The sequence below is a fragment of the Meleagris gallopavo genome, chromosome 15 (genome assembly GCF_905368555.1).
Source record: "Meleagris gallopavo chromosome 15, MGAL_WU_HG_1.1, whole genome shotgun sequence".
NCBI lineage: Eukaryota > Metazoa > Chordata > Aves > Galliformes > Phasianidae > Meleagris > Meleagris gallopavo.
In genome coordinates, this window is record NC_139418.1 from 16,770,623 (window position 1) to 17,053,498 (window position 282,876).

At 50.7% G+C, this 282,876-nt stretch overlaps 4 protein-coding genes and 3 long non-coding RNA genes across 12 annotated transcripts in view; 3 read left to right on the top strand and 4 right to left on the bottom strand.

Moving 5' to 3' along the window:
• Nucleotides 1-1,909: 1,909 nt before the first annotated feature.
• On the bottom strand, nt 1,910-15,156 carry SPRY4 (sprouty RTK signaling antagonist 4). The gene is made up of 2 exons (XM_010719230.4): nt 15,010-15,156; nt 1,910-5,520 (listed from the first exon to the last, which is right to left on the bottom strand). The coding sequence occupies exon 2, from the start codon at nt 5,472-5,474 to the stop codon at nt 4,581-4,583; it is 894 nt and encodes a 297-aa protein (XP_010717532.1). The 5' UTR covers nt 5,475-5,520; nt 15,010-15,156; the 3' UTR covers nt 1,910-4,580.
• Nucleotides 15,157-20,435: 5,279 nt separating this feature from the next.
• On the top strand, nt 20,436-40,155 carry LOC116217223 (uncharacterized). The gene is made up of 4 exons (XR_004161449.2): nt 20,436-20,582; nt 20,803-20,894; nt 36,279-36,336; nt 39,487-40,155. It is a non-coding gene; the product is annotated as an uncharacterized LOC116217223 (long non-coding RNA).
• Nucleotides 40,156-50,225: 10,070 nt separating this feature from the next.
• FGF1 (fibroblast growth factor 1) lies at nt 50,226-66,473 on the bottom strand. 3 transcript variants are annotated; one of them, XM_085236762.1, is made up of 5 exons: nt 66,286-66,473; nt 64,944-64,987; nt 53,745-53,921; nt 51,385-51,488; nt 50,226-50,925 (listed from the first exon to the last, which is right to left on the bottom strand). In XM_085236762.1, exons 3-5 carry the CDS (start codon nt 53,911-53,913, stop codon nt 50,731-50,733), a joined length of 468 nt encoding a protein of 155 aa, XP_085092888.1. In that variant the 5' UTR covers nt 53,914-53,921; nt 64,944-64,987; nt 66,286-66,473; the 3' UTR covers nt 50,226-50,730. The 3 variants fall into 3 exon arrangements, with proteins under 3 accessions (XP_085092888.1, XP_010717588.3, XP_085092887.1); XM_010719286.4 differs by lacking the exon at nt 64,944-64,987 and having other exon boundaries at nt 50,226-50,922; XM_085236761.1 differs by lacking the exon at nt 64,944-64,987 and having other exon boundaries at nt 66,286-66,472.
• A 10,874-nt stretch (nt 66,474-77,347) lies between these two features.
• ARHGAP26 (Rho GTPase activating protein 26) lies at nt 77,348-176,851 on the top strand. Of its 3 annotated transcripts, XM_085236859.1 has the most exons (23): nt 77,351-77,771; nt 92,880-92,975; nt 93,843-93,904; nt 94,203-94,274; nt 95,583-95,684; nt 97,961-98,071; nt 99,065-99,169; nt 99,410-99,539; nt 99,867-99,967; nt 101,413-101,507; nt 108,348-108,426; nt 124,396-124,432; nt 129,999-130,064; nt 130,754-130,828; nt 135,300-135,387; nt 136,542-136,600; nt 137,511-137,616; nt 148,812-148,971; nt 152,489-152,627; nt 155,156-155,309; nt 172,190-172,300; nt 173,884-173,975; nt 175,714-176,851. In XM_085236859.1, the coding sequence occupies exons 1-23, from the start codon at nt 77,618-77,620 to the stop codon at nt 175,800-175,802; spliced, it is 2,283 nt and encodes a 760-aa protein (XP_085092985.1). In that variant the 5' UTR covers nt 77,351-77,617; the 3' UTR covers nt 175,803-176,851. The 3 variants fall into 3 exon arrangements, with proteins under 3 accessions (XP_085092988.1, XP_085092985.1, XP_085092987.1); XM_085236861.1 differs by lacking the exon at nt 129,999-130,064; XM_085236862.1 differs by lacking the exons at nt 172,190-172,300; nt 173,884-173,975; nt 175,714-176,851 and adding an exon at nt 168,499-170,283 and having other exon boundaries at nt 77,348-77,771.
• A 5,477-nt stretch (nt 176,852-182,328) lies between these two features.
• On the bottom strand, nt 182,329-237,649 carry NR3C1 (nuclear receptor subfamily 3 group C member 1). 2 transcript variants are annotated; one of them, XM_085236858.1, is made up of 10 exons: nt 237,387-237,603; nt 236,918-237,132; nt 234,605-235,787; nt 204,727-204,890; nt 201,012-201,128; nt 196,511-196,789; nt 193,862-194,006; nt 189,067-189,197; nt 186,929-187,086; nt 182,329-186,318 (listed from the first exon to the last, which is right to left on the bottom strand). In XM_085236858.1, exons 3-10 carry the CDS (start codon nt 235,771-235,773, stop codon nt 186,166-186,168), a joined length of 2,316 nt encoding a protein of 771 aa, XP_085092984.1. In that variant the 5' UTR covers nt 235,774-235,787; nt 236,918-237,132; nt 237,387-237,603; the 3' UTR covers nt 182,329-186,165. The 2 variants fall into 2 exon arrangements, with proteins under 2 accessions (XP_085092984.1, XP_085092983.1); XM_085236857.1 differs by lacking the exon at nt 236,918-237,132 and having other exon boundaries at nt 237,387-237,649.
• Nucleotides 237,650-250,554: 12,905 nt separating this feature from the next.
• LOC109370143 (uncharacterized) lies at nt 250,555-258,672 on the top strand. Its single transcript, XR_014886649.1, has 3 exons — nt 250,555-251,075; nt 251,149-251,320; nt 256,395-258,672. It is a non-coding gene; the product is annotated as an uncharacterized LOC109370143 (long non-coding RNA).
• A 22,645-nt stretch (nt 258,673-281,317) lies between these two features.
• Nucleotides 281,318-282,876, bottom strand: part of LOC146543357 (uncharacterized) — a 3,226-nt gene continuing 1,667 nt past the window's right edge. The window contains exon 2 of the long non-coding RNA XR_014886578.1: nt 281,318-281,862. This is a non-coding gene — a long non-coding RNA (uncharacterized LOC146543357). The remainder of the gene's footprint in view (nt 281,863-282,876) is intronic.

Here is a 282,876-nt window from a genome sequence, read left to right on the forward strand (position 1 = left end):
GAGGGATGTTGGATGCTCTCCCTGTCCCACCTCCCGCTGTGGAGCCATTCCAAACTGTCACATGTCGTCAGGTTTAACCCTTGGAAAAATCTCGAAGTGTTTATTAAATATGTATTCAATATTTTTTACAGGAAATTTCAGAATTCGTTTTTATCACCCATCTGTGAGTTTCAGCCCATCCCCTCCAAGGCAGAGCTCTGCTGAATGGGGGTTTGGCTGCTTTGATTCACCAGAAATTCCCTTTCTGGCCCGAACTGCAGGAGCTGGGGCTGTGCTGAGCCACACAGCCTGTTGTCCTCAGCCTCGGGTCCCTTCAGTGGTCAGTTATTGAAAACAGAAGCAAAATTGATGTGACAAAAAGGGGATGATTTTGAATGAGAAGTTATTACTTTAACATCTCCTGTCCAATCAACAAGGCTGCGCTGGTGTGCTTCCAGCAGAGAGACGTGAGCACCGAGCTGATATTTGCAAAGCTTGATGTGCAAGACATCAGCCGATGCTGCCAAACTCGAGTTTAAATTTACACATCCTGGCTAAGTCTGCTTTAAATAAAGGCAACATAAATTCCGCATCTTTTCCCCACTGCAGACTTTTTTGGCATCAGTGTCAGGACCTGTGCAGCACAGCAGCTGTCTCTCTGTTATTTTTCAGCAGCACTTTGGGCTGGGTGCAGCACTCGGGTTGCTGCTGGGGATGAGGACCGCAGCGCTTCTGACTGTGAGTCACAGCTGAGCTGTGAAGCTCATGCAAATAAACACAGCAATGGGTACAAACCGACTGGGCCCTTATTTTTAGCAGCCTGGCGTGCTGCTGGGGCAGGGCACAGGCCGGGTTAGCTGAGCAGGCAGTGTGCAATGTGCCGCCTGGAGCTGGAACCCATTCTGCTGCAGCTCCTGGTGGAACTTTGCTCCCTGTTGGGTCTCTACCAAAGGAAATGTCTGTGTCCCAGCGTTGGTGGTGAGAGGTCATCTGCCTGTGGATCTCTGCAGATAGGATGGAAAGGCCCGGGGTGTTCTGGAAGGTGATGGGGAACAGAAGCTTCATGCAGATGACTGGGATTTCTCTGCAGCAACCCCAATCTCTGTGCTGGCAGGAACAGGCAGGCTGCACCGCTGCCATCTCCTGTGTGCTGTGACATTTCTCTCATGGTGTGTGTACCGACCAGTGCTTTGACCACTGGACCACCTCCATCTAGGGACAGAAAGCCAACAGCCCTTAGCTCAGTTGGTCACAGCCGCTGCGTTTTGGTGGTTATGCCGTGACAGCCTCAGGAGGTCTCTGGGCAGAGCCTGGCCAAGGCTGCGGGGCTGCAGGAGCTCGCACTGCCCTGTGCAAGATAAAGTGCCAGAGATCCCACGGAACAACACATCTGTGGTTCTCTTCCTGCAGCCTCGGGCACTGGGAAGCTGGCACCTGCCTGAGGCCAGGCACGTGCTGTTCTACTGGGGTTGGATGGAGGCAGTGGCAGTGCTGAACCCTGCCGGCTTTCCCCTGAGCCCATCTCCATCCCACTGCCATTGTGTGCAGCCTGGAAATGAGAACACAGCAGTGTTATATGGGAATAGGGCTGAATGGCTGGAAGGCTCTGTAGGATCGGTACTGCTCTCGTGGTTTTTCATCTCCAGCCAAACATTCAAGCGAAGGGTTGAGCTTCAGCTTTGCTGAAAGTGTAGCCTAACAGCAACCCAGACTTCCCAGATGTGTGGGGAGGGAAGGAGACAACTGCTCCTGTGAGCGGGCAGAGCCAGGAGCTCCCCTGCTCCGGTTCTCCCATGCACTGTGAGGGATGGGAGCGGGGCTGAGCCCCAGGGCTGCCACCTGGGGCTGCTCTGCACTCCTATTTTTAGGATAATTGCTACAAACATTCTTCAGGATTTTTTTTTTTTTATAGACAAACCACAACAGCCACTTACATATTTAACAATATATATTTATATATATATATATATAATTTCTAGATCAGTACATTCATCAGTACTTGTTTTTCTTCACAAACAGAAGAACTCTTACAATAGTAGACTTTCTAAAATAAATACTATTAAAATAGAGCTTCAAAATAAATATTCTATACAAAGAAAAACCTTCTGTGGTGACTTCTCAGGGTGCACGTGTGGCAGGATGCTATCGGGGTGGGGAGGCCTCGCTCAGTGTGGGGGGCAGAGAGGTGGGGGGGCACCGGGGGCTGTGAGTGCCAATTGCTGCAGCCCCCCCATGGGTCGCACGGCACCGGGCAGTAATTTTGGGTAGTGCTCTGTGAGAGGCAGCGCAGCCCGTGCCTGTAGGACCTGGGGGTGGCACAAGACCCAAGTACCTTCAGAGGAAAAGGGGAAGGGGGGCATCGGGATGGGGAAAGCAGGACCTCATTGCCTCTGAGCCGAGCTGCCCCGAGCTGCAGAGCTGGCGGGGTCCCGGGGTGGGGGAGCACTGCTACATCAACCACTGCTCTAACACATCCACAAACACAGTACAGTCTTCCAGCAAGTGGTGGGCTTACATCACAGCAGGATTTATGTATTAAAAGAAACCGACAGAGAAATAGTTTACAACTATGTACAATGAAGGTAGAAGGAGCGGAAGCCTCGTTGCACTGGGGAACGGGGCGGGCATGGCACAGGGTTGGCACAGTGGTAACCACTCTGACATTGCATTTCCTGGCAGGAACCATGCAGCTAGCAATGGGATTTGCTATTGCAGATTTTCAGTACAGACCCCTCAGGAACGGCCAAGGACAGAGGGTCAAAAAGGGGAGACCTGTAGGTAGGGGCCATTTGGCTACTGCGTGTGCTCCCATAGCAGCTGCCCCTCCTGCTGCATTTTCTGGCCTGATTGTATCTTGGGGAAATTATTTCTATTATTAAATACATATACTTTATACATTCAACCAACAGCTCAGCTGGACAGGGGCTGATTTGCCTCTTACATTTTCCCCTCTCATTTGTGCAAGATAATAGGAACAGCCCCACCTGCTTCCTTCTTTCTGGTGTCCCCATATGTTCAACATGAGGATAAACCATAGGAACTGGTATCTGGTAACAGACATGCCCCCTTTCCTACAATTTATCACATACAAGCTAGTAAATATTATAAATATAGAAACTTTTTTTTAAAACTCACCATTCATTAAATATCCAGAATTAAACGTAACCAAACCCCAAGTCATCCAAGGTAAACGGATTCCTAAAACAAAAGACACCAGACCTCCCATCAGCACGCTCCTGCCAACCTCTACGCAGCAACTGCATTGCAGCCGAGCAAATGGCACTCCTGGAAATGCTGCCCGAGCTCTGCCTATTGCTTTGCTAATTAGGAATGACATTTCACTGTCATTGCTGTGCATTTACTGAGGAAATTTCCTCTAATTAAAAAAATAAAGAGAAAAGATAGACTGGATCCCTTTTCAGCATGCAATTAGTACCTACCCACTTAGGACAGCGTTGTGTGCTCAGGCAAAGGTGGTTTGTTGGCACCTCGCAGCTGTCAGAGCAATGGGGTTACTGCCACTGGGGCTCATGCTAAATAAACGTTACAAGCAAACCTTTTGTACAGAGGACGCAAAAGCTGAACAGCAGCAATAAAGTAGGGGAGTGGGATGTGATGCACGCGAGTGCCAATCCCTCCCCTGCATGAAAAAAAAAAAAGAATGTCTGAAGAGCAAAGAGTTGTCCCAGAGAGGAGGTACTGGGTGACGGCATTCTATGAACGCACCTACATGTATCCTGCGCTTCAGTCTTCGTGGGCTGAGAGTTTTAGAGAAACAAATATGGAATATCTGAACTTCACAGATTGTGTTAAGACTGCCTTTGCTCTGGGAGTGAGCACATGGCAGGGATTTGAACCTTTTGGGGCAGGCGTGTGCTGTTGGTGTAAAATCAGCATTAGATGGGATGAAACCTGGTGCTACAGATTGGGGCAGAGCAGCGCAGTGCTGGGACGTGGCTCAGACCTGTACCCCGTTCTGCTGAAGGCTCCAAAGCAACGTGAGCAGGTGAGCACACAACAGAGCACCGTGCCTAAATGCTGAGACCCCCACAGCACTGTGCTGTGTGTCTACTTCTGGTTCAGACCCTCTGAGGGAGGCAGAAAGCTGGAGGGGAGGGCTTGCTGCACACAGGTGGCCCTGATAATGGAGCAGGTGGGCGGGGGGGGGGGAGGCTGGGAAGGAGCACTTTTTCCACCTGCAGCTGGGAGCGAATGTGGCTTAGGAGGGGAGAAAACAGGAATCCCACAATGGATGTCAGCTCAAGGCGGTGTTCTGCAAGCAGTGGTGGGAAATGTGAGTGCTGGTGCACTGGTAAGTGAGCGGCTGCGGGTCCTCGCGGTGAGCAGCTGTGTGCATTGTGTTGTACGTGGGCTTGCAGGCTTTGCTCCGAGTGATTGAGATTCCTCCTTTGGCCCTATGAAGTTGAATGCTGACCAGTCCCAAAACCCTGAACGACCCGAAGTGCTTCAGTTTGTAGAAATAGTTGCTCCTGCTTTCTCTGAAGGTGAAAAGCTCGTGTTATCCTCAGAACACAGGTTATGAAAAAACACAACTCCACCCCCTTGGGGAGCGTCCTCCCCCCTCCCTCCTTCCCCAGTTATCAAAAGGGCTTCTCGGCCCTGCCGGCTTTGCTCTCGGGCAGTGCCTTGCACATGACACTGTTTGTGTTCTTGCACCTGCAGCCGGGCCGGCGCAGGCGGTCGTAGCAGCGCTGGGACAGCTTGACGCAGCCGGTGGCGGGCAGGTAGCAGAGCAGGCAGGGCAGCACCAGGGACACGGCGCTCATGAAGGCCCAGCGGGCGCAGCAGTTGGACTGGGAGCAGGAGCAGGGGTGGTCGGCACACGTGCCTTCGTCGTCCTCGTTGGTGCAGTGGTAGAAGACGCCCTTGACCAGACACATGCAGGTGGAGTAGTTGACCAGGCTCTGCGCCGAGCACAGGCACGCCTGGTTGCACACCCAGCACGACGGCAGAGTCCGGGGCAGTGCACACTCCTTGCACTTGCATTTCCCACAGGCTTCGCACAGCAGAAAGTGCTTATCCAGTTCCTGAGACACGGGTTCCTTCAGGTCCAGGGGTTTGCAGTGGATTGCTTTGGGCTGGATGCGCACCGCCCTGGGTGAGGACTGCTCAGCCACGGGTGCCGGGGCCATGTGGTCCAAGAGCCTTTGGTCAGACGAGGTGCTGCTGCTGCTGCTGATGGAGCTGGGCCGCCCGTTGAAGGAGATCCAGGGGTGGGTGACGTCCTGCTCGCAGCGCTGCGCGTGGCTCGGGGCTGCTTCATGGGGACCCCGGGGTCTCTTGGGGGCTGCCGGCAGGGGAGCAGTGGGGTTGTCAGTGTAGTCGTTCTCTATGTGGGTCGTCTTCATCTGGTCAATGGGCAGGATGGTGAGCGGGTGCTGCAGCCTCCCGTAGGGGATCCGGCTGTCCAGCAGGGGCTGGACCATCACAGAGTTGGGGACGACGGTGATGTTGTGGGGAATCCGGGGCTCCATTGATAAAGCAGCCTGAGCACTGGTGAGAAATATGCTCTTAGGTGTCCTGCGGGGAGGAGAAGAGATAGAAAAGGGATGGGGGAGAGAAAGAGCATGTTGTTATTGAGTTATCCTCCAACCCCAGGCCAAGCAGGGCTCAGTGCACTGACTCGTCATGCAAAAGCTCTTAGAAAGTCTATAAGTCACGCAGCAGGAGGTCATAGAGCCTGCCCAGGTGTAAAGTACATTGCTTTCTTGGCTGTTCTTTCCCACTCCATACCCTTGCCCATAGGTGACACCAGCCTCGGTAGGTCACCATCACTGCGTGCTCTCCAGTGGTTGTTTCTCTTTTTTTTTTTTTTTTTTCCTGCTGAGACCTCACGGTTACTGTGTATGTTCACATGTATTTTGCTGGCAAACTGCTCGAAATGACTTATCTGCGTCTGGGCACTTCTCTCAGTTGACAATGACCCCTTCCAAATGATGCAGGAGAGCGGCTCGTAGGCACAAAACCTCACTGGAGCACTGGATGGAATGCTTGCCCTGCAGCCCAGGCTCTGCATCAGCTGTGGGAGGACGGCTCGGCCTCAGGAAGCATCCATCCCCAGCGGCAGCTGTTGGTTTAAGGCTGCTTCCATCCCTCCTGCGGGAGGAGGCAGCTCTCACTCAGCTGCTCTCGGTTGCACAACAGCAGTAGATTGGGTGGGGGCTGGGGAGCACGCAGCCAGGTGGGGCTGTGCTGCATCACCTCCTGCAGGGCTTGGGCCCTTCTTCAAAACACAGAGTGCACTGATATTTGGCTCGAGGGCTGTTTACCAGCTCTGCTAGCTGAGCCCTCTGTTGCTACAGTTTCTAATTTCATTGAAAGAGTGCAATTTATCCTGGAGGAGATCCAAAGATTCAACAGCAGCGTAGGACAAGAAACCACAGGAAGTAACTAAACTTAAATCAAAGAGCGGAAACTACTCGGTTCAAATTTAGAAAGTGCACATTGTTTTCTGGTAGATGTGCCATTTCCTTGCTGGGTGACCTTTATTCATAAATAATATAATGTTGGAGATCAGTTTAAAGAAGTGGTGAGTAAAGCTTCGGAGCGAGTTACAGGAGGGGAAAGGCTTTGGTACCAAGAAAAAGGAAACAGGGAGCTGCCAAAGGCATTTCCAGTTGTGTTCAGGCAAATAAATGAACCTTTTCCAACAGCACTAAATGCCTCCATGCTAGGCGGGCTGTATGGACTGGGTCAGCGACCAGCTGCTATATGAGAAGTGCATGACTGAGATTAAATGTGCATGTTTCTGTAAAAGTATATCCCCACTCCAAGTGTAAAACAACTGCAATGACTGGAGCATGGACAACTACACATTTTCAGAAAGAGAAAGGGAAAAATGTTACTAGAGCCTGCTGTTATCTTTGCAAAAGGTTGCTTTGACATTGGAGGGGCTGCAAACCCATCGGTGTGGCTGTGATCAATGGGAGATGGGCTCCTGCAGGAGGAGCTCCGATGTGTGGGCAGTGCATGGCACAGCCTGAGGGGACAGAGTGCTCCTCTGCCAGCAGCAGTGGTCATTGCCATGCTGCTCCTCTTTGCTAGCTAATGTTCTCTGCTGGGTCTCTCTCATTCATCCAGATTTATTTCATTATTCATTGATGCTTTGGCAACGAGAGCTTTTAAAGCATCTATTTCCTAATTACTGCATTTCATAAGTAAAGATAAGCGATGATTCTGACAACTGTGGGGAATGCGAAGGGGAAGAAGTGCAACATCCTTCTGGGCATCAGAGCCCCACGTCACATAACAAACACTCGCAGCAAGGCTGAGCTCAGCCAAGCGGTGCGTCCCGTCCCTGGGCGCTGCAGGAAGGCTGCGGTTTCACAGCTGTTTCTTTCCTCTGAAGAGAGGCAGCTGTGCTGACCGGGGCAGTCCGTGCAGCAGAGCTGCTGAGAGATGGGAGGTAATGGAAGGAAGTGTGAGCGGAGGTGTGGCGTGCTGCTCTGTCCGTCTGTCCTTCCTGCTGCCTTCCTCAGCTCCCCATAACTCCGGGATAACTCCTCGCGTGTGACTCTGTGCTCTGGCTGGGTTCAGCCCTGCTTGCTGTGGTCTCTGGAGTTTGGTCCTTATGCTGTGGGTTCAGACTGGATCCGTAGATCATTTACCTTGAGGTGTGCTGTGCAGAGCAGTGCAGTTTGTCCCACACCTCTGGCCATGTGGATGGACCTGAGGCTGAGTGCCCACGGTGCTAACAGTGCTCTGTGCTACTGACTGTGGCAACCAAACAGGTCGGTTTCCATCAGCTTTGGAGCTGTGTGGCCAGCAGTGGCCCAGCACTATCAATGCTGTCGCTTGAAGTTACATCATCACGTTAATTGGTGGCCGTAGGCAGTGAGTGTGTCACTCCCAAACCCCCAAAACCAGCAGTGCTGTGTGCTCAGGCACAGCCATGTGCAGGAAGACTTCAAAAGATAATGCTAATCAGGATTTCAGTGTTAATTATCACAGGAAGGAGATGAACCCTACACGAAGTACCCCACTTCAGGATAGTTAATGCTGAAAATGATTCATCATCTTTTTTTTTTCTTTTCATTATAATTCTGCTTCAAATTGTCCTTCTGAGAGAAAAAAAATGCTTGTGGGGCAGAGCCCACAGGTATTTGGGCTCGGGATCCTTTCAGATAAAGCCTTTGGATCCAGATGAGATCCAGCTCTCCTAATTACCTGACCCCTGCTCCAGACTATGCCTGCCTTGCAGCAGCTCAGCTTTCAGACACCACTCTTTCACACCCTCCAGTTTGGCCCCACTCAGTCCCTCCTTTCTGCCCAGTCCTCACTGCCAAGCAAAGAATTCCACAGTTAGCTGCTCTCACTTCATGAGTTACACATCAACAAAGCACATCACTGATATTTATGGGATTTTCCAAGGACTGTGACTATGCTGCTGCTGCGGCCTTGTTGCCACAGGTCTCAGCAGTGCAGTGAGATTGCTGGTGACAGATCCAGGTCACGCATCTCTGGAGCTGAGCTGGGTGTTGGGCCTGCCTATTGGGTCTGTCTATGGGAACAATGATGACAGCTTATGGTGTGCTTGTTTCAGTCTCTGCATGCTCCCACTGGCACATCCCTAAAGCTACGTCTTTCCTTGAACTGCTTTCAGCCTGATGCCTGCATCCTAGGAAAAGAGATTTTGGATTTTGTGGCAGGCATCGGTCAGTCCTACTGCCAGCTGTTAGCAGGCTGAACTCAGAGAAATGTGTGGCACGGTGAGGGGTTCAGGGCTGCTGTGGCTGTATTGCAGGAGGTGGGTGCTTCCCTCATGCAGAACAGGGATCCCAGGGAGCTCTCTGGGTAAGAGCTTGTGCTGGACCAGGGGCAAGTTGAGAGTTAGACTGCTCCCATGAGTTCTTGCAGGCTGAGGTGTACCTGCCTGAGTACGCTGACATCCTGCCCTGGGACACCCCGAAGGCATCAGCACTTGGTCTTTTTTTGGTTATTTTGTTCCTCGGGGAAAAAATGTGGCTGCAACCAGTCTGCAACAGTGCCAGGATGGCTGGAACAAACAGGCGAGTCTGCTTGCGAAAGGCAGTCAGCCTGCGGGGATGTATGGGGATACCAGGTAGCTCCTGGGAGGCAGGAGTAAGACATTCACTTGTTCCTGTTCCAGGAGTGGGACACTGTGCCCTTCCTTGCTCCCCACCAGGAGCGTTCTGTGCATGGACATTCACCAGTGAGGACGGCGCTGCTGCACACAGAGGTACCAAAACCTGCAGCTCCCACCCAAATGGTGCTCGGGGTGACCAGGCTGAACTTCAGCCCTTGACAAAGGACAGGAGCCGTGGGTACCTTGGCTCAAAGAGCTGAGCCCACCCGCTCAGAGCAGCCTGCTGGGCCCTGCGGTTCGTGCTGCTGGTGCTGGGAGCAGAGCTCCTTCTGGCAGCATCAGTTTGGTAACGTTCAGAGATACTGAATTAATTGCTCGGATTGAATGGATTTAGTGTAATGAGATGTTGCATTTAGAGAAAATTGTAGATTGAGGAGAGCAGAAAAAGAAAAATAGAAGCAATAATCAAGTAGAATCCAAGGAGATAACCAAGGAGATCCAAGGTACTTAAGCACTATAACTTCATAAAAGCTATGAAACTTGCTGCAGTGCCTTTGTAATCCATTGTGCTAATTCAGTCTGACTGGAAATAGCATTTTAATTCTGAGGAAAAAATGCCATACACAATACTTGTAAACAAAATTGGTTAACCTTTGATCATCAGTAATTGCAAACATATTATAACATTAACGTGGGCACAAATTCACTGGATGCAATTGTACAGGCAATTTTCTGTAAGTAGGCAACAGGAAGGGAAATTCAGGCGTATGTTCTTACATTGGGATTTATTCATTCTTCAGAGCTAGGTAAAACAATGAAGCTCTTTTCAAAGCAGAAACGTCAACACAGTCCCATGTAGAGAAAATCTCTCCCCCTGTGCCATCCAGGAGCTGCAGGGCTGCTCACCACATACCGTTCTGAAGTCAAAATATATTCCCTTCCAAAGGATCTATGTTGGATTCAGAGAGCCAGCTCCATAAATGTGCTGCAGTTCTTGTTTTGTCTCTCCGTTTGGGTATTGCCCATTTAAAATGCCTATTATACAAGATAATTACAAATCCTCGAGTTGTAGGAAACCGGTGGGTGTTTTGAAGTCTTTTGGTGGTTGTTTTCAGACTCAGAAGTTTCGTAAGATTCTTTCTTTTGTCCAATGAAGTTGAAACAAAAGTGTTCTTATGTTTTAATAGGATTTTGGACTTGCCTACATAATGTTATGGAAAGCAACATCCTTGTGGGCAATTCTGTGAGAGAGCCATAATAACCCACAGGAAAGCTCATTCCCATTAATGTATTCAGAGCCATTTCTGCAATTGAAAGCAATAAGGTTCTGGCATTTTTATTTTCAAGTGGGATAACTTGTCTTCCAGTTACTGAAGAACAAAAAGGATCCCGAAGTACATATTTAATGAGTGCAGATGTGCGTGCTGTTCATAACTGCCTCAATTACCTATTAGTTCATGGTTCTAATATGGCCTCGTACATTTAACAACTTTATAGATGTGTGGTAACAAACAAATAATGAGAATAAAGGACTTCTGGTGTCTGGAATTGGGTCCTGTTTGGAAGCAATGCTCCCAGGTTGGGCTCTGGGAAGCACTGATGTGAGCCTGCAACCCCTCAGTGCCCCATCCGCTGAAGTCAGCAGGAAAAGAGGAAAACGTGCTCTGTGAGGCAGCCAGCACCATGCAGGGCACGCTGCTCTGCCCCAGCCATCTTCAGCATGCAGATGCTGATGTGCTCACACCTGGGCTCAGTCTTAAATGTAATAGAAAAGAAGAGCCCAGATGTGCTGCCTGGGGTCTGTTATGAGCACAGGAGTAGCGTAGCCACCAAAAATTCCCAGCGCTCACAGTTATAAAGGGCAGAAGATCAGGGGTCACTTGATTTCTTCCTAAGCAAGATTTCCACTGGGACTGCTGGCACTGGGCTGTCCCTTAGCACCTCTGCTGAGCCCAGACCTGTACTGTAGGGCTGGAGCTGCTGGGCCCCCGGGGTCTGTGCTGTCACCCCGAGGCACCTTGCCATAATGACATGGGGTGAGAAGAAAGGTAATGGGGTCAGAAGAGTCCTCTTCCTTCTGTAAGCTGGAGAAGCGTTTCCAGCAAAGTAAACCAAACTTGAATTTTCAGTAAGAACTTGATCACTATTTTTCCAAGGTTTTTCCAGACTGCGAAGCATCACAAACCCTTGTGAAGAAAGGATTGGGAAATTACTGCAGAGAAATTAAAGGGCAAATCCTGACTGCTGTCACAGAGAGCCTTCCAGGGCCATGGAGCACTGCTGTGGCTCAGGGATGGCACAGAGGCCCTGGCATCTTATTGCCCAACAGCAAGGCTGCACCTCCTTCTGGCTATTGTCATTAGACCTGCTGTTATCCACGTGCATTCTGAATTCCATTCTCTCAGAGAAAAGTGACAGCCATCTAATGGAGATTAAAATATTCGTAGCAAAAGTGGCAGTAAATGCACTGTGGAAATTTGCTTGTTTTCTTTGCTCTAATGGGATATATGATATTTTGAGACAGAAATGTCTCAAAAGGAAAAGAATCAAAAAAACCACAACAATAATATCTTTATAGATGCATCTGAATACAAAGAAACTGTCATAATTGAAAACAATAGGCTTGAGCATCTTGCTGTCAAGGGAGGCCATAGATATTCCAAAGCCTGTGCATGTTGGCACCATTCAGAATCGATGGCAACCTGTGTGAATGGTCCTTCCTCTAATTTATTGCTACTTTTAGAACGATCGTGCCTGTGTTCTCACTTCTATGGCGGTTTGGCTGTATAGTCTAGAAAATCTTATCTAGAAAGGGTTCATCTCAGCTGCAGCCACAGTGCTTTCGGGCAAACTCAAAGGTGCTGCCTTCTGCATCTGCCAGCTCTTCCATTGGCAGCTCCTGGCTGAGCACATGGGACGTGCTGCGGGCAGAGCCAGGGGACACGGGCCCAGAGCTGTCCTTGCCGCAAAGCAGGACTTGCAGAGAGAGGAGTGAGACCGCAGGGTGCAGCACAGCGTGGTGCAGGCAGAGCCTGGCCCTGGTGGGTGACAGAGGAGCATCCCTGCTGTGTGCCTCCTCCTGCAGCATGGGGCACAGGGAGCCACGGCCCAAACCCCAGCACAGGGAGCTGCAAGGGGACAGCGGTGCCTTGGCCTTCGGGTGGCATTAAGGACACCTCTCACCCAGACCTCCGCAGTGATGGAGGCCGTGCTGCTGCTGCCCCAAGTGAAAAGGTTCAATAAAAGTTTTTAATGAGGGAGGGCTATGCTTGAAGCTAGAGGAGGCCCCTCGGTAAGCACGTTGTAAATGTGTGATGCGGAGCAATATGTGATGTTGGAGTTCATTAAGACTGACTTATTCTGCTTACGTTTTGAGTTGAGCAGTGAATTCTTTAAAATCAGATTAAAAAAAAAAAAAAAAAAAAAGCTCTTTTCCATGAAGTGAGAATTAACATTAACGCAATATTGGTATTGATCCTTTTTTCCCCACTTAACAGCCTTGTCTACATGAGGACAGCTAGAATTTTCTCTACTAGTAAGGAGGAAAAAAAATTAGAAAGCTTACTGGGGAAATCTGCCATTTTTGAAAGGAGGCCCTGCACTTCTGCCAGAGCTGGGAGATTCAGGAGCTGGGAAATGAGAGCCGTAGACTTCCAAGAAGCTGTCTCTGTCCAGCTCCAGTCTGTTCCTATGGTGTGAGTGAATAAAGCACATTTTGGCCCGTGAACATTCAGATCTCCAGGGACTCAAATTTCTCAGTAAAGGCCTTTTATTGGATAAGAACATTTATTTTAAGGCCAGAAAACTGAGCTCAGATGTGATCTATTAAGCTAATGGTACCAAAATGATGACCGTATTATAAGGATTTTATTATCTGACGGAATTACGTTGTGTTGCATTGAAAAGGAATAAACAAGCAACACTTGTGTGACTGCTTGCCTATAAAAAGGCAAGTTTAAGGATAGGGCTGAATCTGGAAAATCGCATAGCACTGTGATTAATGAATGTTAGGCTTTTATGGTCAGTATTTGGAAAACCATCAGAGCTGTGAATTAATTATTGCTGTAGTGTTGCAAAGGTGGCAAATTTCATTTCACTGAAGAGATTGCAGTTTTATTTGGGAGGTGGTCAGGGGGAGGGGGGGTGCTTTTGGAGATGCAGCATTTCCCAGCGTGATCCAGGAATTAGTCACGATTCCATAAAAACAGCTTTTGTTCTGCAGTTTCAGGAGGAGAGCAAATAGTTTCTCCCATGCACAAACCTCACACACAATTTCAAAAGGACTGCAGTGCCCAGAAATAGTCCATTTGATTTTACAATACCAATATAGAGTCCTTTCTAGCAACAGAAACACAGTAGCCCATGGAAAATGGCACATCTATCAATGAGACATCCCCAGTGGGGTTCCAATAACTGAGAACAACCCCCCCTCCTGCTATCAGTCAGGAGAAGGGGGAAGCTAGTCATCAAGATCATTGTGATTCAGACACAAATTATAACTTTATTCTTCAACCCAAAATAAAGAGCGAGGGGGAAAGCCTCCATATTGGGAAATTTCCCTTCACCTAATTAAACTACAATTCCTAAGCTGATTTTTTTGATATCCAGCACCCTTAGTGTGGTTTGGAAGGATGGCAGCAGCTGGAGAAGTTTTAAAGAATCTAGAACGTGCCTTTTGTGCTCTGGATTAATCAGTGATGTCTTTCCATTTCTCCGCCTTTCTTTCCTACACCCTTTAAAGCAGAAGTTGAATCCATAAAAGATATCAATCCACAAACGAGACCCATCTCTTGGTCACTCGAGGAAAAAGCACCATGCTTTTTCTTTCTGCTGATTAATGCTGATATTCATTTGCACTGTCATTTCCAAGGTCTGCATTTCCAGTCCCGCTTTCCTCCAAGACCTTTGTGCCTTTTATATGCCCCGTCTGCTTTTTCCATTCCCCTCCTGATAATGAATTTTCAGAACATGTCGTCTCCAGGCTTGCCTTTCTCCTGTGATGCCGGGACTAGCACCAGAAAATAAAATCCTGGCTTATCTCTGCTACGCAGTTGGTAGAGAAGAGCAGCCTGGACACATTTCCCCTCCATCTATAACACATTCCATTTACCTTTATGAAATGATTCTATACACATTTTTATTGCTTATTTAGCCTTTAAAATATAGAATCCATCCAGATTTAACACTGAAGTAGCCAAATGTACAGCAAAATAGGGAACAGAATAATGATGGAATAAGGCACAAAGGCCAGGGGGGAAAAAAAAAAAAAAGAAAAAAAAAAGACAGCTGTGTGAAATAAAATGCTGAAGAGCAAAGGTCACCCAGGAGAGACCTGACACACCAGTGCCTGATCTCTGGAGTGTCCTGTCATGGAGACAGCTCAGAACTCCATGACACAACCAAGACAGAGGGCTTCGGAAAAGAGAGGAAGTAGGTAAAAGCAGCATTCATATTCCAAAGTAAGAAATACCCGATTCTTATTTATCAGCCCAAACGACCACACATTTATGATCCTTTTTCTGAAGAGAAAGGAGAAGAGGACACCCCATCACCGGGGAGAGAAGTGTTGCTTTGGTTGGAAAGCCCTACGAATCACCCTGCCGCAAGTAGGGCCAGCACTGCCTGCCTCTGCCATCCCCTGAATGCAGATGTTGGGAGAACGTAGAAGAGAGGCATAAATAAGAATTACAGGAACAGAAATGTAAATTCTGCAGGAAAAGGGAGATTTCTTCAGAACGTGAAGTCTCCTCTGAATTGGGGAGCACCGGGCAGCTCTCTACTGTATATAATTATAGATAATTGCTGTTAGAAAAGTCACGGTGCAGAATACGCTTGCGATCAGCGATCTCTAAGGGGACGGACAAATCCATCTACGAGTGCGAGATTTTCCCTCGGGGAGCAGGCTTGATTTTTCCCAGTTTAAATCCACGTAACATTCCCCCGAGCGCGGATCCCACACTTACCCGAGGGATCCCAGCCAGGAGCATCTCTGCAACGCGAGCGGAGCCCTCCGGGACCAGGGCTGCGAGCGCGGCTCTGACAGCGGCTCCGCTGCCCCCGCTCCGCCGCGGTGCTGCAAAGCCGCTGCCTGGGAAAATGGCTATTTTATGAATGGGAGGGCAGCGGCCCCCACCGCGCAGGCGCAGCCTCCCTACTCTATGAATGGGTGGGCACCGAGGCGCCACGGCGCATGCTCGGCTCCCTTTTATGAATGGGGGGCTGGAGAGAGACTGGCTGCGAGCCGCGGAGCGCGGATACGGCTCTCGCTCGCTGTTTGCGTGCCCCCATCCCCCGCTTATTTATTTATTTATTCATTTTGTGAATGGAGGGCAGGCGGTGACAGTTGCGCACGTACCGCGCCCTCTGCCCGGCCTGAAGGTAACGGCGGCTCAGGGTGGGGGGGCGGCGGCGGCCCCGGCCCCCCTGTAGCTGTGGGCACGGAGCGGGGCTGGGGGCAGCCGTGCTGTTCGGGCTGCGGGCCCGTTGCGGGGGTGCCGCACATGCATCTCCTCCTGCTCGTGCATAGCAGCTTGTGTGTCGTGCTGGCATCATCGATGTGAAAAAGCAAGGAAAAGCTGAGGCGTTACATATGTGGCGTGTGGATTTATTTCATGGCTCTTCTCCTTTGAGAAGACGAAGGGCAGAGCTGCGCGGTTCGCACCGAGCCACAGAGATGTGGTCCCGCCCGATGGAAGCGAGGCGTCGCGATGCCGCTCTCAGCTTTGCAGCCGTTTCCTTGCCGAGGCTGCTGTCAGCCCCGCTGGGTGCAGTGTAATGTAGCCCCCGGATCAGGTTTTCGAATGGTCTTCAGCAAACAATAGCTGCTTGCTGGTAGGTGCGGGGCTCCCCCGCAAACCTGGCCCTGACTCCGCGCGCTCTGCCCTTATGTCTTCAGATCCTATTCAGCAAATGGAGACCCTCCTTCAATTCTCAGCTGGTGCCGAACGGCCCCGGGCTGGGGTTTGCTCCCTCAGGAGCACGTTGCTTTACAGGGAAAACGCACGAGGAATAATGATGTATTTTTTAATATGTGAAAAGAGTAAAATTCAGCGTACAAAACAACCTCTTTGTCGTTTTACAGCATACATTTAATAGCTCACAGCGCAGTGACGGAAGGTCCGCGTTCAGCACTGCCGGTGTGAGCGCTGCCCCTTACTGCAGTCCGCCTCCTGGGAAGGTTTCTCCCTACGGAAGTGTGCGCTCAAAGACCAATCGCTTGGTTGCGTACGTGTTTGTCTCTAAGGGCAGACAGCAGTCCGAGGGGGAGCAGCAGCTGTGGGTCGTGGGCAGATGCAGTTTGACGAGGAAAGGACAGAAGAAAGGGAATATCTAAAGAATTATCTGAGCCATACTCAAAATACTACTGACTTCAAATACACAAGATTGATGCTTTCTCTTAAGAGAATGTGGTTGTTCATGACTTACTTTGTTATTAATGTGCTTTTTGAAGGTTGGGAATTCTGTCTGGTTTTGAAAATTACAAGTAAATGGGCAATAGAAGGGAATACAGTTTTAAGAAGCTGGGAGGGAGACACTCAAAATATAATGTGATGGAATTATAATCCCCTCAAAAATAACCTTTTGCTGTTTGAAGCCAACTCAAAGATGAAAGGCCCAAACGCCTGAGCAACAGACCTGCCCTGATTTCTCACCATGCTTTTTGGCCTTTTTTTCTGTGTGAGTATCAAACATTGCTTTGAGTTCTGTTAACATGCAGTAACACTGCAGCAACGTGAGAGCCAAACATCACTGAACTAAAAGCTTTTTTGTATGAATGCTGATTTCTGTGTTGAGTGATTAGTACAGTGATGGTGAGGGAAGATCTCTCAGTAGCAATAATCATTTCCCCATGAGACCTGAACTGCAAAATCCACCCTGGGTAGCACCATGTGTTTCTGATGGGTTTGACCCTGTGAGGATTCTAGCCATAGGAAGAGTAGGAAATGTTGGGATATGTTTACTGATATCTGTGATGGTTACTAGGAGAGCACTCCTCTACCACATTGCTGACATTACGGGCCTGGTCTGTGATATCTGCAGATAAATGGGAATGGTAACTATACTGGCAAAATGGTGACTGCTGTGTTGACAACTGGTGTGTGACCCTGCTTGCCACAGCCTGAACTGCGGTGTGCTGACATGCTGAACTTAAGTGCCACAAAGCAGATGACAGAAGAGTGTGTGCTGAGATGGAGGGGTGTGAGGGCTGAGCACTGCTGCTGTGGGGCTGCTCCCCTGGGAGTTATTGCTTCCGTGAGCTCCTCTGTGCAACCCAGCAGGGGATGGTTGGGGCAGACCTTGTATTGCTGTGGGTGAGGGGCAGTGCCAGACCCGTTCCCACAGTAATACAATAGGAAGGAGAGGTGCTGGGCTCTATCTTGCTTTGAAACAGTGCTGTGTATGGCTGCTGTCCAAAGCCTGGCTTGCTGATATGAGGCAGCAGTGTTCCCTCTGCTCCAAACTCCTCCACAGACTTTGCAGTCCCCCCTGGAGGTGACTAAATGTCATTATCTCAGTGACACGAGCTGCTATCTCAGCTGTTTGCTGCTGCGGTGCGGATGAAAGCTCCGTGCTTCCTGCTGCCCTATCAGGCACCTGTTGTCTGTACCCAGACATTACTCACATCCTTGAAGTCACATCTTATTTTGCATAATTAACACTGACTGCTCTCCGCTTCCTTCCTTCACCGGTAGTTTTGCTCCGTGGCTTTACCTGGCTGTGGAGACATTGGGTTTTATTTTTGAGCTCTAGCACAAGGATTGAAAGTAACTGCTGCTGCAAGGCGTGGGCTCACGACCAACAAAGATGTCACAGCCCGCTCTGGGGATGCTCTTCAGTCCTGAACCCGCACCGCAACCAGAACCTGTTGTGTGCACTTCTGTGCCACTTCCTCAGGAGCAGTTTTCAAGCAAGCAAACAAGAACCCAAAGTTCTGTTCACCCGCAGGGTGAGCCGGGAGGCTGTGCTCAGAAGAGGAAGGCACCACCTGAGACGAAGGGACACAACGCCTCGGGGCAGGCTGGGGGGCTCCTGAGGCACACTGGGATGTCCCCAGAGGGAAATGTTTTCTGAGGCACGTCCCCTTGCTGGTGCTTTCAGGTGGCTCCCAGTGCCGGCAGCTGACTCATGGCAGCCTATGAGGGCTGTCTTTGGGATGGAATCATTACACCAGCACTTTGCTTTCTGCAGTAGTTCACCGTTGACTTCTGTTTTCTAATTTGCTTCAGCTTTTAATATCTATTGACCTGGTTCCACATGAATAATTTAGTGTTTATGAACAACCGCAGTAACCAAACCTATGCCATTAACTAGACCGTGAGCTCAGCAAAATAGGATAAAAATTCATAAAATATAAAATGAGAGCTACGGGGTCTGCATGGAGCTGAACAGAAGAGCTGTGTGACCTGTAAGCCCCAAAACGTGTAACTGCTCAGTATTCAAGTGATAGGACTCCCACACCTCCAGATGTGTGCAGTTAGCTGCAAGTGCCGCAATACACTTCCCAGTCACAGCTCTGGGATTATTGGGTTGCAAGCCTGACGTATGCATGTTTTCTGCAAGATCAGGTATTACAGTTCTTTAGTTTTTGCACTTATACCTGACTTGCCTGGCATCCTTCATTCCAGCTGAGCATGCAGTCTTTGCATTTGCTTTTCAAAACGTTGCCAGTTTGAAAATGTTCTCTGATTTGTTTCCTTTCTTGGAGGATGGCGGCCTGGGTGGTGCTTTCTCTCAGTCTCAAGATCTGACCTCAGTGGAGCAGAGGCATTTGCAATTCACTGAGATGAAAAATTGCAAATGCAGAAGTTGGTGCCTTACAGGAATAAAGGTTTTTAGATTCGTGACTGTGCATAGCTGTAGTTTGCATGGATAGAGGTGGAGAGAAAGGTAGGGGCTGGCAGTAATGAACAGACAGGATCCTCTGCTGAAGCTGCTGTGATTTTTGCTGCTGCCCAACTGGCAGAGCAACAAAGTGCATTATCAGGAAGAACTCTGGAAATCTTAGATGCGGATTTTCCCATCCTAGGCTCTGGACACGATGCTGGATCTACTCAGTAGCAGTGCAGGGGAATGGGGCTATTTACCTGCAGGGAGATGGATGAGGGACCGTGGGGAACCCCGCCAACTGTTTGGGATTGAATAGACCATCTCAAGGACCGTAAATTGTGAACCTCTCTAATATTTTTCAGAATATTTATTTACAGTTCAGGTCAATAATCTCCAGAAATGCAGTTCTGCTTACAAACAAAATTCCTGGGCTGCATTCCCAGGCATTCCCATGTGACTGGAGCATTTTTAGCAACAAAACGAACAAATGCAAACCTATGTTCAGGGCAGTGGAAGCATTTCTGTTCCCATTGTTCCTATGTGCCCAGGAGCTATGGCAGCGTGCTGAGGGCTGAGCTGAGCGGGGCGGTGGCCTGGGATAGCTGGGCTATTGAGTGTGTAAGTGCAAGGGAACAGCGGCTCTCCGCCTGATACCTGCTGGCATCTCTTCCCCCAAAACCTGTCTGTTTACTCATGACTAAGAAAATGAATTTTCAGACAGAGAAAATTGTGTTACCTGACAAACAAAGCAGCGTTGTGGAAAAATACTGGCATTAAAAGCCACCGTGACTATAGAGCAGTGCTACAGAGCCTTGTGGTGGTCATAGTGCTATAGCAGGGCGCGTGATCCTGAAAAATCCACTACTGGGATTGTTCTCAGCTCTCCAGCAGCAGTCCCTTGTTAGTGGGGTGCCTGACAGCTTGCTGCCTCCTGCCTGTATCCCATGCCGTGCTTGGACCCACTTGGAGCAGAAAGCTGTCCCTCCTTCCTCAAACCCTGCGTGACTTTCCCTGCAAGGCTCCATTTAGAAATGATGCAGTTAATGAGCAGCAAAGCAAGCACTTCAGTATCGCCTAGTTTTTGCGTGTATATTACAATGAATGGGTGTAAAGCAGGCAGCAAATTCACCTTTATTTTGAGAGGAATAAGGTCGATGCATCCTACCTGATGTATGATGGGGACACTGATTGTTCAGAAGCATAAACATTACAGCCTTTAAGCTACAACTTAACTGCTGTGGTAATAACAGTGCTTTTGCTAAGCAGTTCCTGTTATTTCTGAGGTTAAGGTTTAAAATGCATTGTATAATAAAAGCATTCCGTATTGCAGCTCTTTGCTGTGTCCACGGGGTCGGTGATGATTAACTGCATATCTTAACCACAGCTCCTTCTGCCCTCTGGCATGAACGTAGTTTGATGTGACCCTCCTTTACACCCCCATGCCGTCATTTTCAGCTTTCTGACTCGATGTGTGCAGGTAGCTCATAGCAGCTGTTAATGATTTACAGCCCTGATTTGTCTCCAGGTGAGATTACAAAGCTGCCCTTGTTGTAGAAGGAAGGGGCTGAGGTGTGCAGCTCCCAGAGCAGCTGTGCCATGAGGCAGCTCTGTGCCCCCCGCAGCACTCCATCACTGTGCTGGGCTCTGCAATGGGAGCGGATGGAGCCCACCTGTGGAGTACTGCTGGGCACTATGGAGTCACATCCTTGTATGTAATTACCATATTCTAATACTTAAATATTTTCCTGACTAATTTCTTCCTGTCCCGGCTTTGAAAATAGCTGGCTTATAATCATTAAGAACTTACAGATTGGAAAAGTACACGATTTCAAAAGATTTGTTTAATGCTTAAAAATGACTTTTCTTTGTGGGCTTAACCTGTTACCTTTCACAGGATTTACATTTATTTATTTTTTTCCCCTTTTCAGCCAGCAGCCCTAATGCTGTGAACGCCCCCAGCTGCTGCAGCTCTGCCTGCTGGATGGTGCAGTAGGGAGGAACCTTAACAAGAGGAAGAAAAGTAAATGTTTAATGATTTGCCTTTAACAGATCTCAAAAAGCTTTTCCTTCATGCTTTGCTGCTTATGAGCTCTTTGGATGCCTTTATGTTCTCTTTCTCCCCATTCCTGGCTTTCCTCTCAGTTCTTTTCCCTGCGAGGCAGTGATGCTATTGATGCCGGATCCTCAGGACAGGCAGTCTGGGCAGTGAGGTGTCAGACGATGCATTTCCTGTGTGCAGCAGTCAGTCCTTCTCACTCACAAACAAAAGCAGATAAGCATTAGAAATTAATATTAGCTTGCTTCTGCATGCCCTGTTTTCCTGACCTTGAGGAGCAGAGGCCGGGCAGCACCACATCGATCCGTGGTGGACAGGGGAAAGAATGGGACTCATGGGCTCCTCTGTGCTCTGAGAAATGCGAATGGAGCGCGCTGCCTGGAGCTGTGGTGCAAGCTGGGGCCATTTGGAGGTAGGAAGTGGTCAGCTTTGTACCTCCCTGCCAAAGAAAACTGCTGACTCTTTGAATGCAATATTGACATTAAGGTTTGGAGGAGGATGTGCAGAAAGGAGAAGGCTTGGGGCTGTTGGTGTGATGAGGTGAGCAGGCAGATTCTGAAGCCATGTTTTTGCTGAGTGCTGCATCCCCCCCACCCCTGCATGCCGCTGTTTTCTGCAGCCATTATGTGCAGCTGTGTTCCAGGGCAGCCTTGGGTGCCCTATCGGTGGTGGCTGTCCCTGAGAAATTTGTTTCTGTTCATAGAACCACAGAATCATTCCGCTTGGAAACAAACCTCTCAGATCCCTAGGACCAACTCCAGCCTACCTCACTGTGCTCACTGACTGCATCCCCATGTTCTGCAGTACCTCCGGGTTGGTGACTCCCCGTCCCCTGGACAGCTGTGCCAGTGCTGACCACTCTTTTGGGGAAGAACTATTTCTTAATATCCAACCTGAGCTCACTGCCAAGCCATCCTTAGCAGGTACAAACATTTCCCTGCACCTCAGATCTGTCCTCTGCTGCAGCTCTGCACTGCTGCATCTCATTTGGCTCCCACTGGCAGTGCATGAGATGCACTCATCTCAGCTGCGGCATCCTTTGTTTCTGTCCCTCATCAGCTTTCTGTTCTGTGAGTAAGATAGGGGTGGTTGGTATGAAGATTCCTCCCCAGCCACATCCCCAGCTCCTGCTTGCACTGTGAGGCTGTGGAGGTGTGCCAACCTTGCTGGGCTGCTGCCGTGCCACAGTGAGCTGACACAGACACACATCTGTTGTCAGGGATTTTGTTGGGTTGAAGTGTCACTGGGAGTGAAGGGAACAAATTAAGGAGAAATTCAGTCATTGCTCTGACAGGAAAACCCAATGAGGACACAAAAACTTAATGATGCATGTGGGCAAAAATAGGTCAAATTTCAAGAGTGATGGGATGTGAGGGCGAAGTTCCTCTGAGGGAAAGTACGCCGAAGTCCTGGTGCACACCTCACAACATGAGCTTTTGTGCACAGGGCAGTGTAAGAGCTTTTCAGATCTATGTGGCAGATAGAAAATGCTTGAGAAATGGGGAATGAGAAGAAAAGCTGATATACAAAGTAAGGGCTTGTTGGCTCTGGGTTACAGGAGCTGCAGAAGTTCAGTTCAAACTCAGACCTCTGCTTTTCAGCATAGAAGCTAAGTTTATTTCCAGGGCTATTGAGTTATCTCTGACTTTTTGGTGTTCACTGGAGTAGTGGAGAGTTCACCACTTGATATGGGAGGATTAGGATTCAAAAAACTGAAGGCTGGAGACTTCAGTTTTGGATTATGCCCTTTGTTGGCTGGAGATGCAAAGGCCAGGACTGTTAAAATTCTGTCGCTTTGAATAGCAAGGTAGAATCTCCCTGAAGAAACATAGTGGACAGGAACAAGTTATTTCATGGTCAACTGATCCCGTGCTTCATCTTAGCCCAACTCAAAGCCAAGTCCTGGCTACCAGCCCCATCAATCACTCACAGGCTATGAAAGAAGGTTGTGGTGGTTGAAAGTCTGATAAAGCTCACTTTTGTTATTAAGATGGATTATTTTAAAGAGAGTGTGTGTCAGCACAGCCTCAAGCAGTCCTGTTTAGAGGCAGTCAGAGTTAATAGCCAGGAGTTTACCACGCGTGTTGGTGTGCTCTGGGGTTTTGGGGGAGCAGTGCATCACTGCCACAGGAGGAAGAGAGGATTTCCTACGTGCCCTTATAATTCACCTTTAGGATGGGGTGTTGGTTCTGTTGCTGTGAGCAGAACGCTGTGCGTGACAGTGGGATTACTGTACAAACACTGCTGGTTTCTTAACGTTAAAAAAATGCAGCGAGGAATTTTTAGCACGTTGTCATGCAGCACTCTGTTTCCTGGCTTGTACATTCAAGCTGTGTAATAATATTTATATACAAATGCTGACTGTGATTTTCCACCCTGGAAAAAGGAGATGTCATTTAAAAGTGCTGCGTATGATGTAAAGCAGAGACTTTTGACTTGCCTACTTGCATATGGTGTGGGTGTGAATTTTAATTGTTTGAAAAGGGATCACTTAAAAAAATGTAACATTCTTGCTACATAAGCACATTCTCCCGAAGTAAAGGTCGTTTTGCTCTTCAAAAGTTGCTCTTGGAATAGCCGGGGAGTTCCTCATGTTGTCTTTCCTACCACCTCCTGGAATTTTCTGAAAAATATGAAGTCATTGATTGTTGGGCTGAAAACTCTCCTCAGACCACATTTGATGCTGGGATCCAGTAATGGGAGAGCAGCAGCAGTGGCTGAATGTACACTGGCACATGGAGGAGCATTTTTCCCTAAGAGCTGTGCTCTCCCATCTCCCCAGCACTGACACCTGCATCCCAAGGCACGCGGGCTGCTCCTGCTGTGTGAATGACCACATTGATTCTCTGAAGCTTTTCTGGAGCTGGGATTTATGAACAGTTCCAAAGCAAAACCTCTGCTTATCGGCTCCAGCCAAGGAAGCTCTCCCAGAATACTCCCTATTTCCAACATGTTCCCCATCCCGCTCTGTTTGGCCCTGCTTTTCACGTCACAGTCTGTGCTCCTGAGAATTTCTTGGGGGGTTGTACGTATTGAAAATAATGGCCCACCAAGTGGAAATGTGCAAGTTCATCTTCTGATCCACACTTGACCAAAGAAGGTTGGATCTCAGCTTTGTTTTATCCTGTTACAGTGACAGAATCCAGATGTCAAGAGCTTAAATCTCTCGAGTTCCTGTGTTCTCCCCTTGGAATGCCGTGCAGTCGGTGCTGCCCCTCTGTGGGGGTTGCAGTTGGGGGCTGCAGGTGGGCCTGTGCCTGCTGTGCTTCTGTGTCATCCCCCAGCAAAGACTAATGCTCTTTATTGACAGCAAAACAGGGCCAGTGGTTGTTGAGGTACTGACATGAAGAAGAATGGGTGGTGCTGAATAATTTGTGGATGTGCTGTGAGAGAGAGAGTGATCCTCCTGGCTACCTACCAGGGCTTCCAGTGGGATGCTTGGATGGCTGGGAGCAGCGTGGGCTGCCAGGGCAGTAGGAGCCTATTTTGACACTTGTGCTTTTTTTGTTGTGCGTTTAAATTGCTGTAGCATGGTGGGGGTCAGCCTCTTCTCCCAGGTAACAGCTATAGTATGAGTGATAATGGCCCTAAGTCGCATCAGGGGATTTCAGGTTGGATATAAGGAAACATTTCTTCTCCAAAGAGTGGTCAGCACTGGCACGGGTCTGCCCAGGGGATGGGGAGTCACCATCCTGGGAGGTGTTCAGAACCGTGGAGATGCTGCAATGGGGGGAGGTGATCAGTGAGCATGGTGGGGTGGGGCTGGGGATCTGAGAGGTCTTTTCCAACCTCAATGAGGTCAGGCACAGTGGGGCAGTTGGGCCTGGGGCTGCTCCTTCATCAACTGGTGTGGAACACCTCTGCAGCCAGAGTGTGATGTCAGTGCCACCTCTTCCTGCTGTGTGAGGGAGGGACGCGGGGGACTGGCAGAGGATCAGCCTTTTGTTGTGCCCAAATAATGGGTGATTCACTCAGAATATCAGTACGTAGCTGTATCTGTTCTATGTAGATTGCTTGATGCTGATTCCCTTTGAAATGATAGGTTTAAAATAAAGTAGAAATAAATAGATTTACATACCGCCTCCTTGCTCCCATGAAACCTGCAGGTGGGGGCTTTGGTACCAGGGGGCTGCACAGAGCTCTGACACCTGAGCTGGTAATTGGCCAGAGCCTGGGGCACTGCCTCTGCTGGGAAAGGGATCTGTGCTGCAGGGAGAAGAAGGGTGCACAAAGAGAGACCCCCATTTGCAGATGAGCTATCTCTGATGGCAATTTTATCCTGAGCTGTGTAGGGGCTGCTGCTTTTTGCAGGCAGTGCAGCGTGGCTGTAGCAGCCCTGGCTGGTGGGGCACCGGCAGCCACCACTTCCTTCCCCAAAGCTGTCAAAAGCAGCTTTAAATCGGATTAGGATTTTAACAAACACTTCATGGTTTGCTCTCTGCAGGGAGGATCAAAGCCCGGGGAGGACCCTTCAGCTGTTTGCTTTTCCTTTATGCAGAAACTTTACCACGGTTGCCCTAAAAACCCCACCAAACACAACTAAGAACCCCTCCTCAGAAAAGCAAATGACTTCCCAGAGCCTGAAGTAAGGTGGTGGTTATCTGCTGGCACTTCTCCCCCTCTGCTGCAGCTGCCTTGGCAGAAGAAGAGCCTGGAGTGATGGGGCTGCTGCATGGCACAGGTGGATTCATGGCCTCTCATTTGTTTGTTGGTTGTTTTGTTTTTACCTTTTGGACATCTTTTCTAAACCAGAAGTGGTTTGTATGTGTACTGCTGCTCAGAATGTCCCGGGGCCTCTCCTGCTGGGTGGAAGCTCTGAGAGTTAAAGCTGCTCAACAACAAATTTCTTTGAAAAGCTTAAAAGGAGAGGGAAAATAGTTCTGAGGTTAAGATAAAGCACTGAGCGTGGACCTCTGGTTCCTCCCTGCTGGTGCATGGGATGGTTTCTGACACCAGCTGCCTGGGACCGCTGAACCTGAGAGTTCTGAGCCATGGTGCTGCAGTGACACAGCCCTCGGGGGTGGGGGTCCCTGGACCACTGCCAGCCCAGTCTGGAGGGCCTGGACAGGGTGAGCCCACCTGTCTGAGCCATGCCAGTGTGCCAAGGGGTGTCTGCAAGTCTAGGCTCAGGTCCCACCACTGGCTGGTAGATGGCAGCCTGTTTTCTCCTCTCTGCAGCGCGGTTTGGTTCAGCTGATGGACTAAATGCAGAATGAGGATCGAACCACACACCACTGCATGCTTTGTAGGTGATGCTTTGGGGACAGTCATTCATTTGAGATGTTGGTACAGCAGGGATCATTTTTCAGGCAGAACATATTGTGGGAAAGAGGCTCAGAACAGATGTACTCATAGCTGATTCCATTTATCATATTAAAAAATAAAGAAAAGACAATTTCAGCTCATTTTCTGCTTATTAGTTCAAATAAACAGCTTTTCTAATCAATGTGTATGGCAAACACAATGCCTTCATAATTGGCAGTAGTGGTTCCAAAATTAATGAGACGGTCCTTGTTTATTCTCTGGTAACGAGTCAGACAGTTAATGCACTGTTCTAATCCTACCCTTCTCCTATTCCTTTGGGTACAGGGAAAAATTATGCTCTTGTTTTAAAATTTAAAGAGTTTGAGGGATTTTGTTCCCCGTCCATTTGAGTGAGCACAGCCAGGAGTGGGAGCGGCTGCACTGAGCACCTGAGCAGCACTGTGGGATCTTCTGCTCTCATTTATCCAGAGGGCTTTGTTGATTCTTACTTCCCTTCCAAAAATGCTGATCTGATTTATGAAGTGATAGAAGAGGTCAGGAGAGTAATTTTACCTATGAGAGCATAGTGCTGTCCAAGTAATTGCCCAGGAAAAGAGAAGATCTGATCTGCTGCTGCAGATGTTTCTCATCTGGAATACAGACCCATTTTTGGGGATTACTGTTTATTTTGATGCTTTATTATACTGCAATTACCAGGAAGGAAGTGATGCACAGGAATGTATATCTTTCAGTAACAATTAGAGGGTTTAACCCCTTTCTCCCCTCTGCCTTCAATACTTGTGAGCTCTTGGTTCCATTCTTTCAGCAGGAGCAGAACCTCGAAGTGCTGTGGGGTCCTGCTGGCACCTGTCACAGATGGTGCTGTGGGCAATTTGGGGATGCCTTAATGCTCATTTTCTGAGTGTAACTAACAGGACCTGTTGGCTTTTTTTGCCACCTAGTGCTTCTGTCCTTGCATTACTGTGAGGCTTTGGGCTGTGCAGGAAGGAGCCCCGTGCTGCTGCCCCCCAGCCAAAAGTGTTCAGAGGTGCCTTGCAGGAGTGGAATGAACTGAGCCCTGCTCTGTTTTGCTAAAGAGCTACAGAGCAAGACGGCTAACCTGAGGTACGCTGAATGGGAAGAAGCAAGCTTACTCCATTACTTTTGGATTTGGGGTTGTTTGTGACTAGGATTTTAAGCCTGGCAAATCCTTTACAAAGATGCTGAACTTGCTGATACGTTGCACAGGGCAATGCATGGTCACACTGCAGGCAGAGTTGCAGATCTGTTAGCTGCACGAGGAGCATTTTGTGCTCTGGGCCTGCAGCCTTCCATGTTCTGAGACACCGTAGCAATCACTCTGTGGTTAAGACCATCACTTCTAAAGATGGATGTACTTGCCATTTTAGCTGAGGGGAATAGACAAGCTGTGGGGAGCAAACCACATTTTCGATGGTCCTTGCTCTTACCAGATTCATATTTATTGCTTTTTTTTTTTTTTTCTTTTTTAGCTTGCAACACAGTTCAAATTTATCAGCACCAAAAGGCATCTGCAGAGAGGAGGCAGAGGCCTGACAGCATGCTGGCTGTGTCCCCACTGTGGTGCTGTGGAGCACCAGCCCCAATGGGAGCCGGCTGTGTGCTGATGGGTGTTAGGAGCTCTCCCCTCTCTGCGTGGCTCCAGCCCTGGCTTGACAAATCCCTGTTGTAATGCAGCTGTTCTGCTCTGGAGGGGAGCAGGAAGGTGGGTGGATTAGGAAAAATGTCATATTAGTGATTTTTTTCCACCAATCCATGTCATGCTTCTTGGCACCGTGGCCTCTCAGCTTTCCAGGCTGCTCGCCCAACGCCCCGTGAGCTGAGCCCACTGCTGCCCATCTGCCTGTGGGTCCAAGGCTGCTCTCCACTCATGCCTGGGGGACTGTGGGGCTGGGAGCTCTACAGAGCCTTGCAGTTGTTATTAGTGATAGGATGAGAAGTGGTGGCCTCACATTGCACCAGAGAAGGGTCAAGCTGGATATTAGGAACGATTTCTTCTTCAAAGAGCAGTCACTGGCACAGCTGCCCAGGGATGTGGGTATTCCAGAGAGTGGAGATGTAGCACTGGGAAACACTATCAGTGGGCATGGTGGGATGGGCTGAGGTTGAGCTTGGAGATCTTTGAGGTCTTTTCCAGCCTTAGTGATTCTATCTATGATGGTTGCTGTGTTTGGCAGACCCATGCATGTAATGCGTTACCTTTTGGTACCTGGCTGTGGCATCCAGACCTCCCAACATTTCATAATCCACAAATGGAAAAGTGGCACTTAAAATGAATTTATTCAGGTGGGAGCACTATAAAACATAAGGCTTTTGAATCGCTGCACATGTATCTGAGTGTCGGTGAAAAGCTCTATTTGACTGCAGAGCTAGACGCTCAGAAGTGATGTGTGACATGGGCTGGAACAAAGGCATCAGACCAGGGGAGGGTGTGAGGAAGGCAGAACCCAAACCAAAAGTCCTGTGGGATTAATGCTAACTTTTATTTTGCACACTGCTGCTCTCCTCCTTGTTTTCCACCCTTTTCTCCCCAACATGCCTTGAAACAACAGCGGAGCTGCCAGCAGAGCAAGTGGGTGCGTTTTCCCTTTGCTTATTTAATTTGAAGCTGTCCTTAAACATAAGGTCATTTTATAGCCTGCTCGGGGGCTGCCAGGCGCAGGAAGCTACCTTGCAAGGAAGGAACTGGCCCGTTCTGTCTAAATATTGTTGATTGTGTACCGAACAGAGACGGCTACCAAATAGTAGCTCTTTGTGCCTCTGGTCGCCTCCTGCCAAAGTACTTTCCATAATTAGGCGTAAAGCATATTTACATTCCTGTTGTCTTTGGTTGTGGGCACACACCTGTATATATGTATGTGTGTGTGTGTGTGTGTGTGTAGAGGTGCAGGCATTCATAGTCCTGCATTCAGAAACTGCCCTGTGCCCGTGAGAGCAGCTGCAGTGACCGATGTGTGTACCTGGGCTGTGAGCTTCCAGTGATTTTGGGATGCCCGGTGTGAGAGGCAGAGGAAACCCGTTGGGCTCATCTGCCATGCATGGTTGTAAACCCCCATGTAGAGAGATGCTACCTTTGAACGGGAAGGCCCTGGATGAATGCTCCCATTCAAAATTCATTGGTGTTTGCATGGAAACCAGAAAAATGGGCTTAACTCAAGAATGCAATAACCTCACTTAGGAGTGCTTTCTGCAGCAGGCACTCATCGCTCGCAGCCTTTCTGCTCGCACAAAGATAAATGGTGGAATAAAGTAATGTGTATAGCTCTATCTCCAGCATATTTATAACAGAGTGGTTGATGTACAACATCTTCCTAGCATGCGTTGTTCCCCTTCCCTTCATGATAACTGGTAGCAGACATTGATTAGTTCAGTTTGGAGGAGAAAATGTCATGCAGGACAACTGGATCCTTTAGAGGAGATTCCTGAAAGGAGTCCAAGGAGTGTTGTGCGGTCACGTGGCGTTGGCTCCGTGCCTGCTTCCAGCTGCACACTTCATTAAAACAGCCAAATATACATTAATTACTCTTCTCTCGTAACTTCCCTGCATGAGCAGCAGTGTAACTTTCATGTCCACACGATCAGGTCGGAGAGGAGAGCTGCTTGTTGTGATATGTGTACGGGGGTACGTGCTCCATCTTCAGGGCTGGGGCTGAAGTATGGCTGTTGGTAGCAGCTGGGAGCTGTGTGGGGCTGGGCAGCATTGGGAGCTCCTGCTCGGTGTGCTCTTGGGGTGCTGCATGGAGTGCAGTGCTGGTTCCTGCTGCCCCTGCCTGCCCGGGGAGGTGAGCCACTGGCACCTGGGGTCTGCTCTGTCATGTAGAGCTCCGATCTGGATTTGAGCTTTCCCAAGATTGCCACAGCTCCAGGTGCTACAGGGATTCCCAGCTCACCTCTGTGTGGAGTCTCCTCTGATGGATGCTCCCTAGAGAGCTCCAAGCAGACGCTCTCAAATGGCCCCGTGTGGGCTCCTCTCCATAGGAAGCCAGGGGGCTGCCGATGCGCTGGGGCAGATCCCTGCTCCTGTTGGATGGCTCTGCAGAGCCTTCCAAGCACCGAGCCATGCCTGCTCTTGCTGGGAGTGCGCTTCTGTTCCGGATGCCTTCTGCGCTTTCAGGCGCTTAATGGAAATGGCAGTGCTGCTCTTGGAGGGCAGGCCGGAAAGTTTCTGCGGACTTGTCTGTGTGCCAGAGCGACATTTTTGTCGGGCGGAAGCTGATTTCCATTATGTCTTTGTCAGACTTTGCAGCCATAGAGGGGAGTTTGGGGCTTTCTGTGTCAGAGCCCTGTACAAATGTTATCCGAGGCCTTTACCTCCTGCTAACGCTGCGGTTTTGTGCTGTGCGTGGGAAGCATCTGTCCGGGTGTTAAGCAGGGGTGGCTCAGTACGTGCACTGGAATCCTTGCAGCTCTTCACGTTTTGCTGGTTCTCTGAGGTACTGGATTCTCAGGAGTGCTGTGGTTTGGCCCCTCTGGAAATACATTTGTCCTTTGTTATGATACATCTGTCTTTAAAACAAAGTTTCCTCTTTATCTCAGGTTTAAAGTGAAAAATTTGAGGTTTGGAAGCATGTTAGTTTCCTGTTCCAGATGCATCTGCATTCAGATCTGGGAACAGAGGTTTGACTGTAATAAAATAAGCAAAAACACACACACGCAACCACACTAAATCGGTCTTGCAGGTAAAAAGGAAAAACATACCCAGAAAACAATATTTGCAAAGACCATCAGGCAGTTTTCAGGGTAGCTCTGTTTATTTCAGAGTAACTCCTATCACTGGTCAGCAATTAAAAATAACCAAACCCAAACCAACTCCAGACCCTCCCTCCCAATGAACACCATGGACTCAGCATGATGTAGCTCCTATCCAAACATCTGTTCCTCCGGTGCTGAGAGGTCTCCTTGCTATGAGTTAATGCGATTCTCTACACAGAGGTTAAGTAAAGTTGAGAGGCTCCCATCAGTGGCTTTGTGCCATGGAGGCCAGCTCTGCAAAAAGAGTTTCACTGCAGAAATGTCCGGTTCTAATTCAGAGAAAAACTCAGGAGGGAAAAAACATCACCTAAGCTGGGCTTTAATGCTGTGCTGTTTGGTATGGGAGATGCTTCAGTATGGAAAGTGGGGTGCTCTGCGTCCTCTTCCTTCTGCTGGCATCTTTGCTGTCTGTCTGCTGGTGGGACTTCCAGCAAGGAGCTCAATTTGGTGAACACAGAGTGCACAGCTCATCATAGCTTGGTCAAGAGGAGATGAACTGTCTGCTTGGTTCGGGAAATATCCAATGTGTATAATCCTGCAGCAGTGATTCAGTATGAGGAGCTGTGGATGCAGAACTGTATGGCTGTGTGTAACCCTTTCTGTGGCGTTTCTCCGGCAGGCAGACCCAACAACCTCCTGTCCCATTCCCAAAGCACAGATAATGTCTATGTGTAAAACAGACCGTGTTTGTACCATCCTTCCTGGCACATGTGGGTCACTGGGCTTTGTTCCCATCCTGCCCAGCACAGCCCACAGGGATGCCTCCATCCCAAACAGAGCCACCTGGGCTGTACCTCAGTGTCTGAAGAGGCGGTTAGAATTCGGGATTTAGAGTGCGTAAGACTATAAACTATCATGTCTTTTTTTTTTGCCTGCATTGGCTCATCTTTAGTTTTTTCCTCAGTTAGTTTTTGGATTTGAGGCTGCTTATTTTTCCTTGCTTTGTCCTATCCATTAAGGATGGAAGCCATGTTAAGACTTGGATAAAAGTTTTATTCCAACCACTGAGCCTTGCTTTCGGGACATCTCTTCCTCCCATATTTCAAAATGAAGCTATGGAAGAGAGCACCAGGGTTTGCTTAAATGCAGGTGATGCAGAACTGAAACAGAAGAGTCAGTGCATGGAGTTCCTAGCAGTCTATCTTGTACCTAGCAGTGAGATTGGGTCTTTTCTCCACCACCTCCTGTTGGAGCTGCTCTGGCCCCAAATGCTGCTGTGTCCTGCATGGCCCTGCAGGGATGGGGGCATGGCTGCTGCGTGCTGTGCTGTACGTCTGGCTTGGGAGGGTTACTGACAAACTGCATCCACGCTTTTACTTTCCTGCCCCGTCTCCTCAGTGTCGGCTTTCGGCTCCTCTGGTCCCACATCCTGCAGGGCTGCAGTTCATACCGAGGAGCGCGAGCATCAAAGAGGAGATGGAGAATAAGAAACCGCTTTATGACATGTCTTCAAAGTGCCTTTTTAAAAGTTCAAAGGACAAGAGGGAAGGAGGGAATAAAAATCAAAGGAAGATCGGGGGGAGAGAAATTAAAGCCTCAGAGAACTTTATGGTGTGTTCTATGTAACACTTTCAGTGCCGAAATCAGGGCTGCTCCCAGCAGTGGTGTCAACAGCAGCAGTGCCTGCAGAGCTCCCATCCTGCTTCCAGGCACCCGCAGCTGTGTGCTCCTACATGAACTTCATTCCAGATCCACACTTCCCATTCTCTTGCTTCCAGGCCAAGGGAAGGATGTTGGCTCTGCACTGTCTGGGAGGGCCGGGGTCTGAGCTAAATCACAGCTCTGATCTGCTGTCATCTCCACAGGTTGGAGGTGTCATCCCTGACAGCCCACAGCTCCCAGGCCAGGAGCTGATTTGCCATCCTTGGAAGCCTTCTAGGCAATCGGGCTCATCTCTATTGACAGTTCTTTGCTTCTTTTTCTTCCCAGAAAAGCATCTTGCTCTCTCCCTTTCCTGCCTCCTACTGCAGGACCATTAGCCCATGCCTGGGAAAGCTCCATCTCTGTTAAGGGAAAGGGACTTTTCCTCGTGAGAAAAGGTGGTGGGTCCGTTTGTAGGCTGGAGAAGAGGTGAAGCAGACTGTCTGTGTGGATGCCTCATGTGCCATCTAGAGACTCTGCTGTGCTTACACAGACTGGGAGGAAACCCAGATGAGTGAGCTATAGGATTGTTAACATTCATTAGGCTCTTGTTCTCACCACTTTCCTGCTTCTTTCTGTCTGTTTTAAAAAGCTCACGTGTTGGTGGGCATGGAGGTGGCGTGGAAGCAACTCACTGCTGCAGGGTGCAGGTCCCAGGTCTGCAGCAAACAGGGCAGGGATGTGCTCTGGGAGAAATAGAGCAATGGCTTTGCTGATTTGTGTTGCCATTTTGGGAGTTTTCAGATTTGTGTGTTCAAATGGATGCAAAAATCCTGGGATACCAAATTAATTTGCTGAGAAAAGCAAGCAGGTATCTGAGCAGAGCTGATGGGTTCCTGCCTGGGGAGCTCCTCCATGAACACGAGCAGTCCATAGTTCTGTTGCTGGCCATGTCTGAGCCAGGAAATGCATTTCACACTTAGATGTAATGGTGTTTCCTCCTTTGATTGCTGCTAGAGAATTTGTGGAGCGCACTGGTTCTCAGTCAGTCCTCCTCCCAGCCAGGGCAGCTCACCCAAACAGCTCTGTTAACATGGATAATCTCTGGGGCTGCTGCTCAGGGGAAGTCAGACACTGCTGCAGAACTCCTCATTCTGCCTTTCTTCAATACCTTACAGGGCACCCTGCTGTGCTCCCTGCTGTGGGCAATCATCCACAGTCAGCAGCACTGCAGCTCTGGGGTCAGCCTTCACCGTGTGCTGTGCTGCTGTGGGGGTCTCAAATCTCAGTGTGTGGGTGGTGTTCCAGAGAACGACTGGTTCAAGGAATGCATTCAGTGCCTTGTCTTCCTCCTAATTTTCCCTAAATATTGCTGGTAAGGTTACCTCATAGTGGGATTCCCCAGCATCTGCTCTCCCTCCATCCTGCATGTTGCAGGATGTGATGGTGCTGGGGAGGTCACTGCTGGCTTTGTGTGAACCAGGAGCCCTGTGATTTCCACTCACCTCGCCCAGGGGCTGGAAATAGAAATGGTTTTACTGTACTCTCCCACACTGTGCTACAGACAGCAACGTGGGCTGCTGTGGGAACACTCCTGGTGCTGGGGTTCTTTTTCCCTGGAGGAAGCAGCAGTCGGTCAGCAGAGCTGATGTCAGCACTTCCTTTTGACCATCAGACGTGGCTCCTGTCTGTTGTCACAGCTGGTGACACTGCAAGGGGCATTTGTATCACAGGACAGAACTGCTCGCTGCAGGGGCAGAACGAAGATGTGGTGCTCTGCAGCAGCACAACAGTGCTTTGGGGAGGTGGCTGGGATGCTGGGTGGAGAGACTTCTGCAGTTGGGCAGTGCTCTTTGGTGCCCACCAGAACGAGGGGGAAGGATGCAGGCGGAGGGCTGGAGCCTTTGGGGTGATTTGAGCCCTGCCTGTGAGCAAGGGGCAGCTGCTGCAGCAATGGCAGAAGTGTTTCCCATGAGGCTGGGTCCTCCTGCCTGGGGGCAGTGCTGCAGCTGAAGGCGTGCTGTGCCCTCGCAGCACTGCAGAGCAGTGCCAACAGCCCCATGAAGAGGATAAAGGTGCTCTTTTGTTCTTCTAAGCTAAAAACTGATGGCTGTCGGTTTAAATTTTGGTGCCTGCCCTCCACCTGCTGCAGGTGGGCTGCTGGCTGCCTCCCCTTCAGGTTTATGTGGTTTTTCATTCTATTTTGTGTTTGTGAGCGTTGCTAAGAGATGGTTCCCCACGGAAGCTGCTAGACCTACCCAGCTGCAAAACTGGTGTAGAAGGGAGGGGGAACTCCCTGCAAGGCAAACCTCTGCAGCACCAAGGAGAATCTGGGACATCTCGCTCAGATATATGTGGGCACGTGGAACAGAAACGCAGTTTGTTGCTGTTTGTCAGTGGAGCTGCAGTGACAGAGATGCTCGGCTGATGCTCGGGGCAGAGCAGGGATGGGGACACAGTGCTGCCCTGCTCAGCACCGCGCCTGCTCCACGCACTCACTGCTCCCGACGCTGTTTTTGTCTGCTCTGCTCAGACTGCAAATGGTTATGCAAATTCCTGAATATTTTCCTACTTCCTTTTTCAGATGTCTAACATTATGTATTATTTTCTGATACTTACCTAAACCGGGAAATCTGTTTTCCATCTCATTTCAGTGGAGGTTTTCTTTCTAACCAGTCCTCCCCAGCATTTTCCTTTAACACTTTGGATTTGCCGAGTGAACTTTGCAATATGAGGATAAATGAAAGTGAAAATGTATTGCTCGTCACATACTTGCTGTTTAGAGAGGGTTTGTTTTTTTTCCCCTCTGGATTTGAAGAGAGAGATATAAATCATTGCTTTAAAAACAGGGTAATTTAACAAGATTATAGGAGAGAGAAAATCCACTTCCTACCCAAAGTAACAGTCTCTTAGCTTTCTCCACCTACACAAGCCATATGTATCCTCTGAGCCGCCTGAGATCCTCTTTTGTGTTTTTCTGGCAAGACTGTGGTATCATAATTAAAGTCCATGTGCAACGCTTTCTCTGTGGAGCCCGCACTGGTCTTTTAATTACTCTGTAATTGGTCAGAGCGTTGCCATCGCTCAGCCCCCCAGCCTGCTCTGCTGTGTTTGAGAGGTCCCAGAGCTGAAGGGAGTTTAGGAAGCTCCAAGTTCCCGGCTCAGAGGCTTCTGCTGCAGAGTTGCTTTTGTTACCATCTCCCTTTTTAACAACAGAGCCAATGGTACCAATATAAATATAAAGGAGCGGCGTGAGCTGGAGTCGCTGTGTCCCCAGGTAAGGCTGTGTTAAGGATGTGGTGCTTCGACCATCCACAGCAGCACTGCTGAAATCTCATGGCCGGTTGTTGTGGTTGCCCTCCTTGCTTGGATTTGGGCTCCTCAGCAGGTACAGAACCTGCAATCGAGGATGCTTTCATTGATGTAACAAATGTCATACGTGCATTGGAGAGCCAGAACTCCAAAATATTTCTTCTGAAACAAACTTCAGCATCACGGTGGTTCTCAGCTGACCCATAACATATCCCAGGCCTTCCCAGCGTTGAGCTGCAGGACGGGCTTCCAGTAATGAATTCTCAATGAAGTGTTTTTCTAATTATAGCAAATTATTTTTACAAACATTTTCCTGGGAAGAGAGTCTGAAATTAGAGCCAAAAAGGTGGAAGGCTGAGAGGTAGGCAGTGCCTGAAATAAAACATTAACTGCATGCTAATTTTTTCTTTTTACTATCAGGCCAGATATTTCTTCAAAATGCAGAGCAACATATTTCCGAGCTCCCCGGATAAAGCTGGTGAGTGCTGCTGGAAGGCTGTGACTGGTGGTGTGCGCGCTACTGGTCCTCAAGCTTCGTGTTCACGGGTTGTCATGAACTCCGTTCAAACACAGCCAGCTCGTGACTGGAGCAGCCCAGAATGGGGACATCCCTCTGCTGCCATCCCGCAGTGCAGGGCTGCCCCACATGGAGCTGCTCCCAGTGCCAGGACAGAGAATAGCGCCCGGCCTGAGGGCTGCAGGTCAGCCTGCCCCAATGGGAAGGATTTCAGATCTGCTTTCCCATCTCAGTGTTGCAACTTAGCTAAATGTCACGACTTCTGCTCTTTTTCTGGAGCAAGCTTACTTTCCTGCTTTCAGATGTTCTTAGTTTTTTTGGGAGGAAAAATAAATGAGCTGTTATTAGAAGAAGTGTAAAAATCCACCTCTGGATGTACTGTGCCATAGAAATGCAAAGTTTGTACCAATGGAGACAGTTTGGCTGCTCGATGCCACTGCTTTCCAGGAGAGGTTTCCAGTCCGCTGGTGCTGCACATACATGCATGCTGTATGTGCCGTTCCCATGGCTCAGCTGGATAGTTTAATTGAAGTTAACCACGGAAAGATCCATAATACTTGGATATAGTGGCGTTAGTATAGCTGCGTACAGCCGGTTAGTCGCCTCACTGCCAACCTGACTGCAAGCCATTGTTCACCAGAAAGGAGTTAGCTATTTTATTTCTACAACAAAGCAAAAAAATCCTCCCCAGATCCCAGCCCAGCAGATGGGCTCACCTCAGCTCAGCCCCTGGCAGTGCGGTTGGTGGAGAGCCCTGCAGGTTGTCCAAGCAGCAGTTGTTGGCACCACACGTAGGGCACAGAGCAGAGGTGGTCTGGGAAGGAATGCAGGCAATGAATGTTCTATGCTGGGCATAACTGTTTCACGAGGAGTTTGAGATTGAACTGCCTTGGGTGGTGGATACTCATCTGGAAGCCCGTAGTGACGGCGCTGTCTCAGCAGACTCCTCCTAGCTCGCTGTGGCTGCTCTCATGAAGCACCTAAGGGTTAAAGACGGACTGCTGCCCTCTCCCCCCGCCCGTAAAGGTAATTATACCACCATCTATTTAGCTGCTGAAGAATTTGCCATTGAGTAGATAGGGCCCTGCTTCACCAGAGCCCTTCAGCCGCCCAACAATATCGCATTACCCAGATTGTATAAAGAGCACGAACGATTTCCGCTCGCGGATCTATAATGGAGGTATCTCTTTACAAAGACCCTACTTCAGGCCAGCTGAATGCCTCCGCCGTGCCTCAGAAATCCCGCAGCCCTAATCCCTTCAGCAACAAAGATCTGTTTCTTTGCTTAGCATGAAGTAGACCTCAGAGGCCGGTGTGTGCCTTGGCCTGTAGGCCAAAAGCCTCCTGTTTACAATTTCCCTATTCCTGTTTTTAATGTTGTTCTGAGAGCAGCCACAAAGGGCCAGTTTTGTCCAGCAGGAACAAGGGAGCTATTAGAGAGGGACGGAGGAAGGAAGGAAGGGAGATCCAAAAGGAGCAGCCCAGGAGGGATTAGCATACACAGCTGTTCCCCGAGGGACAGGAGCTTTATGCTTTTTATAATTTCCCTCTCATTTACATTTTTTAATATCTCGTTTCCTCCTTTCTGTGCCCCCTCCCCCCTTCCTTCAGGACCATCTGCCCGTTTTATTGCAGTTTTGTTTTTCAGCACGCCCGGTGCCGCGTGCTCCCAGCTCCGAGGATCAGCCCCGCTGCCGGCATCAGCTGCAGCTCACTGCTCACCCCGAACCCCCTCTGCCCGTTGTTCACCTTGCAGCCACGTCGGTCCATGCAGCCCGACGTCCCTTCCCCGTGGCAGCGGAGCAGTGGGTCGCGCCGTGGCTGTGCTGGCGATTAGCGAGCAGCCAAGGCTGAGAGCTCTGTCCCTGAATGCGCATTGTTCTCGCAGCTTCCAGCACCAGAGGGGAGAATAGTTGAACTGTTTACAATATTGTTTCATAGACTGCTAAAAAGTGGCTGTCTGTTTTTCAGAAGTGCAATGAAACATTTATGAGTGTGGGACTTCCTCCAGCCCCGCTGAGGTGCCATTGCTGCCCAATGCCCCGCGCTGCTGGCCGAGGGCAGTGGGATACACACACGTCACTGCTCCACCCTTTCCCTGGGGGGCTGTTCCGGGTGCCTGGTTTGCAGGCACAGATCTGTGGCACCTGGCAGGACTGTTTCGGAGCTACAAAGTGCTCTTGTTGCCTCTACCTGCGATAATTCATGTGAGCTATCTTCCATGTGTGCAGGGAGGGCAGTGAGGTGCTGGCACTGCTGCCCAGAGGTGCTGCCCCATCCCTGGAGGTGCCCGAGGCCATGGATGGGCCCTGGCCAGCCTGAGCTGGGGGGCAGCCAGCCCATGGTGGGGGTGGGGCTGGAGGTGCTGCGAGGGCCCTTCCAACCTGGGATGGATCTGGATGATGCCTTCCAACCCAGGCCGTCCTATGATTCTGTCCTCTGCCTCCATACCTTTACATCTCCGTGTCGGTTATTTCCAGGACCACAGGCTGTTCCTCACGTGGGATTTGCAGCAGGTCCTTCCAAAGAGTGACATGTTTTTTTCCCATGAAGAGACTTCAACACAAGATCGCTCCGTAGCTCATTAAGGTCATTACAAATGTTTATTTTTAGGCAGATGGATGTTCTAACCAGAATGGTAATCTGGTTGTAGCTCAGCGCAGGAACAAGACAGAATTTGGATTTTACTGTAATGGCTATGAATGTTTCACTGTGTCTTCAGCATAAGGGATCCCATTGTGCATATTTCGGATGTCTGCAGCTTTTACGTGGTTTCGTCTACATTTCTCAGGATTTAATATTTGAAGTTCCTTCTAGGGATGTATTAGAGGAAAAACTGGATTTGAACTCCAGTCAGAAAGTTTTCACATATTCAGAATTACACACTGCTTATAAAAGCAGTTTGCTTCTGTGGGGTATGGTTAATCCATCTATCTCCTGGCATGGGGCACTCATCCCATTCCGCAGGGCTGGGATGGGAGCGGAGCCGTGGTTAGCGTCCTCCCCAGCCACCCGGGGCCGTCCAGCCTAAGCCCTTCCTTCCTGCCCTGAGTGGAATTATCATTAACTCATAACTTGTTTTCAAGAAGAACTTTTTTTTTTTTTTTGTAGGCTGTGGAGTTCTTCCAAGAATTTTTCAATTTCTACAGATGAAAATACAGTCTAAACCAGATGCCAGCTGAAACGCGCTCACTTCATACCACCTCGCCAAGGCAGCGCGCCATGGGCTCAGCAATGTGACCTTTAAAATAGCCTTTCTAGAACACACTGCTAAGAGCACTTTCTAAAAAGCCACAATTGCAGCTACTCTTATTACTCATAATGTCCTTGATGGAGAGGAATACTTAAGGAACTTCAGCTTCAACGACCCGGTAGAGTTAGCTCCCTTTGTGGGACTACAGACTTGAGACCACGATGAGAGTGTTGATGATAATGAACATTTCCTAAATCATTACTTGTATAAGAGTAAAACAAAATAAAAGCAGTGAAGCCTTTGCTTCGCCTTGCCCACGTGAATGAATGGCTCTGTCATTTAGCCATTTGTTTCTAGAAGTGGATGCGTATATCCGTGCTTTCTCCATGTATTTATAAAACTAACAAATATTATACACACAGTTATGCAAAATGCATTCAGACAGTGTATTTCAAATCAATGAACATTTTGAGTCATCAGCCTAAATGCTTTGTAGATGCATAACTACACACTACTTTCTGGGGTTGTTGTAGTATTCTGAGTTGTGCTGAGCTGCCACTTCATTAAAACTGTCACTTGGGATCCAATTCTTTGGGTTGGTTTTTTTTTTGTTTTTTTTTTTGCATGTGCCAGGAAATTTGGACTCTGATTTATATATAGCCATCACTGCCATGCTGGTGCACCACCAGCCCACAGCACTGCGTGGCACTGCATGGCCCTGGTGGGCACAGGGAGCAGAATAACATGAAATCCAGTTTGCTTTGGTCAGTTCAGGAGAGATGTCACACCAGCAGTGATGGGATACTTTAGAGTTGGCTGGGTGGAGTTTTCCTATCATTTCTGAACTTTCTGTCCTTAAACTGATTTCACTAAATATGTGACGTTTTGAGGAAAACTTGCCCTGTGTCTTTAACTTCTTTCATGCTAGACAGGGTGGAAACAAGATAAGTTTGCCTTAAAAGCCTTTGTTTTTTCTCACTTCTCTACTCCTTTGGTGACCCAACACACTGGTATTCAGATTTGGCACCTTACAGGGTCCTGGTTCTGCCAGAGCTCCTGGTTCTGACTGCCAGCAGCAGGATATTGAGGGGTTTGATCTGCAGTCATTAAGCAGCAACAAACTTAGTGTTTTAATCAGCTCCTTTCCATGCGAGATATAACTTGCTCAGCCCTGTGGTTCCTAGAGGTAATGCCTCATTTCCAAAAACTCATGTTTCTGACCATTGCTGTGGTTTCCCTGGAGTGGGACAGCCATCCCTGCCCCATCCCTGCTCCATCCCTCCCCCATCCCTCCCCCATCCCTACCCCATCCCTGCCCTGCCTGGTAATACAAGGCCAGAAGCCCCACTCCCACTTCTCCTTGCACAGCCTTTGGTGGCTCGTGGGACCGTGCTGGCACTGCTGCTCTGTGCCATGTGGTGACAGGGCTGTTATTCCAGAGCAACCGGATGGGGACCACCAATTTAGTTCTCACAGACCATGGCTTCTGGCTCTTCGAGAGCATTGTTTTGAATTGGCAGGAAAAAATTAAGCCATTGTCTTTGCTCCCATGAAATTTCCTGTCCTCTCTTTATGAGGTGTGTGGCTGCACGAAGTGCCTTTCTGCTCCCACAGCAGCGAATCTTGACACCCACAGATTGGGCTGGTGTCCCAGGGTGGGTTTTCTTTCCAGGTTGATTTGGGATTTTTGCCCGTAGAAAATGAATGAATGAACAAATAATCTGCAGCTGTCCGAATGGCCGTAACTGCTCTGCTCTCTGCCCAGAGCTCTGGAAGCGGATGTCAGAGGGGCCCAGGGCTTTGATGCAGCCTCTGTGCCTATCCCTGTGCCTGGCACATCCCTGCGTGCTGTCACTGCCCTAACGCAGTGCGGTCAAGGCACGGGTGTCCTCTGCCCAAATAACTCATCTTCTGCCATGTGCACACCGTGCAACTCATCATTCCCTTTTTGATAATGACGGTCAAACCCAAAAGCAACTGGACAATTTTCTCTCATCCCTTTTATTCCTAGTGAAGAAGCAGCAGTGCCTGCAGGCCCAGAGAGTTGTGTAAGCTGGTATGATGCTCTCCTTTGCTGTGTGTAAGGACCACTGATGCCAGCAGATATCTGGTGTAGACGAGCGCATTCACACGGAAGACCATGTGCAGCTCTGCTGTGCTGGCTAATGGTGACTCACTTGGTTGGCTCTGAAAGGTTTCACCACTTAGGCATAAGTGCTCAGAGGAGCAGGCATTTGCCTGCTTTCCATACTACAGGCATCATTAATGGCTTTGTTTTCTTTTTTTATCGGGCTCTGTATAGAATTTTCAATAAAATACAAAGGAGGCTTTCTTAAAAGTAGTGCAAAGTTTGGCAAAAGGTGGCAACAACTGAACCTCACGGTGTCCTGCCCTCCCTTTTGGCCTTCCCTTAAGGCAGGGGTGTTACAGAGGGCAGGGTTTGCACAAAGGCAGCACTACCATCAGCCTTTGAGCATCCCAGAACCGCCAGCACTCCTCTTCTCTGCCCTCTGTGCCCACTGCAGTGAGTGCACTGAAGGAGGGCAGTCTGCCTCACACCTCCCTCCCCAGCAGGCCTCCGGAGGACTGAGTGTTAAGACCATAACATCTCACTCTGAGCTGTGCCTCAGCTTCCGCAGAGACAGGGAGTGATAATGGCACGCTGCTATCTCCTGTGCAGTGCGCAGAGCAACACGGATAAAAGCACTGGGAGTGGGAAGTGCCATGGCTTGGCAGCTGCTGCTCTCCTCCTCTGCTGCCTGCGCTCTGTTGGCCACTCGTTGGTCTGAAGGCTGCAAATCACCTCCAGAGCTGCTCGGAGCGGAACCGAGGAGCGCTGTGCTAGAACTGATAGCTCCTCGTGTGCTTTTCTGCTGTTGTGATGCTCACGTGAGAGCCAAGGCTGTGATCTGGGAGGGATTGTGCCGGGAGGTTTGCAGCACCGAACGTGGGAGCGCCCAGGAAGCATCGCATAGAGCTGACTTGGGATGCTGCTGCACGAACAGCCCCGGCACAGCGCAGCCCCAGCTGTGCCTCTGCCCCCGGAGCAGCACTGTTTGCTCACAGCGCTCATTTGCCTTTTCATTTAGCAATTCGTCTGCTCTCTTTCCTCCGCTGCAGTTTCCTCACTCCCTCGCCTTGTAAAGCCTTCGTCTGCTACCTTTCCTGGGAACGGCCTCCCCGGAGAGCGGCGCGGACAGACGGCTAACGAGCACCGGCGGACGGACGCCTAATGGTGCTTTTCCCTTCCTTTTATCCTGAGCCATTTGCTGGGCTGTGCGGTTGACAGGCGCACATCAGGGAGTCAACACCACACCACATTTCTTTAGTTTTCTTCCCTCCGTTCTCCCCGTTCCCTCGTCCTTTTGAAATTTAGGCTGTACCTTCCCATTCCTCTGGCTGCCCTGAGCTCCGTGCAGCCCCAGCAGCCCCTGTGCCCTTCTCCCCACACTCTGTGCCTGCTGAAAACCTGCTCTGGGGGCAATTACCAAGTGAGTGAGTGTTGCTTGGCTTTGTTTTATTTCGGTTTTGTGATTTGTAGAGGTGAGTGGCTGCGAGGCAGCGTCCGGCTGGCCTTCCCCCTTCCTCCTGCCTCCACGAGGTTCCCATTGCATCTCCGCTGCCCATAAGCACAATGCCTTTCCCAGTGCTACCCAAGACGTGTTCCATCTGCTGAGTAAATCCCTTGCCCTTTGCTGGAATTTCATTTTACATTACTGTCTTGTTTATTTTATAAGGGTATGCATAGAATTACTTTTCTTGTTTTTCTTCAGGAAATTGCATGCTCTTACCCTTCCCCACCTTTTGTTTCCTGGGCATACCAGGCCAGCTCCCAACACTGCCTGCCTGCAGTGCTGGCAGCCCTGGGCATAAGGAGCCCTGATTCAGGCCACCCCTCCAGGCAGTGGCCACGAGGACAGCAGTGACTCCCAGGTGACCATGCAGTGCGTGCTGTGGCCCCAGGATCTGCAGAGCCGCTCGGAGCAAATCATCCAAAAATAGGCTTCATATGTGATGCAGAAGAACCCAAGCAAAACACAGAGCCCAGCCAAACCCAAATTTATGCTTGTGGTTACTGGAGCCTCCGAGATCAATTTTTTGTTTACTTAAAACTCATTTCAAAGCATTTTTTTTTCTCATTCTCGATCCCCCAGCAGGGGATGGTGGTGGCCGTGCTCCAGCCCTGGGCTGAGCGTCCTGGCACTGCTGGGGGCAGCAGGCAGGGTAGCGGGGGCTGCGCATCGCCCTGCCATGCCTGCACAGTGACAGGCAGGACACGCAGCCACGTGGGTCCTTCTGGGAAATGACCGTGCTGCGGAGTCACTGAGCTTCCACAAAGTTGGCTGCTTTTGGGAAGCGCTCCTGTGCTAAGGTTCAACCCAGGGCTGGTAGGGAGGAGAGGAAAAATAGGAATGTGGCTGGCAGTGATGTGTCTCAAGGTATCTCTGTGAGGTGGGAGTATTTTGGAGCTGTGTTTTGCCCTTCCTCCTCCCTATGACCAGGACGGGGGGAACTTCTCTGTTTTACTGAGCATCCGTGTCCATCCTACAGCTGTGTCAGCCCTGGGCTTTTCTCCAAGTTCTGCCTGGGGTCCCACATGCTGCAGCCTGCTTCTCCTACGTGTCCCACTGCTGTGCTGCAGAGCATGAGCACAGCAGCCAGTGGGTAGAAAACGCAGCTGCCTGGGCTGGGTAAGTGCTCTGCCTCAAAATGTGTGTAATAAGCAGCGCACCACATGGCACAGGACAGGCATCATGGCTCTGTGTGCACGCCCCCAGCATCCACCTGGGGTGTCCACTCTGATCCTCTCATCTTCATCAGAGCAGAAATTTATTTTGATTTCTGAGTTTTTGAAAAGATTGAAGGTTGCCAGTTTAGCTAAAATAGTATAATCCAACAAACCAACCGAAAGAGGAAACCCCAACCCTAAAGCCCCACAAAACCACTGCAGAGCTGCAATAACAGCAGCAGGGGCTGAGATCAGACTCTGTGCCATCCCACATGTGTGGGTTTTGCCCCAGCAGGACAGAAAAACCTAGAAAGTTGCATTTCAACGCACTTCAGGACAAACCGTTCAGAACACGATCATGTGGGTCCACTAAAGTGTGGGCAGGAAGAAATGGTTTGCCTCTTCTTCTTTTCTTAGTCCTTTTGATGCTTGTTGGCAGATTTGTCCCATTGCAGCCTTGCACCAGGCCCCCTGTGGCATTTCTGTTGGACTCGTGGGGAAACGCCAGCTTTGCCAGAGCTGCTGGACACAGGGAGATGGCAGTGCAGAGACAGAAGGGGGTTTCAAATGGGTTTAATGACATCTGAGCAACGCTCCTGCGTGCTGCTGGGTTGGGGATGTCCCTGAGAGCACTTCAGGAGAGCTTTGTTCTCAGTGAAAGGCGCCCGGCACGGAGGCCCATCTCTGGACTCCCCCACTTGCTCCCAGAATGCTGCCAGGTACTCAGAGGGACCTGGATGAGGAAAACTGAACAGCCACACGAGGATGGGTCTGCCTGGGTGAGCAATGCCTGCGTGCAGGTGCCACTGCACCGCATCTGGCTTTGGGAGCACTCTTGCAGAGGAGGGTTTGGGCCTGAGCTTGAGGCCATGTTCTCTGAAAAATGAGCATCCGGCAGCACGAGGAGCTCACGCCGTTAGCATTGCACAGCCGTGCCTCAGTGATTCCTTCCTCTTTTCTTCATCCTGCGTTCAAGGTGTGACTTCAATACATGTGACCAACTGGGGACTGCAGTCACCATTCGGAAGGGCTGGTTCCTTCTCTCAGGCACCACGTCGCCATCAGGACCAGGCACCGTGTCCACCGTGCACTTAGCTCCAGCAGCACTGTGCCCATGGTGACGCTGCTGTGCCCAGGGCATGGTGGTTCCAAGCACCCATCGCAGCTGCCCAGATCCCCTCTGTCCCTCCTGCACCCCTCTTTGTCCCCAGCTTGGCGCCAGCTGTCAGCGCAGGCCCAGCGCAGCAAAGCCTGCAGCAAACACAGCACGGGCGCTCCCAGCACAAGCCATCGCCGGGGCGGATTTGGCACCGAGTTAAGTCATAAAGGATAAATGTGCTTTATAGCCACATTCAGGATGTAGCTCTAATGGCTAAATAAAAACATACCCGAAGCTGTGGAAGCTGTCAGCCGAGGCCCAAGGGACTCGTGCTGTTGTACAAGCAGACTGAAACTGCTGCAAATCACTGCACAGAAGAAGGGGAAAGAGCTGAACTAAAGAAGTGCAGAGAGAGGGGAACAAGTGGGAGGGGGCTGCTGAGGAGCAGCAGCGTGAATTTAAACTCAGCAGTGAGGAGCCCTTGCATAAGTGCAGTTTGCTCCACATCTCTCTTTGTCCCCAGGTGGGGCAGGGGAGGGGAGGATGGTTCTGGCTGTGCCAGGGGGGATTGGCACATCTGGAGGGCCCTGGGGAGGAGCAGCCTGGGGAAGGCAAGAGCTGGGCAGCGTGGGGTCCCTGTCCTGTGCTCCCCTTCTCGTCTGCACGTTTGTTACTGAGGTCGATCCCTGTGTGGTCCTACAGTGCTGAGCACGTCCTGGGGGCTCAGCACCCATCCATACTCCTGGCTGCTACCCTTCACATGCCAGCACCCTCACCCACACCCCCAACCCCTCGTGTGCGTCACTCCCTGCCTCGCATGCCCAGGACAGAGGAAACAAGTGAGGAGCTGCCAGCAGCCTCCATGCACCCAGAACATTTTCCTAATAACATCCAGATGGATCCACAGAAATTGTTCGCATCTCAGAAAGAAAAAACATACTTCAGCTGCAAGACAAATGAGCTTCAGATGCTTTAGGCAGGGCAGCCCAGAGGAGAAGCCCACTGCTGGCACAGGCGAGAGGCAGCGGATACATCTGAAATGCAACATGGAAACGCGTGTGGATGGGGCTGCACAGCCCTGAGAGTGACCGCTGCCCTGCTGTGCTGCATGGAGCTCCTTCCCCAGAAACAGCCCTGTGCCACTGCTCAGCTGTGGGCCCTGCAGCTCCCCGTGCTGGGGAGGTTGGCTCTTACATCTGGCTTCAGGTGCCCATGCTCCTTCCTAGCTCCAGTTTTCCAAAGGGAGGAAACTGGGCTTGGAAAAAGGGAGAGGAGGCATTCTGCAGTAAAACTATGGCTTTGGGGTGGCGGGGAGTGGTTTGGGCCCATCCCAAGCATTCCCACAGCTGCAGCTCATGCCCTCGATGCAGTCGGGCTCTGAGTGGGGTTGAGGGATGCTCTGTGCTATGGGTGATGAATGCACAGCACACTCCGGAAACGGGGCCGGGGAGGATATGAGAGACAGAGGATTCATATCCCGGAAACTCCGCAGTGTAATGGCTCGGGAATTCAGCATGATAAATGTATTTGTCTGCGCTGGTGCAGGCAATCTGCTTAATGTGGGAAGCAGTTTCCTGCAGCACCAAGTTAGCAGAGAAGGGAAAAGCCTGAGAGCCAGGAAGGGTCGAGGAGCAGGTAACTGCATTCCGAGGGACCGCCTCCGGAGCAGCGCCGAGTTGAGCTGCAGCTGCCTGGGGGCCCGGGGAGGGGGGTGGGCGGTGAGCAGCGCTCCCCATAGACAGGACCTGACCAGGGAGCGGAGGTTAGCCGTCATCCAGAGCCACCGGAACAATTTGCTGTGGGTGTTACAAACAGCCCAGCCTGTGCAAACCTATAGGGTGGCCACGGCTGTGCTTTGAGATGGAGGATTTGCTGGAGCTTTCTCAAGCTCTTGTGAGTTCCTCCACTCATCCTAATGTGACATTCACTGTGGAAATTGCTTAATAAACGATGGACACAGTGTCTGATCCCTGGTCAGAGGGGCAGTGTGTTGGGGCACAATGCTGGGGATGATGCTGGGGATGATGATGGGGACAATGCCGTGGCTCCAGCCCTCTCCCTGGCCGCCCAGTGTTGAAATGTGTGTGTCCTCCAGCAGGCTTTCCAGAATGCCAACCACAGAAAAGCTGCGGAAACCCAAGCTTTCCTTTTGCTTGGATTCCCATCAGTTCCCAGAGCTTAATAATAGATTATTTCAGGCTTCCTTGCTTCAGTTGCTTTGGCTTTTCAGGCTCGGTCTGAGTGCTGTCTCATGGGTAAAGCAGCCCGCTGGGTTGAAGGAAAAGGAAGGAGAAGCAGCTTTGTGGGATGAGTGTTCTGCGTGTGATCCAAGGCTCCATCCCGGCTCGCGGGAGCCCAACCCATCTTTCCCTGCCTGCTCCTCGCGCGGATGTGGCTCCTTGGCCGCGAGGGTTCCCCAGCACAATACTCCCATTACTCCGGATGGGCGCTGCTGGGGGGTGGGGCTCCCGGCACCCCGATACGAGAGATGGAAGGGAGGGAGCGATGAGGTGCCCCCAGAGCTGCGCCATGGAACCGTGTGTCCCCGACGTGCCCTTCCGCTCCGTTTGGGGTCCCGATGCGGACGCAGATATCGGCGCTTCGCATCCTCCCCGAGTTGGCGCAGCGGGACGGACAGGGCAGCCCCGCACAGCGCCTCGGCAGCGCCACCTGCTGGCGGCCGGCGGGAAGACACGGCGGGGAGAGTGCGGATGGCTGCTCCGGGCGCGGGCGGCCGCGCTGCGTGCGGGGGTTCTGCTCTCTTTTTAAATCACCGGTGGAAGAGGGGCTTCCGAGGGACGGAGCCGGTCTGTGCCATCTCTCCAGCAAAAGAGACCGAGGCTCTGGCTGGGGGCGCGCGGGCAGCGCCGGACCGCAATTCGGCCCTGCAGCCCGTCCCAGCCTTTACCTTTCATGGGCATTTCCGTGTAATCCACGGAGAGCGGATGGGAGCCGTTAGACCCAGATTTACATTCCTTCCTAACGACTGGCAGCGCGTCAGGGAGTTGTTTATTTAATGTAAAGGGTGAGATTTAAAGGGGAAGAAGAAGCTGCAGCGCTCCTCGCGCAGTGGCGGCTGCGACTTCGGACGCTCCGCTGCCCGGTGCCGGCCGCGCACCCGCGGTGCAGAGCCCTGAGCTGAGCGCGGAGCCCCGCGCTGTGTGCCGCCCTTCTGTGGGCCGAGCGGTGGCACCGGCGCTGTCCCTTCACAGCCACACGCCTCCTGGAGATCTTCGAGCAATACTCTCATTAAGCCTTCCAAGTGTTGTTTTTCCGCTCACCTCTCACCCTGAGGACAAAGCTCTCCAAGCACAGTGTGGTTTCTCCAGGTTCCGCCATCCCTGCTTGCTCGTCTGTCTGAAGCCATCGCTGCGGCCTCCTCGGGGATTATTTTTCAGACAAAGTGTTGATGTTTTCCCCCAGTTGGGTGTCAAGTGTGTAGCAGAGGTGGTAATTTCTGAGTGCAGAAGTCTAATGAGAGGAATGCTCTGTGGTTAATGAGGTGTTGGGAGGCGGCACAGCTCAACTTGCAGTTACACTTTCCAACTTTCCAGTTTAATTAAAAACCCATCTCTCCTGTGCAAGCACTCGTTCCTTTCTCACTTCAGTGCATCGCCTGCAGCACTTCCCAGTTTGGCACAGAGTCGTGCATGGGATGGGGCAGCTGGCCGTGTCCTCCTGTCCCTGCCCTCCCTCTGCCCTATTGCTGGGCTTTTGGCACACACTCAGGCCTGCCCAGTGCTGCTAAGTACCAGTTTAAATGTCAGACTTCAACTCTTATGCAGTGCCTTTAAGCGGTTATAAGTTTGTAGGAACAGTGAGAGCAGAGATTGCAGGGCTCAGCCCTGCCCCACACCCTGCACAGAGCCCCGTGTGCCATTCCTGTAGCATCTGAGCCCTGCCCCAGCCCCACACAGCACAGCTGCTCTCACAGAGGTGTAAAGGGCATGCAGGTAGTTGTACCTGTGCACTGCTTGTGACGGGGACACAGCTGACGGATCATTGCTGACTGACCTTCTGTAATCAGATTGTGTTTGACATGGGTTGCACAGGGTGTGCTCTGATGCACAGATCAGGCAGTGCTGCAGAACGGCTGCAGGTACAGTGCAGGAGCAGCACCTGCCTGCGATGCAGGGCTGTTTCCTTCCTTTTGAAGGGAAGGAGGGGAAGTTGCTTGTGCTGAGTAAACTTTTGCAAGCGTTACTTTCCCCTTTCTTTTAATTAAAAAGTTTTAATTAACGTATACAGTAAAAGCGTGCCTTTTGGCTGCTGTGGGTTGTAGCTGAAAACCGGGAAGTGATGTCTGTGATCCCTCCAGCTCTGTGTGTGCTCACAGTGAGTACAGCAGGACACACCTGATGCTGTGTCCCACCCGACCACCATGGGAAGCACTGCAGAGCGGTGCAGTACTCCCACCAAACACACAGTTCTGCAGTTTCCAAAGATTTATTATACAAAAATAAAGGTAAAATAAATGCAATTATCCATCTTTTCTAATCAGAAGAGGAGCTTTTCACCACTGACCTAGAATTGTTATTTGAAAATGGAATGTTTATCACTGTTATGTTACTCTATGGACCAAACTGCCTTTTTCCCTTTGCTGTCCAATACGGGAAGCCAGGCCTAGCAGGAGGGGCTGTAGGGAAGGAAGCACTGAAAAGAGCATTCAGGAGCCATGCAGCTCTGCCTTTGTGTCCCCAGCCCAGCTGTCACCCAGGAGGAATCTCCCTCAGCCACATGATCTGCAGCACTCCTGCTGCTCCTGCTCTGCTCCAGCATCTCCAGGACAGCGTCAGGGCATTTAGTGCCCACGTGCACTTACAAAGGGATTGTGGAAAGGACAGATTTACTTAATAAATAAATACAAATGACGTGGCAGATATTAGCATGAGGTACAGCAATATTCTAAGGAAGGTTAAGATGCTGAGGACTTGGAGCTTCTGGCTGGCATTAGCTTGGCTTAGTATGGTGAAGTTATCTGCAAGCTTTTTGCTCAGTAACACGAACAGCGATGCAGTTTGAAGTTGCTCGAAGGTGTTGTGGCAGCGACGTACGTGGATGGATAAATGGGGTAACACAGAGCACTGGGGGTGCTGGGTTCCAGCTGCAGCTGGGCTGGAAGCCACGCATCCACGGTGCACGGCTGTCCTCGATGCTCCTCGTCATCACTGCGAAGGGTCATGCAGGGCTGAGCAGCTGGGGTCTGGTTTGGTTCAAGCCTTTACCTACGGCTCGGGGCTCTAACGCTTGGCTCTTCATTGGAACACCAGGAAGGGGCAGCAGGGGTGGGCGGCCGGCGCCGGGGCGGGGTGTCTGTGAGCTGTGGGATGGGAATCAGTCGGCCGACACTGGCAGTGGGAGGAAGAGGATCGCCTTCTGCCCATAGTGAGTCCGCGGCCCCAGCTTGCTGTTCCCGTTTTTCTTCAGCCCGACGAACCAGTTCTTGTCTGCGTGCTTTTTGGAGATGTATGTGTTGTAATGGTTCTCCTCGAGCCTCTCAAGGAACAGGCACTCCTCGCCTGGTAGCTGCTGGAAAAGAGCCGTGGGGGCAGTGAAGGGGTGCGTGGGGCAGGATGCAGCTCGGGGGCTGCTGCCCGCTCCCTGTGCCCACCACACATGGGCCTTGCTTTGGCTCCTGCCTCGCTCCTGCCTCACTCTGCAGTCCCATGCCCGTAGCCCAGGAGCGTGGGGAGCAAAGCAGCTCCTCGGTGAGGCTGAGAAGCCTACCAACAGGGATAAGGGATGCGCACTTTGCTATCAATGGGTCTCAAAGACCTGGATTATTTTTGGCGTCCTGCAGCTCCTGGGCACCAGATCACAGAATCACAGAACCGTTAAGGCTGGAAGAAAACCTCTCAGATCCCCAACCCCAGCCCACCCCACCATGCCCACTGACCATGTCCCCCATGCCACATCCCCACGTTCTGGGACAGCCTCGGGGATGGCGAATCCCTGCTCCCGGGCTCCTGGATGTGTGCTGCAGCTTACCGAGCCGTACAGGAGCCCGTTGGGGTCCATTGCCAGGTACTGCCCCGACGCCGTGCTCTTTATATAGACCTCGCCCACGTCTTCCGCACTGAGCTGGAGCTGAACTGGAAGTAAAAATAAAACAACAACAGTAACGTAAAAAGGAAAATAAGGAAATGGAAAAAGGGAAAGTGGTGAGAGATAATGGCCCAGGTGTTTCTGTTCTGAATTATAAAGAGTTTAAGAGAAACAGTACAGAGTGTGATAAATACATCTCCTTGTGCCCTCCCCTTCAAAGAAACCCCACAGCCATGTTTGGGGAACCAAACCAATTTTTGCCTATTTTACATCACAGGAAGGGCAGCCTATTGGTTAAGATGCTGGAATGGGACACAGGAAATTGGGGTTTTAATTCTGACTCTAATTTGCAAATTTCCTTTGTGGTTTTGACAAGACAGTTAAGGAGTGACGTATGAAGTTTTTAGGACAGACAGACCTCAGGAACTGGTATTGCAGGGCACCATGCCTTGCTGCCTGGCAGGGTCTGTGCCCTGGGGAGCTGGGTCATACATCCAGGTGCTGGGTCCTCCTGTGAGCTGCGGAAGGGCAGCAGACAGAGGGAAGGCAGTGCAGACATCCTGCAGAGGCCCATGAGCCTTGTTCTGTAAGGTTCCAGCCCACGGCACAGACCGGTGCAGTGCAACAGCCCTGGGGATGGCTCTCCAGCACTCAGTGCCCAAGGAGTGAAGAACAAGTCGGTGCTTTAGCTCCAGCTCCTTCCTTCTTTTCTTAATTTATTTACTTCTTAGTGGGGCACGGGGTATTGTTACCTCTTCCATGTAAGGTAAGGCTATTTTTGGAAAGGAGCATGAGCTTATTTCCTGCTCAAGGCTCTGAAATGCTCGCTTAACATTTATTTTTCACTTCACGCTGAAGGCTCGGGATGCTGAGCACTGCAGCGAAGGACCAGGAATGGAATTAGTGCTGGGTGCAGTGGCCTAGGATGAGTGACTTTTTGTTTTCCCCTTAGATACTCTCCTTCATTCTGTGCCTAGCACTTGACAAGGCAGTGTCAGATAAAAATAAGAACTTCCCTGGAGCAGCGGTGCCAGTGGCAGTGCAGGGCAGGACCCCAGAGCGCGGTGCTTCCAGAGGGGCAGCTCCCACAGGCACGCTGCCCTGTGCTGCGTTCACTCTGTAAATATTTGCCTGCTCAGATGTCCATGTTTACAGGATTGTTTGCAGGGGGTTCCTGGCTGGCAGGGCTTCCCAGCACATGGCCTGGCTGGCGGCCAGTGAGGAGCAAGAGAGTCTGTGGGGGGGGGAGATGCTGGCTGCAGGGCTCAGGCTAGTGGGGTTGGGAGTGGGCTGGAGAACCTGAGGACGGGGACTCAGGGCTGTTCCCAGTGCTGCTGGGATGCTGCAAGGAGCAGGGAGTGGTGTTTGTACCCAGAACTCTGCTGCCCGTTGAAGCAGGAGGAAAGGTTAAGCCTGGGGAGAAAGCCACGTGGGTGCTTATGGTTTAATGGGGAAAAAAAAGCATTTTCCTAGAATATATATGGCCAATTGGGCTCCTCCCAGGGCTCCTTCCCCACCAGATATGAGATTTGAATAGCTGCAGATTACATTCCAGTAAGCACTCAGGATATGGAATAACAGGCTGTGCTGCTGAGCACCGTGAGCAGAGCAGAGCAGAATCCAGCCCCACTGCCTTGGGCTCCCACTCCCCAAATCCTCTTGAGCACTTTGGAAGTGCAGTGGCCCCCAGAGCTTAAAGCTCCCAAACAGAGCTGTGAACTGTCTCATCAGTGTCACACAGCTGCTTTGTGCCTTATGCAGGTGGCTGCTAAGGAGGGGCTCAGCCAGGGGAGCTGCAGGGGGCAAGGTGCTGCTGCAGCGGACCAGGCCAGCCTTGTTCTTGCCTCTTTTGGACCTCTGCATCCTGCAGGAACTTAATTAACCACATAGGGGAAAGGGAAGGTACTGAAGACGAGATGCTACATGCAGGGCACACAGATACAACACATTCAGCACGCCGAGCTCCAGCCCCTGACTCATGTGTGAGAAGCACAGCCGTGCTGCCCAAGAGCATCGCATGTGCAGTGCCTCTGCTGCCCGACCCAGGGACACGCAGAGATGCCATCAGATCAGGTGTGATGGCTGCGGGTGTGCGCAGGGCTGCAGCTCCTCCCCCTGCTTGCCTGCATGCTGCAATTAACCCCTCAATTACATCCCCTGCAATTAGCACCCCTTCTGGCTGCCCCTCCCGGCTGCACAGCCGCCTGCACACCCGTGCCAGGTTGCTTCTGCTGGTAAGGCTGACCAAGCAATGCAGGGCATGCAAACACGCAGGAGAGCCAAGCAGCCCGGCCGGTCCTTACTGTGCTGGTCGCTCCGGTCCCGCGTCCCGTCCACCTTGCCGTCCGGCAGGATCCGTAGGAAGTGGCCCCCGTTGCTGCAGTACAGGAGTTTGGGCTTCTTGTAGTTGCCCAGCGGCAGGCCGAAGCGCTCGGTCAGGGCTGTGAAGGTGGTTATCTCCCCCTCGGCCATGGTTCAGGCTGCAGGAGATGGGAGATGGGAGCGGGGTGCCGAGGTGCCCGCAGTGCTGTGCTTATAGGGACGGGAGGGATGGGGCTGGGACAGGTGCTGCTCCCTGCAGTGGGAGGGCTGGGGTCGTCCCGCTGGCGGCAGGGATGCGGTCCCTCTAATTGTACGCAGTGAATCCTGTTTTCTTTCTGCTTTCTATTGACGCACATGCTAAAATTATACACTGGAAAACGTTTGGAAACCACCCAATGTCTGATTGGAACCCGCAGGAGGCAGCAGCCCGGGTTAATGGCTCTCACCATTATTACACCTTCCCGTCGTGGCTGTGACTAGAATTGCAACACAGGCGGCACGCTGCATAGCAAGCACTGCTTTGTGCTGTGGTGCTCACCTGGCCCAGGCACACACATGCTGAGGATCAGAACACAGCTTAGATGTTTTGGGAGATAACTGCAGGCATAGGAGGCTTCCACTGCTCGGGCCTTGAGGGGGAGATTTACCCACATAGTGATCAACTGTGTATGGAAAAATGGAACTCTAAATCCATCTCACGTTGTGCAGCCTTGCATCCCACCTGTGACAGAAAGCCAAGAGCCCAGCACAGACTGCACTTAAACCACCATGAAAATGCTGCCTCTCATAGGCAGTGTTCTTCAGGCTTATGGAGGGTGGATTTATGAACAAAGATGGGGCACGGGGTAAATCTAGTAATGTCTAGTAGGTCAGAAAATGACTTTAAATGTTATTTATTCCCATAGCTATGCTGTGGGACTACATAATCACTATTTATATGTATTTAAAGATTGTGAAAACATCAGTTGAGCACTGAGTTGTGTTACAGCTGCATTAGGATTGAGCTGGTGCCAGGTTGGTTCTTAGGAACAATTTCTCCTCCAAAGGTCAATCAGGAGAGACTGTTCCTCCAAGTGGATCCCCAAAGCACGCAGAAGAAAAAAATACGTGAAAGTGCCAATTTTTGTTTTAAAGTTTTGATCACTAAGGACTGAAGCCATGGAAATAAGACTTCACTGCTGTTGTTGAAAACATGCCCAGCCATTTCTCTAGTCAGTTCCCAGACTTCATCCCTTTCTTTCAGATGTGCCCCTTTAAGGTCTTGTAGCAGAAATGCTGAGCCACAGCTCGAAGCAGTGATGGAGCACCTGGTGGGAAGGCAGGGCCAACCTGGAGGAGCTCAGCTGCATGCAATCACTGAGTGATGGAAGGGCTGGAGCAGGATCCACCCCTTCCCTGCCCTCATGTAAGGGTTGGCAGTGGAGGCAAGGGGATCTTGCTGGAGATCCCTGCATACCTGAGGTCTTCCAAAGGTAAGCAGCTTCTTTCTTTTGTCTCTGTGCCCATGGCTGTTGCATTTCAGCAACTCACTTGCTGCAGCCTGGGTCCTTGCTGCTCTGCTGACATTGCTGCACTTTTTGTTGTATTACAGGTCTTTATCAGAACAGCATGAGATATCCAAGGAGAGTAAAGCAAAGAAGCATTCCCTTCCCCAAGGCTGAGTTCTGTCTGGCAGTGCCTCTGTCCCAGGAGGGTGCTGCAGGCAGGGCTCCGAGTCCTGCAGGATCAGAAGGCAGGTCTCTACTCTACAGTAGGCCCCTACTGCCCTACCTGTAGAACTGTCCTCATCGTGCTTCCAGCACCATGTTGGCTGGAGCAGTGCCCAGTGAGCAGCACTGCATCAGATCCGAGTTTCCCCAATGGTTCCTACCTAGCCCTGAGGTCCGGCTCCTGGCCAGTTCCTCCCCCACTGCCCGTAGACTTGAAACTGCTCCAGACCTATTTCAATCTGAAAGCGTTAACCTTTCTCCAAGAGATCTGACCCAAGTTTTACAGTCACCTCCACTAGCTCATATACTTTACTTGTGGTTCAGCTCCACACCAGCTACTGGGCTTTCCCTGGGCAGTAGCCTGCTTGTCACCCCATAAGCCAGACAGGCCGTCGTGCTTTGCTGAGCATTAATCGAGGCCGGTGGAGTTGTGCAGGTTACTGGAAGTTACTTTTTCCTTCAACCCTTCTCAGAGGATGAAAGGCACCCGATGTCTCCTGGGAGCAGAGGAGCCCACCCTGCAGCCATGGGCTCTGCACAGGGTCCCAGCACCACAGCTGACATGGGTGAGGTGCAGGTTGGGGTGCGTTCCTTCTTCACTTGCAGGTCTGCACAGCCAGGAGCATCTATGGATAGCTTTAACAGAACAGCTCTTCTGGGAACATTGCCTTCACTTTCACGTATTTCCTTTAAGGTTTTTTTTTTGTTGGGTTTTTTTTTTTTTTGGCTATTTTTAGGAGGCTCTCAGTGCTCACCAGCTGCCTTTGACTCCACAAGAAAAGCTGAATGAACACAATTTTCCACTCCCATTGTCTCTCCTGGCTAAATACTGCTGCTGTTCTCAGACTTTTATGACTGTGCAGCCGGTATTCCACGCACAGTACAGCTCCTGGCCCTGCTATTATACTTTTGGCAAGAAAACATTAGGTTTTTATGGAAATTAAAAAAAAAAAAAAAAAAGCGAGAGTGCAAGAGAGAACTTGAACCTAACACTGGGGGCCTTATTTTTTGGGGTAGAAGCCCAACAAAATGGCTGGGCTCCAAAACTTCTTGGCTATTGCACTGCACACGCAGTGCTTTTCTGTCCACCTCCTTTGTCCTCCCCACTTCTTTCCCTTTCGACCCTTTCTGACCTCTTTGAATAGATCTGGTCCCTGGAGGTCACTATTCTGTATGTTGCACGAGAGGCCCCGTGGAGCCCTGCAGTTACAACAGGTCCAATATTCTAGAAGAACTTTAGCTCTGGCTTTCCTCTGTGCATTGCCCTGGAGCTGATGGGCATGGCTTTAGGGAACTGCTGGGGGGATCCCAGAACTGCTGGAGCCTGCATAGGGAAAACCGCTTGGATTAAATGGGGATTTTATTCATTGTAAGTATTAGAGATTGACAGTGTGGGGTGGATTTCCTCACCCCAGAATAAGAGACAGTTTCCTTGTGCACAGGTGTCCATGGGGTGGTAGTTGGACTCGATGGACTTAGAGGTCTTTTCCAACCTTCATGATTCTGTAATACTGTGCCTACTTCACTTACAGAGAAGAGGAGTCCTTGGGTATCTCATGCATGTCTTGGGGACAAAGGAGTGCTCATAGCCAAGTGTTCTGCTTGAGCCACATGTGATACAGACCCAGGCTGGGACTCAGTACAGCATCTCAGCAAAGCAGCGGCATCCGTGGGGAGACAGGAAAACAAAATGATGATCTGTTTTCTAATTGTCTGCCAGCCTCTCCTACCTCCTCGCCCACACCCTCCTGCAATCTGGTGATTAACTTAATTACAGCTGCAGCTCCTGGAGCTGGCCCAGCCTGGGAGGAGAGCAGTGCCAGGAGGGTCTCGCTTCCTGCAGCCTGCCTGGGCTCAGACCAGGAACGTGGACCTGGCTGTGAGCAGTGCTGGCTGTAGATGCAGAACCCATTGTCTCATGTGTGGGATTTAATTGTCAATCCCAATGCACGCCAGATGTGTGGGACCTGTTGTGTGGAAAGAATACTCTTGACAGAGAAGAACAAGGGCTCAGTTTCTCCGGCAAAAGGGTGAGGGGAGAGAAGTTTTGTACACGGCATCAAGTATAATGGATGACACGGTGCTCTACTGTGGGTAGGAGCAGTGCTGAGGGGGGAAAGGAATCCTCTCCTAGCAGGTCCCTGTGGCTGAGCTACAGTGCTCACTTAGAACGTTGAGCACCAATGTTGTTAAGGCACCTTTCACTTGCAGTGGCTTTTAAGAAGCCCCTGGAGCTGACAGCTGGGCTCTGTGCCCCTCTCCCTGCCGTGGGTCTGCGTGTGCTCTGCTTCCTGGAGAAAGCAGCAGAGGAGGCCTGCAGGGCTGCTGCAGAGCAGGATGGCTGGTGCAGGAGGGAGCGCAGCTGGTGTGCTGGTGTGCTGGAGGTGAGGCTGGGTGATGCCGCCCAGCTCCCAAATGTCACCGCTCCCCCTGCCACCCACTGCCGCTGTCCCTGCGAAATGTCAGACCGCAGAGCTGGGAGCGCTGAGGCTGTCTGGGCTCAGGTGTGGCTGCCCCATGGCTGCTGGCTCCGGCCCCGCACACCCACAGACAGACAGGCGGACAGACGGCAGTGCCAGCCCTGGCCAGGCTGCTCACAGCTTCCTTCTGCTGCTCTGTTTACGCTGCTTTCCTCCAGCCCTTCTGCATCTTGCACTCACATCCCAGCTCTGCCCAGAAAAGCCATTTGCCTGACTCCAAACGACAGATTCTTGCCCCCCAATCTTGCACTATGCTATGCCCTCGTGCCAAGGGGTGATGTGGTTCTCCTGTTGTACCCTGTGGGCCCCACCCCCAAGCAACACCTTCCTGATTCCAGGTAAGGGCCTCGTTGGTGCTCCCTCCATCACCCTGCTGTTGGCTGCCAGCCATGCCAAGCTCTCATCAACCACACAAGTCCGGAACACTGGCGTGCTGCTGCTAATGAGGCATGCTGCTTAAGTGAGGAATGAACAGCAGGAATTTGCCTACGTTGTCAGATGGGATGCTTCCTTCAGCCGCCCCTGTGAAGAACGGCCCAGCTCAACCAAGGGTTGGCTCTGGCTTCAAAATGAGGATTTGAGTTTGGGTTCAGACTTGTGCTGTGTCCTTCACAAGAGAAGCAAAGGATGCCTGAAACAGAAGGTTTCATCTCCAGGCCAAGTGAAACTCCACATCCATACCCGTGGTTAACCATCAGTAGACACATCATCACTCAGAATTCAAGCCTCAGTCTGTGCTGTTCCAAGGAAAATCACTTGGTGTCTGGGTTCACCATAAGCTTAGCAGTGATTTACTACTGTAGAAATGCAAGGGGAGTTAATTATCTTCATTTCAAACTCATTGTACGATGGCAATATAGCTTGTCAAGTTCTGAGGGAAAAACTGCCTGGAAGAATTCTGCTCTGAGTTCTGCTGCTTAACATCTTTAAGCGTAGCGTCTAGTAGCTATGGGTGCCCAAGTAAACAGCTTGGGCTGTGTTTTGCTATGAATGCTGTTGCTCAGTAACTTAATAGTGCAACAATTGCTTGAGATAATAATTGCTATTACTGGGAAAATCCTCCAATAAATAATAATTTTCTTATCTGCATGACTTGAGAGCTGGAGAAATGCCGTACTGTTTGAAACCACAGTGCATGAGAATGTGCAAGGAGTGTTCCGAGGGAAAGATCCTTCTGCTCTGTTGGAGCAAGGCAAGATCAGAGCTGAACCTTTACAAAAGTGGTTGAGAAGATCTACAGAAAAATCCAAACAGATTAATTAATGGGGGATAATGAACCACTGCATTCAGCTGGTGAGCATGCACCTCCATCTGTTTCCTGCTGTTGTAGAGCAAGATATGGGCATGGTGGGGACGGGCCAGTGGTTAGATTCAGATAATCTCAGAGGTCTATTCCAACCTGAATGATTCTATGGTATGTTGCTTCTTTGGCATGCAGTCTTTGGGCAAAATTTTGGGTGCTCCCAGTTCAGAACAACCCACTGGGTCCCCAGGTGTCCGTGTGCCACCCTCATTTCCAGTCGGAGCAGCACAGCTGACACGTGGGATGTGCCAGCCTTTGGCAGAAGCTCCAGGCAGCAGCACATGAGGCACCTGTGAATGGAAGAGCTGGACATCAGTTTGTCCCCTCAAGACACCTGCATGGCTGATGACCGCAGCTCCAAGAAAAACAGCCCTGCCCCAGGGCTGCTGCTCTCCCTAGCACAGCGTGGAGACAGCCGGTGGTTTCTGACAGCCCATCTGCCCTGTCTGATCCCTGCAAACACCAGCAGCCGCCAACAACGCAGCGCAGGAGAGACAGCTGCAATTATAAACATCTGATGGAACCGAGTGCTTCGTGGAGCACTGCCATCAGGTGCCACCCACATGGGCTATTTGCAGCCTGGCACGGCTGGAAGGCTCTGGGACATCTGTGAGCTGGTGGTGGCCTGGCTCTGGGACACCTGCATGGGGTGAGGGGACGCCATGGGGCCCTCCTGGCCCCCAGACATGACCCAGCATAGCAGCAGTGGTGACAGATGGTGGGGACATCCCAGATCTTTAAACCCACTGAACTGAGCCAAAAAAATAAACAAACAAACAAAAAGCAGCATGAATCCTCCAGAAATTTAAAAATAATTTGTATGCAGCCTTCCCTTTGAAACCTGCTTGGCCTGGGACACAAGCAATCCTGTATCTACAAAGCTTTGGGCACCAAAAGGGCTCATCCAAGCACGCCAGCCCCAAGCCGCCTGACGCTGCCTGCCCTGTGCCCACACACAGCCTGAAGGCTGCAGCTCCCCAGCGTGACAGCCACCACCGCAGCACTGACCCCACCGTGCCCCTCTGCCCCCTTCAGCTCCGTTCAGAACTTAAATCTAAAGGGAGATGGGCGTCCCAGTGGAGAACAACGCGCCCGTCTGAGCGCTCCTGCCTGCAACGCGCGGCTACGAGCAAAGAGCAGCGCGGAGCTCAGCCGGCGCAGCGCAGCAGTGAGTCGCGGTGAAGATCTCCCCCTCCTGTCCGCCCGGAGCGCGGGGCTGGGAGCGAGGAGGGAAATGCTGGGCGGGGGGCTGCCCTGCGCTCACCCCAACCACAGGAGGCGGCTGGGATTCGGGCTGCTGAGGGGCACCGGGGTCAGTGCTGGAGCTCTGCACTGTGGAAATAGGAGCTGAGGCAGAAAGAAGGGCACTGCGGGGACTCAGCCAGAGGTGGGACCGCCGGCCTGCCAACGCCAGAGGCGTGGGAAGAAAAGTCCCAAGGTTAAGGCTGACGCCCAGATTTCTCCTCTCGGAGCACGGCTCTAAATTAAGAAGTGGGAACAAACGTTCTGAGCACAAGAAGGCTGTGAGTCACGTACGGCCCTGTGTCTAGACTGCTGTGGGCAAAGAGCAAACCTTAGGGAGGACAGTACCACACCAGAATGAGTCGGAGATCGGTGGGTTGGAGATGTCACCCTGCAGGGCAGCCCTGCTCCTGCAGCAGGCCTGGGGGGAAAATCTCTTTTCTGCCTCTGTTCTGATCCCCAGCCTTCCCAGGGTGCTGTGTCTCTTGCATTTTGGTTACGGGAACCACAGCCAGAAAACTGCCACTTCATGGTTGGTTTGACCTGCGGCCACTTGCTAGCAGCACCTCCCCACCTTGGGGAAGGGCTGAGCTAACGGGAAGGTGAGGAACATCCTGGGAGGAGCAGTTCAAAGTGTTTCTGTGGCTTCTCCTGTCTGTGTTCTGCGGCAGAGCTGTACAGATGGGAAGGGCTTGCTGCTGTCTTTCTTGCTCTCTCCCTCTGTGTGATGGGATTCCTTTCATGCCTCTCAGTTTTCCTGCCTTCTTCCATGACTGTGTGCCACCGTGTGTCTGTAACAGGCAACTTTAATCCCCTCTGCTCTCCTCTTTCTTTATCTGTGCCCCTGCTGGCACTACTCTGCTGGGTGCACTTTCTCAGGGTGATTTCATTCCTCTTTAGGTGCCTCCATCTCATCCTAGGGAGGGCTCAGACCCGGCCAGTTTGGACAAGAAGTAGTAGGACAGAGAGGGGCTGTGCTGAACGCTCAGGTCTGAAAACCCAGACAATTATCAGCCTTTTTCTGCCCATTTGAGCAGCTGAGGAATCAAACCATTTTGTTATATGGACTTTAGGAAAGAGGAAGCCTGGTGTTAACCTTGCAGGCAGTGCCCACAGCCTGCAGCCATCCTGCTGTCCTGCACCGAGGCACTGCTCTCCAGGGCTGCAGGATCTGCTGCTGTCTGTCGCTGCAGCATTAACAGAGGGGACACTGATGTTGGATGCAAGGTAAAAAGTACTGACTGCTCTTACTGAGGAATACTGAGTCAGGCTGCTCTCTTGTTTAACGAGCGGAGAGGAAGGGAGGATTATTGCATTCATTCAGGCCATGCTGCACACTGGGGCAGAGATAACAAAGCAGCAGTGCCTCTCTCTCTTGCTGAACTTGTTTTCAGCAAATTCTTCTGCAAACAGATTTCTATTGTGAGTGGCTTAAAAAGCAGAGCCAGCCAGGCCTCCAGCACAGGCGATAATCAATGGTGTGCAGTTGCACAAAATGAATGTGGGATTTCTAAGGCTGCCCTAGCCATGAGTGTTAGCAGCCCTTGTGCTGTGCCAGAGGGCAGTGCCAGCTGTGCCCGTCCTCCCTGCACTCTGGCAGGTGCTGCAGGACACAGCACAAGTGCTTGCGTGCCCTGTACCCAGGACTGGGCTGGGGTTTCTCTGTCTGTCTATCAGTGCCCAGTACACACCAGTCCTCAGTGCATTTTGTGTTCAGTGTGCTCCTGTGAAGGAGCTGGGATCTGCAGATGGAAGGAAATCCCCATGCTTCCAGGTCTGCAGATCTGCCAGAAAGCTCAGGCACTGCTGGCATCTTGCTTGTGAAACACAGCCAAGGCTTTATCTGTCTTGAGTTGCAGGCTGGTGATGGTCTGACCTGTGGCTAAGGACCATCTTTTGGGTTGATCTGTGGCTAAAGACCATCTTTCTCCACTGTCCTTTGCAACCTCTTATTTCTGAGCTCACATTCCTGAGAAGTGTCTATTCATCTCATCTAAACTGCTGCCATTTTGAGGGTCAAGAAATTAAAGATGATGAAAGGGGGTTGTTTAAAGCAGGAGGCAAACGCTCCTGGCAATACTGCAGTGGAGCTCCTGGGGTTGTAGAGAGGAAGGAGGTGCTGGAATGAGGCAGAGGTCACTGTGCACCATGATAGTTTAGGTGCTGGTGGCATTTGCTGCTGCAGTGGGAGGTGGCACGTGGGAAGGGTCTGAGGAGCACTCAGCCTTGCTGAAGCGCAGCCCGGAATGCATGGGGAACACAAGGTGGGGACTGACATCAGCACCCACCAACAATTATTGCCCCATTGCAGTACAAGTTGGTGATGATCTCCTCATTGAAAAGTTGCAATTTTCTCTAATGAATCCCCTAAAGTAAGGCTTATTTCCTGCAGAAATGTGCCTGTTTGTGGTTCTGGATTGCAATGTCTCTTGAAAATCCTTTTCCCTTCCTCCTTCCATGTACTGTCAGTCAGACTGTATTGAGAAATGGATGGAAGCATTTGCCATTTGGTTCCTCAAGCACGGCGCCAAGGCCTCACGCAGCCCCAGGAGCTGCTGGAAATGGAGCTGAAAGGGGATTGCTTCCTGCAGGAAGCCAGAACACCGCTTCTGCCACAAGCTCTGGAACTTTCCCTGTGTTGGGTGCACACAGTGTGTGCATGGGAGTGGAAAATGCAGATGTGCACCGGCAGCACTGCTGGGGCTGCACAGAGAAATTACTGCTCCTGGTGAGCCATGCTCTGTATCACAGCTCTTCCAGGAGGAAAATCCCCATCTTTCTTACTGAGGAAAGAAAAGGGCCTTTCTAATGGCTAAGCTCTTTCATTTATTATTATTATTATTATTATTATTATTATTATATATAAATATTTTAATTTCTGACTTGGCAGAAAAAGAAAGCAAATATTTAAGAGGATCAGATTTTTATCTGCTCTATGAATGCGTCATCAGAAGTACATTGAAACAAGAGGAGACAGACTGAGATGAACCTGTGGAGGTTGCTATCCCTATGGCTGGCACTGTGAGCTGCTGCCCATGCCAGACCAGAGAAGCTCAATACAAAGCAAATTCACCCCAGCTCTGATCACTCTGCCTGGCTGCATTGGGTGCCGTGCATCTCCTTCATGCTCCCCCCCTTGCTGCTCCCCGCTATGTTTGTGAGCATTTTAGCTTGCTCATGCCAGTTGGCACAGAGGAAAATTCATATAAAGCAAGCAGAGGGAGAGCTGAGCACCAGCACTGCTGTGGTGGGGGATGCAGCCCCAGGGCTGGGGAAGCAGTGGCAGCAGCAGAGCCGCATCACTGCTGGGGAAACAGCACAGTTGTGGCCAGCTGCGTAATGAGCTGCTGGGGTGGGGGGAAGATCGAGGTCTTGGGAGTGGGAGGAAGGCCAGAGTCATTCGGGGAGCTTGGGAGGGGGAGGCTCTCCCCTGGGCGGGGTGGAGCTGGAAGGGGAGGTTATCCAAAGGGCTGGGGCTGGCCGAGGCCTCCCTGGACCCGAACTGCGGTCAGCCCCAACCCAAGTCTGTGCTGCACACTGAGCAGTGCTATGTTGACCCCGTTTTGCAGGGAGAACACTCAGGCATTGTCCTGCTTATCAGCGCCAAGCCGAGCGCTGCAATTGGGAACCAGTTTAAGTCCAGACTCGTGTTTGTGTGTGCAGAGCTTCCCTGCGGCTCAGGCGGTTGCTGCTGGGTCGCTGCTCACCAGAGGTCTGGGTCCCACTGCCACCCATCACCGTGTCACCAACAGCACATGGGGCAATGGGACCTGGGGCTCTGCCCAGGACATTTCTATTAAGGAAATTATTATTAATAATTCTTTTTACTGTTTTTTTTTTTTTTTAATCATTTTCTAGCACCACGTTGCTTAAACAAATTTCCTATTGGGGTGGTCCTAATATTAGGTTTTGCAAAATAAAACATTTTAAAAATTTGGATTCAAATTCAGAGATAAATTTCTAGCCACAGCTTCCAGCTAATTTGCAGTCATTTTGAAACTGCAGTGCAACTCAGATTGTTTTGAAACCCTCCATTCTCCCAGTGGCAGCAGCCCAGTGACACCTGCCGGTTTGGGGGGTTTTGGCCCATTTAGGTGAGAAAATAGCACATCCAAAATCCTAATGTCTCTGCAGAAGGAACCTGACCCCTCTTCCCCCTTGCTGACCCATGCGTGCCCTCGTGGAGCCCCCTGAGGCCCGGCTCCGGTCCCCACATCCTCCCCAGGTAGGAGCACACTGACAGCACGTGGGCACCCGGGCCCCTCCCAGCCCCTCCGTACCGCGCCCGCGGCTTGGGGTGATGCTTCTGGGTGCTGCCCGGTGAGATGGGGAAGGGGGGGGCGAGGATGGGGATGGGGTGGGATGCTCGCTGCCCGCCGCCCCGCCCGCAGCCCGGGGCAGCCACATCCCCGTCCGGGGCCGCACGCAGCATCCCGGGTAACGTACCGCCCGCACGGTCCCGCGGAGGAGCTGCCGCCGCCGGGCTGAGCCTTTGGTGTCAGAGCGAAGGGGAGACAGGGAAAAAAAATAGAGGGGGGGGAAGAAAAAAACAGAAGAAAAAAAAAATCGGCCGAGCCTATTGGCGAGGAGCTGCGGTGGGAGGGGACGGGCGGCCCGCACGGCCGTGTCGGGCTCAGCGGGCACTGCTGCTACGGCTGCCCCGCCCCGGGGCTGAGCCCGGCGGGCACACGGGGGGCACCGGGCGGGCAGCGAGCGAGCGCCCAGCCGGCACCCAGCGGGCACACGGAGGGCACCCAGCGGGCAGGCGGCTCCGGGCCAGCGGTTGCTGCTTGCTGCCGGCCTCTCCCGTGGCCAAGGAGACCAAAGCAGATCGGGGCTTTCAACGCTTCCCAGTGGTGGGGTATGGGCCCGAGGGAGCCGCGCCCGATGCGGGCTTTGTGCGTGGCTGCTGCGGGTAAAGGAGCGAGCGCAGAGCTTGGCCAGCTGCCCCCGCTGCTGTTGGAGCGTCGTTCGGCCGCGGGCATCTCGGGCTCGTGGCTGTGCCACACGGCGTCCGTGCGTTTGTGCAGCCGATCCGAATTCGGATCCGAAGCGGTCTGAGCAGAGCCGGGCGGCTGGTCACAAACGCCGCACTTGGCAGCAGGTTTGGGGACAGGCAGAGAGAGCCCTGATGCGGCCCGGGCCCCGCGCTGCCCCCCCGGCTCGGCATGGCCACGGCCGTGCTGCTCCTGCTCGTGCCGTAGGGAAGGAGCCCCCACCTCGCTGCCCGATGGCTCTGCTGTGTGAGTGCCGTAAATAATGCACGTTTCTTGGGCTTGCTTAGAGGTACAGTAAATAATTTACGGAGCCGCTTTCTGCCGCGCGGAAGCAGAAGGGATCTGAGCAGCACGCAGGCAGTCGGTGCTGCTCTTCTCCCAGACCAGGAGCGAGCAGCCGTTGCAAAGCTTTCTGTCCAAGGAGCTCCCCGAGATGCACCAGGTCCGGGGCAGAGGCTCATTGCTCGCCTTGCAGCTGCTTTGCTGAGCACAGAAATGTCTCCTGCCTCCCTCCCTGTCCTCAGTCCCTGAGTCCAGAAAGAAGAAAACAAATCCCCAACCGTTCTCCTGGCCGTGCACGCCTGGCTGAGCCCACAGAATTTCTGTGAGCTTGGGAACCACACAAGTCCATTGCAGACCATTTGGGGAGAGGCTGCAATGCCCACAGTGAAGGCTGTGTGCATGCAGGAGCCGTACCCATGTGCACGGCTGGGTTGGGGTGTGCAGAACTGTGCTACTGGGTCACCCTATCCCTTACCCCACCGCCCGCACACCCACGCTCACACACTCACAGCAGCATGCAGGAAAGGCTCCAAGGAGAAGCGGTGTCCTCAGACCGGCACCATCACTGGGGTGGTGATGCTTTCCAGGCAAAAATCCACTGTGTCCGGCATGTGTGAGGCTGGGACGGCGCTGCTGTCACTGGGGCTGCTGCGCTGCGCCCACATAAGACAAGGAAGTATGGACAATCCTTCGCCTTGCTATTTTTTCCCTCTCATGTGATCTTGTTTTTGGACTGCTATTTTGGGGCTGGCCTCCAGCCCAGGTGAAAGACAAGGATTGAATCCAGCCTCCCACCCTGTGCCCAGTGCTCCAGAGCCTCTGCCTGCTGCCTGGGCGGTGGGCACAGCCCTGCTGCTGCTGCTGGTACAGCTCTCCTGCTTGCTTCCTTCTACATTTCTTGCTGCAAAGCCTTTTTTGTCCCCAAACCTCTCAGGGGATGACAGCAAACAGGCTGTAGTGGATGTGTGGTGCCCAATGGCCCCATCCCAAAGCCCCCCCTCTCCCCCCCCCTCCATCCCCACGGGCTCAGGCTGGGATTCATTGCAGTACCAGAGCTGCAGGCTCCCCAGCACTATTAGACCTTTTTCTGCCCATTTTCCCCACAGTGCAGCCTGCCAGGAAGCTGACAGGAGATAAGTTAAAAAAAAAAAAAGTTGGCAGCTTGCAACAGGCTTAACGTAAACCGATGCCAGGCCCAACCCTGTGTGCTGCTCCTCATCCCCGTTTGTGGGCTGCAGGCATCCCACTGTGCCTGGAGGAGGAGGGGGCCATGGCCAGGGGCAGGGAGCTGTGGATTCCCTACATTTTTAGTGAAGCCAGATCCACTCATGGCCCATCTGTGCCATGGGGCCTCCTCTGGGGATGTGTCCTCAGGGACATCCTAGGACCATGGCAGGGATAAGGCTGTGCTTGTCCCAGCTGCTTCTTTCAGCCCTCCGGATGGAAGCCCAGTGGTGGCAGTGAGGAGCCATGCCCTTTCCCTGCCATCATTGCAGTGAGTGCTGGGAGAATTGATGCTGGCGTGACATACTGGATCACCTAAACTGTGTCTTTGCATAAAGAAAACTCACAAAAAGTTCCTATGCTGAAGTTCCAGAGGTACCCAAGTAATGGGGATGATCTCCAGTGGGGACTTTGCTCAGTGCAAAGTCATCCTAGGGCGGGGGCAAGAAGGAATGGGCTTCTTGCATCTGGGAGGGAGTGCACACAGCCTCACCTTTACCCCAATGAAACCTGAATTTCCTTCTGCATAGAAGCTCTCCCAGCACAGCTGTGACAAAGCAGGTTCAGCTGCCAGCACCAAGCTGCCCAGCACCAGGCAGGCAGTGCATGACAGCAGGGGTGGGGGGAGGATGGGACCAATGATGGGAAGCTTCATCTGGAGGTGTGCCTTGGTTTGCAGTGAAAGGGGTCATCTCAGGTGCATGTGAGATAAGTGAAGAATTAAGGTCTGAAATTTTTTTTTTTTCAGGCTGTTTTGCAATCTTTAGCTAGCACATGAAATTTTTTTTTTTTTTTTTTTTTTTTTTCCTGTTTCCCATTAATCATTTTGGTACAAAGTAAGGAATTCCTCTCTGGCACTTTGCTGTTCTCTTTTGAGGAAGCCATGAAATCGTACTGCTTGAACAGCACCAGAGTAAGAGCTTCTCTTTTGTGCTGCCTGAAAATTAGGCTGTTTGTAATCACGCTGTATAACTCAAAGCTGCTATGAATGCAGCTGTCTTCTTTGTAACAATTGCAAGATGTGGGCTTGAGAGCATAACAATCACTTCATAAAGGTAACAGAGATCTTAGGAAAGGGAAAGACGGGTAAATTGGCTAAGGAGGGAACTACTGGAGGCAAGAAATAAGGGGCAGAGGGATGCAGACGAAGCTGTTTGCCATGTTGCAGGATGAGTTGTGCAGGAAGCCACCCTGAGAGCACCTGTCCTGGTGGTGTGGCTGGAGAGCCACCCTGAGAGCACCTCTCCTGGCTGCTGCAGGCAGGAGAGCACCGAGCCCACGGCCATGGGATCCTTTGGGATGCAGCTGGGAGCGTGTCCATCTGTCTGTCTGTCCATCACCTATATCTGTCCATCTATCTGTCTATCCATTTGTCTGTCCATCCACCTGTCTGTCTACCCTCCCTTCCGTCCACCTGTCTGTTCATCTGTCTGTCCACCCATCCGTTCATCTGCCCATCCGCCCGTCTTTCTGTCTATCCACCCGTCTGTCCTCCCCGAGGCCTGGGGGTCCCGTTTCAGAGCCCGGAGCGCAGCCCTGCGCCGCCGCGGGGCCGGGGGGTGAATTGGAAGCAGCGGAGCCGCCAGGGGGCGCCGGGGGCCGCGGGCGGTGCGGGGCTGCAGCGGCGCGCAGCGAGGAGGGGGAGCGCGGCTGGGGGCTGCGGGCGGGGCGGCAGGTGAGGGATCCAGCGGCAGCCACTGCTGAACCGTTTGGGGAGCGCCGCCGCTGGCCGGCACTACGGCTGGCACTACGGCCGGCACTACGGCTGGCGCTGGGCACATCCCCGAATTGCAGCTGCAGTCGGGCCTTTTCGCCTTCAGGTTGCAGCTGAGATAATTAGGAAGGCATTGAAGACAAACAGGAAGGCTGTTTCTCATTAAGACTCTCATTCTCCCTGATTTCTGTCAAACCCAGCCGTTCTCCGGAGCAGACAGGCAGCAGAGCAGTTTCGTTTGGCTCCTCCGTGCTCCTGCACGCAGCTTTTGGTGCTGACTTCTTTCCAGGATCGCTGCAGCTCTTTGTGGTCGCCGTTTCCCAGGACGGAGCGCTCTCTCCTGAAGAATGACTCCGGCCTTTGTTTCCTAAGGGATGACCTGATATATTAAAATGAATGCTGTTTCCTTGCTCTCAGTACTAGGACAGAGTCAAGAGCTGAATCCCAGAGGACTCTCCTAGATACAGCAACAGTAGGAGGAATCTGCTGCTGTAATTGCATTTCTGGGGCATTAGGCATTTTCTGATTCATTTAATCTGTGCCATGTTGCATTTGTTACAAGTCAGATACACAACAGAAGCCCTATTACCTTAGAAGTACAGCTATTATCAAGTACTGACTTAATTACGGATCAGATTAGTTTGACAGAACCCATTCTGCCCAGTCCTCCACTGCTGGGCGTTATGTCCTCCTTCCAGTCCCAGTTCACCACCCAGCAGCAGGCAGAGGGGACATCGTTGCTGAGAACCCCCCGACCCATTTGCTTTCCCATACACCCCCCACTGTTCCCAGTCCCCCAGTCTTACTGCTGGTTGGCACTGGGAGCTCAGCCCACCCCGGCTCAGCTCGCCCACCCAGCTGAGTTCCCATGGGCAGGGATGTGTGCAGCGTGTGGTTCCTGCTTCCGCAGTTTTCCACGGCTGCCATTGTTTACACAAAGCACCCAAGGTAAGGCTGTAGCTGGTATCTGCTCATTATCATCACTTTCCTCTTTCCTCTGATTGTTATGTGGTTTCCATGGCTTTTATAGCTGGAAGCGAAGACAACGCGACTTTCTTCCCTTTTGGGAAAGCACTTTTTGTTCTCCTGAATGGTGTCAGTCATGGCAATGGAGGCTGAAGGGGCAGGGAAAAGTCCCAGTTACACACAGAAACACTTCTCCTTCCTCCTTTGGCCTCAGGCAGCAGTGCCAGTGGGGCTGTGCTGGTGGTCCCACAGGTGTAGGGGTTGGGGGGAGGTCCAGGAGATGGCCTAACTCATTGCAGTGCGGGATTCTCTGATCTGAACCTCAGGAGGAAAAAACATGGGGCTCAGTGCACTTCCCAGAGACACCTCACTGCCCCACATCACCAGGAATCCAGTATTTTGTCCTTGTCAGCTCAGCTGTTGGCGCACAGCATCAGCCTGGGCTGCGGCACAAAGCAGTGCTGGCTACGGGCCGTTCTCCTGGAGAACCCCGAGCCGGCACAAAGAAATCTCTGTCTCTCCCTGTGATGGCATCCAGCAATTAACCCCGAGCACCGCAGCGTGCCCCTGTGCCCCTGCCCTGCACTCAGTGCCCTCCTGCAGCCCTGCCCCAGCCCTGCTCCATTTGGGAGCGGGGTCCTGCTGGGTGCAGGGTCCCCGTGGCACAGTGAAGCCGCAGTGCAGCGTCACACCAGGAAATACAAGATGGATGAGGAACTCGCTTCCAGAAGAAGTGGTAAAAAAAAAAAAAAAAAAAAAAAAAAAGACCCGAACACTGGATTTTATTGCATCAAATTATTTTTAAGCAATGCATGTCCAGAGAACAGCAACATTTAGTGCCAGAAGGGGACGTGTTGGTGCTGCAGGTATTTGCAGAGAGGGCTGCGGCGGCCCGAGCTCCATGTCCTGCATTGCTCTGCAGAGTGGGATGGCTGTGTGCCCATGTACCAGGCCCACGTACCCGCATGGGGAAGTGCAATTAAGAAATATTCTTTATTCAATTTGCCACTGGCCTTCCTGCAGATCACATTATTGAAAGATGAATTCAATTTCAAAGTTGTTTTTAAAATCTTCGGGTTTGTTCTTTTCAATGATTTTTTCCCATTTTTCTTATGTAAAGTCACAGGAAAACCTCATTGCAGCTAATAAACCCTAATGAGCACAAAAAGTAATGACAGAAAAATGAAAATGATGAGCAAGAAGTGATGCTGGGCCAGCGCTGCGGAAAACACAGCCCCCCAGCCTGACCTGCCAGGAGACAGCTATCCAGCTGCCTCACGAATAGCACCATTTCAGGAGCTGCACACGATTTCAGGAGCTGCACCCTCCCTCCTGACGGCAGCCCGTTGCTCAGCCTGCCCTTCTGCAGCTGTGGGACGGAGCAGGGAGCGTTCAGCAGGGCTGGGAGAAGCGCCGTGGGTTGGAGCTGCTGCTGCCCCGCGGGCTGAGCGCCCATCTCCAGGGGCGGCTGCAGGGCTCTGCGCTCACTGCGTGGTTTCAGTAGTAAACCAAATTGTTCCCAATCTCCTTATCTTATCTGCAGGTTCCAAGGGCACGTCCTCCGCACGCTGCCTGGAAACACGCCCCGCTCGGCGGCCGTCCTGCGGCAGGGCCGGCATAAGGAGGCAGATCTGCTTACCGCCGCCGTTCCCCGGAGGCTGAATGTGCTGAGATGCGCTGTGCGGTGGAGGGCACCTCTGCGTAGTGACCTTGAATGGGCAAAACCTGTAAAAACAACGGAGGTGGTGAGGAGAGGTTGGTCCTCCTGCTCCCACGTTGCAGGCAGCTGCGTGTCCTGAGAAGTGCACATCTGGGCACCCACACGTCTGCACTGCTGCCCCTGCATCTCTTTACACCCACACATCTGGACACCTGCACATCTGGACAGTGGCATCATTGGCTCCGATGTCTCCATGCAGAGCTCCACAGCACACAGAAGCACACAGGGAGGTATGGGGGTTTCGTTGATTTTCCCCTTTCTCTTGACCAATTTGATGCAATTTGGTGCTCGCTGCAGTCACCCCAGCCCACACTGCTCACCGGGTGCATGTGGAGTTGTCCTGGGCTGCTGGCAGAATGCTCTCACAAGGCCCAGACGCAGCCCCCCCTCCATCAGGACATGACATCCCTTATGGTGAAGCTTTGCTGCCTTCTGGAGGAGCGCGGGGCTGGCATGCTGCCCTGCAGAGCTGCTCCTTCTTAAGCTCATTAGCTTCAGAAAACAAAATGCAAACCCATTTCCTGGCTCTCCTTCTGTTTTTTTGGTAGCCTGCCCCCGCTGTAGCTTCTCTTTTCCTCTCAGTTTGGACTCCTCTCGGCCTCTCCCACCAACCCAGACCCCACGGAGGGCTGTGCAGGGAGGGGTCAAAACCAGGAACTGCCCCCATTGCCCAGCGGCCCATGGAGTGAATGGCTTTGTCTGGGCTTCTGGGAACAACCTTTGTGTTCAGTGGGGATTTCCACTGCACTTTGGAGATTCGTTCATTGCTTTTGAAGATATTTTTATCCAGGAAAGGAGATACAGCCTTGCTGTTGTGAAAATTAAAATGATTTCTACTCGGGCCAGCAGTGGTAGAGATGGAGATGATGGATATGGAGAAGGATGGAGAACTGGCACCGGGGCATCAGAACAGGGTGTGAGGGGCGCTCCCTGTGTTCCAAGGGAAAGGAAAACCTCGGTGCTGCTGTCAGGAGCAGAGGCAGAACAGGCGGCACTGAGCTCAGAGCTGAGCAGAGCTGGGAGGAAATTCCTATTTACAAGGAGAGCAATGCTCCCATCCACCCCGCAGGTCGCAGCGGGCGCCCGCACAGCACACATCTCTGGCAGTGCTGCAGAAAGGAAACCAGCATTTGGTTTGGGAACTGCTGGTTCTAAATCCTGGAAACGTGGCTGCAGATCAATTATACAGCAGCTTGTGACTTCTTTTTCCAATGGTTCTACAAATTTTGGGAAAACATTCCCCTCCTCAGAGTTGTCTCGCAGTAACAGAACTCTGCTCCAGCATTTGGGGTTCAGTGGGGTCCTGCACCCCAGGAGGCACCTGCAGGACCCCCTGGCCCCCATGCTGGTTGCTCACTGGGTGCCTGCACTGCCACTGCATGCGCAGAGAAAGCGAGCCCACAGCTCCTCCTGGCCTGGGGCTTGAGCCTGCTTCTCTGCACCCAGTTTGCACCCAGCTCTGTTACAACCAGATCCGTTCTCCGCTCCACGCAGCCCTGTGAAGATGAGAGCCAGCACAGGGCGGTGGGGAAAAAGCTAGTGTGGGATGTGGGAAGGGCTGGAGGGGCTGCGGGCACCAGGTGCTGCCCATCAGGGTCCCACCCTGCAGCAGGGAGCAGCTGCAGGGCTGGGGCCCGTGAAGGGAGTTCTGGGACTGCAGCTGAGCTCAGCTCTGCTCTGGGGCTGTGCTGAGCACCCTGTGTGTGCTGGGGCCTTCCTGCTTGCTGTGCAGACCAGGGGTGTAGGCTGATGCAGAGGAAGCAAGTGGCAGCCGCTTGGCCCGTCCTTCGATGAGATTTCTTCTTTCCTGAAGAAACGAGAGTAAGAATAGACAGCCTGTTTGGCCTCTCCTGACAATGGAACTTTGTCATATCTATAATTAACTCTGTTATTTAAATACTTCTTCTGTGAACATCTTTGAAGATTTCCTCGCCCTTGGTTTGCTCGTTGCTTTGCCATTCCTGCTTCCTGTGCTGCAGTAATTTACGGGGCCATGACTAATTGCACTTTTCCATTTAATTGAGAACTTATTTCTGATTTGGCCTCTGTGTGTGTAGCTGTAGCTTGTGTGGCCTGGTTGGTGCCCTTCTGCAGTCCCAAATGCACCTGATGGCTCCCAGAGCTCCCTGGAGAACTCAGAGAAGATGTTCAGCCCACATCATTCCTTTTCCTTGAGAGGCACTCTGCGGGATGAAGCCTCCCCACCCTCTCTGGGTGGGATGCAGCCTGGAGCAGCAGCGAGGGAGCGCACAGCCCTGCCTTGGCCTGGGAGCTGCTGCATGCACGGATCTCTGTGTGTAAGCTGGGATGTCTCTTCTGTGCAGTGCTCCCACCGAGCGCCTCTGGGCACTCAGCTCCCTGACCCTGTAACTCCTTACCCTCATCTCTGTGATTCGGAACAAAGCCATCCCCAGGCGCCTCGAGCACACGGCCCCTGTCTCCGTGACGTGTAGAGCAGTCCCCATCGTGCTGCAGACAGCAGATGATAATGCATGGCTTTGTTTGTCCCTACGTGCCTGCACAGTGCCCCTAACGCTGCAGTGTGAATGGTGCTGCACAGCGGGGCTGCAGAGGGGTCACCACGGCCCCAGTCACAGCGCTCTGCTGTGGGGTAGCGACCTCTGAGTGTCACAGATTGAGCACTGATCCTCAGAGTAATGCTGCTGTTAGAGTCTGGGTGATAAAGGGACTGAACTTGCACTGAAATTAGGGGAGGAGAAGGCAATCAACATAGTGCTGATGTTTGCTCCAGTTCTCTGCCATGGGAAGGGCTCCCTGCAGGAGGTCACTGCTGTGTGTGTGGGGCTGTCCTGGTTAGCAGAGCTGCGGGGTCAGGGGTGCAAAAGGCACTCAGTGCTTACCCAGAGGGCTTTCTTCTGCCTCGATCAAGGAACCAAGGCAAGTCAACGTGGGATGGCTGCAGGCACAGCAGTGCTGGGAGCAGGTTCTGCTCTGTGCTGTGACACCTGCCGTGGAGCTGCCATGGGGCAGGTGGGTGCGGGGGTCCTTTGCCACCAGCAGGGCTCAGGCTGACTCACAGCACCTCCCACTGGTGCTGCTGCTCAGAATAAACCTGTGACCGGATCTATGTCCATGGGAGCCAGGAGGACTTGGTAATGCAAGTGGCAATGAACAAAAATTAAAAAAATGTATTTTCTTTGAATCAACTGGAGGTGAGCTGGGCTAAGATGGGAGCCTGAGTTGTCAGCCACACAGAGATCTGCTGGGTGCTCTGAGGAAGGGGAACTCCTGGTGCTGCTCTGGAGTTGTGCTCACAGCAGGTGTGAGCTCAAGGATTCGCACCCTCCAAGGCTGCCAGTACAGAAGGTCCATTCATGCCCTTTGGTTTACAACAAGGAATTCACACAGATCCTTTGTGATGGTTAATATATTATCTGGGACTCTTTTTTTTTTTTTTGTGTGTGTGTGTGTGTGCCATATACAGTGCTTCATCTGTGCCTTGTGCAATAAACAAATCCATAGCAGCAAGAAAGATAAAGCAGTCATGTAATAATGGCTTGTGATACCAAGTCAAGTAATAAGCAGACCTTGAACATTGCTGCTTGAGGGCAAATCTGGGAACCCTCTTCTGCAGCACCTGGGCTCTGACGGTCCAAATACCCACTGCAGCTTTACAGAAATGTAAAGAACTTATTTCTGATTTGGCCTCTGTGTGTGTAGCTGTAGCACAGCTACATTTACAGAAATGTAAAGCTGCAGTGCCCAGCCCATCCACCCAATCTGGCTGAGTTTGTGGCCCCAGAGCTGGTGCTGGTGTGGGGAGGGCTGGGTGCAGCAGTGGGGCTGACAGTATTGCAGCCTACGTGGAGATGATGACCGTGGCCCGCAGCCTTGCATCCACACTGCCTGTTATTTGATCTCAGAGCAAGCCTAACTCAGTAGAAAACACTCATTTATTATTATTATTATTTTTAATGCTGGATTAGCTTTCTGCTGACGTTGCTCCCTGGGCCAATTTGCTGCAGGACTGGAGAGCCAGGGACCGTGGCAGAGCACAGCTCTGTGGGACTGACGTGCATCAACACCAAGAGGATGCTGCAGGTGACGGATGGCTGGGAGCAGCCAGGGATGTCTGTGGGTCTCAGTGGCAACATGGCCTGACCCATTTGGTGCCCAAACGACTGACCTGCTTAAATGAAAGATGGCCAAGCTGCTTAGAAAAAATAAAAGTTGAAGCAAGCAAATATCAGGAGGGACGTGAGCCTTTACCCGCAGGCAGGAGGATGTGGAAGTTTTATTGTTTTTCCTTTGGTGGTGTTCTTTTACGCTTTGGATGCACAATCCCAGCAAATCTTGGCTGGGATACATCCATGGCTGCTTCCCACTGCCTGCTGCCCTGCTCTGCTCCTGCAGGACATACACTGATGAATGCAGCGTAAGCAGGAAAAAGGGGAGCACAGCACGACTGGACGCATTAATTGCTGCCTGCGTGGGGCCTTGTTTGAGTCCTGTGGTGTGTGTGATATTTCATGTGACAGAGCTTTGCAACGCTTCAACTTTGTCCTGTCCACAAAATGACAGTCTGAGCATCATTGCTTTCTATAGATCTGGAATGGTGGCAAAAGAAATTTAGTTTCCAGCCCCAGATATTCTGATCCTCTAAGGCGGTGTCCTACAAACCCAGGTACAGGCTTTTCTGTATTAGCTGCAAGTGCTGAACACTTTCTTCATAGGAATGATAGGGAAGTGAAAGGATAAAACCAAAATATGTGCTGCTGCGTTTTGTATAGTGTAGAAAAGAAAAGGAGCATAGTCCAAATAACAACATCTAGTGCTTTTACAGGGCTCCGTGCATATGGCATAAATGACAGCTAATTAAACTTTATATCCTGCCTGCAAGATAGGCATGTAATTAGTATTACATCCCTTCCGTAATTAGGAGACCGCATGCAAAAAGCTGTGCCTGCAGACCGTGCTGGGAGGCGGTGACTCAGCCCCACTCCGGCTGCGCTGTGACGGCTGAGAAGGTCGCGCATCCGACCTGCCGGAGCGGGCGCTGCGGTGGGCGGCTGTGCCACGGCCCAGCAAACGCGGCTGGATTCACTTTCCAGCACCGCCCGCCCCAAGCCTTTGTGCAGAAGCGCCTGCTTTTCCGTCTGCAAAAAGCACGACGCTGGCTCCGGCTCGGCCGTGCGTTTCACGGCTGAATGGACAGGAATGCCGCCCAGCCGCCGCGCTCCGTCCGGGACGGGTCTGCGTGCAGCGCGGGGTTCTGCCCGCTGTGCTGAGCGCTGGGAGCTGGGCGCGGCGGCCAGCCGGCGATCAAGTGATCCTCTGCCACGAAAGTGGCTCCTGCTGGCTGCACGCGGGTGGGCAGGGCCAGGTGTCCCAGTGCGCGTCTGCCCACCCTGGCGCGGGCTGGGGGCACGCTGCCGGGGACGCGCTGCAGGCGTTCGCTCAGGGCTCGCTCGGCTTTGCCACCAGAACGCGTGTTCTCACACCCACGGGGCCCGCACCGCGTGCGTCCCTGTATCACTACTGAGGGACTGCCTGACTTTTGGCTGCCGATGCAAAACCTGCGAGCAGAGGGAGCCGCCCGTGCCCGAGGTTCATCCCAGGAGCTCGCGGTGGGGGGCTGTCCACGAGCCCCCTGCGTTCACCCAGCAGGGCGGCCGTTGCACGACGCGCTGTAAGGACGGGGTAGTAGGGTCTGGCGGCGCGTCCCGCTGGGCAGTACCAGCGCTGCGCCTCAGGTGCTGCCTCGCGGGCTCATTAACGGGCGCAATTAACGCGGGCGCAGAGGGAACGAGACACGTGGACCGCGCGGCGCGCGCAGCCCCGCGAGACCACCCGCACGGCGCTCGCACCGCCCCCATTGGATCTGAGGGCGGAGGGGCGGGGCCACGGCCGTGAGGGGCGCGGCGAGACGCGGGCGGCGTGGCGCCGCGCTGCGGGGTCGCCCATTGGCTGCGAGCGCGGTGGAGGCGCGGCCAAGCGGGGGCGCGGGCCGGCAGCGAGTGGGGGAGGCGGCGCCGCGCTCGGCGCGAGCCCTGCCCGGGCGGCGGCCCCAGAGCGGCGGCAGCGGCGGCGCCCCCGGCGCTCCCGCACGGCTCGGCACGGCCCGGCCCGCTCTGGGGCGCGCCCCGCGGCGTCGGCGGCTCTCTGAGAGGCAGGAGAGCGCTTCTCATCCAAAAAAAGAGAAAGAATATATTTTTTAATTTTTTTGTTAATTCTTCGCGGTGCGGCTGCGGGCGGCATGGGGCTACCGGCGCTGGAATTCAGCGAGTGCTGCCTGGACAGCCCGCAGTTCCGGGAGCGGCTCCGCTCGCACGAGGCCGAGCTGGAGAAGACCAACAAGTTCATCAAGGAGCTCATCAAGGACGGGAAGTCGCTCATCGTCGCCCTCAAGAGTAAGTGCGGGGCGGGGGGCGGCCGGGCCGGGCCTCTCCTGCCTCCCCCGCGCCGCCCCGGCCCGGCCCCGCACCGCCCCGGTTCCCGTAGCCCACCTGGCCCGGCCCGGCCCCGCCCGCCCCGCTCTCAGCGCTCCCGGTGCGGCACGGGGCAGCCCCGGCACCCGCAGCGTTCCCGCGCCGCGTCCCAGTGACGCCGCGATCCCCGCGACGCGCCCGTGCCGGGATGCAGGGGACTCTGCGGGCACCCCGGGGGGATCCCACGTGGGGTCACCGGGGTCGCCGGGGCGTCCCCCGGCAGCGGGTCGGGCGGGACGGGACCCGGCCCCCGCTGGGACACGTGTGGTTCTGCGGGGCTGGGGCGCGGTGATGGCCGCGCCTGCAGCGTTCGTGTCGTTCCTGAACGAATTGTGGTACTCTTGGCTGGAAACGTTTAAGGAATAAATGCGTGGGTCCCGGTCAGGCTGTCTGATGTGCTGCAGGTGTGGATCTGGGGATCTGCCACAAGCTGTGGTGCGGGGCAGGTGGGCCAGGTGGGCTGTGTTGTTTCGTGGTTGTCTGAGATTGGAGGGGATCCCACTGTGCACGGGGTGTGCTGGGTAGGGGTGCGTGGCACACTGCCTGCCTGGCTGCCAAGTGCTGCTCCCACCTCCATCACTGCGTCCGTCTGTCCGTCCCTGCCGTATCTGGGATACGGGCTGTGCACCCGGGGCCCCCAGCTCAGGGCGGCGGCACGGAACCGAAATTGCTTGAAGTCTTGGCGACGTACGCTTGTGTTTTCCTTCCTCTTGCGTTTTCTACCGAACATTTCACATCCTCTTTGTTTTGAGATGGGTGCTGGGCACGAGGGACGCGGCGCTGCAGGGTGCAGCCATGCTCCAGCTGTTGGTTCAGCATCGGCCTCGCTGCTGTGTTCTGGTGTCAGACCTTTCCCGTGGGTTTTGTGGAGCTGCTCTCATGCCGTGCGTGTGCCCTGTGTGAGGGTAGAGGTGGTGCTGATGTGTAGGTTTTGTAGCTTCACTACAATAAGTGACAATCTAGAAGGCTGAAATAAGGTTTGTTTGTAGGACTGCTCTTGCAAAATGCCCTGTGATGTCTGAGCAGCTCTGGGTGTATGTGGCTGTGAGTGTAGATAAATACCACTCTTCTCAGCGCGGATCTGCCCCGCTCCCATTGTCTCCCTTCTGTGTGCCCCAGCATGGAGGTGACCTGGTTTTCAGTGCAGCGCGTCCCTCGTCCTCCCTCGTGCACCAGCCATCAATTATTCAGAAAGTTTTGCAAACGCAGAGACCTGAAGTGGGATATGAATAATGCACTCAGGGCATCGTGTGTCGAACTTGTTCTGCTGTTCTCCATCACGGGAGCTGTGGTGCCCGCGCTGCTGACACTTAGTGCCCCTCCCCGTGTCCCCTGCAGGGGCCATGTCCCATGGTGACAAGGGCTGTCATCTCCCTGCACTCTGGGGCCGTGGGTGAGGGTGGCAGCCCTGTGCCTGACCGCCTCGTTCTGTCTGCTCCTCCCTCTCCCAGGCGGTAATTTGAAGGCACCCAACTGGTCCTGATGTGCAGCCTGCATGTCCCTGTGTGCCTTGGGATTTCTGGTGGCCGTGCAGATCCGGATGCTTGGTGGTGGGATGCAAATGTCAGCTCTGTCCTTGCTGAGTGATGGCTGTGATGGGGGAGCAGGGCTGGCACTGCTGCAGGGCTCTGTGCACCCAAGTTCCAGCCAGGGCTGCGTGCGGCTCCATGGTGCCCTGTCTTGTCCTGCTCCCTGCTTCTGCCCAGCAGCAGTTAGCAAATGGGAGCGTGGTGCAAAGCACCCTGTGCTCTTCCCTGAGTGTGTGCACCAGGGGCAAGCTGTGCGCAGGGACTCTTCCACGGCTGCCACACAGCTTAACGAACAAGACAAGGTAGTTGTGATTTCCCCTCTCATCTTCAGGGAGAGCTTTGCCCATCTGTTGTGTGCAGTGTCTGCAGAGGTGTGTGGCTGTGGTTCGTCTCCCAGCAGCCTCCATTGGGTGCTCGGTGCGTGTTCTGCTGCATGGCTGCTGTGCTGTGCCCAGGGCTGTGCCTGTAGCTGCAGCTCGCCTGGAAGCAAAAGTGAAACTTTCTGCCATTGTTCGACCCAAACAATTAATTTCATTTGATATAAACAGGGCTTATTCTGGGAATAAGGAAATGTGTCACTCCGTGAGCCCAGTTCCAAATCATACTGCTGGAGGTGTACACCTGGGTGAAGGCTTTGCACCCTGGGTGTTGCCTGAGCAAAAGGCCTTGTGCTGAACGTGGGGTGAAGAAACCCAAACACCTGCTCTGATGCCTTTCATCCCTTTCGCCCTACTCCTCTGTGGAGGAAGCTGTACCAACTCAAGCCCTACATACGGGCTGGGGAGAGGAGAGGCTGAGATGCAGAGCTTCAACCCTGACCTTTCCAGCATGGGCCCTTATTTTTGCAGGTGGAAGCAGTAATGATTGGAGACGCGTTCATTACCAGGAGATAGCTTCACCTCTTGTGGACTCAGTTTTGAAGGGGAAGGAGCACCGTGCTTTCTGGATACTGAAAATGAACCCTGTGGGGTTGGCGCTGGGGTTGTGTTGGGTCAACTCCGGCTGTGCCCTGGCAGCGCTGCTGGGATGTGGCACTGGCAGCCCAGGTGTGGGCATGTAGGTTACCATGGGCCGTGCTTGGCCCCTCAGCTGAGCGGTGACCTGGCTCTGTCCTGCCCAGTGTTCTTGGTGGAACTGTGGCTTAGCATGAGAGCTCCGTGCTGCATGGCTGCTTTTATCCTCCGTGCCCTTCTGATGCTCCAGCTCCATTATTCACCCAATTCCTATTTTAGTGCTGTAATTGCAGCAGGTGGTGGTATCTCGTGCTTCTGAAATCTGACTGCCTTCTCTGGATCTTTCTCTGACAGTGCCACGGATTCCTTCTCTGCTGGGGTTTGTGCTGCCTGCAGCTCGTATGATGTCCTGTGTGTTTGCCCTAAGTGATGCTGCTCTGAGCAGCAGGGCATCCCCAGCAGGCACGCAGGGTTATGTTCTCTATATTAATAAGACATTCACACATTGAGAGTACATCTGTTCCAGCTCCCCAACCTTCAGCAGCCCCGTGGTGAGCCCTGTCCCATCTCACTGCATGGAATATCAATGTCAGAGCACCCAGCTTGTGTCCATGAGGTATCCTGCACTGATCTGAGCTGGGAAACGTGGGACTTTGTTCGTTCTTTTTTCCAGATGAGTTGCTTCTGATTTTTCTGCTTCATTCCTGCAGCAAAGGTGCAGCTTTGCAGCCGGCCCCAGCCTCAGGGCTCAGCCGTGTCAGGGTGGATTTTCCACCTCCCTGTCCTCTCTGAGGGCTGTGAGGAACACTTGGTGTGGCAGCAGCCTTTGGTTGGCAGCTCGGGGCTGGAGCGCCTTTGCCTCTTTTGCATGACCTGCGTGGCTCGTGTAGCCACATACTTAGCAGCTTTCTTGAATTTTATTCAAATGAGATGTAGTACAACTAATAATACTTTGCTTCACTTTCAGCACAGCTTGAAAGCTCCTCCTCTGCCTCCCTGCTGGAGGTGAGCAGCAGGAAAGTGCCCTGCTCTGGAGGTGCTTGCTGCTGCTAAGGTCTCTGCTGTGAGTTTTGGAGGAGTTGCTGTGCAGCCGCTGTCAGCTCTGCAGGGCTGGGCACCAACCCGTGTGTCACAGCCTCATTCTAAAAAGCATTCGGGCAGCAGAAAGTCTGCAGCTGCTGACTGATGCTGAGAAGGAGCGCTTGGACGCAGCCTTCCTGCTGCCAGGTGCTGCATTCACTCATTCACATGTTGTGGTCCAGGGGCGGTGTCCTCTGCTTGGGCACCACTGGCCCCTCCTGGCACAGGGCTCGTTGGTCTGCCCTGCAGGCACCCCAGGTCCTCCTGTGCCCCGTCCTGCTGTGTGGCGGCACTCTGTTGTACCAGAGGTGCTGCTGCTGCACTGGGGCTTTGCACCAGAGGAAGAGGCTGCTGAGCATCCGGGTCTGGATAGGCAGCAGAGTTTGAATTTGTGAACTCATTACTTAAATTACCCTGGGATGCAGCTCCCTGACAGAGCTTTTGCTCATGTAGAGCTCTGAACCTGGAGGTGTGCGTTGCGATGCAACGGTGTGGTGATGTGAGGTTGAGTTGCTGTCCTTGCTCAGGAAAATGCTCGTTGTATTTTGCGGGGGAAAATGCAAGCTGCATGTGGCTGGATCCAAGAGGAGGGTATGGGGTGCGATGTCGTGTCCTTCCTGCAGCACCAGGTCCTGCTCGTGCTCCTGGTGTGGTGTGCAGCCGTGCCCAGAGGCAGTTCTGCAGGGCTGTGGGTGCACTGCTGCAGCTGATCTCCGCTCCCACAGCGCAGAGCACTGCACTGCCTGTGTGCTGGGGGCAGTGGGCTGGGCAGGGGGTGTCAGCCCGTGCTGACGCTGAATTGCGTGCAAGGAAATGCTGTTTCCATGGCGGTGCTGGGGCTCTGGCATGCAGCCCTGTGCTCTCCTGCCCCACGGCTCCTCCCTGTGCCACATCGCACGGTGTGGTGAGATAAGGCCGGCACAGTGCCAGTGCCTGCTGCCTGCCTGGAGCAGTCCATCACCTGGTGCCATCAGGTCTTGTCTCCTGGCTGGGGGCAGCATCCTGCCAGGCTGCAGCACATGGGTGAGCAGAGCTGTGCTTTTTGGGCTCCTCCCTGTGAAGGTGGAGAGGTGACCGTGTGCCCCTCTGCTCCTGCATGGGCAGCCCAAAACCTGGTGTGCGCCTCCTCGGCCCCAGGCTGGGCTCAGTGCAGAGCTGCTGCCTTGCCAGCCCCATGCTTGGTTCACACCATACCCCATTGCTGCCCATCCTGAGCCAACAGGGACACCCAGAGCAGCCCGCCTGCTCAAGGTACGGCAGAGGTGATGTGCCGGGTCCTGAGCTGTGCTTCTGGTTCCGAGCCCTTTGGGCAGCCCTCCTGCTTCCCTTTGGCATTGCCAGCAGCTCGCCCTGTGCTGTGCCAGGTATTCATCGCTACTTACGTTTCTACTTTTCTTTTTTTTCCTTGATGGTTTGAAGCACAACCAAACGAGCTGGTTTCATGTGCAGCGTGCTGAATAGATTTAGCGTGACCCATTGTGGGTGGGGAGTGGAGAGAAAGCGGGGGGAGTTTGTTCTGAGCTCCGCACAGCTTGTTCGCCTCACTGCTGCTCCGCGTGATTCATCATCTCCCCTTTCCTCCGAGCATGTGAGGAGCTGTCAGCGCAGCCACTCTGCCTGTTTTTCCCCGTTTTCCTGGCACATTCCCTCCATGCTGTGAAGGCATTTCCACCTGTTTGCGTTAATTGCTCTGTGCCGAAGCTCCGTGGCTTTCAGTGGTGCCTGCAGCAGGCACGTGCTCCTTGGGTCTGTGCAGCCCAAACGGTCCCAGGGTGCGCGGAGGAGCAGAGCACTGCATTTCCCTGCAGGCTGGGTGATGCCCATGCTCATAGTGCTGCAGGGCACAGTGCCGCATGCGTGGGCTCTGCAGGGCACGGAATCCAGCGCTGGGATGCTCGGCGGAGCGCTGGCCGCGGTGCAGTGCGGGAAGGGGATGCTGTCTGTGTTAATGCCAAGCTCGTTCCTCGCCGGGGTTTATGCGAAGCACACAAGCCCCCGGACCATATGGTTCCTGCAGCACACGTGCTGCGGCCGGCGGCGCTCAGGAAGGGGCCGCAGATGCCGCTTCCTCTGTGCTCGTGGCATTTGGGCACGCGGCGTTTGTCGCAGGCTGGCAGGCGGCAGCGCTCCGTCAGCTCACGTGCACACCCTTTGCTGTGGTCTCTTTGCTAATTTTAATCTTCTTGCTGTTTCTTTTTCCTGGTTGTTGGGAAGGCGGCGTTTTCTTGCAGCTGGAGCTCCTGGGGAGGCGGTGGTGGCCCCAGCTGTTGTTTGGTGGCCGCGCTGTCCCTGTCTGCTGGGGACCTGCCAGTGGTGGGGACGCGATGAGCTGCCCTGCCAGCACGGCCTGACGGCTCCGTGTTTGTCCTAAAGACAAAAATGCTGCCTTTGTTCCGGGCTGCGGCAGCGAGGAATCTCTTTTGAAAAGATACGCGCTGTTTATCTACAGGCAGGCAATAAATAGCTCATAAAACTGCTGGAAAATATAAACTTTTTTCCAGGGGTGGGAGCTCCAGTGCTGCATGCATGGCTCCCCGTGGTCACTGCAGGGGAGCTGCGGGCTCTGCTGTCATCAGTGGGCACAGTAACACAGCTGATGGTGTGCAAAGCATTGTTCCCTGCTGGCGGCTGTGGGACCTCATGGGGAAGCGTGGGGGAGTCCGTGCAAAGTGTGTAACTGTGGAGTGACCTGGGTGTGCCTGTTCAGTAGTACTTGAAATAATAATGGTTTCCTTTTGCTGCTTTTCTGTAGTTGAACCGCTGTCTGTGCAGAATGGTGCCCTCATCGGATACTGGTTGCTTAGCGATGTTTTACAAAAGATAACACATTGCAAAACAGAGCCGTTCCCTGGGATTGCCCTGCTCTTCCTCTGCAGCCGGCAGCAGCATCGGCCCGTGTGTGCAGCGGGGCTGTGCAGAGCGTGGCTCTTTCTGTTTCTTGCAGAATTTGGGGGCTGGAGGGCCCTGCCTGGTGCTGGTGGCTGTGCGTCACTGGGTTCCCGCTGAGCTCTGTACCGTGATGGCATCAGGGTGCTGTGGGACCTGGGCTTATGCCGTGTCCTGGAGCTCTGTCCTGGGCTGCCCATCATGCCTGTGCCTCTGCAGGCTCTGCTGGTACTTTGTGTATTTCTTTAGTTTTTTTTTTTTCCTTCTGTTGAAGCAGGAACAATTGACTCATTCGTCAGGGACGTTTCCGTGAGCGCATGGTGGGATTTTTTCCTGCTTTTTGGTGAAGAAGCACCGGAGACGAAAGGATTTCCGTGAGCTCCCTGGGAGGAAGGGGAGGCTGCTGTGGGGCTGCTGACCCCACGCTGTGCTGGGATGCAGCCCCTGCCCCAGCAGTGGGGGCTCCTCGGTCCCTGCTGGTGGCTGCCTGGCTTTTGCCCCTCTCTGAGCTGGGATTTGGGGCAGCTCTGTTGCTCCAACCCCCTGCCCAAAGGCACCCCGATGCTTTGGCACCTGCCTCCTGAGAAGTCAAGCAGGCTCCCTGCCAGGCCAGCTATTAACAAATTAGATTTAATAACAAACTAATCCAAATAGTGGCTAGTGCCTGCAGTAATCTGCTCCCACACATGGTGTCTGGTCGGGGGCTGTGACAAGGGACGGTCCCCGAGTGCCGAGATGCTGCCAGCACTGTGCTCGGGCTGCCCCGCCGCCCGTCTGTGCTCCTAATGGTTATTAACATGGTCAGGAGCAAATTTCTTTTGGATTAGTGTCCTGTAAATTGATTAACTGTCTCAGGCAGAGCATTTTATTTTAATGAAATGCGATTCCAGGCTCCAGCCAATGAATTATTACATCAATGAGGGTCAAGTAACCTGCACTGTTTTTGTGAGTTATTCTTCCAGGTTTTACGAAGAGAGAAACAGAGAGGGCTCAGAGGAGTAAACAGTGGCTGGGCTGCTGCGGTGCTCATGGCGCAGCATGGGGATATGATGGGGAGCGCTTGGGAGCACGGTGTCCTGCAGGCAGAGGGATGCAACTGTTGGAATTCTCACTGCCCGGCACGAGCCTGGAATGTCTGTCATAGCTTCAGGCTTGCAAACAGCAAACAGGAATGACATGATAGCTGTTTCCCTATTTGTCCGCGTTGCTCTCCGTGCAGCAGTGCTGCTCTCGGATGCCTTTTCCCAGCCCTGTCGGTGCTCTGGATCTGTTAGCAACGTGCCCTGGCATTTCTGGCTGCGTTCAGGGCAGTGGTTTTCCATTTCATTGCCACTTCCCTGAATTCTCCAGGTACTTGAGCTGTCACCAGGTTTGCTGTCTTGCCGTATTCCTCCTGTTCAGGGAGTGTATCCAACATTCCCAGTTACTTTCGTTCCAATCCCTCACCTGCTCCCACCTGTCTCCATGCCCATGCTCAGGGCCTGGGCTCAGCCCTGCAGCTCACCAGCTGCCAGACGCCAGCAGTTACTGGTGAGATTACAGGTTAGGAAAGGGCTGGGGGGAGGGCTGCCATAAAACAACACCAGGATGTGAACAAAAATAAACACGGGGAGAAGTGCCAGACATGGAAGTTGGACAGGGAAGTGGAGAGATTTGATTGTTTTTTTTCCCCACCAGGCGGGCAGAAGGAGCTGGGGGTACCCTGCAGATCCCCCATTTCCAGATGGCATTGGGATCCCTGTCTGGGTGTGCATGGTGGGCGCAGCAGGATGCTGCCACAAAGCACTGCCCTGGGGAGCCGCCCACAGCATGGGCAGCTCGGACACTGCGGGGCAGCCCTGGAAATGCTGCTTTGCTTCCTGTTGTGGGGCTGTTTGGCCCAAAGGGGCCCACTGCAGTGTTGGCCTCACGCCCCTTCTCTTTCTGGGTGCTGCAGCATGCTGGCACGTTGGGCCTTTCTGTGGGAAGCAGGACGTGCTTGTGCAGCCCTTGGTGCTTCACCCCATGAATAACCCGTTCAGCACAGGTGCGGTGCTGAGCCATGCCATGCCTGCCCTCAACTGTCGGTTTGCTGCTGTTTGCTTTTGGAAGCTCTGCTGGCTGCTTGTTGAGGATTTCTAACCGAGGGTTAAATGGAGGATTAATCCCCTGCACGCCCGCGGTCCGTGCCCTGATGTGCTGGTGTCCCCGTGGGGCTGGGTGCATCCCACAGCTCCTCGGCTGCTGTGCGGTGGGGTCTGTTCACGGAGGTGCTGCTGTGGGTTTGCTGTGATAGGAATTGCACGCACAAATGGTGAGAAAAGCTGAGCAGGAAGGATGTGAGCTACATGAGAGCTGTGCTTGGAGGCTGGCGAGCTCGGCAGTGCGGGGATCAGTGAGGGGTTGGGGCTGGTTGGAATTCAGGAACAAGGCAAACACACAGGGCAGAAGGAAGAGCGCTCTGATTAATGATCGGCTTCCTCGAATCGGACGGAAATGGAAGAGCAGCAAGTTCAATGTGAATGAAAGGAAGCGGTGCCTGATGTTGTGTGAGCGGAGCTGCAGGGTGCTCCTGGGGCCGAGCTCTGCACAGCACCCAGTGCAGGCTCAGCGCCAGCTTTGGGCTTCATCTGTGGCTGCACTGAGAGGTGCGGAGCTGCAGGGCTGCCCTGCGCGGCGTTAATGCTGTGCTGTCCCTGCGTGCCGTGTGATTTGCAGTTCTCCCTGCTGTTAATGTAGGTCAGTGAGGGTGGATGTAGGTGACATCTCCCGGGGCTGCTAAACCCAGCTGTAGCCCCTGCCGTCCCTCTGTGGGGGCTGGGGCCCGATATTTGCTGGGTTTATGTGCACAAGAAGTAGGGCACGTAGTTGGTAGCTCAGTGGCTCTGATGTCCCATGTGGCTGTTCTCTCCCTGGTTCTGTTCTACATGAGTTTTGTACAGCTGCATCCCGGTGCCCAGCCTCGCCTTGTCCTCCATGGTCAGGGGCTGTCAGTGCTGTGGCTGCGCTCACCTGCTGTCCCCAGCACTCCAAAGGCAGGCTCCTCCATCTTCCCGGAAACCAGCAGCATTCCCAGGAGACCTGCCGTCCTCCCGGCTTCATTTCTCTTGGATCTTCATGGGGCATCTTGGAGAGCACAGCACAAACATCCTGGGCTGGCAGCGCTCCCAAAACTAGCGGTGACATTGGCGATGTGGGGTGAGGGATGGCACGGGCAGGGTGCTGTGCTGCCGGGGACTGGGGAGCAGTTCTAGCTGTGCAGCCGGGCAGGCCTGCCAAAGACTGACTTTGTTTTTTGTGAAGCGCAGAACTTTTATCTCTTAAAATACCATGAAAATAATTCATGTCTTCAGTGTGTTACTCAAATCTGATCTGCTATTTGAGCCCAGTCAATAGTCCCATTCATCCCACAATGGATTCTCTGTCCCTCTGGCAAACATTTTGCCGTATGAATCCACTCTGAGTGTGTGAAGCGAGGCATACGATGATGCATGGGCTGCAGAACAGCACAGTGTGCTCGGCTGCTTGGAGCAGAGGACCCAGCAGAGACAGTGGGTGTGAATTAAAGCCTGGTCTCTGTGCCTCCTGTGCGTGCAGCCATTGTCGTTCCAGTTCATCCCATTGCCTGGCGTCAGGTCTTCCTTAGGAGGATGTGCTGTCTTTTGTTAAAGGAAGCAAAGTACAGAAAGCCGTCACTGAGAGGATGCTCTCTGAGCTTTGAAGGCAGTGCAGCCTCTTCTGGCCGGGCTTAAGGGGTTTGGCTGCATTGCTGAGGGTGGGCAGCACAGCTGTACCTGCAGGGCTTTGCCCCTGGCATGTGCACCGTCCCTTGCCTAACACACTGACCCCTGTTCTCTCTGTGGTTTTTATTTTGAGTCGAGCGGTGAACCAAAGGCAGGACCTGCCAGCAGCTGTAGTCCCACACTAAATCACTGATTAACCGCAGCCGCCCGGCGGATGGGTTGTTTATTAAATGAGTCATGGCTAATTGTGATGACAGCTGTGTGGGGTCCCGGCCTGGCGTGGGCTCTGGGGCCGTGAGCTCTCATGGGATCAGGGCTGTGAGCCCCAGCCCTCACCGTGCTGCTGCCAGAAAGGGCTCCTGCGCTGGTGTTCCGGCCCTGCATGGGTGCAGCGTGGATCAGGACCAGCTTTGAAGTGAGATTATTTGCAACGGGTGTGTTTGGGTCTCCGTGCCAGGACGATTGCTGCTGAGATGTTCCAAGAAGTCCCTCGTGGGCTCTCCTGATGCTGCTCTACTCACGCGGTCCTGGGCCCGGCCCCGGGTGGAGGAAGGGCTGCGGGTGCTGGGAGCTGCAGGGCAGCCTCGTGCTGCTCCAATGGCCCACAGGGCAGCACTGCTGGTGGGATCAGCTGGAATGGCTCTCCGGCCTCTTTCTGCTCCACAGCTGCAGGGCAGCGCTGAAGCACCTGAGCCTGTGGCTGTTGGAGGGGCTGTCTGTGCAGGACTTGTGCCCCAGTGATTGTTAATGGTAACTGGCAGATAGGTTGGGAAGCAGATGCTTTTTTTTTTTTTTTTTTTTTGAGAAGCTGGAAGAAACATGTCAGCGAGGGAGCAGCTGATGGTTTCCAGTCTTTGTAGTTGTCAGCGAGCACTGTGAGACCAGCAAGCGACAGGCTGGGTGTGGGTGTTGCTTATTGGGAAAAATTTCAGGTTGGATATTAGGAACAAATTATTATCCAGAGAGCAGTCAGCACTGGCACAGCAGCCCAGGGAGTAGGGAGGCACTGCCCCAAAGTGCTCCAGAGCTGCGGGGATGTGGCACTGGGGGACACGATCTGTGGGCATGGTGCTGGGGTTGGACTTACGGATCTGAGAGGTCTTTTCCAACCTTCGTGGTTCTGCGGTTGGTGTAGCCAGATGAGGGATGCTTGTGTTGGGATGAGCAGTGTTCCTCGTGGAGAAGCAGCAGGGTGAGGGCAGTTGGTGTAGAATTAGCCCCTGCACTGCCAGGACTCTCCCGTGGGGCTGTGCTGGGGCTGCTTGGCCCCATCCAGCTGACTGTCTGCTCCCTGTGGCGGGGAAGGAAGGGGCAGGCGATGCGGTTCCTGTTGTCCAAGTGAGCATTAAATATAGATTATTAAGCAATTTTCTTCAGAGGAAGTGTAGCAACGCCACTGCGAGCATGCACAGTGTTTTGGGCAGGGTGAGCACTGACCCTGCTGTGCTGCGTGCAGCCGGCCCCAAACTGTCCCCATGCTTCTGCCCTGTGCGGCACCCGGTGCTGCCCTGCAGGAGCTCTGCCTGCTGCCTCCATCTGCCTCCATGTGCCGCAGGGCCGGGATGGGGTTTTCCTTGTGCTGGAGGTGGAGTTGTGAAATCAGTTTCTACGTTCTATAAATTCCCTTCTGCAGTATTTCCACATGTCTTGGGGAGGGCTTTGTGTTTAGGAAACAGGCACGCCAGTCCCCACGTGGTAGCAGAAGCCGCTTCCCAGAAGGATGATGTGGACGATTCGTCAGGATGGTGGGGGTGAGGAGGTGGCACTGGGGACAGCAGAGATGAATGGGGGGCAGCACGGGGGACCCCCAGGCTGGAGGGCTGCTGCCCGCTGTGCTTTTGGCCTCTGTGAGCTTTGGAAGGAGCTCTGCAGGCAGAGACGAGCTGAGCTGTTCACGACTTGCCCTTGGCAGCTGTGCCTCTGAGGATGCTTGCAGCCTTGCTGGCGGGACCTGGGCACACAGGGCTTGGTGCAGCTCACAGGGCTGCTGGGAATGATGGACGTGGCTGGGGATCCCTGCTGAGGTCCTGGCTGGGGCCACGTGCCCCACACATAGCTTCTGGATACCCACAGGCTCTTCCCTGTCACTTGGAGCTCGCTGTAGCCTGCCATTGGGATGAGGCTGCTGCAGCCCTGCCAGCCTGCCCATGGCCCTGTCTTCTGCACTGCATCAGCAGGGTCACCGCCATCTCCTTCCTTACCGCCCGTCCCCAGCTGCCTGCAGCTTTCTCCCATTCTGGCACCCTGTGTGAGCTGTAACCCTTCTCCAGGAAGGGCAGAGTTCTCAGGGAGTGGAGCGCTACTGTAGCTGTTCCCGTAAATGTTTTAGCTGGTAACCCTATATTGCAGTAACAAGCCAATACATCACTTTTTAAAGGGCATTTTATTTGGATTGCTTGTTGCCATAGTTATGCAGCTGGACCTCCAGCACGCAGTGCCTGTGCCTGCTTCCTGTCAAGTTGGCTTTGCTAAGGAATTGCTGTGCTGCCATCAGCACAGCCTGTCCTGAACACCCGGGATGGGGATGGAGAAAGGAGAGGAACCCGCAGCAGATGAGGGAGGGCGGGGGCAGGAGCTGTCCTTCGCCAGAGCAGGGAGAGGACAGACAGATGGAGAACTCTGGTGATTGTGGTTCTGCCATCGTTTTAGCACGGTGTGTAGCTGACTGCACTGACCCATACTGGCAGCCCAGGCCCAGCTAAGGCAGTGCAGAGGGGTTAGGATGAGCTCCAGGTGACTCAGCAGTGTGCATTGCCTTTGCTGTTCACAACTGCTCTTGTTCTCAAGTGAATGTTGCACTTGCTTTCTGATTGCTTCTGTTGTGCCACAAAGAAGCCTTAATGGAGAGCGGAGTCCTGCTGTGGTGCTGGATTTCATTGCCTTGTTCTGCCTGATGGCATACGAAAAACACTGCATGGAAGCATGGGTGCCTGCCGCTTCTGGGGTCTTTGAACAAGCTGTGTTTTGGCAGCTGGGGTTTACTTAGAAGTGCTGATGTGAGGAGCAGAGAGTACAGCTGAGCGCCCTGCCCCACACTGCAGGGGGTGTTTGTGGGCACAAGGAAGGCTCAAGTGCTGAGCAGCAATGGAGCCGTGTGCCAGCATCTTCTGTGGGGACCTGCTGGCAGAATTTGGGTTTGGTGAAGCTGTGGCTGGGCTGCCAGGGGTGTCCCTGCGGGTGCTGGGCCGGTGGGGAATGGCCATGGCAGGCCCAGCCCCCAGCGGTGCCTGGACTCCCGGCCAGCTGCGCTGCTCGGCCTGTGGAGTTTTTCTGCCTTTGTGGTGGTTTTACCTCATTTTTTGGTCAACTGACAAAGCCAGACAGAGAAGTTGGAGGCAGAACGTGTGCAGCCCAGGTTTGACTCATGTGCGTGGGGAGCTGCGGGATTTTGCTCACACAGGAGGGAGGGCAGAAGTTTCTCTCCAGTTTTCGCAGGATTTTGTTTGCTTTCATGCCTGGGGAGAAAACAGGTCTGAGTCAACCATTCCCTCCCAGCCCGCTGCTGCAGTGCTCGTGCTCCTTACACAGGAGGAGTTTTCCCCAGAATTCTGATGGCCAGTGGGATGTGAGGTGTGCCAGTGGGGTCTGGGCCCCTGGGTGCTGCCCAGCTCTATTTCTGACCAAGCTCACTGCTGTTTTTAGCAGCCGCTGCACGGCGGTGCCTTGGTTGTGTCACTCAGTGGGCGGCTGGGAGTGACTTTCCTTTATCACTGCAGCACTGGGGGTTATCTCCTCTCTTGGCTTCTCCCATGCCTATTTATAAGTGCTGCAGACCAGTGCAAAAACGTCTTGGGTTTGGGCTGCCCTGCCCAGCCTGCAGTGAGAGGACAGCAGCCTTGGTCAGGGTGCCTGCAGCCCAAGTGTGGCCGGGGTCAGTGTGGAGCCAGTGGAGAGGAAATGGCTCCTTGAGTCATTAGCGTCATCTCCTCGTTAACATCCTCCTCCTTACCATACCAGAGGAGCAGGAGGCTGTTCTGAGCCAGGCTGAAGCCTCTGAGCCTCCCTGGGGCAAAGCTGGGCGCTGTGCTGGGGGTGCTGCTGCACATCCTAGGCTGTGCAGGTGCTCCCCTCTGACTTTGTGGTGTCAGCATCCGATCCAGAGGGCTGGGGGCAAACCTAGCACCCCCAGTCACTCTTCAAGTACCCCCAACCACTGCACCCTGCTGTCCATTCCTCGTTCCTCTGTGGTCCTGCTGCATTAGGAGCACATTGTGCAGGGTGCAGCTTTGCTCCTGGGCTGAGTTGCAGGCAGGATTAGCTCTGGGGATAGAAGCGGGTGCTGGGAGAGCAGCTTTAGTGCTTGGAGAAAGCTTTCAGCTCCCTCATCCCACCACAAAAGCAGAATGCTTGAATTCTTCCACAGCTCTCGTTTGGTGTTCAGTGCCTGGGAGGAGCAGTCTTTGTGTGAACGCACATTTTCGTTATCTGCCAGAAAGAGAAAAGCTCCCTGGATGTTGAGAACACTGAATGAAATGCACGGGGAATTTAGCGTGGTCAGAGTCCCTGTGCTGCTTCAGAACAAGTTCCTGTCAGGCCTGTAGCTTTGTGGTTCCTCGGGATGTGTGTGCAGGGTCATGGGGCCGGTTCGAAAAGCCAAGCCTGGATCCGCTCAGGTCGTCTCGAGTAATAACTTAATAGGATTCAGCTCTTGGAGAGAGTCTGTGACTTGTAAAGCAGTCATTCTCTGCATTAGTGCCTGTAAACAGCCGTGCTGCGGCAGGGCTCGCTCTTTGGGGCAGTGCAGAGCCTCACTTCTGGTGCCTGCCCTGCTTGGAGGGCCCTTGGGTGTAACCCTCCCAGGGGGGCCGGTGGGACCCTGTGCCAGTTCCCATGCTGACGTCTGCATTTCCCCTCTCACAGATCTGTCATCAGCCAAGCGCAAGTTTGCGGATTCCCTCAATGAATTTAAGTTCCGCTGCATCGGCGATGCTGAAACAGACGATGAGATCTGCATAGGTGAGAGCTGATGGTGGGTTGGTGGGAGCTCCGATTGTGCTGCCAACCCCAAGCAGAGCAGTGCGTGCACAGGGACAAACACGGACATGGGGGGGCCCAGAGGTTCACCAGAGCCATTCCCTGCTCTCTGGAAGCAGTGCATTTCTCCTTGTTCATCAACTTCAGAGCCTTCGCTAGGAGAGCAGTTGTAGCTTCTCACCTGAAGTCTACCTCTACCAGATAAGAAAGGAGGAAGACTGCCCATATCTGAAACCATCTAGATTATTATTTGCCCTTTCACGTGTGAGGGCAAGGCTCTGGAGATGTAGGCACTGCCAGTGGCTGTGGTCTGCAGGAGGGGAGCACAGCCTGGCTGCATGCCTGCAGGAGGTCCAGGCAGCCACTGCAGGGCTGTGGGTGAGCGCTCTGTGAGGGTCTGGCAGGACTGCGCCCAGCATCTCCCAGTGCCAGGGAGCAGCTTCACCTGCTTTGTTCAGTGTTACCCTGTTTCTGCCTGGACTGGACTTTTAGAGTTCATTGTGCATGTATGTAGTCTGGAGCCAACAAAGCAAATGAGCTTTAGTCCTGATTTTCTTGCTGATTTGTGCTGGTCTCTCGGCCAAAATAGCTTTCTCATCCAAGTGAGGCTCTGTCTCAAGTGCATACACCGTGCCTGCTGCATTCGAGTGTTATTTCCCTGGCCATTTGGGACAGGCCCCTTGCTGCTTGATGCCCACAGCAGCCAGCCTGCCATAGGAGCTGCTGGGCAGCAGGAGCCAGCCTGAGCAGCAACGAGTGCTAGAAATGTGATGCTATGGCTACTTCGATGTTCAGAATTAAAAAAGAAAATGCTGTTAAATTCTGAAGCTTTCCATGTGTCCCTTACAGCCAAGTCTCTGCAGGAGTTTGCTACAGTGCTGCGGAACCTAGAAGATGAGCGGATGCGGATGGTATGGCCCTGGGAGTGGGGAGCCTGGGGATGGAGAGCGGGTCTGGCAGCAGCATTTCAGCTCCTTTCTGACCCCTAATCTTATGTGCAGCTGGAGGAGGGTGAAGAGTGTGGGTTCCAGTGGGTGGTGATGGCAGTTTGTAGGGAGGGATCCTTGGTACAGCAGCCCCAGTGCTGGTGTGTCTGCAGGGACTGGGCGGAGAGAGGTGGTCAGCAGCACAGCTCTCAGCTCTGAGTGGGACACAGAGTGCCCACATGCTGCCCAGCTGGGGACCACAGGGTGACTCTGTGTCCAACAGATTGAGAACGCCAGCGAGGTGCTGATCACACCGCTGGAGAAGTTCCGCAAGGAGCAGATTGGTGCTGCTAAGGTAGGTGGCTTTGGCCTCGCATCACTGTTGGGTCTGTGAGCCTCTGCATGGCTTGGGGCAGAGCTCAGAGCTGCTTGGTGCTGTCTGGGATCTGGTATGCAACAGGGACGGGCTCTGCTGGCCCCGGGTGTGGGAGGGAGACGAGGACGATCCAGCTTACATAAAGCGCCTTGGTGTTTCCTGGTTCACCCTCAAGCAAGTAATGCTCCAACATGAGCTGTTGACCAACAGTTAGATTTTTTCTTCCTCCAAACCAGAATTAACGTTTTGCAAGGTGAATCCTCAGTCTTTGAATTCTCAGTCACCTGAAACCTTTCAGTTCTGCGCTCGCTGGGCCCCAGTGCATTGGAGATCTGGGCACTGTCTGGCAGGGCGAACCCGGGAACACACCCATGTGTCCCAGGCTGCTGTGGGACAGCCTGTCCCTGCCCGCCTTTCTTTCCTGCCTTTGTTCTGGAATTCGAAGCACTGCCCGCGGCTCTGCTGTTGTTATAACAACCTGCTGCTGACAGCAAGGAGCACGTGCCAGCCAGCTGGGCTGTTTGCATTGCAGTGGTGTGTCCTGTCCCAAGGAGCTCTGGTTTGACTTGTGCAGCCAGAGGAGAAAAACCTCCAGGGGGATCCTACAGAAGCACCAGCTACTGATGTACTGGGTTCTGTCGGTACACGGGGCAGGGCCTTGCTGCCTTTGAGGCACTGGTTGGGTGTCCCCTGGCTGGGCAATCTGGGAGTGCAGCTCTGCACAGCGCTGCTTTTAGTCCAGAAGTCAGCCCAGCTGTTCCCTCTGTGCCCTGGTGCTGGTGTGTTTGGGGTTGCAGTGTTCTGGATGGCTGTCTGCAAGAGCTGAGAGCTCTGCACGTTGCAAAGGGCTGCTGTTCTGCCCCACAGAGGGCTGTGGGCTGGGTGCTGCTGCCGGTCCCTCTGCAGCACCTCGTGGCTGCCAGTCCAGCATCCATCAGTGCCTTGGAGCTGAGCGCGGCTGGGTAATGAGAAGCAGATGAGGGAGCTGCTCCCTGCTGCTGCCTCCCTTCACTGTCCAACTTGGGCTCTTCAAAGCGTGTCTGCTCTGGGTGTGGCTTTAGGGCTGCTATCAGTTTTTGGAACTAATTTTAAACAAAGCCAGCTGCGTGGCCTTGCACGGACATCTTTGAGCAGAGGGTTAAGGGCAGGAAGCTGAATGCTGGGCTGGGGGCTGCTGCCTGTGCCCTGGGTGGGTCCCACGGGCAGTGTCCTCAGCATGCTGCTGGGTCTCCTCGGCTGTTGTGGTGCTGTCGGATCCAGGCTCACACTATTTGTTCTGTTCTGCAGGATGCCAAGAAGAAATATGACAAGGAGACTGAGAAGTACTGCGGTGTCCTAGAAAAGCACTTAAACTTGTCTTCCAAGAAGAAAGAATCCCAGCTCCAGGAGGTGAGAGCAACCTCAAATTTTCAGTGTCTAGCAGTAACTGCACAGAATATTTTCTGCATCTTCTAGTGTTGGTTTTCTTGGCTATAAACTACTTTTTTTCCTGCGCTGACTGTGGCAGGTTTTTCCCTCTTCCTTTAATCAAAGGGGACAGAGCTGTTTTGGTGAGTAAGTCAGAGAGATCCCAAAATGGATAGCAATCAAAAAGGATAGAGAGCTTGTAATTAAAGAGTGTAGCAGTAGGGGAACTGGTTCTGCTGCAGGCTTCCCATGTGCCATAACAAATCATGTATGTTTTTATTCTCCTTCTCTAGAAGTGGCTGCATTGGCTTTGAGCTTCGTGGGAAGAGTGATCAGGCTTAGTGCTTCTAAACTGCTTTAAGAGCCTGTTACTTGGGACGTAGTTTGCTGCTGTGCCAAATGCTCTTACTGGATGAGAACTCTGCGTTTGCAATCACTTCTTCCATGTCTGGAATTCCTGAGCTGCCCAGGGCTGGGGCAGGTCCCGCACTTCTGGGCAGAGTGCTGGCATGTCACCGAGGGGTTGGTGGGAACAGTGGTGATCTCTGCACTGGGGCAGCTCAGGTGTTGGTGGCCCAACTGTGTGCGGATCCCATCTGTTTCAAGAGAGCAGATTGGTATGGCTGTGGCACAGAGTCATCTTCCACCAAATCAGGGCTGGAGAGGGGTCTGCAACTGGGCTGACGTGCCTGGCTGTCCTGGCAGGGTTGTTCTGGGTCTGTGAGCACTTTGCTTCGTGGCAGCATCCCTACATCCCAGCAGGTGCAGAGCTCCACTCTTGTGGCTCTTCAGTAACCTTTTAAACTCATATTTTGGTTCATGTTTAAAATTCTATGGCGAGATACTGGAGTGGAAGGATTTCTTTGTGGAGAAGGAGCCACCTGTGGCTGCGGCAGTGTTTTACAGAACTGTGGTGTCACGTCCTGCCCAGGGCATGGGAGCAATACAGGAGCCAGGGCAGCTAAGTGTGGGCTGTTGGTGTGCTGTACCACGCAGATGCTGTGTGTGGTGCTGTGCCATGCGGGATGCTGGCTGCATGTGCTGTGCCGTGCAACACGGGCTGCTGGTGTGTTTAGCAGTGCTGGATGCTGGTGCCATCTGCTGGCATCTTCCACCCCACACTTTGACTTTTGCTACAAAAGCTGGAACCAGCTGCTGCTGCTCCTGGGTTCAAGAGTTGGGGTCTTTCTCCCCTGAGACATTACAAAAAGCAGTTATGGCAGATGTGCACAGGAAGGTTGCTGATGAAATGGTAACGCTTTAGGAAAACCAACTCCTGCTAATTATTAGCAGCCTGAAGTCTTAGACACCCTGACAGCCAGACAGGAGAGTTTGTGTCAGGGCAGTTTGGTGTTTTATGTTTCCTAATCTCTTCCTGCTGTCCACATCTGGAAGGTGGTGGTGGCCACATGCGTGACTGCTGCAGCAAAGCAAGAAGAGAAGGAAACCATGGGAAGTCTCTGCTGCTTTGGCTACTGACCAATTAAATAACACCCTGAGTCTAATCGGTTGTTTAACTCCTGGCAAAGTTCTTTTGTTGCATCATATTTAGTGCTCAGTTTGCTGTAAACTCGCCTCTTCACCACAGACACCCAGCACAAGTGCTGCAGGCCAGTCTTGGAGAAAATGTTCTGTTCTATGGCTCTGTCCTATGGAAAACCAGGAGTGAGCTGGGGAAGGAGGCAGGGGATGCCTGTGTTCCTTACCCTGCTGCCAGTGCAGCGGCTCTGCTCCAGCACACAGTGAGGCCCTTCTGTTGGGGAATATCCCAATTTCTGCTCCCTTGTCCTTTATCTTCCAAGCAGAGGGCACGTGCTGTCCCCTGGCCTGGCACAGGAGCAGCCCTCACTGGTGGCATGGTGGGATGTGTGTGTCACTGCCTGGAGCCCGTGGTGCTGCTGGCAGCCTCTCGATGCACTGCTTTCCAGAAAGTGCAGAATTGCCTTTTATTGTCAAGTATGCAGCAACTTCTCCTTTCTCTCACTTTTAATTCGTGCTCTTCTACCCAGCTGTCAAGGAGGTGTGAACGTGAGTCATCAAAAACACTTTTTTTCAGCTGAAGAAGGAGCCTGTTCATGTGAATCAGGTTTCTATTTAATCACTGTGCCATCTGTCCAGCCCCAGACTGATGTCTGAAGCTGAGTTAGCATCCCACATGGACGCACTCCCGTCAGCCCCTGCTGTCCCCGTGCCATGGGGCTGGCTGCTCCCAGCCACGCTGACCTCGTGTTTCCTCTTTCATCTCCTGGTGCCTGCAGGCAGACAGCCAGGTGGACCTGGTTCGGCAGCATTTCTACGAGGTCTCCCTGGAGTATGTCTTCAAGGTGCAAGAGGTCCAGGAGAGGAAGATGTTTGAGTTTGTGGAGCCTGTAAGTGAACACCCAGCCCTTTTCATCCCACAAAACTGCATTCCTGTGGGATGTGTTACTGTGTCGATGGGGAGACAGGCTGGGGCACAGGGTGTCCCTACGTCCCTGTTACTATAGGACAGGTTTGGGGGCAGGGGCAGGAGATGTGCTTAGGAAAAGCCCTTGGTGTGGGGCTCAGCCCCCTATACACAAAGCATTTCTTTGTATGTACTGTGGGCATCTCTGTTGTGAGGGACAGGGCCGTGGGGCCTGCTGACAGCTGCAAAGGGAATGGGCTCAAGTGGGGGGAAAAAAATAGAATCTGGAGAGACTGTATCTTTTACAGGGGAAAAGAGTGCAGGATTGACAGAACGAGGAAAGAATTGAGTTTTCTAGGACCTGCCTTTTGCTCACTGCTAAGTCCTCTGCTGCTCCTCTAGGAATCATAGAACCTCTCGGGTTGCAAGGGACCCCAAGGATTGTCAAGTTCCAACCCTACTGCCACAGGCAGGGCTGCAGCCACTAGATAAGTACTGGATCAGGCTGCCCAGGACCGCATCCAACCTGGTTTTTCTCATCTCCAGGGTTGGGGCATCCACAGCCTCTCTGGACCGCCTGTGCCAGCACCTCACCACTCTCTCTGTAAAGAACTTTCCCCTGACATCTAATCTAAATATCCCTTCCTTTAGTTTAAAACCCTTCTCCCCTGACCTATTATTATCTACCCGTGAAAAATACACGGTAGAGTCAAAACCTCCTCTGCTGTTTGCAAGGAGTCATTCCTTCTGAGTGAAGAATAGCTCTGAGTCCAGAGAAGCATGACCAGGCTGTGACTGCCTGGCTTGGTGGCACATCTCAGCTCCCAGTGCAGTTCAGAGTGATGTGGTGCAGAGGGGCAGAGGGGGGGGGATTTGGATATCAGTTGGGTCATTGGGGTTGATTGAAGCAGGAGGACAAACTGGGCTGGAAGAGAGAGCCGCACTGACAGTCTTGATTCATTTTGCCCCAACGCAGCTGCTGGCCTTTCTGCAGGGACTTTTCACCTTCTACCACCACGGCTACGAGCTTGCAAAGGACTTCAGTGACTTCAAGACAGAGCTGACCATCAGCATCCAGAATGTAAGTGTTTGTGTTGCTGTGCCTGTCTGGCAGAGAAAACTCGCACAGACTTTGGTAGGCTTTAATTGAGATGGTTTCTCTTTTTGTGTGTGCGTGCCCTCAAGCAAAGGGCTTGACTGTAATTGAAGCAAATTCTTCATTATAAATAACACTGTGCCACAGTCTGAGTGGCAGTTCTTCTGCACAGTGTCTCAGCCTTCCCATGGGTGCTGCAGGGTGTGTTCCTGTTTTGATTTGCAGACGAGGAATCGCTTTGAAGGAACGAGGTCGGAGGTTGAATCGCTGATGAAGAAGATGAAGGAGAATCCTCATGAGCACAAAAACATCAGTCCTTATACCATGGAGGGGTATCTCTACGTCCAGGAGAAACGTAGGTGCTCAGGGCAATGCGGTGTGTGGGTGCTGGAGGACACTGTTGGGACACAAAGGCAAATTTGTCAGAATGCAGAATGTGGGAGGGCACTGGCCCTGCGGTGGGCTGTTGTGGCATGGATCCGTGGCAGTGCTTGGCAGGAGTCTGCTTCCTCTTTCCCCTGAACGAAAAGGGGTAGCAAAGCTTGTGCCACCTGTAAAGTACAACAAGAATCATGGATAGAGAAACGTGTCGTGTTAAATGATGGTTAAACTTACAGGTTAATAATGGGTGTACATTGAAACTTTACTGGTTCTGGGGATAAAAGCTGCATTTGCTTTGCAGGTCACTTTGGGACCTCCTGGGTGAAGCATTACTGCACGTACCAGCGGGAATCCAAGCGGATAACAATGGTGCCATTCGACCAGAAATCTGGAGGAAAAGGGGTGAGTGTCACTGCAGGGCTGGAGGGCCTGGGCAGAGCTACAGGCTGCTGGGGCTGAGCCAACCTCAGCAGTGTGACACCGACACCAGCAGGTGGCTCACCTTCACTTCAGGCTGAGTGGGTGCCACATGGGGAATGAACTCTGCATCTTGCTCAAAAAAACAACTTCAGCAGATGTTTGGAAGCTGTCAGCTGCCCTGGCACCACTGCTGGTTTCCCGATTGTTTGGAGCCCCTCAGACACAGCTCTATTTCATGCTCCACTCTCTGTTCCGGTGTCTACATGCAGCTATTTGTAAGGACAAGATTACAGCAGCTGTCTCTAGTTACAGACTGGCCTTTTTCCTCTTGTCTTAGATCTGTCTATTTGTGAAAGGAGAAAGCTTTATAAACGGAAGCCTGTGTGGCTGCATGCTGGTCCTGCTCAGGTTGTCCCGACCACGAGGGATGTGCAGCACGCTGAGCAGCTTGTCTGTGTGCTGGGTGCCCTGCCAACCGGTGCAGTGTAAAGAGAGGGGGTCACCCATGGCTCTGCCTGCTCTTGGCCTCTCGAGCGCTCCTGGGGCTGCAGCTGGCATCAGATGGTGGTTCCAAAGCAGGGCAGTTCCTGAGTATGGAGTGGTGAGCCAGGCTGATGAGCTGCAGGGTGCAGGCAGCCCCCCCAGGAACAGCCCTGCAGAGACCGTTCAGATCTGTCTTCCTGGGTCCCTGCTGTGGCCCTAAATAGGTTTCCTGGAAAATGATGATGTCAGGGAACAGGGTGGTCAGCCAAGGTGTCAGCTGGAACAGCACAGAGTGCACAGAAAAGTGGCTGTCTCCAGGAACTCGCTCAGAATTTGCCTTGTATTGAGTCATCAGGGGATTTTAAAAACTGCAGGAGAATTTTGTGTGCTGGTGGAGTCTGGGCAGGGGTTTCCTCCAGCAGAGGACAGCAGTGTGCACAGATCCTGCCTGACCACTGCTCGTCATGGGGAAATCCAGTAGTACAGCTTGGATGCAGATGCCTGGATGGGAGAATGCTTTTGTCATTGCTTTGTCAAATAATAAACATCTTAAGGCATACTTGCTCCTGTTAAGAGTTTGTGTGTGAAGAATGCTGCCAAATATGCAGCCAGTGCCAGAGTGAAAATTGACAGCCAAGGTTATGATGCATTGTTCAGCAATGGAAAATAAAACTTTGCCCAAAAATTGTGGCCCAGCACTCCCTGCCTGCCTGAAACATGGGTTGTACGATACTCAGTGCGTAAATGTAATCGTCTGCATTCAGAAAGGATGGTTTCTTCCTTTTGGCCTAAGCATTCTGGATATATGTTAATGCATTTCTGGCAGGTAACGAGTGGCTGATGTTGCCAAAGAGCCTCTCTGGTTTGAATGCACTGGTTGGGGCCTGGGGGAAGGCATGTATGGAGGGATTGTTCTCCTTATCTGTGATTTTGTCTCTTCTCAGGGAGAGGATGAAGCTGTTATCCTGAAATCTTGCACACGACGGAAAACCGACTCCATTGAGAAGAGGTTCTGCTTTGATGTGGAAGCCGTGGATCGGTGAGTGCTGGAGCAGGTGGCTTTCCTGGCTGCTGCTCGGGTGGATTTGGTGTTTGCCTTCTGCTCCAGCCACACCGCCTGTGGCTGGGAAGCCTTAGTCCATGGGAACACGCTTCCCCTGCTGTTCCTAGCCAGGTGCTTGCAGGGTGTTGAGTCAGTGCTTCGTTTTACCGAGTTTACTTTAGGCTCTCAGAACTTAATGGTGTTGTAGCATTTTTGCAGACTCTGGGCATGTAAGGTAAATGGTCACAAGCATGGCAAAGTCGCTGCATGTGTTTTGGGATGCCTCTTACCTGCATGAGTTATGTGCTAGAAGAACTTCTGCTCTTGTGATGCTCTGCTGTAGATGTCGATGATGGAAATCCAGCTTGCATCTTTGGGCACTCTAAATTCACATATTTTTCCCTGCAATTATAAAATGCTTCCTGGCCTGATTTTTCCTTTGAGCAGCTGAACCAGACATACGTCTGGATTCAGTCTGTAGCACTAGGAACGAGAGCCTTGTCACTGTGTTGAACTAGTATCACACATGTGCTGTGTACAAACAGGAGAACCAGGCTGAGCTGCTGTTCTGAGCAGCCTTTGTTGGTCACTGCCTCGTGTTTTCCTCTCTGCAGGAAGTTTACATGCTTTACAAAAAGCCCTTTGCTGGCTGTAGTGTAAATGCAAGGAGGTCTCCTCCATAAAAACTCAGGTTCAGCAAAACTCAAGGTGCTGGTGCTGCTGGCTGCATTTCCCGGGCATCTGTCCGATTCATCCATGCCTGCCCAGCCCTTCGTGGTGGGGACACTGAGGAGCAGACGGGATTGGAATGGTCCTGTGGCTGCTGCTCGCTCTCTGTGGCTCTGCTTTCCTCCAGAAGGCTGCAGGATTTCTGCTGACGTTGGCATTTTTTTCCTCTGCCCTAAGGGGAAGTGTTGTTTCTTTTTTTTTTTTTTTTTTAAATGTGAAAATCAAAATAAACCCGGGAGGAGGAGAAGCCAGCCACCACAATAGCTTTCTTCTGTAGTGCTTTCAGAGCCAGCCGAGCCTCCCCTTGATGTCTGCAGCCTGCTGGGCACAGGATCAAGAGCTGCTCCAGAAATATGCCTGCTAAATGTAAATAATGGCAGGGGAGTGGCAACGGGGAAACCTGTGAAATTGCTCGTTTCACGTCCACGTTCCCGATTCCCTGCCTGAGAGGGCTGTGAGAGCAGAAAGCGCGGACTGACGGGCTGCTTTTCCCCAGCAGACGGGCAGCTCTGCGTATTTTTGGTATCAACATTTGTCCTGAGTGCTCCTAAGTAACAGCACCTTCTGAAACGGGTGAGCTGAGAGGAAGAGGAGGCAGAACTTTCTGCCAGTGTCCACCCCATCTCTGACCCACTCTGGAGCTGTGCCTCCAGGGCTGAGGTGTGGCTGTGGGCTTTGCTGGAGATCCCCCACTCCTGGCTGGCACTCCCCGTTGGCCTCCCATGGGAAGCAGCATGTCGAGGAATGGTTTTCATGCCAGCCCAGGACTGCGGGGGTTTGGCAGAATGTGGGTGCTGCCCCACAGCTGAGCTGTCAGGTGTGGGTGCTGCTAGGGACAGATGGGTGCTGTGGGGTGCTGGGCATGTGGTTTGTGCTGGTGGGGGTCACCAGGAGCTGGGATTGGATAAGGCTGCAGCTCCCCTCCTCACACAGACCCCAGCGATGGCATGGCTCTCACTAAGGGTGCTGCAGCACATCTGTGCCCACTTTGCAGCATGGTTTGTGCTTTGGACTCTTTGTCGTGGTCTGGTTGTGTTTTAGTTTTGGCCTATGGACCTTTTGTTTTGTGCGGTTGGTTTTTTTTGTCTCTGCTAATAAAGAAGTTAGAAACTTGATGTCTTGTTCTTCAGCTCCATGCAGGAAGTCTGGATGTGATTAAGGCAAACAGATCCCCGGGATGCTCCTCTGTGCCACATATGTGCTGTGTTTTGACTGTGAGCAGTTCTCCCTCTTTCTTTTCTGTATGCAACTTAAAACTTACACACCACGGGGACCACGTGAGTCCGTGCCCTGCCCAGACTCTCCATGGGGCTTGTTTAATTGATGCTAAGCCGGCTGGGCACAGAGCAGCTTATCCCTGCTTCGTTGTGTCTGGATGAGCCGCGGGCTCTGCAGCCACAGAGCAGTGCAGTGGGTCGGGGTGACACTGCTGTGTGCTGCTGGAGGCTGTGCTGCACCTGTCCGTGGGGCTGAGGCCAGCGTGCCAAATCCAGCACACACAGCCATGCACGCCTGTGAGCCCGAGCGCATCGCACCTTTCACTTCACTATTTTTATCTCCTGTTGCCGTGAATTTTGAGTAGCTTTTCAAACTGTTGATCCCAGTTTGGGAAGGTGCTTTAGGGCTCTGGGGGTGAAAGCAGGCTGTGGCTCAGCAGAGCCCTGCAGCCTGGAGGTGGCAGCCTTGGCTTTGCTTCCTTTGGTTGCACACAGGGGCACGGACCTGGGCTCTTGGTGTGCTGGGGTGGGCATGCAGCAGGGCTGGGGGCTCGGGCTGCTTTAAATAACGTCCAGAGAAGCTGTTGTGCGCTGGGGAGGATGTGATTTTTCTCCTCCAAGGATGATTTGACGCCCCTGAACTGAACGTCTTGAGCTTGGTCTGTTATTACAGCATTGCTTCCTCTTCCTATTGTTTGACAGGGAGTCCAAAATTCCCAATATTGAATATCTGAATCACAGAATCACAGAACTGTAGGGGTTGGAAGGGACCTCCAGAGATCAAGTCCAACCCCCCAGCCAACCCCCTAGGTTCCCTACACCAGGTCACAACATGTGATAGAGGCATTTTCTGGGGAGACTAAGAGCTCCCCAGCCCTGCCTTTGCTTTGCCAGTAGTTCTGGGGCTGTTAGGAGTGTTGTAGCTTGTAGCTGAGAAGACACTAAATACTATATATATATATATATATATATATATATATTTATATTTATATTTACTATATATTTATATACTTTGTTATACCAAAACAGACCTCAGAATGGGGTTCCAGCATCTGGTTGAAATATTCCCTCATGTGATGGACAGTGTGGTTTGCTGGTAATGCCCTTTTTTCAAACTAAACTAATTTGGAGTCTCTGTGCATTAAGTCAGTTTTATAAACAAGGTAAGCAGGGATGACAGCCAATGTCTTACCAAATAAGCCTCAGGAAGGGGAGGATCTTGTCTGGCTGATGACAAAGGCTTTGAAATTTAGGACAGTCTAGGTGGTTTCTCTGGGCCAGAAGCTAAGTGCCCCTAATAGCAATTGGCACTTATGGGAATAGGAGGTATTCAGTGTGTGGGGTTTTGGTCCCTTAGTGACTGATGGGAGCAGGAACTCTGCTGGTCCCGCTGTGCCCCGGAGCAGCTGGCATTGCTGCGTGCCCTTCGCTCACCGGCTGCTTTTGGTGCCATGCAGCCACGTGTGTTCCGTGGCTGGTGTCACATTTCCAGTGGCCTTTCAGACAAAGTAGTTCATAGGGAGCTGCTGGAGCTGCACAGCCCAGTCTGCACGGGGAGCTGCCCTCTGCGACTGATGGCAGAGCGCATCTGCAGCATCGAAGGGGACAGCTTGCGTTGTAATGAGCAGTGGGACCTGAACTGGGAGTCCCCTTATTCCCTGCCTTCCTCATCCCCTTCCACACCTCCTGTGCTTCTCTGCTCGTAGTGGGGCTGGAAGCTTCCTGGCCCTCCAGCCCTGTTATTAATCCATCTTTAGGCTTTCTCATTCGGCAGTTTAGATTGTCTCGATGAGATAAGCTGTTGCAGGAGTTGAAAGTTCTTATCTATTTCTATTGCTTTCATTATTTGTTTGTTTTTCTGGAAGGAGCAGCAGCTAGGGGACTTTCTCATTTTCTCTGCACGCTTAGTCATAGCTCTTTAAACCCAGGCTGTTTTTCACAAAAGCAGAGATATTGAGAAAATTCAAATTTCCTGTGTGGTCTCATACGGAAAAAATAGGTTTTAGATTGTGCCATATCAAAAATTTACTTTCTTGCAAAGTGCTTATCATGTTCCACTCTGGTCTCGTGCTCCTGCATCTTTTCAGTCCAGAAACTTTCCTTCCAATCACAACATTTCCCCATTGCATCGCAGAAGAAGGCAAAAGGCTCTTGGTGCTGGGAGGTAAATGCCTGCTGCAGCCCCCAGCACTGGGTTGGTAGGTTTGTTATCTTTGGGCCACAGAAGTCAGTGTTGATGTTTTCACTCTTGCTGCTGGGGTGAGCAATGCCACTGGGGCACAGGGGAGTCCTCTGCTGTGTGTGGCACATCAGGACCACAGATGTTTGTGTGTTAGGTGAGGGAGGAGGGATGGACATGGCAGGTTTATCTTCTGGGAGAGGAAGCCAGAGGAGGCCCTTCCCTGTCTCAGGCTCTACACTGGATAGCTGAGATACCCACAATCTGGCACACACACTTCTGGCAGCGGTTGATCTTTGAGGAAAGCCCTGACCGTGGGGCTGGCTGTGGGTGTGGGGCTGAGGACAGCTTTGTGCTGCTGGGGTGGGTGGGATGCTGGCCCCGCCATCCCAACCTGAGTGCGTGGCACCCCGTGGGCACGGTCCCAATGAATAATGGATGAGGCATAATGTGTGGGGTGCATTTAGAATGCGTCACAGCCAGGAAGATGGTTGTGCTCGGGAAAGTGGTGCAATGGATGCTCTGGCAAATGAGCACTGTGGGAGGAAATGCAGAGCTGTTTGCAATGTAAATGGATTTTTAATTCGGGTTTGCAGCCCCTCCCTGCACGCTGGTAAGTTTGGCTTTGAAGTGAAGCCCAAAGAGTTGTTATCGCTCAAAGGCAGAACAAACATTTTCACATTATCACTTCTGTCCTGTGCGCGGGGGAACCTGGCACGGGAGGTACCCGCGCTGTCTTTCTGGGACCTCGTCAATTCTCTTAGGGGCCAGTGTCAAGTTTACTCGAGTGAACAGTTTCAATGTGTTTGTGTTAATGTCTCACTGGAGACAGAGATCTCTATTTCCTTTGCCCTCCCTGGGTTGCTGGAGCTCCCCTGCCAGCCCGCCTGAGCTTGGGCTGAGCTGCCCACCACCTCCCTGTGCCAAGGGGGAGGGAGCTGCCCCCAGCCCATCTCCAGCCCCTTGGCCCCTCAGCCCTTCTCCTGCTGCCTGTCTCCCCCAGACCACGTTGTCTGCACAGCACTGAGCTTTGTTCCCTGTGCTGACAGCATTCGGTGCTGGATGTTGAGCGTTTTCTCTCTCAAATGGGGTGATGGTTAAGTGGTTTCCTCTTCCCTTCAAAATGAGTAAACTTCCAAACCACTAAGCTGGTGAGTATGGACTGACTCACCAATAGGATTAGCGGAGATCAAATACATTATGTCTGATTTACTTGGACCTGGATTTGTTGCAAGCCTGAGCATGCTGCTGCTGCTGCAAACCTGTGCTGAGCTGCCTTGCGCGTGCTGCGAGTGAGCCCTGGGGTTGGCTGGCGAGGGGTTATTTCTTTGTTCCTCGCCCTGAAGTACCGCAGAGCGATAGGAACGGGCCAAAACCACCACACCGAGCATCCCTGGTCACGCTGTCCTCTCTGACAGAGGATCACTCCTCAGAACTGAACAGCTTTTGTGCAGTGATCCTCTTCTGCTGGAACGCTTTTGGAAAGTGCAAGTTAGAAGTGAGCCCTCTTCCCAGGCCATGGGGGTTTCGCATTGAGTGGTCCTAAAGCAGGCAACTGCCGTGGCTCTCTGCCTCACCCCTGTGTGTTTCCTGCTGCAGGGCTGGGGCAGCTGTGTTTTGCTGGGTTGGGAGCTGCAGCATTACGCTCTCTCTGCTGCAATTCTTTCTGAGAATGAACCCTAAACCCCCCCAAGCATTGCTGCAGACAGCTCTGACAGCCACTCCTGCTCATGCTGGATCCATGCCTGCGTCTTCCCTGTTGCCAGGGCTTCTGCCCGCTCTCCTCCTGCAGAAATAGCAGCTGCACTGTGCTAATGCATCTGAAAATAGCCTGGAATGAAACAGACCAGGCCAACCGAACAGAAAAACTCATTGGATTTGCCACCTCAGCTGTGTCACTGAGCCCCTGCGGGTCCCGGGGTGCTGAGGGGCAACCTGTGTTCCATGGTGTGCTGCACCAGGAGCTGGAGGGTGCTCTGCTGTGCTCAGTCAGTCACGACTTTGGTGACAGAACAAGATAATTGAGCGTTAGCTCCTGGTGTGGGAAGGGCAGAGCAAGGTTGCTTGGAAGTGGTGGAGGTGGTGCTGGCCCTGAGGCGAGCGCCAGGCTGGTTTTGTTCCCTGGCCCCCCCTGCTTTGCGTGCCAGCACTTGGGCCTGTTCTTTCCCCTTCTCATTAAAGTAAATAAGCAGTCACGGAGTTGGTTTTAGCGTGTAGCTCGGGGGCTGTTGTGGGGGTAAGGGCAGGGGTCAGGGGCATGGCACGGTCACACTGATGTGAGCGTTTTGGGGACAAAGTGTTGAAGTTCCGGATGCAACAGAAGGTCCCCCCTGAGCTGGTGCTTGGGGTGGTGGGACATGGGGTGCGGGGACACAGGGGTGTCCTGCTTGCTCAGCTGCCTTCCGTGTCCATTACATGGATGTGCTTAGCCCAAAGGCAGGTGAGGCAGGTGCAGCGTCACAGAGTGCCAGTCATACCGTAAAACCACTGCAAATGTGTGTTGATTATTGGAGATGCCTTCTGCTCCTTTTTGGTCCTGGCTGGGACCTGCAGGGACTTCCCAGAGTGGTTAGGCTGGCATCAGCCACATCTTGCTGGGGCTTGGCGAGGAAGAAGATCGTCACCTTTCTCTCTCTGTCTTACACAAGAACTTAATCTGTGTCTTGTTTTCTGACCTGCAGTTTATTTATGGTATTCCCTTTCTCTCTGCAGGCCCGGTGTGATCACCATGCAGGCGCTTTCTGAGGAGGACCGAAGGCTTTGGATGGAGGCAATGGATGGCCGGGAGCCGGTGAGCAGAAACATTGGTGCAAAAGTATTGGAGAAGAGCGTGGAGAGCTCTTTGTAGCCTGGGGCAGCTCGCTGGCCACGAAGCAGGCAGCCACGCAGCGCCTGCCAGCCGGCGCGGGAGCTGCATTGTGGGCAGAGCATGCCTCTGCCAAGAGAATAGTTTAATCCTTTGGTTAAATATTTGAGGTAATACTGTATCTCCTGTGCTCCAATTGCTCGAAGGTGCGGTGGAAGGGAGGTGGATAGGCTTGGCCAGCACAAACACGCTGCTGTGCTGTGCTGAAAGGAAAACATGGCAAAAAGAGCAGTAGAAAAAAATATGCTGTAGATTTCCAGGGCTTTCTAAGTCCTGCAACTCGTCTGGCAACCGTTTCTGGGTCTTACGGAGAACTGCAGATCTTGTGTGAGTGGAGGAGTGGAGCCCATTCCCAGTACTCAGTGGTATTTCTTCTTGGTGCTCTGCTTGCTTCTGCTGTGCCAAAGCTGCACAGGCTGCCTTACTGCTGGGAGGGATTGTGGAGGCTTTTCAGAAAACTGAATTTTTTTATTTTGAACACATATGCAGACTTTAATGCTGAGTTTTCTGAGCTCTGCTCTGCTCTGACTGGGCTGTCCTGGATGAGTGCTGCAGTAGGCTCTGTGTGGGATGGAGTGGTCCCGTCCAGCAGTGGCAGTGCCCCATTGTAGAGCAGCCCATGGGTGCCAGGTGCAGCACAATGTGGGCCTCTGCCCTGGTGTGGTTGGGAGCATGCAGGATGTGAAAATAATCTTTGTAGGCAGCTGGAGCCACGACAGGACCATCCGTGTGTGTTTTTGAAGTAAATGTCTGCTACTGGGCTGGAGCTGGGATCTGGCAGCCAGAGTTGGGTCCACGTGGGGATCAGGGTAGCCCGGTCCAGCACAGCCCTGTGGCCTCAGACTGGTGCTGGTTTGAGCAGAGCCCTCCCCCTGCAATCCGCGGAAAGGTCTTTGTTTGTCAGAAAGCATTCTTTAAGGCCACGTGGATACGCACGGGGCTGAGCAGTGAGTGCTGGAAGGCACGTGCTGGGTGTAGTCGAGCAGCTTGCTTTTGAAGCACCTGCAGTGATTCATACACCTGGATGGCTGTGTGTGTCTGAGGTGCTGTGCTGTATCTCAGATGAAGCATTTCATTCAGGATTGCAGCTGGGCTTCAGCCTGGAATCGGGGATTCACTTGGCAGTTCAGGTGTGATGGGACTTTGGGGATTTCTGCTCCAAGCAGGTTAATGAAACCAGCCAAGGAGGCAGACTTACTGCCCTATGGGGCACCAGCTCTGCTGCTTGGCCACCCTCAGTAGGAGAGTTTCTCCTATACCCACTCTGAACATCTCCAGTTCCAGCATGTACCTCTTGTCTGCCATCCTGCCATGCTCAGCTCTGAGCCTGGCTCTGCCTTGTGATGCCTTGTTGGTGTGAGGGTCGCTCCCAGGTTCCCGCACTGCTGAATAAGCCCCTCTCCAAGCTGAGTGAAGCCCACTTCCTAACAGGGCATGTGCTGTGTGTAGCTTGGACCTACCACTGATGGTGATCACATCTTTCTGCCACTCCCTTGAGTCATGTTATGCTTCTGGGACAGAAATGCACATTTACACCTGCTTGCACACCATTTCCAAGAAGAGGAATTGTGAGAGATGCAAGCGCAGAGGACAGAAAAGAGACTGAGTATGCTTTGCCTGCCCAGGACAAGCCCTGCTATCTTTTTCTATCACCAACCTTGCTTGGCCTGCTCCTTTGGCTCTTGAGCCGAGTGGCTCTGTCCTGGGCAGCTGTGGTTGGAGGGCCCTCCTGTATGAGATTCACCAACCTCACCAGCGTGCAGGCTGTCTTGTTCCTTCTAGAATGAACTTCTGTCTTGAGTCTGTGTGACACCCAGATGCAGGATAATATTTTCTGTTTCTTTGCTAATGAAAAGTGTTGCTCATGATTTGAATCAAGGCTTATTCTCCTTCAGCCTGCTCACCTCCTTCCTCTGCCTCACCTCCAGTGTGAGATGTAGGTGATGGGACGTGAAACCCAGCCATTTGCAACTGGAGCTGCAGGAATACAGTCATCCAGTTACATTTTGACCTGCTGATGTTATCAGGATCTGGCATAATATCAGCCAGTGTGGTAGGGTAGGGTTGTAGAGGTATAGCCAAAGATTTTGAGCGTTTATGAAGCGCTACACATGCGAAAGGTTCTGTGAAGTAACAGATGCAGGATTGCCTGGATTAGCCTGTTCCAGGATCTGATCACATTAACTCATTCAAAAAACCCACAGGTCTTCATGCTGCCGCCTGTGGATTTCTGTTCTTCCCTGTTGTGCCCATCAGCTTGGGGTAGCTTGCTCATCCAGCACATCAAGGATTGTTGCTACTCATTGATGCAATACCTCCTGGCACTGAAGTGCTATGGGTGCTTAAACCTGGCCTTCCAGGTGTGGTGTGGGAGCCATGGGAACGAAGCCTGGATGGAAATGGGTCCAAGAAGCATTTTTCTGTGTGTGCTGACAGACAGGGTAGCTCCTTGTCCTCAGTTATCCCCCTCGATCTGTCAAGTGGATTTCTGATCTGTTTTGTTGAATTCTGAATTCTTGCCTTGCAACGTAAGGGTGTGGGGTGTTACCTACACTGCAGAGATTTCCTTGAGGGAGAGACAAGGATTTAATGTTTGGCATCTTAGAAGTATCTGTTCTCTTCTTTGACTGTAATTTTATAACCAAAAAAAAACCCTCGTGGAAAGAATGTCTCGTTTTCCTTTGGTTTGAATATTGAGTGTGGGAAAGATGGACGTGGTGGGGATGGTAATTCCGTGTGCAAATTCAGGCTAAGGAGAGATTAAAGTGCAGCGGAGTTTGTTTCTTAGTTTTAATTAAAAAACTAAAGCCAAATGTTGGATTGCATTGTAGGAAGATCTAAACATAGAATGTGGGCTACATTAGCTAAGACATTTGTCGCAACTTGAAAAGATTTATTATATCTCTCACAGTCCAAGCCGTCTCCAGATAGCAGTCGTCAGACTGTTAACTCTTACCACTTGCTATTAATTTGGTGCTGATTTTGGGTTTACTTCTGTGTTACGGAGGCTGGAAGTAGGAGAAAATGCTAACTGTGTAACTGAGCAATTGCATTCGTCTTTGTTAAGATACTCAGGGTGAGTTTCCTGTGTTTTTTTTCCCTCTGGTGATGCAGTTTGTAGTGCATACGGTGGAGGCTGGAGCGATTCTGAAAGCTGACTGGGGGCTGAGTCAGAAATAAAGCTGTGCTGGCTCATAGTGGTGGCTGTGGTAGGCTGTAGGATTAAGAGAGACGCAAATTAGGCTGTTTGCTTTCTGTCAAAGAACTGAACAAGATAAGCATTTTAGTAAGGTTATGGCTTCGCTTGCCAAGTGCAGCAGGCGTGCCAGCCAGAAGAGATGACGATGTCAGCGGTTCCTGCTGTTACCTTGCAAGCAGGTCGGTAGTCTTAGAAATCGTTCTCACATCAGTACCGATGGAATTGGGATAGTGGTGTTGGAAGCTTTTGGGTCGCAAAACCATTTCTTTGGGCAAACAAACTTAGCAGAGGATTAAGGGTATGAAAAGTGTTGAATGGTGTCCCAGCTGAGCTGTGCTAATACGTTGTCCGTAGCCTTAATTTGTGATGGAGAAGTTAGTGTTAAATGGCAAATGCAACATCCCGTGATCCTGTCAGAGGGAATAAGATTTGGATGAGAGCTGAGCAGCGCTGTTCTGGCACACACATCATGCTGCCCTTTGCTTGATTTGTTTTGTTTTGCTTTTCTTTTTTGTTCTTTGAGGCAGTGCAAGTCTATAAAAAAAATACAGCAAGCATTTTGTATAGGAGTTGGCTTTGTTTGCACTGTAAAGCTGAGGGCATCACTGGGGACGAACAGTCGGTTCTCTCTTGGGCCTCCTGCTCTCATGAGGAGGTGAGGAGTGCAGTGGAGGCACACCAGCAGTTTTTCCTTTCCTTCTCTGTTCCCCTTTCCTCCTCTTCAGTTCTTTGTAGGTTTGCAAAGGTGGTAACAAAGTACAAATCCCTGGTGGGCTTTGGGAGGCTGAAGGCTGGTTGCTGAGGTTGGTGGGTTTTGTTCCGGGCGACCCAGCAGTTGGATCCATCGCCCTGAAAGGGCCCTGCTCCTCTTGGCCCTGCTCCATCCCCCAGAAATAAATACGGTTTTTGCTCCCGTTCTGGAATGCTATTGCAGAGCATCACCTCTGTGAGGACCTGAAACCTCCTCTTGGTTCCCTGCATACCCAGGTTAAGTAGCATCTGCTGCTCCGTGTGAGGACACTGGGCTGCAGGGCCATCAAGCAGTGTGAAGCTGTCAGGTTTAGGGGGACAGGTCAAGTGACAGCTGCGGCGTTTTCTGCCTGCTGCTGGGACACCACCCTCGTGTTCCCAACCGGGAGCTGGGCCTGGCTGGAGCTGCAGTGCTGTTTGTTTCTCAGCACTGGGAACCTGTGATGTTCAGAAGTGGTTACTTCTGGGTTAATGAAAGACTAGATGGCAAGAGCCACAAAATGCTCTTAATAGAGACACTTGAAGTCTCTCAGGCCTTCCCTGGGTAATGAAGGTCATCGCTGTAGGTCATCACTTGGAGTTTATGCCATGCCAGTAGCTTATTAGCCCAATGAAATGAGATGCTTGTGAAGCCTGCATGTCTGAGCTGTGCGCCCACAAGCACCCGGAGCCTTGTCTCACGGGGCTGGACACTGCCAGGCGTTGCAGGGGGCTGCGGGCCCGTGCTCCGTGCAGGGCAAGCAGACATGGCTGTGGTCATGAAGAACCCGTTTCCCTTCCTGCAGCAGCCTGCAGGCGCTCCACCTCCTGGTGGCGACGGTGGCACAGAAGGCTGGCGGCTGGCGGCAGTGCGCCTTGCTCAGGGCTCAGTCTCACAGGCTCTCCCCACTCCTTGTGTTGCTCAGTGCCACGGATGTGGGGACTGCACAAAATGGAGCAGGGTGGCTGCTGGGGACGCCGTGCGGCTGCCTCTGCCTCCACTAGATGGCAAGCTGAGACCAGCCCGCTCGTGGCACTTGTGCCCTGGCGGTCTGAGGGCGGTGCTGTCCTGCTCGCCGTCGGAGCGGGGCACTTCGAGCTGCACGGGCCGGGGACAGTGATCACTTCCCAGTTTTTCCTCCAGTGCTTGGTGCAGCCTAAAACTAAAACCGCTTCCTTCTTGTGTTGTCCTTCCTCCGCTGCTTTCCCTGAAACAAGCGGTAATTTTGGGAGCAGGCAGTGTTTAAGTGAAGTAAGCCAAGTGTGGGTGGGTGAAGACCTCCAGAGCCTGCAGAACCTCTGGTTGCTTGCTCCCCCAGGCAATGGGGTCCTTCCCCTCCGGCCCTACAGAGCCCTCCAGCACCTGCAGGCCTGGCGTTGCCATGGTGACCATGGTCACCATCTCGCAGTCTGTAGGGATGTGGTCTAGTGCTGCCTGCGGGCTGAGGCCATGCTGGGGGCCTGTGGTGGTGTGCTGGGACCCTCCTTGGGGTCGGCCCGTGGCAGTGTTTGGTTTGGTTGAGTGGAAGCAACTGCAGTGAAGTGACCGGTACTGGGTAGCGAGGCAGCCGCGTTCCACCCCACTGGGGTTGTCCATGGTGTGTCTGCATAGGTTGAGGGAGGTAGGCTGTGGGCTCCAGAAGCTCCTACCCCATTGCAGCCCCTTGGCCGTGCCCCCTACCTTGCAGCAGCTCGGTGCACCGGGGCTCGTTTGCCAGTGCTGCTCTGGAGACATAACCGAGTGTTTTCATAGCAAACCCCAGCGCCCAGCCTCGCGTTCCTGCCCAACACACAGCACCTCTCCTCCCGCCTCCACCTCACGTATTGCTTCTGGAAATTCTTTCTGGAATTGTTTTTCATTTTCTTTGTCTAATTATACAAAATGGTAAGAGATTAATTTCCCAGTGGAAATGATGTCTTTTGAACTCAATCCAGCGCTTTCAGTCTTGGCATTCCTGTCGTTTTGGTTCATTCCAAAAATAAATTAACTTGAAGGACTTCTGTTGCAGCCTGGGGGGACGGTGGGGCACGGGGGGCACGGATTGCCACCCCCCTTGTGTTCCACTATAACCAACCGGAAGCTGCAAATCTGCTTTATCGCTTTAATTCATTTCATTTCCAGCCCCTCGGAGGTCACTTGCCTCTTCTGTATTGGTTTTTGTGCTGGGCTCATTAGCTCTGTGTCTGAGTGTTTCCAGCAAAGCTTGTAAAACCTCCTGCTCCCTGCGCTGAGGATGCGGTGTTTGCAGCGGCTGCAGCTGGCGGGCAGGGCTTGGGCTGATAAACATCAGCAGCGCTTTCATCCGAGCGTGATGGCCTTACATTGCGCCCCAGACAGTTACTGAGGGAAGTGCATTTTTGGAGGCGGTAGGAAAATCTTCATCCCGAGCATCGCTGAGTGCAGATGGTGGTGCTGAGCTGTTTCCTCTCTGCACACGGGCAAGGCGTCGGGAGCCATCACTGCATGTACCCGTTGGTGCTCCCAAGCATTTGCTCTGTGTTTGTCTGTTCTGCTTTTTCTATGCCGCTCTGACACAAATGTGTGACTATGGGCCTTCCAGAGAAACATGGTAATTTGTGTCTGTTTTATCTTGAGGTTTTTTGTGGCCTTCATCCTGTCTGGGTTTGTTTGCTTATGGCAAATTCTTTCTTTCTGTTCCACTTTCCATGACCTGGTTCGTTGCAGTCACTCCATTTCTCCATTCTGCGCTGAACAGAACATCCTTCCCCTCTCTGCCCCCTCTCAATCTCTAGGTTTCTATTGTTTGCTTTTTCTCTTTGCCTCTAATCAGCTCCTGACCCAGACAACCTAGTGAACTTTCCCTGAACCAAGGCTGCTGTCTTACCCATGTGCTCTCACTGCCTGGGAGCTCCTGCAGTGCCTCTGACAGCAGCAGCTCAGCTGGGTGAGGTGGGCAGAGCCTGGCCCAGCACAGTGTCTGCCTGGTTTCTCTGCCTCCCACCATTGGGATTTTTGGCAAGAAAGCTTGCTTGTTTTTCATCCTTTGTCCTTTTTGGGGACACGATGGTAGAAGAGAATCAGCCTAAACTTTCAAAGTCAGTGATGATGTCAGGTTCTGTGTTAGTTTTTGTATCATTTGTGCTTTTACCACAGCCCCCTTGTTCTCCCTTTCCTTTTTTGTAACTTGTTTTAAGCCTATGAGTGATAACTTTACATTGGGATTATAAGCTTTTCTTTTATTTCTAAAGCACTTAAGCCAGTGAGGTTCTAAGGCTTGACTTCATGCTTTTAGGTACGGCTCCAGCCAGTGCTGCTTTGCTGTTTGCTATCTTACTGAGTCAGGATCACTGCTGCCTTGGGATGTCAGGATTTTGTCCCTTCTTTAAAAAGCTGATTGGATCATAAATAGAAATAAATAAATAAATAAATAAAAAGAACGAGAAAAACATTCTAGATCATCTTGAAAAGAGATAAGAGCCCTGAGGACTGCTTTATAAACCAAACCCACTATTCCACACATCCACGTTTGGAAAGTTTGTGACTTCTTCCTGCAAATCCAGGAGCTCTGCAGTGGCTTCAGTTTCTGTTTTTCATGTCCTTTGAGTGAATGGCTCATTGTTTCTTTAATGCATTCTTTGTGGTAGCCAGCTTTGGCATGACAGTTTTCTTTGCGGTCTGCGCTGCGCTCAGTGGCTACAAAAGTTGGGTTTTGCTCAGAGTGGCAGAGCTGTCCTGACACGAGTGGGTTCCAGCCTCTCCTCAGGAGCTGGAAAAGATGCTGGCTGTGCCAGGGGAGCGTTGGCCACTGCTGCTGTGCCGTTGCCTTATCTTGCTGCTGACACCCGCTGAAGCTGACAGCAGTGAGGGCTGGGACTGGAGCATCGGCCTGGCCGCAGGATGCCGCGCAGCATCCACCTTTTGTGCTGCACCCACAGACTGCTGCAGCACAGAGCGGTTCTCTTTCATTCTGATTCAGGCCAGGAGGTGAGCGTGGTGCTGAGAGGTACTTGGAGTTTGCTGAGTCCGTGGGGAAGGAGGGCTGGTCGAACCTGGACTGCTGCTTGCTGGCGACACGTGCGGCGTGTGTGTGAGCAGGACGGATCCGCTGACGAGCAGTAACTTGTTCTGAGTCTGGGCTCGGGCGGGGGAAGCAGCTTAAGAAACGGTTGCAGGGTGGCTGCACTGAGTGATTTCGTTCCTGCTTTGATTTGAACCCAGCTGCCCACCCTTAGGCCGTGTCTGTCTGCTTGCTGGCAGCCTCTGCGGGGAGGCACGAAGCGCCATGAATGGAACACCAAAGAGCGTGAGCTGCTTGTCTTTCTCTCTCGTGTCACCTCTGTTATGGAATATTTGAGCAGAAGATTCAAGAAGCATCTAGAAACTGAGGGAATAACTTCATATCAGTAGAGTATCAGTAGAATTCTCTGCTGGTTTTAATGGATTATTAAGAGTATTTTTGCTAGTCTAAATGAAAAACTGAAGTAGTCAGTTTGTTGTGCAATCAGTTGTAAAACTTACCACTTTCTCTATTGCCTGTTTTTATTGGTCCTTGCACTTTTTAATAGCAATCTACTGTCACGCCACAGTCCCACCATAGTCTCTGACCTAGGCTTCCTCCTACTCCTATTTGCTGTCTCAGAAGAAAGCCTGCCCTTCAAAACTGTAAACAGTTTGATTGTCCTATTTCTGCTTTGCTGGCCTCTGTGCTGCCTTGGGTTTGCTGTCCTGGGCAGGCCTGCAGGGGAGGCAGCAGCCGTGTGGGGCTCAGGGTGCAGAGCCTGCTGGGTGCCACGTGCTGCAGGTGCAGCCTGTGTGTGCCGTGTGTGCATGGTGCCGTGTGTGCATGGTGCTGTGTAAATGCTTGGGGTGAGTGGTTTCCTCACAGAGCTTATTTGTGGAATTCCAGGTCAAAACCAGCAAGGCCTAAACGTCATGCTGCAGTTTTGGAGAGGGGCATTCAGGCGATATGAAATCTCCATCGGGCTGCCTCCCAGTGCCAGGGGCACAGTGAGCCCGGTGCTGCACAGCAGGACCACGGCGTGAAGCCTCTGCGCTCCCAGGTCCCTCTGTCTCCTCCCATTCCTGCTGGCTTCCTGCAGAGCAGGGGGTGCAGTCAGTGCACACCTGGCCTGACGGGCAGCCAGCAGCACGAGCAGCTGTGCAACCTGGGGCTAGAAGTGCTCGCCACAAAGATGTTGCAGCCTTGGCACCAACCCACCCAGCATTGTTTGGAACAACTGGGCAGTGAAGAACCTCTTTTCACCCAGCAGGAATGCAAGGCATGCCTATGTTACAGTTATTTTAAAAGTGAAGATGACACTGTTATTTAAAGTCAGGTTGGTTTTGTGTTCACACTCCTTGCTGGTGGTGGATGTTGGGTGGAGGAAGGGTGTGTGTGAGATAGGCAGTGAGGCTGGCTGGGCTCCAGCAGGGCTCTGCATACTGTTGCTCGAGGATTCTAGAAAATTTATGGGCAGCTGTTAAACTGGGAGAAATTTTCACTTTTAGTCAGACTCCGGAGTGACCCGAATATATCTGCTCCACTGCACTCACTTAGAAATGCTGCTCTGTGAGGCTATAAGAGCCTCAGTTATTCCAAAAATGTATTTTTCTAAACCGGTTGACCTTTAGTTACATTGTTCTGGAGACTACTGTGTATCTAACGTGCTTTGTGCCCCCTTGCTTCCATCTACCCTCTTTCTGTTTGTAAATTTCCAAGCTGTCTGCAGCTCGGTTTCCTTTTACCATTTAGATGGGGCGAGCTGACAGTGTGACCCCAGGAGGTTCCTCCTATGGCTGCCCAGGTGATTTTTTCCTTAGGTGACAAAGGCAGTGGTTATATAAGTGAGCTGAGCTAAGCAGTGCAGCTGGCTGGCGGGCAGCCCACCCCGCTTCAGCTTCGGAGGCTCTTGGGAATGCCTGCACTTGTAATAAAACGTGGGCTTGTTTTTAATTAGAACCATCATTTAGTTCAGTGCAGAGACGCAGAAGAGCAAAGACCCATTTAGAGGATTCAGACCCCGAGATGCCTCTCTTTAATAGACCTTTTCTTGCTTTTAATCAAACACAGGCGTCGGTGGAAGTTCTGAGCTGAAATTTGTGCTGGAAGAAGGGAGATGGAGCGAGGCAGGGCAGTAGCTGTGGCTGCAGCACGTTAGTTCAGTGCTGAACGGTAGGTTGGGAGGGGAGGAAGGAAGGAAGGAGCTGCCAGGGACCCTGGGCCACCCTCTTCCAAGCGAACAGCCCTCATCTGAATGACATAAAGCAGCACTTCACAGCAGGTTTCTGCTGCCCTGCCAAGTCTTTCGCTTTGGAGGCGAGGCGTGTTTTTTCCTCCCTTCCCCCTGCAGGGAGGCCTGCAGTGATGTGGGCTGGGAGAGATCTTACTCCTATCTGTGCTGTTCTGGCTCACAGAGCAAGGAAGGTTATTTCTAGCCACAACACAGTGTAGTCTAGCTCTGAAAATCCTGCTTGTAGTACGAAAACCTGGCTCTCGGACAAAAATAGAACAGGGTTGATAAGGCAGAGCCAGAAACAAGGGCTGATTTCATCAAGGTTGCCAGGTGTCCTGCTTTTAACAAGGAAATATGCTGCTTTGTACATGAGCCTTCCTGCTCCGTGCTTTGCTGGCATCCTCCTGCTGGGCTGCGTCCCAACAGAGCAGCTCCTCTGCAGCAGTGCCAAGGCTGCTCGGGCATCGGGTGCTGAGGATCCTGCCTGGCATGGCATGGACGTGTGCTGATCCTTCTTTTTTTCTCTGTTTTCCTTCCATTTCCCCCCTTCCCTGCAGCAGTAGAGGTCAGGGTTTCAAGATGCCTTCCCCTCCCCAGGCATGCCCAAACTGTCTCATGACGGAGCCCAGGTGCCAGGACCCAGCTCTGGGCAGTGCTGTGCTTTCTGAAGGGGATGCAGTGATGGCACTGAGCAGCACGGGGCTGATGTGGTGCTGCACCTAATGACCTTCAGCTCTGTCTTTTGGGACGACAGCAGTGCTCCCTGAGCCCAGGGGCGGCAGCTGGCTCTGGGTGTTCCCAGGCTGGCAGCTGGGGGGGGCAGGGCCCCATCCACCTCTGCCTGTTCAGCCTGTTCTTCTGGTGCTGGACCAATCATTTGTCTGGCCCCACTGTGAACCTGGTGGCTGCATCACCAAGTGATGATACCACTGCTAGCTGGCTTGATACCTTAATTTTCAGCTGTATCAGTCTCCCTGTACAACTGCACAGAAGACAAGACAGAAACACAATAGTTGCCATGTGTAAATAAGTCAGTATTGGCAAGCCTGGCCAAAAGAGGTAGATAACTCACAGATGTGCCTTGCTCAGAAGTCCATGGAAAGCACTTTCATCCAACAGCAGTTCGAGGATGTGAGTAGCTAACTCCTGCTGTTTGCAATCAGGAAAAATGTTCCATCCAATTATACTAAAATTATGCTTGAAGATACAATTTTATCGCTTTCTTTTTCTCTTGAGTTGCTGTGAAATAATGGAGTATTTGGCAATAAAAGCAGCAAAAACAAAGTAATGCTTTCGACGCTGAATATGTGCTAAATAATTCACGGAGGCTTTACTCTCTTGAAATCATTCTGAGTTACCCAACATCTTGAAAACCTGTTTGTCATTTACAGTGTGTTTGCTATGGTTCATCAGAGGGCTTTTCTGCATGCTGCTGCAGCTGTGAGTGAATGCAGGAGTTTGCCTTCTCTGGTCTTCTCCCGAGCAGCGTTGTGCTGGGGGCCTTTTTTTGTCCAGGGATTTCCATAAGCCTTTTCCTCTATGGTCAGTGCTTCTCAGGCTTTTTACTCTTTGTGTGGGGTTGGGAAGAAGTATCTGTGGTTGATCCTGATGCATTTCAATTTCTGTTTTGCTCTGGAGATGTTGAGAATGTTAGGATCTGGACTGTGGTAAAACGATTGAGGCTTTGTTGGAGTTCAGGTGAAGACAGTAAGAGAGAAGACTCTTCCAGGCAGTTCTGTTCCCTCTGTCTCATGCAGGGCCATGGAGCAGTGGGCAAAGGGCTGGGCAGGAGTCCCAGCACGCAGTCCTTGCTGTGCCACATAGTGCCTGGCCTTGGCCCAGGTCTTTGAATAAACCTGAGGGGTGGACTCCAGCTGGTATGCTGTTTATGACCCTACTTTCCCCTTTAATTTATTTAAAAGTTCCAAAAATGTGTGTGTTTTGCCTTTCCATATCTTCACAACTTGCCCTTAGGTGGCTGGCAAGCCAGTTGGACAACCAATGTGGGAACGTGATGATTTCTATTTATAAATTTTTGGCTTCTTCATCTTCTGAGCTGAAAGTTGAAAAACTCGTTCATGGCTGTTTTGAGAATTTCTGACTATGAATCACAAGGAAATTGCATAATGTTGCAGCGCTTCCTTCTATTGCTCGTGGCTTTACAAACACCGCTCCTGCGGGGAGGCTGGGGAAGCACCTTCTGCTCTGAATGCGGAGCCTGGGTGGAGGAGCAGGTCCAGCACCAGCAAAAGGACTGCATGGATCCTGCCGTCCTTCCAACCACCTTCCTGCCAGGTGGTTGGAATGATGGGATCTTGCTTCCTTGGAGATGGAGATCCCTCCATCTGTGAGGGCAGAGCGGGGCTGCTGTCGGTGGAGGCTTTCTGTCAACCACTGCTGCCTCCCACCTCAGAGGGGCTAGGCAGTTTGTTGCTCTAGTTTTTAGCCATCCGGGCAAAAGCTGGTACTGATTCTCAAATACTGATACTGATGTCAGGAGCTGTGCTGAACGTTGTGCAGTCTCCAAGGGTTATGGCTTTGTTTGGGTCATTTTGATTTTTAAGTAAAAACCTTTTCTGTTTATGGAATGTGGTTGTTTTCTGCAAGGCTGTGTGCAAACATGCAATTGCCATGTGAAAGCACAGTTAATTTATGGTGGAGCTTGATAGACTTTGTGGCCAAACCAGTGTGAAACCTGAAATGAGGAAATAAACATAAAATTACTCAACACCTTCTTTTCTTAGTTCCCCTTCCAAACCCCAACTTACTTACTTCTTTTTTCCTTTTCTTTACCCACAATCCAGCTTCACCCCAAGCAGCCCACAGGCAGGCAGTTGTTGGCTGTTGGCTCTGTGCTTGCTCATGTGTGCCATTTACATAGGAGTAGGTTGTAAAAACTGGTGAATTAGACTCTTGTTGATTTCCTTGTGTGCGAGCAGAAGCTGGTATCAGGCTGCAAATGGTGACTGCAGGAGAATTTTAGGATACGAATGATGGATCTTAGAGGATTTTTGATAAAGAAAATCTACAATTTAACCTTTTTTTTATTAGCCACAGCTGCAAGGTAGGTGGGGTGTGGTGGAATTGTAGGGGATGGTGCAGGTGGAGCATGCACTCCTATCTGAGCAGCTTGGTTTGCGCCAGCAATCAGTGCGGACTTGGGCATGGTGAATAGCAAGAGCCTCTTTACAATTCAGCACCGTTTTGCTGGGAAGCTGACGTGTGTGAGGCAGGATCTTAGGATCTTGTGCTGTAGGCCCTGCGTATTACCGAGGCTGTTTTGGAAGCATGGAGTGTCGATGCCTATGGAATCAAATGGGGCTGGATGAACTTTGCCACGCCAAGGCCCTGTGCTGGTACCTGCTGGCCACCCCTTGGAAACTCTTGTCCCAGAAGTCTCTTTCTTCAGAAGGCTTTAGGTGGTATAGCAAAATGTTTCTTTTACAAAGTAATGTTTGTTTTGGAAAAGGGGAGGATATTACGGGATCAGGGCTTAGTTAAAACCTTGATGTTGTAGAATGATGTTAATGCATTACCACTGACATGGATAAAAGGTTTGTCCTGAACAAGATGGGTGTAGGATGACAGCATCTCCTTGTTTTATGGTTGCATAGTTGACCTCTGGATGAAATTTCCCTTATAGTGTGTGCATATTTTGCAATTAATGGCACGAGTGTGTTGTGTTTCCTTGTCTGTCCTTTCCCTTTTTGTAAAGAACAGTCTGATGATTAATAACCTCTTTGTGGTTTTGCTTAACCAAACTGGAAGAACAAATATGCAGGCAGACACGTTTCCCCCTGGAGCTGTGGTGCTGTGCACCATCACTTGGAGCTGCAGGAGCAGTCCCAGAGAGCTGGGCAGTGCGGGCAGAGTGCGGACAGCAGGCACTGAAGCTGCGTGGGATCCCAAGGACAGGAGCTGGTGTTCACTGTGCAGGAGGTGGCTGGGCTTGGACCACAGCCCTGGGCACAGCAGGGTGCTGGTGTCCAGCTCCTCTGGGATAGATACGGCAACCTGCTGATGGAGCATGATGCCTGACTTGCCCTTCTGTTCTATGCAGTGCTCAGCTGTATGCCTGGGCTCCTGTGAGTGAGCTGCAGCAGGGGGCTCGTAGTGTGAGTGGTGACCTGAGGAGGGGTCCCGTGCCCTGCAAGCCCCCGGTGGGTCGGACTCCTCTCAGCCCGTGTCTGTGCTCCCTTCAGCAAGTCTCCAGTGGTGAGACTGGGACTGGAGAGGAATACATCTTACTGGAGAGCTGACCTCACAGCCACGGCTACAAGGCGGCCCCACGGGTGGAAAGCCTGCTGTGTGCTTCCTTCCCTCTTTTCACTTATTTTCTTTTCTCGGTACAAATGCTGTTCCTGGAGGAAAACTCACTTGCTGACTCTGGCTGTTTTTGCTGCTGAATCATCCCCCAGTTTCCAGGTGTGGGATGATGGCCTTTCTTCTGCAAACAAAAACCCACTTCGCCCTGTACTGCACAGACCCATTCCCTGGGGGCAGCTGGGGAAGGTGCTCCTTGGGAATGCTGCAGGAAAGGTTGGTTTTGGAGCCTGGGAAACACCTGGACAGCAGCACCCAGGAGCTGCTTGTGGATCTCCAATCCTTGGGGTTAATGTCGCTAATTGGGAGCTCTAACTGGGGCATGTCGTGAGATGCATGGTTGTGGCTCAGGGCCTCACTGCCACCCTGCTGTCCCGGATGCTCTGCTCATTGCTGCGTTGTGCGTTGCTATCAACAGTGCTGCTGGAAACTTTCCTTCCCCACCTGCTATTTCTGGACGCAGCATGTGGTTAAATCAGAGCACCAGTCCCTTGGAAGAGGGCTCCCAGCTTTGTTCCCTGCGAGAGGAAGGGTGTGCACGCCGATGGCTTTGTTTAGCAGCCTACACAGGCATTTCTTCCTGTTACAGTGGATGCTGCCACACTCAGCTCCACCTTGTGATGCTGACAGAGTGCTGTGTGTGCGTTTCAGTTTGGACTCTGGGTTGGTGAAGGACTTTTGTTGTTTTTTTTCTTTAACCATCTTCATCTGTTGAGGTTGAGAAGCACAACCTGTTTGAAGGCTGACCTCCTCAGCCATGGCTTTCATTATGCTGGGCTTTTAAACCATGCTTAAACTGTGATTAATGCCCTCCGTTGACATTTTCCCCTGTTTTCTTCTACCCAGTAAAGCACTGCTTTCATCTGAAGTAGCCTGGCTGTAATTGTGCTCAGTACAGGAGGATGAGGAGCAGCATTCAGACATGGGATGCCATCACAGTGCTGGCTGAGGGCGGCTCATCCTGCTGCAGTTCAGCTCCTCTGTGAATTCACGATGTTTCCTTTCCTCTTTGCCTGACTCATTTACTCACTTGTAGGTACAAGTGAGTGGGGATGGCTCCCTGATTCTGTGATTCTGATTCCCTGCTCCTTGCCCAGCATGCGCCCCCCAGGTGCTACTGTAGTGCCCATAAGATATAAGGAGAGTCATTGGCTTTGCAAGGTTATGTCCTTTATGTGTTTGAGAAGACTTCAGAAGAACAGAATGCCCACCTCTGTTTTGTTTCAAAGCCCATGAAGTTTTCATTCCCACCTAGCCTGTCCCATTCATCCACAGTTCTTTTTGGAAAGTGTTCTGGTAGTTGGTACAGCTCTGGCTGCTGCAGTGTGCCATCCTGAGCGGGGAGCTCTGTGCTGGCCTGGGGGTCTGGCTGGGGGGGGACCCTGAGCCCAGGCCACTTCCCAGCCACAGCCAGCATCTTCACGAGACTTTCTTCTTGTGTTTTCCAGGTCTACAACTCGAACAAGGACAATCAAAGCGAAGGCAGTAAGTATATATATGTATATGTGCATATTTCTTTAAGCAAACCCTGTGAGAAATGAGCAGGCTCCTCCATCTGCTGCAGCAGGGGTGCTGGTGGCATCCTGCAGTCAGTAGCAGCTTTTGCCTGGCAGAACCAGAGCCTGGAGGATGAGCTTGCTTTTTCCAAGGGGAAAGTGGAACACAAATGTAAAGACTGTGGAGCTCTTACCTGATTGAAATTGTCAACAGCACCCCTTTAAAAACAAACAAACAAAAACAATCCAACAAAAAATTAGGCTATTTTTACTGTACTTCATGCAACCAAAGACCCGAGTCAGGGCAGCACTTGTTTCTCCTCCTGGACGAGTAGTTGTACCCGGTCCTGGCTCTCAGGTCCTTTGTTTCAAAGCTTTTCATTGAGCCACTTCCCAGTAGGTCTGAATTGCCATAATTGCAACATTCTGAACTGATCCCTTCTCTCCTTCCCCCAAAGTCATTGGTTGTGCAAGAGCCTGACCCACACTGATGGTTAGTAAATTGTTTTTGTGCTGCCTCAGTCAGGGCATTTTTCTCACAATAATAGGTATAATTTGCAAATAATTTTCCTCACGCCCATTTTCAGCCCTTGCATGGAACAGTCACTTCCTCACTTCTGCTCTCTGTGATGTGGCTTCTCCCTTCCACGTTGGGCTTTCATGGTGTCTTTTTGGTTTTGTGCAGCCCAGGTGATGCTCGGAGGGTTAATCCCTGGGCTTCACACCCATGGGGCAGCACAGCGAATGCCCTCACTGAATGTGAAGTCTGTGTAGTGCACTTCAATGTTTTCTCAGTTTTACAGAGAATCAAAATATGGTTTCTAGGGACAGAGAACAAGACTTGCTCAATTCTGTCCTAATCTGGCCATTAATTGTCACTGCTCTGTGTGTTCCCTGCACACAACCCCTGGCTGTGCCAGGACAGTATGTGCTGATTTGGCTCAAGGAGCTCTGTTAAATAACCATTTTCTAAACTGTATGGAGGGGTGATGCAAAAGCAGGGAAACGGTTGGGATGGAGGCGGGGAGGGAGGAGGAGCAGTGAAGCAATCCCTGCTTCTGAAAGAAGTGCTTGTCAGGCTGTGGCCTTCCCGTCTTACGTGCTGTCAGCCGGCAGTCCTTGTGGGGCTGGGTAGTTGCACTGCAGTCATCCTGCAGAGCAGCGCTTTTGGCGATGGGAAGAGCACAAGTCAGATGTGTTCATGGCTTTCCCAAGGTCATTTGTGTTGTCTAATCCAGGATTGCAGCTGCCAGCCTTGCAGCAGGCGCCATGCGGAGGCTCCTGAATGCTTACCTAGGCTTTCTTTGGGAAAGGGCTGCCGGGGGTTCTTCTGCCCAGGTTGGGACCTGGGCCACGCCGGGGGCTTTGAGCATTTCACCGGTTCATCCTGGCTGCAGGCGGCCTCCCTGGGCTAGCTCCCAGCCCCCAGCAGCTCTGGGAAGTTGTGTGTAGAGCTCTGGTGGTAATGCAGCCCACACTGCTGTCGTGCTGTGCTCTGAGGCTGTTCAGCATTTGGCAAAGGCTAGGGAGGCTCAGACAAAGACCGAATGCCGAGTTTCTCCCTGCTCGCCTTCGCCAAACAAATACTGGGGTTTGATCAGCCCAGGGGGCCGTGGAAAAGCTGCGCATCTTCCAGTATCTTGTCTGTGGTGACTGTCCATCTGAAAAATGAGAACGTCTCCATGTCTCTGCTCTGCAGACCCAACCACGGTGCAGCTCCAGGGTTAGGGCTGCTCCTGCACAGACCGGTGGCAATAATTTCACATGTGCCTGTGACCAAACTGCTGCTGCTGTGCTCCCATACCTGTCTGTGCTTTAGCACATTAGAACCATGTCTGCAGCAAGCTGCTGGCCTCACCAGCCCCCCTTCAAATTGATTTGGAGTCTGGCTCTGTGCCATGGAGCCCTTGTTACAGGAGCTTCCTATAAGGGCTTGAAATGACTGTAATGATTGAGTGGAGTCCGGATGCAATGCCTGACCCTGAAAACCTATGTAACTCTGCTTCCTGCTCTTACTTATGCTGGTCTGAAAGAGAATGAGACTTGGAGTACTATAGTGAGGTCTGCTTTTTGGCCACTATCTAATTTTACAGAGCTTTTGGATTTTACATCCTGCTGTGTGGCCAGATGGCCATCAGCCTGCAGGGTGATTTATCTTAATCTTCTTTGGGAGCTGGGAGGAAGCAATGCAGAGAGCTGGGGGCTGAGTGGGTATCAGTGTACTGCTAGAGCTGGGTGAATTGAGATGTGCTGCTTCGGAAATGAAGGGGACTTGCTCTGCTCTGTGGAAATAATCATAGAATCTTTTGAGTTGGAATGGACCTTCAAAGGTCGTCTAGTCCAACTCCCCTTAACGAACAGAGACATTATAGCTCAGTCAGGTGCTCAGAGCCTGGCCCATCCTGACTTTGTATGTTTCCAAGGGACATCCACCGTCTCTCTGGACAACCTGTGCCAGTGCATCACTGCCCTTATTGTAAAAAATATTTTCCTTATGTCCAATCTCAATCTCTCCTCTTTCGGTTTGAAATCATTTCCTCTTCTCCCTGCTGAAGAATCTGTCCTCTTCCTCTCCTCACTGCTTTCACCTCCTTTTTTCACATCCACTTGATCCTCCATCTGTTCAGGGTGGAAGCACGGCCCTTCCTGGTGGCCCTTGTTCCCCACAGCTTGGCATCTCTGGTGCTTTGAGACAGCTAGGACTGAAAACTCATTTCCCTCTGCTCTCCACTTCTTGGTTTCTTTCTCCTCTGTGGCTTTTAAAACCACAGTAGTGTTTGAAAAAAAGTTCATAATGATCATCATCATGATGGCACTGTGTTACACGACACAGAATTGTGTGGTGGGGAATGCAGGGGAGCTTGCTTTGGCCTTGCATTGCCTTGGCTGATGGATACACATCTGGAGCCAGCAGGGTTACATGTGGCTCAGCAGAGCTGGCTGTGTCTTCATGCCCCTTCACTGGTGCTCTGAAATACCATATCAGCATAAAGTGAAGAATTAGTGGATTAAACAGAAATAATCTGGTAGGCAAAAATAGGACGGGATGAGACCAGCTCAGTAGTGCTGGGAATATGACGTTACACGAAGGTCAGATAAATATTTGTGTGTGCAACATTGGTAGTACAAATGATACGCATCACCTTTGCTGATTTTAGATATTTCTCTGCTGGATTACAGTATGAATACTGCATCTCAGTAGTGCTTTGAAATGTTGCTCTGGAACGAAGAGCCTGTGATGTGCATCTTGGGCAGGAGGCTGTGTTCTACGTCTGTCCCCTGGGGAGCAAGAGCCTCTATGGACAGGGGAATAACGGGAGGAAGGGTGTAGGCTTTGCTTTGTGGGCAGAGTACAACGCTACCAGCCCTGCTAATAGAAGGCTGCGGATCTGCTCCCAGTTATGATGGAGAGGCTGTTTTAAATATACAGGATGGGGATTAGGGATGCCTGTTGTGAAGAGTGCAGGTAGGCTGTGCTTTTCTCTGGTGGGTCTGAGAGTTTGCTCTTCGCTGCTGCCTTCCCTCTCTGTGCAGCCCCTAAAGGCAGGCTGGTCTGCAGCTCCTTCCTTTCTCAGCACTCCCAGCCTGCAGACATCATCAAACACCCAAGCCCAAAGCTTCCGACCATTCTGCTGCTGGAGCGAGTGGAGCCAGCGTAAGGGTCAGGGCTGCGTGGATACAAATCTGACTTTCATCTGTGCTGGTGCAGTTCGGAATCATTGGGTAAATGAATGAGATAAAGGGAGGCTGCTTCTGTGAGAGGAAAATCAAGCTTTTATGATGCTCATTAAAAGTTAAATTTAAAGATGAATAAAGGCACTTTGGATATTTAATCAGATATTATTTCTGGATATAACTACTGCAAATAAATCCCCGACCTTTCCTGATCCAGAGCTCAACAACGAGTTGGAGAGCTTATTCATCTACTTGGGAGGATTATGCTCAGTCGTTTCCATCCGGAAAGACTGCTCCTGTTTCTCCCCTCTGCTATGGCCGAGAGCACAGTGAGGTGTGGCTCAGCCCTTGGTGGGCCCTGTGGTGGGGCATGCAGGGAATGGGACTGGTGCTTGTGCTCAACCTCAGGCATCCCAGGGGCTGGGGGAAACTGCTGCGCTGTGGGAATGGTTGGTGTGTGAGCCTGAGATGGTGAGCTGCGTTGGCTGGACAGCACTGTGCAGGGATACCAGAAGGTCAGGACTAAGTTAGTGCTAGGAAGCCCTGCTGAGGTGGGTCTGTCTGAACAAAAGGGTTTCCACACTATGGTTTCCTGCTCCTCAGGCACCCCAGTGCAGTGTTTTGTGGTGATCAGGGTGCTGCAGGCTGTGTCCCTCTGATGGGTGCTGCCTTGCCTTTGTTGTGTCTGTGCCTGCAGGTGGCTGGGAGCTGTGCTGAGAACCCCCAGGTGCTGAGCAGAGCACCCTGGAGCTTTGGGATGTTCGTACATCCTGCAGCACAGGAATCCTCCAGCCTATGTGCTTACGTTGGCTCAGCGCTCCACTGTGTTTGCCCAGAAAAATATAATAGACCTGTTTTACTGTTTCAGGTTTTTGTGCCATTCATCATGTAACAATCCCAGCAGGGAACTCAAAAGGAGTGATTAGCAAGGGCTGGCCCCATGCAAGGCACAGGCAGCCAGTGGACTGGAAGCTTGTCATGAACCAAGTGCAAATCTGTGTTTAAATAAACGATTTGAGCAGGGAGAAGGAAAGGAATAAAATCACGTGTGCCTTGCTGTGAGGACACTGCCAGCCCTGGGCTCTGCTCTGCTCCTCTTGGCCTCTAGACAAGGCACGATGTTGTCTCTTCCAACACGACGGTTCCTCGTGCCTGTGCAGAAGTCAGTGAAGTCCCCTGCTTTTAAGATAGTGCTGTGGCTTTCCTCACTCCAGAGCCGTCCCTCTCGGGATGAGTGGTGAGCAGCATTGTGCAGTCCTTGCATAAGATGGCTCTGGGAGAACTGTGCAACTCCTTGCTGGAGAATGTGGTGGGGATGCTGGATGTCTTCGTCTGGGTCGCTCCCGAGTGTGGGTGCAGCCCTCGGCAGCAGTGTCAGGGGCTTGGTTACTGGGTGGGCATGGAAAGGATTTATAGGAATTACCAGCACTCAGATCAAGCGGGCTGTTCTGTGCAGTTTTCAAGGATTTATTGTGTCAAAAATATGATTCCCCTTTTTTATTCACGGGCAACCTAGTGTCAGCTTTGCAGACAAAGGTCTCATGGGGACATCTCTCCTAGGTTCATGTTTTGACCAGCTGCAGCCATAAATCTCTGGCACAGCCATAGCTGCTGGGGCAGAGATGCGGGAGGTGAGGATCAGAGGTGCAGAGGCTGCAGTGATGACTGAGGGTTGTGTGCTCACCACACTACACCTGGTACAACGCTGTGCTCGTGTCTCTCCTCCGCGAGCACCTCATTTATCTCCTTTCCTTCCCCCCGTCTGAGCAGGGATACAGCAGTGCTGTGCGTGCTGTGGATGGCTGCAGGATGAGCGGAGCACGGTGGGAAGCCGTCCCTCTGCGAGGTGTTTGTCACTTCTCTCCTCTCTTCCCTTTCAGCTGCCCAGTTGGATAATATCGGCTTCAGCATAATCAAGAAATGCATACACGCTGTTGAAACAAGAGGTAGAGCACTTCACCAGATGGTCTGGTTTGGGGGAAGGCGTTGCATCTGTTCATAGCGCAGCGATTGCTTACCTGCTCTTTTCATGAACGAAAATGATTTGTTAACCCTGTGAATCCCATGTCAGATAACCGCTGTGATCTGCTCACGCACACAGCGTGCTGAGATGTGCGCTGCCGGGTGGCCTGGTTGGCACTGAGGTCGGGATGGGGCTGAGTCAGGAGGCGCAGCACAGAGCTACAGGCTGCGCCAGAGCATGCCCCCATGCAGTAATAACAAAGCATTTCCTCTCCTGTGGCTGACGAACAGATGTGCATTTCAGTCCTTCTCCATGCACAGCGTGGAGAAGGCTCAGACCTAAGCCTGAAGAACTTGGCCCAGTAAAATTTTTCTAAAATTGCCTTTCTGGTGTACTTTGTGTGCAGATCCTTCATGGTGCAGCCATACTCCCTGCACTGCTAGTGCTGTGTGGCACGGTGGCCTTGGATTTTTGATTCTTGAGCTAATTGGGGTCATTACTTTTAATCAATATATGACAGCCCTGAAATCAAAACCAATTTTTACCCTCTTCTATAATTTTGTATGCAGTCGGTGGGAGTATTTAATTATTGCTGTTGGAGGACCCAAAGAAGTGAAATAAATGTTAGTAGCTCTTTTGACATTCTTCTGATAAACTCTTTATTTTTTCCAGGGATCAACGAGCAAGGACTCTACAGAATCGTTGGAGTAAACTCTAGAGTTCAAAAGCTGTTGAGTATATTAATGGGTAAGTAGCTTATATTTTGTTATGGGCAAGTAGGCTGTGCTGCTTTGAAGTCATCTAAACCAAGAACGGAGGCTCCTGTCTGAGTACCTAATCGTGGTGACTGTGCCCTTAGGACCACATGCTGTTAGAGGCCCGGAGGTCCCAGGGCACTACTGGCAGGTTGTGGAGGTAGGACTTGTGGAGAGCATTGCTCTAACGAGTTTTCTGTTGTGATCACTGATGTCCTACTCACATGCGCTACAAATTTTGGCATCCTTCCCAAATGCAAACTAAAATCTTAGAAGAAAGAGCTGAAAGCTTTGGTTTTTAATCTCAAAGCTCCCGCAGTGTTCCCAGAATACTTTTTAATTATTTTCTTGCGTGCTGCATGCTGCCTGTGGCTCTGACTTTCTCCTTGGACTTTCCTGTGCCTGTTTTAACATAGTCTTGCTCAGAGCTTTCAAGCATGCATTTTCTCATGCCTGAGACATTGGGTCCCACAGCTGTGGGTGCTCGGGAGCAGAGGAGCTGTCAGGTCACGCCGTGGCAGAGCCTGGTGCTGACAGCATGGCCCCAGTGTGCAGCCACAGAGCTGCTGCCCAGCAGCCCTCAGAACCCCACTGCGTTTCTCCTTGCAAAAAGTTCGAGGCCACTGCGTTCCATTCTGAATGTCTTTCCTCCTTTCATCCCTATTCCTCCTCCTTTTCCCACCACTGAAGTGCTCTGTGAGCAAAGCCCCTGGTGGCTGTTGCCGATGTCAGCACTAACCTCCTCAAAATTGGTAATCCACAGAGACTGTTAGGAGCCAGAAGGGTAAGGCTCTAAATCACAGCCCTCGGCTCCCTCCTGACGCAAGGGGACACGTCTGCATCAGTTATGCTCTGGCATTTGGAAAGTTCGCTGCAGTCACAAGAGCTAGTGACTGCCTGTTTTTCTTTTATTAGTAGAAGTTTGGCATAGGCTCTGGAGCATGTGAGTACGTCCTGCTGGCCACGCAGATAAGCCAGCTCTGTCTCATGGTGCACACATTTGGCACCGTTGCGTTAGAGCATCAGTTAAAGAGCATTGCTGCCCACTGATAAAAATAGGCCAGGGCCTGGGTGCCGTGCAGCATGGCAGCTCTGCCGTGCCAGGTCCTCTGCCCGTCTTCTGTAGCAGTGTGTATCATCTCGAGAGCTGCAGGGTGACTGAACCTGCTCTATTCTCCCATGGCTGAGCTCCATCCCATCGGCCTCACGGTTGCATCAATTCCGATTAGAGGCTCTGAGGCTGTGACAGATGGCAAAACTTGCTTGTTTTAAGAGCTCTTTGGAGCTGGGAGGGATTCAAAGTTTTGGACACCATCCAGCATCCATTATCTTCTCAGTGACCGAAGCCACTCAGCTGTTGACCTCGTGTCTCATAATGTGGTGATATACAGGCAGTGTTTTCTCTTTGTCGTGGCGTGTCTTCATTAGCTGTCGGCACTGGGAGGCCGAGGAGAGGTGGCTGTGTGCTCAGAGAGTGCCTGCTGGGTGTTGGCAGCTTCCTCCCCTGAGGGCCCCCCATCACCAGGACTCTCTGCACACCCAGCTCTCCCCACCTTTCTCTCAATCACCAACAGCTAAACTGTCCTTATGTGGAGCTGGAGTTTGGACTGTCTACAAGGAAAGTGTTGAACAGAAACGTGTCAGTTGTCAAAGCCTCTTTTGTTCTGTGCTGTCCCTCTTGTTTGGTGTCCTGAAGGTAGCAGCACCGCTCGGCTCAAAAGTTTGTGTTTGCATTCAACCCTCGTGAAAAGCAAAGCCAGATTTTGCTTGCAACTCCAGATTCCCCTTATATTTAGAAATGAATGTGGGCAGCATCAGTGATTCACACGCAGTTAAATGGCAAAAAGATTGAGTTTCAGTGTGCGGCGGCTGATGTAAGCGACACTGCTGGGAGGGCCCTGGCTGCTTTGCAGAGGCCGTGGCCGTGCTGTGCTGCAGTGCTCTGGGGTCAGGGGTGGCACAGCCGGGCTTGGGCAGAGCCCCTGGCCTTGTAGGAGCTCGGGGTGGAGCGGGCAGTGTGTGTGGGGGCTTGTGGGGGCAGCTCAGCTGTGGGGATTCAGCTGCCTTTCTTCAGCCTTCCCCATACCACCAAAATGAGGACAAAACCCAGCCAATACAGCTCGGTCACTTGGAGCCCTGATGGGAGGGCATACTGCTGAGGGCGCTGATGCTGTAGCTGCTCTGAGCTGAGTGGGTGGGCTGGACTCGTCCTGCTGCACAGGGCGGGGGCTGAGGCGTCCTCCAGGTTGTAGCTGCTGTCACCCAATGTCTTATGGCTGTTCTGGAAGTCTCTCCAGCCACCCAAGGGTGGGTGGGAATTATGGCTGGGTGATGAGCTTGTGTTCCGGGCTGTTCCTCTCATCGTGCAGAAATTAGTGTGGAATTGAAACCATCTGTCTTATGGCAGCAGCTTTCTCCATCCCCAGGAAATAGATGGAGAAGTTCCATGAGAATGGGCTTTGGGCAGGGGCAGTGCTGGGCAGGAGGAGGCTGCTGGGGCTGCTGTGTTGGGCTGGGACTGCCTGCCCAGTGTGGGCTCCTGCTGCCAGCCCATGTCCTGCCCCCAACACCTGTATGGTCACCTGGAATGCAAAGACACTACTGGAAAACAAAAGACAAAAGCAGACAACGCGTTCTATTTGCTTTATGATTTAGATCTGGAGATGTGCCGCTTCCTTTTCTTTCTTCGTGTACCCACACACGAGGCTTTAAGTAATGAATTCCTTTGCTCTGCAGCCCATAGAGAGCAGGACAAGCGTCCTGCTTGGCATTTGTAACTGTGCAGAACGAGCTCCCACCAGAAGTGGGAAGTGATGCTGGAGTGTCATGGCGTGAGCAAAGTGCTTCCTTCTGCATCTGCTAAGAGACAGCAGAGCAGTAATGACAGCAGTGGGGAACTTCAGGGTTAACACTGCACTGGGCTTGCTGGATGCTTTTATGGGCGCTATTTCACATTTACTCTGGTTCGTATGGAAGTTTGCCCTTGTGAGCAAACTGCATCCATCATTTACCTGGCAGACAGATGCTGCCTCTGTAATGCACTGCCATAGCTGTGTGCGGGCTGGTAAGCGTGAAGGTCAGGGAGAGCTGCTTATCAGCACAGAGTCTTTGCATGTGAGCAGCCATACAGCATCACCTGCTGTTCCATGAACCGTATTTAACAACTCCTGGATGACCTTTCAAAAAGACGTTTGGTCGGGAGCTGTTGGCTCAGCTCTACCAAAGGCCTTGCCGTTAAAAAGATGTTTTTTTGTTGTTTTTTTTTAGGTTTTTGTTTGCCTTTTTCTTGCGGCGGGCTTATCTTTAATCTGTTAGAATTGCCTCCCTAGGAAGGTCATGCAGTGGGAAGTTGCCTTGGCATCGAGAGGGAAGGATGGCGTTCAGTTGTGATTAATGCGAGGCACATGATCTGGGTGTGAATGCACATTTCTCCAGTGGTTACTTTTTCAGGAGTTCCTCTTTTTGTAAATTAAACTGAGGGAAATTCTAACTCTTATCCAATGCGTTATTTTAATTCATTTTAAAATTCCACTATGTTTACCTATTCCTTTAAAATTCAAAAGCACGTCATGCATGTCTGTGAGGTGAAGGTACTGCAGAGCTGCCTGTGGCACCTGGTGGTGTTGGCAGCTGCACCCAGCAGCAGTGCCTGGCCGTGGGGCTCATCCTGCAGGCAGGATGTGGTCCTGGAGGGTCCTACTGCTGTTTCTCCTGAGGTCTGGAGGGGTTTCCTGTGGTTTCACTGAGGTCAGAGCGTGGCTGTGTCCTGCTGCTGCCTCCTGCCCAGCAGCGCCCGCTGCGTCCCTCGCTGCTGCTGTGCAGGGTTGTGCTCTTGTGCTCAGTACTCTGAGCCTTTAAGTGCTGGTGTGAGATGCCCATGGCCAGGCTGGTTCATGCCGGTGTGCTGGTGGTTTCTAAGCTGTCTGTTTCTAATTGTTAGCAAGGAGTCGGGAGCGGTGTCACCCACTTTGTTTATGGCGCATGGTCACAAGTGTGGCCAGTGCAGGTCCTGGTGTGCGACTGGTGCTGCACGTGGCTGAGCGCTGGGGCAGGGAGCCTCAGCCCTGTCGGAGCTGTGATTTTTCTGCTGAGTCCTGCAGGGATCTGTGGTTGTCTTCTGAGTCGTGTCTGTGCACTGCCATCACTGCTGTCCCCCGCACCGTGTTTAGTGCCATGCTTTGAGTCCAGCTGCCAGGATCATTGCTTGTGACTGATGTTTTTCTTTTCTGCTCTGTTTTTTTTTGTCCCACGCAAGTGAGCATGTCCTATCTGGTGATGAAGTCGGCTTCCCGGAGAAGCGCCTGCTGGGGAACAGCTTGTGGTCTCTGGGGTTTGGAAGAGCAATGAGAATGGGACGTGATGAGTGTCCGTGCAGCTGGCTGTGCGCTGTTGGTGCTGAGTGGTATGAGCTGGGATTGTCTTCACTTGGGTTCACTTGTTTACTTTTTTTCTTCTATCCTTAGATCCAAAAACTGCCACTGAAACAGAAACTGAGATCTGTGCAGAATGGGAGATAAAGACCATCACTAGTGCCCTGAAAACATACCTGAGGTAAGGGAAGCGAGGCTGGTCTGTCACGCAGCTTCAGGACCAGTTCCATGATGATCAGAGGCATTACTGCCTGTTATTTAACAAAAGCATTTATAAACAAAGAAACTGCCCTTAGAGAATTCATTCTTTTTCCTTGACCCTCTGGCATGCTTGAGTAGGACGGGGGGAATATTCTCAGCTCTCTGACAAGTGCGTATATTGCATGAATGTAATGACAGGGCTCCTTCTCACATGCCCTGCTCTGGTGTAGGCTTTTCTCTGAGCCTTTCACTGCAGGCTTCAGCTGAGGAGTGCGTGGAGAAGGTGAGCACAGTGCTCCTGTAAGGGCCATGGCAGTTGTTACAGTCCCTTCTCAGAACTGGGTGCTAAGCTTTATGTAAGTAATAATTTCCCTATGAAAGCTGATGCCGCTATCATGTGCGTTATCTTCCAGAAATGGTAATTTCTTGGCAGCAGTCAGCATCTCATTCTCGACAACACGCTTCTACCTGTTGTGACTGCAGGTTTTTGCTTTGTGTTGTCCTTCTGTGTGTTGGGTTGTTGGTTTTTTTTGAGACACAGAGAGCAAGAGAGAAGCTAAATCCAATTAGAGCGATGGGTATAATTAGCTTGGTGGATCTCAGCCTAGAAAATCGCTAAACACTGCATAATTTTGTATGATTGGCAACCTTTGTTCCAGAGCTTGAACTGTTTGCAAGGCAACAAGGAATGTCAGCGGCAACAAGGAATGTCAGCAGCACCAAGATGTCCCACTGAAGGGATGTGGAAGTGGGAGGGAGATTGAGAAGTGTAATGGGAACAGTGACTGTTAAAGTTTTATGACTGGGCTTGTTTCTCTTTTTAATTTATTTTTAAACTTACTCAGAAATCACAGACTCACTGATGTACAAAAGCTTTGTTTTACTGTGGTACTGAAGGAATGTCAAAATTAAAACTGAATTTAGTATGGTGCAAAAAAAGAGAGGAAGAATAAACTGAAGGTACTTCAATAAATCTTGGGCCTTCTGATGAGAGGAATCAATTAGAGTTGTTACTGCTTCGTTCTGCTCTCAAAAAACAGAGCTGAATTTATGGTGATTGCAGAGCTTTATTTCTACAGTTCTGTGGATGGTGTTACTCACTTGTGCTGCGTGTGATACCTTTTTATCTTCCAGAATGCTTCCGGGGCCGCTCATGATGTACCAGTTTCAAAGGAGCTTCATCAAAGCAGCAAGTGAGTTTGTTGATGTTTACAGCATGGGGCCAGAAAAGGAACAGGACTTTCAAGCAGCTGAACATAACCTCTACCCTGCTGCTCTCCCACTGATCCCTTGTTCTTAAATCTTGGAGACTAGAACAAGAATTGAGATGCAAGGGGCAGGGTGCCGTGTGGGACTTTCTGGATAAACAGAAAGCACGTGGTCATGTTTAGAGGAGGGCTGTCTGATGGCAGCTGGTGGTGCAGGTATTTCTTCTTCTGACCATCAACCTCCAAAACGAGCGAGGCTGTTGTTCAAACAACGCCTACACTGTTCTGATTTTATCAGTTGCGGTTCCAGCATCTGAGCTCCTTTCCTTTGTCTGCCCTGGGAGCATGCTTTCTGTGGAGCAGGTGGCTGTCAGAGCTGTGTGCTGCGGGACGGCGGTGGGGAGGGCTCACATCAGTGGTCACATCGGCAGTGGCCTCCTGGGAAGGGATGGAGGCAGGGGCTGCTCGGATGGCTCCTGCTCAGGCTCTGGGGCACATCCGCAGCCCCAAGACTGCGGGCTGCCACCTTCCCAGGCGTTGTGCTGAGTGCACACTGTGCTTAGAAACACGTTGGATGGGATGGAGCTGCTGCTTCCCATTGTTGAAGTCAGAGGAACGGCCAGCTCGTTTCCTGATCACAACTGACTTTTCGTATGGCTGGCATCTGCTCTCAGCCTGTTGTTCCAGCCCACTGGTTTCCTTCTTTTTCAAACAACTGACTGGAGCTGATAAAGAGACAAACTGCTGTGGAGAATACCTGCAGTGTAGGTTGGAGGTAGGGATTGGGAGCCTTGGGTCCCTGGGATGTCTGTGTCGGTTACTGTTTGGGCCTGCGTGTCCTTTTCTATAATAAACCGCTGATGCAGAGATGAATCATCTTTTATTTTCAACACAGAACTGGAGAATCAGGAATCCAGGGTGTCAGAGATCCACAGCCTTGTTCATCGGCTCCCAGAGAAAAACAGGCAGATGCTGCACTTGCTCATGAACCACTTGGCAAAGTACGTATATGACTGATATGTTTTTCTCTCCATTTTCCACTTCCTTTGAAAGTTAACAATGATAAAAAAAAAAGTTTCCTTGTGTGTGGTGTTGAGTCATATCTGGTTGACGACCAAGTGGAAACCTGTGTGTGAGATGGGAGAGCAGGAGATGGGCAGCCCGTGCCGTCCTGCCGTGGTGTGGCAGTGCGCTGTGTTGGCTGCAGGTAGAGCCAGGTTAAGATCTTTGCGGGGGTTCAGACCGAGCCTGGGATTAAAGGGCTGACAGATATTTCTTTGCAACAATAGAGACTGTTCTGGGGCGTATTTTCTGCCTTAAAGCAACTTAATTCATTAATACTTCTAGCTTACCTTGAAACTTTTCAAGGGCAAAGGAACTGGATAATTTCTTTGCCTTCAGTGATAGAGCTGACCTGTAATTTCCCATCTTCCTGCTCCTGCTGGTTGCCATGGAAACCTTTGATTAGTGCTTAGGAAGTGAAAGCATCGCAAGGTGTTTGTGCCAGCCCGAAGGCTGCTGGGTCGCTGGGTGAGCAGAGGGACTGGGCAGGACCCACAGACCCGGGGCTGTTACTCAGCAGAGCCTTTCAGAAGAAAATCTGGGAAAACCCAAAGTTATCTATTTCAGAGAAAAAATAATAAACAGTACTTGAAATGTGCTTAAAAACGACTCCAGATGCTTTCTGATGACATGTGTTTGTATCTGTTCCATGGACTATCCCCAGGAAGGCTGTTAAAAACTAAAGGGCTTGTTAAGATCTCGGTTTCAAAACCTGCATTTATGGGCTGCAACCAAGGGAAAGGCAGTTCCAGGTGCTCCCATCGGCCAAGTATGTGAGAGGAGTCGCATAGCTGCTGAAGTGCTTTTCATTTAAAGGAAAACCTGGTGGTATTTGAGTGTGAGATGCGGAGTCGGGGAGGCAGGTAATACAATGGGCTTCAAGCTGTTTTAATGAGGAAGGAACTAAAACAAAACACAAACAATGAGTGGTAGTGGTGCTTGCTATATTAGGAGGAGAAACAGTTTATAGTGTTCGATGGGAAAAAAATGATCTTGGAGAAAGGCAGGAAGTTGTGGGGATCAGAGCCTGTTCTGTTCCAGCAGTGCTGGGGCTGACCACCCTCCCCAAGCTCGGGGTGCTCCTGGTGTGTGTGTGATAGAGGAAGGGCCTTTGTGTGAGGTGGCAGTGGGATGTCCCAGTGGGCAGAGCAGCCCAGACTCCACAGACAGGTGCTGCTCCAGGGGTACAGGGCTGCGGATAGGCGGGACTGGCACCGGCCCCAGTCCTGCCCCTGCTCCTCCTGCCCCATGGCATCCCACTGGGTTTGGGGTCCCTGTAGGTGAGCTGGCAGAGCACACAGCCAGGCGAGGGGCTTGCAGGTGGTGTGAGGTGTGGGTGAAGTTTTGCATCTGCAGCAAATGGTTGCAGGGCGGCAGAGAGCAGAAGGACGGGTGTCCTGCACCGGGGTTTGGGTGCTCTGGGTGGGCCTGATGCGAGGGGCAGCCAGCAGTGGTGTCAGAGCAGGACAGGCAGGGCCCCGCTGCTCCGGCTGCAGCTCTCCGAGGGGATTGCCTCATCTTCTTCCTCTTTTTTTTAAGTAACGTATGAATAATCAAGATTTGCATTTCTATCAGATGAGCTAACAAATATTTCTCACAGTATTGATGTGGAGATCTCTTACACTAAAAAGAGAACTCAGCCTCGGTCACACAGAGGTGGTCTGTCCCGGGTTTTGTTTGCATGTTTTGCTGTTGCTTACTGAAAAGGGAAACCAGGCGCTTGTTTGGCACTGCTTGTAGTGGTAAGAGAGCCCTGCTCACACAGCCCATGCAAACAGCAATTATTACACAAGTGAAACCTGAGCCAAGATAAGCACTGGTGAAGTGGTGGAGTTGGGCCCTTCTCACTTTCACACCTCTTTGTGCTGCCTGTGAGCAGTGTTGGGGCTGCATCCCCTGAAACACCACCTGAGCTGGGACTGTCGGTGCTCCTCATCAGTGCCCAGTGCTGCCAATGTCCTCCTCTGCTTTGCAGACATCATTTCCAGGCAAGCTTGCCATTATTGTGTTAATCTCTGACCCGTGAATAGGTGAAACCTTTAATTTTCTTTTCTGGGACATGCTCGCACTGCCGGGACCTTTGTGATAAACCCAGCTGGGTTATTGTTCCTGAAAGATCAAGACCAGTTTGATCTGGTGTTTTCTCAGGAGGAGCTGTGCTGAAAAACCCAACCTTGTGCCCAGGAGACTTCTAAGGATGCTCCAGGAACATCACTTCCAAATGTGTTTTACTGACAGCATGCACCAGCTCTGATGAAGCCTGTTGTTCCCTGGCCTGTCAGCTGAATTAGCACAGCACAGGCTGCTATGAGCCCAGGGGCGGCCGTGCTGGAGGCTGGAGCTGATTGAGAAAATTACTGGTTGTGTTAGCAGAGTTACAATGTCATCCCCATCGTTCTGCTCTCCTTTAGTGTGCTTTGTAGGTGCAAAGCAGGAGGTTTTAGAGCACATTTTTTTGCATTTTTTTCACAGCTGGGCTGGTGCTTGCTGCAGTAGGCAGGGCTGTGTGACAATCCTGCGCTGTGCCCACCTTGGGCTGCTGCCCACTGCGTGGCATGGCTGCTGGTGCCCAGCCTGTGGGGCAGAGCTGCCTCTGCTCGGGGCACGCATACCTCTCCTTGCAAAAGGTCAAAGCAATTATTGGGGTTGCAGCAGAAATGTGTGTACGTGTGTTTAGCAAAATTAATTATCTTTAATCATTCACAGCTGTGGCCTGGCCAGCAGTGACTAGTTCCCCCTGTTTTTGCTGTGGCGGTGTTTTCTAGTTCACGTGTTTTACCGCCGTGGCTCTGATTGCCATCTCCCGCCCAAAGCATTTCTCACGTATCAGCAGCGATGGTTCCCATGGCAGATCCAGCAGTAACAGAAGGATGGGGCTCTGCCCAACCGAGTGCTGTTGGCAAAGGAGGGGAAGAAAAAATCTGCTGGGCTCTTGTGCCCAGAAGCGCAGCCTGGTGCTTGGCATGGCGGCTCAGAGCTGAGCTGGCCGTGCTGGCCTCTCCGTGGTGCTCGGTGCCTGGCAGCACCGGGATGCACAGCGCAGCTCCGGGGCGGCCGCTTCCTGCGCTTTTCCTCCGGTTGTTTTCCCCATCTTCCCCCGAAGGTGCAGCGGCGATGCGGCTGACGCCTCTTGGCACGGCAGGTCTGATTTCATCCCCGTGGCAGCTGTTTATGTTGCTGTCTGGTAACTATTCATTTGCTTGATTTATGTATTACTTCCAGTAAGTCATTCTTGTCCAGGACGTTCTGGAAATTTCCACTAGCCTCTGAGGCCTTTAAGATACGCTTCTCTTGTATGTTCTTGGCCTGATTTGGCTGCCAAAAGAAAACAGCGAGCGAGATCTCTTGACCTTGCATGGAAAGTGTAAGCAGCATTCCTCCCTCGCCGCTCTCCTTCTTCCTCGCTTTGGGAATGGCGCCCGCGCTCCGCCAGCCCCGCCACGACGGCTTCTGCATGGGGAGCTGTGTGGTGTGGGGCGCTGCGGAGATCCACGGGGCCTGGGTGCTCACTGGAGGGGCACAGGGCAGTGTTTGATGGAAGGAAGGTGGAAGGTCTGTGTCTGGCCTGTGCAATAGGGATGGACCTCGCACGCTTTCTTGCTACCACCCCGCTTCTGTTTTTCTGCCGTTTTCGTGCTGGTTGAGTTGGGTGTGGGTGCATGCGCTGCCTGTGTGCACCCTGCGATAGAATCACAGCTTGGAAAAGAGCTCTCAGATCCCCAGCCCGGCCCACCGTGCCCACTGACCGTGTCCCAAGTGCCACATCTCCATGGTGCTTGGACACCTCCAGGGGTGGTGACTCCACCACTCCCTGGGCAGCTGTGCCGATGCTGTTGGAGTGAAACAGTGTACAGAGGAAGGAAGGAAGAAAATTTAGACTGATCACAATTATTAAAAAAAAAAAAAAATCAATGTAGCAGCAAAAAAAAAAAGTTGGCAAGAGTGCCAGGAGCTGATGAAAGTGGTACAGGAGCCAAAGCAGCGGGCACAGGCTGAAACGTGGGAAATTCCATCTGACTGTCAGAAAAAAGCCTTTTCATTTGGAGGGGGCAATCGCGGGGTGCCAGAGGGCTGCAGAGCCTCTGTGCTGGGGGATGTGGGGCACAGCGGGGCTCAGGTGTCCCTGCTGGGCTGGGCTGGGGCTGGAGCCAGTGGGGTCCTGTGTGTGGAGCTGTGCTCCTCTGCTTCCTTTGTGCTGTGGGGTAACGGGTTGTGTTCCTCTTCCCTGGCTTTAAAAACACAGCTTTAAGCTGTGTTAACTATTTCAAATTGTTTTCTTCCTAACTGGAGCTGAGCCCACAAAGATCAATAAGAATCCTTTTTGCTGTAGTGCTTTGACATTATTAGCAAGTATAGTCAGTTGTCTGTTGATGTTTTGTTCCTGAGCGGGGGGGGGGAAATCCCAACCCAGCAGCGCTGGAGCTGCCTGCAAAGGGCAGGATTGGGGCTGGCAGGCTGCAGGAGCCGCCTGTGTGCAGCGCCGTGCCCCCAGCAGTGCAGGGCTGTGCAGATCTGGGGTTTGTAGTGCTGGAGACGGGCGGTGGTGGGGAGATGGCTCAGCAGATTAGTCTGAAATCGTAGCGCGACCGTGCTGCATGGCTAATCTAATTACAGCAGCTAACTGGAACCACCTGTGGCTGCATGGAAAGACAAAGGCTGCGGAGGGCCCTGCTCCCCTCGCAGCGCCTCTGGCGGGGTTCTGCTGGCGCTGGGCTCCGCCAGGCTCACACGCATCTGAAGCATTAATGAAATCTGCATGTTTTTACCATAATGGCTTAGTTTCCCCTGTGCTCTTCATTTTTGTGTTAGGCTCCTGGAGATACGATTAGCTTTAATGTAGTTTGTTAGAGATTTAGTTTTCTAAACAAGATAGATCTGGGGGGCGCAAACTCCAGAATTGCTGGCCGAGGTGCAGTGTGGGCACTGAAGGCAGCAGACGTGCCGTGGAAATGTGGCAAGCGTGAGCTGCAGATCTCGAATGGAATGTGTCTGCGGAGCCAAAGGCTGAGGTCTGCCTTCCTTTGCTGCTCGACTCCCACTAAGGTCAGCCCTGGAGCGAGCTGAACCTGAGCAGCATGAGGCCGCGGGGCTGGGGGGAGCAGGGCTCGCCGTGCACAGCACTCACTCACGTGCCAGCATGGGAATGGGTTTGTCCTGTGCAAGGCTGGCAACAGAGAAAGGATGCATTGCTTTCAGAAACTGTGCAGCACAACGGGGCTTTGCAAGCACAGAGGAGTGTCCCTCTGTGCTTTCCCTGCCTCCTGCAGAAACCATTTGTGTGCTTGGGTCATGCAGAGGAAGAGGAAGCACTTAAGCAAGGTCAGCGGATGTGTGAACCTCTCCAGCAATTGCGGGTGTTGTCTCCTAAGATCTTGCATCTGTCTTCAAATGGCCAGAGCCCATTTTTCTGCTGTTGCTATAAAACCGTCCCCTGGTTCCCTGGTAATGTGATGATGGCCAGGCCCTGCCGACACCGGGATGGGATGCTGTGCCAGGTGGGCACCGAGCTGCCTTGTGCTGGGAATGCATCCCCTGCCTGCTGGGGTGTTCTCTGCCCAATGCTCAGGGTGAGGGAGATCCTCCCCGCTGCCAGAGCCTTCCTGCACCTGGAGAGGTGGCTGCGGTGCCTGGTGTGAGCTGCCTCTCCCACTCTGTTGGCCCCTCGCTGGTTTCATTGTTAATGGGAAATTCTGCAGAATGAAAAAAATTAATAATCCCGTAGGTGTTCTCTGTGTTTCTTGTACTTGGCTTCCCGTAACATGTAACTGAGCAAAGGGTTTTGTTCTACTTCTGCAGATGAACTCTTCACCTCCTAAAACTAGATTGCCAAGAGATTAGCAGTTTGCGTTTGATAGTGGCTTTCTTTCCATGTTGCTTTGCCCAGCAGCCCCGTGCATTCTGAAGGACCTCTGCTCTAAGCCCTGAGGAGCACACATTGGAGGCTGCAGCATCTCTGAGCAGGTTGGGTCTGGTGTCCCCAGAGCACATGGGATTCCTCTCTCTGGATCTGATTCTGGGTGGGTTACATCGGACCAGGGCTTGTGCTGGTGGCTGGCAGCACGTGCCTGTGTGTGCTGACACCTTGACACCAGACGTTGTCACCTCCGGGAGGGATTCTGTGGGGTAGGCATTGGGGGTGGCATGTAGTTATCTGATTCTTTGTAAATGGTTATCACAGTGAAACTGAAACCGTGTATAGAAACAGGTTGAATCAAGACTGAGCAGGGTTGTTTTTATTTTTTTTTAAGCCAATCCGTTCTCTCTTGGTGCTTTATTGCAGTAGGCTGTGCTGATTTTTCTGTTGCAGTGTGAAAGTGCTGGTGATTTCTGCTCTTCTCCAAACACCAGCCCGTGTACCACGGAGGTGGCAGTGCTGGGGCAGGGGGGCATGGGGACACCAGCACTGCTGCACAGGCACAGCCAAAACTGCACTGCGGGGCTGTCCCTAATGGGAGAAGTGACTGTTGTTGTTGTAATTAGAGGAAAGATGTAATTAAGCGTAATGGGCTGAAGTTCTAAATGAGCGCTGTGCTCACACACAGAATTAGGGAAGGAGCAGAAGGTTGGGGTCGGGGCGTGCGCTATGGGAGCTGCGCTCGGTGCCGTCCCTCCTCCCACGAGTTTGTGCTGCAGCGGCAGTGCGGGGCTGCAGTGTCCCCATTGTCACCCCCCTTGTGCCCCTGCTCCGGCAGTGCGTTCCCTCTGAAATCTGGCATCCAGCTCAGCTTGCCCAAAGCCAGAGGCGCTGCCTGTAGAAGTGAAGGTTTGCTTTGCAAAGCCTGTGCTGCAGCACCACGTGTGCTTTACTTGCAAGTCGCAGCGTGCACGGTATTCACTCTGATGAGCTTTGCCGATACCAAAGTTAGCATTTGGCCTGTGCATCTGTTCAACGTGATACCAGCACTTTTATTGCCCTGGGAGCGAACCCAAGCCTCCAGCTGCGGCCAGATTCACCCGCGAGAAGAAGGGAGCCTTGTTGCAGCGGGACGGCTCCCAGCGAGCAGCGCAGAGCGGGGAAACCTGAGAGCCGTGAGGCTGCTGGCTGGGCACCGCTGTGCTTCTCGGTGCTGCAGCCGAGCACTTTGTCAACTGTTTTTAGAACGTTTCTCCTTGTCTGTGCTGGGAGGCTTTGTGCTTCCCTGGCGATCCGCCCTCCTTCCGGACCTGCTGGTCGCATCCCGTCCCAGCAGCTCATAGAGCCTTTTTGGCCCAGAGAGGCCATACCCGGGCCTTAACCAGCACAACGGGGTAAGCGAGGGCTGTGCGGTGTGCAGGTGTGTCCTTTCTGTGTCTGTGCTCTCTGGTTTGGAAGCTGGAGCTGCCCCAGCTACACTGCAGCCCATCCATGCCCTGCGCACGTGCCGTGCAAGAGCTGCTGCTGAGTGCAAAAAAAATCTCATTGGAGTAAGTTGGAAATGCATCCGTGATCATTGTCCTCAGCGCTGTCTTCAAAAAAGAGCTGACATATGTTTGCTTTTGACAAAACTCACATTAGGGCCTCCCGATTTTGGATCACGCTGATGTTCCCACTGATGACCTCACTGACGGTCCCCCTTCCAGCTCCAGGCACCTCGTGCCGTGGCACAACGCGCTGCTCCAAAGCTGCCGCTGCGTCCCTGCAGGCAGAGCTCCTGGGCTGCATGCTGGGCATCCCTCTGCAGCTCTGCACAGCAGTCCCCAGTCCTGGGTGCCCTTTGTGCCCTTCTCCCAGCAGCACCGCCTCTCTGTGCCCCCTCCCGGCCCCTTCCCCTGCCCCATCCCGCTGCCCCCCTGCAGTGCTGGGCTGAACGCTCGTCCCGCTCCCACCTACACGCTCATCAGCCGCGGCCCAATTAAGCTCCATAATGTGCAGGGATGACTTGAATGCACCCAGGAACATTTCCCAGAACTCATTAGGTTTTATCCCATAAATACCTCCAATTGTGTGCTCAAGCAGCTGCCCGCTCTCTGTCCGGGGGTGTGTGTGACCCGAATTGCAGGGATGGGACTGGGAGAGTTGAAGGGGCCCTGGCTGCCCTTGGAAACCCCCCAGAGCCACCCGCAGTGCTGCTGGGTGCAGCAGTGCCTCTGCCACCCAACTGTCTGTGCTGTCTGTGCTCGTTGTCTGTAATTCATCTCCGTGTGCAGTATGCAGCAAACTGCCATAGCAGCCTGAGCAGCAGTAGGGCTGCTCGCCCCCGATCAGGTTTTCACGTTAACTGGAAGCTTTGCTGGTGGTGATAGACGTGAAATGTGGTTTGACCGGTGTGTAGCAGTGTGGTGTAACAGCGTTGTTTCCATCCTATAGAGCTTGTTAGGCTGGCTGTATTGTTTTTTGGGACACTGGGCACTACTGTGGGGTGGGCTGGCTGCTGTGCGGGGCTCCTGGGGCTTCTCACACCACAGGCTTCTCTGTGTGGGTCAGTGGGCAGTGAAATGGGTCCCATAATTGGGTTTCCATACAAGTGAGTAGGAGCTGTGGAGCAGGCTGGACAAACTAGGTTTGTTAACATCTGTAAAATAAAGGAGTGCTGGGACAGCATTTCCCACAGCTCGCCATGCCTCAATGCAGTGCGTTTGTTACCTGATGCTGATTTCAAGCCTGTGCAAAAAAGAAATATTTACCGTTCCTGTATGCTTCCCCTGCACTGAAGCCTGACTACCGATTACTCTGTATTAAATTATGTTTGGTCATGCCAATGATTATACAGTATCCAAGCAACCCAGGCGTAATCTAATTTAGCGTACAACATGGATTTTCTCTGCTCCCCTTCTCCTTTGTTTTTCTGAGAGTGAATGCAAAGCTGAGTGGCTGCATGGCCTCAGGGCAGCGGTGCTGCAGGGCTGCAGCAGTGGCAGTGCTTACATCAGTGCCTGTGATGCTGCACTGGGTGCTGGCAGGGCAGTGGGTGCTGGGAGGGACAGCCCATAACCAGCCTGGAGCCCAGCTGTGAGCAGCCACTGCTACCCAGGGAGCTGTGCTGGGTTCCCACCTCCCATCTGTGCTGCAGGAGACTGCAAAGCGTGGGTGGAGACAGCCCTGAGAAGGGACCCAGGTGAATTACTGCCAGTGCAATTGATTTCAGAGTGCACCGAGGGCCAGGAAGAAACAGCAGGTTAAAAGGAAAATGCAGCAAGTACTTGTAAACCATCTGGAGGGCAGCTCTGGTATGGAACGAGTGATGTCTGCAGAGAGCATCTGTGAAAAGCACTGGCATTAGGGACACTTTGGTTGAGAACACCCCATCTTTAGAAACCAGGGCATTATTTGCTGGTACAAAGGCAGATGAAGAGGTATAATTTATGGTAAATCATCCTGTGGATAATGGATGTGGAATGTGAAGGATGTGAAAGGTGAATCATGTTTTGTAGCATAGCTTTAGTAGCCATTATAAAGGCTGCTGGTGGAAAAGTACCCGCAGTACAGCGGTGCTGTGCCACCCTGTTTGTTCCAGCAGGGACTGAGGGCTGTATGGTTACAGAATGTTGGCCCTTTGCAGAGCCAAAGCACCAGGGCAGTGCAGAGCGGGGCTGTGTGTGCAGCAGGGCCCTGTCCTCGTTGGGAACCCATTAATGCTGCAGTCTGTAATAATTAACGGGACTGGGTACGGCTGCCTGGCTGTAATAAGTCAATGACAGGGCAATTTATTAGAGTGATGTATTGCGTGATAATGGTAATGAGAAATGAAGGGACCTAATTTTGTAAGACTTAGATCAATTTGGTTGTTTTTTTTATAAATGAACATTGTTTTAGTAACCACAGAAGATCATTACAATTATTATTTTATTAGTGCTATTCACAACTATTTCAGTTTCTGTCTTCTGAGACCCAAATGGGAGCACAGGAGTGTGCATTTGAAATATAGATTGTGCTGCAAGGTGAAAATTCCAGTGGCATTTGTAAATGTCTATTAGGGAGGTGTGGGAGGAGGAAGGGGATTTGGGTGCGTGGCCGTGGGGTCGGTCTGCAGGCAGGGGGGGCTTCTCAGACACCGTGAGGAAACATCCAGGGCTTCCTGACACCGGGGAGGTGATGAGTAAAAGGGATTTCTGCACCTTTGGGTTGGAACACAAGCCCTGGCGTTCTCAGTGTGCCACTGTGTGCTCTGCAGGGCTGGAACATGCAGCAGACCAGGCTCCTGCCTGCACTGAGTGTGGGGGCAAGACTACGTGGGGCAGGAGCTCCAGCCATCCTCAGATCTGCTGCTGCCACTGCTGTCACCCAGGAAGCCCTGTGTAGGATGAGGAGAGAAGAGATCTTTTCTGACTCAAATGAGGCTTGGATGGAGAAGGATAGAAAGCTTATTTTATTTTGAGTTTACACCGTGCTGAAATGAGCTGCGTCTGCACGCATGATGAGCACTGCAATCTTAGTGCTGTGATCAGCAATAAAAGCTCATGGCAGTAACTTGCAGCAGTGTCGGAGTCCTGTGCTCCCATGTGCTGGCCTAGTGTATTTCTCCAGGGAGAGAGATCATGGGGAAAAGGCACTGCTCTAAAAACATAGGATGCAGTTCTGTGCTGACACTGTCTGAAGTCACTGAGCTTCCTGGTTGAAGAGGGCAGGAAAAAACCACAGACTTGTGGTGATAGGGCTGTGGGCTCCTGCTGCACATCCTCCTTGTCACCTCCTTGTGACTTGCATTCACTACATGACGTGTCACCATGTGGCCTGTCTGGGAGCAAGGCTCGAGTGTCCAGGTGTTCCTGGCTGGGAAGTTTCCTCGCCGGCCTCCTGCAGCCAACCTGATGGGGCTGACCCGTGAAGGCAAAAAAATGGGTGAGAAAGGATTGGATTTTGGAACATATGAGGTCACTTGTTCAGCTGGAGAGCAGCGTGTGTCAGAGGTCCAACAATTTGTTTTTAGAAGGGTTTCAAGCATTAATGATTCAAGATGTTTTCCTGGGAGTGGTTTGCAACATGAGCCTCGGTGGCCGGGGAAGCGTTGGGGTTTTATGGGATTAGCCAAATCCTGAGCTGCAGTGCCTGCCATAACACAACAGTTAAGGCTGTACTTTTCCACATGGCTGAAGCTTCAGGGGGCTCCCCAGAAGTGTCAGGAAAGCAAACAGACTTGTAAGCCTGGTGCCAGGCAAGGATGGGGGTCCATCCTGATTGTTCCCATCACCTACTTCTGTTGGTTTTCTTTTGCAGAGTTGCAGATAACCACAAGCAGAACCTGATGACTGTTGCTAATCTGGGTGTGGTGTTTGGACCAACGCTGCTTCGACCTCAGGAGGAAACAGTCGCTGCCATTATGGACATCAAGTTTCAGAATATTGTGATTGAAATTTTAATAGAAAACCATGAGAAGGTAAAGACTTTACTTGCTTCTATCGGTACAGTTTATTTCCTACACCAGATTTGTCACTTTGCAAGCTGCAGCCCACTTCCCCAGGGCCCTCCTTGCTGTCTGTGTCAGCAGCCACAAAGGGCCCGACTCGGTTCCTGCTTTTCTGACTACATCTGTGTTTATCATAGCACTGACTTTCTCCACAGCACTGATCTGCTGTGACAAGGCACAGCTGTGTCTGTTGCAGGGATGCTCCCACCTGTTGCTGGCTCTGCTGGTGCAACACTACAGTAGCTACAGCTGGAGGACTGCTGGCCCTCCCCTAGGGCGCTCACTGACCCCTGGGGTTCTGGTCACCTTCGAAGTGATAACAGGAGAAGGCTCTCAAATGAGTGCCCGTGAGAGGCCACGTAATTCTGCAAATGGTAACACTAAAACACTGAACACGAGCATTGCTCAGAGTGCTTGTACATGCATGGGGTGGCGGTGAGACACAGCAGCCTCCAGGGCCACTGGTCAGAGGTGGTGTGTTGCTGAACTTCCCATGCAGTGCTGCTGGGTGCCTGTGATATGAAAGCAGCCTGGGCCAGGGAGGATGTGATGCTTGGGGCTGTCTGCTACTCGGGGCTCTCTCCAGAGAGTGTTAGTCCCTCAGTTGCATGTGTAAGCTGCAGGGCTGAGTCCCACGTGCATGTGGTGCAGGTGTCAGCCCTGGGGCTCATCTGCCTGGTGCTGCCGAGGGGCAGCGAGTGCATGTCCAGCAGGGATGGATGGATGGTTTGCATGTTGTTGGAGAAATTTCCTCCACAGGCAGATAAACACCGTGGTATTTATTTAGCATGGAGGAGCTATTTTCTCTTATCTTTGTGGGGTGCAGTTACAGTGATTGCTTAATCGTGTGCTGCTGCAGAGGGGAGTGCAAGCAGCGGCCGTGAGCCTGTGGCTGAGCCCCAGCCCTGTGCTGAGCAGCAGGCATGAGCCTTGTGGGGCTGTTGGTGGCCATCCGCCTGTCTGTCTGTCCATCCATCTGTCTGTCCGTCTGCGGTGTCCCAGCAGTGGCACCGGGAGAGCATTCAAGCACTGTCTCACTGCTGTGGGTGCACTTCGCTGTCTCTTTCCTCGCTGAGCCCGGTGGCTGCCTTCCCCTCGCAGCTCCTTGCAGAAGCAGGGCCTCAGGCTGGTTCTTGTTCAGTTCGAGCTGAGCCTCATCCATCAGATGGCACCTGGGGGATCGATGACGGATTTCTGCAGTGATCGTCTGTGTGGGCTGCAGTGCTGCTCACCAGCAAAATGACACCTGGTGCCGCAGGGCTCCCGAGTGCTTCCATGGCTACCCTTCCTTAGGAGTAATTTATGGCACCAGCAGAAGGGAAAGCTGTGACTGGGCTGTGTGCTGCCGTCACACATCGACTGCGGGTGGGCGTGTGTGCTGCGTGCTGTCTGTGCTGCCCGGCTGCTCTCATGCAGTGGGTACTGATGGTGCAGCATGGAGAGATGCTGTTTGCACTGTCTGCACTGCTCTGCCCATGCTGCCTGCACTGCCTGCACAGAGGCATGGGTACCGTGTGGCACAGTGGTGCTGCATGCAGGATGCTGTTGGACCCGTGTCCCCATTTCTCCTAGATTCTCCAAGAAAGAGGGAGGTGGCAGGTGGCAGCAACTGGGAGGAAAGTCTCCTTTAAAGTCAGTCCCGGTGCCGGTTCACTCCCTTTTTAGGACTGTTTAGTTTCAGTGTATTCCTTAATTTGAATTGATTGGAAGTCATTGAAGTTTCCCTGCAGGAGCTGCTGTAGGTGATTAGCAATATGTGAGCCCTCTGTGCTGCGCTGCTGCTGCTTTATATTGTTTTACGCTGGTGACTCACAGCCACTGTTTATGATTAAGTGCATTCTGAGGGAAAATGTAATTGATTTGAATGGTTCCTGGCAATCAGCGACTGTCTGGTATTACATTATATTTCCCTCAGGTAAGTGGGACGCCTCTCCCATTAAAATTGCTGTTGTCACAGCGAGGCACAGAGCACTGGGCTGTGTGTGTGCCCAGAGCTGCAGTGGGGTGGATGGGAGCCCTGAAGCACTGGAGCTGGGGCAGACGTGCAGTCTATGTTTGTGAGAGCAACACAGCAGCGTAACCTGCTGCAGGATACGTGTGGGTTGCGTGTTTTTAAAAGGATAAAATGGTTTTTCTGCGATGGCTCTGGATATTGCCATGACAAACAAACAGAGAGTGAATCCTCTGCAAGAAACCAGGGATGCCGTGTTGTATTGGAAAATTGCAGGTGTCCACCCATTTTATTTTCCAAAGCTTCTCCTTTAATAATGCTCTGGAAAAGGCAATTTGTATGAAGTGCTGGGAAATGATGAGATCGATGTACAGTGCTGCTGGTGCTCCCTTCAGACCAAGGAGGGGGCAGCTGACCTGTGAGTGGCACCTTGCTGCCCACCAACAGGGCTGGTTTCTGCAGGGTGTTACCCAGACCCCTGCAGTGCCTCAGTCAGTTGTCAGAATTAACGCTGAGGTCAAAGCCCTCAGCACCTCATCTTTATTTTCTGCAATTAGCAAAGCTTTGTAGCAGCGATGTCCTTGGCCTTGGAGCTTCCAGCTGAGGCTGGAGGGCAGCTCCTTGCAGAGCATCTCATAGGTTTGGCTGCGTTCCACCAGGGGCGCGGGTTGCTCCAGGAGCCTCCAGCTGCACATCGAGCATGGGGGCTGTTTGTGTAATTTGTGGAGCCTGGCTGCTCCTCTCCCACTCTGATGATTAAACTGTCTCGCTCTCTCTGTTAATTGGACTCTGGGATGGGAGAGTTATAACACAGGTTTGCTCGGTGAGGAGCATGTCTCAGTTGTTTTTCTTAAACTGAAAAGTGAAACAAACTGAAGAGGCATTGAAATGAAGGAGAGCAGAGCTCCCTGTGCTGCTGGGTAGGCTGGCAGGGCTTCTAGGGGTGTGATGCTGCAAGACCGCCTCTAGCAGGAACTGTTTGTTATATGGGTCTGGGTCCTCTGACTCCTCCCTCTTCAGAGCTTCAAAATAAGCACTGGTCCTTTTGGAGGCAGCTAGCTCTTGATTTTCCTCTGTTGAGAGTGGTCACATTTAGCCTGGGTGCTGTGTGCCACCTTTAAGGTGTTGGGAGGCAGCTCGGTGTCACTCTGCCTCTGTGTCCTGCTATCCAGCTGTGCCCTACCATTGTCCAGCTGTGCACTGCCACGTTTGCATACCTGGGTGCCTGCTGGGGTTCTTGCCCTGAGCATTCTCCCACCACCTGCGAGGGCACTGCAGGCCCTTCACTAGGAGCAGCCTACCAGGTTGTTGGGGTTTTTCACATTTTGCGCTGTGCGCATTTGGTGAAGAGTAGAGAAAAGGAGTGCAAACAGAATGAGAATGTGGAGTTTAGGAAATGATGCCCCACGTGTTACTTTATTGAATGCGTGACCCCCGTTGATGCTGTTCCTTGGTGTGATGGCAGGATGCGGAGGGCACAGAGCTGCTCTGCTTGAGCAGCTGATGCTGAAGAGACCTCTTTGTTGGCTTTAACAGATATTTAACACCGTGCCGGAGACGCCGCCGTCGAACTCACAGCTGCTGCTGTCCCGCAAGAAGAGCACAGACTCGAAGCCTCCATCGTGCAGTGAGCGGCCGCTCACCCTGTTCCACACCGCACAGCCCAACGAGAAGCGTAAGTGCCCCCACCCAGCCCTGCCCCCTGTCGCTGCACAGCGCCAATCCCCTGCCATGGAGCACGGCTGTGCTGGTGCTGATGAAAGGTGCATCCTGTAAGGGGATAGAGCCCCTGGTCACTGCACTGTGCCATGCCTGCCTGCCATCCCAGGCTGCAACAAGGCTTGGTGCAGGCTGCACTGGTGTGCTTAGAATTGCTGTCCTGTTCCCAAGTCCCCAGCAGCTGAAGGGCACAATGCAGAGCCCATGGGGTGTCCAAAGTTGATCCTTTATTTCTCGCTGGATGCCCACAGGCACTTCTACAGATATAGCAAGCCTGGCCAGGATGTTCTGTATTTTTCTGTGGAGTAGGTATTATGATGGTTTAAAAATGTTGAAGATGGTCTTTCCATTTTGGTCTCTATTTGGTGCTCCGGATACGTTGGTGAAGGAGTCATCACCTCCTCCCCTCTCACTCTGCACACAGCTGTCTCACATGCTGCAGAGCAGAAATACACAGCAGGAGTTTGCTGTTCTGCTCCCTGAGCTGTGAGACTGAGCTAAATGCCTCAGCAAAGAATCCTTTGCTTAAACTGTGCACAGTATCAGACTTTTAAAAAGGAGGAAATAGAATAAAGGAATGGTTTCCAATTCTGCCATTCATCTCCCATCTTCTGTAGATGAAACACTTCCAGTTTCTTAGCTGATAGGGACTTTAATTCAGCGTTGGCTGGTAGCTGTGTCTGAGATTACACAGACAATTGACACTGATTTGTTAGGCTTACAGAGCTTATTTTCGAACTTTAGCCTCAGGCAGAAAATGTTTGGAAACAACTGGATGTGGCATCTGAATAGGCTGCAGGGCTCTGCTGGGGCCGTGCAGTGCACGGAACAGCTCTGAAAACTGTGCTGTTGGGGGCAAAGATCAAGGACTGCTTTGGATCGACCTTTTTGGGGCTTTAGGCCTTTTGGCAGGTTAATTTCTCCCTTATTTCATCTGCTGGCTGCTCTGTCTTCCAGTCAGTGTTTGGAGAGTTCCCTCAATAGCCTGCTGGAGACCAAAATTCATGGCATGTAGTTTCAGGAACTGGTAACGTGTGTTGATGTAATTATCTCATCCTTGGCATTGGCTGATCTCTGGCTGATAGCCTGATCTAAATGGGGTTTGAGCCTCTCACTGCCTCGTAAGCACTCTGACTTTGTCCAGGCAGCACAAGAACTCGATGGCACAGTGAGTGATGTGACGAGGAGTGTTGGTTTGCTCCCCGCCCTTTGCAGCCACGTCCTTTTGGCCATGTCGTCATTTCTTTTGAAGCAGTGGCAGAGGGCTCACCCAGCATCCCACCTCCCTGTCCCTGAGGCAGCACTGCTCCCAAGCTATTTTCCAGGCATGCAGGGTTTCTCTCTGCTGTGTGCTCAGGATTAGCGCTCCATGTAGCTCGGGAGTCTCTCTTACACTGCTTTCTCCTTCTGTGAGTATTAATTGTTGTCCTGATGCAGACGTGTCATTGGAAGGGATGTACAGATGGATGGGCTTGAGAATAGAGGGTTCTTTGTGACCGTGTGCTTTTCAGTAGCAATTTCATCCTATCAGCGTGCACAGGAGGTACAGTTTCTTTGAAAAATTTGTCATTAAAGTGGCACTCCTTGTGTTTTCCAGCAGTTGTCTGTCTTTCAGGAAACATCATCACAGAAGTGGCAGTTCTCTGCAGTAGAGCAGCTTTCCGTGCCATCAGTGATGATAATTGCCTCTCTCAATTACAATTACAATTGCTGCTTATACGGAAAAAGCATCTTATGAAAATGAATTAATGTGATTTTAGGTAATTCAGCACAGAGATGAGGAGGAAACCCATGCTGTGGAGGTTGCTTTGGGATGCATAATGTTTTCACACCTCAGTGTTGAAGTTACACAAATAAGGGGGACATCTCTTAGCAGGGCAGGATGAAGGGAAATGAGGAGAGCTGAGTCCAGGCTGTGGGCAGCGAGCTGGGCAGCAGGGCAGGTCTTTCTCCTCACTGTTATCAGCAGTGCTGCACTGTGGTTGTAGACCTGGGCAGGAAAGGCAGCTAGTGGCTGATGTCATGTTTAGACTGAAGCATTTTTTTGTTGGGATAAACTTTAATTGGGTGATCTGTCCTTTTCTCCTTCCGTAACTGTTATCCCCTCTGAACGCGTTCAGTCCTGTGGTACCTGATTTCAGCCACAGACAAATTCATTCCTGCCTGTAGTCTCATCCCTTTCTTTCTTGGGTTATGTGGTCCTTTGGAAGTCCTTGGGAACGTGAAATATTAATATCTTGAGAAAAATCAATATTTTCTTGCTAAAAATGTTATTCGTTTAAAATGTTGTTGCATCTTTAGAAAAAGAATAACTGTTACTTCTCATACTTTAATGCATAATACATAGAAAACATGCCTGGGAACTCAGTGCCTGTCTGTGGAGGTCTGGTAGGATGCTGCTGAATTTACACTGGGGCAGGGGTGATGGGCAGGAGCCTGGCTGCCTCCGTCTGGCAACTCTTGGTTATTTTTGGTGTTTTCCAGAAGAAAACAGGAACAGCATCATCAACTCCAGCCTGGAATCCGTCATCTCTCCAAATGTAAACAGCTTCCTCAACTCCAACAGCGCGCCACAATCCAACCTGAACTCAAGTGATCTCGAACTAGAAGTAATTAAACCCAACAGGCCAAACTCACTGTAAGTACGGTGATAATTAGTGTTTTATAGGCTCACCGTCCTTAATCTTTAATCGGGGCTGTTTCTCGCTCTGAATCCCAGCAGTTTGTTGAAGAATGCAATTTAATGCTTTAATTTTTAATGGCCGCTTAGGGTGCATCCTGCACGTCTCGGTCTGAGCGCTGGGATTAGCGGGGTGGGTTTGCTCAGCCTGCGCCTGCGGGGTGTGCTGCATGCAGAGCCCTGCATTGCTGTTTGAACTGCTTGACCCATCTGGAGATAACTCCAGCAAACACAAAGGACTATTCTTCTGACTTAAATCTATGACTGTTGTCAGTACCGTTGATCTCCAGCCAAATCTGTGCCATTGCTTCTGCTATTGCTTCCTTCATCTGAAAAGTTCAAGGGAAAAAATAGCGACCTTAGCAACGACTCCCGGGGGATGGCGGAGTTATTTGTGCAGTCCCCTGGATTTGACACAGCCTCGCACCGCGGACGGCTCTGCCATGGGGAATTTCCTTCCTGCCGTGGCCCTGCTGGGCTGCGCATTTTCCCACAGACCCTCCTCTCCTGCACACATGAAGATGTGCTCTGAGCCCCGCAGCCGTGGTCCCTCAGCCCAGCCTGATTCCCCGCGTCCACGTGGGTCGGTGTGGGGTGGCCTTCCTGCCCCGTGTCCCCATGCAGCCTGCAGCGCAGCCCCTTCTCACCAGCCCTGCAACCAGGCCCTTAGGAGCCCGCGGCGAACACTTGGGTTCAGCTGCTTTCTCCTGGGTCCGCACAGAAATGGCTTGGTGCCACTGCTGGTGCCCCTGGCCATGGCTGTCCTGCCTGGCGTGGGCTGCGGCGCTCGGGCAGCAGCATGAGGTGAAGGTAAGTGCACATGTGCAGAGCAGGGCTCTGGCCGTCACCATCGGCGTCACCTCCTTCCCACCACCTCTGCTGCCCCAAACAGCCAGGCCTTGTGCCAAGGCTGCACGTTCCCCGATCATCTCAGTGCTGCTGGTGGCCACCGTGGGACGCAGTGATGTGGAGGTACCTGTCCACAGGTAGGACAGCTCTGTGCTCATCTGCGCTGCTGGGTTTTAAAGTTTGCTGAGATGCATTCGTTTGTCTTTAAATGTCTGCTTTTAACTTCATTTGTGGTGCCGTGAAAATGTTATTGCTAGATTTCCTCCGCATTGCTGCGGTAGCTGAACGGACCCAGGTTGTTTTGCTCCCTTTGCTTGCAGCTGGCTCCATCTGGCCCGCGGTGCTCAGCCCCACTCCTCACTGGGCAGGCTGGGGGCAGCAGTGGAGGTGTGGGTGGGACGGTTGGGGTCAGAGCAGCCTGAGTGGTGCCAGTGTCCCACAGCGCTGTCCTATCTGCCCTGCTGTGCAAATAACACCTGTGCAAAGCTGGCCCTGTTCCTTTAAGCAGTTGCAGTGGCTGGGGCTCTGCAGTATTCCCGGATGCCCTTGGGCACTGAGGTCAGTTGCTGTTATCTGTTGGAGCTGTGAGAGTTTCCATCGCTCTGCTGTGGTTACGGAGCGGCAGTGCGGGTGCGTGGCAGCAGGCAGGGTGTGTTGCTGCCTTGCTCTCGGTGCTTCCTCAGCTCCATGCCAAACCCTCCTCAGCTCCATGCCAAACCCTCTGCCAGACCTGTGAGACCCATCATGAAGCTCCTCTTCAGGACTTTCTCGTTTTATTGCATTCTTCACTGTTTTCTTTGAGTTTTTGGCTGTGGGTCAGGGCTGCCCCATCTTGTCTCAAGGCCGGGGCAGCTCACTGCGCTGTGCTGTCAGTGCCTGAGCACAGCAGCTGCAGAGCCCCAGGTGCGAGGAGGATGGGAAGCCCCACTTTCCGCCTGTAGAGAAAAAAGGATTTCTTTATGAACAAAGAACTCCTTAAGAGAACAAGCAAGGAATCCTGGATTTGGTGCTTCCTTCTCTAAAGCAGCAACAGCACAGGTTAGTAAATTAAAAACCACGCCAGAACAGAATTGATTTTGTTCTGATTTTTTTTTTTTTTTTTTGGTGTCTAAAGTTACCATTGAAACAGAGGAGCTGATGGGCGCTGCATGCAGCCATCACTGACCACAGCCTTTTACCTCTTTGCTTTGCTGCTGCCCAGCAGACAGGTTTGGTGCCATTGCTGCTGGTGGATGGGTTTGGTGCCCTTGGTTGCCGTGTCCCAGGCCCCTAGCCCATGTGGGAAGTGTGGCATATGGTGACCACTTCTCATATGTTTTTGCTTACATGAGTTACAACTGATAACTGCTGATCTCAGTGGACTTGTTGGAGTAAAGTCAGTTGTGTCCAGAGGAGGACAGCGGAGCTCTGAGGGGTCTGGAGCACACATCCTATGGGAAGCAGCTGAGGGAATGGAGATTTTTTCTAACCTGAATAATTCTGTGGTTCACTGGTGAAGAATTACAAATGCAGGGGGATTTCTCGATTTTGTTTTGCTGCAGTGAGCCCTGATACATCGCGAGGTGGCCTTAAAATGTGGCATTTAATAACTGTCTGTGGTGGTGGAGATGTGTGAGCTTTGTGCACCCAGCTCCCCATCCCAGCGGTGAGCAGTGCCCTGCTCTCAGGCCTGCTCTGTGCTCCTGCTCCTCACATCTCATGCAGAGCAGCCGCACTGCCTGTGCCTGCATGTCAGGGGTTTGCCTTCCTCAATCCTGCTCCTCCATCACCAGCCCGGAGGGAAATAGTTCAGCTGTGGGACGAAGGCTCTTCCTTCCCAGCCACCAATCAGGGTTTTACTATGGGAATGCGCTGATTTATTAGGGCTGGGTTTATTTTTATGGAAGAAGTGCTCGGGGCGGGAGCTGTGCTGTGAGTCAGCAGGGCTGCTCCCTGCCAGGAGCTGTCGCTGGGCACGAGGGAGCGGAGCGGCTGCCTGCTGCCACCCCCTGCATGGGCACTTCTTTCTTTTGAGATCATCTCTGGTTTTCTTTACTTTTGACGTTGCAGAAAGCTGCTGTAGAAAACGTGGCAGGACAAAAGCCAGAAAAGCCCGTGTTTCTACCACAGATAGATCCTTCAGCTGCAATGGGGGAAGTTTTCCAAGTAAACTGTGTGATCACGGTGATTTAAGAGTGTGGTTATTAAAATCCTCCAAACGAGGACCTCGCTCTGGTGGCGTGGAGATGCGTTCCTGTGGGGCTGTGGGTCGGTCCCTGCAGATGACCACAGGAGCTGTTTTTCAGCTGGGCGTGCTGGGCTGACAGCCTGCACCCTGCTTGGTGCCTGCCTCCTGTTTCTTGTTCTCTCTTTATTTCCCAGCCTTGTCAGTACCCCGTGCTGCCCGCAGACCCCAGTGCCTGCAGGAAGCTGGCCGTGCTCTGGGTGCGTGCAGCTGAGCAGGGCTGGGTGCTGTAGGCTGGCTCGGTGGCCTCTGCTTGCATGTATAGTGAGTTCAGTGCCTGGGTGTGCAGCTGCTGCTGGGTGGCCCTGCTGCTGTGTGGCACTGCTGCTGCGTTGCAGTGCTGCTGGGTGATGCTGCTCCTGCTGCTGGGTACTGGAGTCTGTAAAACCAAGGGCGGCTGGGGCTCGCTGGATACTGTGGATGGAGCAGCAAGGGTTTCAGTTTCTCCTCTCTTGGCAGTTTCTTTCTGTGCGTGACTGTTCTGGAGGTGAGGTGGGGCCGGCTGATTTTCTCCATGTAACCAGACAGGCGGGATTTTTGCACTGCAACTTCACAAAGTCATCAGCCTGAGCTCTTATGACTGTGAGCATGCAACAATGCCCAGGGGGCTTCTGCCTTCCCTTTCAGGAGAGCTCTGCACCACAAGCACAGGGTGGCTGTGTGTGTGTGGGGAGGGAGCACCCAGAATTCACTGCCTGCCACTCTCCGGTGCTGTGTGCCCAGCAAACAGCACTGTGCTATGGGAGGGGAACGCTTCTCCCTTCCTGAAGTCCTTGGCTGTGTCTTTGCGGTGCTGTTTCCCAATGGTAGCTCTGAGCATTTATTTTATCACCTCCCACCCTTTTTAATGTTTTGCTGCCAGTGAAGAATGTTCCACTGCTTCTGATACAATGAAGTGCAGCCCAACAGTACTTCTGGGATGGTTCTAAGTCACATGGAAATTTCCAAACAGTTACTTCTTAGAGTTTTCTAATGCACTTTTAGGGATGGTTGATTTCTGAAGTTACAAAACCCGCCGTGTATTATTTAGCAGTGTTCTCAGAGACAAAAGCTCCCATTTCTGGGCCGCCTGCATGGCAGCGTGCCTGGCGACCCGGCCAGCACTCGTGGGACCTGGCAGCTGTGGGAGGGTCGTGCAGAGCTGCTCTGCCCTCAGCCCTGAGCATCAGAGAGGGGCTCTGGGGACAACCGCGGAGTGTGGGTTGAAGGCTGCGGTGGACTTCGCCTTCCTTTGTTGTGCTGTGCCGTGCTTGTTGTGCTGCACCATGTCATGCCATCCTGCCCTGCCGTGCTGTGCCATGCTGTGCTGTGCCGTGCTTTGCCCGGTGCCCTCGCTGGAGCACTGCAGGCAGCACATGGCTCCACAGCTCTCCGAGTGGTGACAGGGCAATTCAATCCCGGGGATAATTTTAGAGCAGGTTGTGAGGCTGTCCTTTCGTGAGGACACCACAGCTCCGGCCATCCCAGGCGGGCGCCAGGCAGGGAGAGGGGCAGGCTGTCCTCACACGCCTCGTCCACACTGGGCATCCCTCCTGGCACAGCGCTGGGGTGAGCCTGGCTGCAGAGCCAAGCACGAGGCTTCCAAGGCACAGCCGGACACTTGGCGTGATGGGAATCATGAGAGCCCCACAGGAGCCCCTTGGTTTGGGATGGAGGCCAGGAGCTGCCCCAGCTCACCCCAAACTTCAGGAGCTGGGGTGCGGTGGGAAGTGGGGGCTGTGGCTGCCGGGGGGGGTGGGGATGGGGGCAGAGCCGGGGGCCCTTCGGGGGCCCGGGAAAACCACAGAGCCTGAAGAGCAGGAACCACCGCGGTTGGAGTGGGGTGGAAGCATGGAGGATTTACCTGAGCAGAGCAGGCACGAAAATGCACATTTTTCTGTGAGGTGGGACCGGAGCGTCAGTTGTGTGGGCGGCTGTCTCCAAAAATACCAGCCACATAACTCTGGGTTAGCTTTGTTTTTCTAAAATCCCAAGAAGGTACCTGCCCAGCAGGACACGGGGAGGCATCCCCAGGCTGGGAGCTCAGCCACGCACAGATGGAAGTGATGGGGTTAAAGCTGTGTTATGGCCCTGGTGCCTTCAGGGCTTTGTGGCTTCTGTCAGAGCATGGAGTGCATGGAAGTGCACGGAGCGGGTACTGGGCTGGGCATGAAATGCTGCCTGCCCCCCGGGATGGCTGGCCCCTGAGATCGCTGTCCCATTGGGGTTGCTGTCCCGCTGGGATGGCTGAGTGATCCGGTGCCTTCTTTGCCCTGGGGACTGCAGCTTTAGGGAATCATAGCTTTGGGAAACTTGGGTTTAGTCGTCATGTTTCTGTTTGCATTTTATTTTATTTACTTATTGACCAAGTATGGCTATTTCTTTTCCTCCATGGATGTGGAAAGAAATGAGGAGCAGACCTAAGGTCTAGTGCTCATGAAAAAAATAGCCCAATTAGTGTGAGGAAGAAAGGTTATTCCCATGTGCTTTTGATTTACAGGACCAGGATGAATTTTCACTGGACATCTCAGTGCACGTTCTCCATCCCGAGCTGGCACCGCCTCATCGCCATGCTCTGCTCCGGGGTCCTTGGGGATCCCAAATTTGTGTCTAGCAGCAAATAATCAGGGTAACATCACTGAATGGCAAATGGTGATATTTGTTGGAATAAATAGTCTCTTAAAAACGCAAACAGCTTCAGCAATTATCAGTTGTAACGCACATAAGCAGAAACACATGAGCAGTGAGTAGACCTTTAAACGCTGCTGGTTCCTTGCAGAATTGAAGTCACTTTTTCCACTCTGAAAAATAACTTTATAAACATGACACAGCCTTATTCAGCAGCTCTGCTGCCCGTTCTCGCTCAGAAAGCAGCAAAAATGAAGCGGTTCAGTGTTTTGTTGATTTTGTTTTGACTTTTGTGGAGTCATCAGTAGTAGGAGAAAAGTGAGCCTTTCCTGCACCGTGCTTCATTAGTCAAAGCAGTGTAAGGACAAACCCTGATTTCAGGAGTGGTGCTACTGCGTGGCTGGCGGCGATATCAGCCAGGTGTGAAGGTCGGCAGCTCTGAAGGAGAGAAGCTGAGTTTCTGGGTGCTGTGTGAAGTTGGCAGTGGGAAGAAACGTTTTTTATTTGTGAAAGGACCCCCCAGAAGGCACAAAGAGAACAAGACAGGGGGGGCACTTGCAGGCCGTGAATGCCCAGGAACTCTTTGCAGCTTTTGTTTCATTCACTGCAGCAAGCTGTGAGCCAGGACCCCGTTGTTTTCTATGCAGCGCTTGGCGAAGCTGCAGCTGAGAGGTTGTGAGCATAGGAGCTTCTGGAGTGCGGCTGCCAGTGGTGCCCAGGGCTGCCCAAGCAGCCTTCTGTAGGGCAGAGCCCTACAGGGCAACATAATGCATGTCTAGTTGGGTGTAAAGCGGCCTGAGGTGCAGCAGCCAGCAGTGCTGCCCTCAGCATGGGGCTGGGGTCCCCATCCCTACAGTAAATCTTTCTTTACACCCCGGATCTGGCTGCAAGGTCTTGAATGGCAGCTGGACCCACATGTTGGGTTTCCAGCTAGGAAAGCGTTCCTGCAGCTCCTGATCCCGAGGGGGTGTCATGGGGGTCATTGGGGTGCAGTGTCTGCGAGGTGCTCATCAGTCACTGCCACATTTTTCATGCCTTCACGAAGTGAATGGTGATGGTTGGTAAGCAAGTGGTGCTCTCAGCTCTCAGTATCTGGCTGACTTAGCAAGGGGAAATGCCATCTGGGTCAGCTGGTGCCTCTGCTCGGGGCACTGAGGAGCAGGATGGTGCTGAGGGCCATGCCCAGCAGGGTGGGCGCAGGCATCGGGAGCCCCTGCTGTCCTTGTCCACTGTACCTCTTTCGGCCTTCTGCTGAAGATGCAGATGTCCCCACAGCCTGCAGAGTTGCTGTAGCTGTGAGCCCACCCGAGCAGGGACCCAGTGCTCTGCAGACCCCAGTGCAGGTGAGGCACAGCACAGCTGTGGGTCGGTGCTCGGGGGGGGAATCGTTTATTGCTCAAAGCAAGAAACTGCACATCTCCTGGTTTTCACACTTGAAAACAGGCCCTGAAATTCCCAGTCTGTCGCTTGGCTTATTCCAGATGACATCATATTCCAAGTATCTTATGACTTATTTACTTTTTTGGGTGTCTGTGTTTGTTTTAGTGAAGCAGCTTAACTTGGGAGTCCCGCGTTCTGCCTGCAGTCAGACAGCTCCATAGGCTTTGGGGACCTGGGGGTCTGGCAGGCATCCTTACAGCTGTTCCTTCAAAGCACGAGCAGCACGCTCAGGAGGCTGCAGAGATGTGCTGCAGGCAGAGCTGCTGAGGGTGGTGCATTTGAATCTGTGTTCACACACACGTAGAAACCGTTTGTATTTATTGGTATGTATAACTTGCATAGGGTTTTTTGTGTGTTGTACTTAAATAATCCTGGATTTATTTTAGAAGCATTTATATGCTTTCAGTATGCTAAGATGCATGAAAAAGGAGCTTGTAGGCCACAAGAGCAGCGATCTTGTTTGGGAAGAGCAAAGGGAAATGACAAACTTTCATCAAGGTGCATTTGGGTTGCTGGCTCTGTGCTCAGGGTTGGGGTTCGATCTGCTTTTCTGCCCCGCGTGTTTTCCATTTGCCCAGGAGTTTGGCATAACCACTTCTCAGACCTTCAGCTCTTTGACTTTTCTGTTGGCTCCTGGTCTAGAAACTTTCCGCAGGCTGAACTTGAAAATTAGGCCAAATATTCTCATAAAGTCTCCAGTTTTGTAGCTAGCCCCATGTGAACTAGCAGCCATTCATCAACGTATTTTCTATGTGCTCATCCATTAAAAGAGAGACAATTCAGCAGTGTCCTTTTTACTAATGCGTGCAGAAACCTCTCCTCCTTTCCTCAGCAGGAATAGAGCGTGTGGCTGATTTCAGCCTGCAGCTGAGCCATAATCCTCCTGGGATGCGAGTGCCCCGCAGGCGGTCACAGTGGGACAGTGGGACAGTGGGACAGTGGGACTGTGGGACAGTGGGACTGTGGGACAGTGGGACTGTGGGACAGTGGGACAGTCCGTGCAGGCTCCAGCCCTCTCCAGCTCCCTGCGGCTCCCCGCAGCGCTGCCTCCCAGGAGACTTCTTAGAAGATTCTGCTTTTGAACTGTGCTGCTCTGTTTATGTGATTTGCTCTGGGAACATCTGAGGGTGCTTCTCGCAAACTGAATGAGATTAGAATGGTATGGCTCCCTCCGAGAGGTCTAAAAAAGCACCTCAGACTTCAGCATCAAAGCTGCTTAAAAGACAGCTTTCCTGAAAGCCCGAGGAAGAAAATACATTCACTGCACTTTCATTGCTTTCTTAATTCATATAATTAGTGGGGAGATAGCTGCGTGGCTGTATTTTCTTCAAAGAAACTGCCTCAGACAAATATTGGCTAATGGAAATTTCGCTTTCAAATAAAGCGGTGTTTGAAAATACATTAAGGCCATTGTGGGGAAATGGATGCAGGAATCAAAGATGCTACAACAGGGCATTCCTCGGGGCAGCTGGGGGAGCAGCACGGGGATGGTGCAGCACTGAGCATCTCCAGCAGCACTGCCCTCCTCCCCAGCCCTGCCCTGCTGCCTGTGAGCTCTGGGCTGGGCCTCCTGAAAGTGCTCCCAGCCAACTCTTTTAATGAGACTGCTGAAAGCAAACCGATAGTAAATTAGCTCTCTGCCACCTATAAATGTCTCTAGAAACAAAATATTTTACAGACCCAGCTGAATGCATTCTTAGGTGCCTCTTTCTGTGGGCAGATTTAATTCAGAGCCAAGGATGCAGCCCAGACTTTGCTTGGCAGAACCTTTTATGAGCGTGGGATGTTCCTGCAGGGTGCTGGGTGCTGTGGGTGCTGGGTGCTGTGTCCAGGAGTGCTGCCAGGCTCTGGTTTCCCTGCAGAAAGCAGTGATTTCCTCGGAGGGGGAGCGTGGGGCCACCGCTCATAAAGACCTTCTTTCTCCTCTGAAAGAAGATCCAGGTGCCTAATTAACTTCATAAATGAGCTGGAGCTGTGAGGCCCCCACTTTGCCATGAAGTGAAGGTAACCTGATCTCTGCAGCCCTTTCTGCCTGGGTAAGGGATCCTGCCCACGATTAATTCGCTCTCACCTGCTTTCCGTCCAGCTGCATTCTGGCTGTGCACAAAGCCGGTGTGCAGACACTGTTGACAGGGCAGTGCTAAGCTGGGAAATTATCAGCAGCATAAGAACCATGGCCAATTATGGGGCTGTGCGCTGCAGCACTGCCTGCCTCGCCTGCCCTGGGCACAGAGCTGTGGGTGCTGCCCTCGGTGTCCCAGGGCTGGGGGGCACAGGGAGGGAACCCCGGGAGGGAGTGGCACCACTTTAGCTTTGCTGCTGTCTGTGCTGCACTTGGAAAAACACTAAAGGAGGTGGCAGTGGAGAGGAGGGTGCCCTGGGAGATCAGCCCGTCGTGGTCCCACTGAGGGTGGCTCAGGGACCTGTGTGTCTCCTAAGGACTCCATCCTTCTGGGAACAACCCACAGTGAAACCTAGAGAGCACAGGGAGCGTTACAGGTGGAAGTGCAGAAGTAGTCAGCCAAGAAGTGAACGCCCCAGCCCTGGGGATGAGTGCATTCCTCGTCCCTGGGGGTGCCCTGGGCCAGGCTGGAGGAGGCCTGGGGCAGCCTGAGCTGGGGGGCACCCAGCCTGCAGCAGGAGTGTGCTGGGTGGTCTCTAAGGTCTCTTGCAGCCTGAGCCCTTCTATGATTCTGTGAATTGTTCATGTTAACATTGCCTGTGTTTGGTTAATGGGAATGGAGAAGAGGCTGCATCTGTGCCTGGGCAGCGGTGAGGAAACCAGGCTGTCGGTGGGCAGGCAGCAGCGTGCATAGCACCCAGCTGTGCTGCAGCTGGACAGCAGAGCTGACTGGCTAGAGCTGCACAGGCAGAAGTGTTAATGCAAAGTTTGGGTTTTTTGAGCAAAAAAAGGAAGAACAGATAAAACCCTCTTTTTTTTTTTTTATAAAAATGATCACGTTGGATCATTTCAGAGTTGTACTTTTGGGGTGCTGTATTCTGACCTGCCCTGTATAACAGATGTTTGCATAATACTTGCAAAACATGAGGCACTGAGGAACAGAAGTCAGGCAGATCAAGAAAATGAGGAATACTGTTGTGCTCATCCATTGCTCTCCATCACTTCCACAGGCCAAAATAATCCCCGCTGCTTTTCCCAGCCTGCCTGCCATAGTGTGCAGGTGTTGGTGCTCTGCACTGCGTGAGCAGAGTTTGCATGGCAATAAAACCCAGCATTTCAGCGGGTGCTGCTGGTGAACGCTGAAACAAACGCGGTTTGTTTTGTGATAGGATTTGAATCTACAAGTGGCCTTCTGTCAGATTATGCAAGGATGATTACTAGCAAGCAGTGATTTTTTAATGTGGAAAATAGCTCTTCTGAATATTTCCAGAAATCACTGATAAAGTGGAAGGGGCTGTTCTGCCTTTCTGCCTCCGGGGTGCTGGCAGTGGCAGCTCATGGCGTTGGTGCTGCAGTGGTGCTGTGCTGCCTGCGGGATGGCACTGCTTCCTTGGGGCTCCTCCTGGGCCCTGGGGGGGCTGCAATTCCTGCCCAGCACCTCTATGCTCAGCACAGCGGGGAGGTTGAGGCCCCCTGGACACAGGCTGTGTGACTCAAGAACTGCGTCTTGTGGCTCCAATGTCCATTCTGCAGGAGTCCCTTATGGTTGCTGAGGGGTAGATGGGAGGGTTTTTCTTTCTGGGGAGCGAAGGGTGGTGGTGGATTTAAATGCCAGAGAAAAAGGAGAGATTTCTGGAGGGCTGTCAACTTCTCCTTAATTGTGAATCCCATTTGTTGGTGACTAATGCATCCAGGCTGGCGGAATTGCCTCATGAATTAGAAGCAGTGGCGCGGTGGAAAAGATGTGACTGCGATGCTGGCTCCTGATTTACCAACACTCCCTCCCAGGCTGCTGCTCGACTGCCTACTGGCACATTACAACTCTTCTATTAATAATTTAGAGTTTGAATAAGGGTGGAATGCACTTGATTCAACATCGAGTCTGCCGAGTTGGTTTCCAGTCTGCTGAGAGCCATCTGAGCAGGGAGGATGCGAGCTCTCAGCATGGGGTGGCTGTTAGTGGAGCAGAATGTGCATGTGTACACACACAGATGTACAGCCTGGGAGCGAGCAGTGGGGCTGGGTGCCCGGGGGCCCTGCTCCCCCTGCTCCCCCTGCTCCCCCTGCTCCCTGTGGCAGGTCGGTGACTTTGTGGCAGTGCGCTGAGATGTGTTGTGAAGGGGCTGTGCTAATGGGGTCTTCTGTGCCGAGAGGGCTCTGTGCTCCCATTGCCTGCATCCCTAGGTGAGGACGGCTCCTTCCCATGGGATTCCTTTCTCACACTGCCAGCACTCCCATCTCTCGCTCTTTGCTTAATCATTCAGCATCTCTTCATCATTAACACCAGTTTCTAAGCTTTGTGCCAGAAGGCTGCACCAAACCATCATTGCCTCGCTTCGAAGCATCCGGCATAACCCGGCTGTAGTTGGAAATGGCAACGTCCGTGAATTGGGACAACAGAAACCACCAGCTCTCCTCCCTGAGGCAGGACTCTCCCCACACTCTCCTCTTATTCAACTGGAAAAGCTTCTGACTAGTTTATGAAATGACTAAAGCACATCTAGAGTTTTCTGTATGGGAAATAAGCCAAGCAGCAAAGTGAGAGGACAAAGCCATGTGTTGGGTATCTGGATGGCTGCAAAGAGGGTCGCCTCCGTGTTCCTGCCCTGGAGCTCACGTCAGCTGTGCTCACCTGGAAAGAGGAGCTGATAACTGGAGATGTGTGAAGAAGCTGAACTCTTTTGGACCTGCTTGCTTAAGCCATGCTCTTATTTCCCCAAGTGTGACATTATTTTCCACCTGAGTGATTTATGCAGCAAGATGACTCCTGAGAGAATAATATGGGGGAGAGATTTTGCATAATTTTTCTTGTATTTAAAGTACCAAACAGAGGAAGAATGCTGCCAAGCTGGAAGCCTGTGGGATCTTGGTAATGTATAGGATCGTGCTTCGTGCCATCACTAACACCAGTGCAGCTGGAGCCCAGGACTGGTTGCTCATCCCCATCCAGCCCTGCACTCTGGGCGTTGCTGAGATGTGCAGCATTGCATGAACTTCATCAGCTTCTCTGCCCAAGGCTGACTCCCATTTCTTGTAGCAGGGCCATATCCATCAGCGAGCTGCAACCCTGGCCTGCTGTTAGCAAGTTTAAGAGCCCTGGCGTTGAGCAGTGCTATATATTTCTTTCTGTTTGGCTTTGAGAAGAGCCTTATGTTCAGCAGCTTTGTTTTAGAGAAGTGGAAGGGAAGGGAAAGGGGTGGGTGGTTCTTGGTTTGTTTCAGTGCAGTCAGGTATTGATAACGCCAGGATGGAAACAGGGTGTTTATTGAGGTGATTTCATCAAAGAGCTTTAGCTCATCAGTAGATGGTGCCCATTCATGGATGCTGGATGTTCTGTGCCAGAAATAGCCCCGAGTTCCACAAAAATAAACAAATTGTAAATGTTTTTAAGTGGAACTGGTGTACTCTCAGCCAAAAGAACAAAGTGACAAAAGCTGTGTAGAGCCCTGCTGCGCTGAACTGCTCAGCCCCACACACTGCGAGGGCCTCAGCTGTGCCAGGAGATGCCAGGGGTGGCCTGGGCAGGCAGACAGCAGAGAAAAAGGGTTCTGAGAGGGGAGGAGCGAGGAGGGCTTTTAGATCCAGCAGCAGGAAGGTAGAACAGTGCCTGGAAGGACGGGGACGGCAGCAGGGCTGCTTGGAGCACAGCTCCCAGAATACAGGGTTGGATGGTTCTGTCCCCATCCCATCCCATCCCAGTGCTGCCCGGGGCTGTGGGCGATCCGGGAAGAAAGGCGAAGCCCTGCTGTGTTCTGGGCTGCTGACTGACGGAGTTCCCTCTGCTGCTCTTTGGGAAAAGCTGCTTTGAAGACGCTGAGTTTTACCCCATCTTTGTTTCCTGCTGCTGGTATTTTTGGTTCTTAGATTTTTTTTTTTCTGTTTTGTTTCCCACTCTGCACCAACAGGAAGAGCCCCTTGCAAAGCCCTCCAGAGTAAGAAGAAGAGAAAAAACAGATGACATTTGCTTTCTTCAGACAACAGGCAGCAGCCAGCAATTCCAAAAAGCCCATCACCACCGCTGCTATTCCCATGAGAAAGAGAAAGGAAATGGGATCTTACAAAAAAAACCAACAAAACATGTTCCAAAATACAGAGGCCTTATTGCTCTCATCAGTGCACTCACTTCTCCAGTGGGATCAGACTTAGCCCATGCTATGGCATGGCTCAGTGGGGTGACACTTGAGTGGGAGCTTTGGAACTGAACGCTGGGGTTTCCCTGGAAGGAGCTGAGCCTTCAGAGAACGTCTGCTCAGCAGGGCAGCCCCAGAGGGCCCTGCAAAACCTTCTGTTCTTCTGGAGGGAACTGCTCACAGCACCGCGTTCATCTCTTCTGGGAGTAACCTGATTGAAGCAGGATGGTCTTCATCCTCACAGGCCTGCGTGCTGTTATTAATGAATGTATCTCTCTTGTTTTGGTGGGCATGGAGAGTGTTTTCTTTGCCATTCAGAATCCAAAGATACCAAAACCCCAGTCCAAATTTTGGATAGCTTCTTAGCTGACGGCTGGCTGGAGAGCCAGGCTCTTGCTGTAAGACTTTTCTATGGCAGCATCACAGTAGTTCTCTTGTGCCCCACAGTCAGTGCAGCAGGCTGAGCTCTTGGGGTGGCAGTGATGAAGCTGACCTACAGGTTGCGAGCACTACACTCTTTTACAACAATCCCATCTCAAGAAGGGGACTTTCTCGTCCCAGTGCCTCATAGCTGGATGTCCTGGCAGGGTCAGTGCTGGCTGTGCTCTGGGGCAGGCACACCGCCCTGGGTTTGCTGCCATGGCACAGCTTGGCCGTCTTTTGGCCACTGAGTCACCTGCAGGTGTTCAGTGGGGAGGAATCTCACTGCAGCAGGGGCTGGAGGTGAAGGGAAAGCCCTGTGTGGAGCAAATAGCTGGCACCTCTGAGAGGAGCTCAGTGGGATCACCAGGATGGAGGAGCCTGCACGAATGGGGAGCTGTGGGGAGATGGTGCACAGCTGCAGCCCCAGGCAAAACCCACCCTGGCAGCTGCCAGCTGTGCTCCAGATGTGCTGTAACTCAGCCATGTGCAGCCAGCAGGCACTGCATACAGGTATGATATCCAGCAGGCTTCAGTTTCCAAACTACAGCTCCTCGTGCAGCCCCAACCATGCACAAGGGGTTCTAGGTGCCACCACCCACAGGAACACATTCTCCACGTCTTCACATGAATTTAACGTGCTCTCTCCATTAGAGGGCAGAAGCATGCTTGTGCACAGATAAAACAAAACAAATGTACGTGCCCTATGTGCTATCTAAGTTCTTGTGTTAAGGGAAGGTAGAACACCATCACACTTCCAGCCAACTGCTCCAGGTGGGAAGAAAAGGCAGCAGGGAGAAGTGGTGCTTTAAGGGTTAACCTCTGCGCCTGGGCATCTCTGGGTGCTCTGTGTAGCACCTCCTCCTGTTTGAAGCTGGAAATAGATTTGTGCTATGGTAAGTACAAACGTCTCTCAGGTTTGTTAAGGACCAGCTAATGCAGGTAAATACTCCTCTTGCGATTTCAGTAGAAAAGTGTGGAAGGATTGCTTTTGAATATTGGTAATTAGGAGGTGAACATTTGGAGGATTTCTCTTAATAGTCTGCAGTTTTACAGCGCCTGGTGAAAGTTGTGCTGCACTGCTGTATTTCAGCCCTATGCTCATGTAAAGCTCTGCAGAAATAAAGGCATTGCCCATAACCACGTGGGGAAATCATGATGTCTGTTGGACTCAGCAACACAGCTTCTGTGGGGAGGAGAGGTGCCAGGAGCTCGGCCTTAAGCAGATATGAACTTCAGGTTAGTTCAGGCTAAAAACTTAACCTTCTTTAGTGTCCTCTGGGTGCCAGCTGTGGTGGCAGTATTTATGGCATGGGCACTTTCTCCCTTGAAACTGGCCCAAATCCACGGTGTTATCCTCTCTGTTGTGAGTGCTGGGGCACGGTGCTGCAGCCCCTGTGGGCTCTGACCTCGGGGGGCACCCAGGGTTGAGGGGCAGAGGGCAGAGCCGTGGTGCTGGTGGGGTGGCACAAAGTGTGGGCTGAGCCGTGCCGGGTGTGCTGCTTCAGTCCTGAGCTGAACTGAAGGGAAGAGAATTGCAATCACATGCAAAATTCATAGGATTGTAGAATATCCGGAGCTGGAAGGGACCCACGAGGATCATCAATTCAAGATGAGTCATAAATATTTCCCAGAGACCCTCCTGGGTTTTGGGGATGGTTGGTTGTTTTTCTTAAACGTTAGAGGCTGAGGCTTGAAATACAGCACAGAGCGTTTGTTGTACACTCTTCTGTGTTAACGTGATGAAATGTGCAGTGCTGGACACCAGAAGCAGCAGCCGGGTGCTGGAGCACTGACTGCTGTTGTGATCTGTGATCTCTCAGTGACACATCAGTTATAGGTGAACCCATCACTCATTTTTACTGAGTTCATCTGCTGGTAGAGGCTGGGGAACACCTGTGGGCATGGGCTGCTGGGTACATCTCTGTGACACAGAGGGGCCATCCTCTCGGAGGGAGAAAGCAGAAATCACAATGCTTTTACAAAACCTTGGGGGTTTTTTTTGTGGGGACTTTTCAGTGCTGAGAGGATTTTCTGGTGTTTTACCAGGGACAGAGCATTCAGGCTGAATTAGAGAATACAGATGAGTTGATGATCCTAGAGATGGCAGAAGACGAAACAGACACAAAATGGTGTTTTACTGCAGTAATTGCTTTTCAGAGAACCGGAGAACGACCTCAGTGTAACAGGTTTGCAGGAAACACTTCTCACTTCTGAATGCGTTTCCTAGTTCAGTGACTCAGTTTGACTTGAGATGACAGCAGTCACTTACAGGAAAAGTGAGGAAATGAGCTGATAGTTAAGAGCAGCGTGGGTGAGGGGAAGAGTGTTTCTCACTGTAAAATATGAAAAAAATCAATTAAACCTTTACAGCACTGTGATTTAATGAGCGCTGCAGAAGTGCTGGAGCGTGGGCAGGGCACAAACCCTGCTGCTGCTTCACTCCTGTTCCTGGTGGGAGAAAAGAGGTTCCCTGCACCTCAGCATTGCTCACCTCAGTTCTGGTGGTGGTGAGGGCACCCTTGGGGCTGAGACCCGCACAACCTGGGGTGGGCTGGAGCTGTGCAGCCCTTGGTGCTGTGTCAGCCCCTGGGCTTCCACGGCCAGGACCCACTGGGATGTGCAGACAGGCAGCGACACTCAGGCACTGCACAGCAAGGCCCAGGGAACAGCCTCGTGGCAGCAGGAGGAGATGCTCGTAGAAACCATCCCTGTGCAGCAATGCAGCCAGTTCTCTGGGTGAGCCACGGCACGGCAGGTAAGGTGCTGGAGCAGCAGCGTGCAGCCTGACAGCTCTGCCCATGGGGTGCCGGGAGCAGGGCGATGGAGCAGGGGTTAACTGGAAAATCCAGCTCTTGTTGTCTGGAAGAATGCAGATCTGGCCTTGAAATGTTTCCCAAGGTCTTGGCACTTCATTTCGTGGCTGTGTCTCATGCTCGGCCTATTCCCAAGGCACCAGCTATCGTCGGATGTCGTCTGCCTGTCTCTCGGTTGCTGTTTGTTTCTGTGGTTGCACGTTGATAAGGTATCTGGTTATGTCTTGCAGCCCTCAGAATCCAAGCCCAACGTCACCCCTCTCACCGTCCTGGCCCATGTTCTCTGCGCCATCAAGTCCTATGCCCACCTCCTCTACGTCCAGCGACTCATCCCCCATCAGGTCTGTTGCACAATTTGCTTGGCTTTCTGTTGCTTTCCCTATTTTCTGTTTAATTTACTTGGCTTGCCCCACTTCACTTCCCTTCCCCCTTTGCATCCTGCTCAAAACCCCCAGTGCAGCTATCTGCATTCAGCAAGAGAGGAGCTTTCAGACGTCTCCTGTCCCAGCAGAGCCATGGGTACCCCCTGTGCACCTCTGGTCCCCCATGTGCAGCCCTGGGGCTCAGGCCGAGGCAGGCAGGTCCCACTGGTGCTGAGTTCTTTGGGTTTTCAGCCATTTCCTCTCCCTGGAGCTTGCTGCACTCACCTCTACAACAGGTAAGCAACGCAGTGCTACCCCAGCTGCTACCAGGAGTAATACTGCATTTTCTGGCTGTTTTCCATTTCTTAGCTGGAGTGTAAAGAGGGTGAAGGGCATGGTGCAGCACAGATGTTGGCCTGCCAATAGCCCATGTCTTAGGTGTGTGGGCATCACTGGAGCAAGTTGGTCTGGCCCAGCACGGTGTGGTGGGGACGTGCCAGACCTGTCTACTCTTTGCAGGCACAGCCTGAGCATTCCCCCTCCTACAGCGGTGCATGCTGCCTGTTGGTAGGATTGTTTGTGTCCCAGTACACACATGCGAAGGCTGACAGTGGTGTAGTACCATCTGAGCAGCCCTCCTCAGGGCTCATTATCCTCAAATCTGCACCGGGGCACTTGGGTGAAGCTCCTGTGAGTGCTTGGCTGGCGTTGTGCCATGCTTGGAGGCAGTAATCACACAGTGACTGTCACCAGTCTCCAGGTCTCTGCACTGCATGGAGGCTGCACTGGGGCTACAGAGCTGAGGGGAGTTTTGGGAAGAGAAATGTGAATGACTAAAGGTTGTAAGCCAGAAAATGTCCTCTGCCCGACTGTGTGAGATGAGAGGCCTCCAGGTGGCCACGGACCCTCTGCTGAGCGGAGGGCTTTGCCTGTGCTGTGCTGTAAAGCGTTTTGCTGCTGCTCATGTCATACAGCTGGAATTCAGATAGGAAAAATCTCAGCCCCGTGGCTGCGCTGACAGCAAAACCAAAACCATTCACAGCTTTCCTGGTTTGTGGTTTCTATGTGAGTGTGCAACCGCTTTTGCTGTGAGGTGAGCGCATATATTCAGAATCACTTCAGGTCCTTGGGAAAAGCCCCTCGAGCCCCCAGAGGGAATGCCGATGCCCGGGGGTGGTGCTGGCCGTCCTGGGGCACTCACAGCACTGTGCCATGGCTGCGGGGTTGGGGAGGCACTGCGCTGTGTCTGCTGCCACTACGGGCACTGGGATGGGGGGGTGGGCAGCTCCAGGTAGTGCAGTGTGCTGCTGGGCTCCTCCATCTGCTCCCAGAAATTCACCTCCGTTTCCATCCCTTTCAGCTCCAACTCACTGCCGGGCACAGTGTGGGCACACTGACTCTTCCCAATAAAACCTGATGGTTGCTAAATCTTTTTTGTCCTCAGGTACAGCCTTTAAAGAAGTGCAGCAAATCCCTCATGGATTTACCGAGCTGTTTTTCAGGTTTGAGACACCCTTCCCCAGGTGCTAATTTTTATGCCAATCAGTGCTTTCTCCTTGCAGCTCACCACTGCGGAAAGCCCGAGCTTTGTACGCCTGCAAAGCAGAACACGACTCGGAGCTCTCCTTCACTGCAGGCACTGTGTTTGACAATGGTGAGTGAATGCTGGCATGGCTGGGCTGGGTCCTGGGGACTGGAGCTCGCTGCCCCATTCCACAGCGTGACCCCCTCGAGCAGATTGGCACAGCCCGGCCTGACAGCCAGGGGCTCCTGTTCTCTGACAGCATCTCTCGTTTCACGTACATGGGAGAAACTGCGGGGCTGTGTCAGTGGGAACATGAACACAGCTGCAGTGAACGCCAGTTGGCCATTGTTTGTTTTAGCACTGTATTTTGCAAATTACTGGTTTTCCTCCTGTGACCCAGGGAAGAGTTGGATTCTAAATTCACAGGTTTCCTTTCAGTCCTACGCCTAATGACTATCCCATTTCCATCACTAGAAATCTCATGAAAGAAAAAAGCAGCAGTGCTTGAACCTGCCATTCAATCCCAGATGTGTCTTGCCTTATGTTTTATATCCATGCTGAAAAAAGCCCAACATCCAGTCCTGTTGTAGCATGGAAATGACTTTTCCACGGCCGTGACTGAGCGGGTCAGAGGCCACGAGCAGAGCTGGGGCTGTCACTGCAGTAAGCAGGCTTTGTGACCGCACTGCATCCCTCCCACGGACCCATCATGTAAATCCAAGACAAAAACCAGTGGGCGGTTGGCAGACACCACCATTCAGCAAAGAACTGTTCTTTGATTGCTCTGGGGATGGGAGAGGTGAGCTTCCAAGTACTGGCACAGCAGTTCCCCCTGCAGCTGCCGTACTGTTTGGTGCAGGAGATGGAGAAGTGATGAGGGCCTTTTCCCTCTGCACACTGAGTGCTGGAAGAGGTGGCCCCTGATCAGTTGCGCTTTTTGGAGGCCATGTTAATGAACATAGACTCTGTTTCCTGCATCGGGGGAAGGAGGCTGTGCCCTATGGAATTAGGCAGTTCTGTTTTAGATATAATCCCAGTATAAAGAAAAGACTTTTTACTGTTTTCCAAGTGGCTCTTGGCTTTTATGTGCTAAGCACTGTCATTTGAGAAGCTGCTCCCACGCACACAGCCCTGTCCTGCTGTATGAGAACATAGCAGAGAGGGGAAGAGAATTAATACAGGTGAATTAAAGAAATGCTTTTCATAAGCTGCACCACAAATATCCTACAAATAAATGCAGTCTCCCCTCTGAGAGCCCATGGGAATCTGAGCAGCCTGCAGGGGAGCAAGTTGGAAGTAAATGCATTGTGTTTGCTAGATAAAAATCGGTGGATTATTCAAGGGAAAAAGTCCACAGTGTGTCCCAGTCACTGAGCAGCCAGGCTGGCTGGGGGAAGTGAGTTGGAAAGAGCACCCTAGAAATGTCTTATGGTGAAGGGGTTCTGTAAACTCAATGTCAGCAAATGTAAGGTGGAGGTGTTTATTTGTAATCAGTCACCCTCAACGGCATCTCCAGCAGCGATGGGCTCTGCCGAACTGGTGCAGACTGGGCCTTTCCAAAGCACAGAGGTGTTTGGACTTAGAGCAGTTCCATCTTTCCTGCTGGTCTGTGTCAGTTGTGATCTGTCAGTAGAAAATTACTGTTCTGCACTGAGTGAGGCTGAGTGTAGCAGGACAGGTGTGGACGAACCCGAGTGCTCTGTGGGGCAGAAAGCAGGACGTGGACATGGAATCACCACCGCAGGTCTGGGGCGTCTCAGGCCATGGGAGTGGGCCACGCTCAGCTGAGCTTCAGCAGGGTTTGGCCCAGGGCTGGAGGACATGGTGAGCCCCATGGAAACGCACTTCTCTTCCTTCTCTCCTCCAGTGCACCCATCGCAGGAGCCCGGCTGGCTGGAAGGGACGCTCAACGGGAAGACCGGGCTCATCCCTGAGAACTACGTGGAGTTCCTATAGCTGGGCACGTGAGCGGGACTGCTGAGCGTTACATGGTATCCATGGCACCGCTTGGCCCTGTCTGCGCTGCGGGGCGAAGGCTCCCCATGGCCAACGGTGTGGGTGCTGCTCCGTGCGCAGTGCTGCGTCCCCAGCCCGGAGCCCCCACCGCCACCAGGACAGCGGCGAAGCAGCAGCCTGCAACTCTGGGGGAACGTCTGCAGACTGCCCTGAGCCAGCACCGCTGTCCCCATTGCTGCAGTGCTCGTGAGCTGCAAGGAGCATCGTCAGCCGCAGGCCCAGAGCCCGACCTACGCTCTGCCCAGCGCAGGAGAAGCCTCAGCAGCAAGAAGCCCTCAGCCCCCCGCTCTGCAGCAGTGCGGCACTGAGCCCCCCTGCACCCTGCCTGGCTGGCGAGGGCGGGCGGCCACCCCGGACCAACCCCTTTGACTGTTTTCTTTTGTTTTTAGGTCTAAGTTTACACAAGGCAAACATCTGCAATGTGTGCAGCCGGCGTTTCCTTCCTGCAGGGCGAGACGCGGCTCCGACAAATCCCGCTCCCTTTGGCTGCTCCGTGTCTCCGCTCCCCGCTGCAGGGCACAGCCCGCTCCTGTGCTGCTGCCACCGCTGCTGTCCCTCATCTGCCGTGCCGACCTGCACGGTGCTGCCTGTGTGAGGTAAAGGACGTTGCCCATGGGATGCTCCTGGCTGGGGGAGCTGGCCTGCAGCCTCCGGACAGCAAACTGCAGCTCTGTGCCCGCCTCGGGAAGGACACGCGTGTCCCTGCTGCACCTCTCACCTTTGGGTCCATTTGCAGGAGGAGGTGGGAGAGGGGCCCTGCAGAGCTGGACCTGCGGGCACCCGCCGGGAGCTGGGGATGGTTCTACTTTGTGACGGAAAATGGTGAAGGAAAACCCAGCCCGTGGGCAGAGACCTGCGCACGCGTGGTGGGATGGGGTCTTTTTGTCCTTTTGTAATAATTTTAAAGCCTCTGAGTGACTGGATTGCTGTATGTGTCACTTTTTATTTTTGAAAGAATTAATGTATAAATAGAGAATCTTAAAATATAATGAGGGAAAGATCTATATTATTTGATATTTTTAGAAGAGCTGTAAGGAGAGGAGCGAAGGACATTTGAAACCGGTGATGGAAAAAGATGGTGCAAACACACTGACATCCACAGACAGCCCTGGGCCTTGGCCTCTCTGTTTGCTTCCCTGTGTCACTGAGAAATAGGGGAAGCTGAAATTTCAGACCTCTTTAAAGTTCATTCACAGTAATTAAACTTCCTGGACTTTTGTCTTCAGAAAAAAAAGAAAGACGAGGAAAAGTCAGGCTTTTTTTTAAGTACTTTCCAGGGCTGTGGTGGTGCTGCCTTCCCTGCCAGACCCGAGGGCAGTGGCTCTGCTTCCCTTGACACTGCTTCTCCCTTCCCCATTCTCATTCCATCCCTTCCCATCCCTGCCCATCCAGGCAGGGGCAGCGGTGCCCCCCCGACCCCAAGCGTGGGCAAGGACGGAGTGAGCACATCTGTGCCCCAGATGGGGTTAAATGGTGTGAGGCTGTGAAACAGAGTAAGGGAACAGTTAGGTCAAAGGAAAAAGCCAGGCTGGCTGAAGCCTCTGGGAAGGAGCAAAGCTGCTGATCTAAAAAACACACCCAGCAACTGCAGCTCTTAATTTTTAGATGTGCGCATCACTGAGAAAGCCTCTTCTGCTAATTCATGTGATTTTCTGAGGTGTCGGGTAGACCTGCAGGAGTGGCACGCACTGAGGATGCTCCAGGCACTGCCAGGGGCTGCTGCAGTGGGGATGGGGTTGTCACTTTGTCACTTGACCTGTGGGGTTCTGCAGCAATAACGCAGCTCCTCCTCTGCTCTGGGAGCAGCCGGCTCTGCCCGCGCTGTGCTGCAGCCCTGTGCTGCTTGGGGGTGGGCTGGCTGGTGTGGGTATTTCGAGCCGCCGTTACTCGGGGAGAGCAACAATTTCAGGCCCTGGCCATGAATTTTTCAGATTCCCATCTGTCTCAGCAGTCAGACAAAACATCCTCCTGGTAATTGTCTTGTCTCGAGATGACTTCTGCTGAGCTCGGGGGCCTGAATTGCAGCCCAGACCATTACAGCTAATTACAGCAGCTCACGGTGCTCTGCTCGGTGCTGTGGCACACGTGGGGAGGTGGGGGCTGCGTGCTCAGTGCCAGCTGCAGGCAGCTCCGCTGGTCCCATGGTGTGCTGTGAGGCTGTGGGGTGCTGCAAGGCTGCATGGTGCTGTCTTCAGGGCTGTGTGCTGCTGCATGGAGCAGCTGTGCTGAGCAGCCGTGGCCGTGCTGCAGGACATCATAGCGCCGCAGGGCTGTAACTCACACTGCTGTGTGTCTTCCTGCACTGAAGGGTGAGAGAAATGCCTCTGCTGCGGGAAAGGGCTGAGCTCTAATGCTGACGGAGAAGTTTTGTTATATTTATTTCAGGCACTGCCTGCCACTTCATTCTGTAAATTGTATTTGTAGCACTGGAATTTTTCTTAGAAGAATGATGGCTCTGATTTTAGTTTCACTTCTGCCGACAGCCTGGAAGAGGCTGGCTGTAAGTGATGCTGGGATGGAGATGCTCGTTAGGGGCTCCTGCTGCAGCCAGCTGATGCTCTGCTGACACAGAGGAGTTCCTCTGATGTATCTGAGAGCTCTCACAGCACAAACCCAAGCAGCTCGAGGAGTACCTGTGCAAGTCCCGGCCCTCCCTGGACCTTCCCTTTGTCTCACTGGGGTGGCGGTCACCTCTCAGCATGAGCGTTGCCACTGCCCTTTGTTCTGCTCCCCCGTGGCACAGCACGGCTGCGGGCAGTAGTGGGACAGAGTGGGACCCTGTGGGGCTGCATGGGTTTGGTGCCTCTGGGCAGTTTCAGCCCTGCAGGTTTTCCCACTGCCCTCATGGGCTGTAGGCTCAGCCTAAGGCCCCGGAGCTCACAGCAGAAGGGGCAGAGCACTGGGAGCTCAGCAGGAAGGCACAGCACTGCAGGAGGCGGCTGCAGGAGCTGAGGGCTCACGGACACAGGGCAGTAACACACAGTGCTTCGTGCAATCCCCATTTCACTGTTGGATGACCCAAGGCAGAGCGTGCTCCATCAAAGCCCGTTGGGAGCAGCACATTAGACAGCCCCTGTACAGAGCTGGAAAACCAGCACTGTTCTTTGCCACAGGGCAGTGCAGAGGGTCTCTGTGTCCAGCATCCCAGAAGTGACAGCCATGGCCTTCTGCCCCTGAGCTCCAAACTGCCTGGCTCTGGAAGCTCGCCCAGCCCAGCTTCTTGTCTCAGTGCCCGTGCTGCTCCAAAGAAATGATTGAAATAGCACAAATCTTGTGATTCTGATGCTCTGCGGAGCAGCTCGCAGTAAATGACAGCAGGCCTGGAATAGCACTCAGTAATAAAATCCACAGACCAGAAATATCCCCTGACGGGGCTGCCTGGAATGGGTTGTGCATGCGGTGTGTCTGCGAATGTGTCCGGGCTGCAGGACACAGAAACACAGAGCGCAGAGCTGGGCTCCTGCTCAGGATCGGGAACCCGATTTCCCTGCCTGCACGGGAGCTGCTTTCCACTGTGGGAGGGCGTTGGGCAGCAGTGCTGCATTTCCAGCCCATTCTGCTCACCCCGTAGCATCACAGGGCAGCCCAGAGGCACCTCCTGCATGGATGGGATTTGCTTTTCCTACCATTCATTCTTCTTTCCCAGCGGCACCTCATCCTTGCGCTCACATTGGAGCAGCGGACGGCAGCAGAGCAAGGAAAGCAGTAGCAGCACTCAGAAACAGCTCTGTGTGCTGTTGGGATGGTGATGGCTCCCCGCAGTTCCCCTCTCCCATGGCACAGCTGAGCACTTCCTCAGCTGCGATGTCAGTGCTGAGGAGGGGGCGGGGGGGGGGTTGATGGCAGAGCTGTGCACACCTGTGGTGTTGTAACCCCTGAGCTGGGTTGGTTTAAGGCAAATTAACAGAGGAGTGTCACCTGTGCTGAAGGGACAGATTCTGCTTAGAAACTGAACAGTATTTTAATTATTCTAATGAACCAGAAACCTCAAAGCAATTATACTTGGTACATTTGGGCCAATTTGATTTTTTAAGTTAGAAATGTTTTTTTTTTTTCCCTAAAAACAGGTGTTTCAGCTCTCTTCTGTGTGTGAGGAGCTGGGACCCCCAGCCATGCCACAGAGCAGTGGTAATACAGCACAGCTGCTGGCAGCTCACCAGGCAGCGCCTGCTATCACCCATTATGAATGCTCCCTCTGCTAATGAAGGCAGTTCTGCTCCCAAACCTCAGACAAAGATGCCCAGAAAATAGCACCTGGGCTCTAAAACTCAGTGACGCACTCAGGAAGAGGGAAGAGCTGTGTGGCACCAGGGGCAGCCGGGAGGGCTCAGCCCTTCGCAGTGCTCTGAGCACACATGGAGGGCTCATGGAGGGCTCTGCAGTCTGCCCACAGAGTGCACTTTCTCCCTGCCATGGCTGCACAAAGAGCAAGGGATGGCCTCAGGATGGGAAAAGCAGTGTTTGTAGAGCAGCACGAATTAGGCCATGTAAAGGATAAGTGGCAAAACCATTGTACTTCTGGCAAGGGAAAAATACTGGTCAAACTGTGTATTGTTTTGGCAGATAATATTCTTATGGCTTCTTGGACAAATACGATCCTTGCAGAGCTCCCGAGCCCCTCAGCACACCCTGCAGCTCCTGGTTCACCTCCACTGTGTGTTGGTGGAGGGATGGGCTGTGCAGGTGTGTGGCCGCAGGAGCGCTGCGTGGGGCTTAGGAGCACGCATGTGCTCCTCTGGTCATGTATTAATACAAACGTGTCTCTGAACAGCAGTACTTACAGCGTGTGGATGTGTAAGTGCATATACACCTCTGTACTCTACAGTCACATAAGGGCCCGTGTGGCCGGAGCTGTGCCACTGCAGTGCGCTCAGCTCAGCCCCGTGGTGCCCCAGGGGTCGGGATCTGTCTCTGGGCCGTGGCAGCTCAGCCTCCCCTCCTCCGCCTCACCCGGGCACAGTGGGCACTTCTGCAGAGCCAAGCCCCTCCCGCAGGAAGCATCGCCCCATCCCGTCACATTAGCGATGCAATTAGCGGCCGCGTTAAATGCCGCATCAGCAGTTTCTCCTCGCCCTATTCATGCGGTTTAATCTTGAACCAACAGAGCCTATAATTAGAAGGGTTCCACTTACTTGTTATTTTTTAAACTTAAAGCTCCCTGCGGTGCCCTCAGGGAATATCCTTAATTACGATGTGGAGCTGTGCCACAGCCGACGGCGCAGCGGAAGGAGAATGGACCTCCGCGGGTTCTGCTGACAGCAAGCTCCTTCCTCTACCCGGTCCTGGAGGTCTGAGCATCTCCTTCCTTGTGCTGGGGTTCCCACTCCTGCAGCCGTGGTGAGCCGGGTGGCTGTGCTCCTGGACGTCCCCACTCACTCCTGGGTTCACTCTGAGATGTGTTCTGGAGGAGCCGCTGCCCAGTGGTGGCGATACCCCAGGGGCTGAGGGCTGGGACACCCAAATGCCAGCGCTATAAAAACAGCATTTAATGGCATCTTTTCCAAACCGCTCTCAAATTCTGTCGTTTTATGGGGATAGCGTGTACAAAACAAAGCAAGGCCATCACAGATTTCAGGCTCACGCTGGGTTCCATTTGGGTTTCCTGGAAGATGGAGATGGATGCCCAATGAGTGTGGCACAGCGCCCGGCCCCACGCTGCTGGGAGCCATCCTGACACCTCTGGGTGAGGAGCTGAGCAGCGCAGTGCGACAGTGGGGACGACGGTGGCACTCGGGGACCTTCGGTGAGCGCCGCGCTCTGCAGGCAGCGCAGTGCAGGCCGCAGCGCAGTGCTGCGTGCAGAAGGCAGTTCTTTCATCTAGGCTCCGATGTGTCCCTTAAGGGGTCTTTTCACCACCGTCACACAAATTAATGCCGTTGCCGTCAATCCCGCTCTCGTGTTGCCTCCAACCCCGGCCTACAGACGTGAAGCACGGAAAGAACCAAAGCGAAATTTATGTAACTCTTTGTTCTGATGGCAAACAATCCCCATCGACCGTACCCTGCTGGGAAGTTGGCATTTCATGCTGCAATTAAAGCCGATTTTATTACACGGCTGATCTTACACTGCTTCAATGGGGCAAAGGAGGGGCAGTGCTGAGAGCAGCACACCCGCAGCTCCGCCGAGCGACGGCGGGACGACGTGCTGCACTGACAGCTGCAGCAGCGGTGACACAGCCCCACACCCACAGCCAACATGGGGCACAGACTGCTTTGACTGGGGCTCCCAACCCGAAAATGGGAGTTAGAACCTCAGTGGCGAGGACTGGAAAATGCAAGTCATGATTTCCAATTAAAACGCTCTTCCGAACGCAATTAGCGTAAATCAGGAACTTAACTGCAGCAGCAATTAGCTTTCCTATAAATACTGTGTGCGTGTGAGGTGCACGGTGACAACGTGAGGGAACCCACCCAGCCGCCGCTCTGCAGGAACACGGCGACAACTCCACAGAAGCATTTTGGAGCCATTTAATGAAAAAAGCAGAATTTTATTGTATGGTTTCTGTCCATTACTCGGCATTGCTGTAAATGGCTCACATTTACTGCAACTTCTGTACAGATGTGTGGCTTTGTATTACCAGAACAGCAAATTTAAATGAAAAAAATAAATGCTCAACAATTCCACACAAGCTTTTACAGTCCAACATTTCACTGAGTCGGTGAAAACTACAGACTTGTTACTACAGAATTATTCAGCATGAATAAAAAACTACAACTTTCATTTTTAAACAGGAGTCACTGGTTTAATTTTTTTTTTTTAATGCTGTTTAAAATTACTGTGATAAAAATAATGATTTTTTTTTTTTTTTAATAATGCCATACACCGGTACGATATAGGATTTGTCCCCGTTATATATCTTTCTTTTAATATACAAAATAGAGTACTGACACACGGCCGACGCACGCTGTTCCGCGGTTAGTGGAGGTGGGGGTGTTTCACACTCGGCCTCCCCAGCACCCACGCCTCCCACCATCGGGAGCGGCTCCACTCCTTCCCCCGGCGTTTGGTTCCTATGTGACACCGAAAGCAGCCGCAGGCTCTGCGCGGTGCGGGGCCGGGCACCGACAGCGCTCCCCAAAGCCGCGGCCGCAGCCCCCGCCCGGCGCTACGGAGCGGGACCGGGCTGACCCTCACCCAGGCACTTCCCCCTATTCCTGACCTGTCATAGCAAAAAGGGCAAGGTCATTTTGAAGCCCAAAACGGCACCGGCCCCCGGCGCATCCCCGCTGCCCTCCTTAAGGCCGCTCCTGTCGCCCCGCGCAGCCCCGAGCGCGACGCCCCGCGCTGCCGCACGCACTGTGATAAGGCACTGAAGGGACACAAGTCGCCATTCTCCCTGCTTTACCCAGAGTGCAGATACTGCCCAGTGCTACAAGGACCATGACACACACGACACGTACTCCTCACCGCTCACTGAACACCACGCGTTTGTAACCGTGACGCTTCAAACTCAACAGCGCGTACAGCACGGACGCCACCTCCGAACTCCACAGCTGCCTTCTTTCCCTACGCTCGTGAACCAAAAGGAACCTACAGGCACGGAGCAGAGGGGCAGCAGCCTCTCCTCTCCTCCCCTCTCCTCCGTTACCGCCTCTCTCGCGACGACACCAATTTGTTCACATTCACTGTAGTTAATTCTCTGCTGGGGGGAGAGGGGGGAAATAAAACGGAAAAAGAAGAAGAAAGAAAAAAAGCGAAGGCAAAAAAACAGACCGAAAGAGAGCAGAAGTAGTGTCTGTGCACACCAACTCTGCAGGAGGGCTGCACGCACCGCCTGCACACGGAGCTGCCACGGTGGATCTCCAGCACAGCTCTCCCACAGCGCCGCACCGCAGCTGCATCCCACGGGCTGAGGGGCCCAGAGCCGTCCCCAAGTGCTGAAGGGCACCAGAATTGCCATAAAATGTACGTGTTTTGTACAGATCATTCAAAGAGAAGAGAACAATTATTTCTTTTTTTATTAAAGATGATATTTTACTCCAAAATACTGAATATAGTATCTTTTTCTTTAACAGGTATAACATTCAAAAAGATTTAAGAAAGGATGAAAATTTAGTTTCCTATCTCGCTCGGAAACGAGCTTCTGCTGAACGGCAGAAAGGTACTGGTGTGTTGTGAACAACCTACGCTCTGTATTTACATATTGCTGGTACCTGTATGCATATTATTGCCCAATGTTTCCAGCTGCTCTCGCTGCGGCACGCGCGGCTGTCTACGAAGGGAACCCGTCCGCTCAGGCGGAGGCACGGAGGGGAGCGTTCCGTCCAAGGTCCGACTTGCGCTTTGACACAGTGATTGGAGAAATGCAAATTCAACCTTAGAAACAGCCACTGAACACAGGTTTGTTTTTTGTTTTTTCTTTCTAACAGAGTACTTCTTTGGATGCTGAATGTCAGTGCCTTCAGCACTGCCTCCAGACAAAGCACGGCTGGCACGGGTTACCATTCAGCACATCCGTGACCCCTACAAAAAATATAATTACATGTATCATGATAAAGCAATCTGTCATCTAAAAATCATCCTTATTATACACTATACAAGCTATTTTACAGTCATTAATAAATTGCTTTTAAAGCTGCAGTAGCCCTTCCCTTCTTTTCTCAGATCAGCGAATATACCGATTATACAGACTGGAAACTATAACTAAATACAAAAATATATTAGGTTTTGTATCTTCCCAGGTGATTTTTCTCGTCGCTATTACACAAATAATCGGGCCACTTTCAGTACAAATCAAATTTTAGAGTGGCTTGGTAAATATTTCAATTTCGAGATACAGAAAATCGTTAAGGTGCAGGTAGAAAAGGCTACTACAGCTTCTAAACGTTTTAAAATACAGCTACCCATGGCAACGAGGAGAGATTCACGAGACCTATGGCAGATTTATGGCACGCTAGTCACTCGACAGGAAGGGACGCAGCCGTACAAAGACGAGGGCGGACGTACACCTGCAGGACCACGAAGCCGGCAGCGGAGCTCTCCTGCTCCCGAGGACAAGGGCGAAGCAGAGGCGAGAGGCGGCGGCGCCGCGCGGTTGGGGGTCGGACGCGCGGAGGTGCGGAGCCAGCATCTCCCGGGACTGCGCTCCCGGAACGGAAGCGGAGCGCGGGGACGCGGCCGCCCGGCACGCGAGGACGTCCTCCCGCAGACACCTGCACGACGATCGGTTTCGGTGTACAGAAAACGCGAGTTTCTCCGCACAGAAGTAAACTTTTCTTAAGCTATGCATATTTTCCTGAAGGTTTCCTGATGGGCAGTCAGGACTGATCTTCTTGGCATCAACGCAGCCCGTGACTCTCGTAGTTATGGCTGTTGCATTATATGCAAAAATCAGGCTTTTTTTTTATAATATATAAAATAACCTGCTCGTTTACATCCAGTTAGGACTGTGTTAATTCTCTATGAATCTGCATATCCAACGCTTTTGTACATTATACCAAAAGTATTTGTTTCATTCACATCTACTGAAATTAGATTTGAGAGTGTTCTCCCACCCACCCTGGCCCTTAAAAAATGCCAAATTTTATGGTCACCTCGACAGTTGAAAGCTATCAGGTTAGAAAACCCAACCCATTTTCACACGGATATACTCAAGGATTAACATCTAGAGGTCATTTAGGAAAGCTACGAGCTGCCCCGCCTTAAAAAACCAGCTGTACAATAGGCATCTTGAAGTATTACAAAAAAATTATGTAAGAAAAAATGAACAAGCCTCGTTCACGGTATATAAAGTGAAAGGAAATTGCTAAAACCAGACAGTAATAGCTATAAAAGGCACAACTTCCCTTTTCTGATATACACTTGTAAACTTTCTTCAGGTTACATGCATAAACCAAAATGCTACCTTAACTTTAAAAAAAAAAAAAAAAAAGAAAAAAAAAGAAAATCCAAAACGCATTACTAAAAAATAAAATTGTTTCCAGCCAACTGCAGAAATTAATTAGCAGAATGTTTGTAACACAGCCTCAGATCTTGTCACCGGTGGTTTTGATGCATCCATTGATGTTGCACAGGGGGAGAAGTACAACTTCTGGCAAGCAAAATTTATTCTTCTTTCCTTTCTCCCCAGTTACGTATTAAATGTGAGAAATCCGCTGCTTCTATAGCCTAAATCTTGGCCCTCTGTAAACCACATGTAGTGCATAATTACAAAAGAAACACCGCTGCAAGGACAAAATTAACAAGTCTGGTAGGTTCTGTCTTTACAAAAAAAAAAAAAAAAGAAAAAAAAAGAAAAAAAAGAAAAAAAGAAAAAAGCTATCATTTGACGTTTTCTTAAGGCAACCCTTTTGTATTAAGGCAGTCACTTCTGATGAAATAAGAGCTTCTTTATATTTCCATTTGAGTATTTTGGTATCTGGTTGCTGATGATTTCTGCCAACATTTCTGGGAACTCAATACTCATGGATTTATCCAAAAACGTCTGGAAGCAAAAGCTCAGAAGATTTTCAACCACCTACAGGGGACAAAGCAGAGAGTGACCTTCACACCACTGCTCACAGCAGCACCGCTTCCCCAGCCCTCCCTGCCGAGCCGTGCTCTGCCAGCGGCCGCCTCAGCTCAGCCTCACCCTCAGTCCCGTCCACGCCATCCTCACACAAACCCAGCCAGGAGATCGTGCCAGCTCTCCACAGATACTGAAGGCACGTTGTATCAGCCCTAACCTAAGCGTATAAACAACAGAAACACGGATAATCTAAATAAAATCTTTCCAGGTAAACTAACAGGGCAAGGAAAACTGAGGTCTTGAAATCTCCCTCGCCCCGTCCAGCTGAGCCACAGCCTGGCAGCTCCGTGCATTCGGGGGACGCAGCTCCTCAGTTTTAAAGCAGTATCATTTTTAAAAGCCAGAGACCGAAATACACGCTAATTAAAGATCTAATTGCCACAGCGTCCACTGAAGAGGTGCTCTGAGAGCAGAAAGTTCACCTCCTTCACCTGGTCCTTCATCAGACATCACATTCCACCTCCCAGCCCACGGCATTTGGCCCTGAAGCGGAGCTGAGGGCAGAGCAGTGCACAGCCACATCCCGGCCGCTTGTCTGGAACGTGCCTGCAGGACTTACATCGTGCATAGAGTCCAACAGCTTCGTCAGCTGATAGAACCGCTGCCAGTTCTGGCTCGAGTTCCCTTCTCTTTTCACGATGGCCTTTCCCAGCTCTTTTATGTATGTCATGCGAATTTCTTCGAACAAAGTCTGGCTCTTCAGGCCTTCCTTAGGAACTGGAACACGATACACATCTAGGTTATACATCTGTGAACTGTGTTATCAGTTAAGCAATCTTACATTAGTTACGCAAAAACTTAGAAGGACACAATTTTCAATTACGAAAAGAAATGAGAGCTGAAAGAGAAGGAAGAAGAGAGAACTGAGACAGACAACTGGTTCAACAGACAGCACAGGGCTGCTGGCCAAGAGAAGATCACACTCAACCACGGGCAACCCAGGAACAAGGAGGGATGAGGATGGAGGGGGGCCGGCACCCCGTGCTGCTGGTAGGAAGGCCCTTCACAAGGCCAAGAGTGGGTGCACCAGGCAGACCCTACCCTTCCCATGGCCCTACCCATGAGGTGCAGCCTTCTGTCCCTGCACTGGAGCAAATGACAAGAGCTACAGGGGGAGGGAGCACAGACAGAGCAGACTGAAAGGAAGAGAGGACGGGGTGAAAGGAGGCCCCTAAAACACAGCCCCTTCGAGGACCTGCAGTGCCACAGCCTGCCTGGCCCGTGCAGGAGATGGCATCAAGACAATGCCTTGGGTTGTGTCCATCGTGTGAAGGAGAAGGGCTGTGAGTGAGAGCTGTGTGCAATGCGTGCTCTGCCCCCCAGGGCTCCGCTGCACCCCTCTTCTTCCTCTTCTTAGAAAAGACCCCGGGAATGCAGTAACCGGACATTTCAGTTGTGAAGTCACAGATCAACAAAACGATGCACATTTCAGCCCTTCAACTCTCAGAAGTGCCACAGTGTGCCACTTACACAACACGCGGGCTCCAAGAGAAATGTGAGAGCGCATTGTCTTTCAGTGCAGGGACAACAAAGAAGGCTTCTGCTGCCTCAAGCCAGCGCTTGTCACACATTGCTCGTGAATGGGCTCAATTCTACTAAGGCGGTCTCCTTCCCACTCCTGACATGGAAATTCCCATCAGGAAATTTCCAGATCCTGTAGGAAAGTTGGCCCCCCTTACGCCCAAAACACGTCAGGAATTTTCAGGAGAGGTTTTAGATTTAAATCTCCCATTTGAGCAAAGTTTGCAGCCTTTACAAACCGCAGCAGTGTGGAGCTGTGGCAGCGATGATTTCTTTTCAGGAGCACCTCTGCACATGGGACTGCTGGCCTGGGGACCCCTGAAGGGCTGAGAACAGTGCTGGCATCGCTCACAGCCCCCACTGCTCACAGCTCCCCTTGTGCACATGCACATCCCAGCTGTATCTCCCCAGCTATTCTCAGTCTGCACTGCACCGAGCCAGGGTTAAAACTGAAGCTTGTCAGGGAGTTACAACAACAGTGTGTGAAGAGAGAAAAAAAATCATTAGGTAGAAAGGAATAATAATACAGAGTAGAAATAACACATTTACACAATGCTTCATATTAGCATCGTTGTATGTGGTCCAGAAGAGGACTATTTTGGTGCTATCCTTTGACCTTCCATGCAATACAGAAAATAGAACATTATCAAGTTGTGACTCGTTCCAATTACAGTTCATCTCATTGAAAGACATATAAAGCCACTGTGCAGTATATTATATACATCTACCTTATCATCTGTCATAAATCCACTACATACTTTCTAGATGCAAATGCAGAAAGCAGCAGTTGTAATTTGGCAACTTTTAAATAACTTCTAGGACAGTTCAGTCACTTTTCTGGGGAGGAAACAGCTTTGGGGATCAGACCTTGCTCTCCGATTTTTTTAAAAATATTTTTTGGGCGTAAGTCAGAGCTTTGGCCACTTCTCTGTGTGCCAACTGCCCAGCCAGTCTGTGGCTCAGGCCTCTGCTGGAGCTGCAAAGTTCTGCATGCAGTCTGCACTGCCATGGCACAAACATCCCATGCCTGCTGAGCACAACTTCTCAGTAACCCCGTGTGGTCAGGCAGCAAACTGAGCACTGCGAGCGCTATTTGTGATCAGGTACCTCACACAGTGCCACGCTGCACACGTTTCATGGCACATTGCTCACACAGGTGTTTAAATGTCCACCTACTTGTAGAGAGGAGAAGCAATGTTTTCATGCAGAGATACTCTTCATATGAGACTTGAAGCCGTGACAGCTCGCGGGCAACCATCAGCATATGTTTGCATTGTTCATACATACAGGGTAGATTCATTCTCTGCCTGAGAAATAAAGACAACAATTAGTTAAACGGCGTCTTAAAGTTCCAAATCTAAGTTTCTCCATCCTTCCCTCAGGACCAGTGGGGTGGCAGTGGCAGATGTCAGAACTTGGCTTACAGCAAACAAGCCTTCAGTTTTCTGCAGGGAACTCCCTTAGGGTGAGTGCCTCAGTCACCGCATGGAAGCGGTGGCCCCAAACCGCAGCATCAGGAGAATATAACATATTGAAACACAGTGTTACCTTTTCCAAAACATTTTCTATTCAATATTAGAATCTCAACGAAGAAACGAAATTGAATCCCAGTATGAGAGGAGGATTTGGTTATGAAATGGCTCCGTTTCCTCTGGAGCTGCGAGCATCTTTCAGTTCTCCTTTTTCAGCCCTGCAAGAGCCGACGCATACAACAGAAACGTAACTGCTGCTGGAAAGCAGCATAGGAAACCCTCGGCCAACACAAAGCACGCGCACCTTCCTTGAAGTGCAAAATCCTAAGAATAAGAGGAAATCCTAAGAGTAAGAGCAAGAAATACAAGCTATTTAGATCTCCTAGCAACCACGCAAAGCACAAGTCCAGAAAACCCACCTTCTCCAAACGCAAACACTGACCCATTCCTTCTGAGGCACAGAAGGAATCAGCGGGCAGCGGGGCTCCTGAAGCTGCACAGGTGCAGCACAGCCTGCGCTCACACAGCGGCGCCGTGCCGGGCTCACAGCAGGGCACCACCTGGCACTGAGCTGCCGGGATGCTTGGAAAAACTTCTGCTGAGCCCTCTGGGTTGTGTGAAAGGGCATCGGACAGCATTACAATTGGGTAATTCAAACACATTCCACGACGGGGCTCAGCAGTTTTCCTCGTGTAGAAGTATGACCAGTTCTGGGCAGAAGGTTAAAAGAAATGTTATGAAATGGGTCAGCCTGTCATTTGTTCCATCTGCTGTAGATGCGGTCATCACCCCGAGCCTGGGAATCCACTCTATCTCCATGCAGATTTTGGTTAATACCAAAGCTGTGGCGATGGCAGTCCCCAAAAACTGAGAGTGCAGCACGGCCCGCCTGCTCAGAGCTGAGCCAACAGAGAGCTGTGCTCTGCTGGGGGCAGTGGGGAGGAGGGCTGGGAAGGGGGCCCAGCTCTGCCCCTCACCGCCCTGCGGGAAGGCAACGAGCTCAGCTGCCAGCACGGGAGGGAGGAGCAGAAGCCGACCGACTGCGGGGCCTTCAAGCAAAGCCCCAATGGGGACCGGCCCTGGGCAGCCAGGGGAAAGGAAGGTCTGAGTGCTGCTGGTACCCCGAGCTCACGAAGTGCTGATGGGAGCAGAGCAGGCAGCTGGCCAGGCAGAGTGCAACGGGCCACACAGTGCAACAGTGCAACGTTTGTGCAACCCCTGGCCTTCACAGAAGCTGAGATTTAAGCAGCTGACTAATGGCAGTTTATCATCTCCCAAGCGATTCCGCATTAGTGACTGTGTATATAGCCTGACTCAAAACACATCTCTGTTCTGTAATATCTAATCTTCTTTTGCTTTGGTAAACAGAAAGGAGCGTGCAAGTTGGGCATCAGGCTCAAATATAACACAAATGGCAGCCCGTGCAAGTCACCCTTAATGAACACACACACGTGTGGGATGTGTGCCGATAAAAGCATGCGACGGCGTTCAGCCCTGCTGAGTCATTCGGCTCTGCCAAGTCCAGAGAACCAGTAAACAAAATGCTGCCTTCCGAAAATCAGACAATACGGATTGCACAGAACTGGTTACAAAAGTATGTTCAAAAAAATTCTGGGAATAAGAACACTGATAAAACACTGCTTGTAAAACTGTAATTAACAGTTCCTTGCTTTCTGTCCCAGCAGCGCCAATGCAGAGCTGTGCTGCGGTAGTCAGCTCTGTACGGACAGAGGAGATGAGCTCAGACCTAAGAACAGCAAAAGCTAGGATGGTGTGCATGCAAACACAGCCCGAATCCTAAGACACAACTTTCAAAACCTTCGTTCTAAAGCCAGGTCGCAATCAAAAGCCATCTGTGCATCAATGAGCACAGCTGAGCATCCCTCCCTGTAACTCCATGAGCACTGTGATACAAACAGAGGCTGTGAGCAGACTGGGGGCGGTCACAGCTGTGCTGTGGTCACACAGTCCCACCAGACCAGCAGCACTCACATCTCTCCAACAACCAGGTGATGGTTTAAAGCCTAAGCATCGAGCTGCCAAGCTTTTCTACAACCGGTAGAAAAACTTTTTACATATATGTATGCTGTACATGTACGTAACACAGGAAGCAGGCTAAATATATGATAAATCACTATAACATAATAAATGTTATCTTAATTCAGACCCTGAGGTTGGGGAGCACTAAAGGAGCGGCTGGGTGAAAAATACAAAGCAATGCATCTCAGGAGAAAGCACCAAATGAACTCCAGAGTGCCTTTTTGGGAATATCATGTGCCACAATGCCATCTTTAGAATCCAGTATCAAGCAGAGCATGAGCAGACCTGGTCTGTGTGCCATTCTCTTGATGCACACGACATCTCTGCTGCCCTCCCCCCACTCCAGCATCCCAGTAGCACAGCCCTTCAGCACTGCGCTCTGCACACGTCTGGCAGCTCACACTGTCTTTATGCACCATTAGGAGCTGCCACAGCTAACTCAAAGGTGGCTGTGTTTTACTGCTGAATAGTACATAAAAAGTTACGACCAGAGTTTTATAGGGAACCTGAAGCACACTGGAGGAGGAGTCAGAAGGAACTGCAGTCCTCTTAGTCAACAAATGTTATTGAAAACAAATGTCATCTTCATGAACAGTCCACATACTGGAACTGCTAACCAGAACGCTTTGGAGAATTAATACTGAGTAGAACAGGATTACCCTTGCTTTTTTAGAGTACAGGCACATACTTCACTGCCAAGCTCTGTGGTTTTGACCCATTGATAAAACTGCAGGAGATATCTGACATGTAGCAATTGAGATGCTATCTCAAATTATTAGTGACGTCAGTTACTTCAATTAACTCCACCATGGGGAAACCTCTTTATTTCACAGACATATTCTAATAACTTTAATCAACAGAACTACACAGACGGGCATACATCCGTCCCCACCTTTCTCCTTCCCCCTCCCACCCCAAAGAAAGAAATAATTACTATGAAGAAATTATTAAAGTTTATGAAGGCCTGGATATATATTTACAGGGAAGAATATTCAAACAAATAAATGGAAACAAAAGAAGTATTATGAAATGTAAATGGCCAATCCCGTAGGAAGTGGAACCACCACTGGTTTTTAAGCAGAGAACAGGCTGGGGAGAACAGGAACTGAAGTGCGATAGGAACAAAAATATTGAACACTATCTCAAAATGTGCCCAAGGGGCAGCACTGCCTGCAGAGGGGAACTGGGACACGGGTCACAACTTGTCACTCACGTTGCTTTTCAGACCCTTGGTGGTGCAATCCCAGAGCTGGATAAGCTCTGTGGATGGCCCTGCGCAGCCCTGCATGGACTGCTTCATTCGATGAAGGAAAAGAACAGCAAACCCGCAGCCATCACATCCTGCTGACTGGGGCCCGCGGGTGGCTGAGCTGGATCTCGAGTGGCTCTGGCCAGCAACCTCCAACATTGACACCCACAGTGTATTTTCAGCAACTAATTCAAAGCACAGACGGCACATCTCAGCACACAGCAGCACTGCTAGCATCACCACAGTGCAGCAGGCGGTGGCGGGGCGCTCCACAGCTCTGCTAACCCTGCCCCATGGGGCGGCTGCAGCACGCAGTCGCTGAGCAGCCTCAAAGAAGAGCAGCACAGCGAGGAAGCCGAGCGCGGCCGGCAGCGCCCTGCACCCCAGCAGGAGAGCTTACAGGCAGCCTGGGCTCCCCAGCCCGAGAGGCACAGCCGGACCGACCTGCAGCCACGGCGGCAGAGCAGCACCTGGCAGGTTCTGCACTGTGCACACATCTGCAGCAGCCACTTCTAACCCCCACAGCTCAAGCCAACCTCGCTGCCCATCTCCTCCTCTGCCAGAGTTCCCTCTTTCAGTCCTCCACAGCACAGGTGACCACACAACACCACTTCGAAAAACACAAGGACGATGATGCTCAGTATAAGAAAGATGCCCAGATACTGAAGCAAATTTGTTTTTCTCTTGAAAACTGGTAACAAAGTTCAACAACAATAAAAACACAATGCGTAAGTTTTTCCATTTGTGACCTTTTAAGCCAGATTTTCACCGTGCTCAGATATAAACATTTAACCAATCAAGAATTCAGTTAAACAGGTAAGATTACTCCTATACACCAAATGCACAGCACACTGTGCAGTTTGCTAAGCTTCTCCCTCCATCCCACAGTTACTTCTAACTTCAGCTTCTTTGGCCCTGGTGAGATGAATGACTGCAGGAAGGGTCGCAGCACGGGACATTTCATACGGGCATCTCCCACAGAACTTCATGGAAACAAATGCACTCAGTATTGAAAACATTTCTCTTTCAGGAAACCTGTGTGAAAACTAAGCAATCTGCTGGAAGGAAAACAACGCTGCAAACAACAAAGGGACCTGGGATCCCCGCACCTTTGCTGCCCAGCTACTCGCCTCTCCCACGCAGAACATGGATGGGCTGCAGCAGTCTGCATCTCCCCAGTAAAACAGGACAAGGATGCAGTCTTACTTACTCGTTAATAATCAGGTCTGGTGCAAAGCACAGGAGATTTCCATTTGATTGTTTGTATGATCTCCATCCTAAAGCAAAAGCCATTAGGAACATCCAGGAGTACTGCAGAAGGGTCATTTGGTCATCCAGGTGTAAGTTTCTGAAACCTTAACGACACAAAAATAAAAGCAGTGAGGTGTGGCTGCAAAAGAAACCTCAAAAACAAACCCAGAACACAAAGAACTCTGAAACAGACTTTGCTTCTCATCAGTACAACCTCTGCACCACCAATGCAGATTCCTGCTTTTTAAAGTGAATTTCGTAGTGATTTCTGTAAATGTGATGACAGTACCTGCAACACCAAGATTGCTTGCTGCCAGTTGATTCAGTCAAGCGTTTCTGTATTTCAGACCGCATTCTTGGTAGCAGAAAAAAAAATAGAACAAAAATGAAGGGTTTTGGTTGTTGTTTTTTTTTTTACATGAAAGTCTTGTTGGAAATAGAAGTACTTTAAAAGGGTGCAAACACCATTTTCCAACTACCAAGGTTACGTTCAAATATTTGCACGTGTAAAAATCAACCGCAGCACTCAGATTACAGCTTCTGGGCAGGAGGGGTCCGAGCAGAGCGCTCAGCACAGCGCGGCCTGGGGCGACTGCCTGACGTGAGGAACAGCGGCCTGGCAGAAAGCACTGTGCAGAGACAGGCCGCAGAAAGTAACGCTCCAACCCCATCTCATCCATCACGCTGGCATCTACACACACAGCAAGTTCTCAGACCCCCCTACAGAAATGCACACCCACCAACAGCGCTGGCCTTCTGCAACTGCTGCGAGCTGCTTTCTGGATGGAGATTTCCCTGCAGGTGTACGAGAAAGGTTCAGATGTTGTGCTGAGGGAGGGAATTTAGTGGGAAAACTCTGGTGGACGGTTGGACTGGATGATCTCGGAGCTCATTTCCAACCCTGGTGACTCTGTAATTCTGACAGTGCCAGATGGATACGCTTTGATGGGTATTAGAGGAACAGAAGGGGAGGTAATACTTTAAAAAAAAATACATCAGAGTATGTGCGTGTGGTTATGTGGGGAAGGTAATCAGTCAAAGATAGACCACAAGACAAAAAGATCTAATATTCACTACCAGTCATTTGGCAATCTTCCGTAATTAACAGTGTTTTTCTTAATGTTTGCGAGCAGTCCACAAGATGATAAATGATGTAACTTCAAATTTTGTTCTTATTCAGGAATCGTACACAGAACTTACAAAATATGCATAGAAACAGTTAACGATGGTAGTTAATCTTGTAAGAATACGTAGAATGAATAGAGCCAATTAAGATAATGAGGAAATGTGTAAAATCTGAAAATTGGTCCCTTAAACAGGCTTAAAATGCAGGCAGCTTTTCATTTGCAATGCTAGTTTCTATCGGATCATGCCTACATTTAACAAGAAAACATTGTGTCACCATGAATCATTATTAAAGTCTGAATTCAAGTTGATTTTATTTAATTTCATTAGGCATTTGGCATCTAAAGAGCTCATTACAGCACTGCTTCCTGAAGACGTTTAAATAGATAGTAGGCAGTAGATTATTAAATAGCAAAACTCGGTAGGTCTGAACAGCTTCAAAGCAGGCTTCTGGCTTTGGAGACTGCAGTAACCACTATTAACCACTATTTACTGCTTCTAAAATACAAGCAAATTATTTCAAACTCATTTCTAACTTACTGGGTCAAATCTCAAAAGTTTTGCTCAAAAACTCCTCGGGAAAAGGCTGCCTTGATAACCTCAGCTCAAGGATCCAGCACTGCCAGTCTGTGGGTTGGGGGACACTTAGCAGAAGTACATACAAATTAAATATGCCCACAAAGAACCGCCTTAGTAATTTAAAAAAAGTGTAAAAACATGATAATAATAGTCCCTATTAATAAAATTATTGACCAGAAGCTCGCTATGTTCACAAAGAACACGTTATAACCTGCAGGATTCATCTCGTTAGGGGAACTGTCCAGAAGAGATTGCAAACACAGAACCCAGCCGTGTCAGTTTTATTTCAGAATGCCAGCAGCCTGCAGGCTGTCCCACAGTGATGCAAAGCACTGTGGAAGTGCTGTTGCCAGTTTGTTTTTGGAAGCAGGTAATGGCAGTGACTAGAAGAGAAGGGGAGAAAAACATTTGTCTTTGTTCTGTCAGAAAGAAACAGATCTTCAGCTCTCCTGTGGCCCAGAGACACACTATGGGATGCCACACGTTATGGCCACGGCTGTGATTTTGGACTTTTCTTCTGTAAGGCAACTGCTAAGTGTCCTCAGGCAGGAGCCAAACAGCAAGAACATTTCCAAATTCCCCATGTAATCACGTAGCTACAAGGCTTGAGAGAAAATGAACATCTTGGGTTCCTGTCCTGAACTGGAACGCTCAAATGCCCATTCCCAGTCAACAAGAAACTACAGATTTGGTGATGGGTTGGAAAACAGAACCACCTGAATGCAGACCCAGATAAGCCAGCACAACAGCATCATTCTATAAAAGTGAAGGCTCCACTCCAAAAGCACAGAGCTCTGGACTAGCTCAAGTATTGCTAGTACTTATCTGAGGGCTCTGAAGAACATCAAATACGAAGACAGACATTTAAGCCCCCAGCTGACTGCACCCTGTAATTAACACACACCTGGTATTGCCTTTGCCCACTTGACTGCAGCCACCACTTGCCGTCCTCCCAGCATGTTGAGGGTCGACAGGATGCGCCAGCTGGAGTCGGGCAGCGTGCTGTCGTAGCCTGAGTACAGCACCTCGGGCTCGATCACCTCCAGCAGTGACACCAGGGTGGGGGTGAGCTGCGGCAGCGATGCGGGAACCACGCTCTTATTTCCAGCAGCTTCGGCAGCATCCCTGGTGCCCGTGGCAGTGGCCTGCTGAATGCCTTTTATCTTCTTCTTCGTTTTGCGAGCTAGGAAAGATTGAATAACTGCTGTGAGGTGGCGGAAAGTAACCACGTGCCATTACATCCTCAGCACACGAAATGCTGCCTTCTTTTTCCTTCGTTTGCGGATCGGACGATTGAAACTCCTCAAGGACTTTTCTTTTTCATAAACTGTAAATAATTCCACTTCAATACTTACCAAACTCCCTGTGAAAATCTGCTTATCTCACATTTTAATCAAAGTCACATTAATGGCTATGACCCCAAATTCTGCATAGGAGAACGTCTGCAAGGAGGACACAGACGAGGCCTGGCCCCAACCTTTACACGCACAGATCAGCCCGGCTCCGTGTGACAGAACAGCACTGCTGGGAAAAGACTTGCAAGAGTGGGCATGCCATCATTTCCTTGGTATATGAAGTGCAGAAGCCATACAGAGGGAAGGAAAGAAATACACTTAATGGGTTAGAAGTGACTCAGTCTCTCGAGCCAGGGAAAACATTTTTTGAAATGCTGGGCAGGAGGAGATTTTTCTCTTGCCAGCTTCTTTGCATGTAAATCACTGCTGTATAATTAAACTATTACGTTCATATACCAAATAAATAAAACGTCACACAGAGATGTTAACCATAAACTAGAAGCTGAAGCAACAGTTGTCAATAAAGGGATCTCCTGTCTGGCCTCTCCTGGAGGCTGAACTCAATGGACCGTTTGGCTGAGACCAGAATGAAACCTAATTCTTTCCCTTTCTATCAATTAATTGATGGATTTTTGTTCTGCAACTTCAGAGATAAACCAATAGCACAGAAAAACACCGCATAAAGTGCTTTCGTGTTTGTCAAGTTTCTGCTGATCTAGTCAGTGTCTCCAGTGGCCAGAAGTCCACTAACTGCAGCTTGACAGAATGCAACGTCCCCCTCCCAACCCCACTTCTCCCTGTGAGAAAGTCTTCAGAATCTCTGAAAGGATAAGAAATTCTCTATGGACTTTGCATAAATTGATTTTTCGCAAAAGCTTAAATACTGTCCACATCTGCTGGGGCTTCCATGGCAGAACAGCAATAACCAGCCTTTGGAGCAAAGGGCTTCTTTCTCTTGCTATTATCATTACTTTTACGTATTATACATACACACACACTTGCCATCATCCTTGTTCTCAAAAGCAAATGAACTGCTTTTTTAAATGAACATAAATTTACATGCACATGCCTACAGGTTAATGCAGACACCTAGGATGGAATACTTACAGACCAGAAAGTCTGGTAAAATTGCAATCAAAGAACTATCAGATAAGATAAAGTATTGTGCAAGAATTTTATTAAGCTGCACTACTAAGCCTGACGTAGATATATTGTTGTAACTCACAAAAAAGGAAGGTTTATACTTTCAAATAGAAAAACACCACAAATTAAAAACCAGCTCCTTAAGGCAAAATGCAAAAGATAAACCCTACAGATAAACTTGGCACAGAAATAAGCCCCAGCATCCAAAAAGCTCTGCTGAAAGGGAACAGAGTAGCTGCAGTGCAGGCTGGTGTGGCTGTGCTGGCTCTGTGCTGCCCACCAGCAGTTCCCACTGTGGACACTGCAGTCCAGCAGATCGGCGTTAAGGGATTCCCAAGCTGCCCACAGCTGGGTTGAAAGTCCCAACGCAGCTGAAAAGATGGGGATCGTCGTGGGATGTTACAGAGGCAGTGAATGAGGTCCGTCCCACCCCACGGAAGGGCCTCTCCTCTGGGACAGCCAGACACAGCTGCAAGGTCCCAGCTGCACAATGGGGACGACCCCATCTCATGGAGGGACCCCTGCACAGGACAGGTAACAGAGCAACAGCACAGCACCGTGTGCAGAAGGAGGGCTCTGCCACGGAAGGGATGCGCAGCGGAGCTGTGTGATGTCGGCTGGCCAGACTGCCACGTGTCAAACCCACAGCATCTCAACAGCCCCTTAACAAATGCCGAGGAGGAGCCCGCAGGCACAAACCCAGCCAGAACCAGTGACAGAACGGAAGAAAAGCTCTGGAGGCAGAAGTTCAGTGGTAAAGAGAACGTGAAGATCGAGACCTTCATGGAAACGCCATCTCACAGCAATACGTGGAATGTTCTCACTACTGCACAGAAGATGAAACACCGTCATAAGCAGAGGAGGCTGCGCACCTCGCTGCTGAGAGCAGGATCTAGAAAGGCAAAAGCCACTGCAGTTGCAGAGCAGGGCAATTAATATTATTAGAAATAAGAAGAGGTCCTACAAAAAACTTGAAATTGTTTCAAAACGAAGACGACAGAAAATAACATAAATTGCCAAGAGTTTAACTATAAAATGCTGTATGAAAAGCCAAAAAAAGATCCTGTGATGACTTATTATGGGCACAAATCCTAACGACAAATCGTTTCTTCAAATGCATCAGAAAGAAAAAGGGTGCCAAGTAATGGCTAGGGTCAATTAGTGACGGAAGTAAGAAACGAGAATTCAATGAAATAAAGCCTGCAAGAAAGAACAACATTATTCTGCGGTAGAAGTTTCTGGTACCTGAAGTTTGACAGCTGCGCATTTTCCCAATGCCCCCAACTCAAAAAAACACGTAGCACAAAAACATTCCAGAAAAGGGAGCTAAGAAGTGTCAAATGTATGACTGATAAGGAAACGAGAACAGAAAATGATTCAGCAGCATGGTTTTGGTGTACAAGAAACCATCTTGCCTCGCACTGCTGTGCACTTCATACTGCCCTCCAGACTTCTGCTGTCTCTTTTGTACCAGCAATTCACCATCCGTCAGACCCACCTGATAACCCACTGTTTTCACAGTGCCTTCTTTTTCTCCTTCTCACACTACCTTGGGATCTAACATTTTCGCTTTGCTCAGTTTCCAGGCCTCTCTTCCCTCAGCCATGAAAACAATTTTCTTTTTTTTTTTTTTTGCCTTCCCAACCTATATAACAATACCATCCTGCAGAAATTTGCTCCTCTCCAGCAATCTTTGTGCCAAACCTCAGGGAAGGAAACCTCCCTTTGGCTGTGCCACGAGTTCTGCTGGCTCCCAGCCTTCCCAGTCGGCCACCCAGCCTCATAGCTCCGACGCTGCTGGGAGCCCATTGATGCTCTGCTGCCCTGCACACAGCTGCATGCCCTGCACAGGCACCCACCGACAGCCTGCAGACTGTGGCTGTCAGGCTACATGCACGCTCCTCCTGCGTACAGACCCACTGATATCTAGACAAACCACAGCGTCCCCTCCTGAGGATGGAATTTATGCACAAGTGTGGCGTGGGGGAAAGCATTTCTGCCTGCTGGGTCCTCTCCTTTTGCTCAGAAGGATGGGCAGCAGCCACCAGCACGGCAGGAACACAGGGTGTTCGCGTGGGGAGGGGCAGAAGAACAGCAGGAAGGGACGTGCTGACGAGGGCCCCATCTCTAACACACTACCCATCTCTAACACAATCCACCACTTACATTTTACTGAAGGATATTTTCACCGAAATGAAAAAAATGTTCATACTAATATACATTTTTGACATTTTTATTTTATCTGTCAACTTTGATGATACACAATAACTATGCTAGTAAATACTGCATTAATCTCTATGGCTCAAGGAAAAATATCGAAGACGAAGCAGTAAAAAGTTTTATGCCTTTTTAGGGCCGTTGCTAAATCTCTAGCTGATGTGGTCTCCAGTTTCTCATCAGCCATCCACAACTGAGCACAGAACAAACACGCACCGACACATTGCTGTTTCTTTAGTACGTTATCTCTTCTAGAGAGACTCTATCAGACATTTAAGAACAAGAACCCGCAGCATGAATAAAAATAATTGCCTTTTCTTCAGCTTGAAGATGCAAGGCCCACTCCAATTTTAGATACACGCCTGGGCATTCCCTCCCATTTGTGGTTTTCAGCATCAAGTCACTTTCCCAAGTAAGAATAGGCAGGCACGGCACTTCCCTACAAGACCTCTGCTGGAGTTCTGCTGTCTCAGATTCACCGAAAAAGCAACAAGATCTATGTGCTGACAGGAAGAAAAAATAACCCCGTTTCACATGCATGACTCACTTCTGCTGTGCATAACAGGGAGATAAAGCAACTGACTGGGGATAGGAAAGCACGGGTGAAATTTCAGCACTAAAAATCTTACTTCCACCAAAATGCTGCAACGCACCCCACAACAGCACTTCTACCACACTGCAGTGCTGCTGCTCCAGCTTCCGGACCTTCCCCAGATCAGAAATAAAAGGGGATGGAATGCTGAGGATTACCTTCGAGGTTCATGCCCGCCTGGAGGCATTTCCGATAGCGGCATGCCGGGCAGTTCTTCCGCCGGATTTTGTCGATAATGCAGTCGTTCCTTCCAGCGCAGAGATAGTTGTGCTGCCCTGCATCACAGAAACACAGAGTCACCACCAACCTTACAATCACATGAAGTCATCCTGTTTCTGTAGCATGAAGGGACTACGGGATGTCCCCACTCGCCGCGCTCCTTCTATCGCGAAACAAAATCGGTACCCAGATGATTCCCAGCAAATACAAATCCAGCACTCTTCTGGCATTCAGACTCCGATGCCAACACTGAGGGAGAAATCCTATTTTCTGTTTGTTAAGGTTGGGCAAGTTCTATTTTTACAACTCTTTTTCTCTTACGCTTCTCCAAGCTAGGAGAAAGCTCTAAGCCTCCATGGCATGTTTACAATTTCCCTGAATGATTTCACATGAGATATAAATAACATTCACAAACACATTTGGAAAGTATACATTTCAACATCTCTCCTGACATATAGAAATAGCTGTCACCGCTCTAGAAGCTGAGAAGCCCCTGTTCCATTCAGAAGCAGACAACCAAGCACTCTGACATCTCTACGGACCCTCAGATTCACACCAAAAACGTGGCCCCAGAAATGTGGTGACCTGAAGTACACCTATAAAAATGAGTGTATTGCTTTGCTGGCAACAGTGGAGAACGATACCAAGAACGACATCTGTTCCTAATTATTTGAGTTATATGGACAATTCTATAACGACAGGTTCCTTTAGAAAAAGGCACTGCTAGGAGATACGTCCTTCTCCCAGACAGGCAACAAGAAACAGAAGCGTTGGTGGAACAAAGCTGCAGCCCAGGCTCTTGCACTGCATTTCAGTGTCCCGATGGATAATAGCAAGAGGAACAAAAGTATTTTCCAATTATTCAGTTACTAACAATGGAGCCTAGGAGTCTTCTTATAGAAACAGACGTGATTAAGGAATTAATTTGAAATCAAGAGTGAAAATTTCAGGTATGCAGAGTCCATCCTATGGCCTTCGTCAAACTTCTGGACTTCCATCTCCATGCAAGTATTTGGATTTCTTGTATCTACTGCTTAGCCATTATTGTCTTTCTTTTTATATTTTTTTTCATGCGGAAATCACATTATATCTCTGTATAACAGCATAGTAAAGCTCTTCTGTCACATTAGCATTTGGTGAAAAACGAGGAGATCTTCCCACCTCCTGCTTCCCACAGTCAGAGCACTGCCCTCAGACACGCCAGCCAAACGGAGACATTTCAGTTACCTTTGTTGCTGCTTAAAAAAATGAAGATACTTAAAGAACACACTGGTGAAATCTGGTAGTGAGCCAAGTGAGATGCTTCCAAGACAATTTACTGCAGATATAGGCATTTTGCAGAGCATCCAGACAACACTGCTGCTCCTCACTGCACCACCTGAGCACAAGCATGCCCCTGGGCTCTGATGGGTTGCGATGATCAGAGGAATGAAAGATTCTTTGGAACAGATTGGGAGTGGAAAGGGCTGGAGAACAAGCACAATCTGGAGCACTGCAGGAGGCAGGGGTGTTGGAAGGGATTTAACACAGAAGGGAGGTGTGAGAATCTGAAGCAAGATGAAAGCGGGGGTGGGAGGAGGGAGGAAGACGTGGGCTGGCAGGAGAGGAGGAAAAAGGAGGGAGGTGTGGGGCTGGGCCTGCAGAAACAACCAGAAGGGCTCCAAGACACCGTGAAAATAAGAACTAGAACAAGACAGATTTTGCTATCCTGGATTCCTGAAGAAAGGATCTTTGTTTGTGTGAGAATGGCTATAAATACAGAACAGTTGACCCACCTTCATCCTCCCTTTTTTCCCTCTAGTTCTACTGCTTGCTGACTGAGATACACCTCATATTGGTTTCCTGGACACTGAAACTTTCAGTTTCTGTAATCATTTCCATCGCAGTGTATATGACTGCAAAGGTGCACAAGAAGTGTTTCCAGGCTTAAAACTCGGTGACAAATGCAGTTTGCTGGATCTGTACACTAACAGATGCTTGGCAGATATTAATGAAAGCAATTGTGCAGAAATAAATTCTTTCTACATATATTCCTAAAGAGAAAAATTCCTGTAAGAGCTAAAACCAAGTTTTTTGTTCCTTAAGGTAATATTAAAACTCACAGATCCTTAAAGAGCTCCTGAAAACATCCGTAATATCGAATCTTAAGGGTGACAACTGGGACAATCTGTGGAACAGTAGGAAAATGGAAGTGCAGGTAAATCTTGAGGAGCGTTTTGCAGTTTGACAGCTCCAACCCTGCTTTACATATCTAACACCAACACAGTTGGTACAAGATGTGCAAGGTCACATCAGCAATCAGCAGAAATCACCGGACCGATTTCTTCATGTATCACTACTTCCATCCCTGGTTAAGGCTGTGCAACAGGCAGAACTGTCGCTGTGACACTCAGCTGCCGCACAGAGCTGCTTCTGGGGGATATCCAGCACCCTTCTTTCACTCCAAGCTACAGATGATTACTCATCCCAACAAGGAGCCTGGCTGCAGACAGGAGCACATCTCAGACAGCACACGCCGAGAGCCGAGCTCAGCTGAGCGCTCCGTACTGGAGCTGGTTCTCATGGTACTTCAGAAGCAGCTTCAGCGTGCCACGGACGCGACATCCTCCCCACAAAGGGTAGCAGCACAGCCTGCGAACATCCTCGGATCCTCTGAGCTTCCGTGCCGTTTCCCACTGCGTCATTACATTTCCTATTGCTTAGGAATATTGAGTTGGGAGCACAGGGCCAGTCCTTCTAAGGACAGAATGCCAATGCATCTTTGTGAAACACAGCCTTCCCCCTTCTCAAGTGAAATCCAGCTTGCAAAAACGTTAGCAAAACGTGACAGCGTGACTCACTTCATCACACCCAGTAAGGACTGCCCGAAACAGGCACGAGACGGGAAGCCCTGCGAGAGGGATTTCCTGTATTGTGTAATGGCGGTGCGGGAACCACTGCTGCCCTTTCAGTGCACAGCGATGCGCCGTGCTCCTTCTGTCTCTGCTGCTGATACTGCAGTGAGCAGCCGGGCACACAGGCACAGCCCGCTCAGCACAGAGCAGCCGCTCCGCTGCACAGCTCCGGACTCCCATTTCATACTCCATCACCGCCGTTTTCTTCCTGTGCTTACAGAGAAATCCCAACGACCCCAACCCACACGTCCCTGTAAATTACCCTGCGTACACCATACATGTTACACACAGGTCACGTAACCAACACTGCTGACAGGAAGCACTGTAGAGCTCTCCCAACCTTGCGGAAGCGCTACCCAATTTCACACACATCATCATACACAAATCAATGAGTATGGAACTTAGAACCACAAACTGCAAATTCAACGCACACACACACGGCTGTGTATAATTAGGACAAATAAACAAAAACCACAGTGAAAGAAAATGAAGGAAACAAAAAGCAAAGATAACAACGCACCCTTTTATCCAGAGTGAATGGGAGCGTTTTATAAACGTAAAGGGAATTTATGCTACAGATAATCACACCATTATCAATGTTATTTACTACGAAAAGAACAGCGATAGCAGGGCTGGGGTTTCCCAGGAGGATTCGAGCAACAACGGGCTGCAGCAGGAGAGAATGGCCTGGCTCTGGCCGGTCACGTATGGAACTGGACCTTACAGTTTGGATGAATGTGTTGTTTAAAACAAGACCTACCTTCCACAGCTCTTTTGAAGAACACTTTGCAGCTGCCACAAGTAAGAACACCATAATGACACCCAGAGGCCTCGTCAGAGCACACGAGGCAGAGCTTGGGAGGTGGTCCCGTAGTCGCTGAGGTTGTGGATGGAGAAGAGCTTACATCTGATCTCAGTCCAGGGCTGGGAAAAAAGGCATGAAAATATGAATTAAGATCTGTGGCATTTTGGCAAACATAATATGATGGTGAGAAACGGTTGCCTTTATCCTCAAAGACTCACAGCTCCGTGCACCAGACTCGGAAACAGTTAACCAGCGATCTCTGTGAGACATAAGTAAAGCTGTACGGATTGCTTTACTGCCTATTTGACTGCGTCAAATCACTTCCCTTACCCATCTCTGAAGCCAAGTTTCCTGTGCAGTGATCCTAGTCTACAGAACTGACTCCTACAGCACGCTCTCGTTCCATACTGCTTTCATTATGGCTGCGTTTCCCGCAGTCTGCATGAAGTCCTGCAAAAGCTTGCCTTCCACTGCCTGCATCGGGTTTTGTATCAGGACACTTCTGTGCAAGAAACTGCAAATTAAGTCACATATTTATAGTAATAAAAGATCCTCTCACCCCAGCATTTCAGGAAAGTAATAGCATTTCTTAATTTGAGGATGTGGTATTCTTGTGTAAGCACCCAGTCCACTGACAAAGGGTTACTTCTGAAACAAAGACCTATTGCTGGGACAGCACACAGCCCATCACAGCCACCTCTGAGCTGCTCCTACTGTAAGGGCTGAACCAGCAGCAGCTCTGCCAAACTTCAGGGGCCGGTTATTCAGCACAGAGCCCAGTGCCTCGCCTGCTTCAGGCTGCCACGGCACCTGAGCTCCTTATAGCCTACACAGCACATTTTGCTGAGCTGATTTTCACAAAAGTTTTGAACTTTTAGATGAGATTTCTATGCTGCTTGCTTGACTTCAAGTGATTCTAAAATTTGGTGCAGTAGGGCTCCAGCAATTTTTAGATGAGGACAGAAAAATGACTCTGATTTTGAGACCCTGGTGCCTTTATTCAGAAAAATCCCAGAAAACTCTCATTCCCTAAGGCAGGCTTAAAATTTCAGAACATGGATTGACTTTTTAACAGAATATTCCTTTTCCTCTCCTCAAGGAAACCTGACTGGATTTGGTCATACGCTTAACAAACTATCATAGTTCTCAAACATTCACAAAAAAATTAAATTTCATCGCAATTGAAAACCCTTCAGCACCCCGAGGGCTTGAATTCTGAACAAGTCAGCTCTTCACACTGCGTCCCTGAGGAGGAATTGAGAAATAGCCAACAGTCTGGGAGTGCTGGGGGGCTGCACGAGAGCACGGGGCACAGCAGAGCTGAAGGACAGACAGCAGCGATGGGGACCTGCTGCAGTAACCTGGTACAAAGGCTGGCGAGCAGGAATTCATCTAAACAGAAAGAACAAGAATGGAACAATGGGTGGAGAGAAGGATTCAGTAAGAAAGGCTGCAGCCAGAGTGAGGCAGAATGAGACAGGCTTGGGGAAAAAGAGAAGAAAGCCCACCCAGGAAGCACCAGTCTTCTCCAGAACTTGGAAAAGGATTCAACTCCATCACATTCGTCCTTTGCCTTCAGAAAATATCTGAAATGCAGCAACACTTTCTTTATTCTATTACTCTACAAAGATGATGACAACTATCACCACCGTCCTAGCTAATCCATCAACTAAAGCGACGCTCATCAATAGATTACAACCCTGGTTATGACCCTTAGGATGGCCTTTCTATGTTTTCTAAATAATTTGTCTTCTCTCAAGGAGCAGAAAAACATAATAAAATATTTAGGTTGCACAATCAAGCGCACAACACCCAAGTAATGGCAGAATGGAATTCATCTTGGTTATGTTCATCTGATGTCCTTGCAAACACACGTCTTTAATTACACACTCACACTCATTTCTACGAAGCCTGCCTGCCCTCCTCAGCACCGAAGCACTCCAGGAATGTGTCACGTAACAACAGAAGCTGCTGCTTGCTAGGGCCCATTGCCCTGCAGGAGGTGGTTTGCACGAGTGGTGGCAGTTTTGCAAGGGAACCGACCTCATAGGTAAGGAAGTCGAGGACTCAAATCTATTCCTGCTTCTTATCACTAAGCTGCACGCGATGACGTTCGATTAGGACAAAGCGGAGTTGGCCATAAGAAGCTGCTGGTCGCCCCCCCGTCACAACATGGAACTGGAGCCCAGCTGCTCCTCCACGGGCGGTCAGTGCTGGGAGCCGACCTGGGGCTGCACGGCCCTGCATGGCTCACAGCAAACAATTAACAGTGATCAATGCCACCATACTCACTCCGTATTAGTTGGGTCCAATTCACACCCTACAGTCTATAAAGCAGATTGCTGCTGGACGACATGATTTGTGGTTATGTTATTAAGGATTCAGGTCTGGTCGCACCCTTTCTTACACTACAAATCCCAGTTTAAACACTGAAATGTGAATGGAGAGCCTAGAATGTAAGTAAGGCATGCATCACTTGAGAGCTGCAGATCATTAAACATTCAGAAATGAGAAGAAAGAGAAGCGTCTTTTTCTATGCATAGTTTTGAAGACAACTAATATAGATCCAAAAAACTGAGCTCTTGTGAATTTATGACAAAAACATTTTCAAGGAATCATTCATAAACTGCCACTGAAATGTTGGTAGAGCTAAGCATATTCTACTGAAAGTTTTCAATCACCTTCAATGTTTAATTAGGCTCATCTTCCATACTACTATCACAGAAATCGCTACACGATAAAGACGACAGATAGATACTAAATAGAATTAAATAGAACAACAGAACTAAAAACAAATGATGCTATCAATTAATAAAGCAGTCGCCAACAATCTAACCTGGCTTTCTGGCATATCTTTTCAAGCTTGGCTCTATCAGATAAGGCCAATATTTACTAATGAAGGAGAAAAGTGTGGAATGCTGACAGTCCCTCCTCGCCTCCTGCTTGCCCCAGGCGCAGCAAGAGGAGCGATCCCTGAGTGCGATCCCAGCCAGGAGCCTCACAGATCTGATCCACGGCCAAAGCGAGCACCTCATGTGTGGGACAGCCCTGTACCGCAGCAACCCCGTCCGGTGTTCAGTATAAATCTTCTACACACAAAGTCACAGGAAGAAGGAGACAAAGACAACAAAACCGCTTCCCAAGGGGTTGTGTCTCCTCGAGACGTGAGGATTTACATCCCACGATAACATAACCATTATTGTTATCCTTCGGTTATTTGCAGAAGCGTTTCAGAACTCAACCAAATCCTAACCATTATGACTCTTACCCAAATGGAAGAAAACATAAACAAGTCCAAATGGGAGAGGAAGGCATTCTGAAATGCAATGGTTCCAAGTTCATAAAACGAGTTACTTTTATTCTCGGAGGCAATGTGTTAGCTGAGAAAGGGGACTGAGGTCCACTCCCATACGCTTTCAGAAGTTATTCACACCTAAACAAGTTTTATTTGCACAGATATTTATTTATGATTTCTCACTGAGGAGACATGAAGGGAAATGGGAAGACTTAAAGAAGATGCAGCTCCGGTAACCAGGTCCGTACAAACCACGCTGTTTATCTAAGTCCATTCCTTTGTTAATCATTTACCAGAGACTTTCAAACCCAGCTCAAGGTTCAAACTTTAGTGAAGATGGGTGTGGTAAAGTTTGACATTTGTATTCCCTGGGGACCCGTCCCACTGTGCACCCCTATCCCAGCCCGGAGGAGCAGAGCCCACAGCACCAGGTGGGAAAGCAGAGTCCTGAGTCAGGAAGGCAAACAAGAACCACCTCCTGGGCCAGGCTGTCAGCGCTGGGCTATCAGATACGGCCCATCATGAAGCTGGCAGCCCTGTCCTCAGCGATAAGTCGGGGCACAAAGCTGTGGCAGAGCTGTGGCTCTCCTATGAACACGTCCCACCAGTGCAGCTGTGGGCAGCAGTGGCAACATTTGCTCTCTCCCCGCCTCTGCCTTCTTCTGATACAACGCAGAACAAGCACGCTTCCACACGTGGTAACCATGCTAACTTCGTACTGTTGTTTTAAACACGCATCACCTTCCTGCACTGCACGTCAGCCACAGCATCACCTCCAGCTGCATGGGTGAGCGCAGCAGCACTGCCGACAGCCTGAGTGCCCCCAGGGGAATGGGGTCAGGTACCTACAGGAGGAGCACCTCGGGAGGGCTGTGGGGCAGCTGTCAGCTCAACAGTTTGCACCTTTTCAAACACCTGACTCTGGAGAGAACTTCAGAGGCAACACCGCCTCATACCAGGTTTGTTTCAGACATACACACGACAAAGCTATTCCCTGGTGCTATTACAAACTGCAACACCACTGCAGGCAGCTCCTGAAACTGAAACATTTCTTTTGTGTCCAAATACCAACTGAGGGAAGAAATGGATGAAACACGCATCACGGGTCGGAGAAAGAAGCTCCAAGATTGACTAAATGTATCTAAGCCTGAAGCCGTGTAAATGAGTCCACTTATTTTGCTCTTACTCCTAGCTCAGTGCATCACACATGAGTTGCATTCACTACACAATAAATCTAGACCACAAAATGATACACACCGTAACCCTCAGCCCTCCAGAAAAAGTCAGCTTAGTGTTTAAAGAATGCATTCTCAATAGCCAAGTACTTATTCACGTAAGTAGCACCACCAAATAACAGGAAAGGAACCACTTCCAATGTCACCACCATCTGGGCCTCGTTCTTATCTTCCAGCAATGAGAACAATGTAAACACACGGCTGTGTACAGCAAGAGATCACATTTTTTGAATTGCTGATTTCATTATTAACCAGAGAACTGCTAATTAATTTTGATGCTCTCTTAAGCAAGAAAGCCATTTCCAAAGCAGGCATAAAAAAACGTTACACAAGTCAATTGACACTATGGGCCCATCGCAATGAAAGCGGTGAGAGATCCTGCACGAAACAACGAGCGGCCACTGCCATCCTCTACATCATTAGTTGGAGAAACCCCACAAAAGAGTTTGGCTCCAGCCATTCCTCTGCCCAGGGAAAGGTCCCTGTGGAAAGCACAGACAGAGTCCACACCACAGCCTTCCCAAGCACTGCAGTGCACAATGGCCCCGTCTGTCTCCTGTAATGTCCTCGCTTAAGTTTAGAGACTGAAAATTGGTATGAATTGGTAGAAACCAACGATTTCCTTCCCAGCTGTCTGCAGACTCTACACAGATATACATTCTTTGCTCCATCTGGCAACCACGGGGCATGCAGAAAGCTCAAACACCGCCCAAGGGTATTAAGTACATTGCAATTTACCTCTAAGTCAAAGGCATCTTGGGATGTTGATTCAAACATTCCTATGGACTACCTGAGTGTGTACACACGAAAAGCCACCCTCCCAAAAATGCTTACACAGAACCTACCTATCCTTAAGCTTTCTTTCCTGCCTTGTATCATAAAGAAGGCAACAGATCTGCTTTGGAAGAAGTGCTGCACGTTGCCAACAGTGCCATAATAAACAGAAAAAGTCTGCTGCAGATTACAGTATTTACCTAAAGTCTGCGAATAAAAGCATCCAGTATTGCTGTTTTATAGTCCCTCTGAAAGCCAAGATGATTAACACATTTCCTTTATCACTCACTCAGATAAATGCCTTATCGCCAGGCGATAAGCAGGAAGCCAGGCTCTGCTCTGATGGTGCAGCTCATTGTGCCTGCACGGACAGCAGGAGGACCAGGTCAGCAAGAAGGCCACGTCCACATCTGCTTCAGGGTGGGATGCATGAGCTCCCTGCAGAGGATCAAGCTCTTCCAGAACCAAACTGGTGGGTATCATCACGCCTCCCCCACGCTGGACCTACATTAGGATGTATTCCATAGCTGACTTGCAAGGAAGGACTGGGAGTAAAACCTTCCCCAAACAGACTGAGATACAGGCAGACCTAAGGCAGCAAAGTCTCATAATCAGCCTCCATGTGCACAGAATGACATACATTTACAGGACACACACAGAACACATTTACATACATACTGTTCCCCTAAAATGGGCCATGTGATTCGTTGCTGTGTATAAAATTGCCTCAAATACTGCCAACGTTTTTGCACATCTTCGCAACAACTCTCATACATCACAACGAGGACATTAACCAAGGTATCCAGATTGAGTTAACAACAAAAAAATGGCTTCAGCTCACGCCGACCTGATGTACGTCCACTGGGAAAGACTCTGTTTTCAAAGCAGTGTGCTTTCACTGGAGCTCAATGAGAGCCACTCCGCATTCCTGCAGCCCCTCACCCTGTTGCTTCGACCCTCACAGGGAACCTGGTGCAAATCTGAAGTCTGTTTGCGGCAAGTACATGAAGAAGAACTTTATCAGAAAGGAAAACGCAGCAATGGCCCTTCTGCTCAACGGGTGGACGTATGCACTCCTTCAGAAGCTGCTGTCTTAGGCTCAGGGCTGACACACCAGGGCTGCCCTGCCAGCACCCAAGAAGTGACACACACCCCAACACCGTCCTCCAGTTGACGGAATCCATCACCCTGGGGAACCAGATAAATTAATTATCCGTATTTAGTAGAGCCTCAATGACAAATGTGCATTGCCAAGAGGAGCTTCTCAGGAGCTTGTGTTTCACAGCATCTCACTGAGGCAGCAGGGGCCGCGTTCCAAGCACCCCTGCTCCATTTCTCATAAATTATTCCCCAGTAAATAGAATTCAACCCAGAAAGCCCGGGCGATCACCATCGGCACACCAACAGAACCATCTTTTGCACGGACTCCCGATACAGCAAACGGAAATAAAGCAGACACACCCGGCACAGGCTGCCCACGGGCACCACGCTGCCGCATCCCCGCTCTGACGCCCGGCTGCAGGTTCTGAAGCCAGAGGTGCACGGCGTCCCCGGGGAGCACCGCGCTGTGCCCAGCCGCCCGCTGCCACGGGCCCCAACACCATCGCCTCCCCTTGCTCCGAAATGGCGTCTGCTACCATTTTAGAGCTCACACAGGAGTGAGAAAGAAACGCGAACGCAAGTGAGTGACGTGATTTTTTTTTTTTTTTTTTTTTTTTTTTGGATGCTCTCCAGAATGTAAAGGTTTCAAGGGCACAGGCAAAGCTTTCTTGGAATGGATAAATGGTAATTGATGTTGCAGCTGCAACCTTAGCTCGAGCTCACGGGATTTCAAATATACTACAGACTTAAAGTATTTATGACCAGAATATGATAATTAAATTATATGTTCTAAAATTTTACATTTACTACAGTGTGCCAGCAAAGCTGCCGAAAAGTCGTGCCTTCAAGGGAGGGCCTCATTTCTACAGCCATCAATTCATACGTATTTTTCAAAGGTTTTCATAATTTTTTTCTTATTATCATCACTTTCATTGCTTCTTCATTACTTCCTTAAATAAAGAAGTAGCAAAGAATTGAGGCAGATGCCAGTACCTTGTTACACTTAGATAAAACCTTTACCTAAAATTATGGGATCGATTCATAATATGCCATCCTAATCTTTACGCTTCGTTGCACAACAAAATACACGTTTGATCTACACCTACTTCTGCAGATTGCTGTGGATCATCTACAAACTGCTTTCAAGAGCTCAGTCTCGCAGAGTCGCGCAGCTCTATGGGCGTACACACGCACTCCGCTCAGAAATTACTGGGCAGAGAGGGGCTGCGGGGGGAAGGTCTCAAGACTAATATGTCACCAATAGAAGAAAGCTCAAAAACCTACTCAGAATTTGACTTTTAAAGATGTGTTCTAGTTCAACACATGATGCGAAGTCGCCCGCAGCCCATTGGTCTGGGAGCGCAGCAGGCACTGCTCTGACCTCAGCTCCCACCACGCTCCCCTGGAAGCAGGGCTGTAGTTTCCAACATCAAAACACCAAGCCTTGTGAGCAAACTGAAAGCCAACGGACATGCCAGAAATGTATTATCTTAACAGACAGCCATTAACATCGTGGCTTCCTTCTCTGCACACTGAATTCAGAAACGGAATTCTTGCACGGAGGGATTTTGTTAATAGAACAGACCAAGGAGCAAAACCCATCGCATCTTACCTTATCCTACATAATCAGGATATAGATGAAAAATATTTCACCCCTCAGTACAGCATCCTTATTAATGCCATACCCGAGGAACTGAACTGAAATTAGGAAGTGGGATTGGTTCCATTAATGACCTCAGTGTGAGCTCTGTTACATGCTGCTCCAGTGCTCCTAATGCGAGCACTTCTGTCAATCACAGGGCTGCGGTCAGCAGCTGCCAAAATGATGTTGCTAGGAAAAAAGGCAAGACATCTGGAAAGCTGACTGTAACGTACATGGAAAAATATTAATGTGCTGCAAGAAAGGCAGAACGGGACTTGACTGAATGCAAGAGTCACGGAGCAGATATTTTAAAAGCTGAAGGTTAATACTTGCATAATGTCTAATTGATTCATAAAGCTATAAATAAATTCAGACCGCCCATTAGAAAGTTCATTTATGCTATTTAGAAAAAAGATATATATATTCAAGGCTGTTCTGGTGCCAGCAGAGCCCTCCATGAGGAACTGGCACCAGCTCTGGAGAGTGCAGACACACAGCCTGGCTCCATACAGCTCACACTCCTGCACAACTGCCCAGCGGAAAGAAAACACAACGGGCACCAATGGATCAGAAAAAGCCCTCAACTTTCCTGAGAAGGAAATAGGGCAAATGAAGCAGAAAGGAATTTTTCTTCATTAATTCTTTCTAGAGAATTTAAAGAAGCTATTTAGCAGTGGAATTAATACTGAAAGAACGTCAAGATGGTAAATTCTTCAGGGTATAAAATATATTTCCCTGCCAGTCTGTACGAAGCGTTGCACAACGTGTCTTTACTCTTGGCATGGGCTTTCAGGCTTTTCTGTCAACAAAAATAATGCATTTATATGTGGACTGCTTTATTGGTTAAAACTCCACAATGTGTTACATTCTGGGCTCTGCTTCAGTGAAAATATATGAAGAAGAGGGATGGGGATGTGTGCCAGTTTTAGGTTTTGGCCTCCGTCCATTTGATGTGGAGCCAGGATGACTTGGTTGACTGTTGAGTCATAGGTTGTTCAATTGACATTATTTTACATTTGACTAGTTATTGTTCTTTAAACTTTGAACAGGAGTCCAGAAGCTCACAAACCACCAGTGAAACCAAGGGGAAAAAAAGGAAAAAAAAAAAAAAAAAAAAAAAGGAAAAAAAAAGGACTAAAAAAGGAGCCAAGACACAGTTTAAACAAGATCCTTGAGCAAGAAACACGCTGTCCTTAAATGACTTCTGCATTCAGCAGAGACAGCCTAAAAACCCCCATTCATCTAACAATTACAGAAACCTTGAGGTATATAAAAAGCCATCTGTAACGCACAGCACTGACTTCAAAATTACTGAGGATATTCTGAGATATGACCCTGTCTGTATTAATATACAGATGGGAAAGAGAAGCAAACATTTTCCTTGGAAAAAAGGAACATAAATTAGGAGTAAAAATCAGTGAGTAAGAGAGTAGAATGAGCACTGTATTTTTAACAGTAATTAGAGTTCACTTTGAAAAAACATCGTTGGGTTTCATGTGGCTGTGATCAGATACATATGTGGTATATCCACGCAGTGCACTTAATACTACAAACTGTATTGCAATTCTTTCCAGTCTTCCCACCTGACTGGTTTCCTCCACTCCAGTTTCAGATGGCAGGTATGTTTTCAACGGGTTTTGATCCCCGTGGAGATGAACCTCTATGTGAATACATGTTATATTGGGCTGTTTTCAGAACGGCCCTCTTCCATATCTCAGGCTCGAGCTTTGGCCCAATTTACCCTTCATCTCCAGTCTTGTGCACACACATAAGAGCTTTAAAGCAAGCAAACATGTCTTACAAACTTTAACAAAATAATTCTGTCGCATTTCAATGGGCCTCTGATGCCTTTGATGCACAGAACATACCCCAGAACACTCTTCTCCTTGTAGGAACAGGAAGAAAAGTTTATGCTAAATTCGCTGGCTGGGACAAAGTCAGCTCCCTAAACTTTTGTAAGACTTCAGAAGGACGAGCAACGAGCACTGCCACAGACCTGTGCGATGTGCACAGCTACAGCACGTCATTTCCATGGCACTTCTAAGTCAACTTTATTGGACTATCTGGCAGTGCTGTAACTACTTGACAGTTAAGCAATTAGAGATAAAATTTCTGCTATAGGCTGCATACCCAGTAGGTCATTATCTGCTGCTACTTCCACTTGGCACACATCTCTCAGGCTATCAAGATGTCTCACCGCATTTCACCACATCTCTCCCACTGCTTGCTCCCAGACTTCAGACACATTCGTCTTAATTTCTTTTTTTTTTTTTTTTTTTTGCCTATACTTTGATGCCTTGCCTTCCATCTCCCTCCTGGATTTCCTATATAATTTTATCCATGCTCCAATGTGCTCTTCCTCCACCCCTCCCCTTCAGCCCAAGGAAGCCGTATTCCTTCCCCGGTGAACCTCACACAGTTTCCTGTCCGCATTGTTCACCTCGGCCTCTTTGTATATTTTCTCTTCCTGAGCAGCACTGCAGCTCCTCCCAACCCAAACTCCACCTGTGAGTCTCATTAAGGGCTGTTTACCCTGCTCGCCATGCACAGCCTTTAAGACACACGGCCCTTCCTCTGAGAGCGGTGTGCCCTCAGCACACCTCCACGCAGCCGTCACTGCGTTATTCCAGCTTTGAAACGGTGGCGACGTCAACAATCTTTTGGAAAATTATTCAAAATTTTCCTGGTGGGAAACCTTTTCTTTCCTTTCCTGAACTTCAACATTTGTTACAATTCTATGCACTCCTATAAAGGTCCAGAAAAAAAACCCCAAAACTTCTACAACGCATCATTACCAGCATCTTTCACACACAGCTCAGTTACTCCCATCTGGTAGTAGAATTGGTTGTGGTATCTCAAACAGAAAAATCTGACTGATTGTAATGAAGTGCAGTCATTGTTCTGAGATTTCCGTATTGGCAGAGCCAAGGACAAAGGCCTGGGAGCAGAAAAGGACGGCCTGCCTGCCAGCTCCTTTACACATCTCTTCTGCCTGCAGGTAAGCAATTGATAAATCCTACTTTAAGAACAGTAATGTAAAGCAAAGAGGGAAACAAATAAAAAAAAGACATCCATGTCAATCAGGCATAATTGCTAGGACCTTGTAATTGTAGTACAACTTCCATTTACCTAAATCTTATCTCCACAATCCACTTTTTCAGTACAAAGAACTACAGTAGCAAAACAAGCTGGCACTCAAAGTCCCACAGCACACATCCCACAAAAACACAGATAGTTATACACAAAGGAACGAGCTTTCTACTCCAATAACTTACTGCTACGGCTTTAGCTGGCTGAGCACACCTAAGCAGAAGTCCATGGACACGCACACGTTTCCCGCAGGCACTGCCCTTCCAACCGCACACGCCGGTGCCCTTCTCCACGTTTAATTAAAGGAGATGGACTGAGACCCCTGTGCTGTGATCGAGAGCATACTCCCCACAGCCAAGATCGAATCCTTTCCTTATTCGCAGCTGAAGTTTAAACGGGAGAAGAAACCAAAAGAAAACACGCAGATTTCAAGAAAGTGTCTCTGTCTAAAAACGACAATTCGAACTCCAACTGCTGCAGCTGCTGCACCTCTTACTGCCACTCAGCATCAGTGCTCTAAGCCAAGTCTGTAACTGAAACCTAAACACACCGACTCTGGGCTTAAAGAAGAGGAGATGCTGACATTCAGAAAGCCTTATTTTCTTCAAACGATAGTTTCACAATCGCCACTTTCTTTCATTTCCAATACTAAATCCTAACTTCACACAAGCATTTCTTGTACGGCAGCAAACAGCTCCTGTTGCTACGGCATCTTCAGAGACCGCGATCCAACGGTCCAACAAACTTCAACCCCGTGGAAGCTTCTTTCTCACACAAAACTTTGCTAACTCTCCCCAAGGGTTTCTTGGATTCATAGACAAATTAAGTCTGTATCTAAACATCTTGAGGATTCAGGAAAGCAGATAACCTCTGCTTGCTTTGGGATGGGCACATACCCAAAGCTCCAGCACTGGGACCAGCCTGGCTCCTCCCTCCCAGTGCTCCAGAGCGCTGCTCTTCCTTCACTCAGATCCTCAGCAGCCCCTGATGACATGTGACTGCTGCAGAACTATTCTTAAGGAGGAATAAATAACTTTACCATCAAAGGCTTACATTATTTCTAGTCTGTGCTCAAATCTGTTAGACTACATTGCCTTTGAAGTAACCACCAAGTCCAACGTTTGTTACACCACTTACTTGCATGTTTCATCCAAGAAACATTAAACAAAGGTCAAACTGATAAACAAGAAAGTTTGCTAATAGGAACAGCCTGAGCATTGATTCCACACTTAACTCTTTGCTTCTGCACGCAATTCATAGGGTTCTAAACAAAGAGAACACGTGACAGCAGTAAGAATTAGGGAGATGCCTGGTGGTGATAGCGAGATCCTGCACACAACTTTAACCTGTTGTTAACACTGGCAAATTCACATGTGGGCGTGCATTTACGTATCCTCCCTCGTGTGTTAGCTGTCACGCTTCAATTTATCCTTGACATCACAAATAAACCAAGGGGATTATAGTAGAACAAGCTACTCAACATACTGCCCAGGGAAGTTCTTACACGCTCGAAAGCTATCCTCCTCTTCTTCCATTCAAATAGCAGACATAGTTCCAAAGACATCTAAGAAATTAAAATCCTTTTTTAGAAAGACAGAAATAGAAGGGCAGGATAAGCGTGCTGCAATTCCCACACCGTGCCCTGCTCACACGCTGTGACCTCCGGCTCGCCCCAAAGCACCTGGCCTTCCAGCCCAGCTCTGCATGCAGCCCCGCTCCCATCCCTCCATACTGAGTTACACCTCTGCCAACGGCAGGCAATTACTGTAACCAACAAGAGCGCATCTTACAGCTTCCAGAACGCATCCTCACATGTAAGGAGACTGGGAGGTGCAGGCAGAGGGCAGGACTGGATACTTGGTATTTACAGAAGCAATGCTACTTGGAGCTCTTGGTGGTGAGTATGACTGCTTTGCTCTGCCTCTCTCAGCAGAAAACCTGGTTCTTTTTTGGCTTCCTGCTGCACTCCGCAGCGTTGGGGCTGCTCAGACAACAAGTAAACAACGCACTGTACGTGGGCTGGGTGCCAGCTGGCCTCCCGGGGGCCTGAAACTTGTGACTTGCATTCAGACTCAGAAGAATGCCTTTTTACATGGTCATTTCCTTTCCTTTCAAATATAAAAAACACAACTTCTTTTCCTCCAATTAAATAGCTTTCCTGGCCTAAATATTAAAATTAGGAAAACATAGCAGAGCTAATCAGAAATTAGGACTAATGCATTTTGGAAGGAAGCTTTCGACTCTTCCTTAGAAGCCTTCAAGCAACAGCTCTGCAGCTGGGGGCCAAGAAGAGGCTCATCTCAAAGCTCATCTCGAAGCTCATCTGTTCTGGAAGCGTGCAGCAGCTTCAGATGCAGCTCTGCTCCATCCCTAAGCACACAGTGTGCGCTGCAGAGCTTCGTCCGCACGGTGTGCGTGGCACCAGGGCTGCTGCCTTCGGGCTTCCTGAAGCTGGCAGCGTGCCCCACATCGAGAGCCACCTTACAATAGTGACATCAGTGCGTTTGAAACCTCGCAGGAGGGGAGCATCACTCGAAGGATCTAACAAAGCTCTGCGGGCGCTGGGACACGGCCGGTTGGAGCAGCCTCGCGTTCTGCACTTCTGTGGCAAGATTTTTTCCAATATTTCAGTGATCTTATTTATGCAATGATCAGTTAAATACATCTATGCAGTAAGTAGGAGAATAATTAAACAATGAATGCCTGTAATTGATCTTTTTCCCTGTGAAATTACACTAGAGCTCTGCCAGGAAACTTGCTGCTTCTCTCCCACGTTTCTTTCCCTCTGCACTCCAAGCACACTCACATATTCTGAAGCAAAATACTTCCGCAAGGAAAACTCCAGATTGTGGACTGAGGTTCACAGTTGTGGCTCTTTGAACAGGGAAGAATTTCTCAAAGGCACTACACAACGTGTGTGTTATCCATTCCAGCTTCTGAATTCTTCAGCCTGGCAGAAACGTACACGTGAGTTATTTTGATGGCATCTTTTCACCTCATTTCGTACATACACTGAGGAATTCAGACTGTTTGGATGTTAAAGCAAATCTGCTTTTACAAGGAACTTCACAGTAATTGTTTTTTAAACATCGGTCTTAGATGTAATCTCTATTCTTGGCCTTTAATTTGAGGTCAAAAGGAGAACACAGAGTCTTGGCAATACAGTTGAAACAGCAACATGAATATTATTATGGTTAATTTACTTTTTTTTTTCCTCTGTAGAATTCTGTTTCCAACTTAATTTTATCTCTTTAGTGATCCGCATAACGCGCATCTATTTAAAAAAGTCCGTCTCCATTCAAGTGATGCTGTCCTGTAAGTGCAGCTGCACGTGGAGCAACTCCTGCGTGTGGCTTTCCTTCCTGGGGTAACGGGGCTGAGCTCACAGTCAGTGCCTGCTCCAGGATCTGATGGGGTACACCTGCATGGGTCCTTGGCAGGTTTTCCAGAGACCAAGGAAGTGATTCAATATTCTGCATTTTTGGAAAAAGAAAACAGCCAGTTTTCTGAAGCTTGGGGATTGCTTTGAGGAGCCTCCTTTGTTTCCCTCAGATAAATGAGAAGGAAAATGCTTATTTTGCATCAGGGTGCGGAAGAATCTCTCCTTTAAACCCACACGTAAAAACCTTACTTTCACGCCATTATTCTGGACTGAAACGTAGACACCATGAGAAGGCTTTGCAGAAATTATTTTGGAATATTTTGAATGCTTTCCCTCATCAATGATCCACCCTGACACCCCGACACAAATGCAGCCCACGACTCATCTCAGTGAGCAAGTTAAGATTCCCTGGTGCTTTCTTTGGTCTTTTCCACGCCTTGTTTGTGTAGATGATGTTCCCTACAATATTTCTACAATTACATTTTGCAGTGTTGGCTTTATTAAAAATAAAAAAAAATAAAAAACATACAGTCCAAAAGGTCTTTTTGAAAGGAATGAATTCCATTATTTCTGACTTTACAGCATTCTGCTGAGACCGTTATCCTGGCACAAAATCTACCGGCGCCGAAGAATGCAAACTGCAAAGAAGAGTTTGTTTCATGTCATCAGAGGCTGTGGGAATTTCGGGACAGAACTAAGAATGATCACAGACAGCAGTGGAGGCAGAGCTGTGTCACCTGGGGCTGGTCCCCCTGCACACACAGTGCCGTCCCCACACAGAGGGGATGCTCAGCGTTGGGCCCAACACGACCCACACACAGCCCCGGCCGGGGCAGCACCAGGCAGTGCCACACCGTGATTTTCTCCTGCATCTCAGCACTTAAAATACTCCAAGTTTTGCTTCTAGAGCCTAAAAGGTACTGATATCCCAGTCTGTGGCTCAACATAACAATGAGACGATGGAAAAGCTCACATGGGCTTTCCTTGCTTCCGTACCCCTCAATGCACACGTTTCCCAGCTCAAAAAGAGCGGCTCTCACACCACAAGCCCTTAAGCAGAGCAGAAGGAAAAATGCCAGATGGTGCACGACTTGTGATTAAAACGGCAAGAATAAACAACACAGGGAAAGACTTATCATTCTCTCCTTGAAAAGGCGGCCCTGCTTATCTCCGGCTCTTGGCCTCGCTCAAGCCATCACAACCCAGATTAAGCAGCACAGACCTTTGGCCCTGTTCTGTATTCCTGCATGCACTGCTGCTGCAGCACAACCGTTCAAGCTGTGACTGCTCCACCGTGCTGGGAACATCACCACATCCAAAACACAGAGAGGAGCTGAAATAATGGCAGCTGGTGGGTTTGTTGCTTGAGCATTACCAGTCGAGGAGAATCGTTATATTACGGTACTGCGTTTGTATTTGTTTTGAAATTTGAGAGTCCTCAGCATCCACAGCTTTAAAAGCCCCTGACAAACGACGATAGGCAAAAGCCTCAGAGAAGCAATTCTTATTTCTTGAGCAGTAGGACAGCAGTCAACAGGAAGGTCTATGTTACCCATAGGAAAAACTCTACATAATAAATACACATTGAGCATCAGAAAAAAAAAAACCTACAGATTTAAGGAATTGATTCCTCTGTATGGATTCATGTACCATTTATATTCAAAGTTCAGTTAACATCACTGAATCTCAGCTGTGCTGAGGTCACAGATTTAGGCAAACAATGATCTGAAATTCGGTTTCTCACACCGGACAGCAGGGAGAGAAACTGCACTGTTTGCAATTAACACCCTACTGACTGCTCAGTGCTCACCATAGCCACGCTTGTAAAATTAGCACCTCACTTGGCCTTTTGACATCAAATGAACTGAATTTGGACGGAAATACGACTACTGATTGTTACCACTATCTTTAAATTTCATTCTTAGGCTGTATTAGTTGTTAAAGTTTGTTCTTTTTAGAATTATTACTCTCATCGTGATGGTTAATTTGTTCATATTGACTCAGTTACAGCAGGACTGAACCACCCCCACTACATCCCGTTTGCAGGATTCTGATACTACTTTAACTCTTAGAATCGGGTTTCTTTCTCTCTCACCCGGATCCCATTACTGCATTGCCACCAGCAGATCAGATCGAAGGAAGCTCCTCAGGTGAGGAGCTGAGGACCTCAGTGTGCCCCGAGGTGACTCCAGACAGAAGCACGGCTCCTTGTATCACAGGGAGGGTGAGCGCAACTCATACCCGTGTCCCTGCACCGCCATTACACGAACAATCAGTGCATTTCTCAAAGCAAAGCAAAGCCCTCCTGGAACACACCTAGGCACGGGGTGGATTTCATTTTTTTCCTTCGTTTTGCCTGCTTAGCTGTATACTTTCAGGGGCTTTTTTTAAGGCAAACATCCGACACAAACAGAGGTGCTCTGGCAGCAAATCCCAACTTGCCCTGATGTGAGGACGGGTTGGCAGAGCAGTGGTGCACTGATGCCGCACCGAGCAGCACGAGGCATTCTCATTATCCTTTCTGATAACACAGAACCTTATTTACTTTTCTGGCTGCTGTTGCACACTGCACTGATGACTGCCCAACGCCACTGGTGACACTGCAGAGCCCCATGCCTCACCCACAGCTGTCAGCTCCGAATTGTGATCTTTTTTCTCAACATGCAAGGCCGGGTGATTTCCCCTCGATGTCTGACCCTGCCCTTTCTCACTCCAACCCCCACCTCTTTTTCTGCGCTCACTGTGCTGTAGGAGAGCTACCCAGGATGGTGCAGCACCAGCTCAGCACAGAACCCCCGCTCCCCCTGCAGATCCTGGCCCTCACTGACCCTCAGGGAACAGGACAGTCCATTTCCCATCCTGTAAAGCAGCCATAAAGGCCTTTTGCTTCCTATTCTTTAACCAGTTCTGAAATCTATAAAAGGACTGATCTCTTTCAGTTCCATGACAACATTTTTCTTTTTCTTTTAACAGCCCTTGGCAAGAACACACGTTAAGGACTTCAAAGGAAGAAAAAAACCCACAAACCCATTAGAGCGATCTGGATTTCCCCCCACCCCACACTCTTTGACACCCTCAGCCCGCAGCACTGCAGGAGGAGGCACTTTCCTTGCAGGAGCAGCATCACCTCCCCCATAGCACGGGGTGCAGGCCGGTCTCACAGCCCCGGTTCCTCCGCCTGCAGCCACACTGTGGGTCTCTGCCACTCTGAGCTCCACCTACAAGGTGCTTTTCAAGTTCTCTTTTTCTATCCTTAATCCCACTTCATTTCCTTCCTATATATTTCACTTTCTGCATTCTCTGGCAAGCTTCTGCCTGTCCTGAAGCACGGACTTCTTTGTGGTTTTGATCTGCTCGGCGACTCAGAGCAACCACTGTGCCACCTCGCCGCGCATCCCGGAACGCAGCGCTGCTGGCAGCTCTCTGAGCCGTTTGAGGCGTGCTGCCGTCCCTTCTTCAGGTTGGAGGGGGTTGCTCTTTAAATTTAACTGCCTTGTTTACACGTAGTTCCCTCTTCTACCCCTGCCTCGGCCCGCTCCCCATCAGCCATGCCCAACAACCAGAGATCTGTCCAGTCAGTTCCACCCGCAGCACTCCCCCTCCAGCATCCCACACTGCACACCGTGCCACCGAGGGCAGCCTGGTGCAGCCAGGGACAGCACCTCACAGGCAGAAACCCACCTGAAAACACAAAGCAGTCACTGCTTGCAGATCCTCACGCGGTCTGGGGCAGCCTGTTAGCTCTGCAGCTCTCCATAAAGATTGCAGCAGCTCACAGATGAGTAACAGAGCTGCTTACAATAGGATGGCGAATCATTGTTGCTAAACCACCGCTGACATTTTAGAACTGCCTAAAAAAAGTCACTGACTGCCATAAGCCAGAGGCTGTAAGGTACACTGCTGGGGAGGGACATGCCAAAGCCACAAGCCCTCACGTGGGCCCAGTCACATTTGGATTCTTCAGGGTTTTTAAAGCTCTACAGATCTTTTAAATACAGAACAAAACCAAACCCACAACGCCTGTCCCAACCTGCAGGACAGCGCTGAGAAGAGCTCCCATCCTGAGGAAGCACCAGCACTGCTTTGGGTGCCTTAAAAGCCACTTCATCTTCTAATGCACAGATAAGGACCGTGTGCCCTTCCTAAAAGCAGAATCATGACACCCAGCTTCGAGTACAAAGAACACAAGTTCAAAGCTTTTTGTTCACTTATTTCCCTTCCTTCGTAGAGAACTTAGAGAGACACTTTGATTCAAGAAACTCAAGTTTGTTCTTTAAGAGCAGACCAAAAGCATATGCAGCTCCCTCAAGTCATTAGCGGTAACAGCTTGCAAAATAAACACCTCTCTGATGGTTGAAATAGGATGTTTGTGACAAATGCTTTGGTGGAAGGTGGTAGAGCAGCCTGCCATCCATTTCTATGGGGCTTTGGGGCTTCCCTCGTTTTGTACACGCCGCATTTCACTTAGTTCTTCGGATGGCAGTTTCAGAAGGGCCAGGTCCTGGAGCCTGATGCACACAGGAAGTTGCAGTCAGTAACACTTCGGAATCCTTGGAAAGGCTCAAAGAGCTGAGAGCTGCATTTCCTTTATAGCCCTTCCTCAGTTTACAGAGAGGGTCAGCCCAAAATAGCAGCATCCCTCACTTCCTCCCTCCCCAGCAGCGTGCAGTGCAACTTAACCGTATCGGTTTGCTCTGAGAGCTGCAGCAAAATAACTCACACAAACAAGTGCACTGCTGACAATATTCCAACCTTGTGCTTACTCTTTAATAAGATATCAGATGTTCCAACCTTTAACACGTTAAAAAAATCTTTAAAGCGATAAAATAGGCCCAAGCTCACTTGACAAACCAGTTGCTCTCGTTGCAGTCGTTAGATATCTCTCATGACTAAGAATGTAATCTTGCAAGCATCCTAACATTAACTGCTCACTTAAAAAAAAGTATTCTTTGCTACTGGAAGTAAGGAACCGTGGGCATTAAGGATTGTCTGATGCTTGCATCTTATGAGAGAAGCTCTAGCAATGAACTTCATTTTTATTAAGCCATGCACTTAAGGTGCAAATAAGCTGGTGTTTTCTTTGAAGGCTTGTCTGCTCTAGCTATGAAAGCTAATTCATTACAAAACTTGTTAGATTGGTTTTATTAAATTGGAGTGTCAGAATAACTTCCTCGTCAGTTTAGAAAATGGCAGACGTGCAGGACATAGCAGAAATATGTGCTCAGGAAGGACAGGATTCATTAAAGTATATAGAAATCAACATCAAAAGGACTTAACAATAGACCAGGACTCACATTAAGGGAAAAAAAAAAAAAAAAAAAAAAAAAAAAAAAAAAAAGTTCCCACCGAAGTCCATGGGGCCAAACGACCTCTAAGATAGCCTGGTGGGTAACAACACAGCCAGAAGATGCTCATGGCAAGAGGTGTCAGCAGCTGTTGCAGATGTGAGCAGCTGCACAGACCACAGCCACCCGTGTCTGTGAAACAGGAGCTCTTCGTGTTCATTTTCCTTTCGAGCTTTAAGCTTACTGATACAATTCAGTCAGAGCAAATACATGCAATAAGCCTCCCCTTTCTCCCAAAAAGGATTATAAAATTTACAAGGTAAATTGGTTTTAAAAATAAAAAGACCTATTATCATTCCTTACAAATTTGCATTTTAAACTCTGTTTGTCTGGGAATCTGAAAAGGAGGTGAGCAAGCTTGTTTCATTTATTTTCATGTGAGCACAACGTACAGCCTTCAGCTTCTTTGATGTCCCATTCCGTTTGGAACCCTCCTTTCATAGCGAGTATCCCTCCAATACAGCCATTGACCACACTCACAAGGCCTAATCTGAGCTACACACGAACAGGGCGATTGCTCTTTCTGACATCAAAACAAATACCAAAGAAATGGCGCAACTCTTCAACGTCATCATCGTTTACGTACAAAACCTACCAGAGCTGACCAATGAAACAGAAAACTGAAACCAGCGCAATGGAGGTAATCCCCGCCTGTCTGTTCAGAGCTGCCTCACTGCTACATCGTGCAATGGCTTTCAAGTGAGAACCATTCAGTCCAGCCCACCAGTGCCCCAGCAGTGCCTCCGCCTGCTGCAGTGCTCCAGGAGGGCAGCCGGGCTGCTGCATTGGGCTGCAAGAGCGGGGAGGAGGCAGCGAGCAGCTACAGCATCAGAGCAGTACAGCAACCCCAGGGCCCTCGGAAAGAATCTCCTCCACGTGCTTGAGCCAAAAGGTTTCTTATGAAAGATAAGATGTAATTTATTTTCCTTTTTAATACATCAAAAAATAAAAGTAATAATAATAAAAAAAAAACAAACATGTCTCAGAAAGCCACTTCCAACAAACCTGACAAAAGCAGAGTCTGAAGTCCGTTACATTACAGAGGTGAAGGATCCTTTTCTTCCAGCAGTTACAGAGAGTTTTGGCACCGACTGCAGTACAGATGCAGACAGTGGATAAGGGCTGGGGAGCCATGGAGATGCCATTAGCTCAGAGCAACTCCTGCTGCTGCTGACCACAGCTCCAGCTCCGAGAGCCGCAACGGGAGCACGAACGGACATGAACAGAAAATACAGAAACTCGATTGTTTTGCTGCACTTAAAGATGGGAGGCAGCAGGAAAGGAGGCACCGGGCAGTGCCATGAGCACAGCCCAGGAAGGTGAGGAGAAGGCAACTCCGTGGCGAAGAAATCTGAAGAGGAGTACACGGATTTAAAGCTAGCGCAGGTGATGTTCTGCAGCCACAAGTTCAGTTTCTCAGTTATAACCACAATAACTCCTTCTGCGATCACCCAGTATTTTCACCTCTGTTTCCGCAGGAAGCTTGAAATGCAGTGGATATCACACTTCTAGAAGAAGGATCTGAGATGGACAGAAAATATCAGCTGAAGGGGGAAACCAATGCCATGGACACACGTGATCATCTGTTTTTCCACTGTGGGAAGCAACACCGTGGAGCTTGGGAACTCTCCAGCAGGCGAGCACCAAAGTCCTGAGCCTTCCTGACAAGGTCTTGTGCTTTGCACTTACCAGTAAGACAGCATAACTCAGAGGGGTGGGTCGGGTGATCCCTAACTCCTCTCCCATCGTATCATTTATACACATCCTGCCTTGGAGATTTTGGTTCTTTCCCTTCAGATTTACCTCTCCCTTCCCCGGCACAAACACACCCAACAGCTGCTGATTTCTTCATGATTCCAGACAGAAAGAGACCAAACCACAAAACCCCATCGACAGTATTCATAAATGAAGGGAAGTAAGCAATGTAATTCCATCAACTTGAAAAGGCCACACAGACCTCCCCCACAAAGCACAGCATGCAGACCCAGCAGCAGCACCCGGGTTATGAGATCCTTGCTGTTGCTCCCATTCACATGTCAGGACATAAGAGATGTCACCCAGCTCCCCGCTCCCTGTAAAGTTCCCCTCACTTTTTAAAAAAAAACAAAAACAAAAACAAAACAACACCAAGTTATAAGGAATTCTACCAATCAGAAAGAATTGGAATTGGTTATTTCACATACGGCTTGCTATTATTTCACTAAATATTTATTATCTTCCTGAAGTCCCATGTTCCTTCACTCATCTCCAGCATCTAAAAGCTTTTCTGGATACCAGTTTCAGGATCTTTAATTTTTAAAAGCATTTTTAATGCCTCAGTTAAGACTGCTTTCTTAAAATGGTTTATATTGCCTTTTATTCTCATCTGCTTCATGTTTTATGAGAACCAAAATGCAGAGACCTTTTCAAAAAAGTCAGCTCCAGGCCGGGATGATGCAATTCATACCTGACAGAAGATTAGGAGAAACTCACGGGCAAAGCAGACCGAAGCACCTGGCTGCAGCTGTGACCTGAGGAATGCTGCAGGAGGAAGGCGTGCAGCCAGGCAATGTGCAGCTGGAGTCAGGGCACCAAACTGTGCAGCGAACAATTAGAGATTTAAATTCACAGCAAATACACAGGTACATGCAGCATACACATTTCCAGCTCTAATTTGTTGAACAGATTGAGCCAATGGCTTTACTAGTATGCATTTTTTTTTTTCATAAAATTATTATGGAAAACAAAGAAAAGGGAAAAAATACATGGGTACACAGATATTTAATGCACCCACGGGGCAGACGTTGTTATAAAACACTCTGTTAACAATTTACACATTGAGAGGTACCAGAAAGCAGAATCTATGCCAGTGATGCCCCACACCCCATCCCTTTAGGGGTGCCCAGCAGTGCTGCAGACACAGCTCGCTTGGTGCCATGGGAGCTGAGCCCTGCAGCACGGCACTGTGTGGCAGGGAACGTGCCACGGCAAACAACAAGCGGGACTTCTTTCTACAGAGATGCACTACCATGAAGGAATTGGCACCCGCACCGCTAACACGCTCCACCAGCACCGCTCTGCCAGCAGCTCCTCTGCTACAGCGATTTGTACCGCAACAGTTCCAGCCCATGTTATCACAGCACTGCACATTAGCACACACTAACCGGGCTGTGTCAGGCGAGTTCTACAAGTAACAACAAAATAAATGGCATCAGCTGTTCTTTTCCATCACAGACATCAAACCCACAACCAAGAGGAGCTGCACAGAAGAGCCCCTGAGGGGGCTGGTGGGACCGTGCAGAACAGCACAGCAGTCTAAGCCTGCCCTCCCAAAGGCGGTTTGCGATGGCACGGCCCGAGCAGCTAAGGGACCTGAAAGGTGGGCCTGCACTGCGCAGGGCTGCGGCCCAAGCACCAAGGATGGGCAGCGGCAGGCAGCCCCGGCACTGGGCCGGCCCTCAACACAACACAGCAGCTACCAGGAACGGCCGCACGCTGCACCACAGTTGGGCTGCAATCCTCAGCCCAGCAACAGCAAGAGGGAGGTGGTCGGCCTGCAGTGCCTCCAGCAAGGCTCCCTGCAAGCAGGAGCACATCTGCAGATGCCCAGAGGAAGGCATACGCACAAAAACATCTCTTCCCCCCCGCAACCCCACCAAAGTTTCCTACAGGACAAAAGCGAAGCCCCCGGCATGGGCAGGAGGCGGCCACCAGAGCAAACCACAGGAATTTCCCGGTTCTCTTGCGATAAGTGAAGCAGCAGATCTCAGATCCTCTAGAGAAAAACAAGCGGGAACAAACAAACAAGGCAGGCCAGGAAGCCAGCCAGTCACCGCCTCTGTTTACTTGCTGGAATAAGCTACAGGTGGCAGTGACATGGCTTAGCTCCCACCTGGCAGCACCGGGGCTGCCCAGGTTTTACAGGCAGTATTTTATCAGGCAGACTCTTATGACCCCATTTATTTTCTTAACAGAAAACCAGAGTCCTGAGAAGCGCTAGCTTCAAGCTTGTTATGAAAATGAAAGCAACCAGAAATGTGAGATCTGAATACAGCAGAGCAGAGCCAATCGCGCCCTGCTGCGAAGAAGTTCCATATTAAACCCTGTGTGACCACGAGGCACAAACACGATCCCCATGCCCAGCTGGTTCCTGACACACACAGTAGTGGTGCACATCATCACCAATTGCACAAAGAATGCACTGCTGTAAAAATCCACAGCGGAACTCAGTTCCTTCACTGGATTACAGCAGAACTGAGCTCGGTTCAAGGAGGATACCATTACTTTGGAGCTGCTTTCCCAGACGCAGTTTTGCCTTTAAGATTTCCCGAGAACTGACAGCTTTGAGCAAAAAGCAGAACTCAAATATAATGTTGCATCTGCACAAAAAATGGCAGCAGCTTGTTGGACATTAATCTTTAAAGTGCCTCAGGATTATTACTTTCTAGGAGGAACTTAGCATGGAGTGAGGATCCATAGGTACAAGCGGAACTGTGAGTTTTAATTATAACAAATTGATACAGACTATATTAAGAACACAGTTGGCTGGTACAGAAACGTACTCTGCAAGATGTCAAGATGGATTTGCGGAACACCGCTTCCTCCAGAAACTCTCACAATCGGAGAGATTATTGATTTTAAGAACCATTAATACTAGACCCGACATGATATCCTGGAGAAGTAACACCATGTGCTGGCATCCAAACTCTCTCTCGTAAGAGCAGCAAAGAAACACGACCAGGCTGGCTGCACCTTCGCCCCGTGCCCAGCTGGTCCCAGCAGGTCGGTCAGGCAGCACATCACAGACCTGAACAGTGCTCCAGCCAGCGGGAGACCTCCAGCAGAGAGCTTCTCAGCAGTCAGCATCAGCTAAGGGCATGGGAAGCACGTCTAGAACATGACACCGTCCTTCTTCATGGCAAAGATGAGGTAAGAAGGAAAACCTCCAGAGGAGAGTGATTGCACTAACTCGTGCTCCCACCCCAACACGCTGCCCTTGGAAGCATTACTCACCTCTCCAGCTGCAGGAGCTGGGCTGGCAGGCTCTGCCTGCACCCCGTGCCCTCACCCCAGGCAGGGAGCTGCGCCCGCTGCTGCCCTGCAGGATGGGGCTCCCAGCTGCCCTCCTTTAGTTCCAGAGCCCAGTGCTCAGAACAACATTAACTCCTGGCCTGCGAGGCCTGGGTTACTTGAACAAATGCTGTATCCTAAATGGATTTCACACTATAGCGACCCAGTCAGAAAACCTGTCATGAGAACAACACGCAGCCTGTGTAAGTAATGATGCAATGCATTAACACTTCAGCAAACTGTAAGATTAAATTTGCGTGTATGGGGAGACAAAGACTATGAAACCAGAGAGCCTAAGCCAACAAACTCTCGGGATCTGCTGCACAAATACCGTAAAGTTCTCCTCCTAGCAACTACCTCGCTCCACATCTAACTGTTCTTAGAAACACAGAAACAAATACAAGCTGATTATTTTAATACATTTTGGAGTTCATTTCTGTATGCCAGAGACGACACACAAATGGATATTTTGATAACTTTGGGCTCACTGTAATTACAGCTCTGCAATTTCTTGGGTTGAAGGCAGGATTTCATTGATAAATCACTTATCTCAAAGATGACACTGGAATCCTTTGCACAACCCATAAATATCTCTAGCAACGAAAGTTCTACGAGTGAAGGATTGTGGGGAGGAAAGTTACCACTGGGAAACGTAAGCTCATTTGCTCAGCCTGGCCTGCTCTCACCAGCCATGGCAGCGGGTGGTGCCCTGCGGGGAGGAGTAATGAAGAACCTTGAAGAAACTGCTGCCAACCACATTTTGGGCAGATGAACCAGGGCTGGATCCTGCATGAGCTGCAAGAAGCGTTCTGAAAAGACCCAGAAGCCACAGATTACAAAAAAAAAAAAAAAAAAGAAAAAAAAAAAAAGCAGCTTCTTTTTATGACTAGCACACAATGGGCTAATGGAATTAAGAGATGATCTCTTCACTGAGATTTGCACTGCAGTGAGGAAAGCCCATACAGAAGTGTGGCTGGAAGGTTCGCACCCAACATCCCCGGGGATCCAAAGCAGTCACGTATGGCCTCCACCACCCTGCTGAGCTGCAGCAACAGCAGCACCTCTGTTACTGCCAGCACAAATGCACAGCGCTATATCCCTCCTGTTAGATTAAAAAAGTAAGTATGCAATAGCAACACGGATCAACTTTTCTCTTGGTAAGCTAGAACTCTGGCTTAGAATCAGGGTCATCACATCAGTTTATGTTGGATTTGATAAAACCCGCTCAGCTACCCACCAGTGGAATGGATCATTTCAATGGGAAAAACTAGACTTCATCTGAACTGGTCCACCATCTACCTCTGTACCTTAACTTTCACAGCACCCTTTTGTACACGCTGTGTGACATTCCTGATTCTTTCCTTTCTGTCAGAAATACAGATCAGCTCTTCCGTTGTGGGTCTCCAAACTCAAACACTGAGCGCAGGGTGACTCGAAGCAGACAAGTCACAACACAGACAAGTGAAGCCCAAAGCAACCCCTCCGCACAACAAGCCCGCTCTGTATGTCAAAAGCAAACGACCAAGCAGGAGTTGCTCACGGAGTGCCATGCGTGACGCGCTGCTGAGTCAGGCGGTGCAGCCCCACACTGTGCCAAGCCACAGCCCTGGCCAGGGGCCAGACTGGGACAGTGCAGTGCGGCCGGCGGACCCTGACCTGCACACCTCCAGCAGCCGCCCACCGCTTCTCCCTTCCTCATCGGACAACCTCCGAGCCCAACACAGCCCTGGCAATGCAGACCCGAGTGAAGGGCGGCTGTTCCTGGAGCAGCAGCACTTCCCCTTCAGGTTCTGCGCTGCCGCTGCTCGCAGCTCTTGCCCTTCCTCAAGCCTTCCTGATCCCTATCCCCACAAGCTGGAGCACTAGGAATGATTTTAGATGTAACACTAGAAGCCGTACCGCTGCCAAGGGGGCCCACTTTCTGTAAATTCTGGCTGTAGGCTGAGAAAAAAAAATAGAGAACTCTGCGCTGCTGCAGCGCTTCTCGCCGTCCTCCGCTCCCCTGATGAGCCACATCTCCAGGAAGTCAGGGCAGCAAGAGAGCCGAGTGGAAAACGCATTAAATCCACTGCTCCAGAGAGCAGCGAGCACACAGCACTGGAACATGGAATTCAACCAATTTCGCTTTGTGCAGTACACCACCAGTAGCGTCAGGTTGGAGACGGACAGCACCAAAAGCCCCAGTTCCTCAGCGCAGCGCCTGGCAAAGCCTCGCAGCACACCCTGCCCCATCCCCACACCCTGAGCACTTCTCCCAGAGCAGGCTGTCAGCACGCAGCGCCCGGATGGGGCCGTCCCACAGCTGGGACTCCCACTGCTCTGCACAGCCAGCTGTGCGCCCAGCCCCGAGCTGCCTCTGCGCTTCTGCTCACTGTAATCAATTCCTTACGTTTGCATTCTGTTTAAGCTGCATTAACTTCAGAATGCTTTCCACTGTTCAGAGGGAAACTGATTAGCTTTCTCAGCCCCGATTATCACATATCTCATTAGAGACGGCGTGCTGTCCTTAGGACGGCGTCCTTAGGAAAAGAAATTGAAAATTTCAGTCTAAGGCTGTATGTCTACGAGACATCGCGTGCACTCTGTTTGGACAATGCATGCACACCTGAGCACAATCCTGGCTGCTCCTCCCATGCTCTCAGCATGTTATTCATGCTTTGAATAATGAAAGACTACCACCAGCAGTAGCAAATATTTCCCACTGCAAAGTGCAGCTCAGCAATCCCAGCCTTCATCTCACAGAATGGGTGCCTCAAAGGAAGCAACAAATGGAGCCCCAGATGCCCACAGGAGCCTCCTGAGATGGTTCTGCCTTTGTTTCTGGAACAAACGGTAAGAATGCCACTTTTGTTAAATCTCCTGGGTGCTACATAAAGAAATCTACAAAACATTCACTGAAAGTGACCCAGCTCACTCCGAACATTTCTGGCAAAGTTGAGGAGGAACGAATTCCTATCCCACCCCCTGAGATTCATTGGCACCAGGCAATTACTTTAAAATAAGATGCTGTTACCCCTAATGTAAGGGGAAAAAAGAGTAGAAGCAAAGCAGGCAGTGCTGGGCTCAGAACTGGACTTGCAGTTTTAATATATTAAAAAAATAAATAAATAACTGCTTCCGTGAACACAGGAAATCAAACTTTTTTAAGCAAAACCAGGAGCAACCTCATTTTCCTTTTTTTAAACATATATTTTAAGTTCAGTTCCATTATCTGAAATACGGCAAAAGAAAACATTACGAGCTACAGCTGCCCCAGAGCACCACGCAGCATCAGCGCCCAGCACATCACCACCCCCAGAACTGCTCCGTAACAGCCAGGACAGCATCGAGCACTGCTGCTCCTTTCACTGCAGGATCAAACCTGCACTGTATGCATGAGGAGCTTGAGAGGGCTTTTCACCACAGTGTTACCAGAAATGAAGCACACAGAAATGGTGTTTATGAGACTGCCCAAAGCATTACAGATGGATGTGTACAGCACTCAGCTCCCCGAGTGCTCGGGTCCAGCCAGGCAGTGCTGTACAAGAAAAACAATGCACCAACTTCACAGGAAGCCTCAAAAGTGATGTTATTATTTATGTGGGATATGCTCTGAAATCAATCTCCCAAACCTAGAAATAGTTCTCGCTGGGATACAGATTTTGTTATGATCATCATATACATATATAGAAAATGAAATGAAAAAAAAAAAAACCACCCCCCCCGAAACCTATGAAACAAATGAAAAACAATGTGGAAGTTGGACTGCAAAACGTTCATACAGAGGATTTCTGCTCTGTCAAATAAATGATAAGGCACATTCAATATTCATCCATCGAAACAACATCCTCCCCAAAGCCCAGCTCCCTGATGCTGCAGCTTGCTCTAAACACGTCCTTAAAGCAGCACACACCTCCGCTACAAAAACCAAAAGCTACCGCTGAAGTTCAGGCTGCAGCAGCTTCCAGCTGCGTGCCGAAGGGATGCGGACCCTCCTCCACCCCACCGAGCCGTGGGAAAGCAGCGCTCAGCCCGCACAGCTCACCCTCGGGGACCGATCGCCAGCAGGGCGATAAAGCACAGCGCTCACACAGACCCGCACCGAACCCACAGTCGCCGCTTCTCCGCATTCAGACCCGCAGAGCCGTTTCCTAACGCCCGCCGACGCGCACCAAAGTCCTCCTCCCCAGGTGAGGCCACGCCGGGCTCTGTGCGACACGGCCAAGGAAAACACAGCCGGCGCTGCGGCCAGACGTGTCCTCCGAGCAGACGCAGCGCTGCGGGGAGCCAGGGAAAGGCCTCGCGCCGAGCAGCCGTGCTACGGGACCGCGGCAGAAAGCACGGCTCAGCGCACCTCCTCCCAGCAGCGCCGCTCCGGGTTAAGCCCAGGTGTGGGTAAATCTCTGCAAACATTCTTATCTCTCCAAACGCAGCTATTAAACGAACTGCTGACGTTTTCTACTCAGAATCCTCTTGTCCATGTAAGGCAAGCGCAACACCAAGCAAAGCTAGAACTCCGGTTCAGCTTAAATGCAATTCTCAAAATTTACCCAGCAACCAAGTTATTTTTGTGCCTAACGTTTCAGTAACACCAGGGGAAAACAACAAGAAAACTCATGCTGCAGTAATTGATCCTCTGACCCCTGAGAGCGAAGCAGCTTTTGGACACAAATGCTCCCCCCTCTCTGCTGCCCTGCGCGTGGTTCCTTCCGCCACAAACTCCATTTCACTCTGGGATACACTTTAAACTTTTTTTTTTTTTTAAACAGTCTGCTGCCCTGCTCCTTTCTTCCCCTTGGCAGCACAGCCCAGCACCCAGCTATGCCCAGCAGCCAACCAACAGAGCCACAACTGACCAGCAGCAAAAACCAAACCCGGCATGCACACAGTTACACAGAGTACGCCTGCAATATTTTAATAAAGAGAAATAAAACTGGTTACCTTGAATAGCCGTTAGAGAAAGCAGGTCTGCCAGAAAGGTTGAGCGTTCCCAAGGGAGCTAGAGCCTCGTCCCCTGATCCCTGGCACCTATTCCAATTTTCTGAACTGGCAGGAAGAGATGGAATGATATTAAAAATTGGTTTCTGATCCTGCTGCTGAGAGAGCGATGCAGTATTTAAATCATAGTGATACATCTGTCCCCCAGAGGTGCTGACACCATGGATAGAGATGGCAGAGACTTTAGTACCCAGCAGATTAGACCCAGAGAAGTTTGCCTGACAGTAAATTGGGCCCATGTTTTCTTGCTTTATGCCAGGAGTACAGAGTTCAATGTAGTCTTCCTTTTCCGTTTTCACTTGCGGCATTGGCATTTTGGAACTGGGTAAAAGGTCACCACGGTCATTAATTTTAGGTTTAGTGTCAGACAAAATGGGGGGCTTGCAGTCTTCCCCCAGGTTTCCCTCCAGAAGGAACGTGTCGTCAGCAGAGATGGGGGACAGCAAACCTCCATCATCGAGCAACGGGTCCAGCCGCCACGGACTCCCATTCGGCTCCTTGCCAGGCGATACCGATGGCAATTCTAAGTCCTGGAGGATATCCAGGGTGCTTTGGTCTTCAGAGAACAGCTTCAGGCTGCCGCCGTTGGAGCCGACTTGGCTTTGGACCGAAGCCCCCGGCTCCAGGGGGCCGCGGCCAGCCATGCCCGCAAAGTCCGGCTCCAGCGGCGCCTCGGATGACACTGCTCCCTTCGTGTCCTCTGCCAGGCTCGAGGACTTGTTCAAGCTTGCTATGCTTTCCTCCAGGAGCCTGAAGTCCGTTTCTCCAGAAGGGATGCCAGTTTGGCTCTGTTGTGAAAATCCAAGGTCGTTTCCCATCACTTTCGCATCTGTTTCACCCATATACAGTCCCATGGAGAGTGACACTGCCTTGGACAGGTCCGGCGGAGGCACATTGTTTACCAATCCTTTTGAGAAGTCAGCCAGAGCGGGTTGCTGAGCAGAGTCTGACTGAGAAGACACGGGGAGAGGAGCTGCAGATACAGGGGCTTGTGCGGAGGCTCCACCCCTGAAGGGCGGATGGAAGTCCATCACGATCCCTCCTTTGGTACTCATGAGCACATTTTTCCCGGTTTCTTGATCTGACGACTTAAGCAATTCTTTGGAATCCATGACTTTAACATCAGCTATAAAAAAAAAATCACAAGATACGAAAGTTAGCACATCAAGGGTACTTTAATAACAACGTAAGAAAAGGCAAAATCATCAGCCTGGTTTGGCGACTTTGAGGATGGAAGCAAAGCAAATCAAGCCACGAGCTGACATATACCACATTTTTCCCAAGCCCACTAATATATATATATTAATAGGCGAGTGATAAGAAGAATTTTTTATTTTTAAAGCTTTGCTAAAGCCGCACAGAGCGCTCCATGCGCCGGCACAGCTCAGAGGCAGAGCACAACGGCAGGCACTTTGGGAGCACTTCCCAGCTCTGCTTCAGCCACGCCAGCAAGCAGAGGAGCTGCGAACTGTGAAAGTGTCTCATTCACAGCCTCCGACAGCGACCTCCCCGGCACCGCTCGGTGCCAGCCAGCCCAACGCGGCCGCTGCCCGGGAGCCGCGCAGCCTCGATGCCCCGGAACGCTCTGCCTCAGTTCAGCCTAAAACAGAACGCGCGAATCCTAAAAATAAGTCACTGTCATTCTGTAAATAAGCCCCACATTTACACATAAAACTCAACTAAAACTAAAGTAGTATTTTTATTAGCTTCAAACACTTCAAAAGCTCGCGGCAATCCTCCAAACCCATCTAGCACCGACAGTAAATCTCAGTTTCATCTGTTTGTGTTTACCCTATTTACTTCCAGCACAGAGCGCAAATATTTGGAGAAAAACTGCAAATTCCTATCCGAACTTCCCACGCTGCCTCTCCTCCGCCCGAACCCCGCCGCCCTCAGCCACGGGCCCGCAGCACAGCGCAGCTCCCGGCCCCGCGTGCCAAAGCGAGGGCCGCAGCCAGCAGCGCGGCTCCGGGCGCGCGGCGTTAAGGTGGCCCGGCCGAGTGGAGCGAGCTCAGCTCGGGGCCGGGTTTGGGATCGTGTCGCATAACCTCAGGCGGCCGAAGGGAGAATCTCTCGCCCTCGTTTTCCAACTCGCGCGCGACGCTGACAGCAGCCCCGACACCCAAACACAGCTCCCGAAACTCGGGGATCGTGAAAACGCCGCGCGACGGCTCCGTGGGGAAACCGCAACGATAACTGAAATATCGAAGCGTGGATACAAGCACAGCCCGTTCGCTTCGGCTCCGCCGCGCTCACACGAGAGGAAGGCGCCCGATCCGCTCCATCTGACGACGTCCCCGGGCGGCGGCGGACACTCGGCGCGGCGGACGCGGCCGGAGCGACGCGCGCGGACCCACGGAGGGATCGAAGAGCAGCGAACAGCGTTACGTGCGGCGAAGTCCCGTTCGCGCGGCGCGGCTTCTCGAGCAATGTGTCGGGACCTGTTGAGCCGTCTCCTGGCACACCCACTTCTACAAAATAACACCGGCCCACGGCTGCGGGGCGCCGCGCTCCCCCTGCGCTTTGCTCCCCGCGACCACCCGTGCTGCGGGTAGCAGCGAAACCATGGGCCGCCCTCAGCCCCGTCCCGTGGGGCAGCTCGGCCGGCCTTCCCCCCCCCCCCCCCGGCGCTCGGGGCATTCCTGCGGGGCGTCCCCCCCGCCCCCTCCCGAGGAAGTTCCCGGCCCCGCGTTACCCCCCCCCGGACCTCCCTCGCGGCCCTTACCTCGTCCAGGGGGGGGCGCTGGGTCCTTCAGCCGCCCACCGCCATGGCGGCCGGGGGCAGCGGCCGGGGGCAGCGGGCTGAGCGGAGCGGGGCGGGCGGAGGAAGTCAGCAGCCGCCCCTCCTGGAGCGGAGAGCGCCCGCCGCCCCCCCCCTTCCTCCTCCCACCGGCCCGAGCTCCGGCCCGAATCCCCGCCCCTCCCTCCGCTGCCCGCGGCGCCCCCTCGCTAATTAGCGCTAATTGCCTCCGCAGACTTTGCCCCGCGCCGCCCGCCCCCTCCCGCCGCCCTCCCCTCAGCCGCGCCGCGCTCGGCGGTGCTGTGCCCCAGCCACAAAATGGAGGACGGCGGCGGCCGCCTCCCCGCCCCCTCCCTGCCGCCCGCCTCCCCGACGTGGAGAGGGAGTGGAGCCGGCGGCACTTATAGGGGCGGCTGCAGCGCCCGCTCCGCTCCGGCCCCGCACGGCTCCGCTCGGCTCCGTTCCGCGGGGCAGCGCCCGCCGGGCTCAAGCGAGGGGGAACGGTGCGACCTGTTGGCTGCGGCGGGCAACTGCAGCCTGCGCCCGGGCTCCGAGGGGCCCTCCGCCGCCGCCCGGGCTCGGCCCGCTGCCGCGAGGCCGCCCCGCCCCGCTCCCGTCCCGTCCCGTCCCGTCCCGCTCCCCAGGCGGGGGCAGCGCCGCGCGGGGGGGCCGGGCTGAGCGCCGCGCTCCGGGCGCTGCCCCTCCGTGAACGTCCGTCCCAGCGGGCGGCGGGTGACGGAACGCGGGGCGTGCGGGGGGGCGGCCAGAAGTCAGCGGGAAGGCACTCGCGGGTTTACGTGTCGTTCCTCGGGGGCCGCTGGAGGTGTGGGGGTGAAGGGCTTGAGCTGAGTGCGCGGAAACTGAAAAGCCCACGGATAGCTGAGGGAAAGAGGTGCCGGGGTTGGGGGGGGACAGTCCGGCTGCAGCGCTGACAGAACGCACGTTGTCACCGAGCGGTGCGCCTCAGCCTCGGGAGCACCGTGCCGCTTCGCTGCGAGGTGATTTAAGTGGTTCTGAATAAAAGGAACAACAGCGGGAGTTCAGCGGAGCTGGGGCAGATTGAGGTGCAGAGGCTCCGCTGGAGATGGGGCGCTGCGGTGCGCTCCGCTCACCCGTAACGGCGGCCGAGAGCGGGGCGAGGAGAGAGCAGGAGCCATCACAGAGGATGTAGACCAGGAGTGAAAAATAGAATGAAATGGAAACACTTTGCAGAAGTGTAGGGAGCAGGGCACCTTTCCAGGGCACAGCGAGGGACCCTCGTGCCACGGGTGTTCTGTGGAGCTGACGAATTTCGGAAGCAGTGATTGTCAAATGACAAAGGGATCAGTTCTGATTTGGGGCAATTAATGACGTTGGAGATGATGAGCAGCTACTGCCCGTGCTAATGCTGTTGATGAGCAGCCAGTGTCTGTTGTGGTACCCGATAGATCACTTCACCTAGTACTGATCACATCACTGAAGTGGGTTTTCTTTCTTTCCAGCTGTTTAAATCCAGATTTGGATATTCTTCCATTGGGAAGGCCGAGAAAAGCATAATTTTGAAAGCATCATAAATCCTTATTAGTTGTTGTTATTATTATTTTAACACAATGTTGAATTTTGGAGCACGCTGCTTTATGTTTATATATGCAAAATAAATGCATGCTGTGTTAGCCCTTGTATTCATCTATGCTGCATATATGGAAAGTGGTTCTAAAAATCTACATATTCCTCTGCAATTCCCCTTAATCTCATGGATGTTTGAAAGGGATATTTAAAATGGCATTTAAAACTGTCGTCTCGTGCCATGAATTACAGCTAGTGGGAAGCACTGCTTCCCATATGAGAGCAGCAGAGTGAGCAGTCAGGCTACAGTCACAGAGGCTGCAAGATCTTTGCTATCAGGTACAGGAATGCTGCAGGGGACTTTGATGTGAAGCCAAAGCCAGAACATCTCCCAGAGAAGGAAATTCTGACACACATCTGGGGCTATACCTAGAAAATTTACTCCACTTCTACTGCTCTGTGAATATTCTACCGTAGACATTCTCTTCCATTTGATGTCAACCTGCTCAGCTCAGCACTAGGGTGTGTGCCAGGACATCAGCCAGTACAGGAGGGCTGGAGCTTCGCACAGTGCCAGCGCCAGCCTGAACTTCATGCTGTCTCAGGAATGTGTTTACCATAGCTGGCTATTTCTAAGATCTTTAGATGAGACCTCTGTTTATAAACACACTCCCATGCTTGGTTGAAGCTGGTTTTGCAAAGTAATGAGTAGGACATTTCTTCTCTAATTAACATCTTGATATCATCTTTTATCCAAGAGGACATGATTTTGTGTTGCTGTGCTGCGTTTATCTCCCAGCCCCGCGCAGTGACGTACAGCAGTGCCGAACAGTGAGCAAAGAGCATCCCAGAGCATCCCATGGCTTGGAGCGAGGGGCACCGCGGGGTCGTGTTTGCAGAAATGAGATGTGATCAGGGTAGAATGATTTACATTCTGACTCTCACAAAGGATGTTTTTGGCTTGTTGCTAAGCACAGCAGCATTCGTTACAAGGCCGTCGTTGGTAAGCTCGTGGTACAGCTGCACTCATGTTTGAATGCAGAGTTGGGTTTGCTCATTGTCTTCAAGTTGCTGCTACGCACAAGAGGTCTGACTTATAGATTTGTTCCCTTTTAAACATCATTCATTGAATGGAGCGGATGAAAACCCTCAGATGTTTTCTGCCTCTAGCCCACCAAGTCAGGAAGGGAGCATTACCGACTCACTTCTGCTGGCCACGAGTGCTGCTGGAGGAGGACTAACGCACAGCCTGCAGAGCTGTGTGCAGCAGTGATGGAGCAGCTCAGCCATAGCCTGCCTGCTGCCTGTGTGTGCAGCTGGGCCGACCTCCTCCTGCCTTCCTCCAAACACAGCAGTTCCCTGCGGTACTCCCACACTGCAAAAATAAATGTAATGTAGAAACATTTTCCAGTAGAAACATGAGAGCCTGTAAATAACAACTGGAGAACTCATTCCATGATGATGGAGATAGATGAAATCCATCCTCGTTAGTTCCACTAGTCCTCTTCTTCTAAATACACAAATTCTGCCATATAGCAATCATTATACAAATACTATTGCTATTTTGCTAATGAATATATACTTAACTGACGAGTTCAAATACAGGAGACTTTTTTTTTTGTCTGCCTCATTGCATCTACTAAGTTTGTAAGTAATAATATTCTATGTAAAGAAGAAAGATACTTGGAAAACAGAAGGAAGAAACTTGAATTTGGGAAAGAACGTTGTACTGATAATAAAAATGTTGGCTGTCAATCTGTGCATCGTGTCGAAAGTCTTTGAGCAAACAGGGCTACGGGCAGGGAGCACCCAGCATGGTGGAGAGCTGTGGGGCTGCAGGGGGAGAGCGGTGGTAGAGCTGTCAGAGGAGATTAAAAAAGGAAATGAATGGCTGTGCTTTTCTATGCCACCACATAACAGTATTGCAAAGATAAGGACTCTCAACCTCAACAAACATTAAACATAGACATTAAAAGATGTATTTAGCTGTGGAGCATTATTAAATCATAAAAGTGTGAATTACGACCCTTGTGGACGAGATGGAGCAGCGCACTGGAACTGAGAACAAGCTTCAGACCTGCGTGCAGCATTCTGAGCCAAGAGCCAGAGAGAAACTCCTGAAGTGCTGCAGGGCGCTGTGCTGGCTGCTGCCTGCAGGCATTGCTCCTCTGTGCGAGGGCCGGGGTGGGCAGGGAACCCCAAGACAAACAGATGCTCATGTAATGCGAACCGCACAAAGCATGAAGGGGAGAATGTGGGCTGGAGTCACGGGGTAAAGGCTGACCCGCTCTAAACTCAAGGAAACAATGTGAAAGCGCACGAGCAAATTTAAAGCTCGGGGAAATGGCTTTGGTTACAAACTGCTGACAAGCCCAATAAGAACAGAGCTGACACGTGGGTCCCGGCTGGCAAATATATATAGGCCACTGAGGATCTGCACTACATCATTTTTTAGTGCCAGAAGCAGGCTAGAAAATAAATGATTGAAGTGTTTCCAGACGAAGCGATGTACTCATGAAGTACAATAGCAGGAACTTTCTCAGCAACCTTCAAGAAAACAGTGTCTGAAATGGCACTAGCAATTAATGGAGATCAGGTTCAATTGGTTGGGTCTGCTTTGCATTGGCAGCACAGAGGAGTCTGCAGGCTAAGTGACTGATTTGCCAGTATTTCAGTTAAAGTATTGAAATGGAGACGAATGATGTCTTTGATCTCTGAAGCAATCAATAAAAAGATAAGCTTAGAGGATTTTTTTATGCAGAGGAGCTGTGCATCTCAGGCACTGGGGAATGGAAAGAATTTGGTGATACCAAGGGCATGGTAGTAAAATCTTACTAAATAAATATCTGCAGAGGTGATAGGAACTGGAAGATGATTATTCAAAACAAAGAACTTGTGCTTTTGTAACAAATACTGTGCGAAGTCCACAAATAGCAAATAATAGATGCTTCATCTTACAAAAAGACAGTTGGCTTTGCTTCTTCCAATGAACTGCTCATTCTGTATCTGTGGGTCACAGACAGCTCTCATAAACCTCAGCTCTGTAGGAAGACTTTTCCTCCCTTTGCAATCTGTTGTCTCCACAGAAGGACAGGGACGTGACCCCATGCTCTGCACAAATGCAAATCCTTTGAGATCTCAGTTGTCTCATAAGCAGATCGGTTTTGTGTCCTCTCACCTTATAAGTCATCTGCTTTAATTCTTGAATCTATATTGAAGTCTGAGCCGGTGGCTGCAGCATGCCAGCAGTTCTCCCTGGGGCAGAATGGAGGTAGCACATCTCCCAGCTGCTGCTTCCCCAGGCACAGGAGCACAGTTCCTCACGAGGAGGCAGTGAGCAGAACCTGTGTGACTGCGGATTTATTTGTCTGAATGGACTTCTGGGCCCCAACTCAAAGTATGCATTTGCTACTAATGCTGGTAGGTCACAGGCTGAGGCGCAGAGGGTCTGTGCCATGCCATCCTTCATCCTTCGCAGGTTAACAACTCGTATTTTTTCTACTTTCAGAGTGTTTTTTCCCTTCTTTATTCCCCATGCTAGTCCTGCATTCTGGTTTGGTTCCCTGCAATATTTTATACTTTGATTTCCCACTGGGTCTTTCAGTGCTGTACAAACCACTGTTTTAGCCTTCTGCCATACGGCTCAGGATCCTTCCTTTCCTCGCATACAGCCTTGCCTCCCCAGGTCCCTGACACTCTCCCTGCCTTCTCCCCGGGGCAGCAGAGAGCAGGCTGGCCGGGCCCTTTCTGTACTCTGCCCTGAGCACCCGCAGCTCCCAGCAGGGCTGTGATGGGGCTGGGGGCTGGGCCGCTTCCTGGGCATGCAGATGTGAGCTGTGATGAGGGTCAGGTTGGAAGCACATTACCTACTATAGGAGGAGTGAACAGAGAAAGGCTGTGAACTGCTGAGTGCAACGGTGCTACAAGCACTTGGTTTGGGAAGTGCAGAACCTCAGCAGGCTAGGTGAAGTCTGTCGGCTTTTCTCACGGCCTGAGCACAGCAGAATCCAAAGTCATGAGACAAGAGCACAGAGTAAACCTTCACGTGTAGCTGCAACAAAGTGGAATTAGTGGCAAAAGCCCTAATGAAACACACCTCCGAGCTCTTAGCACTCCATACTGCAGACGGCTGGAGCCTGCATGCAGCTGATAGAGCCCCGTGCTGGGATGCATCCATTCCTGGCACAGTCTGGTCTCAGCTCGTGCTGGTCCAACCGCACGGCTCAGGCTTGGGGGTTACGGGAGCCCTAAGGACAGCCCATGTTCTGAATGCCCCCGTCATGGGTCTCCTGCAGCTGTTTTGTGTAAAAATGAAATCTCGACTGCAAGTGGAAATTAATCTGAGAAAGTTACAGCCCTGCTGTGCCTTTCTGAATGCTGGGACACGGATCCACAGCAAACAGCAGCACTGCTGAAATGCTGCAGCCAACAAAGGAAACACAGTGCTCAGAAACGGGGGGAGAAGTAATTGGGTTAATTGAGGAGGAGGAGCACTTTCTGACAGGCACTAGGGGTGAAGTCATGTGTAAATTCACACAAATAACTTTGTTACTTTTAAGATCTGCCGAAACATCTGGCAACAACACGCGAGGAAGAGGAAACTTTAGTTATGCATCAAGACCTCTCTATGAGGAAAAGAGAACTTTAGCTAATTACAGGATGCCTGCGAGAAAAGAAGCACATTTGATTTCCACCAATATTTTTCCTGCAACACAATGCCCAGTAAAAACCAGCAGCGAGTGACTGAGACTCACGGCCTGGGTGCTTTGTGCAGTGTGTGCGACTGCGGGTCTGCGTGGCACAGGGCAGTCTGGGTACCCCAGTTTACATCTCCCTGCATGCCCACAGTCCCACACGGCGAATCCACTCCATAAGGGCAGGAGCACAGGGACAGGACCATTGCCTGGTGCTGCCTGGGAGCACGAGGTGGGCAGGATCACACCCTGCAGCCCCGCATGCATGCAGCCCCTGGGGCAGCACAGAAGGCAGTGTGGGAGCTCGGGGGCTGCTGGGGAGTCAGGCCGGCTCAACGGCAGTTTGTGCGGGTAGAAATGTCCCAGAGAGGCAGATGTGGCTGTGGGAGGAAGGCCTGACCTTGTGCGGTGCTCTGAGAGGTCCGTGAATTGCTGTGTGAAGACTCAGACTGGTGCAAGTGATAAAATAATAGGATTTGATTTTCCTTTTATTTGCTCCTATTGGAGGCTGGAATGCTTTAGTAGTGACAGTGCAACGAAGGGGCACATTAACACACAATTTCAAATGCTGAGTGAGTATCCAAGCACATTGCCCTGTAATTCTGGCACAGCAGATGCACTGCAGGAGTACAGAATGCAGGGGGTTATACTTGTTTTGTTTTAAAGCAAGTCACACCTTCCCGTGTTGGTAACTACAAATCATTCTATAAACTTAGGGCTTGTCAGCAGTAAAACAGAATTATAGACAAGCGGGTTTACAAATGAAAAGCAGTTCGAGACCGTACAAGTTTTAAGCTCAGACTCATGACTAAAATATGTAAGGAAAGGTATAAGCAAAAGAGAAGTGCTACCGCTGAAGAAGTCCTGTGAAACATCAGATACCTTTTCAAACATCTGTCTTTATCACAAGAGCTACAACCCCTCCTTAAACTGAAAACACAAACCCCGTCTCTGCCACTGCCAGCACTGCAGGACCTGAGCTGAGCCCGGGAGGCAGCAGGAAGGTTTGTGTGTGCCACAGGACCTGCTGCACAAGGAGGCAGTGCTGATGGCTTTCCTTAAATATCTCTCTTCTGTGTGGAGAACGTGGGAAATCAAATTTAAAGATGCACATGGAAATTATGATTGTATTCCTTGAAACAAGATTTGTGATATGTGGTGTTTACATAAAAAGATGATTGTCTACACTTATTATTCCTTGTTTTATTGTTATGATCAAGTATAACTTTCAGAGGACCTTGGGTTTAAATGGGCTTCTTCTGCGATATTAATGGGGAGATGAGCGAAAGTACCAAAGTTATTTGCTCAGTGAGGCCGTACTTATCATCAGTCTGACATCACAGCGATCAGTGCCAAACTGCAGCGCCAGAAATAAAAGCAAATAAAAACAAAATCATTCTGTCCCATGTTTAGAAGTGCAGTAAGCTGAAGGAATACCCAAACGCTGTGGTATTGCAAAGCCCACAGAAAGGGGTTCTCTTGCTCTAATTACAATCCTTGACCTTTTCTATGCCTTCCTCAGTTCTAACATACCCCTGCTGAGGTGGGCAGCCACAAGCACGCACAACACACAAGAGGCAGGGATGCTCTCAGGTATACCCCTTCCCTCCTCCCTCCCATTTCCTAACGTGCCAGTTTCCAGCAGGGAAATTGCTTCCACACAGTTATGTATCTTTTTTTTTTCCAATACCTAATTTATAGTTTCTCACTGCACACATCCATACTTTTCTTCCTGCATTTGACATTTCCTTTTGTTTATTACTTATAACTGGCTGCCTAGTATTCTTACCACCTGGTCACTCATTACAGTGAGACACTCCTGCAGCTCTTTCCAGTTAGTTTCTGCAGCTTTGAATAATTTATCATGTCGTCTCCTGCCCCCTCCTCCATTTTTCCAGTTTGTGGATATCTTGAGTGGCACAGCTCCTGCACAGATCCCTGTAGACTTCAGTAATCATCTCCTTTAGCTTTGAGATGTGCCATTTCTGCCTACCTTTCACTTCTCTATTTTAACCACTTTTTGTCTCTTCCCATTTCCCCTTGATAGCTTATTTCCTCTGACACGAATGCTGCTCTGAAACAGCAAGAAGCAGAAAGCAGAGGAATAAAGCCAACTTTTTATTAAAAGAAGCAAATTCAAACGATAGGCCCTGTGCTGCTGGATGGAATCCCTGGGGGCAGCCAGAGTAACCTCCAGGAAATCACCAGCACTGCGCTGTGGGAGCAGGACCTGCCATCCCACGTACAGACGGGAGCAGTTCCCAGCTGGCTGCACAGCAGGAATGGGAGGGCTCATTGCAGAATGAGAGCTGCCCCAATGGCGGTAGGAATATGTAAGTGGTTAGAAACACTGACACAGGTGTAGAATTTGACTCTCCTGGATCAGTGCAAGACTTCCCAAAAACTGTTTTTCAACATTTAACAGCCAGACAAACCACCTGCCACAGCAGCAGAGCTCACACGATGGCACGCATTCTACAAGTGCTGTGAGGTTCGGGGCTCCCCGCAGACGAGGAGGAGCTGGGGCTCATCACCAGCCGTGGATCGGGATCACTATGAGAACTTCCAGCAGTGCTGGCGAGTGTGGCCATGTGTTCCACACACTCCAAGGGGAGCTGGTCTGCGCGTGCCCCGTGCTGTGCAGCTGAAGCCCACTGTGTGCTTTGAGCACCCGTGTAAAGCCATATGAGCCTCTGCTTTGTGAGAGCCGGTCAGATACAAACCATTTACATCCCTCCCCCCTCACTCTGTGCTCCGTGGGCTCTTTGAGGGCAGCCCCCCACCTGCACTGGGGGCACAGAGCACTCCAAATGCTGGTCTGGGAGGGGAAGGCCAACTGCTCTACGGCTCTGCTCAGGGCTGGGATGGAACAACAACTGGGAGTGCAAAGTGAAAACAAGCCAGAGAGCGTGTAAGAGCAGAGAGGAGGACAAAATCAAACCAAAATGGATGCAATTGAACATGCTTATCACATGAGAGCCTCCAGAAGATCGCAGGACAAGAGGATCAAAGTATGATGTAACTATTGAACCGTTTCCTTCAATCTAAACATAGCTGGCCCTCGCAGCACGCTATTATTGGCTACAGATGGTGCATGTGTGTGTGTAGGAGGAGCCGTGGCTCTTCCTGCAGCTGTGCAGCCCTGCAGCATGCACACAGCAGGACAGGCCCTCAGGCTGCAGTGTGACCTGCACCAAAGGGCCGGGCTGTGAGCCCTGCCAGCATCGGGCACCTCACCGTGCTGCGGGGACACAGAATGGGGCAAGAGGGCAGCAAAGCACGACTGCATGGGGAAAGAGGGAGACATGCGGGCCCCTCCATTCTCCCTTCCAACGTGTGCAGCTCAGGAAGGGCCCCGGTGGGCTCACAGCTTTGTTACAGAACGGAGAGTTGGAGGAATGCATTGGCTGGCTCAGGCTGCTGTGGGGAGGTTGGGCACTCAGCTCTACAGCTCCTTGCAGGGCTCCTGTCACACCATTGGGGTCATGGCTGTGAAGCGCTTTGTGATCCACAAAAGATAGGGACTAGAGAAATATATTAATAAAACAATGAAAACTAAAATTAGAATAACTTTCTATCACCTTCAAAGAGGAAGGATGGAGCAGCTTACGGGCTGTAACTTACAGCAGCTACAGGACTTGTCAGTATGCTGCCCCAAAAGACTCTTTTGTGTTTGCACAAGAAGTCAATGTCAGACTTCTTCCATACCTGCAGTGACAAGGCACAGGACTTGAAAACATTGCACAGGAAGAGAACAGCACGGTGGTACAGTCTGCTCTGCAGGGCACGGCGCAGCCTCCAGAGCCAGACAGCACAGTGCCATCCCTGCAGCACAGCCACCCCGGACAGCCCTGCCCTGCAGCTCACTGCTGCTGCCCTGCTTCCCCTGTCATTTCAGCAGTGATGCTCTATTTGGGCACACGCATTTCTGCTGCCACCCAGAATGAAAGTGAAACCCAGCGCTATTTTTGTCCTCACCAAGCCTGCCTGCATGGCACGAGGACCCGCTGTGCCTCCAGATGGAAGGAGTGGGCTGCTTGTGGGGTGCTGGGCTGGAGAAGGCATCTCCCCGAAGGGCTGGTGGCTATTTCTGCTGAGACCTTTCTAAATAACTGAAAAAGAAAACAGGAAACTGTAGTGCTGTGGACTGGGGCCCGATATGCTCTCGTGCATCTGCTGTTACTGCTCTGACCACCGTCAGGCGATGGAAACCCACTGGGATGCTGTTGAGAAGACGAAGGAAATGCATAAGAGCACCGCAACATTGATGAGCGCTGCTACTGGTTAAGTGGGACGGCCCCTCAAAATTCATGGCACTTGTATAGCATGGCCTGGAAGAGTTCATGCTGCAGATAACATTCCCAATTAGTCATAAAGAAGTAGCCTGATGGCAGTGAATGGCAAGGAAGAGATGGAGTGTCCTCAAGTCAAACTGCCTGGGCAGGGACAGCACTTATGGGTTACGAGAACCAGAGAAGCCATTCGTGTTCGCTGCCTTTGCAGAGCATTTCATACCCGTGGCATTTTACATACAGTTAGTAATAACCAGTCAGGAGAACGGTAACACACATCAACGTACAAATTCAATTAGGAAGAGAAAATAAAAATATAATCTGAATCACTAAGCTAACCTGATACATTTTAACCTTGAGTTCAACATTGGTTTGGATGAGGAGTTCTAATCAGATTTAAAGGATGCTTCGAAAATTAGTAACAGATGTGAACAAAACAAATAATGATTTTCATTCTTGATAATGTGACCAAGGTTATAGACAGCGGGGAGGGCGTTCAATGAAAATAGTTTGGCTAGCGTTCTTGCGGATTTTCTAGTAAAGATTAATACCTTATAGCTTTCCCTCATTTACCAAGGTGAAGAGTGATCAATTCCCAGTTGTTCCAAACACAGATATAAAAATTGACGGCCTCCATTTCCCACTACTTTCTTCAAAATTTAATCAGTAATTGAATGATGCGTCTTGCTTCTCTGGAAGGATGAAGTGCCTTCTCTAGAGGGAAGAAACGCCACGGCTGTCCTTCAGTGTCAGATGAGAGGATGTTAAATCTTCTAAGAGGCACATGAGGAGCTACGCCTTGCGTAGCCAGCCTGACAAGCAGCCCACTGCCATGAGAAAGGCGAAAGAAAGGGAAGAAGACCTGTGCCAGGGACTGGCAGGGTTTATCACTGTATTCTGCTAGCATGGAGCAGCACAAAAAGCCCAGCACAGCACCAGGTCCGCTCACAGCCTCAGCTTTCCTGCTGCAACTATGTTGTAACTTCAGAAAATCAAAATGAAGAAACCAAACGCAAACAACAAAAACATGTAGAGCAGAGCACAAAGCCTTGGGGGAATATGGGAACTGACAGCTGGCGCCTGCTTTCAAAATGGGGGCCCAGAGATAATTGAATTGCTGAAACCATTTCAATCTGCATGTAAAAGAAGAGGAATTTGTTGATTGTTGCGTTTTCCTATAGGCACAACTGGCAGAGAGACAAGCTGGGCGCACCGCTGAGTCACCATCACACATCTACCAGCACCTCCCTCACCCAAAACAGGGAAAGAGTGATTGGGAGACATCTTTAATGAGCCCATGAGGTGCTGAAGGAACCACGATGGGCTGCGTTGAAGTTCAGAGAACGGAAGCATAATCACAGAACAGCTATGAAGTCCACGGTAAGCATCAGATCCTATTGTGGTTTAAATGCTTACCTTGGAACAGGACCTCCTGAAGCCACCTCTCATGATGCCCACAGATACATGCACACACGAAGGTCTGTAAGCCCTGCATGGCCCTGATGTCCTCATGTCCCAAAATGCAGCCTTGCATGACATCGACCCCTGCATTGTCAAACTACTGCACATTATTTTACCAACTGCATATTTTCCAATACTCCATGATTTTCTGAATGCTCCAAACTACAAGACAACTTTTGCTTTTTGCTAAATAATGCAGATTATATAACACAGCCAAGCTAATAAATTGAAGTATAAATGACTTAACCCTCTCTTTCCCTGCAGTTTCAGATGTACTTGGTTGCATTTAGGATCTTTAAGCGCCGGAGTGAAGAGAGAATACAGAGACAAATATGTTGTTTGTTTTCCCAGTGCCAGATGGATGGATTCAATTTTCAAATTCCTTAAACTGCCAACATTGAAAAGTCAGAGAAAAAAAAAAAAAAGATGGGAAGAATGCATTTGTTTTAAAGATCTGTCATGGTTTCTATAAACTGCACAGATTTTTTGTGGCATTTATGACAAAATTGATGTCACATGTCCATTCTATCACTTGCATCTGACGGTGCTATCTCGGAAAGACGTTTAAGTACAGTTAAAATAAGTGAATATAGTCTTTCTTTTTCCCCCGACCACCTCTGTTTTAAGCACAGGGGCTCCTCTCTCCGACACATCGGGTTTTGCTGCTATCCCTTTGCTTGCTCTGGTCCCAGCAGGTACGACTCGTGGGCTGATGTTCGTGGCACAGCCCTGGCTGCACGCAGAGTGCTGCATCCCTCCGGGCTGCCAACTCAGCAGGGCTGAGGGACGGCCGGGCAGGGAGCGGCCCCTCACGTCGTGCATTGCTCCTGGAAGGCGGTCATTTTTTCCCCTCTGCACTGAACACTTATCACAGCTGTGTGCTGCACGGAGAGGCAAAGCTAGACGGGGTGCTGGGGGAGCACTCAGCAAAGGTCATCCTGTTTAACACTTTATTTCCTGTCTTCGAGTTTCAATTAATTTAGATTGCGATTTCTAAACAGAACTTTCAGCCAACGAGAAGTGGACAAAGTTCCTGTGTTTCCCTGACAATTTCCTACCTTACGTAGGGATAAACACATTCTTCCTTATTTCCAGCGTTCCCCCAAGATGGCAGTTCTCTTAACGCTGCACACACCAAGGGGTGAAGCAACCAGCACACAAAGTATGAGCAGGAGGCCTTAACCCAGCCGGGGAGCCAGCCCAGCCCCAGCCAGCAGCTGCAGGAGAGAGCAGACCCTGCTCTGCCCCCCGTGCAGGGCTGGCTGCCCATGGGAGTGAGTGTTTATAAAGCCACCAAAAATAGCCCACCGGATAGCACACGTGCTCAAGGGATAATTTGCAATGTATGCAGTGAAGACTGAGCACAGCAAAACCAACCAACAACAGAGCCAGCTGTGACCACCAGCAAGGTGTTCATCTGTGAGGACACGGGCACCCGGACAGGCAGCGCACCCATACAGAGTGCTGTGTGAGGTTAACAGAAGCCTGCCTTGTTTCTGCTGTTTGTCAGGAAGCACAGACAGCCAGGTACGAGTTCGACATTACCTACACATCAAGAAGCCTGACTGGGAAAAAAAAAAAAAAAAAAAAGATCATCAATAATAAGCAATGGGGTAAAAAACCTGAGCAGTTTTCAGTGCGGTGTTGAAGAACCAGCCAACTTCACTGCAAATTCATGGAAGGTGAGCATATTTCCCATTCTCTCTCTTGCTGTTATATCACCAGATTAATTTTCCACTCTGGTTTTAATCTCAGCTCACAAGGACTGAGAAAAAAGTGGAGTGCTCGGACACCTCTAACTAGAGCAAGCCCTGCCTCAGCTTCCCCGGCACGCATCTGCCTTCTTGCAGTTTCATTTCCTTAAAGGAAATAGACTCATTCTGCTTTGAGACCTTTTATTTCTCCTGGGCGTACATGCCACAGAAAGGTAATTAATATGTAATCACAGACTAATTAAATATGCTCTTTTATGTTTTGCATTCATAAATCACACCTAACAGCCTGAACTCTCAGGTCAATGGACATCTTTATCCCCTTGTGTTGTCAGATTTCTGTATTCTATCACAGTCCTGCTTTAGATGCCTCACAAAAGGCACTTTTGGGCAGCATGCTGTGTTTTAGGTAGGTGAGAGCAGGCTGAGCATCTCCCCAAAGAGAAGACAAGAGGTCCCATGGCAGGGAGCATCGCTTGGTGATCCTACAGCCTTAAGCTCTTCCAAAAAGTCTCACGGAATCAGCACAACCCCTTACCAAATAATCAAACGGTGATGTGCAGTGACTTACCCCCACCTAAGTCACCATTTTACCAAATTTATTTCTCCCTGATCTCACCCACCTGCAGGGAAGCTTTCTTTCACTGCCAGGATCCGCAAGGGCCAGATGCACTGCTGGGATGTTCAGTGCTTCCAGCCTTCACAAATCAATGGGATTTCAGCAGAAAAAAAAAGAATAGAAACTTCACTGCCTGCCTGACTTGTGCCCACAGAGCTCTGGGGATGTCAAACAGAGCCCACCTCCATGCAGAGCTGGGGCTCTCCTGGCAGGCTGTGTCCCCAAGGCTGTGGGACGCCTCTTCCCAGTGTGAGCACCGATTCACAACGTGCTCTGTAACCTGGGGAGCACTGAAAAGAGAGGCTCTCACTACCTGACTGCTGAAGCCTTGTGTGAATCACCAAACTATCACAACAATCCGGAATAATTGGCAGTTTTCCACTTGAAAAACCTATTTTACTTCGCTTGTCTGCTGGGTCTGAAAGGAACTGTTTTTGTACAACATCCAGAATTCCAGGAAAACCCGCAGCCCCCATTGCACAGTAAGTTCTCAGTTTCAGAAACAATCTCTACTAACCAGATAAGAGTCCTTTTAGTAATTCTGCTGCCTGTGTCGCCTTTGCCTTCTAACGGTAAATCTGTGCAGCAGCTGCACCACGCGCCCTTCCCTTCCTAATGAACTCCTTAATGAGGCTCACAGCCTCCCGCTGACCTCGGGGCAGCTTCCCTTTGCCCTTCCACCCCCGTTCCACCCCACACCCAACCCATCACCCCACAGCTTCCACAGGCAGCAGAAGCCCCACAGAGCTGCTCCCATAAGAAAACAGGCACCGATGGATCGAACCCAGCATGAAGGGTTTGCTCCCCCAGAGCAGTTAAAGATGAGGGCAAAGGCACTGCTTCCTGCAAAAAGATCATGGACACAGTGATAACAATCCATCCTCACGCACATGCAGTGTATTGAAGGTGTAAATACCACATTTGTTACTGCTGATCTTGGGGCAGCGGTTTTGGAAGTAGTGCTGGCTCACCGACCAGCACAGCAAACTACAGCCACAGATTTGTCACCTTCAGCCCAGGCTGGTCTCTGTAGATTTCCACCATCAGGCAAGCTGCTGCCCTGCCAGTGAGACTCTGAGCACTTGAAGTTTTCAAAGCAAGATTAAAAATTATTTGAAAATTTCTCTAGCAGTTATAGCACTGAGTTTTCTATAGAGTGTAGCACTAAGTATAAAGCCTAATACTACGCAACTTTTCTAGATGAAATCTCCTTGCCTTACAAGAGCAGACGACAGCACGTGGCCTTCTCCCCCCCCCTTCTTCCCTTTGCTATTTATTCCACTTTGCACTGCACAGAGCATCCCAAATGCAGCTAATTGCCCAGGCTCAGCCCGGCTGCCCAGCAGTGCAGCTCCCTGCAGCAGCCACGCAGCACTGCTGCTCACACAGGAGCTGATGGCACAGTGACACCCAGAGCAGCTGCAGGGCCAACAGTAGGGCAGGGTCTGGCTTTATCCAATTCAGAACCTTTTCCCTGTCTATAGGAAGCTTGCATGCCTGAGCACATGGCCGTGCAGGACCAGCACAGATGAGGTCATGCAAAGGAAACAGAACTGAAAATCCTCTTCTCCCAGCCCAGCAATGGATAGGAGGTGGCACAGATCAGGCTGTGGAAGAGCAGCTAAGGGCAAGAGCTCCCTGCTCAGTCCCACAGGTCCCCTACAGAAGGCACACAGCACCCACACAGGGGCCAGGCAGCACGGAGCAGTGAGGTGCAGGCAGCACAGCATTGCATTGCTCATGGAAAGCACACCAAGCAGTAAGGGGAGATAGCCCAGAGAAAGCACGCTGAGGTCATGGAGAAGGAACGCTTGGACTACAGTCATTTCATTTAGGAGAGTTTAAATAGTTGCTGAATGACACTGAGAACTACTAAGCTAATGGCCTCAATGACCTTTGGGAAAACGTGTAAACTAATCTTGGGGAGAACAGCAGCAGTGCAGGGCCTGCAGCACACAGGTGGCTGTGGGAGGGGTGCAGGGGTGCCCCCAGAAGGAGTGCTGCGGCTCCAGCCAGGGGCAGCAAACCTCGGGAAGAAGAGCTGGGGGTGCGCTGGGGTTAGAAAAGGCACCAGCCGTTGGGTATGGAGCGACAGAACCTGGGCTCACACAGCAGCACAGAAGGGCAGGGCACTGCTCCCTCGTGGGCAGCACACGTACCCCTCTCTGGGGCTGGTGCCACGCAGGCAGCACAGCACACAGCAGGCTGCCCTCCAGCTGAGCTGCCGCTGCTTTGGAAAAGTTCAGAATCTGCACTGAAAAGATATTTCCTTGTTTAGTTTTATCTACTAAAGCTTTCCTTGCTTTAGTGATTATTTGTTAAAAAACAAAGATATTTCCAACTAAACGCAGCTCAGAGAGTTAACCCAGCTTTAAAGTAGGTCTGTAAGTTCTCAGGAGAGCGTAAACTGCTGGTAAACAATTCAGCACTGTTTCAGTAGAATTGTATAAGCAGATTTATGTGTATATAATCAGATAAAAGTGCCAAATATAAGGTGCTCTCAGGCAGTTTCCATATACAATGTGGATTTCCCCACACCTCCCATGAATAGAAGCACTGTAATAGGAAGGGGCTGCTGGTGCTAATGCTCATGAGCAGCCAGGGAGGTTACAGGGAGAGCTATTGGTGGCAGTGGTTGGGTTTTCTGCATGGCAATTAAACATTTCTCAGTATGTGAAATGAAGGAAACAAAGCAATGTTCAAATGACCCCTTAAACTTCATAGTCCAAGATGTTTAAAAAAAAATCTTTCATCATATACTGATAGAGAGCAGCTGCTGCCACCCCAAGCAGTAGTAATTCACAGACCTGAGACGCACGTGGTTTTCACTTGTTTTCTGATTCCATCAAAAACACACGCTTACCATGGCAACCTCTTCATTACGTGTCAGGATACAATTCAAGCAGGAAGGGTTCTCTTCAAGAGCCCTCTAAGGTCACTGTTGCACTAGAATCTTTCAGGGACAGAACGTACACAGCTCATGGAGAGAGGTGCTTTGTGACGCTATAAAGCCAACAGAGCGCATTACTTTTGCAGAAGCAGACTAACATTTTTCCTTGGGTGGAAGTTCTTCTTCCCCCTCCCAAACACATAACAGTTCCAGGACAGGTGATCCTCCCCCTCTACTCTGCCCTGGTGATGCCTCATCTGGAGTACTGTGTCCAGTTCTGGGCTCCCCAGTACAAAAAAGACAGGGATCTCTTGGAAAGAGTCCAGCGGAGGGCCGCAAAGATGGTGAAGGGCCTGGAGCATCTCCCCTATGAAGAAAGGCTGAGTGAACTGGGTCTGTTTAGCCTTGAGAAAAGACGACTGAGAGGGGACCTGATCCAGGTTTATAAATATCTGAGGTGTGGCGGCCATAGTGGTGAGGCCAGTCTCTTTTCAGTGGTACGTGGAGACAGGGCGAGGGGAAACGGACATCAGCTGCAGGAAGTTTCACACAAATGTGCGTAAGAACTTCTTTAGGTGAGGTGACGGAGCACTGGAACAGGCTGCCCAGGGAGGTTGTGGAGTCTCCTTTTCTGGAGATATTCAAGTCTCGCCTGGACGCCTACCTGTGCGACCTGGTGCAGGGAACCTGCTTTGGCAGGGGGTTGGTCTCGATGATCTCTAGAGGTCCCTTCCAACCCCTACAATTCTGTGATTCTGTGACATTTGTAAAGGCCTTTCCATGGCTAAAAGATTAAAAAACAGGGAAACCATATGCATGTATGCATATGTACCTATATTTATACATCTAATACATATTGGTATGTGTTCCAAGGGTTTAAAGAGATACATGGTTGAAAAGAAAAAAGAGAACAGACCGTTTAAATTTGCACCTCAACAGACTTCATGGTGGGAATACCTGATAGCATCCAGACATTCAATCTGGATCTCAGGCTTGCTTTTCCTATGAAAACAGAAATGCTGACTAACCAGGGGGTGCCAGCAGTCCCTGTGCAATGATGACTGGCCTGGGCACAACACCTGGGGCCCTGCAAAGGCTTTCCTCAAGAAACGAGCACAGCAGTAGCCCAATGAGATAAACGAGAGGCAACAACTCTGCAGCTGAAACATCTTTCCACAGAGCATACTTAGTTGCAATATGATTAAATAGTTTTAGAATACACACAGCTGAAGGGACAACAGAACAAACTCCCACTGAACAAAGCCCACTACTGACAGCAGCCTGCACTCTGATTTACTGCTCACCTCAGTGATGTTATAAATCCATTTGGGAATACATCGTCCCAAAGGATGGTAAGCTGGTGAGCAGAGCTTACTGCCCCACTACAAACTCCTGTGTGCAGCTTTGCCACTGGGCAGTGCTTGCAGGCACAGCTGGGATGCTGCCTATCTGGCTTGGGGTTCCTCACGCGTTGCTCTGCTCTGTCAACCTGCTTCCCCTAGCTGACTGCCAGCCTGCACCCCAGCCCAAGCCAAGTTGGAGGCTGCAAGCCTGGTTTTGTGTTTGCTTCATGCAGAAAAATCACAGTTCACTTCCCCAAAGCCAAAACCCAAGAGAAAGCAGCATTCATGAAATTCTACAAGAGTTAAAACAATTTGTAGAACAAGCACGTTCAGATCCGAGATGAAAGGCAAAACCAGGTAAAGGAACGATGCTTTGCTCAACAAGATTCTGCATTTCATAGGAAACTTCTGAAGAAATGCTCTTTTCATCTTTACAGAAGGAAGACGCACACCAGTGTGGGTGCCGAGGAGCTCTGAGCAGGACAGACAGGAGCCCTGCAGCACATGGGGTGCACTGTGGGATGCTGCCAGCCTGGGACTAACATTGCTGCGTGATGGAGAGAGTAAACACCGTCGTGACAGCTCTCAGTGCCTAGGAAGCAGTTTCAGAAGTGGAAGTGCCAGCACCTGAGAGCATCACTAAAACAGTACCATTGCTGAGAAGCATTCTGCATGGCTTGAGCTGCATGGCTTCTCCAGACCAAACTCTGTCCAATAAACTTAAAGACTTCCTCTGCACGTAAAGCTGGGCGTGAAGACTGCATTTGGGATTTTGCATGGCAGCTTACCTGAAGCAAAGGAAACTTGCCAGAGGTGGGCTAAGGAGCCAGGAGTTCCTTGCTCTGTGGGCTAACAAGCAGTGGTGTCACAGCAGCAGCTGTGCCCAGTGGGGTCACGGCAGCAGCACCATCACACACCAAACACTACAGTGCTCCATCACAGACCTCCATTGGCACAGCCATACACCAGGGAGAGGAATCAGAAGCACATCCCTGAGGGTTAAGCTGAGGACACTGCTCCTGACTGCCTTTAGATCATCATTAATTCAAGGACATTGAAAAAATATATATATACTTTAATAAAACATAAGCCACAAGCCTTTCTATTGCAAAAAGAATGGTTGGATGCCACATCGCTGGGGCACTGCAGCACCAGGAGGTGGAGATGCCTCACACCAGAGCAGAGCTGTGCAGATGAGGGCAGCCTGCAGTGCTGCTGAGCACCATAACTGAATTTCAGCCTTTTTGCTGGAATAATTCATCTCTGGCACTTTAGGAAGTCACCAAACGGAACTGAGTAAAGAGAAATAATTGCCTCCTATCCAAATGAATACAGATGTATGATTAACAAGACACGGAATTTTTATAATTCTCTATATAAATAGAGTTGCTGCATACAGGCAGAGCCTGTGAATCATTCATTTGCTTTATGAGATTGAATAAGCTTCAGCTCTACCAACACGATCATCACCAAAGAAACAAGAGCAACACTGCGAGAAATTGTTCATCATGGATTCATTTAACAGCATTATTGTTTCAATTAGACAGAAACCAAAATGTGTAACTTCAAGTTAATCCAGAAATGATCAGTTTTAGGTGAGGTGTAAGACAGCAACGCTGTCCTAACACCAACATGCTGAGCAGTGCCTCATGCTCCTCACAAGGAAGCCAGCAGGAACCCGAGGAAGAACGCCACACACTGTGCTGCCCAAGATATCCCACCCCAGCTTTCCATGGAAGCCCATCTTCAGAGCAGCTCCAGCTCCACTGTGCCCCCCGCCGTGCTGCAAGCAGCTCTCAGAGCAAACTGAGCTGTGTTGTGCGCTGCTCTGGAGATGTGTTTGCTTTTTGGCTTCATAAATAACCACCCTGGGATTTGAGCCCAAACATCCCTCCCACGGGGCTGTCCCCATAAAGTCCCAGATGTGAGAGCCCTCAAGAGGTGAGGGGTGCAAAACACCTTTACTGACTCAGTCAGCACAGGAGTGCGAGGGGAAAAATCCCTCCCTGCCTCAGGAAGAGATCAGAGCCATAAAAATCAGCACTCCCATTTACTTATACCCCTTTATCACAGCGTCCTTAGGCTGCACACCATGCTGAGCCCTGCTTACTAACAGCTTGGTGCAGCAGCTCCTCTTGCAGGAGGAGCTCTCAGCCCCAAATGCCCAAGCCTGGCTGCTGGCACACAGCAGCCCAAGAGCTGCAGAGCCATCGCAAAAGTTACTGGTAGCTGCAAAACGATTAAGAGCACTAAAATATTTGAACGGGAAGCAGTCATCACAACAGGAAACAACTGCAAACTGACCCATGGATTTCTCTAATTCAGCCTGGCTCCAACAATTTTCCATTTTGGTCATTTTCCCTTTTTGGTGACAAGGTTTGCCAGACTGGCACAGCGTCAGTGCCAGCAGAGCAGCATTGCACACTGCTCCAACGCTGGGAAGCAGCACAAGTACAGAGCACAGCACCTCTCACCTTCACCCAACTCCATGCAGCATCACCCACATCCCCTCTGCTTTAACCAAAGCCCTGCGGTGAGGGCTGTCACAGCACTGCCTGCTCCTTCCAGTTCCGGGCAGGGAGAGCCCTGCGACTCCTTAAATCTCAGGATGGTCTTAAATTATTTTCCTAATTAGGCCTTTGAGTTTTGTGAAGTTATTTCTGGCTGCCCAGGATTGTTACTCATTAAAAAAAAAAAAAAAAAAAAACAACAAAACCCCTTTAGATCTCCAGTGACATACAGTACAATTTTATTGACTTTGTCCTTCTGCATGCACTGCTTGACTCCAGGGAGGCTGCGGAGGGAATTACAAGTCAGGCCAGCACATATTTCCAGTTACAACAACCATAAGAACTTTTAAAAATACATAATTCAATACTAAATGCATCGTTTAGAAAAGCCCGCACTAATTAGCTGAGAGGGACGAGGCCGCAGAACAATAGCGGGTACAGAATTCCATACCCACTATTGTTGGAAGGGCCTAAAGAAATGTTTGTGTTCTTCTGGAAGCCCAGTTCTTAATTTAAAGAACATCCAGAAATATTCCAATGGGTGTTTCCATTGGATAGGGGAGCACTGTGAGGTACCGGGGCTCAGCAGCCCACAGCCCAAAGGGGACTCTGAGCTGTTCTTATCACATGGATTTTATTTGGCCATCAATTAAACTGCTGCCTTACAGTGAGAAAATACCCATAAGCTGAAGTTGGGCAGAATGGAGACAGAGCACTTGGTAATGCAGAGGTTGGGAGTCTGGGGGCACAATGGTCAGCACAGCACATAAGGAATCCCAGCTCAGAGTTCCACAAAGAGGAGGAAGAAAAACTAATGAAAAAAATAAGAGATTTTTCCAGAATTAGGAAAAAGTTCCACTCGACTAGCAAACATTACTGCTGTGGTGTGAACGGGGCTCCAAATCACTTTTTGATGAGCAGGTTTGGAAGATCCCACTCAAAAAACGTATTTTCTCAATAATGAAAAGGAGTACAGTATATTTTTTTTCCACATTAGAAAATTGAGGCCAGCCAATAACTTTCTATCATTTCTAACAGTTATAACCAGCCATCGGGGAATAAACAGTTTATTGTCCAAAATTCTTCACATACAACGTGTCATTTCCTATTGCTCTCAGCTGAGGCTTGAATAAAGCAGCAGAAGTGAGCACTTCAGCAGCTCAGGCGCACTAGCAGCAAGTGAATGAGTTAATCCAGCAGGTCATGAACTTGTGCAATTGTTTCTTGCAACGCAGTGAAGCAAAAGGCATTGAGCAATGGCAGCAGAGGTGAGCTGTAGCAGGGGAGCTGGGCAGCAGTGCCAAGCTGCTGGGGTGAAGCGGCAGCTCCAGGCTGGGTGCTGGGCTTTGGGTGCTGGCACTGTGCACAGACCCAGCCCAGGCTCCCCAAGAACTCCACAGTCTGCTCAGGGTGATGGCCTGTAACAGCTGCCCTGTTACCGAAGCTGCTGCTGTTCTGCTGGCCGCTCACCTGCTTGCCAGAATAGGAAAACGACATTGAGCAGCAGGAATGGACTTTGCACAGCTGAGGGACCCCTCCCTTGCACAAGGACTTTACTTCTACTCCCCAACTGCAAAATAGCTCAGCTGCTTTCTCTTTCAGGATTTTTCAAAAACATTTATAGTGAACATATACGTATGTGCATATATGCCAGCTTGCCCTTCGTTGTCGCATTTGTGACCAACATTTATCAGATTTTAAGAGAGAGAGCATCCATGTGACATACAGAGGAAAGAGGAGCAGCTGCTGCTCCAGGGTTGAGGCCACAGCACTGTGCCCACAGGCTGGATTGTGAAAGCCCCTGGCTGGAGGGCTTTCAGTGATTTTCTATGGGCTGAACTGATCTTTAAAAAAAAAAAAAAAAAAAAGCAAGCCACTAAAGAGATCCCAGCCCTGACCTTCCCCACAGCCATGCTGAGGTGTCTTGCACCCATAAATCCTGTGAAGGAGCACACTGGTGGCACACCACAGCTTCTGAAGCAGCCCCCAGCTTATGGAACCTCTCCAGCACCAGTGCTCCACAAAGCTGAGCCCTGGGAGCAGCCCCCAGGCCAGGAACCCACCCCTCCTAGAGCAGAAGTGCCTGCACACACCCAGCAGGGCGCTGAGCTCCCATGCTATAGGCATGATTCCGGTGCTGTCTGACGGGATGTGCATGCACATCCACAAGTTGCAGTTCTCCCTTGTTTTCCCCCTCTCCTTAAAGCACACTGTTGTGCCCAATGCACATTGAAAGCAAATTTCAAACTCATGAAGTCTTCAGAAAATTACATTCTTGTGTTCCAGCCAGCCCAACTCAGTTCAAGGGAATACAGTACTTTGATAACATGGTTAGGGCTTAGTGTGGCTGGATGAGTAATAAATTGGCCAAGAAATGAAACTTATTTGAAAACTATCCTTTCAGGAGAGAAACTCTTTGAAGAAAGCTTTCACATTCTCTAGAACTTAGAGATAATTTGAACTTCACAACCACCAAACCAAGAAAGCACCAAGCCAAAAACACAAGTTTCTTCTATGCACTTCCAAAAGCACGCAGAGAAGCTGGGGCTGCACAGTGTGTGACAGCTCTGCCAGGAGTAGGAGACCCTTAACTAAGCAGCAAGAGTCCTCCTGCAGATCTCCTCTCCCATAGCAGGGACCTGGCCGAGTGATGCAGAAGGAGAGAAGCAGCAGAGATGTACTGCCCACTCAGCTCCATCATCCCCAGTGCCCCCAGCCCTGTGCCCTGCACCAAGAACTAGCTGGGCTCGCAGAGCTCTGAGACTCTGGAGATTAAGTTCCCAAACCAACCTAGTCCAAAGCAGGACAACCCCATTGTTCACCCACTATACAGAACCAGGAATCACCTTCTTAACATCATTCTACAGACAGTTCCAATAAGCTTACACAGGATCCTGAGCCTAGGAGCCAGGCTCCCTACTGTTGGACACCCCAATGACTTACCTTCTGTTCCACCTTCTGCAGCTCCTCAGGTCTCCACCCACATATTCCCACTCCAAGCTCTTCCCAGAGCCCCTCTGCCTACTCCCATCCTTTCCCTTTTTATCCATGCCTGTTACTCAGTTGCCATCAGCTGACCTTCCAGGCCTACAATCTCTCCTTGATCTCCTTCACCTGCACCTTACAGGTGTATTTCGCTCACAAGGGCTTGCATTGCTCATAGAGAGGAATTAGTGCCTGCCATGGAGGTGGAGCTTCTGCATAAACTGTCACAGGGGACAGTATTTTCCTATAGGAAACACATGTATTTATAATCAGAATTTACCTTTAATATCCATTAAAACCACAAAAATGGAGGAGAGGAGGCAGCGTTGGCTGTCTGGCAGCCCCAGCACAGCAGGACACCCATGGCACATGCTTCTCACCTCCCTGTGCACTGCTGTGTGGGAAGGGATGCAGAACACACCCAGAACGTTTCGAGGCAGTTTGAGCATCTGACTATGGCTTGGATGCTCATCAGCTTGATTTGTGGGACGCATACAAAGATAAATGAGATAAATGCAACAATATATTCTTGGAAGACTATGATTCTGATAAGATTAGGGATGCTAAAATATTGGAGCCCTGGGATTAGCAGCCTGAACTAATATTGCAATTGTCATCACGTTAAGGGGACCTCAGGAGAATGGAATATTGATACAACTGTGGTGTGAAATCAAAATATTGTCATTTATAAAGGGGAAAAAAAATGTCCCTGGCGCTCAGACAGCTAGTTAGGCGTGAGTGCAGCACATCCAAACCGCAGTGTTAGAAAAGCCCCAAGAGATGTGATATTCTACAAATACAACTGTTTAGTATAGTCAAATAACCAAAAAACAAAAACAAAAACAAAAAAACAAAAAAACTCCACACTCCTCAATCAGTTATTTAAATAACTGTAGGGGCCTTTTGTTCCATCTGCTTTTCCTTTGGTACTTTTTACTCACTGTGCTGAGGGGACAGGCCTTCATGGGGCTGCAGTGCGTCCCCATGGGGCTGAGAGGGCCGATGTGGGGTCACCTGCTGTGCAAACAGCTCGAGAGCCGTCCTTCAGCAGAGAGATGAACGGGGCAGTTGTCATGCTGATTATTAAAGAGATGCAAACTTTTGCCCACAGAATCCATCATAGAGCTGACAAGTAAGGTAAGGAAGCAAAAAGAGTGCGTGCATCTCTGTGGCTCGAAGGGAAAAGAAGCAAATTGGTATTTTACCCACTCATATTTAATCCAACCTCAAAGCCTCGTTATTACAGTCGCTGGGTGCAATTAGGATTACAGTACTGGGTCCATGGAGCACACAGAGTGCTGCGGCCATTCCAGCACTCGCTCTCAGCAACACACCGCTGTAAGTGGAAATGCAAACACTGTATGCTCTTATTGAGGTTGCAATTAATGTATTTGGGAAAGGAGCCAATGAAAGTTATTTTTTACAACAGTGAGCCTTTATATAAAGTTGGACGACTTAAAAGCATGCATGCCATGTAAAGGCAGAGAGGGAAGTGTCACGCTTATTTATGAACAGTCAAGCTTGAGTAGGCTTTCATAAAAACTCTCAGTAATGGTTTCTAACAGTGAGGCTCAGCGTAAGGACCAGAGGTTCATGTCTGCTGAGGGCCCAACGAGGCACCCCTGAGGCTGTGCTCTGGGCACTGGGACCCCTCGGGGCTGTCTGCCAGGACTGGACACCTTCAGGCGGTAGCATCCATCTTCCCCACAGACCATGCCCTCTGCTTCGGCTCCACACAAAATAAACCCGGCGAGTGCAGTTGTGGCTCCTGATTGTCCTCCACAATGGGCACCAGAGCACAGCAATGGAGAATGTTCACACCCAGAGGCATCCGGTGTCCCTGGCATTGAGCACATGCAGTGAGTGCTACCCCCACCCCCTGACAGCCGCCCACGGCCCACACGTCCTCCCTGCCAGCATCCTCACCCAGCGGGATGTGGGGACCCGCAGCCGGCAGGCTGGGAGCGGCCCCCAGCAGCATGGATCAAAGCAGCACCCGATGCTTGGTGGTACTCCTCGTGTGGAAGCATGTTATTAATATTATTAGAGTCACAATTGGATGAAATGTGTTTTGTGTAAGGAGGATTAACTGTACTCAGATTCAATTGGCCCATTGCAACACAGCGGGGTTTTAAATCCTTGGCTTTGCAGGCAAAGGATGGTTCCCAGGGCTGTGCTTTGCAGGAGGGCCGTGGGGGCTCCCGTGTGTGGGCAGCCACAGCTCCCAGTGGCAGCAGGCACCTGCTGGGGGCTGAGAGGGCAGGGTGAGACTCACCACCCATCAGGAGGAGATGACTGATTTTCTTTCAATGAAACGAGATCCTCTTCCTCCTTCTGGTCTGGGATCCAGCAAGATCAACAGAAAGACTCAAATGGACCGCGGTGGGCTTTGCACGGTGTCACTTTGTGGTTTGCTCCAGCAGAATGACACACTTACGTTGGGACAGGGAGGCTGTGGGACTTCCGAGGAACAGGGCTGTTTTTCAGAAAAAAAGGATGTTTACCTGCGCTTTCTCTGCTGCTAAGGCAACTGAAAGACAGTGCTGTTGTTTTGTTTTTAATTGAAGTTTTTAGCATTCATCTCAGTCACTGTACTGACTTTCTAATACATGCATAACTATTAAAATCACCGATATTTTGTACTGCCTGCTCTGCATTTACTCACTGCAACTTGCAGAGCTCTCTCCAGCGATCTGGGCTGCAGGTTTCCAGCATCGCCGTGCCACATAATAAAACATACCAAAGTAGGGCAGAAACCCCCTGCATGAACCCGCTGCGTCCTGAAATGAGTGTGTGCACAGCTCAGAGCAGGCTTTATCATTAACGCTTACAGTACTCACGTATAACAAGGAACCTGCAGCAGTTCAGAGACATCCTGTGAACATTAATTCTCTGAATATCCCCTAATAGCCAAGTAGCACTTTCTTCCTTTCGAAATGCGGAGATTCATTCCTGGACGTGAGGATCAGCCCCCGACACAGGGGCGATGCGCTCCAGCTCAGAGCCCAGCAGCCCCGGCTGCACAAGGAGCAATCTGCAGAGCTGCCCTGCATGGCTGGTGGTCTACGGGGCAAGAAGGGGCTTTGGTTGGGCAGTGCAGCCCACTGGGACGTGCAGGGCAGGCGGCACCGCACAGAGAGCAGCCAATGCTGATGGGGAGCTGAGCAGCACAGCATACGGAGTGCAGCACACAATGCATTCACAGGGACCTTTCTCTTTAAATATTTTGCATACTAAATTTTAACTAGCTTCCCTCCCTGCACACACACCAACAAATAAATAAACTTTGTGAACTGAGCCAACCATCGCTCCAATCAGTCCCAGCTGTTATTTCCCCATCCTGTAAGGCCCAGTCGGCAGCACTCAGCAATGGGTTACACATGGCCTCGTGCGAGGAGACACGAAATAATTGCTTCAATCTGAATGGAGAGGCACTAATTTTGTTCATATATTATTCAGAATGACAGGGACATTTCTGTAATATTTCCTGACTTGTTCAATATTCTGGAGAAGATGGAGCAAAAAATACATTTGCAGCCACTGGAGACAGAATGAACTCCTTTTGCTGAACCTCTTCCTACTTTTTCTGTTTGTTTTTAACATTTCCACATCAGAGTTTATAGATGCCACTTTTACAGCTCAGATTCAGTCTGACTGCAGGTGTTAGAAGGACGCTCTGTAAGGCAACGTGACCTACACTGATAGGCGGTGTCACTGGAAGATAAATGACTTTTTCATACTTCTTCTTCCACTGTTTATCTCAGAAAGAAGGAAAAGGTTCTTTTGGTGTCCCAGCAAGTAATACGTTTGGCAAAGGACTCTAAGGAACTCAGTTTGGAGAGGACACCTTAAGATGTCAGTGATCAGATGCACCACTGGCTGTGTGTGCCCATGGACATCACTGCTTAGCACTGCCCAACATTAAATGCTGTGTTCTGTCGCAGTGGGGTAGAGGGAAGAATTAAAACCTTAGATGAATCTCTTTGTATAAGCCTCAAAATTCTCCTGGTGACTGAGCAAGCACTGGGCTTCTCAGATTTTCTGTGCTTTTAAGAGCTTGGGCAAGGAACAAAGAATGAACTAATTAGACTCAATGTACAGTTTTTGTTATAAAAAAATAATGTTCAGAAAGTATCTAGAAATAGCCCGTTTGTGATGAAAAATGCTAATTTCTACATGTGTGAGTGAATAAACCTGAACAGCCCTCGAGATCCGACAGCTGCAGCCACAGAACGCGGCTGCCTGCTCCTGCCTCCGTCCCATCCACAGAGCGGGGGTCAGGGCAGGTCAGGAAGTGCAGGAGGACATGAAGATAAAGTATGCGGAGCCTATTTACAAGTACTTCCCTTTCCACGCATCCTTATCTAGTTTCAACAACCCTTATCAGCATGAAATTCCCACCGCCCTCAGAGGCCGCAGGCAGGGAGTGAGGCGGAGCGGAAGGGAATGCTGATGGGGAGGGCATTGCTCTCAGGCAGGGGATGCTCTCCAGGAAGGGATGCTCTTGGGGAGGGGAAGTCCTGGTGAACAAGTGGGTGCCAGAATTTAGGAAGTTGTGCTTTAGACTTGAAATGAGAAATTAGCAAATGAATCAAAGGATGCACAGCTCAGTTATGTCCCGTGGGTAAGCTAGGAAAAGATAGACCAGGTTGTCTGGTCAAACCCAGCCAAAAGGAAAGAGGCAAAAAGCTGAGCAAAAGCAGAAAAATGAAGCCCTTTCTCAAAACCTCAGTACTACAGAACTGCTTATTAGGCATCAGGCATTGGCCTGAAAAATAAGACTTTTCTTTTCATAGCAGATCGGTGAGTTGGCAGGTGCCTGCCAGTGCTGCACCCACGTGGCACCAGGTGCCACTCCACAGTTCTCAGTGATTAATTACAGCCTTTGCAATTACTGCAGTACTACTCCGATTATTCAAAACAATTACATTTTGTTCATGGACTACTGAAAACTTACTTTGCTTATCACACTGCTTCCACAGCCAAACAACAAAGAGATGAGGGTGACACACATTTTTCACTCAAGCAGTCAGATGGTCCTTCAACTAGGAAAGCTCAAGAAACTTCTGTAAGGGAATGCATGGCTTCCCATCAGCAGAGCTTGCTCACACAAGCTCCGTGTTCGCTCAGTGCTAGAAGTTCACTAGAAGTTCTCTATGGAAAATGTGCAAGCTACAGGAAGGCGAAGCCTGCAGGACTGAGCGGTGTCTCATGGACAGACCACCCAGCTGCAAGGGGTTCTGAAATGTCTGTTCTGATGCATTTCCCAGTCATGAGTATTTTACTGCAATTTAAGGGCTGAAGTAAAAACAACATATTGTCTTAAAACCAAAAGAAACTTATATGTCGTATGAGTCTTGGAAACAGAGCTAATAGAATTCATGAAATTCATGACTTTTTTGAATCCATGCAGAGCATGGATTCAAAACCTGAGCAGAGCATGAACAGAGCTCAGCTCAAACTGCATTTTTCTACAGTTCCTACCCTCTGGAGCCAGTCCATGCAGCCCGTAATGTGGGACAACAGCTTAGTCCCAAATCTAACCCTTATGCTAGCTAGTATACACTGGTTGGCTCCAACCTCAAACACAAGCGCGTGTTGGGTAAGGAGTCAGCTATGCAGGACAGTCTGTGAAATGCTCCGAGTACAACAGGCAGTTTTGCTATAGCACTCACTGAAAGCAAGCCAGACATTCTTCAGGAACGTATATGCAGCTATTCTCAGTTCTCTGGCCCTGCCTGAACCTCCGGAGTGTGCAGAGTGATGAGCCCTGGTGCTGGGACAGTCCTGCCTGTGCCGTGTCCCCATGTCCTGCTGTGCCGTGTCCCATGGCGTCCTGCCGTGGCTGTGCCACGTCCCTGCAGTTGTGCCGTGTCCCCGTGGCTGTGCCATGTCCCTGTGGCTGTGCTGTGCCCACATGGCTGTGGGCAGCTGCAAAGGGAGTGGGGCGTACCAGGCCTGAGCTGCCACAGAGGCTTCTTTTCCATGAACAGCACCCACAGCAATCTCTGGGCCAGCTCTGCTCTCATGGCACCACTCGAGCCCATACACGATGCAGCTCTGAGCCATCACCTGGTGATGCCGAGCCCTCCGTGTGTGGCTCCAGGATATTCAGTTGCTGTTACAACCAGGTGCTATTGCTGCTCATCTGGCCTTGTTTCCTCACTCAGCTGAGGAAAGCAGTCCTATAGATATGCCAGGTAAGGTTTTATTCCTTTAAAGAATAGATTCAAAAAGCCATCTGGAATATTTTTTTAAAATCAGCTCGAACTCCTCCAGCTGTTGTGTGACCTCATCCTTTATTAATTTCGTAGACTTATATTTACCATTGAGATCAACCCTACAAGTGTATAATTTCCTGATTTCTCTCCAGCTCCTTTATTAAAGATCGGGGTTAGATATCTGCTCCCCTCGAGTCCCCGATAACCCTTCCTTCTCCCACAGGAGTGGTTAAGGAGCGGATGATGCATCACACATTCCTTTATAGCAACAATAATTGTTCTGCTTCGGCAGTGACTGTGGTTACACGCTGCAGTTTTTCTGAAATTGTTTTTCTCCTTTCTCTTATTGCTAAGGAAGATATTGGCACCAAAATGTGATTTGAGAGCTCATGTTCTTATATTTTCCCATACCTGTCAGCACAGTGATGGCACCGCTGACATCTGTGTAACCGAATCCAGCGCTATAAACAGGAAGCAGAAGTGACAGCAGCAATTTCAATAGGGGCTTTTCTTCTGCTGAAGCCATTATTTCAGACAGGGCATATAAATCACACTGTGTCTGGTGTGTCCAGCTTCAGGTTGACGGCAGTCCTTGGCTGTGCCCTGGCCCTTTCCCTCCTGTCAGTCTGGCTGTTTTCCCCGAGGCACGTTTGGAGCCGACAGTTCTGTTTTGGGGGGAGGAAAATGGGATGGTGACAGTCGTTAAAAAGACCAAAAGATTATTTTTGTGCCTGTCGTGGGACATCTGTTCCTACAGAAGCTGTTCGTAAGCACTCCGCTCCCGGTATGGTGTCAGTTCTGCTCACCGGGGTCCCTCCCACCCCGGGCAGAGCCCTCTGTGTCCTCACGGAGGCTCCTCCAATGCTCCTCCAATCCCCAATGTGGGATACACAAAATATGAATCAGGACAAGCGGGCTGCAGCCCAGGCAGCAGGAAAGGGTGCATCGGGAACACAGAGATGGACTCCAATGTGTCCGTGGGCATAAAGTTGGGTGGTTTATAAGTATTTGCATCCTATAATTGTCTTTAGGATAGATCAGCTGGGTTAAACCACACTGGGGCCGTTTGTCTGTGAGGAACAGCAGAATTGTTAACAAGTTTCATTTCCACCACTCAAGCAGCTAATGGGCCGTCCCTGAGTCTGATCACACTTCTGCTTCCCAATGGCACTTCAGCAGGGAGCGCCTCTAATCTGACATGTTCTTTCAGCACTGTCTGTGGGAAACGGCTTTCCAGGCTATCTGAAGGTTCTGAGATGCATCTCAGTGGTATGAGACGGGACTCTTGAGGGATGGGAAGCAAAGCACATGGTCCTCACTGGTGGGATGAGGAAGAGAAAGCAGAGAGCTGAAAACGGTGTGGGTTTGGCTCCTAGTCTGAAAACTTCCTGGGGGCAGGGAAGGCAGTGAATGGGGTAGGGTCAGAACATCCAAATCTTCATGTTTTTCAAAAAGTTCCTTTCAAGTAGTGAAGCTACACCTGGATTTGCATTTGATGGTTCGTTTTGATTTTAATGAATCAATTCCAAACAGTCCCTGGTCTGAGGAGGAGAGCAGGGAAAGTATCAGCCCACAAGATAGTGACTTATGGATACGATCAAATGTTTAAACTTTCTTCTGTATCTATCTTCTTTTGGCTAGGAGGTTCTTTTTCAACATTTCTACCATATTACGGAGGACTACAACAGAAGAAAAGAAGACTGGGGAAAGAATGAGGGCAAAACTTCCCTATAGGTTACGTAAACTATGATAAACTACGATGCATTTTTGCGTTTGGGTTCCAAAGTCAGAGAGATATCAGCCTGAGATCCTGACCCCAGGAAGGCTTGGGTACCAGTGGTGGGACTTGGGCTCAATGCCGTTTCAGAACTCCTACTTCAGAATGAATGAATAACCACCAGAATCTTTCCAGCTCTGATAATAGATTTGTTTCTTTCCAATACACAATAGGAAAAAAAGATGCTTATCCTAAGTAATACTGAAGACCCTCGCTTCTCAACATGCTGAGGAGCATCATTTTTAGCGCCTTTCTATATTTTGAGCACATTTAATCAATATGGGACCTCATAGCTGAGTGCTAAAGCCTGTTCCCAGTGCTCAGTTGCCATCGGCCTCATCTCCAACCTGGAGAGGACTTTGTGCTAAATGCTCCACTCTGACTCCGTACATCTTGGCCCAGGCAGAGAGGACTTGTTGATGTGGTTGTGGAAACACAATGTGAGGTAGGGGATGAAATACCAAGGGAAGATTGGAGGATTTTAATAATGCCTATTTTTATATCTACTAGATGCCAACCATCTGAGCTAATAGAATATAATTGGAAGACTAGATTTAGTCATTTTCTTTATTATTAGGTCTTGATGTACTTCTGTCAACTCCAAAATACTCATTACATGTAATTAGGGAGAAGATTAGAGTGCCGTTAAGATGCAGAATAATGATGCAGCTCAACAAGGGCCGGTGAAAAAAACAACCCACTTAGGAGAATGTCTCAAAAGTGCTGAACAGAAGAGGGCATTTTAAAAAAATGGGGAAGATGAGAGCTGGTGCTAAATAATAAAAACGAGACTTTGAAGCGGGAGAGAGTTGATATGCGGAATCAAAGCATTTGATGACTATACCTCCCTCTAAAATGAATCCCTTGTGTTTATTTAGATGGTTGAAGTAACATCAGCGAGATAATTCCCAAAGAACCATCCTCTGTGTCTTTTTCATAAACTCCCACCCTAAATGGCATAATTAATTTCACAGTTGTATAGAGGAATAATAAAAAAAATCCATCCTTCGGGAAATAGGTGGTAATTTCTATCTGATAGAAATTGTGATTAGACACAGCATATAAAACTTTCTGATAATTTATTCGCCAGAAATTGCCATATTATACCTATCAGGGGGCTGGTGATATGAAACTTAACAAGCTGATATTTCACTCTGATTTCCTTGAGCGTGGTCCAATTTATTAAATCAAAATTGTAGATTAGCTTTAATACGAAAAAAGATTTTTGTATTTCAGAGTAATGTATGTCAGAACTCAAGGAAGAGATAATGGCACAGCTAATAGAAATTAAGCTGTAAGTAGAGCTGAAAGGCAGTTAAAGAAGCAAGTGAAGATTTCTGAAATTTTTGAAAGTTTCTGTGAAACTGGATAAAAGACAAGGAGAGAGACCAAGCCTGCATCTGCAGCACTGCATCACACAGCGCATCACAGGGTGCTGCCAGCATGGAGATCTATTTCTAGTTCCATCATCAACTCCCCATATGACAGTAGAGGAATTATTTCAGAACTGCATCCCTTTTCCAACAGATGAACCCTGAATAGCAGAAGAGCTGCTTAAAGCCAGACGCAGGATCCCTGCCAAACACGGTCCATCCTATTGCAGCACAGCAGCCCCAGACCACTGCAGGTGATGCCCCCAGCACACTGCTAGCAGAGCCTGCATATGTTTTTTTGTTTGGTCACTTTTGTTTTTGGCCACTTGGGACTATTTTGGGAGGTCTGTGTATTTGCTTATCCCTCAGCAGAACGCAGCTGGTCAGGAAAACTGGGGGCAGAGGGATCCAGGAGTGGTGTAACAACATGGGGACCCCAAGTGCCCTTTGCTTTCCTTCCCCAAATGTGCAGAGCAGTGGGCACCATCTGGCTCACCTGCCTGCAGCTGGAGAGGGAAAAGCACATGGGCTCTGCAGCAGCGCAGGAGGAAGCAGAGTGTGATGGCATCGATGATGATCACCACATGAAGGAAGTGGGGCTGGGGATGAACCAAAATGTTTCCAATTAACCCCAGAATGGGCCCAGTGGGGCAGTGGTTGCCTCGGGGTGCAGCAACAGTCTGATGCCCTCAGTCCAGTGTGCAGAGCACGGTGCGGCATGGCATGGCATGGCACGGGGACTGGGCAGGGACTCGGCTGGATTCTGCTGCAGCACAATCAATCCCTGTTGTTTATAAGTATCTGTGACTCACAGACGTTTTCCCCACTCCTTAATTGCCAGTTTCCTGAGAAACCATTTCAGTCAGCCAATAGGATGCAGAATTATGACTTAGTGACTAGATACAATTGGGAAAAATAAATACGGCATTATTGGTAAATTGAACAGCGCTTTTCTAAGTACATCACGTATTTATAAACAACACACAGATCTGCAGGCACTGAGGAAACCCCTGGTCTCACTGAAGAAGGACTGGGATGGGAGGACAATGATGGAGAAAAGCCACAGGGGACCTGGCTGCATGAGGGCTACCCAGCACCCCAGCCTGGCCACCGCCTGTCCGGATTTTGGTCCCATCTGCAAAATGGGACCAACAGAGTAGGATTCTGCCAGAACAGCTGATCTGGACTCAGGTTTCAGCACTGATCCCCATCTTTCTCAGGGCTCTGCTCTGCCCAACCCTCTCAGTGCCTCTCCTGCTCTACATACCCGGGCATGGGGTGGTGCTGCAGAAACCTCCCTTGCTTTTCTCTGTCCTGGTTTGAGCCTTGAGTATCCCGAGGCATTCTGGCTTTCTAAGAGCCCTTGTGGGCTGGTACTGTGATTTTGATAAACAAATTAAAATCTTTGGAGAAGTTGCAATATTGTGTTATTATTTTTATTACTCTGTATTGTTGTAAAAGTGATGAATGAGATCTAAATAATAGAGATAAGACAATCTTCATCTCCGGTATAAGTCACCGCTCAATTACAGCTTCATTCAAAGCCATTAATTGGTAGTAAGAAAGAAGCCTGTGAAGCACAGCATGCTGTCTCCTTTATTCTCTTAATACAGGATTTTGTTTAGGAAGCTTGAAAGTCTTTATTAGCAATCACTTAGTAAAACCACTCTAATAGTTGTTAAAAGGCTAGGAAACACAATGCCAGTTAATTTTGGGTGATATTGTAGGCAACTAGGGAAAGGAATATAAAAAATATGATGGCATAAAAGAGAACGGTAAGTTGGACTGAAGCAAACCACCTCAAGAGGGTTTTGCATCCTTCCATTTACTCCAGCATAGAAATCTTCTATCGTCCTGTGCTGAAGAAAAGGTCGGGAAGCAGCTTGGTGAAGTGCTGTGCTGACAGGCACAAACTACGGATGGATGTACGAGTTCAAATTTTTCAAACACAGAAAGTAAATCAAGATGAAAACAGTCCCACAGCGTCAGAGAACCTCAGACTTATGAAAACCAGAAAATCACAAGCTGAGACGTTTCTAGCTCAAAGCCCTGCAAACCATGAGACTTGTTTCATACTGCAGGCAGCGGGCGGCAGCCCGGCTCCCAGCGCCCGTGCTCAGCCCCAGTCCCAAGGACAGAAACGGGGCACGGAGAGCAGCAGAGGGCACAGAGTCAGGGAACGTCCTGCATCCACACCTCATCCTGCAGGAGAGCCAGGGAATTCCTGCCAAGAGCTAGACAGCTTCAGGAGCCAGCGCTGGCGTGATAAGGAGTGGAGCGGTCAGTGTGGCATTCCCAGGATAACTCCAGAGCCTCCATTCTTTCCATTAGTAGCGAACACACGCAGTACGTGCACGTCGAGTCCCGGCCGTGCCGGTCTGACTGCGCTGTGCCAACCACGAGGCTCCGCAGCAGTGCCAGGCAGAGCCAGCACTGGGCAACCCGATCTGTGGCCGTGGGCGACCCTGCACTGCCAGGGCACGGCATCCCACCCGGCCCTGCCGTGGCTCTGCCCAGCCAGGACGGTGCTGGGAGGGATGTAGAACCGTGGAGAGCTGCGCTCGTATCTAAATAAACACCTCTGTTCCTGGAAAACGTTGTCGAAGGGGATATTAAAACTGTCTCTTCCAATTCTGCCCTGGGAATCTTGAACCAGGCTGTCAATAAGGCCACATAATAATAATCAGATGTTTCAGCTTGGCCTAGATAAATGAACTACGGGAGAGAAGCCAGTCTGCTTTCATTCATGGAAGTTAGATGCCAGCTGGGAATGAAGAATGATGATAAAAACCAAATCTTTTCAGTTTTATCTAAACCTTAAAATTAGGAACCAAACCAAAATATATGTTCTTGGGCAGAGCCTTATTTAGTTAGTTTAGCTTTGGTTACAGAGGTTGGAATGAAACGGACGCAGATATTTACTCAACATAAAATTGCGTTCAGTGATGTCAAGGAAGGAACCCCTGCAGCCACACTTCCCCAGCACCTTTCCCAATTCCTCAGCACTGCACCACCGAGCTCAGCAGCACCGAGCAGCAGCACCACCCACCTCCATCTGACCCATGGAATGCATGAGCACTTGGCCTCTCTGCTCCTAGCGTGCAGGAGTCTGGATCATCTACAGTTAGATGGAGGCAAAACCTCACTGCAAAGCGGATCGATGTCTTCAGTGACATTGAATTTTGTGAAGGTTTTGTTTCAGAGCTGTGTGTGTCTGATATCAAGTCTTTTATTTCACTCTGACTGCTGCAGGTGGTGAATAGGCTGGGAGGGTCTGAGTGAGGGCCATCCCCCACAGCACGGCATACGGTGTATTTCCTGCCACTGATGTCACTTTCACTGGCACCCAGACCTGAGTGGGTAAGGGCTCCCTGAGCAGCAAAGTCTTGCTGGAGAACTGAGGGGAAACTGAGAAGAATGGGTTCTGAGAAGGGTATCCTCAGAGATTTTGAAAATATCCATTAAAGCAAAGTCTGCATTGTACATGGATACCTAAGCCTACAGCCAAATAGTGATAATGACATGTACTGGCAACCAGCTATTCAGTAAAAACACATCAGAATTTGTGTTAATCTCATTATTTAATTGCCTTCTGTCTTTAGATCTAGATTGAATACAAACGAGCAAGTAAAAGGAATCACTGTGGAGTTCCAGGGTTAGTGTAAACTCACGATCAGTCACTGAAGGAATTTGAGCGATCCAGGTGCACCACAAATGTGTTTTATGTTTACTGCAGATGGGCTGAGGGAAGGTTTATATTTGCAATAAATGTTTAATGAATACAGTCATTTCGGATGGGCTGACGGCCACACGGAGCTGTACGAAGCTCTGCCACTCACCCAGGCTTGAGCCCCATGCTGGGTGCACAGACAGCTTTTGCAGAAAGCAAACTTCATGCAGAAGATTTTAAATTGCCATAAAGATCCTGATAGTGCCTCAGATTGTTTACTTTAGCTAAAATAATTGTTTGGTAGTTGTACATTAATATTATTTATTACCATTTCACTGAACCCTGCCGGACCAGATTCTGCCCTTCTGTTTCTGCACAGATCAGCCTCCATCCCCTACAAACACTGACATGAACTTCATGCAGAATCTGGCTTGAGCTCTGAGTTGTAGACAAGAACTGTCTTTTTGGCATTCTGAAGACTGGAGAGAGCAGCAGTTTGAAGTAATCATCCATCACACAGGAAAACATGCAGCTATAAATCTGAAGTAGAAACCTCCAGGCATGAAGCTGCACAAACATTTTGGCTGAAATCCACCATTAGGACCATCAGAGTAAATATTAAAAGGAGTTCTACATGCAGCTAACATGTCTGTTTAGATTTCTTTTGCTGAAGACGCATATTGTACAGTGAAATGGGATCTCTGAAAACATTTTTGTTCTAATAACTTCATAAACTCTGCTATATATTGTGTGTACGACGAGTTGGCCTAGCACTACTTCTGTGGGAGATTACTGGGAGAAAACATTACCATATGTCAGTGGAATGGCAGCATCCCATAGACACCCAAGAGGATCTCAGGTTTAACCTAGCTCTTAAGTTTATAACGTGGCAATACTTCCATACTTCTTATACGGTACCTCTGCTTGTACAAACAACTTTATGGCAACGATTGTCAAAGACACTTAGAGGATTCCAATGAAAATAAAAGTAATTTTCCTCTTCCATATTTTCAGAACACGGCTCTGCTGGGGAGCGACGGCAGCCCACCATCCATGCGCCCCAAGAGCTTTCCATGCGTGAGCCTGGGCGGTTGGCCAGCAGGCAGCCCCACTCCGCAGAGCTGGCCTTCCTGCAGTGGCTTCAGACACCTCGGCCACCACGAAGCACCTTCAAGGGCTCTGTAAAACCTCCCGGCCATTTGGTGTTCACTGAAAGAGTCCTCAGAAGAAAATAATTTTCCTCCTATCAACATCTGCGCTCTCCTCCTCACTGCTGAGCCCGGCACCACCCCTGCGTCAGCACATCCAACCAACCGTGTGGGAGGCGACTGGGATCACCGGTTCTGAGCACTGCCCACAAATGGCAGTTCAAACTCTCAGGAAAAGAGCACCTAAATACAGCCAGCAGCGTCACCGGGGGTCTGCAAACAGTCACTGCTCCCAACAAATGCAGGTGGAAAATCTGAGGAGCGACTTTACTTTGTAAGGAAAATAAACAGTTCCCTGCTCTAGTAGGAAAGTCTTCAAAATAGATCTCAATATTTTCCATTGGCATGATCGAGACTGATATGGCTAATTTAATATCACTAATTAGTATCTGTTCATTTTTAATCAAATGAAGGTAGAGGCTGGAAAATATTTCTGCTGTTTATTTGACCTTTCTGTGCAAATTCTAGCAGTTCCCTGAGGACAGAGCGTCTACAACCAGCGCTGCAGTAACTGCTTCGTTCTGTTTCCTTGGATAAATAGCTCTTGTAAATGGTCAATGAATGGGGATGAAGAGCCACACTATTTTCATCTTCAGGTCCTGCATGGAGGCCAAGCTGACGTACCCTGGGCGGTCGGTGCTAATAGCCTGTCTTTTAGTGTTTCTATACGAAGTGATTTCACTTTGTGACTGTGGTGAGGTCTAGTCTGGAAAATTAATTTGCGTTTCTAGAAATAATTGTCTGTAAGCGCTGAAAGAGCAGACAAACGGAGGCCACGTTTCTTGTTTTCCGTGTAGATTTTCTGTGCTTAAGACGGCCTTCTTTCCTACTTCCAATTTATTAAAATTCTTTATCTAAAGATGAGGGCAGCCATGTGAACCGCCTGCGGCTTCCAAACTGAGCAGCCACCTGCAGCACACGCTGCCAGCACAGCCCTCAGCTGGGGACACGCTGCAGCCAGGAGCACCGCGTGGGGACCACAGCAGCCGGGTGGTGGTGGAAGCCAGGGGACACAACCCAGCACAGTGGAGTTCCCCCACAGCCGGGCAGGTCGGCTCCCCGGCCACACTGCCCCTTTAGGAGCGTTTTTAAAGCAGTGCCCAGTGCTTGTCTGGTTTTGGTGCAAATTGTTTGTGTAAGTAGAAAATTTTGAAAGAAATTCGAAAATTCAAACCCTGCCATTTCTCTTTCCTCTGAAAGGACTTCTCCTTGTCGAGAAAGAGATTCTCTGCCTCACATCACTCTTCTGTGACACAAACCTCAGAGTGGGATTTGATGCCGTAGCTGAGTGCTGAGCAGGGCTGTGAGTCCTGATCCGTGCCCTGACCTAACATCAGGGTGAAATATTTTGGAAGCACAACTTATGATACCGAGCCTGGAGGCTGGCGGGGCAGCGCGTGCAGGTCCTGATCCTAAAACACCGTCGCTCCTAAAAACTGGCCCTGTGTTCCCTGCGATGTGGAGGCAATGAGCTGTTCCTCTGGCCTGAAGCTTTCGTGTTACAGCTCTTGTGTTGTGGGTAACCATAGAGAACGTGCAGCACCATTTCCCACTGGTGGCTGTTTCTAATTACAGATGTGCTGGCCTTATTGCACAAGCTTTAGATGCATGCTGCACAGATGGGATGCTGGAGACCAGACCAACAAATGTCAGTTTCCCATCATTTTGGTGTTTCTATTTGCTCAGGTTCATTTAGAGTAAGTGAGAAACCCAGAGAACAGTGCCCCTGTGCACATTCATGTGTGGGAGACAAAGAAAGGGAGTTGAGAATTAAGAAAACCCACACTCTGCTTTCTCCATGATAATTTCAAAGTGCAGGGGCTGTGTTTACCTTTCCTCAAGTCCATCCATGGAGTTTGGTGCCCAGATGGTGGTTAAGATCCACAGAGGGCATTTGTGTGGCAGGGGCAGCAGGGGCTGCCGTGCTCCGTCTGCATCCCCACATCCCCGCCTCTCAGAGGAACCAAGAGCATCACTGGCGGGCCGGTGTTGTGGTGCAGGTGGGCTCTGTACTGCTCAGGGCACACCCAAGAGCTCCTGCGAATGGATGGTGGCTTTTCAGCCAGTTTGTAAAATAGCTGGCTTCAACAATAGCAACAACAACAAAAAAAAAATCAACAAAAAACTGTTGACTAAACACTGCAGCCTTTTTTCTACGTCTACAAACGTGTACTATAGATGAGCAAATGGTTTAATTTGTACCAGACCAAACAGCATCAGCCTGTGCCTCTGCTGTCAGTCTCCTCATTAGAGCTGCTTCATCAGTACCAACACGCAACAGAGCCAGTGTTTTTGCACTGCCCCAGTGGCATGACCTTATGTTCTTTACCTTGTCTCAGCTTCTTATTTACCTTGGCCCCAAATCCAGGTCCTGACTGCTGCTGCTTCCACCTTGCAGCATTCTGCTACTCCAGAGCTGCCTGCACTCACCCCAGTCCATGAGTGCTGCTCACAGCTGGGACCGGGACCAGGACTGGGACCAGGCCCCTGCTGCAGAGCCACAGGCAGTCCCTGCACTGAGCTGCTGCGACTGCGCTCACTGCACCAACCAACACCACAAACCCAAGCTGCATTTCAAGGGCAGCTGCTGCTGTGCTTTGGTATTTTTACTTTTTTAAGCAAATCTGCGAACACGTCAGGACTTCAGGGCTGTTGCTGATCTGGGAACACCCCAGCAAGGACTGCATTTTCTGATTTGAGGGAGAGGCCCCTGCAGCTCCTAGCAACAGAGAGCATCTCCATAACTCGGGAGCAGCCCAGCTCTCCCAGCACACATGTAGGGAGCAAACCAAGCTCAAGAAGCCCCTGGCCGTGTGCTGCAGCCCCTCTGAAGTCACCGCTTCGCTTTCTGTCACTTTTCCATCACAAGGAGCTCACAATATGCTGCTGCTTTGTGTTTTCAATTAAATGCAGTCAGATCTTCCATCAGTTATTTCCGTTGGCAGCCCATGCAACTGTCCCAGATTTCTCCCTGAGCACTCCGATGCTGGCACAGATGACAACTCATTTTTCACTTGAGCACAGAGCCTAAATACACTTTACATGGTGCGAAGTCCACAGTTTGTCCTCAGCTAAACATAAAATTAAAGAATGACCAGAGAAAATGATGAACAGATAGCAGTATTCTCAGTTGGCTTCCAAACAGACACAAGAACCATCCAAAACCCAGTTTCTTTATAGCATTCCCTTTCATCCAAGATGGAAGAGAAGGACCTCGACCCACAAGGTGCTCCCTGCTCTTTTCTGCACGGTGGTACAGAAGTGGATTTCTGGTTAGATGTCTTTCGATCATCCAAATGAAGACATTAAACAAGTTAAGGATTTCTGTTCCTCGGAGCTGTCACTAAGAGAAATGTAATGGCTCTGGAAATAGGGAACAAGTGAATTGCTCCCTTTCTTGCAAGAGATTAAATATACTATCCAAAAATAGCTAACGTACATACTTTTCTCTGGAAAATGGAGACAACTTCCAAAATCAAAGGTGTCAGCCAGGGATAGAATTGATGCTGCAGAGGCAGCACAGCCAGTCAATGGAGCCATGAGCACTTTTCATAGCAAAACCCTGGCAAAACATCTCCAATTTTGGGTATGATCACGAACCCAAAATTCACTCAGGCTCATGAAGCTTCCAGCCAAGCTAAGCCGTATAAGAGTGAGCTTCAGCAGGATGCTGCCAAGCTGTGGAGCTCAGTCCTTAGCAGGTGAAGAAGAATTAAGTGGCTCAGTGCTTTTCAGAAGCTTTCCTTCAGCCCCCTGTGAGCACCTGGCTGAAGAGCATGTCATCGGGTCCCTCTGCACAGGGTAAAATCAAACCATGATTTAGCTAAACCTTAATGTGAGGCTTATGGACAGAAAGTCACACATTCGCTATGCGTGGCAGAAATTGGCAGGTATCTCCAGCATGTAGAAAATTTAGTCATTCACAGAATATACTTACGGTTGCAGGGGACAGTAACTATTTCCAGACAGGTTGATGATTAAAAACTTCCCTTTGCAGAGGCGTCTTCAGACTGAGAAGAAATGCCATGGCTGCCTCGAAGAGCTGGCAGTGGCTCATGGCTCTGCGTGGAAGGATTAACTGCAGGTAAACCCCTGAGCAGCGTGGTCCCAGAAGGGGACTGGAGACCCCCGGAGGCCCCATGCAGCCTAAGCCACCCCTGGGTTCCAGGGGGTCTCATCCTCTTCCTCAGCACTACTAAGATGCATATAGAACAGAAAGCTCTTCCCACTGCCCATTTCTCACCCGAAGCTACAGCTTTTAGTGACCACACGACTGCCACAGCTACTAGCATAGACATCACACACGCAGAGCAGAAACCCAGGCAGAGACACACAGCAGTGAAATACCAGGACTGAGAAACACATCAGAAGTTTGAACCAGAAGTGGTTTCAGTCAACCTTCCATTTGGTTTCATTTCTTTCCCCCATACGTGTGCCCATCGCCGCTCTGGCAAAACCAGCACGGCTGCAAGGGTTCAGAAAGGGCAGAAATTAGGTGCCTGGATGCAGCTGTGAGATGGTAAGCAAATTGGGTGGGTTTTTTTTTTGGAAATCTGATCTTGTAAGCACTGAGCAGGTTTGCTACGGGTCCTCCTGCTCCCTATAGCAATAGAGGGATGGCAATAACAGACCAAAGACAGCAATCACTATAAGGAAGTGAGAAAATGGTACTGCTTGTAAAGCACTGCTCAGGGGTTCCACAGACTTTCAGAACGGTGAGATTGCTCTGGAATGGGAAACCAGCCCTGCTGCTCTCACGTGATCTCAGCTGGAAGTCCGTGAAGGTCAAAGAAGGAGCCATGCTGGATTCGGTGAACTTACACAGGACTTGATTTAGAAAGTTACATGGCTATAACCTTTACAAATCCCGCCCTCGTTGCTCAGCCTGGCCAAGGTCAACGGATTTCATTTTCTGAAAAGTATCCTCGCCTGGAAAAGCTGCTGTGAAATAAAACCCAGGGTGGTTTTATTTGGCAAAAGCTCATCAGGCAAGCTTTTCACATCCTAAAGCCAAAATCAGTTGTGCGGTTTGCATAAATATTCTATTTTAATTCCAACCTGCAAAGTTATGGGGATTGGGAAAGTAACTCAAGCTCTGGCTCATTTCTATCAGGAAATAGTAACTGGTGTCTATCTGCTATTAGCACTGCAGATGTCTCCAGCTGTTGTCCCAGGCTTGCAAAGCCACCACAGAGCAGGACAGCCTGGTGCCACCCAACAGCCACCCTCCATCCGCCATGGACCGAACTCTTTCCCATGGACGACAGACTCTTCCAAACAAACCATGGCCAGACTTCCCCCCTTAAACGCACACACTGAGCCCTGCATCAAGCACTGAGTCTTCCCCAGTCCAAATAAAGTGTCTGAAAGACAAATGCAATGAAGATAAAGCACAACATTTGTTCTGATTTCACATTGATTATTTCGAATACTCAAAACACAGTGCATGCAAGTTTTAGTGTGGAAGGAGTTATTTTGGGATTGCTGTCTCTCTGCTGTCCGTCACTCCACAACACCTTCAGGACACACTATGCTGCAACGGATGGTACTAAAATGCTGATTCCGATCATTAAAAGCTGTCTGCATATCTTCTCATTGACTATAGAAAAGCAAACGTAAAGAATGACTAATACTGCTTTTTATTAAAATTAGAAAGTGAGCAAATTACAAAATTTATAAAGGTTTTAAAGGTCAAAGGCACCATCAGCATTCTGCATCAGTTTTGCTGTTAGTCAGTGCGCTCATGGATTCGGCAGAACAGCGCTCCAGACAACATCTCCAGGCAGCGCACGCTCCTCGCCCGCACAGTGAGTCATTTTCTGAATGCTCAGCTCTTCCTTCAAGTTCAGTTGAATAATATTTGCTTAAAACTCCTAATTCTTCTTGGTGGAAATGAGAGCCTTGGCTCAGCCTTGGTGCAGAAGGCGGCTGCAGCTCTGCTGCTCTCAGAGCGATTGTCCCATTTTGGCATCGGTGGAGAAATGGAACTCGGGGTCGCTGTGAGCAGTACAGCAAAACCGAGTGACGGGAGAGAGGAGAAACACTGCAGTACGTAGGGAGGTGGGGCCACGTCCTCCAGGGGCTCAGACCTCGACGTGGGACATACATTACAAAGTGTGCTCAACTATTTGCACATTCGGTTGAAACTTAGTGAAAAATTCCTATAGAAAGAGGGGAGGGAACATTTGGTAACACTGAATTGTTTAAATCCAACTTTTTCTTTTTTTAATCCTTGGAAATCATACAGAACAAAAAAAGAAGAAATGGTCCAGTCCCTTCTCCTCCTCCAAGTCAAGATCAATTATCGTTAAGTCATTCCTGATAATACCTGCCAAACTTCTTCTTAAAGACTTCCCATGATGGAGTTTCCTTAAGCTCTGCTGGCAGCCCACAGCAGCGCCTTGCTATTTTAATCGCCAGCTAGGTTTTCCTGATGTCTAGCCTAAATTGCCCTCACTGAAATGGGATGTTTCATCAGATTGCTTTCCTGAACGGAGAGCTTGGGTGTACTAAAAGGGGCTGCATACAAAAGAAATAATCATTTTGTTTGTGAGAAAACTGGTCCATTTTGAAAATAATACGGATCTTTACTGCAAAAGCCCAAAGGAATGGCCTGACTGTTATCAGTGCTCATGTGAGATATGAGAGTCCAGGGAGGCGCTCTGCTGTTCAGAGCACAACACATGAAAGAAAGAAATTTCACATTCCTGAGTTACTGTTGGTCAGTGGGCTTATAACCCAACCCAAAGAAGGCAGCCAGGAAAGAAGAGCAAAGGAATTTTAGAGCAGATCTCCAGACTTGGTGGTGTGACATCAGTGAGCTCAGCCCTGCAATGGGGGAGAGGGGCACCCAGCAATGCTGGCCCCGTTGCTCCAGGAGAGCTCCAGACTCAGGGCGGGGAGATGCTCTGCTCCTCACTGACCTTCTGGGGACAACATCCCCAGGCACATTTCCACCACCTGGCTTTGGATATCACTCTTCCCATCCCTTGTGTGGGGTACAAAGCATCTGAGCTGGAAAGGCACAGGGTGCCTCAGGCTGGCTGTGCTGCTGGGTGGGGTCATGGGAGAAGCTGGGCGTTTTCTGCAAGAGTTACAGACACACATTGAAAACACAGCAACTGCACCCCGCAATAACTGCGAGCAGCCCCTGCAGTACCTGCAAGCAGCCCATC

Bases quoted from the DNA above. Each gene is read 5' to 3' on its own strand.
- SPRY4 (XM_010719230.4), bottom strand. From the start codon at position 5,474: ATGGAGCCCCGGATTCCCCACAACATCACCGTCGTCCCCAACTCTGTG.
- FGF1 (XM_085236762.1), bottom strand. From the start codon at position 53,913: ATGGCCGAGGGGGAGATAACCACCTTCACAGCCCTGACCGAGCGCTTC. The intron at 51,489-53,744 runs GTAAGGACCGGC...TTTTACTTCCAG, and splicing joins GGACCGGAGCGACCAGCACA to TTCAGCTCCAGCTCAGTGCG. The intron at 50,926-51,384 runs GTAAGCTGCAGC...GCTCTTTTCCAG, and splicing joins ACGGGCTCCTGTACGGCTCG to CAGCTACCAGGCGAGGAGTG.
- ARHGAP26 (XM_085236859.1), top strand. From the start codon at position 77,618: ATGGGGCTACCGGCGCTGGAATTCAGCGAGTGCTGCCTGGACAGCCCG. The intron at 93,905-94,202 runs GTATGGCCCTGG...TGTGTCCAACAG, and splicing joins AAGATGAGCGGATGCGGATG to ATTGAGAACGCCAGCGAGGT. The intron at 108,427-124,395 runs GTGAGCAGAAAC...TGTGTTTTCCAG, and splicing joins CAATGGATGGCCGGGAGCCG to GTCTACAACTCGAACAAGGA.
- NR3C1 (XM_085236857.1), bottom strand. From the start codon at position 235,773: ATGGATTCCAAAGAATTGCTTAAGTCGTCAGATCAAGAAACCGGGAAA. The intron at 204,891-234,604 runs GTAACCAGTTTT...CTTTTTTCCCAG, and splicing joins TTCTCTAACGGCTATTCAAG to CCCTGGACTGAGATCAGATG. The intron at 201,129-204,726 runs GTAGGTCTTGTT...TCTGTGATGCAG, and splicing joins CTTCAAAAGAGCTGTGGAAG to GGCAGCACAACTATCTCTGC.